Raw genomic sequence first — 232,584 nt, 5'->3', positions numbered from 1 at the left:
CAACAAACACCAGGCCTAACCTGCAACTCTCATCCTAACCTCACCTAATGAAACCTAACTGCCCGTAACCCTCCCCCCAATCCAATACCCTTGCCGAATTAAACCCGGAGCAAATGTCAGGGCACTTTGAAGATCTCTTCTTAGCACACCTCTTGCACACGCTGTGGCATGCATTTACAAATCAACTCTGTAACATAATTCAAAAGAAAATGCAAGGCCCTGATCGAGGTATGTACAGGTATCAAGGGAAACTTCACTTTCACAGTCCGACAGATTTTCCTGTTGTCAGAAGAATCCTTAATTTGCAACTTCAAAATGGCATAGCGGCTTGAATTGGATGTCCGCCAAGGAATGAAGGCAAATGCTATTAAACGTATGCCTTGTTAAAGGACGATGAAAAAATAATGCGTTTCTCCCTAGGCGGATTCCCCTATGAGGACAAGTATGGATCGAGGCCTATACATATTCAAAAGAGAATGAAGCATACGCTTTGGAATGTGATTTTATAATCGATGTAATCAAGCGATCGAGTGAAATGTCATTAGTATATTCCCCATGAGGACATCGATTTGAATTGTCTGTGTGCATGGAGGGGGAGCACTCTCAACCTCTCTATCTGTGTCACTCTTTCTCTATTTCTCTCTCGCTGCTATAATTACTATATTTTAAATATTTTGACCCCAATTACACCATAAGATGCTCTCTCTCTCTCTCCGACAGGCACGACCCAGGATTGTCATAAATCGGAGGGGGCTGGAATTTTCCAATATCAACTGTTTTCTCCAGAATAGTTCCACAACCACGCAAGCCCTCTTTAGCTCTCTCTTGTTGTGGGGCCAGGGTGGGGAAATTTAGAGGAGTGAAATGTCATTAGTATTGTTATGTATGACGTCTGAAATTAAGACTATGCATGTCTTGACTTGTCATTTTATGTATACACCGATACGGCTGGTTTGAGTTCGTTGACACCGATACGTGAATTTTCATGGATGTGAGCCCTCTACGTTTATCATTACACGCTGGGGGGCTTCTATCAGCTTGCGCTTTCATCTTGCATGCAACGATCATTGCTTTCTCACAGACAAACCACTTATTATTCCTTGCCGCTTTCGGACATTTCAACTTCATTTTGTCTAAATTTATTTCATTTACGATGGATGAATGGGTAGATGATGTCCGTCATTGGCGAGTTTTGCGTGCGTTTTCGGCAATCGAAGTTTGGGAGACGCCGTTGTAACGGTGTCCCACATATTCATTATCGTGTATGTTAACATGCAGATGATTTTATTGAATTGAAGAGAGTGAGAGACGGAATGATTTAGAGTTAGAATATAAATAATTCAAGGAATTTTAGCTAGCTGGAGCAGAGTTGTGAGTTCGATCTTACGGTACGGAGGCACTCTCACCACACCGCCAGTAGATGCGGGCCTAAGTACGAACGAGCTCTCGCTCATTCAACTTTCCCATTCAGGTGCTATCCAGAAGCCCCCCAGCTGCCCCCCAACTGTAGCGCCACTTACGGAGGCTTGCGTGGAAGGCCGGTCGCCCAAAGTGTATTTGTGTATACGCATTGCCGAATGTACCGCGCGCAGTTTCCATCGATGCCTTCAACGAATAAAGTCCATGCTACCACCATGTAGTTTTAAAGTTACGAATACGGCTTTATTTGTCATCTTTATTTGGCTGAACATCAACCTTGAACATTGACAGAACATAATATTGGCGACGAGGTCGAGATGATTAGTTTGGTTTTGGTTTGCCGCAGTTTGCTGAAATAAAGACTTGAAAAAGTTTCTCCAGCAGAGATCCGACATGGTTTGGAATTATGCCTGTACACGTGCAGTTTTTTATGAACGCTTTGCCGTACAGCACGTACAGCTATGGAGAATAGTGCATCAGCATGTATTCAGCAAATGAACCGAACTAATGGAGCTGAGTTTGCCTAATTTGGATGAAAAACTCTTTAGCCAGGAGATCCAGCAGTTGATCGTAGGTGAGCGAGTATTTGTTTTTGCTGATGTTGCCTCATCAGTTTAACTTTATTAGCCGCAGTTGGATGAATAGTGAATGGATGCCCCCAACCTAACTTTCAACTTAACGATCAACCAGTGGCAGTGCTGCAGTAGTAATACAGTAGGCCATGCAACTCAGTGGCAGTAGCCAAGCCCATGAAAGCTCCAACCAAGTTCAAGGTCCAGCCCAGCCAGCCAGCCCCAATTCAGCCCAGCCCATGGTCAGCCAGCCGCCCGCCAGCCAGCCAGCCCAGCAGCCCGCCAGCCAGCCCCCCCGCCAGCCCGGCCCCAGGCCAGTCCGGCCCAGCCAGCCCGGCCCAGCCCGCCAGCCCCGCCCAGCCAGCCAGCCAAGCCAGCCAGCCAGCCCAGCCCAGCCCAGCCAGCCAGCAAGCCAATTTAGCCCAGCCCGCCAGCCAGCCAGCCAGCCCGCCAGCCCGCCAGCCAGCCAGCCCAGCCAGCCCAGCCCAGCCAGCCCCGCCAAGCCAGCCCCGCCCGGCATACATTGTTTCAGAATCCAGGTTCCTGTAACTAGATCTACTGCAGCGTAGACTGGAGGAGGAAGTGTTTTGTTTACTTTTAGCCTTAAAATTGAAATACAGGAAGTTGTTACTTCGTGATTGCCTTCAATTTAGGACCAGGATCCAGTTCAGTGACAGTGTCAGTTGACTCAGTTCATAGTTTCGGACTAGTAGCAACCCACCCAAGTGAAAGCCAGACCACTCATCATGAAGTGATGGTGATGTTGATGCAAGCAAATAAACATTTAGAACTCATTTGATAATATTGTCGATTGTTATGATGAATCTGTTTTGTAACTGAGTGTAAGGACCAGTCCCAGACCAGGACTAGTACCATTACAAGTTGAAGTGTAATTCAAGTGTGAAGATGTGGATCTAAGTAGGTCTACAAGTTTAGAGAACTTTAGACATTAGTCTCGGGTTTTTACAGTGTAAATAACAGTAGAACCTATTAACAATCAGACAATAATTACGTCTAGTCTTTGCAGTCTAGTCCAGGTCTAAGTCAAGAATTTTGTTCTTCAGTTGTAAATTGCTTGTCAAAGAAATGTGTATGTGTTAGATACATGTGTGGAAGTGGAAAGAGCCCAAATGTTGTTGTTGTTTGGTATTTCAAGTCAAATATTTATGCAAGTATTTGTTATGGTATAAGTTGTTCATTACAAGTTTAATGCGCCTTATATAAACATGGCAGCACAAATGTTTGGTAATGTCCCTCAGTTGGACTCAGGGTATAAATTTGAAGATTGGATTGAGGTTCTTGAGTCATGGTTTATAGCTAATGATATTACAGCAGATGCAAAGAAGAAGGGTATATTCTTATCAGGATTAGGAAGTAAATCCTATGCCACATTACGTGCATTGTTGCAGCCCAACAAACCAATTGATAAAACTTACCAAGTATGTAAGGATACCCTGTCTGAACATTTTGCCCCCCAACCAACTGAAATAGTCCAAAGGTATAAGTTTTATACTTGTGTTCAAGAATCACGTGAAACAATCCCGCAATTTGTTGCTCGTTTACGCCAGTTGAGTGAAGGATGCAAGTTTAAAGAATTGAATAGCATGCTTCGAGATCGCCTTGTAGTTGGTTGTAAGGACAAAGCTACACAAAGAAAGCTTCTTAGTGAATCAGAGCTTACATTTGATAAAGCGTTGAAAGTAGCCATGGCCATGGAGATAGCTAATAGAGATGTTGAACAATTGCACTCCAGTGACAATGGTAGTGAAGACAAAGAGGTTCACCAGTTAAGAACCACGCAGATGAAAGAAAGGTCTTCAAGCAAGTGGAATTCCAAGCTTACTGAGAAGGAAAAGCCCACAGGTCAGTGGACTGACCAGAAGTTAAGGTGTTGGCGTTGTGGATCGACAAGACATGTTCATCAATCCTGTCCGTTTCAGAAAGAGCAATGCTATCAATGCCAGGAAATTGGACATACTAAAAGCCAATGCAAAGCAGTAAAGAACTATTTTGCAAGATAATTGTATTTATGCCAAGTGAAACTATTGTAGATCAAACTCTATTTGTTATGGGGTTAAATATGTTTTTTAATTTTGTATTGCATAAGTCTGCAAAAGTGCAACAGGTATTGTTTATGTGTTACATTATAAGGCAATGATTAAAAGGTAAACATTTATTTTCTTTAGCGATGAAAGCTAATTTGGTGCATTCATCACAAGTGTTGATGTTTTAAAAGTAACAGTGTAAATTGTTCCACATTTTATCAAAAATACTACACGATTTTCATGGAGAAAATGTCACTTATTTTGGTTTGTTCTTTATTATGCCAGGAGATAAGTTAGTTGATAAAGTTTGGATCCAATCAGTTTTGTATCAAAGTACAAGGATTTTGTTTTATTTTCTTGCCATGTAAAGTTTTCATGCATAAAGTAATGCATAAAGTACTGCATAGAGTAATGCATCAAATAATGCATATGTTGACTATTTTCACGGAGGAAAAGTGTTGTTCCTTGGTGTCAAACAACCTTCAAGTAAAACTTAGATCAGTAAAAATAGGTTGTTATAACAGTGAACATTTTGTGTTGTTGTATTTACATGCATACAAGCAATGTTGCTAGTTTATGTTATACATGGAATAGGATTTTTTTAATAGAATCAAGTTGTGTGAGTACATTCCTATCTTGCCAGTGTCACATCTCTATACAAACATTTTTTGAGAAAATAAGACCATATTGTTATATAGTTCTGCCTAGTCTGCATGCCAGTTTGATACATGTATTTCATTTTGATGTACCCATGTAATTCACTAAAAGGGGGAGGAATGTTATGTATGACGTCTGAAATTAAGACTATGCATGTCTTGACTTGTCATTTTATGTATACGCATTGCCGAATGTACCGCGCGCAGTTTCCATCGATGCCTTCAACGAATAAAGTCCATGCTACCACCATGTAGTTTTAAAGTTACGAATACGGCTTTATTTGTCATCTTTATTTGGCTGAACATCAACCTTGAACATTGACAGAACATAATAAGTATGTTCCTAAAAAATAGATCAAACATTGGTTATTTTAGTTGGTTGTTTTGGGATTCAAAATAGTTGAATTGTAGTAAGAAATGAAATAAAACAACAAAAACAATAAAATACATACCGGTATTAAAGTTAAAACAAGGGAAAAGCTCTTGGTGGTCTCGCCTGCATTACGCAATTCAATATGATGAAAAATTGAGGTTGGGACATTATTCATAGGCAGGGTGGCCCATTAGCAGGCCCCCCCCCCCCCCCAAAAAAAAAAAAAAAAAAAGGAAATCCTCTGAAAATAATCAGCACTTGTGTACAAGTTTCATGGAATTTGAACAAACACTTTTGAGTTTTGAAATTATGCTAAAAATTCAAAATCTTGATGTTGATGCCACAAAAGAGTCTAAGTTTGTTGACCTAAAATGACCTTTGACCTCAAGTTAGTGATCTGAAATTTTACTCACATGCTAGGGATACTTGATAACCCTTTGGTCTAAGTTTCATTGAATAAGAACTTATACTTTCGAAATTATATTAAAAATGCAAAAACTTAACCCGAGGTTAAGTTTTCGATGATGATGCAACAACATAGTCTAAGTCTGTTGACCTGAAATGACCTTTGACCTTGATTTTGTGACCTGAAATTCTACTCACATGATTGGAAATACTTGATAACCCTTTAGTCTAAGTTTCATTGAATGAGAACCTATACTTTCAAAATTATACTAAAAATTCAAAAACTTAACCTTAAGTTAATTTGTTATGTTGATGCTGTCGCCGCCGCTGCCACCGGAAAAGCCGCGCCTATAAATTATGTCTCGCTTTTTGCTATGCAGGCGAGACAAAAACAATGAAATACATAATAAATTAACAAAACAATAGATAACATAAGGAATAAGCTGGCTCTTCCAATTATTATTCCAAAAGGTCTTATGAATATATGTAGTGAAAAAGAATGCTTAAATATGAATATTATATGATTTATGGGTAAAAATAAATTACCATAAATATGCAAATGAGTAATTTTTTCAAAAATTGAAATTATCATATTATTCTATTTACTTGACATGCGTGCAAATTTTCGCGGAGATCGGCCGTTTCACGGCCGAGATCTTAAGGGGGGCCATAATGCCCCCCCCCCCCCCCCGCCGTACTAAGACTTCAAATAGCCCGGCCTTTTTAACAATTTTGGGGGTAAAAGTCCATAGGCTAACATGTTAGGCTGCTGGACTCTGACGATAGGGGGCATTGTCAAATGAGACTAATCGGAGCTATATGTGCACACCCCACATGCCCACGCCACTCACGCACACTTAAATCTACAAGTCCTTACCTTTACATTCAAGTATGCGTAATAGATCGTGAGCAAGATAAGCAGTCTTCGCTGTATCAGGATCGTACCCACACAGGAGGTATCTATCCCCTTTCTCCGTATATCCATCATCACACGCCATGCCGAGGAATTGTTCGTATTCAACACTGTGGACGTCACCATGACTCACCTGACTGCTTTCACTTTTGGCTGTAAACACCCCCACAATTCGGCCATTTTGGGGGGCCGCAATGCCTTGATCAGCATAATCACAGGGAGCTGTAATTAAAGAATATATAAATCATTAGTCTCATAATTATCGATCAGTCTTCATGAGCCTTCACTCTCCCGATGGGTCCGCTCATCTGTTTGTATAACAGAACAAAAGTGAAAGTAATTATCATCAGGCGCGGGATCCAGGATTTCTTAGGGGGGGGGGGAGGCCCAATTTGAAATCAATTTGAAATTAAGTGTGCTGAAATTTGAAAATCGTGCCAGCTTATATTGCGCTCCGTGGGGGGGGGGGGGGGGGGTAGTGAGCACTAAATTTTCTTTTTCTTTCTTGCCCCCGAAAATTGGAAAATCGCGCCGGCCGATATTTCGCTCAGTGGTGGGGGGGGGGGGGGGGGTGGTGAACAACAACAAAAAAGGGTAAAATTTTGGTCACAATTTTTTTTTGGGTCTGGAGGTGGGGGCCGGGGGCCACGGCCCACTCGGCCATCCCCCTGGATCCGCGCCTGATTATCATGGCAGCACCAGATGCGAATCTCCCAAGGGCTAGAGGGTTTGCTCTTCTTTTTCATTTCTGATATGAGCCCCCTTTTCACTCACTGTCCAATTTTTACTTTTGGGGTTTCTCTTTGACTCCTTGCTCGTTTGTCTTCCCAAAATATCCCTTCTTTTTTTGCATAATAACATCATACCCGGTTACGACTACAATGCTTGGAAATGACAAATTTACCGATCTAAACTTGATATGAACTGACTGTGGACGGGGTACAGATGAGATGGACGTATTGATGACTGTTTATGAACGAACTACGATCGTATTACAGACATCATTTACACATTCTACCCAGTCCACAACCCGTTTTATTTTTCTATCACGGTTCCAGAACGCAGTGAGAACTAGCTTGGTGTGATGGGGGTTTCACCGAAGCAAAACCTCTCTCATATATTTGCCCCGATAATATATATTCAAAGGGGTAACGCATGATCGTTAGCGAAGTCGAAAATGATCCCCTTTCTGCAGACTTTCAAGAACGTTTTTAAAAAAAGTATAGGCCTACACCTTTTTGCCTAAAAACAGGTAAAAAATGTCCTCTAAATATGACCCTAGTTTTTGCTCAATAATGAAGTGACACTACCGGGAGCTACTCTCGCTTGCAAATGTATCTGATTATGATTCATCACAAAATATGGGAACATCGGTATACCGTAATCGTCTACTTCATTCCCTAATAATGAGATTGGGCTTTATAAAACCCGATAAAATGTGGTCATTTTCTGTAATAATTTGCTCTGTCGCACTGCAAAAGGAATATATTGGAACAAAACAAGTGTTTATTTAAAACCATTTTATTTTTCTAATTTTTTTAATTTGTTGCAAATTTTAGTCATGGGATGTGCAGTACGTATAGGTCCAAATAAGGTCAAAGTGAAAAGTTGCAAATTGCACTGCTCTTCTTCAACTGTGCATTTAAATTGCCCTATATTGCCCGGGCCTTTTCAACAGTTGTTAATCTAGGCATGATCCTTGAGAAGTAATGCTACGGTCACAAAGGTTCGTACAAACAATAATTTTGTACGAACCTCCCTGTTTTTCCATGGTCTTCCCGAATTTCTATTGTCTGAAAATCGTTCGTACGGCGTTCGTAGCAGTTCGTAATGGCATTTGTGACCGAGGCTTTAATGACCAAACAGGAGCGAATGTTGCCTGACATATCGTTATAGTGCATGAATTTCAATTTCAGATTCTTTAGAATACAGCATTCATGGATGACTAGTTGGGAACAATAGCCCCACTGTCATTTACAAAAAGCACACTCCTTAATGTCAAAGAAAAAAAGAGTGCTATGCATAACAATACCAGTGCTTACCAGTTCATTTTGCAACTCTTCACTTTTGACCCTGCCCCTTTTTCGGATGTATTACTCACTCCATGACTAACAAATCATAACAAATGTATCATTTAAAAGTGAAATAAACACACTTTATCATTATAATAACCAAAGCGATAATTATGCCATGATAAGAGAGCTATAATGGATCCAACTTCAGTTTTCAACTTTTTTTTGGAGGGGTTTATGACTCTATCCATCTTGGAGGAGCAGCAATGCTGAAGCATATTGTTAACGTTTCCAATTAGCGAGAGTGATCTAAAATGATGATATTTACTAGTGACATTTGTATAGCGATTTACTTGTATTATTACCCTGGTCATTGGATCCAATTACAAATCACTCCCTGAGGAGTATTCCGGCGAGGCACCATTTTAATAACACACACAATCCAACAACCTTAACGTTCGCATCCTACCGGGTACCCATAAATCACCTGGGTGGAGAGTGGAAAATGCCAAAGGACATTAGTGCCGCGGCAGGTCTCAAACCACGAACCATGTGATCCACAGTCAGGTGACGTGTCCACTAGACCATGACACCTTAGGTCTAAATAATAGGAGTAAGACCGTTACTTTCTTATCATCAATGACTCTAAGTCTTTATTCTTATTAAACAGTGCGGTTTCAGTGCTATGATATCTCATGATGATAGAACGAAGAAGACATTTACAGTTACATCGATATCAACCGTTATTACACTGGCCTCCAACAGTTTGGGTACACCTGTAATCAGAACTTTTGTTGTTGTAATAACCCATATTTTACTTTATCAGATTTGTGGCACTGCAACAGTAAGTTTGGTATCAAATTGAAGAGTTGACATCAGCCTTCGAATTGATACCAGTTTAACGACTGTGAAGCGTTTTAGGAAATAGCAATGCATTTTTTTTTAAAGGCATCCTACCCCCATAAATACAATTCCCAGGAGAATGAGGAGGTTTCTGGTTGGGTCGGGGTTTGACCACTTGACCGAAGGCCCCGCGTTTTTATATGCTGTTTTTATATGCTCAAGGGAAATTTGCCTCCCTGCTATCACCCCGAGGCGCGCATGGGTAGGTGGCGCGCGGCACTCCAGCAAAGCATAGAGAGTCAATGCTAATGCGTATTGACCTTTAGCACATATGTGCTGAGAGGCAGGTATTATACACAGATACACACACCACACACTATTGCATAGACTGCACACAATAGCACCGATTGGGCTGATCGGCAAATTTGACACTAGTCGACGTCTACTACTAGACTACTCGTAGATCTAGTCTACTAGGTCTAGGCCTAGATCTAGTCTAGATTAGACTGAAAATTTCAGTCTCTCTAATCGTCGGTTGTTCCACTGAGACTACGTCTGGCTCCACTAGACCTCCGATTAATGACAACAAATGTCAGTTTTATTAAAGAAATGACCCAAATCAGATGGTTATTGCTGTCTAGTCTAGATAGACTTACAATTTCAATTTTAATTTTAAATTATTCTTTTTAACATCAGTAAGTTGAAAAAATTGTATTTTACCGCTATTTAGGTGTCATCATAGCAATTGTCACTAAAGTACCGATTTTTAGTTAAATCACTTGAGTTTTGTACAGTGGTGTCAGGGGCGGATCTAGCTTTTTGCTAAGGGGGGGGGGTTGACCAAAATAATGACGATGCAGAGCATCGTCCACGAGCCGCGTAGCGGCGAGCCGATTTTTTTTGGGGTGTTTATTTGAACCCCGTAAGGGATGTTTTCCTGGCATCTATTAACACAATGGAGACCATAAAAAGCAGTGCATGATAACGTCTTTTTAAATCAAGTAACAGCTTAATACACAGTTATATCCAGCCTTTTTATCATGTGTTTGGTTAAGTTACCAGATGAGTTGAATATCTTCTCACAATATTTGCACTTGAAAGGGTTTCTCTCCAGCGTGCGTTCTTTTTTCTTTCTTTTTTTTTTTTTTTTTTTCTTTTTCTTTTTTTTTTTTTTTTTTTTTTTTTTGGGCCGCCCAAGGGGGGGGGGGTTTGAACCCCCTAAACCCCCCCCCCCCGTAGATCCGCGCCTGGGTGTTTGAAATGTTGAGAATAAATAGCACAGCTTTTAATACACAGCCAGGATAGTAATGCAGCTATGTGTGGCGCGCCGAGGGGTGATAGTTAGCAGGGGGCTGTTTTTGAAACCGTCATAACTACAAGATCAACGACATCTCGACATTGTCACGCAACTTGTCAGCTAAAGTGTTTCACAAAGCTGTCTTTGCCAAAATGAGCGACAACTTCCGCGACAAGCGAGTTGTCACTCCTTCGAACCCGTCATATCTTTTTTAATGTTGTAAAGCGCCACCACAAGTCAGTTTGTTGCTACTCTATGGGCCACGAAGTGTAAGATTAGTTTCAATATCATTTTGTAAAAAATATAAATGAGTTCGGTACGTACTACGTAATTCTCTTGGATGCTCATCCTTTATAAAGCATGAATCCCTTAGCATTGATCTACCACGAGGCCTATGCTCTTCACTTGTCTGTCATTTTAGTTCCAATAATATTCGATAGGTGACCTCATCATTGCGTCATATTTCATTGGCTATCTATTTCTATTCATCTTTGGGGAGGGGGGCGGGGGTTAAAACCGAATTAGCCATGTACGCCTACTTGTAGGCTTATGGATAGGCTTAAAAGATATATTGTGGACGTTTCTTAGAAATTTTGAAATTTAAGTCACATTTTCTTCTTCCATTCAAACCATAATTATTGTAAGCAAACCAATTAAATTACCCTTTTTGATTGAAAACAGCAATGAATTTTTTTTATCCATATCATTTCTGGTAAACAAAGCTGACAATTAATCAATTCAAATTCAAAGTTTATTAAAATACTCTTCATAAACACATTTAAAACATACAAATACAGAATGGAATGATAAAAAACAAAATAGTGATATAACATGAAATGCTGAATATGAACCTCTAATTATTAAAATTGCCCATATATGAACAGCTGGCCAAAGAGAAGGGGAAGTGGTTTCTTGAAGAAGAGCGATTATCTATCGCTAAAGAAACTTGGAATTGAAAAAACAAAAGGAAAACTTAGATTGAAAGTACAACATCATTTGTAGACTATGCCTAAATGTTGCGATAATTTGGATTTGACGGATGGTTAGCGAGAAGAGCTCCTAAAAATAGCATATGGTTGGGGAGGAGAGAGAGAGAGGGGGTCGATCCCCAGGGGTAGGAGGTAGAAGTGAGAGAGTGAATGGTATTGGGAAGGAAAAAGAGAGAATATAGTGAGCGAAAGGGAGAGAAATTAAGGCACAGAGAGAGAGAGGGGGGACGATCCCCAGGGTAGGAGGTAGAAGTGAGAGAGGGAATGGTATTGGGAAGGAAAAAGAAAGAATATAGTGAGCGAAAGGGAGAGAAAGACAGAGAGAGAGAGAGAGAGAGAGAGAGCACGCGATAAGATAGATATAGTGTTATGTCAGATCAGAGAAACAGGGAGATGAAATGAAAATGTAAAGAAGCGATAATACAAAATATACAGACATTTAAAAAGCTGAATATGAACATTAAATCACAAATCATTAAACTATAACATAATCACCGTTGTCCATAGTCGATCCATACCATAGTCTTTTATTAGGATACCATCATACCTTTGGGGCCTACATGTATATGCATTATTATTCCCTCTCTAATTTCTTCCAAATTATATTTTCAATATCAAATCAATTATATAACGAGTATTTATGAGACTCTAGAATAAAAACTGGCTGAGAAAAGGTATTTTGCCTAAAATTCCTCGTCACAATAAACAAAAAAAGTATTCGTCGCTGTTTTCACGAAGTGACGGTAGTGAGAAAAAAATTGCATTCACTTTGCGTGACGATTTTCCTCACTACCGTCACTTCGTGAAAAAAAGTATGTATTGATCATAGAGATATGTAGTATATATCTCTATGGTATTGATAAACTATCACATTACGGTATCCTTCAACTACCGGTAACTTTTGATTCGACTGTCAAAAAAAAAAACTCACCGGTTTTTCTTCAATTTAAGAATCTTTACAGAAATATGCAAATCGTTTGATGATCTACATTTGATAATGACACTATTCGTTATTTATTTTAGGAGAATTTATATGTATATATTTCTTTTTGAACAATTTTAGCCCCCAAACTTGTTTTGGGTTATTTGTGATAAATCAAATGGATCGTGACAAAGACTATGTTCTTGAGCTGCTAGTATCGCGATATATCGATATCATGTCTGTCATGGCTTTGTGAAACTGTTTATCCACTTCATGACATCTCCGTACTGGTCGCTGACAAAGATATGACTGTCATGGAGTTGGTTTTATGAAACGGCCCCCATGGGCTCGTTCCTAGAAACCAACAATAAGACAGTCATAACTTTATCCGCCAACTACGGAGATGTCTCTGATCGAAGTTCCTAAACCGTTTCACGAAGAGCTTACTAATACTAGATAGATATCTTGTGAGATCGATACTATCGGCGAGAAGAGGAGCCGAGACTTAGCATTAGTCGCAATACCACCGGATTATTACAAAAGTAATATTAGGGAAAATGCAATTATTGAAATGAATCAGTAATAAAAAAAGATTGAAAATGATACCAAGAAATAAGAGATGCAATATACTTCCAAATTTGTGTAGAACAATGGAAGTAGATCTACTTGTAACATATGATTGTGAGTATTTCAGTACATGACCGGTGAATCAGTTTTGTTCTTGAGATGGGTACCCCCGGATATTTTCGTTTGATAGTTTATAAAAATACACCAATATATTATTCTTAGAAAAATACGATGTAATGAAGTTTGTGTCCAATGTTTTAAGTGTCAGTTGAATAATTAAATGACAAAACTTCAACATTCCAAACGTTAAAAAACATGTTTTAAACTATTCATTTTACACATTTAAAGATAGAATTATCTCAAAGGCAATATGGGTCTGAAAAGTAAAGAATGCACTCCGAATTGGCTTGCCTGCCGTGGCAGATTACCCATCCCTTCGGGGATTTAACAATATGTAAAGAAGCGCGTAGGTCTAGATCTGGTTTCTAGTCTAGATCTAATCAGTTTATAAAAGTGGGAAAAACCTAAAATATAAACATGGCATATAGGCCTATTTTCAAAAGATTTTTTAATGTAAAGAAATGATAACTTCCTGTTTAAGTGAATGTGAAGAAAGATCATAGCTGGAAGATTTATTGTCCTATCTAATCTACCCAATAAATGACATGTGATGGCGCTGCCCATCGACTAAATAGTTATGACAGAGATACGACGGTGTCAGAGGCGTCATAACTACTTTACTCAGGATGTTGGCGTTGATCTTGGCAAAGTGGGCTTCGTGAAACACGTAGCGGACAAATTGCTCACTAACGCTGATTTAGTCAAGAAGTGAGACTTATGACGGTTTCTAGGAACGGGCCCCTGGAAGGCAAATTTCCCGAGAGCAGTATAGAAACAGCCAGTCCTCGAGTATTAGGCCATTTAAAAAATATACATGTTTAGCGTCCCCGCCCGCTTCCTTTTTGGGGGGCGCCTCCTATTTTTTTTTTCTTTTTTTTAAAGAAAAAAACATGATAAACACTGCTAAAATGGATCTTTTTCTGATTTAAAAAAAAATGTCGGCGGTCATCTTGAAAAATAGCCCGACTGTCAGGGAAAATGTACCGAGCGGCCATTTTGGGCGGCCATTTTGAAAGAAAAAAAAAGGGGGGCTCTTCCTTCCTATTTTTCGAAAAAACAGGACGCTAAACATGTTGTTTTTTTATTTTGCCTTAAAGCAGTCGATATCCCTTTTAAATGCCGAGGCCTAGACTATGCTGAATTCAAACAAAAAACTACCAAGAATTCTTACCATATCCTTTTATCGAGTAAAGTATTGGTTAAAACATCACGGAAAATCTGAGAAGCTGTCTGTTTATCACCGACGAAAATTGGCTGAAATTCTCGATCAGTTGGGAATCGCAGAAAAAAAACACTGTATGGTGTCCGCGCTCGCTCAAACTTCAAAGAACATTTAAACACGTAAACCAATGGGTATCCCAGCAAGATTTTAATATTTTCCCGGTAACTGAAATTTTGCTGGGATTTTACTCTTAGACTATTACATAAGTTTGGCATTTTTCGATTCTTTACGGGAATGGCTTAAATCACGACTGCAATTTCGACCAATCAGAGGGCTGGATTTCTTGGTATATAAACATCATTATTGTCCTGTTCACAAGACAATAACATGATTAATAACAAAGCAGGCGCGGATCTACGGGGGGGGGTTAGGGGGTTTAACCCCCCCCCCCCCCCCCCCCCCTCGGGCCGCCAAGAAAAAAAAAAAAAAAAAAACGCACACAAGAGAGAAATCGCCTCGCCGCTACGCGGCTCGTGGACGATGCTTCGCATCGTCATTGGGTCAAACCCCCCCCCCCCTTAGCAAAAAGCTAGATCCACCCCTGCAAAGAGCCTAATGCACACACATTCATCATGACATTTTTTTTTTTGGTATGTACTATTGCAGCTGTGGAAGTGTTGTCATTAATTTTGCTGATGTTAAAGGTACCATAATTGTTTTTAAAGAACGCTCGTGGTGATGAAGGTTTGTTTATATGAACTAAGTTTGCTAATATTAGGACTTGCTCTTCATTTTAAGACAATAGTTAACAAAATGTAATGATTTAAATACAAGTCCAGGATATGTTATATTGTACAGTTATTGACTGGCAGGGGGTGTAATATAACATTATTGGACTGCTGAAGGGATTTATATTTCCCAAGTGGTTATATTTTCCCAAAGCGCGCAGCGCTGAGGGAAAATTATGGTCGAGAGGGAAATATAACTCCCTTCAGGTCTAAAGAATGTTATATACCCCCTGCCAGTCAATAACTGTTATGTAAGATAGCCTTGATTTGACTTTTTTTGGGGGGGTCCATTTTTTTTTTTTGCCCGAAATTTAATTATTTTTTTTCGGGGACAATCAAAAAAGGAAAAGAAGAGCACAAAAAAAAATTGAAAAAATAATTTCAAGGGAGAAAGAAAACAAAATTGGTGCCCCAAAGGACATTTTTTGGGAGAAAAAAAAAATTCGAAAAAAAAAAAAATGTGCCGGGACAAATAATTTCAAGGGGAAAAAAAATCATGAGAAAAAAAATGATCCTCGGTAATGGTGTAATATGTGTGTCATTGGTGACATACAGTCCTCAAGAGGGCGACATGCATTGATAAATATATATTCATTTCACCAGCTGGTAAAATATAACCGGCCAGGAAAATATAACAATTTGGATCCTCGCAATTGATATCACGTGACGAGCTCTGGACCAATCACATCTCGGTATCTGTCTAAGCTATCTAATATCTGTTTTTATTTATTGTGCAGGTATTTTTTAAATGTATTATTAGCACTGCATAACTCTTTGATCGTGCTATGTACAGACCTAGTAGGTTTAGTATCTATTTTGCGAAATGTCTCGAACAATTCAAATAATTCGAATACTATAGCCTTCCAATAATAGACTATCAAACTTTCTGTTAGTGAGGTTTGGAGGTGGCGACACTAAAACCCTTACAAATTTACTTGGAAATGGTATGGAGGGTTTACAAGAATAGTAATGGGAATGCCCCAATTAAAGGTCTACATCTTAGCCAAGATCAAAATAAAGGGAGAGTCACGGAGAAAGAGAGAGGAGAGAGAGAAAGAGAGGGGGATTTTAAAGTCTGGCACAGAAGTGTTGTCTCAATTCGGGATGGCTGCGACAGTCTCCATTCGTTTGTACACGGGCCCATAATTTCCTCTCACAATTCAAGCAGTGTTGTCCAAAAAGGCTCAACAGTTCAAGGAAGTTTTGGACAAACCGAAATAAGTGATATACACCAGTCTTTTTGTTCTATGGAATGCTGGGAAGGACTGTAACGACACAAAACATGTTTTTATCAATCGATGTGCATTTTCGTTCTTTTTGTTTTCATCAAAGGTAAAATAATGATTAGAAGTATAACCAAAAAATTAAAGACTACATGTAAAAGCCAAAGGTTCTAAAGTAAAAAATAATGTGCATGATTGTGGCGTACCCCAAATGGCCTTTAATTTACACCGGGCATTTACACGTGCATAATTAACACATGGTTTTCGGGCGCGTCTTTTTAAACCTAACCTTGCCACGCTGCCCTGCATATTAATATTTGAATATAAGAATAATTCATAATAATACGGTGTGTTGGAGATCAAAATTAAATCGGCCAGATTCTCGACTTAACCAGTATGTCGCAATGATAATGGACAATTTATGACATGGGTGGTCATTCGTTTACGGTAAGCCACTCGATTTTCTCGCAATGTCTTTCATTTTAATTAAAAATAGTTTGCACTTGTAAATTTTGTATGAAATCTCATTATTTGATAAATTATCGCATCGGATCCTGTGTGCGTGCGTATCATCAATATTTGTAGCGCATGACGTATGGTTTCTATTGAGCTAATCAAATGCAGCGATATGATGGCAAGGTTAGGTTAAAAAATACGCCTCCCGGGTCTTCGGTCAACTAGACTGTCTTTGATCAGATGTACCAGCATTTTTGCCCTTGAAATCTTACCTTGTTTGTACTGATGAAAATTTCAAAATTCATTGATTAACAGACAATAAGCATTCCTTTAGTTATGCAGAGAATTAGTATTTAGATCAAAGAAACACATCAACAATTATAGGCTATTTTTTTTTATAACCAAATTTGATGCATAAGTTTTGTGAAGTGCCTTAATACAAATTGTTTCATTCAACTGCAAAGAATAATACTATTTCAAATGAAAGAATCCAAATTGCATACATTAGTTGTTGTCAGGTGGACAAACATTATGGCTTGACCTACTTTTGAGCAAAACCCTACAAAATGAAAAAGTTATTGATCGAAATCGATCAATCAAAATTGGCAACTCTGTAAAGTATATTACGAAAGTATATTACAAAGTCCTTTCCCATTATCTGTACTTTGAAAAAAATAAGAAATTAATATTTTGTTTAAAAAAGAAATTAATTATACACTGTTGCTCATAAAGTTGGAATATTTTTTTTTTACCCCGAATTCATGGAATTATTTTGACAATGATTTATTCCTAATAAATAGATCTAGATAATAGTATACATTCTCAGATTGTATTAAATGATAATTTGCCAGTGTGTGTTTTGCGTGAATGCTAAAGCATGTGTATGCTACTATGCTTATCAACTAGGGGACCTACGCCCTTAAGTCATAAATGACAGTAATGAGGATTAATGCCCCACAAAAGGGCACTGATATAGCACATCGACACGGTGTTGATCCTGGGGCCTCACAGTTACGAGGCCGTTGCTTTGCCACTGAATCGTGATTGTACGCAGCAGGGGCTATAGGGTAGGGGGCAGTTCCCACACATAAAACAAATGCAATAAATTATCAATAATTCATTGCATTTTACCCCGGTCCCCAACATAAAAAACCCTCTGTACGACCATGCATTATGGCTCAAGGCATGGGAATTCAATGAATTATTGATAATTTATTGCATTTTCTTGGGGTTTTTTTTATTTGCAAATTATTATTAAATAAAATTTGAGAATGTATACTATTATCTAGATCTATTAGGAATAAATCATTGTCAAAATAATTCCAAAAATTGGGGTAAAAAAAATATACCAACTTTATGAGCAACAGTGTACATGTACTCTAGATAATTATAATAATTATACATATATATTTTTAATACGACGCCTGTATGAAACAGATCTATTCCTTCATCAACAACTAAGGAAATTTAAGTCTTATGAATACAAAAATGGGAGAGGACATTTTCTTCTGTTTTATGAAAATCAACTGGAATCAGGGTGGACTTCTTCCTTTAAAGTCCTTCGTTTTTGGAAAAAAGTGACCTCTCAGTATTATAGGTATATGTAATGCATCATGATCAGCTGTGTTTAGAATCTCACACATTTGAAATATCTACCTCAATTTGCACTGTTTTGAGCCTGTCATTGTCATAAGCGGATCAGTGAAAATTGTGAAGATTGTTGAAGTAAACATTTTCGACGCAACGAATAAAGAAAACAAAATTTGTCCGGGTCTTGACTCAGTGTGAGAGTGGTACTCCAAACGAAATCAATCGTCTTAACATAATAATAACAATAATAATAATCTATTCGTGTATAGCGCATGACGCATTATGATTATAGCTTCCTGGATATAACGTCCCTATGCGCTCCGCAGAGCTTTGGAAATAATTACCCTATAGCTTTAGCTCCGGCAGCCGTTATCAGCGCACAATACATTTCAAGGAATTATCCTACCAGAGTACCAGATACTCATTTCACTCACCTAGGTGGAGTGTGGCAAATGTAGATTAACGTCTTGCCAAAGGACGTTAGAGTTGTGGCAGGGATATGAACCCCGTACCTTATGGTTCACAGTTCAGAGAACCACAACACCTCTATTTATCTACATTATATCAAAATATTGCATTTATATTATGATGAACTATGATCCCGATATGTGCTTGCAAGACGATTTGCCAGGTGACGCAATTGTATTTTGCCCACTAAATCGTGTATAAGTTACAATAGTAAACTCATGAAAAATAGTGCTTACCTTATTTTTTAAATGGTTCAACTTTCAAACAAGGAATTTAAAAAGTTTGAAGTATATTTTGCAATGTTACCGCATAATTAGACTAGCATGAATTACAAAAGAAGGATGTCTATTGTTAGGTGGGTCAATAACTCGTGTGTTTGTTTATAAAGACGAGCAACTCCAATTAATATTCTATCAACATGGTCGATATTAATGAACCTGAACCTAAACTTGTTTACAGTTAAAGTAAGAGTTTTTGTTGCAGTCTTGCAGAAAATGAATTGAAATATAGTATTTTATACATACCGAACCCCGCCCATAGACCTGCGTGTGCTCCAACAGCCAGCGCGGCAAAGAGGAACAGGGTTGAAATCATCCTTACGAAGTTCGTGGATATTTCTTCTTCCAAAGTACGTGCGTTTCTGCCCCGATATCGAGGAAAAGTGGTGAGACCAAGTTGGTCGACCAGAGTTATAAGAGTTGCGACTTGAGAGTTTTAGACACGCCCTGGATTCGATTTCGCCTCCCATTGGTCAAATGATTGTAATCACGTGATGAGTCAGCAGTGCAGATCACAGCAGTGTCGCTTCATCTGCTAACGAAGGCACTGAACAAGCCCTCTGTATCACTCTCTTTTTCTCCCTCTCTCCCTCCTTCCCTCTCACCCCCTCCCAACACACACACACACACTTACACACACATCCACTCCTCTCTCTCTCTCTCTCTCTCTCTCTCTCTCTCTCTCTTTCTGTCTCTCTCTTTCTTTCCTTCCCTCCATTTATCAACTTTCTCTCTCTAAGTTTATGTGTGTGTCGTGTGCATATTGTGTGTGCATTTGTCTTTCTCTTTCTTTCCTTCCCTCCATTTACCCACCTCTCTCTAAGTTTCCGTGTGGGTGCGTGTGCGTGTCATGTGTGCGTGTGTTTGTGCGCGCGCAAGAGTGAGTGTGTGTGCGTGTGTGCGTGTGTGTGTATCTCTCTCTCTCTCTCTCTCTACATCGAAAAAAAACACAATCCGGAATGTTGTTTCGAATGCTGATTGGTTAGGCCTACTATCTACGTCGATAAATTTGATTGGCGTTTGAAACATATTACATGATTTAGGAGGCAGGAGCTACAAAATTTACAGCGGTGCCTTTCCACGCCCCGCCCCAAAGCACAATATACCTTTCATTTGCAAATTCTTATAAAACCCCCACTTTTTTCATTGAAATGTAATGATTGTTGGTATATCTTCTTAATTTTGTATGAATTTCATAAGGATTTGAGGAAGAAGAAGAAGAAAGATATATTACTTTACTTATATTACTTCAATTCAATTCATGGAAATTTGTTTTCTCATAGTACACAATCGATAAATGATAATCTAATGAAAACATTAACATCGAACAGGAAATGCAAAATGAGGCACACGATAAATAATGTACACTCGGCAAAAAAAAGGAAGTGAACAATATTTTTAATTAAGGTTTTCAAATGAATATTTAATATAGATTTATCTTTCATATATCAAACTAAATATAAATTAATCATCTATAGATATGCAATTGGAATCATTCCATTCTAGCATGAGTGAGCATAGCCAATTAACAATAAATGAGTCTCTGAATGAAAGTTGCAAAAATGGGGCCTCTGGCCATTCAAATGTTGATGAGCATTTCCATTTTAAGAGTCAAATTAAAATAATGAAGAAAAAAAACAATCATGGGAAACACGAAATGGAATGTAAAGATTTAAACTTCACACAGGGCAAGTGTGCAGGGACAAACCCTTCTCAGTCGCTGTGCGTAACAGTGTCTGTAGTTTAAGACTACAATATAGGCTCTGGAAACATACCCTGAAAACAGCTTTAGACTGAAATATCTAGGCTCTGCTCAAGGCATTAGGAATTGTGTTAAAGTTAGAGTCTGTGGGAGTAACACAGAGCAACATTCTCTACCGTGTAAGCCAGTAAAGCGAGTAAGCATACACATAGGCCTATATATATATATATATATAATATATATATATCTATATATATATATATATATGTATGTATAGTGATCCCTATTCCTCTTTATGAATTGTTCCCTCGTTATTCCATTTAATACACCCCTCCCCCTTACTTTCTAACATCAACTTTTTAGGGTTGTATTGTGAATGAACAATAGGTCTTGTCGAGAATGTCTCTAAATTTCCTCATTTCCAAGTGGGCCCAATCTTAAAATTACGGTCTTACAAAAGATTCCCTAACCTGCAAACCACTAGGATCTTTAAAAAAAAAAAGTTGGCTGCACATTTCTTATCGGAAATAATTATGTTTGGATGGACAAAATACCACCCCACCCTTGTCCCTTATTCAAATACGTACGTGGACTAGTTTTAGATTTAATATAGCATATATCGTCCTTTCAGGAATCATCTTCTACTAGTTCATACAAAATACAAAAACATCCGTTACCTATAACTATATGGTTATATTAGAACCATACACGTAATCGGAAAGGGAGCAAAATATATCAATGTGCAACAGATATTACTTAAGTATGGAATATTTCATGGAATTTCATTGAAATAATATCCATAAATCATTTCAGAGTCCTAACAATGTGATAATTATATGTATGTCCTCAAACACGGCAGTTAGCTATTTATCAAAAAACATCAGTTTAGTTTTCGGCTACAAAGTCAGGTTGGTTAATATGTGATTCTTTAAATCATTAAATTAAAATCCAAATACGTAATAGATTTGAATCGTATTTGTCGTAGTCTTGTCATGGAACTGTTCCATCAATGTTTCAGCGTATATGTGTGTACATAAGAGAGAGAAGCAAAGAGGGTAAGACAGAGAGGGGAGGAGGAGGAGGGAGGGAGAGGGAGAGAGAGAGAGAGAGAGAGAGAGAACAAAGAGGAAGACAGAGAGGGGAGGAGGGAGGGAGGGAGAGAGAGAGAGAGAGAAAGAGAGAGAGAACAAAGAGGAAGACAGAGAGGGGAGGAGGAGGAGGGAGGGAGAGAGAGAGAGAGAGAGAGAAAGAGAGAGAGAAACAAAGAGGAAGACAGAGAGGGGAGGAGGAGGGAGAGAGGGAGAGGAGAGAGAGAGAGAGAGAAACAAAGAGGAAGACAGAGAGCATGAGCAGCTATGAAGGAATCAAGAGAGAGAGAAAGGATCAGAGAGACACTGAGGACACCCCCTTCAGATATCACCTTCAAGTTCAGAGAATTGCTGAGAAACTCTCTCTCTCTCTCTCTTTCAAAGAGTGAGACGCAGAGAGGAAAGCGAGAGATAGAAGTGAATGGTCGATCTGATCGATACCGAATGATATCTCCACAAAACAAGGAACTGACAATCAGATCTCAATACTTGAAATATCGATTAGTTCGACATGTCAAGCAACGATAGCCACAAAACAGGAGACAATCAGAACAATAACCTGTATAATCAAACAGCAGTTCCCAATTGTGTGGAGGTGTAAATTAAATCTAAACTAATTGTGTCCTGTGTACTTGGATGTTCGTGGGAATCTGTACCATTGGAATTAGGTCAAGTTTGCATATCTGATGCAATCAAACGTGCGTCATGCTTTTCATCACGTTCTGTCATTTTTTAAACACAACTTTTTGCACTTTTCCCCCTTTTTTGTGGTTGTTAATTGTTGCCAACTTCGAAGAACGTAAGAATATCATTCAAAAATCTTCTCGACAGGCAACTAGCGTAAGAATTTAGTAATGGAAGAGAGATGCCTATTACAGGACGCATCGAATTGGGTTTGAACCTTTGAAGATGCGGTAACCTATACCTTTGAAAATATGCAAATTATCAACTTTTAGTAATGGCAGATTGATGCCTTGCAATTAAAATGCATCGATTTGAGTTTGACCCAGGGAACTTCTGGTTATAGGAGACCACTGGTTAACCACTCATGCATATGTCGAGAGAACGGACGTGGCTATAATTCATTTTGGATTGTTTATCCTGCAGTAGATTTTTGTTTTTAACCAGTAAAATAAAAACAAACTCACAAAAACCTGCTGGAAATCATCTTCAATAAAAAAAACCACAACTCTCATTTGCACATATGACCTGTGTTAAGCACATGGTGTTGGGCCTACTTGCCTTGATTTCCTTATCTTGCTATGCTCATTACTCAGTCGCTATACATTTTTTACCAAATTCCTTTGGCTCATATGTCATTTATTTGAAATCTTGAACATGCCAGTGTAAGTTTTGCTGGATTATGTGTGAATATATTTTCTATATCATTACCAGAACTCAAGCTTATCTTTAACGTTTCGATTTAAAAAAGAAATACATGTAGCCTTAGAATGTTAATACAGTTTCAGTTTCAGTTTCAATGGGTAAGAGAATTAATATTATTTAATACACACACACATAATTATATAAAGTTAACGTTTATATGTATGTACATGTATGTAATATATAAAGTGTATATATATATATATATATATATATATATATATATATGCAAAAGGAGATGAGAGACTGGCTGCGTAATTTAAATCAAAGTTCCCTTTCTGCTGTCCTCCCTATTTTGAAATTTTTTACAAAGGTTAAAGAAAAAACACAGCTTACATGGAGTGGAAGCGAGTACAAGCACAGCGCAAACCGACATTTAATATAACATGGGTTCCCCCCAAGTCACATTCGTTAACAAAAACAGCCAATTTGAGGCACATTCTTTCGATTTTGTTAGAATTTGAATACTTCTTAATATTAACATCATGTAGGTGACATTTAAACCTTATGACCTCCTCAATCTCACCAGTTTTGTTCTTGACTTTGAAAATTTATGCTAATAATGAAAAACTCAACATTTGGATAAAGAAGAGATAAAAACATTTGTGGGAAATAAATTTAATATTTTACTCAGCCAAACATATACCGGTAACATTTATTTCATTTGTTGTTCATTTATTCCATATACGGTACACCAACATATACATTAACAATCTTATAACTTTAGATCAGCGCTCAAAATACACAGGGGCGATGGGCGATTCGCCCCCGTGAGCTCCATAATCGTCCCCGTCAGGTTGCTCACGGGGGCGATTGCAAAATTAAAAATCGCCCCCTTGGAATTATAAAATAAAGATTATCTTTTCAGATATAACTTTAACACAATATTGAGTATATTAGATGGCGCTATCTCTCCCATCTCTATGAGTATTACCGATACAAACAATGGAAGCTCGTTGTGCAGCTAGTGCGGCCGTCACTGCCAAGTGAAAATATGATGTGCATAGAAAAATGCTATCATGTGTCCAGACCTACACAGTATTAGTAGATGTCAATAGATGCCAGGAAAACATCTCTAACGGGGGTTCAAAATAACAACAACAAAAATCGCCTCGCCGCTACGCGCCTCGTGGACGATGCCCCACATCTTATTTGGGTTACTCCCCCCCCCCCCCCCAAACCCTTTGCAAAAAGCTAGATCCGCCCCTGTGTTTTGGAAGGATATGGTAAAGACTAAAAGTAAAGAAAGAATGTAAATAAGAAAATTATGTGCAGAACGGGAAGAAATGGAGAGAATGTCATCACGGGGATAAAAGTCAATAACATATATGTAACAAGTAGATTTCTAAGAGGCGACTTAAATAAATGATAATGATAAAATACCAAGGAATTTAGGAGTTTTGTGGGTACCAATTTAATGGGAATTTGTATTAAAATAAGAGCCCCCGCCAGCACTAAAAGAGCCCCCGTGAGAAGGCTCACGGGGGCTCTTTTTTTTGGGGGGGGGAAGAGCCCCCGTGGACAAAAAATTAATTTGAGCCCTGCTTTAGATGTATAATAATGACATGGTATATACAGAAAAGGGATGGTCTTGAAGTGACGTCCTCTATAAAATGAAAATAACAAGACATACAATGTGCAGCAATGCATAACAATTACGAGAGGAAGTAAGAAATAAAGAATACAGGGCATAGACAAGGAAGGGGGGGGGGGAGGGAGAGAAAGATAGTATCGGGAGTTATGCTACTTGTTAGATGATTTTTTTAAATAATTAGCAATTTTCTAGGTGTAAACTTTTTTTTTGACTCACACAGTATATCTCAAGTCAAGTTGTGCATGCACACCTTTCATTTACCATTACAAGGCAAATGGACCCGACCTTTAAAAACATGGTGACCTAGCCGTCTCAGGACAAATGATCATATTTAGGGTTCGCACATGAGAGGAAAACAAACATAGTTTTCAAACTTCACTAAAGGTCCAAATTTGAGGAAGCTTCATGCCATAAAATGGACAAATCGCAAATCATCATCCTGCAAAATCATGAATATATTTGGCAGCAAAAGTAACCATCCTGCTACAATATACACAAATCATAAAACTTTCTTTAATATCATGAAAATGTTTTTTCCGCAAAAGTAGCCAATATTAACAACTCACAAAAGCTTAAGGTTGCGGAATATTCTAACTCTTGATTAAAAATAATAAAAATAATAATAATATATCATTTACCCAGGGTAGCACTATCACTATTAATACTGTTCTCCCTGAGGGCCCTGCAATCATAATTAAACCAGAGCCATCTATGCACAGAGTTTGGCAAATTCGGTTTTACTGGGTCACAACATGGCATATATTCATTTTTTTTGTGCTTGCCCAACAAAGCAGTAGTCGCCATATTGTGTCCAACTCGAACCGGGTTGGCCAAACTCTCCTAATCAATGGCACTGAATTAAACAAAGGCAAAAAGAAAAAGAAAAGAAAACTCCACCGAATGCATGGTACAACCTATGGATATTTCTGAAGAAGTTGCATCAAATTCTGTCGAATCACAAACTTTTGTGTTTTTACAAGGAGGAAGAGCATTCAAATCGGCCACATTTGGACAAATTCAAAACAATCAATAATGTTCTGCATACTTTCAACTTTCCATCACCTGTTGACATTACAGACACGATATTTGGCAACCATTCTCCCATACAGAACATGGCAATCTCTTTCCCAAAGCTGCCAACCTTGTGCGACCAAAAAAGGAACCATGATGGCAAAAAAAAGAAATTCATTAAAACGAAACCACGCGTGACACAATTCCAATGCAGAAATGTCCATTTCTCAGGCTGATTTTTTTCCATATTGGGACCTATAGTTTATTTACAAGTAGGTATTTTTTATATTGGTATTTTGGTATTATCAGCGTTTCATTCTTTTTTAGAATATTTTCCTCTTCAAGTATGTTTTAACCTTACTTTTCTATTGAATTTTTGATCAAATCAACATTAAGGGCAATTATTTTATGTGCAGTATGTAAAAAAAAAAGTTTTAAATAAATAAATATATTTTTAAATTTTTAAATTTTTATGAAGAAAAAACGTATTTTGGATTAAAAAAACAGAATAATTCTGGGAAAAACATAATGGTTGGCAGCTCTGCTTTCCCCATTTCATCAAAATACACTTCTTCTTTTCATGTGAATTGGTTCAATTCAATTCAATTCAATTCAAAATGGTTTATTTCAAATAAAACTTTCTTCGCGGCATTTAGCCGAATTACAAAAGTTTACAAACAAAATAATAACACATGATGTAATATAATGAGCAAAGCATAACATGATATATTGAATTTGTAAAATATATCAGTATAAATACGAGAAATATAGCTTATTGCAACATATGGAAACATAAATTAGAAAGAAATCTGAATTAAATACCACTGAAATCATGTGAAAGAAGGACTAAAGTAAAGCAATATGCGGTAAATGGAGCAAGTGTATGTGGTGGAAAAAAATCGAGAGTAAAACTGAAAGGTGAGGAGTAACGTTTGCAAATACAATGTAACTTATTGAAATTAAGAGTGGGAGAGATTTACAGAGGAAGAGTGATAAAAGGCTGAGAGGGGAAAAGGTATGGGTAGTAGTAGTAGAAAGCGACAATGGAAAATTCATATAAGAGGATACGGAAAAGAAAGGAAAAGAAGAAGAAGATGACGATGACTTACTGTAGAAGTGGTGTAACAGGGAAGGAAATATCACAGTTGCCGATTTGAAGAAGGAAGTTAAATTCATTTAGCCTATTTAATAATTTGTAAATCGGAAGTTTTGATCATACCATATGTTTATAATTAGTTACACTTTACAATAATGTATTCATATTTTTTGTTATGTTATTTACCTTTGTTTTCATAACCTCTGTTTCTTATATTATTTATGTGTTCAATTCGTACTTTATAAGTCTGTAAATATTTTATGTATGTTGTTTTTATTGTGCAAGGCCCTCAGGGATAGCAATTTGTTAAACTGAACAGGCAACTCTGCTTAGACAAATAAATATTTTTAAAAACCCTTAGTATTTAAAGGGTTAAGCCTGAAGGGTCACAAACGATCTGCATTTGATGAAAGATCTGTCAGCTGCTCCCTTCCCACTGGCAGTGATGATACTGCAAACAATGCTAGAGGTTCAAACGCTTTGACAAGGTGTTGCGTGGCACAGATCAGATGGCCGGAATTGACACGTTTCAAGAACGTCTCCAACAGACCTTTCTCAACTGGGTTCAAGGGAATACCAGGGTCTGCCCGGGTCGAAGGGAGTGTCTTTTCTGCCTGGTCTTGCACCAGCTGCATCAGAGAGACCTGGAAAAGGAGGGGAAAGGGTTGAGTTCCATTAAAGGTTACTAATGATTTTGATGAGAGGCCTGGGGCCCATTTCATAAAACTTGTTATCTATAGCAAATGCTAAATTTCTATGACAAATTTGCTCTCAACCAATCAGATGCCATGATTTCAGTAGCTTATAACAGTAGCTTGTAACTTGTTATTGATATCAAGTTTTATGAAACAGGTGGATGCTGAAAGCCAGAAGGCTTGGATAAATTCCATCAAGGAGATATCATAACTTTATGGTTTGAATCGTAAATGTACCTTGATAATCCAGGCCGACAGCTCGCTATCCATCTGAGACTGGCTGTGACAGAGCCGGAGGAGACTGCTGACTGATGGTTGCCATAACAGCAGATGCAGGATGTTGGCAGCCACTTGAGCTGATGGTCGCTAGAATGGCAAAGAGAGAAAACGAGGTTTAGTCATGATCGAATGTATTTTAAAATGAGCAGGATAAATACCAATTTCTTGTCACCATAAAACATCCCTCATATCCCTCCCCTGCCCATCTAATACAATTATACCCCCCCCCCTCCCTTACCTCCATCCCGTCTTGATTTCTTGAAAGCCCATAGTAGTGGGTTCTCAAGGGGAATTTGACACAATTCAGGCATCTACCCACACGTCAACCACCAAGAGTAGAGTTCACGTTGACGGCCGACAGTTCTTAAGTCGTGCTTCGTGCACTGAACCTACCACCTCATTAGAAAGTCTCATTATAATCAATAAATGTTCACCATCGCTGACAAAACTGATTTTCATTATGTTTTTTGATTCGCAGATACCATTACGTAATACAGTTGTCGACGTATTCGTATGTGCTAATTAATGTAAAAACTGGCAGAGCACTATTGGGTTTCACAGAGGCGACATCTTGCAATATTCGCTCTCTAATTTTTCATGCAGAATGTCTCATTTCAGAATGAGACAATCACTATTTCGACAGTATATCCTGCTAAGAAGTCAGTACAGCTTGGTGTGAAAGTGGTTTCAGAATGATTTTTGCAGACATGAAAATTAGGGTTGTTTTCTTAGTTGTTCTAAACGAAATGGAGTTTCACTCAGTGAAAGTGTACACGTGTAAAGTTGATAGTCTTGTGTGCAGACCATTCGATATAAAGTATATATTTGACATGTATTTGATACATTGCTAAGAATAAGCAGTATATAAATATTAAAGGGCATTATTTTCAGGGTTAATTGTAGCACTCTGGTATTTACAATTTACAGGAAAAAGGCTGATTTGGTGGTTTATTTATGGTCGTATTAATAGGCTTTCAATTAATGGTCTGAATTAAGACTAGCTATTGGTATTGCATAGCTTTTAAAAATCCAATTTATCCAAATCTATATATAAAAAAAAGTAAATCTAATTTTAAAGGAATAAAAATCCTGAGAGAAGAGGCGTAAATATTCACTTCTGAATGAAAAACCCTATAAATTAAAACAACAACAACAACAATACAGATGTTGCTGTTGGCTTTGCAACTACACAAAGTCTTACAAAAGGGTATTTGATGATATCTGTTGTATTTCATTTCACGATAAAAAAAAATAATAATAATAACAACAATCACAATAACAATAATACTAGCAATAATAATAATAGTAAATGATACGGTAAAAGATTTGAAAGGAATCCGTCAAATCCACTTGTGCAAAAGATGAAATTACATAACAGCACTATACAAAAAGTGCATTTTAAAAGGAAACAACTATAAAAAAGAAAGAGAACAATCGATTATAGAAGGAAAATGAATTTGTTTTAGGTATGACCCAACAGAAAAGGAATTTTTAAAAGGAAACACAGCAATAGGAAAGGAATAGGAAAGGATTTTTTGAAAGGTATGACCGCAACAGAAAAGGTATTTTGGAAAGGTAATACTGCAACAGAAAAAGGGATTTTTGAAAGGTAATACTGCAACAGAAAAAGGGATTTTTGAAAGGTAATACTGCAACAGAAAAGGAATTTTTGAAAGGTAATACTGCAACAGAAAAAGGGATTCTTGAAAGGTAATACTGCAACAGAAAAAGGAATTCTTGAAAGGTAATACTGCAACAGAAAAAGGAATTCTTGAAAGGTAATACTGCAACAGAAAAAGGAATTCTTGAAAGGTAATACTGCTACAGAAAAAGGGATTTTTGAAAGGTAATACTGCAACAGAAAAGGAATTTTTGAAAGGTAATACTGCAACAGAAAAGGAATTTTTGAAAGGTAATACTGCAACAGAAAAAGGGATTTTTTTTTCCTGATACTCACCTCTCCTGGATCTTTTTGTAGGAGAAGCTTAGAAATTATCTTCAGTCCCACAGCTTGACTTTGGAGTTGGGGAAGATCGCCAGCTTCATACCCACAGCTGTTCACTCCATCAGAATAGAATGGATTTTTTTGACCGCAAACTTCATATATGATGGCTCCAACTGCCCACGCATCTGCCTTCAGGTAGTCATGGTAATGGAGACAATCGTGATGGTATCCTTTTGTTACCTGCATGCAATTGTAAAATAGTTGTTATAATCGTTTATTTAATACTGGTGTTACGTACCTGCAGGAGGGGAAAAGTGAACTGGATCACTGTTACCCTGAGGTCTTTCCTCCCCATATATAAATGATTGGGATGTGCATGTGGGCCACTATACCAAGGGGGTGTTTCACAAAGACCCTAAGTCAAACTTAATTCTAAATTGGACTTAAAAATTATGGAGAACCATTTGTTGCCTTAAAATAAAATATAATCAAAAGCAAAAATTCAAGTATTTTAGACTTTTCATAAATTCCACATCAAGAACATGAAATCTCCTTGACAATAGAAAATATGAATGATTTGAATCAACATTTTATGCCTTTTAAAATTACTTTTAAAATTACTTTTACAAAGCATTTTCAAAGATACTAACAGCTTTCCATAATTGTTAAGTCCAACTTAAAGATAAGTTCAACTTAGGATCTTTGTGAAACACCCCCCAGGTGGAGGGTACAGAGCATTACATATGACGAACAAATCATGTAAGTGATGATCTCCACTCTCAATGCTTAAAGATAAACTTGAGTTCTGGTTTAAAAAAAAAAAAATGAATTCTCAAACAAAACTTACACTGAATGTTCAAGATTACACATAAATGTCCATCGCCAAACAATTTTGGTAGAAAATGTATACTTGCTGATTAATGAGCATAGAAAGATAAGGAAATCAAGGTAAGCTAACCCGACACCATTTGTGTAGTCCCATATACATCTTTCTGTGTACAGTGCTTGTTACTTTACCAAGACTGGGCCAAATTTATTATGATTTTGATGACTCCAGAACCTTGCAGTACACACCAATACTTACATGCTACATGATCAACCTTTTCTGATCCATTCCACAACTTTTCTTTCACAATGCAATCGCATGACCAGAACTCAACTTTATCTTTAATGGGTAAACACCCAAATTCCCCATTGAGAGCCCATGACTATGGGTCTTTAAAAGTGTTCAAATCACCAAGATATATTGTGGTTAGTGGCTCAAGGTGGTGATCATAAATTCAAAATATATACTTCAAATATTAATTCTGTAAAGAGATTTTGTAAGTTTAAATACACTTTCATTTAACATAAAAAGCAACTTGTGAATAGACTACTCGATACACCTGTATTTGCTCGCATAAATATAATTGGGCTTGCAGGGAACCAATGTTTGACCTGGGTTCGCATGTGCGGTTTCATGTTATTCCTTATATTCCTTCTTTCTCCTTATCCGTTAGGCCATAGAGTACCGAAGCTGTGACGTCATAAAAATCTTTTAGAATTTCTCATTTTTTCTACATTTTCCGAAAGAGCATCAAAAATAATGTCCAAATGTCGAAAACCAATTGAATATGTTAAGTATTGATTGAGATATCATCATCTGAATGAATATATTTCCTATAGGAACTCAGTGTTATATGCTCTGGCTCCTAATGGTTAGGAGCCAGAGCATATAACACTGAGTTCCCATTGAATGTGAGGTGGACTTACATCCTAGCTGATCACAATAGGTGATTGGGGCACTTCAACATTTTCTCTCAAAATTTGTAGTCATGGCAAGAATCCAAACCCAAGGTCAACCATGCCATCTCTAACTGTCAAACCGTTACCTATTCAAAACTAGTCTTAAGACACATTTATTCAAAATTGTGTTCGATGATTAATTAACTCTGTTCACTTTGATGTGTCTTCCATAATTATGTATTGTAATTTGTAGGTTTATTTGCATTCTTAGTTTTGTATAAGATGTAATTGTGTATCAGTCTAGTTTGTGTGTTATAGCGCTTAGAGACTTAGGTGGTAAGCGCTTTATAAGTAACGTTTTTATTATTATTATTATTATTATTATTATTAACAATGCTTACCTCGGGAGCCATTAGTGCTGAGTTGCCTTGCCTATTCCGGTCTTCGACACTCACAGAATCCTGGAGGTTTCTCCCGCGTAATGAAAGCGCACATCCAAAGTCCGCTATGACTACATGTGGTGATGCTCCAGAAGCTATACAAACAGAGAAGAAATGAAAAGGCTGAACATAGAGAAGTTGGCACTAGTGAACTTTCGCACCGGGCATATTTTATTTTTTTTTATTTTATTGAAATATATTTATTCAGGATAACAAGAATCAGATATACATTGTAGATACAAAATCTGTTTTACATCATGGTCCTGAACAGGATAAACATGTAGTACACAGAAATGTAAATAATGAAGATCACCAAAGCTCACAAGCAAAGATAAGAACAGTGTAAAACTAACATATAAGAATAAACCGCATTACAAGTAGTAAAAAGCACGAAACATATATAATGTAATTCCATTGATTCTGTTTAAGTAAAAATGCAAAGGAAAAACCTATTTGATTTGGGAGAAATATGTATCAGGTGTCGGACCAATTGGGCATAGAACCAATTAAACATAGTACTAATGGGACATAGCACAAAAGGGACATAGCAACGACTGGATATAGGACCAATTGGGCATAGAACCAATTAAACAAAGTACTAATGGGACATAGCACCAAATGGACATAGCACCAACTGGATATAGGACCAATTGGGCATAGAACCAATTAAACAAAGTACTAATGGGACATAGCACCAAAGGGACATAGCAACAACTGGATATAGGACCAATTGGGCATAGAACCAATTAAACAAAGTACTAATGGGACATAGCACCAAAGGGACATAGCACCAAAGAGACATAGCACCAACTGGATATAGGACCAATTGGTTATAGGATCAATTGGACTAATTGAATATAGGACCAATTGAATATAGGACCAATTAGGCATAGGACCAATGGGACCCATAACCTGACCATAGGAATGTGCCAGGAATTTCTGATTCATGAAAGTTCCCTCACCTTCCTCGTAATCAACAAGAATGTTGTTGCTCTTGAGGTCACGATGGACCACACCCTGGTTTCCAAGGTAACCAACAGCTTCAAGTAACTGCGCCACGATGACCATGACAGTATGGTCTGGCAGGTCACATTCCATGCTCAAGTAATCCCTCAAGGAAGTTCTGTACCTGCACATTACAAAACAGAATAAGTAAAGAGAAGGTGTGAGCTTTCTCATTCTTCATACAGGTATCATGAGGTATTTATCAGTTTGAAAGAGTATCATAGTAGAAATCTCTTCTGAAAAGAATTACCCAGTAAGACAACATAACAAAACCAGTACTCAACTTTATTTTTAAATGATGTACCACTGTATCATAATTTCTAAATTAATATTAGAATTGCATATTCCCTAAATGGGTGTGGGTTGTTACCTTTTCATGACTATGTACATGGTAGTGTCTGCCCCAGCCCCCATAGGGTTGAGCCTCACAGGCAATGCCACATCAAACAAAGAGACTGCAGAGCTGAGACTAGGCACACGCACATCATCCACAAAGGCTCGATGCATAAGAACAATGTTTGGGTGACTTGAACGAAGGCTGCCATTAGGTCTGCAGAAATATGAAAAGGGGGAAAAATTCTAAGACAGGTGTTTCACAAAGATCCTAAGTTGAAGTTATCTCTAAGTTGAACTTATCTCTAAGTGGGACTTAACAATTATGGAAAGCCGTTAGCATCAATTCAATACATATTTTCTAATATCAAGGAGATTTTATGTTTTTGATGTGGAATTTATAAAAAGTCTAAAATACTTGAATTTTCACTTTGGAATATATTTTATTTAAAGCTACAAATGGCTCTCCATAATTTTTAACTCCAACTTAGAGATAAGTTTAACTTAGGATCTTTGTGAAATACCCCCCTGTACCTCATTTCCAGTATGTGCCCTGTAGAAGGGCATGAAGCATGTATAATAATAATAATATAGTATTAATGACTGCTTTGAGAGAAATAGTTGTTTTTATACGCTCAAGGGAAGGTTAGAATTGTGCTATTGCCCCGAGGCATGCCGAGGGCAATAGCCCAATTGTAACCTTCCCGAGAGCGTATAAAAACAACTATTTCTCGAATATTAAAGCAGTCATTAATACTTTTATATGCCGAAAAAAAATAGACTAAAAAATAAAAAATAAAAAAACTTTTGTTGAAGATGGGATTCGATCTCTTGCGTACCAAAGGTGACGTAACTAAATCAGCGCCTTAAACCGCTCGGCTATCGCGCTCTGTTACCATACCTAACAGTTTTCTCTAATATATACATTAAAATGGATTGAAAACGGCTTCGCGTGATTGATGATTCACGGCTGCTCCATTAATCGGGCCCTTCTTTTACTTTTGCAATGCATATTGGCACGAACTTAGATCAAGATCTATCGGCAGATGTTGTTTTTTTGTTTTTGGAAGTTTATTTTTGTCTTCATGTCAACAATGCAAGATAAAATTGTCGGTAAGATCGATCGAGATTCAATTGTATTGCAATTACCGACCAATTCTTCGCACACGTACGGTATCCTCGATCGCTCAAACCATTTTTTAACATGTAAACCTATGGGGTAACCATGGAGACTGACCTATTTTCCCAATAACCATGGTTATTGGGAAAATAGGTCTGTTTTTACAGGAACAGTTAAAGTTTATGAATGCAATTTCGACCAATCAGATTGCTGGATTACTTAAAGGAAACCAAAACCTTCATACTAAGTTACTTTTATTGTAAAGTTTAAGATATTTGAAAAATATCAGTGAAAATTTAAACAAAATCGGGCAAGGAATAAGGAAGTAAGAGCTTTTTGAAATGACTAGTCACTAGAGGGCGGTATTCAATTTGATGACATCATCTGTGGACAACTCTCCATGCCTTTTGTACATCAAATTTCATGTTTTTCCTTCTTTCTTGTGATTGAGATAATGTACTCCCCCGAAAGCAAGATATAGAATGCAAAATGATATTCTACTTCACATGTTATGAAGTCGGATCAAGAACACAAATAAATACGAAGAAAACAAAAAAATTGTGAAATTTTATGTACAAAAGGCATGGAGAGTTGTTCACAGATGATGTCATCAAATTGAATACCGCCCTCTAGTGACTAGTCATTTCAAAAACCTCTTACTTCCTTATTCCTTGCCCGATTTTGTTCAAATTTTCACTGATTTTATTCAAATCTTTTAAACTTTACAATAAAAGTAACTTTGTGTGAAGGTTTTGGTTTCCTTTAAGTGAGGTATATAATAGTGGCTATTTGCTATTTGTGAATGGATTCACCCGATAAAAACTGATGTACACTTTGAGAAAAATGCATTTGAAAGTAATACCATTCTTTGACTACATCTACATATGACACAATTCATTTCATACATTGTCCAAATTGTTAAAGCCCCACTGTACTACTTGTAGCTACTTGCTCCCTGTATATAGAAAACAATGCCTAATCGGTGCCTGTTGGTCCCCCATGATCCTCTTTTTCTTATGTTTATTGAGAGCTGAGTTGATGAGATAGCCACCTGTCAGTGACCTTGCTGGTGGTCTAATCCCCCTTGCCAAACTAGTACAGACGGCCTTTAAAAATGATATTATCACTTAGTTTTAAAAAATGACTAAAAGTGTTTTAAAATGTGCTGGCATCCCTCTGCTGGGAATACAATGATATTCAATATCAATTTCCGAAATCTGGTATGACTTTAGTTGTTTTTTTAAAGAAAAGAAGGATAAACATTTAAAAATTGGTGATGATTGTGCAGAGATGATACCAAAGATATATCTTTTAAATAAGGCACGAATATTTCGAGAAGTTCATTAGCATACTTTCATGACACTTATTGTAGCGTAGGAGGAAAATCATCCTTGGTCTTGTTTCCCAGGTCAACCTGGACCCTGTTTCATAAAACTTGATATCAATAACAAGTTACAAGCTACTGTTATAAGCTACTGAAATCAGGCATCTGATTGGCTGAGAGCAAACTTGATATCAATAATAAGTTACAAGCTACTGTTATAAGCTACTGAAAGCAGGCATCTGATTGGCTGAGAGCAAACTTGATATCAATAATAAGTTACAAGCTACTGTTATAAGCTACTGAAAGCAGGCATCTGATTGGCTGAGAGCAAACTTGATATCAATAACAAGTTACAAGCTACTGTTATAAGCTACTGAAAGCAGGCATCTGATTGGCTGAGAGCAAACTTGATATCAATAACAAGTTACAAGCTACTGTTATAAGCTACTGAAACCATGGCATCTGATTGGCTGAGAGCAAATTTGTCATAGAAATTTAGCATTTGTTATTGATAAAAAGTTTTATGAAACAGGCCCCTGTTTTGCATAGAGCTTGAGAGATACACCACCACTCTCTGGGAATGGGCACAGCTGTGCACCCACTGGATTGATTGCGTGCTCTAGATTCTCGAGATTGGTTGAACCGGTAACATTGTTGAAGGTTGATGAAAAACCGTGTAGTTTTTGTATATGTCACTTACCAGTATTATATTCCATCTACTGGTACTGTACTAACCCTCCAACATGCAACAAATCCTTTCAAAATTCTAAAACCACAAGGCGTCACTGTGTTACACACTCAAACAATAAATTCTCCTAACCGTTTTTCCATGAAAATAAGACATAAAACAGGCTTTTAAAAATCTTTCAACACTAAAATGTTTTGAATGGTATATACTAGAGCCAATTCATTGCTTTGTAACCAGATGTTGAGAGCAAACAGTGGCAGGAACGGCCTGCCATAGTTAAGTCCAACTCAAAGTCGATCTTAGTTTCTGTGAAACACTCCCCAAGTCTCATGCAATATGACTATGTTGTCTTTAAAGACAGGTGGTTGCTCAAGCAGGTTTGACTGTACACACCTCTCGTGCTTGAACTTGTTGGATTGACAGAATGTCCCTCCAGCCATCACAAGAGGGAGCTGTTCAGCCTCATATTCTGCCATGATGTCAGCAGGAGTGGATCCAACATTGTAATTAAACATCATCTAAAAATGAAAAGAGAGACCATACGTATGTTGATCAGCTTCAAGGGGGATTAGGAATGTTGTAAAAGGGGATGACAAGAAAAGGTGCTTATAGGAAGAAAAAAAAAAATCTTTCATTTAAATTTGTCTTTTAGTCATGTTATTATATTGTGCAAAAAACAGAAAAATCTTCCATGAATATGTCATAAGCGAATCACCAAGTCCAGATTAGAGATTCACACTTTTAGCAGTCTTGACTTTTAAAGATAAAGTTCTGGTCATGCAATTGTTTTGTGAAAGAATGTTGTGGAATCGATCAGAAAAGGTTGATCATCTAGCATATACATGTAAGTATTGGTGTGTACTGCAAGGTTCTGGAATCATCAAAATGATAATAAATTTGGCCCAGTCTTGGTAAAGTTACAAACACTGTACACAGAAATATGTATATGGGTCTACACAAACATGTCATACATGTGGCTTAAAAATCTGTCCTGATTTTTATGATGTCACATGCCATATTTTAGAACATTACGGTATTTGAAGAGCCATGCTTTTCATGGAACATTTTCAATTCAATTCAATTCCAATTCAATTTTATTTTATTCAAGTCCATTTTAAAAAAAGTACATTGAAAAACATTGTACATTGACATCATATTTTCATGTAGGATACACAGTATACATTGAACTTTAAACACACAATTAAAAAGGGAAGTAAAGACAAGAGTAAGAAATCAAGGAAATAGATAATGAACATGAAATGGAAATTGCAAAAGAACCAAATAAAGGTTCTGTCGACGCAATCCCCAGCCTATTAAAATACCAAAAATTTTACTGATAAAGAATTCGAAAAGCATAGTGACATTATGGCAAAAAAAATAAATTTAAAAGTTATAAAAGTTATAAAAGTTGGGATGGATTAATTATTTTGTAGAGTATGTGAATAAAAAAAACTTAAATTTTGATTTAAAAGAATTAAGAAACGAAATTGTTTTAAGATAATGAGGAAGAGAGTTCCATGTTGATGGTCCTTTTGATTTGAAAGAAAAAGATGATGCTGTATTTTTACATTTTTCGACATAGTAATTTTCTGGATTTCTAGTATTAGTATCTAGTATTACATTTCTGTTTTACATTTAATAATAGAGGCAAGATTATATGGTAATTTGTTATGTTTATGTTTAAAGACCATTAATGAGATACAGTACAGATTGTGAGAAGATTAAGTTTTTTAAATAGTGGTTGTGAAGGAGCAGTATAGTGAGACATTGAACATATTCTTACAATCTTTTTTTGTAATTTCAATAATCCAAGGAGCCTACTGGGATATGTATTGGCCCATACAACATTGCAATACATTGAATAAGGTAAAATCATTGAATTATACAAACCAGAACCCTGGTAGTACACAAAACCTGGTTTGCAATTTTTTAGCTGATGTACTTCCATACTTGCATAATATAATGATAACGCTCACAAATTATTTTTCACCTCTTCCCAGAACTCAACCTTCTCTTTAAACACTCGTAACTTTCTCAATATTTGTCCAATTTTTATTTTGACAACTCCGACTTTGACACACCAGAACCCTGTTAGTACACAAAGCCTGGTCTGCAATTCATTTCATTGCAAATTTCAAACAAGAATTCTGATTGGTTAATGGTCAGGCTTTTGAACAATATGTACATGCAACAATGATCATGATTGGCCAAAAGCCAATTTGCGATTGATTGCAAACTTTTGTGTTACGGGGGCACTAGTTCCATGGATACTGTGAGTAAAGAGTTTCTAGCAAGCTGAACTACAAACCTTTAAGGCTAAATTGCACTCTTTATCGTCACAAATTGGCAACTCTTCATTTCGCTGCTCTCCACGCCCTCCATTTTTCTGCTGATCAGCGGACATGGGCATGTCTTTGTCGCAGGGATCAGCAAACTCTACATCTCCCTCAGGTGAAGGAACGCTACATCGCTTCTTAGCACCAAAGACGACGCCCTCAGTACCCTTTGCGAGGGTGGTTTTAGAGAGTGTGTAACCAGTTAGTTTGGATGGGAACTCAGTGAAGGGGTGATCCATCAAGTGATCTGGTTTGAGGTCACGGTTCTTGAAGACAGACTGAAGAGAAGTTTGAAGAAAAAATATATTAATAATAATAATAATAATCTTTTAAAGTCCACTCCAAATTTGATTAAGTTTAAACCGAAAATGGAAATTCTATTGCCCAATTGATCGTGAGCCCGGCAGCCACTTGGTATGACGCGGCCGGGGTTCGAACCCACGACCTTCCGGTTGTGAGGCGGACGCTCTACTGACTGAGCCAACACACCGGTTATATACATGAACATAGACACTCACTATTATACTAATACTAATACAAAGCAAAGGATCCGGGCTAACTCGGACCAGGGGACAACTCGTCCCAGCTGCAAAAATGGTTGTTTTTTGTCATTTTACCCTAACTCCAGGGCTCAAATTAATTTTTTGCCCACGGGGGCTCTTCCAAAAAAAAAAGAGCCCCCGTGAGCCTTCTCACGGGGGCGTTTTTAGTGCTGATGGGGGCTCTTATTTTAATACAAATTTCCATTGAATTGGTACCCGTGAAACTCCTTGTTATTTTATTATTATCATTTATTATCTAAGTCGGTATTTTTCCTCTTAGAAATATACTTGTTACATAGCTGTTATTGACTTTATCCCCGTGTTGACATTTTCTCCATTTCTTCCCGTTTTGCACATAATTTTAATTTCCTCCTCATTATTCAGAGCAACCTTATTTACATTCTCTCTTTACTTTTAGTCTTTACCATATCCTTCCAAAACACAGGGGCGGATCAAGCTTTTTGCTAAGGGTGGGGGGGGGGGGTACCCCAAATACGATGTGGAGCATCGTCCACGAGCCGCGTATCTGCGAGGCGATTTTTGTTGTTGCTATTTTGAACCCCTGTAAGTGGTGTTTTCCTGGCATCTACTAACATGCGGATCATCGTCCACGATCCGCGAAGCGGCGAGGCGATTTTTTGGTGCTTTTTTGAACATATGTAGTGATATTTTCCTGGCATCTACTGACATCTATTAACACTGTGTAGGTCTGGACACATGATAGCATTTTTCTGTGCACATCACATTTTTCCTTGGCAGCACAAGGGGGAGGGGGGGGGGGTTAAACCCCCTAAACCGCATAGATCCGCCCCTGCAACATCTTATGCCTTCTTCTTCTTCTTCTCAATATTGATATACTGGTCGGGTTACATTATTTGCTAGTCTTTAAGAATCACCAGATTTCAGAGGATTCAAACTTTCACAACGAAAAACTTCTCCATGTTTCAGTCCTTGCGCGATTGTCGATCTCCAGCTCCAGCAGATATTCGGCGTCAGCGTGCACACCGGTACTACCAGCGCAGTATAGCCACTGTGCTGACGGCCGCACCGCGAGCTTCCGTTTTTTGTATCGGGAATACTCGTAGAGATGGTAGAGAAAGCGCCATCTAAGTTCCATTTCATTGGTTTAAGGTTTGAAAATTAATACTCAATATTGTGTTAAAGTTATATCAGAAAAGATAATCTTAATTTTATAATTCCACTGGGGCGATTTGTAATTTTGCAATCGCCCCCGTGAGCAACCTGACGGGGGCGATTATGGAACTCACGGGGGCGAATCGCCCACCGCCCCCGTGTATTTTGAGCGCTGCCTAACTCTAACCCTTACTCTAACCCTAACCCTAACCGTAAACCTAACCCTAAACCTAAACATGCAAGAAATGACTGTTTTTGCATCTGGGCCGAGTTGTCACCTGATCCGAGTTAGCCTGACTCCAAAGCGAATACTACAAGGAGCAGTCGAAGGAAAACGGGGTAGAGGTCGTCCACCAATATCTTGGACTGATGATATAAAGTGTCTGGACAAGGAATGAAAGGTGCCACACAAATGGCAGGTGAAGGCAAAGGCAGCGCTTTACAGCGCCACTTGAAGTTGATGATGATGAATCAATAGACAACCAGAATGCAGAAGCTACATACATTGTTTTTTAGAGGCTAAATTAAACATCATCTAATATTCAGAGTTAGCTTAATTTCTGAGTTAATTAATGGTTAATGGTTAAAGGGAGAAAACAATTACAAATAAAATATTAACTACATTATTTTTAAACACAACGTACCTGCACAACCTGTATTGCTGTATCAAGATCAATGCCACTTCTTGCAGCAATACCGGCTTCACCATCTTGTGGAGAATCTTGGACTTGGTCTTGGCTGACAAATCCAATTCCTGCAAATCCAAGCAATAATGGCAACACTGGTCTTGAAGACGGGACAGTTCTAGTCCCATTTGCAAGAGTAATTCGAGACCAGGAACCGGGTGTCAGTCGCCATACCTGGGCGGCCCTATTTGCCAGATTTTGTGACTTTGGACGAAGAACAACATTTGGTCCAGTCGGTCCGCTACTGTGGTAGTGCTGAGCGGGATTTAATGTCGGAGCATCGGCCTTTTGTCGGCCTGCATGACCGTGGGTGTGCTGTTGTGCTTGTTGCTGCACCCTTCGCCGAACCACGCGAACAATAGCTTGTAAGCCGTGTCGGAGCGACATCACTCACAGCCTTTCCACAGATCTATCAAAATTAATGTTTGGGATAGTTTAAGATTAAAGTACAGGAACGTCGCCTTGTGAACGATTCATGTATTGCCGACATTTTCCTTTTAAAAACTGCCTAAACATAGCATTGCGTCATTCCTGTCACTCCGAGTCTTGCATGATAGTTTACGCGTAAATAGTCTAGATTTCGTAACTCTATTTTTGAGTACAGGCTTGTTGGTGTGTCATATCAGGTAAGAAAATTATAATTTATGAAAAATAACAATAGAACAAAAAATCAAATGCTAATTAATTTACATTTTCTATTACCGTTTATATATTATCTGTAACTTAATCTTTATAATTCATTTTTTTAAACGATAACTTAAATAGGGCTTTTTTATACAGACTAATACAAAACAATGGCGACCATGACGTAATGGTTTATTTAGGGGGATTCCCAAATTTTAGTTCAAGTCGGCAAAATGGTTTATAGTCGTTTGGTCTACAACCAGCTCAATTGGTCCATTCCCATATGGCCTATACCCAGCCCGTCTACTATCTGTCTATCCACATGGTCTAATGATCATTTCGTCTACATATCATTTAGTCTAATGACCATTAAGGTTAATATACTTTGTGTCTACTATCCATATAGTTTAATAATCATTTATTCATGAATATTAATACTCATCAAAGGACTATTAGAACTTGAGGATGGTAGACGAAATGGGCATTAGACGAACTGGGAATTAGAATAACTGTTTATTAGACTACCAAATGGGTAGTAGACTTAATGGATTAGACCATATGGAAATTAGCCTAAACTCATTAGACCAAATGATATGTATAGACAAAATGATTGTAAGACCATGTGGATAGTAGACAAGCTGGTTATATAGACCATATGGGAATAGACTAATTGCATGGTATCAGACGAACTGGTTGTAGACTCAACGGCAATTCACCAACAAAATTACCTTCCCATCTCACTCGCTGCATGTGCCAATGATTTTGTATGGGTCATGAACATTAAAGGGAACCAAAACCTTCATACTAAGTTACTTTTATTGTAAAGTTTAAAAGATTTGAACAAAATCGGGCAAGGAATAAGGAAGTTAGAGCTTTTTTTAAATGACTAGTCACTAGAGGGCGATATTCAATTTGATGACATCATCTGTTGACAACTCTCCATGCCTTCATTTGTACATAAAATTTCACAATTTTTTCGTTTTCTTCGTATTTATTTGTGTTCTTGATCCGACTTCATAACATGAAGAAGTAGAATATCATTTTGCATTCTATACCTTGCTTTCAGGGGAGTAGATTATCTCAATCACAAGAAAAAAGGAAAAACATGAAATTTGATGTACAAAAGGCATGGAGAGTTGTCCACAGATGATGTCATCAAATTGAATATCGCCCTCTTAGTGACTAGTCATTTCAAAAAGCTTTCCTTGCCCGATTTTGTTCAAATTTTCATTGATTTTATTCAAATATCTTAAACTTTACAATAAAAGTAACTTAGTATAAAGGTTTTGGTTCCCCTTAATCACGAAATCATTACACAAACAAATATGTTTAAAATGTAATATTCATATTGTGTATATTTTGGAAGGATAATATGAAGGAGTATCTTATAAGCAGACAGACAGATCACCAGGGCCAGAAAGAATGGGAAAAAATTGCAGAACAATTATATCAGTGGTTTGTATATTGTTGTACTAAAGCTTAGCAAAAGTTAAAATGGCAAATTTGTGGTAATTAATCTTCTAAACTTAGAAATAACGCGGCTAACTTTTTTACCTTCCCTCTTGTTTTTTTTTTACTTCAGATTTTAACCAAATTGCAAATGTGAACAATAGCGTCATCGAAACGTTTTTACGAATTTATGTGCTGCAACAGCAGATTTTCACCAGGAGCTCTAGTGGGCCAATTATAAATGTATAAAACCTATTCAAGTATATACAATGAAAATGTAAATACAAATGTAACAGGTCAGAATTGAACTGTTTTATAGTGAAACATATATATCTATTTCTAATCAATATCTCCTCAGGAGGAAAGTAAGAAGTTTATATGTTTACAAATTGTGTACTTCAAAGAAGTATGACTCACACATATTCCGAGTAGAAGCTATCAATTTGGCCAAAACAAGACATTCCACAGCTATGAGAGAGTTAATGATGTACGGTCACTTGGTCAAAGGTTAGTAACTCGACCCCCCCCCCCCCCCCCCCCCCCTTTCCAGAACACTTGTAGTAACTTAGCCAAACAAACCCCAGATTGTAAACATCGGATAAGAACCCCCAAAACAAAAGACTTCCTGTCTCGATCCCTCCCAATGAAGACCCTTTCCCAGAACAGGTTATGTGTGGTAGCTATACCACCGTGAGAGTGTAGCTGTTATAAAAGAAGGCAGAGGTATTTGACAGATTCACTCCTGTACTGCACCCCATCCATGGGGCAGGCAGGGAGGTCGACTCTGCAAGCTTTTGGTGTAACATGTCATTATATAGGTAAGAAGATTATTCTTTTGTTAAGTTGGATAATTATTGAGATAATTAGTACTTTTGTAGATGTATTCTGATGTTAGTTAATAACCTTGGTATCGTTTTTTAACGATATAGTTTGTGTTGAATTAATATGCATTATGTAAGGTGTGGCATATTATTTGTTTAATCATCAGTATAGGTTGATTTCGTTAGTGAGTTAAGCACTAGATTAAGATTTGGTAATAGTAATTTGAGATGATTTGAATATTACTATGTTATTTGTTATATCACTTGTAATTTTTAGAAGTTGTAGTTATATAATGTGTTGAGGTTAACTCTGGTTAATTGTGTTTTGCGAAACAGTAGTAAAGTATTATTTTGAGAGTTAACAGTTTGTGGATATAGTCTGAATCTTCTTCAGTTTTCTGCTGTGGAATATAATTCACAATGCTTTGTATTAATTATTATTCCTTCAGGTGTTGACAATCAACATGTAAGAAGCGGGAACGAGAGGAAACGGTCCTCTAGGCCAGATTGCCAGGGTGAGTGGGTTATCATATTCAATGTATATAAACCACAAATTCAATGTAGTTTTAATTGGGAATTATGTTTGATTGTTTGACAAAGTTTACTTGATGGTTGTATTCATTTATTTGTTGGGAAAGTTATCCATAAAGATGGAAGAACTTTATTGATTAGATACTTGTTATTTTCATGCGATATTGATTAAGTTTTAATGAATGTATTATAAACAACCTGTTTATCATTTATTATCATGAGTCGGCTTGACGTCATATTGTTGGAATGCGTATCTTAGAGTCATTAACAAATATTATGTTTATCACTATTATGTGTGTTTTTCAAACATGTCCACATTTCTATTTAATTGTTTTAACTTTGTTTATTTGTCCAGGCTTTAGCTTTGGTTTTAGCTTACTTTAGCTTTGTTTACTTTGCACCTGAAATAAAAAGAACCGCAACACAACGAATGGTGTGATGAGTATTTTCTACCAGTTTCTGCGTGTGATCGGCGTGTTACACAAAGATGAATCTGAGATATTTAAGGAGGTTTTTACTCACAACAGCCCCCCCCCCCTGCCCCCACCCCTCCCGAAAATAAACGAAAAAGAAATGGCAAATAATAACATGAGGTGTCTTTATTTGTGACCCAGGTATGGCTGCTATGGTAAAGTGGTATATCACCCTCTAACGTTCTCTGTTCTGCATTCTCTGCTATTCTAGTTGCACTCACACTCTAGCAGGTTCACTTCTTTTATTTAGCTCCAAGTTGCTTCGGCTTTAGTACATCCCATGCGCGGTTCTTGAAATGTTTTTTTTTCGGGGGGGGGGAGGGGAGAGAGTCAGTGGGGTGCTTTAGAGGGTTTGGGGTTTCTTGAATTAATTTTCTACAGTGCCTCGTATAAAATCATTTATAAGCTTCTTCTTTTTGTTCTTCTTTTTTTTGACCAATTAAATATACATGTACTTCAAAAAATCAAGCGAGCCGCGAACATCAGTGTCCCTTCGTTTTGTTCTCCTCTGTAAAACTTATTAAAGGGAGGCTTTACTACTTCAGTCAGAAGGGATTATACCACACAGCCAGCAAGGTCACTGTGACAGGTGGCTATCTCATTAACTCAGCTCTCATTTAACATAAGAAAAAGAGGATTATGGGGGACCAACAGGCACCGATTGGGGAAGTGTTCTATATAGAGGGAGCAAGTAGCTACAAGTAGGACAGTGTGCCTTTAAGTACGACAGCTTATCAATTTTATACGAATTTCGCTCAAACTTTCACTTACTTGGTTTCTGTATTTTTGTCTGCTTTTATTCAAACCAACTTATTAACAGAGTGGAGTTCCTCCTTATTAAACAGGGGAAAAATTCCGGGGGGGGGGGTAATTGTCCTCGGTGTGGTTGTCATTGGTTGCGGTTTACCTTGAGGATGGTTGTCCTTAGAAGGTTATTTTCCTATAATATTTTTCGGGGGATAATTTTTTTTGAGGCAGGGGGGAGCGTCCTCGGGGGTGATTGAACAGCAGTAAATTTTCGGGGGGGGGGGGGGTAATTGTCCTCGGTGTGGTTGTCCTTGGTTGCGGTTTACCTTGGGGATGGTTGTCCTTAGAGGGTCATTTCCTATGGGATATTTTTTTTCGGGGGATAATTTTTTGGGGGGCAGGGGGGGGGGGGGTAATTGTCCGCGGGGGGGGGGGGGGTGTCTTTGGAGGGTATTTTGGCCAAAGCTACAACGTCATGCAGATCCCCCGAAAAAAAATGCATGCCACGCAGAAATACGAAAGATCCCCTCAGAGTATGATGAAAAATTGAAGCGATAATATTCTATTGGTTCATATTGATGTGTAATGTGCAAGACATGTTTATTTTATTAATTCTATTCTGTTAAACTAACAATTCTACAAGTTATGATGCAGGTAATTGTCATAATAGACAATTTTACTGAACTATAATAATGTTTAGTTCTCTATATAGATGTAATATTCAGTGGCGTAGACAGGTTCGTACACCTGGGGGGGATGACTCAGGGGCGGATCTAGCTTTTTGCTAAGGGGGGGGGGTTGACCAATAATGACGATGCGGAGCTTCGTCCACGAGCCGCGAAGCGGCGAGCTGATTTTTTTTGGGGGGGTGTTTATTTGAACCCCGTAAGTGATGTTTTCCTGGCATCTATTAAAGGTATTACAAAGTTTTGGTATGGGGTCATGAATTTGGTTCAAATTAACATATTGGAAGCATATGCGTTCCTACAATATTCATTGATCGTTGTCGCGGTTGAAATTGAGTCTAAAGTTATGAAATTATAAATAATAAACTCTTTATGTTGTATAGCTCCCTCTCAAGGTCAAGATATTAATTTAGCTATGAAACAATGTTTCTTGACTAAAATCGACCGATTAGCTATTTCCGTTTGGAAATTATATATCACAACTACATATTCTGAGATTTTCATGGTCGCAGCTACCATTGTACGGCCATAGGCGCTATTTGAAATTCATCAAAATTTACCGGGAGCACCGGTAAATTTTTAAATTTAATTTTTCTCGAAAACAAAAGTGTTTTAGGGGCTAATTTTTTTAGTGCTTATAATTCATCCCCAGGGGCATCCAAATATATCAAAATTGTAAAGATTCACTATCCACCCAATTTTCAAAATTTCCCAAAACTTTGTATTACCTTTAACACAAAGGAGACCATAAAAAGCAGTGCATGATAACGTCTTTTTAAATCAAGTAACAGTTAAATACACAGTTATATCCAGAGTTATCATGTGTTTGGTTAAGTTACCAGATGAGTTGAATATCTTCTCACAATATTTGCACTTGAAAGGGTTTCTCTCCAGCGTGCGTTCTTTTTTCTTTCTTTTTTTCTTTTTTTTTTCTTCTTTTTTTTTCCTTTTTTTTTTTGTTTGTTTTTTGGGCCGCCCAAGTTCCGCGCCTGTTTAATCTTGTGGTTATCTTGTGGTTTCCAAACCACAAGATAACCACAAAATACTTGTAAGATTTTCTTTTTTTTTACCGTCTGAATTGGCTTTCACCGTGTGAATGCGGCTAATAACAATAAACACAATTACAATAATGATGAGGATTATTATTATCATCATCATAATTATTATTATTATTAATATTATAATTGTTATCATTATTATTACTATTATTATCATCATTATGACTTATTAAGTAAGCAAATATCATTCCCCAAAACCTGGGGGGATGATTGTACATGCCACCCCCCCCCCCCCACCTTGTGAGGTGGGGGGATGCATCCCCCTCATCCCCCCCCCCCCCGTTGTCTACGCCCCTGGTAGTATTTGAATATTTTCCAGGTGTTTACACACTAGATGTTTATTATAAGACTTCTAATATATACAGTCCTATATTATATAATATTATATATTATATAATATTTTTCAATGTATACATTGACAAAATTTAATTGGTCATTGTTAAAATTTCTTGTTTTCCATGAGTATTTCCCAGTTTAGACAAAATTTGGTATTTACCCGAAAATACCGGTATTTCCCATCCGGTATTAATTTAACGTCCAACCCCGGTTCATTTAAGCCCTGCCATATGCAGTATTTCTCTGTTAATCTTCATATAATATATTTAGTAGAATTTCATAATTATCGCATTAAACAAAGTCTCTATGCGCTATACATAATATAGGATAGAATGTTGATAATGTCAATGTAAGGGATAATAATAATTACAAAGGTAGAAATGTTTATTGAGATACATCGTACTACCGCTGATTGGGAAAATACATAATATACAAAATAATAAGCAAATTATCAAATTACATTTATAGTTCCGTAAAAATAACAAAATGAATAGTTATAGAGAAGGATTAGACAACAACGAATAGGCAACAAAACGGATCAACATATCATAAAGCAAAGCAACACATTATTTATTAGACACTCTACACTATTACAAACATATCAAATTTAATTAAGATGAATGGAAGAGGTGTGTTTTCAAGCGACTCTTGAAGATTCCTGGCTTATCTCATCATTCTCCAGTAGTACACCCACATTTCAAACGACGTGATTTTCTTTCTAGTACTTCTACGATGGAGTAACAAGAATGAAAATGCTCACAAATAATTTTTTCACATTTAGGCCTATCAGACCTCAACCTACTGTTCAATATTCTCGAATACACGTGCATGCAGGGTCACCTTAAGAATGACATGTGTAATAACATTACGTCGTCGGGTATTTTTGTTCCCATGACGTAATTCCAAAGTACTGTTCTTGTAAGTTCCATAGAAACCACAAGGCGGACTTGTAAACAAACTTTTTACGAGTCTGGTTACTTGACGAAGAAAAAAAAACCCTCACACAAACATTTATATCCCCATCATAATGGTTTGTATTTGGCTATGATGTAATCATTTGAAACAACACTGCATGCTTGACTTAGACATAATTAGGCCTACCCAAGGAATTGAGGACAGCAGGAGGGGGCCCCGAGTTTTAAAAAAAGAACGTCACGAAGGGGCACCTTTGAGAGGGGTGAATGTTTGAGGGAGCTTTTTATTACTCCCGGTTCAAGAAATTTGTTAAATGACAATCATTGTGTGCCCCAACTGGGATTAAAAGTAAAAAAGTACCAATGTCTCGGAACAAATTATTTTTTTGCCTGTTCGTCGTCCTTCAAAAATTGTTATTTCAATATTATTGCAAAGAAAACATTTAAGATTTATTTCAATTTGGATACTTACCTGGGGAGCCCGGGATCACAAGCCCCAGGTTCATTGGGCACAACGTTGTTAGGAGGCTGTATTTTTCCGAACACTATTGGGTAAGAAAACTACCCCAAAATTATGAAGAAATGCCCTATTTATTGTTATTGTATGTCCGACCAGCTTGTCCGCAATTATAGACCCAAATTTAGCGAATTTTGCTAGCATTACCGTGCAAGTTTCACCCCCCCCCCCTTTATAGATCATCCTTTTTAACTAGACGGGAATTGTTACGAACAAAAGAATGTTCTTTTCATTTTTAGACTGAAAACAGTCATGGAGAATGTTGTTGGGAACCAGTTATCAAGGTTTATACAATTTTATAATTGTTAGTCAGAATTATATGCGGCTTGTCTGGAAGTGTGTTCCATTATTATTTTTAAATGTTGAAGTTCATCATAATGACATCATATTTCACTCCTTGTTTTCGTAAATGTCGTTCTATTTCGCAACGTCTATTCAATACATTGCGATCAGTAGCTCAGTGATATAGATTTTTTTGCAGATTTTTTCTAGCCTCTGGAGAACAATAATATTTGTTGATGAGTCACTTGATAACCTTTGTCAATGATCACAATGAAGCAAACAGACCGTAGAGAGAGCAAACATAAGAGTCACTCAGAGAACACCCACAACATTTTATTTCCCTTGAATAAAAAGACAACAGCGACAAAAGGAGACTTTTTTCTACCGGGACTATTTTAGCGACATTTATTTTGTGAAGTGAGACTAAAAAGGAGGCGGGAACGAATTTGTTGTGAATCCCTGGAAAGTAAACTTGTCGATTTATAGTGCCCCCCCCCCCTCTCTCTCTCTCTCTCTCTCTCTCTCTGGTATTAAAATCAAGTTGTAAGATTTTTACGCTGATTAGGAGATTTAAGTACAAACTTCCCACGAAATGCGACTTTCAATTTTGATTCAGCGCGGATGCAGTTTTTCGTTCACCGTCGTTAACATAGCTTAATAATAATAAAATCAATATTTTTGTTAGTCGGAGCATGGCATGCCAAGATATCCTCCAACTATTGTACGAAGAGTTTCTGTTTGGCAGGGCATTTCCATAACTAGGTCCCTATTGCCTGAGTTCCAATCAAAACGCTACAACTATAAGCCTATATCCTAACTATCTCCCCTTTACTTTTCTCAAATGTTACTTTTAAGTAGTAGGACATGGGGAAAAAGAACTTGAAAATTCGTTCCACATCCTTTCTGCTTGGTGGCCATGTTCCTCCGCATTTTCATTTTTCTATAGTGACCCCCCCCCCCCCCCCCCACTCCCACTCCCATGGCTGGAGCCAAATCACGCCTGGGCCCCGAACAGACAATACATTTACATATTTATTTAGTGCAATAGTGTGGTATTGGAAGCGCTTAGAGACTTTTTGTGATTTGCGCTATATAAAAGCTGAATATTATTATTATTATTATTTTATAATATTCATACCAGACTGATTTATTGACCCTTTATCAAATTGTTAAAGACTAATCGATGGGTCAGTTTTCCCTGCAATCATCCACTTTTAATATATCGGACTTTGCCGCCCTTAAACCCATGCAGCGCCCCCCCCCCCCTTATTGGGTGGACAAACGTTATGCCACTGCCAGATGAGTCGACCATAATAATTATAGATCTCCATACTTGCGCGCCTGTCTTCTGCGGTTATTATCCACCCACGCAAATTTACGTGTCAATAAATTGTGGATCATGAAATCACTTATCTTTTTTTCTTTCTATTTTAAACTTTGTTTTCATAGTGACATCAGTCCGGAATAAATAACACTTGTCGTTAGGCAGTCTCGAATAATTTGTTAAAATACGAATTACGTCAGTTGGGACTTTGAAGGTGGGGGTGTAGGTGGCTGTTGCGGTTGGGTTTGGGGTCGGGTTGGGATACGGGGCGCAGACGTGCATGATAGAAAAAGTTTGTGTGATAAAGCGGTGAAGCAATGAAGTGTAGTATGCTTGTGAGGTGTGTGGAGGGTGGGTTGCATGAGTTGCAGCCCCCTTCCCCCAAAAAAATTGTTTTTTCTTTCTTTCAATTTTGAAGAAGAGCCTACAAAAGACTAATTCAACAATTTGCAACCAAAGCTATAAAAATATGCACCTACAAATGATTAATTACGATTAATCAATTACAATTTGAATTAATTAATACAATTTTGAAGAATCATTTTGGTGTATGAATAATGAGTTACGTAAAATATGGGCTATTTACACGGTCTAGACTATATCACCTGATATGAATTGACAGGGGGGGGGGGGATATTTTGCCCATTTCTCTCGGACAATTATAAAGCACTGAGCAGAGCCTAGTTATATTTATCCCTTTATCACGAGCTCTAGGTAGGTCCCGTGGTCTGAAGTCATCTAGCCTCGAGGTTTGTAGACAAACCTAGGTTTATGTGCGGATATGACGCGTCTTGACGCGTTTCAGACCAAGGTTAGTCTAAACATGGAGTAGGCCCATATGGTTTGAACCATGATTTGTCGACAAACCTCCTTTGTGAATTCGGGCAATATATAGTGCAGAAATTGTTGGGGGGAGGGGGGGGGGGGGTGTGCTGTCTGACATAGAGTGGTCACTGGTGGGGGGGGGGGGGACAAAATGTATACATTGCTGCCTGGGACTCGACCAGAAACAAGTGCTATAAATAACTCTATGGCTAACAATGACATAATGCAAGTCGAAATATTCTTCCGCGTCTCATAAAGTTCTGGTAATTAGTTGACTTTTTTGCAAGAATTACGAGCTTTTCGGTTAGATCTATTATAGAAAATTATGAATTCCAAATTGATTCAATTACTTTAAAAGAAAGAGAGAGCATCGAAAACATATTTTCGTCCGGATTTGTTGCGCGGATTGATTTATGCAAATGATGTTTTGATCGTCCACGCCTACTCATCATCATAACATCACCAAAAACCACATGGCCGATCGTGGGTGAAATTGTCGTATTTCAGAGAGAGAGATTCGAGGGCAAATGCTGCTATTTCGGTAAGACATTATTAGTGTACGTAATGATTATACTAATATATTTGTATGCAATGATAGAAATGTATTTTTATTGATTATTTTTTAGGGAAAGGAGCAAAAAACATTGGTTTCGTGACAAGGTTCCACGTTGGACTTGGAGCAGTTACATCAAACGTTTATGGTACGTTGCGCGGGAGCTGCTGGCGGGGCGCTGGCCTGGGTATGTGCAGGGTTAATGTATGAATTATACATGCTCCGATGTTATTCGGCCGGGGTCAACTTTGTGGTGAGCTCCATTGACAGATAATACATATTTTCATGTGAGTGTGACTATTTTTATACATTCTATGTATAATGGAGAGTTATGATTTCAAAGTAAACGCCTGTATTAGATTAAAATCTAGCATATTACATGAGTGTTTATGTCGCCAACTCGCCCGCTTGGTGCACAGTGCAGTAGCAAGATAGTATGGGCGCGGGGGGATTCCCCTCTTTACAGGCGGCCGTGATCGCCAGTGCGCCGGCTCGCGGCTGGTGCTCGGACTGCACTGGGCTCTGGAGGTGAAGGTAGAGACCAAGGAATTTGTCAAACTTGGTCTTGCCGTGGCGCTTTGTCTGAAGTCTATAAGTAGGTCTGATGTTAAGTCGACTCCTTAGAGATCAATATTGTCAGCGCTAGTGTACTTTTACACTGGGCCCCTAAAATATAATGTGATTCTGTTGAATATCATGCCTGCTAAGGAGAATCAGAAAGGTAAGGAAAGACGTCAGAAATAATCGTCGGGTATGGGGAATTCTTAATAAAACAGACATTTTTCAACCTTCTTCATACACAGATGGTAATCCTTGCCACACGCACAAGGGGGGGGGGGATTATCTAGCCGAATGAGATTTTTTTTTTCTTCTTAAACTTTACCTAAAACGGGTCGATTTAGACAAAATGATGATTGGAAAGAATATAGATTTAATTTTGTTATAATAATAACATCAACATTGAAAATCATTGTAAAACATCAAAAATATAGGGACTTACTTTCAACTAATTGGTCTGTTTTCTTGAAGGTACTGCGTCCGATGCGCGATGAGAACATCAATATCTACATGTATGTTAAAGCTAAAGACCAGTTCTGGTCATGCGATTGCATTGTGAAAGAAACGTTGTGGAATGGATCAGAAAAGGATGATCATCTAGCATATAAGTATTGGTGTGTACTGCAAGATTCTGGAATCATCAAAATGATAAGAAATTTGGCCCAGTCTTCGTAAAGTAACAAGCACTGTACACAGAAAGATGTATATGGGACTATACGCACACAGTTTGAGTAGCCAATTTGTCCTGTAATTTTCGAAGTTTTTCATGTCATTAAGAATTCATAACTTTCTAATTAGTTATCCGATTTAGCTCAAACTTTTTTTGATTGGTTGGTCTGATTTTTCTGCTTCAGGCCTGATAAAAACCCGATTTAATTCGGTTTCCCGATATTTTTCTGCTTCAGGCCTGATAAAAACCCGATTTAAATCGGTTTCCCGATTTTTTTTTCTTCTTCCTGACTTAAAAAAAAAAAAATCCAGATTTTTTTTTTTTTTTTTTTAAAATATTTTTTAAAATATTTTTTTTCTTCCCTATTTTATCCTGATTTTCCTGATTTCCCCCTTATTTTCTCTATTCTTCCCAATTTTTCCCTATTTTCCCAATTTTTTCCCAATTTTCTTACTCAAAAGGGGGGAATGTTGTTAGATGCCATTTTTCTGCCGCGAATCCTCTTCTTTTTTTTTTACTCAAGGGGGGCGTGGTTGAGGGGAAAACAAAAAAACATAGCAGTGTTACAGAGATTTTCATATACCATACCATTACCAGCTCAAAACTTCCTGTTTTCGATGTCTAGTTTATTTTAAAGACACTCATACTCTTTTCACACTGGTTTTGCTTAACCCCATACTTTGCTTAGCCCCGTACTATCCTTAACCCCGGACTATTTTTTTGGCTTTTCACACACGCTGTTTTTAGTCCCGTACTAGCGCCTATTCCGGAATAAGAAAATTCCCGCTGTTCTCACTGCATTTCGTTAACCCCGGATATCGTGTATGTTATGATTGGACATACTTCGCATCTGGCCAGCTGCGATACGCTCCATTGCGTAGTACCGGACTATTTTTCGTTTCTGTTCTCATTCATTTGCTTAGCACCGCAATTGCGGGGTTAGCAGGAGTTAGCACCACAATTGCGGAGTTCGCCCTGCTATTTTGCAGGGTTAGTTAACCCCGTACTATAGGTGGGGTTAGCCAACTTTAGCCCACTTTGGTAAAAACCAGTCTGAACAGAAAGTGGAATAGGCTTAACCCCGTACTATAGGTGGGGCTAAGACCCCCCCTTAACCCCACCTATAGTACGGGGTTAAGCAAAATATTGCCAGTGTGAAAACAGTATCAGTAGTTTAGCTCTCACGGGGAGTTAAACGCCGTTCCAGTGTTTACCCAATAAGAGGTGCTGTCAATCACCAGAATTAGCCTTCAGTTTTATGACCACCAGGCCTTATGTAATGTACTGCATTTTCCACCCATTCCCCCACATGGTAAAGTCATTATCTCACTTTTCCGACACCTGAAGACTCTTGGTAGATGAGGGAGTATTTCTCAATTGGCCAACGGGTTCGCTGTGTGCAGGCTTAATACCTGTACACACGTTAATGATTTTTATTATCCCCCAAGTCTGGTGTGTGACGAATTATGGCCTTCTGCACATGGAAACTGATGAGTGACTCCCTTTAAGTGTTTACTCTCCTGATGTCATTGCCCTTTGAGGTCATTTAGAGGTCACTGCCTCTGCGGTGCCTTGGGGCAAAGCACATATTCATCAAAATCTGTTATGGTAATATTAAACTTGTAGGAGAGAATAATGATTGTAGAGGGAGATGGATAATCTACAGGATTAGGTCAAGGTTAAGGGTCAAAGGTGACGATGCTCTCAGCTGATGAGGGTTGACTATTCTGCAGCCACTGAATGAGACTCAAATTGGAAACTTACCACAATTCATAAAGCCTTGAGCAGAGCCTACCTCTGCCAGTCTCTGGCTGTGTCTGGAGCAGCTAAAGTACTGGACCCTGTTTCATAAAACTTGATATCAATAATAAGTTACAAGCTACTGTTATAAGCTACTGAAATCAGGCATCTGATTGGCTGAGAGCAAACTTGATGTCAATAATAAGTTACAAGCTACTGTTATAAGCTACTGAAATCAGGCATCTGATTGGCTGAGAGCAAACTTGATGTCAATAATAAGTTACAAGCTACTGTTATAAGCTACTGAAATCATGGCATCTGATTGGCTGAGAGCAAACTTGATATCAATAATAAGTTACAAGCTACTGTTATAAGCTACTGAAATCATGGCATCTGATTGGCTGAGAGCAAACTTGATATCAATAATAAGTTACAAGCTACTGTTATAAGCTACTGAAATCATGGCATCTGATTGGCTGAGAGCAAACTTGATGTCAATAATAAGTTACAAGCTACTGTTATAAGCTACTGAAATCATGGCATCTGATTGGCTGAGAGCAAACTTGATATCAATAATAAGTTACAAGCTACTGTTATAAGCTACTGAAATCAGGCATCTGATTGGCTGAGAGCAAATTTGTTATTATAGATCAAAAGTTTCATGAAACGGGGCCCCAGAGCTTATGCAGTACGCTGTCGGTCTATTCTCGCTGGGCAGACAGTGTTACAGCGTTCAGCGACGAACAAGAGATTGTGCCTGCAAACTAGGAGGAGATCTAGTTCTCTCTTTATCGATACAGGGATACTGCTCCCGTCGTATGGTGGTGGCAAAAAAAAAAAAAATTAGATTAAAAATTAAAAACAACAACATGGCGTCCGAATATTCTAGTATTTGGTTGTGCACAGCCTTAAAGGTAATACAAAGTTTTGGTATGGGGTTATGAATTTGGTTCAAATGAACATATTGGAAGCATAGGTGATCTTACAATATTCAGTGATCGTTGTCGCGGTTGAAATTGAGTCTTAAAGTGATGAAATTATAAATAATAAACTCTTTATGTTGTATAGCGCCCTCTCAAGGTCAATATATTAATTGAGCTATAAAACAATATTCTTTGAATAAAATCGACTGATTTGCTATTACCGTTTGGAATATATATATATATCACAACTACATATTCTGAGATTTTCATGGTCGCAGCTACCATCGTATGATCGTAGGCGCTATTTGAAATTTATCAAAATATACCGGGAGCACCGGCAAATTTTTATATTCAATTTTTCTCGGAAGCAGAAGTGTTTTAGGGGCTAAATTTTGTAGTGCTTATAAAAAATCCATAGGGGCATCCAGATATATCAAAATTTTAAAGAATCACTATCCAGCCAATTTTCAAAATTTACCAAAACTTTGTAATACCTTTAATACAGAGCCTCAATGTCACTTCTTACTAGCCCCTCGGATGGCACCAGTACAATGTGATGAGCTCCGTCGCACTTGCTTTCCTCTGAAAGTTTGGATAATTTGTTGTTCTTCTCCCAAGTACTAATTTAGGGGCTTTATACCCTTATTAATCATGAATGTAATGGTGCGTTTTGGGGGTTGGGGAACACTTTAAAAGATCCTTCGAGTTTGCAATCCTTGGGCAATCCCGTACTACACATATGTGTCCCAAATAACATAAGTTAACTAAGTTGTTTATCCATTTATTTCATCAAGAAGTGAAAAGTCTCTTAAAAGTCTCTTGAAACAAGCTTTGACTTTATGCTAGGGGAGCAACAGAGAAAAGAAATGGTTGTATCAAGTAAGCGATTGTATCTTTATTTTTTCATGAAATAGAGGTATTAAAGACATATAGTACATGTCATGATTTAGTGAGTCATCGCGTTGCGTAACATTTATTACAACTCCTAAATTTATAGGCATGTGTTAAATGCCTTTAACCCCCCTCTATAATAGACCAAAAAGTCAAAACAATGGCTAAATGCCAACCTCCATCAATACAAAAGAACAGGAAACAGGCTCTGAAATTTGATTTCCTATTTTTCACCAACCATTTTAAAACCGCGGTTGTGCTTCTGTCGTGCGTAGTAATTTGTTTATTTTTGTTTAAAGTTTTGAAACCTGGTTATAATTGTATGATGAACCTCCTGTTTGGGGGTGCCCAGGATCTTAGCAGAATTTTTTTTAGAAATTTATCATGGATAGGCCTATGTCTCTCCCCACCCCCCCCCCCTTTCCCCTTTGCTTTTACCACTGGTGCTGCATGACACCCACATAGCGGGTTCAAGTTTAATGACCTATTTGTACTTGAGTTGCTGAATATTTACTTTACCAACATGATGTTTCATTCTTGTACTTATAACGCCCCTACTTGATCATTCGTGGAAATTCCCCCACACACCTTACCTGGGAGTCAAAATTGAAACTAATAACAAAGAAAGAAAGAAAGAAGAAAATGGTATGGGACTTGATGAATTTTTTTTACAGCAATTCCATCCCTTTATATTAAGAAATAGAATTTTAATTTTTTTTTGATGAAAATCACTTTGACTTTGAAGTGACAATGCAGAAAGCCACTGGAAATAAGCTCTTGATCTTTCGTGGGTTATCCTGTTCAAGCTGACTTATTTTTTGTCTGTTATTATTGTATGTTGGAAGCTTGTTGAATAAAAATCAATCAATCAGTCAATCAGATTCCTTTTTGGACCTATGGGACTGTTTTGTTATTTTTAGCCTAGTTACCTGGTATTCTTATTCTGCCCCTGTTTTTAAATGTGATTTTAAAGCCTGTCTGTACTAGTTTGGCAATGGGGGATTAGACCTCCCTGCAAGGATTAACATAAGAAAAAGTAGTGCAGTGGGGCTTTAAAAGGTAATTAATATAAGACATTCTAGACAATCCGATTGATCAATTGACATCACGTGGGCATGCATTTATTTTTCCTACCGTGCAAAACATCTCCCATCAAAAATTGATAATGCATGCTCGATACCTGCCGATATATCGTTTTCATGCAATTCAATCTTTTACTTTTTGTAGAGAAGCCTAATGTATCTAGATCTAACGTTAGAATATTCTAAGCCTAGATCTAGTTGGATCTAATATCTATCTATACTCTAGATCTAGACTATATTGTAAGAATGTATTGCCGACCTGTCTTATAAAACAAATAATGCACTTGCCCTGCTGGTGTGTGTATTATCACTATGGGCACTGACTAAACTTTGTGCACTGGCCCTGCGCTAACACACTCGCAACAGTGCATTATTATACTAAAGGGGCATTTACACAGACTGCAATCAAAGCATTGTTTTTGTCTTTTAATTGAGAGTTTTGTCAGAAATTACTGAGATACTGCCCATAAACACAAAGAAAATCCTGAATCGACAGACTGACCTCTGAATTGTGGTCTTTTAAAACTCTACCGGTTTATGCAGTGTAAATGGTCGCTCTCAAAACACCAGTGAATTATTCCACTTTTTACTTATGTGACTTTTCCAAAACAAAAAAAAACAACAACACCAACAACAACAACAACACACAGATGGTTTGTAAGAATTTTTTTCCAATAATTTAAATGGCTTTCTGTGGTGTAAATGGTCGAAATCAGCTTTTTGCTGTCCTTGACCTTCAGTGTAAAGGTGGTTTGATGCTTTGAAAAGCTTTTATTATTATTAAACAGAACCCTTGAGCTGAGATAATCATATGTATGTCTAAATTATTATTCAGCTTTTTGACAATGCAGTAATGATGAGACCCATTCATATCTGATATAAATCCCAGGTGCTAGCTCCATGTGTTTGCTTCTTGAACTTTGAGAGGTTTTACGCTCACCTGCTAACAAAGATTAATAGTCTCTGATTCCAGGTGTTTGATGTAATTTTAGAGTGCGTTCAATCAACACATTTCTCCCTAGAATCACGGTTTCCAAAGACGTTTAGTTTTGAACACGGTTGTGTTCAAGCAATTTTTGTCGGTCCTAAAAATAACGTCTTTATAAATACACATGAAATGTGAAAAAGATGCGTTTTGTATCATGATTCTGCAGAATCATGGTTGCTATAATTCGCTTGAACGAACGGCGATCTCAATCATGATTCTACGACTTCATTATCGTGGCCTGTTCCAGTTTGACCGACAGTCCACCGTAAAAAAAACAAAGACGGAAGAGTGTGGGATCTAGAAGTGGATGGCATATTTTAGGAGAAAAGAAAGCTCAAAGATTTCATGGAAAAGTATGGTGAAGAAAGTAAGCCGAAACTGCGGAAGGTTGGTCTCTATGAAGTGGATGCTCAAGACAAAAAATGGAGAGAAGGATTGTCATGGCAGTTTGATTAAGTGATGATGATGCTGTTGATATTTACTGAAATGATCAGTCGACATTTTTGAGAAATCTTGCCATACTTGTGGAAATTTAATTTTGGTTCTGCCTGAAACAAGACTAGGAGAAGGGATAGCCCAGTACTGCAATGTGCACGTACATGAGTACTGCATGCTTGTCTCCTCATTGTAAACACATCAACTCGGCGGCGGCTGTACACTATTCATGGCATGTACTACTTGCTACACCTGTGGGAAAACATTGAAAGTGATATGATGTAGCACTGGTCCCCTTTGAAAGAGTGAACCTAAAGTTGCCAGGAATTGCTTTCCGTGACAGTCGATGAAAATGTCTGTGTTGTGACATTGTTGTTTGTGTACAATGACTAGGAGCACCGTTGATCCTAATTGGGGCTGAGTCTACGATAGCTGGTTGTTTGGTACTGTAGGTGAGTGAGTTGCATGTACATGCGTACAATGTGATTGCAATGCTGTATTGTTGATGCACGTGATTTGCGTGGTATATTGGGTTTTCATCTGATCACTGCATAGTATATGTTAGGTACAGTACATGTTCTAGCCTCAGGTGTATCATTGGCAATTTCGGCTATTTTATTAGTCATTTTTACAGTAAAATTCACTCCAAAATGATGTCTTGTTCTTCAATACTTGTGTTATTTTTCAAAGGAAATTTTTCCGAGAGCTTTCTTCAGTCGGGTTACCTCCAAAAATGAACACAAATTGCATTTAGAAGTATCTAGAAGGAAAGGAAGTACAAGAAGAATGCTCCTTGATCTATATAAACTTGTTTTGAAAGAAAACGTGTTTCTATAAATAGAACTTGTGATAGAATTCTCTGGAAGTTGAATCAGCTAGTGTGGTTTACAATGGAATGAACTTTAAACAAATTTCTTTTGTAGTATAATTACGATGGATTTCTATATCGTTTCTTTGGTAAGGAAATCTGAGCAAACACTGATACCTGTATTGATACAAAGCTTTTAAATAATACTAGCTTTTTGTAACAAATTATTAGTTTTATAATCTATTCATACAACTTTTTTGGTTTTGATGAGAGGTGTACCATTTTGATCAAAAGTCTGATGATGATCGCTCTTTCCCCCACTCTCTTCTCATGTGTTACAAGACAACCGGCAGGGAAAAAATTATTTAAAAAATTTGGGGGGCTACTTTTCAACACTCTTTTTGTTTTGCATTGAACTCTGTGCAAATTTTAAGGCCTCTTTTTGGCATTTCGGGGGCTAATTTGCCCCGAGCCCCCGTGTATTTTTTTCCCTGACAACGGGTCGTTTGGCACTCAATCCTGCACCTTACTCTCCTTACTTCCTTTTTCACCATGCCCAATTTTGGCGCGCAATTTAGAATTCCATTTGCTTTTGCTACTCCCTTCCCACATGCTGCCAGACAGTCGGTCATTTGGCTCGTGATTCTTCTGTGACACTGTTCTCCCTTTACTTCCTTTCCCACCAAATCCCTTTTGGCGCTTAATTGATCCACGTGTTACAAGACAACCAGTCGTTTGGCACTCAATCCTGCACCTTACTCTTTGTACTTCCCTTTTCAGCGTGCCCAATTTTGGCGTGCAATTTAGAATTCCATTTACTTTTGCTACTCCCTTCCCACGTGCTCATGATTCTTCTGTGACATTATTCTCTCTTTACTTCCTCTCCCACCAAAACCGTTTTGGCGCGTAATTGAGTAATCCATTCGCTTTTGATACTCCTTCCCCACGTGCTGCAAGTCGGTCCGTCGTTCGGCGCGAAATTTGGCAACCGTTTCACTTTTCCCATAAAGACAGTCGGTTGTTTCGCACGCACTTCTTCTGCAGAAAATTTGTTATACTTCCTGTTACTTCAAATCCGATTTGGTCTTATTTTAGTAATATTACTGACCATATATATCAAGTTTCTTTCAGCTTTGACCATATTGCGGGGAGATGCATACCGACTCTGGTTTCCTGTTTTGATATTTAACCATGTTGTGTAAAGCAGGCTCGGTTGATTAATTTGTGACATGTGTTGCGCTTTCCATCTACAATGTATATCCTTATCATTTTTCTCCATTTTGGATGAACAATTGTTTTATGATAAGCATGGTTTTCAGTGTAATGCATCCCGACTAAATAAATACATCTTCATGTATTTACATACATGTACATGTAGATGGGGAAAATATTTATGCAGTTACAAATCTTATTTGACTCTTCAGTGTATATTTTCCGGTGCATTAGAATATGAATATTTATCATATTGTCTCTTCAAGTGAGTTATTTTATTCATTTTCAATTCTATATCGCGATAATGACTGTTAATTCCCTGAGAAATGTCAATTAAACCTGTAGAAGTCTTTGAAGGGCTACTACCCTGTCCTGAGCAATGAAGTTTAATTTGTTAAAGATATGTTTGTTAAAGGTATATCCCCGGGAAATATCTTTAGCCAGGCGGCGCCTCATATTGAGACTAATCTGGGCTGAACGTCATTGATTTTGGCCGGGATTGCATCATCGTATGGACTAATATGGTGTGATCAGTAATTGAACTGCCCAATGTCACAATAGATGTGGTCAATTACTTGACAGTAATGGGACTCTTAGATAACGCTGGCACTCACTGCCCTCCTGCACCCCCCCCTCCCCGCACTCCTCACCCTCCCCCACTCATTACCCTCCAATGGAAGAAAGGGTGACTCAGGTTCCACGTTGGCAGTCCATTACAACCCCCTCTTAAGATTTTAATCCCAGGAGAAAGCAAGTTGGGGGATTATCTTGGCCAGGGCGGTAATCAGTGATCTGGTATTAGTCAGTCAAGAAAACATATGGCTTCTTCCATTTGAAACTTTAAACAACTTTCATTTGTTTGTTGGGGTTTGTTATTTTCTTTAAAAGAAATAATAGGCCTGCATGCTGGTATTGTTAGGAGTAAAGAGTGCAGTTTTCAGACTAATTGCAGTAATGTCTTACAATCTGGGGAGCAGGCAAGCATTTCATTATGGAGCTGTAATTGATTTTGTTTGAAATTGAATGTAATTTGTCAACATATTTTGACATCCAAGGCTTTTCTTATTCATTGAGGTTAGTGAACCGCTTTCAAGTGTTTGATGGAATCTAAAAGAGATACACTGTACTTTTAGATCTACAGTTGTAAAAGTGGGTACGTGATTTGCATATTTTGGACACATCTTTTATGATCTTTCTTGTATTCTAGAATATCATTTGGGGCTCATTATGTTTGATACCCTTTCATGCTGCACCTAAACTTTTCCAAACAGCATTTTATTGATTTCTATCAAATACCAAACTTTTACAATGAAGTTTGGTAATTAATGACCATGGTGAGATAAGTTTTCTTATCCTGATTCCAAAGTGAACGTGTTGGACTACACATAATGATTTGATCAATATCATTTGATCAATATCAAGTTGGTGGATTCATGCATTTTGTCCAAAGACCAGTTATTTCACCAACGGTTAGTACTTAGTACAGTAGTTCACCTTCTTGAAAGGCTGCATAGCCCTTTGAAGATTACAAGATACCAAAGGTATTTCCAGACCTGATACCAAATTGATGATGTGGGACTACACATGATGATTTTTGACATCCTTGGTGAATTCCCAGGGTAGCCTAGGGATTCCCACCTGTGTGTGATTTGCAATAATTATTGCACAATAAAGGGGTTATACCACGTTGTCCCAAGGGAAAATAATTTTTCAACTTTGTTGTGATGGAACAAGGCCAGCCTTATTTGGTGATTGGCGTTACTGAATCAACTTGATGAATATTCATGAAGTGAAAATATTGTATGATTGAATGAATGAGTGGAGAATTGTAGGATTGAATGAATGAATCCAATGAATATTCATGAAGTGGGAGTTTGTAGGATTAGCATGATTGAATGAACCATTGAATGTCAATGAAGTGGGGATTTACAGTTTATCGGATTGGTATGATTGAATGAATCCAATGACTATTCATGAAGTTGGAAAATTGAATGACTAGTGAGTATTCAGTACGTGGGAATTTGTAGGGTCTAATTTGGCTATGCCTGTAATACCATTTGCTTCCATATACATGTATGTTCAAAGCATGTTTGCATAAAGCTTGCGAAAGTTCTTCATTTCTACTGCTGTATATTTTTCTTGTAATGCCCAGTGAATTATTTCTCTTAAAAATGCATAATTATGCTGATAAATCTTGATTAATCTCTAGGCTTGCATGTAGAAAGCATGCTGTGAGCACAGCAAAAGTAGCATATGCTTTGGTGTATTCTACCAGGTATTGATGAAAAGGATGATGCAAGAATGTCATCACATCTGTATGAGCATATAGCATGTGAAAGACTTAGGGTATATTGCTTGTTGAACTCATGTACTTCTTGCCTGTGAGAGATAAATAACTACCATTTGGAGTTAAGTTTGTGAGGTAAACCGTCTGGTTTCTAAGACATCTCGAATTCATTCACTAGAATGACCAGTTGGCTTTTAAAATCTGAGAAATATCTGTTGAAACACAAATTGCTGCTTTCAATATTTTATTGTGGATTATATCTTCATTTTGTGTAACAATAATCTGTTTTGTTTGACTTTTTTTTTTCTTGTTCAGGCTTAGGAAAGTCTAAGCTGCAATGCAGCCCAGCTTACATGTAAATGTGTTATACATGTAAGTCGTAAAAAGAAATTTATGAAAGTATTTTCTGACAAGATATGAAATTATACTTTGTTTCTATTTCATTACAGATGTTATGCCACTAGAGATGTGCTGCAAATGTGTGCCTTCTACCACTCGCTGCTGTGATTGTCGACTGTGTTGCTGCCACCACGACACCAAATATTGCCTTCCGTGCCACGCCTTGATGTAGATGATCATCAAGTTGCTGCCACTGCTGCTAGTGTCTGTATAATGGTAAGGCTGCCTCGGGGTTGGCAGCTGTGTCCCAAATGCTGCACTAGATTCTGTAGCAGATTCTTCTAGACCTGTGCAAAGCTTCTACCGCTGCCCTCCCCAAATTCCTGCCCTCAACCTACAAGCACCTGAAAATAACGATCCGTCCGTCCGTCCGTCCGTCTGTCCTTGGAGCTTCTGCATCTGTGTTGGATGAGTGAGTCTGGCGCCACCATGGATGGAAATGTGCCATTGACGCAGCAGACGCAGCAGCCATCGCAGGAGATGGCAGACCTCCCTCTGAGTCAGGAGACATTTCACGCCCTGTGGGCCACGCTCCAGAACGATGTCACGTCAGGGTAAGTCAAAATCAACAAGTGGGCCGCACTAGGTCCCTATGTCTTGTCAGCTCGAGATTGCCAAATTGCCCGCTATTTTTGATTTGGGAAATAATCCCAAAGTTACAAATCGCATCTTCATCAGCTTGAGACTCAAGCTTGAGACTCGACCTCGAAACTTGAAACTCGAGCTTGGGAAATTAGCTCGAGATATTTTGCTCAGCGTTCACGCATAGTGCGAATCTTCGGGCTGGTGAAGACGCATCGGACAAATAGGAGGATATTTTGCAAACAAGCCCAAGATATCTTGGGATGATCATCTCGACCAAATATTCTGCTAATTGCAACTTTGGGCTGATGAGGACGCAAACTAACTGGATAATTTGCGATCGGGATAGTTGGCAATCTGGAGCTAATGAAGACTGGCGTAATGGGAATGTTGTGTTCTATAAAATCTGAAATAGTTGCTAATGGGTAACAATTGTCATTTTCGTTACATGCAGAACTTTTTAATTGATATTGTTGTGGTATCCAGAAGTTTAAATGACATGATCCATTTCTATTTTTTGAAAGAAATATAGAGGTAGTGAAAAAATAGACAGCAGCGGTGAGCAATTTAGCTCTCAAAAGTGCTCTTGTATAGAAAACAATAAAATACATAAATATCACTGAGAAAATCACACTTTTACAATAACATTTCCTTAAGGAGCTCCTCCCCTCTCCTAGTGAACAGAAAAGTATTATTTTTACTTGTATGAGGTACAGTCGGTCGCCTAAAATTTAGCCAAGGTTCTGTAAATCAATATTCTTGTAAAAATTCCTAGCTCTGGCGATCAGAATAAAAGTTTAGTTCAATGTGGATATTGAAAACGAAACCTGGTTACAAGTCCACATTGGTGTCTCGTCTAGATAAGCCAAAAGTCCAACCTTTATTTGTTATTATTAAAGGCTAAGGCCACATGCATACATTCCCTGTTAACTCTTATCGTGCCAAGAACACTGTTCTGTGCATGCGCTGGCGTGCCACGCACACATAACCGGGTTTCTGTTGACATGCCATGCACACATAAACTCTCATCCGCTCGCGTGCCACGGACACATTTTCGTGCATAAGTACACAAGCTAATTGTTTATGCCTATTGTGCGATGCGCATTGCGTGCACGCATGAATGCTTACTGTATTTGTGGAGGGGGTTTATTGTTGTTTTGATTTTGTGTGCTTCACATATACCGTTACATTGGATTTTCCTGAGAAAATTGCGATATTTTATCATCAAATTTGTCAGTTTTGATCATGGCCCCTCAGATTGTGTGCGGGAAATGAGACAACGGATTGGTTTGACAACTCACTGATAGTGCTTATTTACTTTACCAAAATTACAGATTCATGAAATGATATTGGTATCAACAGAAAGAGGGTTAAATTTCCTACAACTTTAACGTACAATTCTTTTTTATACAATATACAGATGAGATGTTATAGTGGATCAAACATAGTAACAATTTAAACTACACGCACTTGAACCAACCCTAAATTAACTTGGCACACAGGAGATTAGTAGCGGGCACAATAGGGATTAGCACTGTGGCACTGGGTGCATTGTATGGGTGGCAGCTTAAGAGTTAAACAAAATTGTGGGAACAAAAACTTGGTTCAAACTTTGTACAATAAATGGGTCTATTAATGTTCGTGGCAATCTCTAGGGCAATCCTTTTATGTGAAATTAAAACGATATATTCTTCTGTGTGAGCATTAAAGATACCATGTCCATTTTGCAGCCAACATCAATTCTGTAGAACTTTGCAGGAATTATGAATATGTCATGTATGTCCTATCTGTGAAATTTAAACGTTAGCGGTGTCCTTAATATTCAAATTATGCAAGGAAACCCGTTTACTTGCTAGACTTCACTGTCAGACACTATTGTCTGTATTGAGTGACTGACTGGCTTTTTCTTCTTCTTTGGTAATAACAGACATAAAATGAGCTGTAAAGGATTTGTCTACATCAATATCCCACTTCTTGTAATGGCCAAAATTAAACTGATTGAATTTTTGCGCAGCATAAAATGTACGACCATGCGGTACAACGGTCTGAAAATTAAGACTATTACTTATTGGCTCTCCTAAGTCGATTTGACAACAAATAGTTGTTATTTTCCCACTTAAAGACATTTTCAAGCCCCATTTTTTTAAGGGGAGTTCTTCATTAGTATTATCTTTCATATGCCATTGGAATTTAACCTTTTCATTTTTATGGCCTGCAAAAGGGACATAGTACCTTTAAAAAGAAATATATTCTGTATTTTAACAGGACTCAATTTCCCTTTAAGCTCATTGTAACGTGAACTCAGGGTCTTCCCCATTTCAAGAGGGGGTGTTGTAATCAAATCTCAAATATTCCTGGTAATTGCGTGGTCTCAAAGTCTGTTTGCGTAACATTGACAATGGGCCACAGCATCATTACAAGACCACTTGTCGACAAGTCTACAGAGTACAGCAATCTGGACAAAGAATTCTTATCTCGGAAAATTATGAGTATCTTTTCTTTTGTTTGCTGACGCCTGCATGTGTAGGAATTTCTGTGCAATGCAAAAAGGTTCATCGTTGTGTGGATATTAGTCCTCTCCCAGGGTCTTAGATCAAAAGTCATTTTCTGCAAGCCAAGTTCTTGGTGTTTAATGATTTGGTATCTTGAGCTCACCGGTGCTGGTAGTGGATGCTTCAGGATTTGATGGTATATTTTTGTTTTGTGGATGAGGAGGAAAGATGTGCGAAATTGCCCGGAGGATATGCTACGGCAGCTCGTATTCTGAGTAAGTCGAGCTCAGAGCTCAAAAGAAAGTGTTGTAGTATTGCATTGCCAATTTGCAGAGTGGAAGGGTATTTTGAAGGTCTTGAAGGTCTTGGCTGTGTTCGAGGAAGTAAATGGGGTTTTAGAAAAGGTGTTGGTTTTAGACGTGGAGCTTATTTGAGGGTTTTCAAACTGGAACGATATTCTGAAAGGCTCAGTCCTCAGACGTAAATAGTCATATCTGATTTATACTACCAGGGATGACAATATTCAGGCAATAGCCTGAATTCAGGCCTTGGCGAGTTATTTTCAGACCATAGTTGAGGCTTTTTTTTGGTATAAAATGGCTCATTCTAGGTGATTTTCAGGCCCTATGATCAATTCTAACTGGCATCCCTGTTTCCTGTAAAAACCCAATTAAAAAACACACATACATGTTTCTTTGAATCATGTTATGTCATTCTCGACCCCAAGTTTTGAATCCAATGGCCGGGGTAATAGTATATCTGTAAAGCGCTTGGAGACATTTGTATTAAACGCTATATAAAAGCTGAATATTATTATTTTATTATTATTATTCTCTGCATTTCTTGTTGTTTGTTTCTTTCTTTGTAGGTCCATCCTGCAGGACCCTGTCCAGGTCAACCTGCAGAACTATGACTTTGGGACCAACGTGATCCAGGAGAACCAGGTCGAGTTCCAGGTCGAACAGATCCAGATGGAGCCACATATACCCAACCTGAGTATCATTCCCAGCATGCCCAGCCTTCCCAGCATGCCGAGCCTTCCCAACATGAACAGCGAAGGATCGGTGAGTGGTTCAGAAAGTTATCTATCATGATAAATTTATTTCCGCTGCTTTTTGTCGTAAGTACTACAAGTTCGCCAACATCCTATTGAAATGCATGTTTTAAAGCCACACTGTCCTACTTGTAGCTACTTGCTCCCTCTGTATAGAAAACTTCCCCAATCGGTGCCTGTTGGTCCCCCATGATCCTCTTTTTCTTATGTTAATTGAGAGCTGAGTTAATGAGATAGCCACCTGTCACAGTGACCTGACTAGCTGGTTGGTCTAATCCCTTCTGACTGAACTAGTACAGCCAGCCTTTAAATCAAGACACTTTATATAAGGGAGTCAGCGAAATTGTACTTATGATGGTTTCGTGAAACAAGACCCTGATGTTCCAACACTGTCTTTGTATACTTGTACATATGGGGAAGTTTGTGGCAATGGATGGATGAGGATTCTTTTCACATGCATGTAGTCAGAACCTAAGGTAGAAATTAGGTCTGTGACAACTTTAACCATTCATATATTAGAGCAAACAGGTATTTGAATAGTTTGAAATAATCAAACATCCTCAATACGCCCAGCATAGACTGTAAGTTATTCAGAAAATACCATTTTAAAGGTGTCGTAGTCGAGTGTTCTGAATTACCCTTGAATGGAGATGAGAAGGTCTTGATTGATATGTATTTTATTGTTTTGAACTATAATTCTACGATTTTGACCCCCAAAACAAACACCTAAACTATATCCAAGACCAAGTAACCAATGTTTTTATGCCTCCGCCACCGAAGGTGGTGCCGGAGGCATCATGTTTTCGGGTTGTCCGTCCGTACGTCCGTCCGTCCGTACGTCCGTCCGTCCGTACGTCCGTCCGTCCGTACGTCCGTCCGTACGTCCGTCCGTCCGTCCCGTTTGACCGTTATCACAATATCTCAAGAACCATTTAAGATTTAAACTTAAGACTCGGGAATAGTATTTATCACCATAGGAAGACGATCTGATTAGATTTTGGAGTACGTAGGTCAAAGGTCACAGGTCACAGAGGTCAACTTATGAAATTCCTTGTATTGAGTTTGTTAGCGCGATATCTCAAGAACCATTTGAGATTTAAACTTCAAACTTAAGGATAGTATGTATCACCATAGGAAGACGATCTGATTAGATTTTGGAGCACGTATGTCAAAGGTCAAGGGTCACAGAGGTCAACTTATGAAATTCCATACATTGAGATTGTTATCATGATATCTCAAGAACCACTGGAGATTTAAACTTCAAACTTAGTGATAGTGTGTATCACTATAGGAAAACAATCTGATTACATTTTGGAGCACGTAGGTCAAAGGTCAAGGGTCATAGAGGTCAACTTATGAAATTCCATACATTGAGATTGTTATCATGATATCTCAAGAACCACTGGAGATGTAAAAACTTCAAACTTAAGGATAGTATGTATCACCATAGGAAGACGATCTGATTAGATTTTGGAGCACGTATGTCAAAGGTCAAGGGTCACAGAGGTCAACTTATGAAATTCCATACATTGAGATTGTTATCATGATATCTCAAGAACCACTGGAGATTTAAACTTCAAACTTAGTGATAGTGTGTATCACTATAGGAAAACAATCTGATTACATTTTGGAGCACGTAGGTCAAAGGTCAAGGGTCATAGAGGTCAACTTATGAAATTCCATACATTGAGATTGTTATCATGATATCTCAAGAACCACTGGAGATGTAAAAACTTCAAACTTAAGGATAGTATGTATCACCATAGGAAGACGATCTGATTAGATTTTGGAGCACGTAGGTCAAAGGTCAAGGGTCACAGAGGTCAACTTATGAAATTCCATACATTGAGATTGTTATCATAATATCTCAAGAACCACTGGAGATTTAAACTTCAAACTTAATGATAGTGTGTATCACCATAGGAAGACAATCTGATTAGATTTTGGAGCACGTAGGTCAAAGGTCAAAGGCCACAGCGCACATTATGAATGCAAAAACAGCTTGTGATCGCGTTATCTCAAGAACCGATTGATGGATTCATGCCAAAATTAGGTCATGTTTGTTACTTGCAGAGCCAATGAACTGAGTAGATTCTTGGTTCATAAGGTCAAAGGTCAAAGGTCATGGGCCCATTATGTATGCAAAAATAGCTTGTGAACGCATTCTCATTAGAACTGACAGATGGATTACTATTTAACTCAGAACATCTTGCAGAGCCAATGAACTGAGTAGATTTTATGGTCATGAGGTCAAAGATCAAAGGGTCATATATGTATATGAGAAATTGCTTGTAATCACAATATTCTGAGAACCTGTCAATGGATTACCATTGAACGTGAATTCAATTTTTTTTTTCTGTTTTGGTTTGTAAAATTGCTCTATAACGGAGGCATCATTTTCGACTGCGCGCAGTCGAATTCCATCTAGTTTATTTTTTTTTGAAAATTATCTCTTTTTTTGAAAAATAATATATGTACACAAATCACGAAAATGAGAGATTTTCGAAAAATTTATTTCAAAAGATGCGCAAAACTCGTAAGAAAAAAGTCATAAAATTTCATGACAAATAAAGAGGGGGAGCTTCTAAAGCCTCCTCCCCCCTCCTCTCCACAGGCTACATGTATATATCGTCTTTTTGGTGATGATTCCCATTTGTCTTGAAATTTGCCATTGCTAGGAAGTTAAACATGACAAATAATTTACCTGTAGTATATCCCTATTTCCTCGTATTTAATAGTTGTTGTTTTTTATTAGAAGAAAGAAAAACACAACAGAGGAACAATGTAGATAATTGGCTATGCCTATTGGCATGATTCTTTTGTGATGTAAAATATCATTACATTAAATAATCTTTTTTTGGTTATTTTGCTTTTCAAATTGTATTTTAGGAAGTGAAATACTAATGTTAAGATTTGTGGTGCTTATTTTTCAAAGAAGATCAATTTCATCAAATTAGTAAAACATGACTTTGTTATATGTCCCATTAATTTGCTACAATCTTAGATTTTCTCAGATCAGCTGATTGAGTCCAATGTTTTTGTCTTCGTATCAGTTGTATTCAAATGAGGCCGATCAATTTTGTGTTTGTAGGGGGTTGCAACGAAAGGTAATTACAAACTGGTGCATTTACAGGATTTCTAAAAGTATGCGAAGTGACAATGGGTTGGAATGCCAATGACGGACAAAAAGTATGCCATTACTAAAGAACCTAATTAATTGCTGAATGGGTATTTCAGAAATTATCTGCTAACTGATCCTTTTTGTCCTAGAGACTTCAGTGTATTGATTTTCCCCAACACCCCCATTTGTGGAGAGATAATAGAACGTCCCACAGACTTGTCCAGACTTGTCATATTTACAAACACAATCTTTCCCAGGCCTCTTGGTGATGTCACCCAGGTTCACCTTTTCACCCCGGTTCCCAGAACCTGATTGGTCAAAGTCCAGAGTCTGTCCTCCCAATAAGGTAGTGCCACATCCTTTTATGGAAGGAGCTCATGAATATATGCATGAGCTGAAAGTAGTTCAGGTTCTCCCCTGAACACAGCTGATTTGTGTGTACATGCATGTATGTTGGTGTATATTCCAACGAAACTAAATGGGATTGAGATTATGATCACACTAAGGATAAAACAACACCGTACTTCAGCTCAGCTGTATGTTGTGAACCTAACAAAAAGAGGAGGAACACTTTTATTTGGATGTAAGACAAATCATTTTCCTGCTCGAGGTAACATTTCATAAAGACGTTTTGTTTGATGATGATGATGATGTCATATTTATGCATAGGTTCTAAGCTTGATGATGCAGTTGGGTAGTGTACGTGATGTGTGATGCTTCTCCCATGAGCACAATTTGCATTGGGAAAGTGTAGACCCCCTGTCCCTACACAGTAGATTTGTTTTATTGCAAAGTAATACTGTTAAGTCATATACATTGAGATACATGTGTAGTTTCTATGGTATTAGGCCCATTTTGTGTCACTGGGGTGTGTCAGTATCTTACTTTCATTTGGTATGTTGGCATAAAAATATTGCAGTGTAAGACAGTTTGTGTCTTTGTTTTCAGGTGTGGACCTTTCTTAGCTTTGTACAGGTGCCTGCCTTTTTTATTGAGTTAAAGAATTATGTTTTTATTTCTATTTTAACATTCTTCGCCTGGTTATCATGGTAGTTTTAGTCTGATGTATCAAATCCACTATTTATGCGAATTGGTATTTAGCCGTTTGTGTATAACTCATCTTTATGTGGCAGCGTTGATCTTTAGACTATTGTGTGTGTGTGTGGGGGGGGGGGGGGGGGGGTTAGAGTGAGAAAAACATCCTTGTATGGCAAAAAAAAAAGACGAAGTCAAAAGGGGGTAAAACAAATTAAATACAGTCTAAATCTTACTATGGTACTATGTTGAATGTTAATGTCGCTGTCATTTCCATAATAACAATAATAATAATAAAATTATTCTGATCTTGTATAACGGTTTTAATAACGCATCTCACATTTTGATGTAACTTCCCTGCGCGCTTCCAAAGAGCTTTGGAATATAACCACCCCTCCCACAAGACCGACCTTCCTTCCTATTAACAGAAAGTCTTCGTTTTCATTTTGTTTTTTCTTCAAAAATTTAGTTTTTAAGAATTCTAATCTGTATTTCTTACAGTTAAAATCACTTATAGCTGGAATATGGTTCGATTTAAATAAAATTATTGTTCTTGCAAATTTGAAGAATATAGGGCCTTTTTCATATTTTCAAGATGAGAGTGAAATAGGAGTAACGAAATGTAGCCAATTTGAATAATTTATATTTAGTTCTTTAAAGATAATAATCAGGGAAAAAAATACTTACAATTTTTTTGGGGGCTACTTTTCAAGCATGCTTACATGAAAATAACACTCTTTAATTTGTTTTGCATTGAACTCTATGCAAATTTTTTGGACTCTTTGATGACTTTCGAGGGCTCTTTTTTAGCATTTTAGGGCTAATTCCCCTTAGTCCCGTGTATTTTTTTCAATGATTATCCTTATATATAAAGTATAATGAAATGGGAGAAGTGAAATGTTGCCAATTTGACTAATTTATTCTTATTCAGTTCTTTAAAGATATCCTGATATATGTGTTATGAAAAGAATATGAAATGGGTATAGTGAAATGTTGCCAATTTGACTAATTTATTCTTACTCAGTTCTTTAAAGATATCCTTATATATGTGTTATAAAACGAATATGAAATGGGTATAGTGAAATGTTGCCTATTTGACTAATTTATTCTTTTTTTACATGTAGTTCTTTAAAAATATTACATGTGGGTTATAAGGAAGGGTACGAAATGGGCTTGTGGTTTTGGACATGTCTGGACTTGGAGAAAAGTCACTCGATTTGTCAACAACAGACTAGTTGTACTTTGGCTCATCCCAAGTGCTATTGAGGTGATATGCATAAATTTACATATTCAGTAATTTAAACCCTTCAGTGTGATTTTGGGGAATCCCCATAAAAATCGCTGGTAGTATCATTGGTACTCTACTGGAGAGATAGCTGCGTCACTGGAAGTTGATGCTGATTGGTTAGGCATTTAATGAAGCGCCGAATAGCTCCCTCTGGTAGAGATTGTACATGGAAGGGAACTTTTCAAAGCAACATGATTTGACCTTTGACCCTTCTGCTCGTATACATGTAAATGTGCATATCACAACTATCTTTTTCAACATGTTATGCCCAAGCCCTGTCTTATAAAGAGTTACGATTGATCCCAATCAATCGCAAGTTTGCAGTCTCCTATCTCTAATGTACGTAGTTGCGAACGATATCAATCGCAAATAAGCTGTGATTGATACCAACTCATTTTAAGACGGGGGCCCAGATCGACAGAAGACTTGAACAAAAAATCATGTTCCCCCCAAATGAGCAAGATAATGCCTGATTCGGGATCGGTTTCGCCGTGCAGCTCGGGACCCGTCTTGCTAAGCTTGGCTTCTGAGAAGCTCTGTGCTGTTGTTAGTCTTTTTGGGGGTCTTTGCCCGTTTGTTGGTGGCTAGACTCCCACCATCCACTACCCTTACTACTCCTCCGTGAGGGGAGTCGGTAGGTGGATCGGTTTCTCCTGGCGCTCCCGATTATTACCCTGGCTTTAGCAAGGCTGCCATACGGCGCTCTAGCATTTCAAGGAAGGGTCTACATGACGCTTTTCCCTGGACTTGTCAGTTCCTCTTCAGATTAGTATTCAGCATGACGAGAAAGAAAATGTTCAATATTAATACATGCACCCTAAATATAAATTATTACAACTGTGTTTCTACTATACTACCTCTGTATGAAACCAATCTTTTCCTTTGTCAATAACTAAGAAAATGAACGTTTATGAAATTTCTGTACAGAGCAAATTAGAGAGGACCTCGCAAAATTTAGAAATTTGTTTCTTTCCTACTTTCAATCAGAAATTGCTCAAAATTTATACCAGCTAAATATTAGTATGGACTCTCCTCAATCCCCAAAATGTTGTTGTTGTTGTTGTTGAACCTTGCTGATTTCTCATTCGTGATTTCAGAATATCTCCATGAGTCTGAATACGAAGACTACAGTTCGAACCTTATGTGAACTAACAGGCTGTAGATGAAATGTTTTCATATACTCTGAACATAAAGACTACAATTCTACCAGTACCAGAGTTGAAAGAGAGAAGATGAAACTTATATCTGAACCATAGCCTCCTCCCCCCCCCCCCCAAAAAAAAAAAACAGAGTCTGAATTGGAAGACTACACTACGAAACCCTCATTCAATTTGGTTCTAAAGAATCAATCTGTCTGCATGGCTTGTGTACTCAGACTACCTGTGCATTGTATGTTGTTCTTTTATGCCCCAAAATGTATACACTACACTGTGTGAGTGAGTGTGTGTGTTGTGTTGCTTTATGGATCGTTACTTTTCCTATTGCTCTCTACACAGCAATGAACCACACGTGTTCAAAGGCAACTCCGAGCTCCTTGGATTGATACAGGTTTACAGCATGCTAAGCTGGTGTGGGAGTGTTACGAGAATGGTGATAGAATAGCTAGCTCAATATCATGTGATGTTCCTTCTGATTGTAATGGCTGCCATGTACATGTAAACTCAAGATTTGCACAGTCAACTGTTTGCAGTGGCCGCGATTATGTAGCGTACAGTGACGCTTCTACAGATTGTAAAAGCTACCATGCATGTGTAAATGCAGGATGGTCAATTTACACAGTCAACTGCAGAAGTGGCAGTCATGTTTTGCTTTATACGTCTGATGATATTTCTACGGATCGTAAAGACTGCCATGATGTACAAGTCAAGATGGTGGATTAGCACAGTCGACTACAGTTGTTGGAAAGTCGGACCATGTTTAGCTTATTTGCCCTGCGTTTCTACAGATAATGAAGGGCCGTCGAAGGTCTGAGATGATCATTTCCCACATCCTTGACAGTGGTTGGGACTATGTGTACCATTTATACTCCGATATTTATGTGGACAATTAAAATAGACTGCCCTATGTACTTGAAATGGCAGATGCGCACATAGTCATAATTTGCAGGAGTTAATGCACAACTCGTTTTAGCAGAGGTTCTCTAATATTTCTGCCCGATCGTAAACCCAAACTCTGTTCACTCAAAATGGCCTTAACCCAAGCTCTTGTAGAGGTTGACGATGATGGTCATGAACGTGTTTGTGGTTATGTTGTTACGGATCCGCCTGAGGTTAAAGGTGACAACGAAGACAAATATCTTTTGGTGGTTCCTGATGACCCAAGGGTATATAGTCTCTTTACAAAATTAGAATTCTAAATGTCAATTTTTATATTATGGTCTTGCAGGTCTTATATCTTGGTCAATTCCGTGCACTGGAATTATAATAAACCCTGTGTTTAGACAACCTCGGTTCATCGTTTAGCTACATGTATACGAGTCTCAAATTGCTATACGTTGGGTAATTGAATTTCTCTTCGTCTGAACGTGTAAAAAAATATATAAGAAACGTATGTTTGAGCATTGTTTCAAAAGAAAACTTGATGAAGAATCAGGGTCCCACTCTTGTCTGACTCTGAACGTCTAACAAAACCATGGCGAGGCTTATCGTGAGTGCGCACTAATGATTTACTGTGCATTAATAATAATAATAATAATAATAATGATGTAGAGTATTTGTAATGCGCCAACTGCACATGACTAATGTGTTTGAGGCGCATGGAGAAGAAAAACTATAAGTACACAAAAATACACAAAAATGAACAACTATGTGAAGGTAAAGCTAAATCTACTGGAAAGCGGCTTTGAACAAATGAGTTGCGTGTGCCTCAGGGCGGTTTGTGATTGAAAGCTAATGAATGCATTTCACACACAAATGTTATATTTTGCACATCTGTACACTAACGGGTGCCAGGGACACACATAGCTACCAATTCTGTCCCCAGACCCCAATATTTCAAAAACTTATCAGGGGCCCAGATTTACAAGCTCTTATCATTAATCAAGTTTCCCAATGAAAAAAAAATGTCTAGCCCTGAATTTTGCTACTTACTAACTTTCATCTTTTTCTTACTTCTTTGTTACTTTTCCCCCATCTCTTTCGCTTACATACTCTGCCTCTCTATCTCTCCCTTTCTGCCTCTCTATCTCTCCCTCTCTGATATTAGTTCTTGGACCAGCTGAACTCGGCCTTGCCTCCCCAGGCGGGGACAGACCAGACGCCTGGCCACAACATGCCCAGCTCGACGGGATACGCATCGGCCACCGAACCTGCTACCTCCCCTCCTCCATCTTTCTCTCCCCCTCCCAACAACCAACAGCTGCCGTCCAAGTAAGTTTGGAAGATCTTCCTCCTGCAATTTCAAGTATTTAGTTCTGGCAATAAACGAGGCGCGATTGCTCAGTCGGTAGAGCAGTGGTCTTGTAATCCGGTGACCCGGGTTTGAAACCAAGGCGATGCGCTAGTGCCCTTTGGTGAGGCATTAATCCTCATTACCAGGTCTCTCGGAGAGGACCTAAAGCCGTCAGCCGTCTGGTTGCTTAATAACAAGCATTTATGCTTTCTTAGTAGTCAGGTAAACTAATCACCACTACTCAACCGTTATTATAATAGTCTTACATTGTTCCATGATACAACTAGAATATGTTTCGACTCCCAACTCTGAGAGTGCTTTTGATCCAGTGGAAAGTGCACTGTAAATTTCAAGTATTATTGTTAAGTGCCAGATATTCTTATGCTCTATCCATTATTGATAATCTATACAACATTAGAATGGAACTCAAATTAAGGAACATATGCCTGGCTTTCCACTCTTCAGTTTGCCCAGAAGTTCATACAAACTTCTAATCCACAATTTGATGAGAATGGAAAAGATTATCTACTTCACATTTTTCACATAAATATGTGTCTGTAATATTCTTCTCATGCAGTGTGGAGTATCCAGGGGATTATGCATTTGAGATCAATCTCGGCCAACCCACTTCCCAGGCGGCTAAGAGTGTATCATGGACTGTAAGTATAAAGAATTATTGACTACGTGAGAGGCACTCAGCTCCAAGTCCATCACAATAGCAGAGCTGCCAACTAGTAATTGGTACAGAAATTAACGATCATTGCGGCAATACGGAATGTTGTCTAAAATTACAGATTCAAAAACAAACAAAAAAACATTTTGTTTGTTTTTTATGCCTCCGCCACCGAAGGTGGTGCCGGAGGCATCATGTTTTCGGGTTGTCCGTCCGTACGTCCGTCCGTCCGTACGTCCGTCCGTACGTCCGTACGTCCGTCCGTCCCGTTTGACCGTTATCACAATATCTCAAGAACCATTTAAGATTTAAACTTAAGACTCGGGAATAGTATTTATCACCATAGGAAGACGATCTGATTAGATTTTGGAGTACGTAGGTCAAAGGTCACAGGTCACAGAGGTCAACTTATGAAATTCTTTGTATTGAGTTTGTTAGCGCGATATCTCAAGAACCATTTGAGATTTAAACTTCAAACTTAAGGATAGTATGTATCACCATAGGAAGACGATCTGATTAGATTTTGGAGCACGTATGTCAAAGGTCAAGGGTCACAGAGGTCAACTTATGAAATTCCATACATTGAGATTGTTATCATGATATCTCAAGAACCACTGGAGATTTAAACTTCAAACTTAGTGATAGTGTGTATTACTATAGGAAAACAATCTGATTACATTTTGGAGCACGTAGGTCAAAGGTCAAGGGTCATAGAGGTCAACTTATGAAATTCCATACATTGAGATTGTTATCATGATATCTCAAGAACCACTGGAGATGTAAAAACTTCAAACTTAAGGATAGTATGTATCACCATAGGAAGACAATCTGATTAGATTTTGGAGCACGTAGGTCAAAGGTCAAGGGTCACAGAGGTCAACTTATGAAATTCCATACATTGAGATTGTTATCATAATATCTCAAGAACCACTGGAGATTTAAACTTCAAACTTAATGATAGTGTGTATCACCATAGGAAGACAATCTGATTAGATTTTGGAGCACGTAGGTCAAAGGTCAAGGGTCACAGAGGTCAACTTATGAAATTCCATACATTGAGATCGTTATCGCGATATCTCAAGAACCACTGGAGAATTTTCACTTCAAACTTAAGGATAGTATGTATCACCATATCATAATATCTCAAGAACCACTGGAGATTTAAACTTCAAACTTAATGATAGTGTGTATCACCATAGGAAGACAATCTGATTAGATTTTGGAGCACGTAGGTCAAAGGTCAAGGGTCACAGAGGTGAACTTATGAAATTCCATACATTGAGATTGTTATCATGATATCTCAAGAACCACTGGAGATTTAAACTCCAAACTTGTTTAAATTGCTCTATGGCGGAGGCATCATTTTCGACTGCGCGCAGTCAAAATTCCATCTAGTTGTTTGTTATTCTTTGTTTCTTCTTTATTTGTTCTGATTTATGGTACCTTTCTGATGCAACACTGCCTTGTCACATTTGTCCCCTATTGTACAATCCCACACTGAATGAGTTGTTAGAAGAAAGGGACAAGCCGTAGAAGTTAGCCCTCAGTTTTTTTTTTCTCCTTCGCTATTCATTTTATCTAGTCTTGACTTCCTCTTTCTCATATCTGTTGTCAGTTTTCTTAGGTGATTAAAACACTACCCTTTGACCTTTGACCCCTACCCTTTCACCTTTGACCCCTACAGTACAGTCCCACTCTAAAGAAGTTGTTTGTGGACAGGGACAAGCCATGCCCTATTCAATTCAAAACTACATCAGCGCCCCCTCCAAACTGCTTCATCAGGGTCCTGCCTATATTCAAACAAGCGGAGAACCTGGCCGAAGTAGTCAGTAGGTGCCCCAACCACGTGGGTTCGCCGCAGGGTAAGTAGAGCCTGGGAGGTGTTTCTCAAAGATCCCAAGTCGAACTTAACTCTAAGTTGGAGTTAAAAGTTATGGAGAGCCATTTGTAGCCTTATAATAAAATATATTCAAAATTGAATGTACAAGTATTTTAGACTTTTTTGTATATTCCACATCAAGAACATAAAATCTCCTTGATAATAGCAAATAAAAATGATTGAATAAACATTTTAGGCCTTTTAAAATAACTTTTACAAAATATTTTCACAGATGGTAATGGCTTTCCATAATTTTCAAGTCCAACTTGAGATAAGTTTAATTGAGGATCTTTGTGAAACACCCTTAGGTTTCTCAAAGCTTTGTCATTTCACCGTTGATATGTTAAGCAGGATTCAGCTCTACCATTTTCTGTTGGGGTTCGAATTTTAAAGCCCATGTGTACAGGAGGGATTAGACCACCCTGCAAGTTCATCAAATCAGCTCTCAATTAACATAAGAAAAAGAGGATCATGAGGGACCAATGGTCACCAATTAGGCATTGTTTGTTATATAGAGGGCGCAAGCAGCTATTGGTAGTGCAGTGGGGCTTTAAAGATTAGGATCTGTAAGCATGAGTCTTGTGTCTGAACTTTGAATATTGAAGCCGTTATTCAATTATGCTTTTCCTAATTATTATATATATATTTCTCTGTCTTTCTGCAGATTATTCCAAGGACCATTTGGTCCTCTGCAGTGATCCTGCCACGATGTATTACACCGATCTACAAAGTGCACGGCACAGCCTTGTAGTCCCGTACACTGTGCCTCAGGTTGGGACAGAGTTCTCAAAGTATCTTTTCACCTTCAAATGCTTCATTTCTTGTGTCGGAGGGTTGAACAGAAGAAAGATCCAACTGGTCTTCACGCTAGAGAATGAGTAAGCTGTTTTTTATTTTGAATCCCCCCCCCCCCCCTTTTCTGATGATAAATATATAGATAATAAGAAAATTGTTGCTTTTATTTGCGCCCCCCCCCCCCCCCCTCCATCCAATGATAACTATAAAAGATATATAGATAATGATTAGGATGTCTCTTGTATTCCCCCTCCTGTGATCAAGATATAGATAAGAATTGTATGTTGCCACAGCAATTACATACTACTGCTGTTTAGAGGGGGGGGGGGGGGGGGTGGAGAAAGGACTTTCAGAAAAAGATGGAAACAGTGTGTGCAACTGCCCTTGGCAGAAACACCTGAGAGAGTTGGGGGGGGGGGGTTATTTAGGGATGCATGTTTCAGGCTTAATATTATATGAATGCAGAGCCCTTTAGGGAGAACAGTATTGATACTGATGAGGCTACCGCACTAAACAAGACAATTATCATCAGTCCCTGACATCTCTCCAAATGTTCGGAATTTTCTCTTACATTTTATCCCTGTACGAACGCAATGTCACATGATTAGGAATGCTTTTGAAATTAACCCTTATTCTAAATAAAACTTCTTTTTTTTTTAATGTACGTTTTGACTAAATTTTGGTGCCACATGTATGTGTAGTCCCACATACCTACATGAGGGTACAATACATATCCCTATTCCTAATTGTCAGCATAGTGTTTCATTTAATTTAATATGATTAAGCCCACATTTCACATTTATTCTTTGGGTGTGTTCAAGGGATGTTTGTTAAAGCTAAAATCGCAAACATGAATCACAAATCAAAATGCCGTTAAAAAACATGGTTACTGCGGGAGAGCATCCAAGCAATTTTTCATCAACGTTTATAGAATGACTGAGATCTCTGTTCCTTCAAGCAATCACAATACAAAATACAGCTTTTTCAGCATTTTACGTTTGCGTTTTTAAACACGTTTCTTTTTACGGCCAACGAAAAATCGCTTGAACGCAACCGTGTTTTAAACTAAATTTCTTTGAAAAGAGTAAATTTCTTTACTGGGGTGAAAAAGTGTCGCTTGAACGCACCCTAATATACTATGGGACCAACCTATTCCAGTTAATACTTCCAGACAGTATCTTTCACAATGCATTTGCATGACCAGACTTCGACCCTATCTGTATTATCACACTATCGCACGTTTCTTGCGTTCTGTTTACAGGACTGGGAGCATCCTTGGTCGACAGGTATTGGACGTACGGGTGTGTGCCTGTCCAGGCAGAGACCGTAAGACGGAGGAGAAGTCCTTTGAGAAGTCCAAGGCTCCTCAGAAGAAACCACTCAAGAGAGGTGAGTCAAGTCACTTCGAAACAAAATCTTTAGTACCGAAGAATGATGAGAAATGGATCTTTCTTTCACCTCCCCATAAATGCTTTAGTGACCATCTGTCTACAACAAGCACAATTTTTGTTTCCCTTGAAAATGGTTTCTCATTGAAACATATACTAAAGGAACATGTCTACAAAGACCACCTGTCTACAAAGACCACTTTTTGTGTTACCCTTGGGCAGTCGCTGTAGACAGGTTTGACTGTAGCTACTTGCGCCCTCTATATATGCCTAATCGGTGCCTGTTGGTCCCCCATGATCCTCTTTTTCTTATGTTAATTGAGAGCTGATTTGATGAGATAACCACCTGTCAGTGACCTTGCAGGGAGGTCTAATCCCCCCTCCCCCCTGGCCAAACTAGTGCAGACGGATTTTAAGTTGTTTTTGTACATTCTAGCTGTACGCAAATTATTTATTAGGTGATTGGAACATACTTTTAGCATTCTGACTGCTTTTCTTTTCAGGTCCCAGCAAAGTCACATCTGTAGTTGGGCTGACATCTTTCTCCAAGAAAGCCAAGAAAGATGAAGAAACCTTCCTCATAGAGGTATTTTTTTCATTTCATTTTTTGGTTCAACCATTTTTAAAAAAAACAACCTTCAGGAATACCAACTACTTTTGAAAGACATATACAAAACATGTTGGATATACAAAGTAAAAATGGTTAGGGAACCCGAGAGAAGCTTAAGCTTGTAAGTGGAGTTCCCTGTACAATAAACAAGTAAAATTGTTAAACAAAATCCAGATAAAAAGCTAAGACAAACTAAACCATAGTACAGCTACCTCACAGCATAAAAATCTGCATCTTCGTAGAAAAAACATTGACATAGTGTACAGTGGGCCTAGTGTTCAGTATTTTGTACTTCTTTACTTTGATACGTTTGCATCTGTGAACTCATTATTGTTGGTCGAAAAGATTTTGTGTTCAGTATATATTTAATTTCAAAGGAAAGGAAAACATTGGACAAAACGATCTTAATCAAAGTATCATTTTGATGAATATGATTTTGTTGGATATACGTAGATTCAAAACATTGGAACCCTCTTGATAACAATCTGGACCCTGTTTCATAAAACTTGATATCAATAACAGGTTACAAGCTACTGTTATAAGCTACTGTAATCATGGCATCTGATTGGCTGAGAGCAAGTTTGTCATAGAAATTTAGCATATGTTATAGATAAAAAGTTTTATGAAACAGGCCCCTGGTTTACTGGAAAATGCAGAAATGAATGGTGTAACTGTACGTTTTGAACCTTTTGCAACAGCTCTGATTCGTAAACAGTACGAGTCTGTCTAAATGCGCCATAAAGTTCCTTTACTTTTTAACAAGGGGCTCTGGGCAAGGAAGCACTGAACTTCATACAGAGATGCCCACCAGTACGATTAAATCTTATTTTGTACAGTAATAAGAGTGAAATACGATAATACGATATCACCTCTTAAAATATAATTTTTATGCCTCCGTTACGAAGTAGCCGGAGGCATTATGTTTTCGGGTTGTCCGTCCGTCCGTCTGTACGTACGTCTGTACGTACGTACGTCTGTACGTACGTACGTCCCGTTCTCGTGATCGCGTTATCTGAAGAACCGATTGATGGATTCCTGCCAAACTTTGGTCATGTATGTATCTTGCAGAGCCGATGAACTGATTAGATTTTGGGGTTACGATGTCAAAGGTCAAAGGTCACAGGGCTCATTATGTATGCAAAAACAGCTCGTGATCGCGTTATCTGAAGAACCGATTGATGGATTCCTGCCAAACTTTGGTCATGTATGTATCTTGCAGAGTCAAAGAACTGATTAGATTTTGGGGTCATGAGGTTAAAGGTCAAAGGTCACAGGGCTCATTATGTATGCAAAAACAGCTCGTGATCGCGTTATCTCAAGAACCGAGTAATGGATTGCTGCCAAACTTAGGTCATGTATGTTACTTGCAGAACCGATGAAGTGATTAGATTTTGGGGTCACGAGGTCAAAGGTCAAAGGCTACAGCGCACATTATGTATGCAAAAACAGCTCGTGATTGCGTTATCTCAAGAACCGATTGATGGATTGCTGCTAAACTTAGGTCATGTATGTTACTTGCAGAGCAGATGAACTGATTAGATTTTGGGGTCATGAGGTCAAAGGTCAAAGGCCACAACGCACATTATGTATGCAAAAACAGCTCGTGATCGCGTTCTCAAGAACCGATTGATGGATTCCTGCCAAAATTAGGTCATGTATGTTACTTGCAGAGCCAATGAACTGAGTAGATTTTTGGTTCATAAGATCAAAGGTCAAAGGTCATGGGCTCATTATGTATGCAAAAATAGCTTGTGAACACATTCTCATTAGAACTGACCGATGGATTACTATTTAACTCAGGACATCTTGCAGAGCCAATGAACTGAGTAGATTTTAGGGTCATGAGGTCAAAGATCAAAGGGTCATATATGTATATGAGAAATTGCTTGTAATCACGATATTCTGAGAACCTGTTAATGGATTACAATTGAACTTGAATTCGAAAAATGTCTTCTGTTTTGGTTTGTAAAATTGCTCTATGACGGAGGCATCATTTTCGACTGCGCGCAGTCGAATTCCATCTAGTTTATTTTGTTTTTAAAACCCATAAAAATGGTGGAACATGTACAAGTAAACCCGCAACCCCAACAAAAACTTTGCTTTACAATTTTCTCATTAAATTTTAATGAAAGAGCAAACATTTTACCTGACCGTACTTAACCAGTAAGTACTGGCCCGGGGTAGTGTTGAGTTTTCCTGAAAATCTTCTCTTTTTTTTAGGATACTCAGTCTGTTGTTTTGTGTCAAGAGGTTGGCATCTCTGTTTATATCTAAGCAAAAAACTAATGACTTACTGATCCTTGTAATTTGTCCAAACAGGTCCAAGGGCGTGAGAAGTACGAGCTGCTGATGAAGATCAAGGAGAGTCTAGACCTCATGGATTGCGTTGCGCCCAATCAGATCAGTCAGTACAGACAACAGCAGGCTCAACAACAAATGCGACTTAATAACCAGTAAGTACTGCCTTCTTTACTTTTCTTTTCTTTTCATTCTTTTAATTAAATGTAATGTTAATTTTTAATGTATAATTGTGTTATAAAGTGGGGGCACGATACAAGAGTCCTATATCGCACCCTGGGGCAACGTGTCTTACACGGCCGGTTGTAGTAACTACTCCGAAGATCAAGATACTGATCTTGATCTAAGGAGACACGAACGAACAAACAAACTTTGTTTTTCATGATGGGTGGGGGGTCATCCCTCAGGAATAGATTGCTTAGGTATTCAGTTGGTAGAGGAGGAAGGGGGGAGGGGAGGAATGTTCAAGGCTTGGATTTAATGACAAGATGCAACAAAAGACACATAGTTACCTTACTTTAAGAGTGTTGAATCTTAGAAAAAGAGCGCTCAGTTATCTGTAAGAGCATGAGGGGGTGGGTTGTGATCTCCAAGGCTGGGGATGTCTTCCACTTTAGTTCAAGAAACTTCAAAGCATTGGGTCTACTGATGCTCCAGAAATATAACATATTAACTGTTTTTAGAAAGATTATGTTTAGATTGAAATACTTCCCTGCCCCATGGAATCCCCCTTTTTTTTTATTATGACAAACTTTAAATGTACACATTTCCTTCAAACCTTAAGGGAGAAGTGAGAATAAAATGTCTGAGTGAAGAATAATCAAGTGATGGTAGCAGTTTCCTGGGAGATGTGTTTAATGTGTAGATTCAAATACAATAATTTCATGATTTGGATGAGGTGGGTTGTTATGATGTGTGTGAATATTTAGGGTCATTAGGTCAAAGGTCAAATAAATACTCATCTTGAGAATCGAAAGTGATATGGTATGGTATGGTAGAATTAGGAGATGTGTGTGTTTGATGTGTAGATTCAAAGGCAATTATCTAATGGTTTGGATGAGGTGGGTTTTTTGAGATGTGTGTGAAGATTTAGGGTCATTGGGTCAAAGGTCAAATAGATAATCGCCGTGAGATGTGAGATAAAATAATAATAATGATAATGGAACAGTATGGTAGAATTAGGAGATGCGTTTTACACCCGAAATTTGTACTGGCTTGACATGTATAAATACGTCCATTGGAGGTATAGTATCAGCTCCGTCATTGTACATTTCATATAAATAACTTTTGTAAGAAAAACGAGAAATGTATTTACCGTTGGACTAACTCTATGTTAGAAGAGTTAGAATTTGGAATAAAGAAGGCCTTTTTTCAATAGTATGGGCCCAAGAGTTTCGTTTTGGCGTGACTTTCAAGAGTACATGTGGCTATACTCCCCAGGGAGCGGAGCATGTGCACTATCACGTGCGGATTAGCAACCGAGTCCAAAGACCAGGGTAATAATAATTACAATGAAAGTGCTTAGAAACGTAGTATTAAGCCTACACAAATGTGACTTATTATTTCTAGAGAATTTTAGAATGATTTTAGGGGAAGAGTTTTGAAGAGAGATTACGGGAGAAGAGTAACATAACGTTGACCGGGTCTCTTTTGTTTCTCGTTTCCCACCCGGCTGCAGGATCCGTGAAGAGCTGCGCCGCTACTACCGGAAAAAGCCTAAGAAAGCGGGTGGGAACGAGAACAAAAAGTAGTAGCACTTTCTCTCTCTTCCCCCATCTCTCTCACTCTCTCCTCCCTGTGCATGCCATCTGTAGCAACTCCTGGTTGGCTCACCACACGGCCGTGAATTTTTTTTCTTCTTCAAAATGAGACTCAATTATGCCGAGGTGTCTCCTCGTTGGAAAATCATTATAGCGTGTTTGATGGAAACAGTACTTCAGCCTTAAATCAGCAGTGTGTTTTCAGGCAATCTTTGAGAAGTTTGTCTCGTTTGGTCTCAGGGTTGTGTTAAGCATCCACAGCGCTTTCAAGACGATAAGCAATATCTTCCCTCTGTTTAATGAATTCAACACCTACATGCAATGCGTTATTCCATTCTGGAGGTTCAATTTCAATTTCAATTTCAATTCAATTTCAATTTCAATTTATTTGCTCATAAAAATCCAGAAAACACATGCAAACATTCATAAATCAACATGATACAAAGGGTAAAATTCACAAGAAAAATTATTAACAAAGTATACATTTGGATTAAGTATGAGAGGGACAGCAAGAAAGGAACAAGCCTTGTGATTAGCTGACCCTGTAACATAATACATTAAGGATGCTACAAAAAATAACAAATCACTTACAACAACATAAAGGGGGGGGGGGGTATGCCTATACATTTAAACAAACAAACTTGGTGGATACCTGTCTAAAATAAAGTGCCTAGATTGAGGTTCATACGTTCCCCGAGACATTTTGCATTTTGTATTGCCTTAATTAGTCCTTACTGTGCAGAAGTAACCTTGAAAAAGATGATGCTATTATAATAAGGACTTGGGTTAAAAGGTGGTAAAAACAAAACAAAGATGAATTATTACTTTGGTCTGGTAAGAAAAACATAGGTGTTAATATCCATCAACCATGCACCGGGAAAAACACATTTGCAAAATTCTGTGATCTCGACTGTCACTGGGGTTGTACCACACATGCTTTAGCAATCATTTGTAGTCACTTGGCAAATTACTAGATTTGACTCTGGAACAAACACAATACCTGACCCTAACTGTAAACCTAAAGAAAAATACATAAACGTGACCCCAACCATGTATTGTTGGCAAAATAAAGACTGGAGTTAAATGTCACTGGAGAGAATACTGAGTTACCTACCCCCAACATCTTCTAACCCGGACTGTTCCTATCACCTGTGACTTTTAGAAGGTACAGGGTAATTTGTATCTCCTTCTGGGAGAGTCTCCAAAATTTGACTTTGAAAGAACAATTGTAAAGGATATATATTTGAAAGGTGGAGATTGAATTTTGGCTATTAAATGTGGTCATAGTACGCACCCTGTGGCACTCACCACAGGGAATGGATATGATGCAGGGAATGGCATTTTTATGATTTAGCCAAACCATGAAGGGATTAACAAATGGACGTATCGTTCTTTTACGAGTTGAGGACCTTTCCCGAACTGCAAAATTGTTACATGAAGTCTCCTCTCCTTTATTTGTTATTCTAGGATTATTTTAGAATGTGTCAACAACGAAATATATGTGATATTTCATGTTACCCATAAAACTATTAAAAATGCCGCCATGGAAATAAATGTGATGTTTCATATTTTTGTGTAAATTCTAAAGTCTTTGTTCAGGAAAAGTAGATATAACGATAGCAACACTGTCATATAGTGAACAAAAATGTCCAGGTATACCCTGGGTAAGACTCTCACTGTCGTTAAGTGACAGTGTCATACTACTATTTTATTCATGAGTGATATTTTATTGCATTTCTTAAAGAAATATATTGACTTTAACTGAGCTGTTATTCATTTGTAAAGAGTTCTAGTGGAGCTTTCCAGTGGCCCATTTCATAAAACATGTTATCTATAACAACTGCTAAATTTCTATGACAAATTTGCTCTCGACCAATCAGATGCCATGATTTCAGTAGCTTATAACAGTGGCTTGTAACTTGTAATTGATATCAACTTGTTATCTATAACAACTGCTAGATTTCTATGACAAATGTGCTCTCAGCCAATCAGATGCCATGATTTCTGTAGCTTATAACAGTAGCATGTAACTTGTTATTGATATCAACTTGTTATCTATAACAACTGCTAAATTTCTATGACAAATGTGCTCTCAGCCAATCAGATGCCATGATTTCAGTAGCTTATAACAGTAGCTTGTAACTTGTTATTGATATCAAGTTTTATGAAACGGGGTCGAGTCCTGAGCAACATCAATCTCCACTTCTATGAAGTATTCACTGGGCGAAAAAACTTCGTTGAAATTAACACTGCCTCTGAGCAATAAAACATTGTACGTGGGTTAGAGCTTGCAACAAGGTCATTGCCCATTACAAACTGAAATATAAAACTATGCATTAGTTAGGTTTTCTGTATTCACTTGTTCTGCATACATTATCTTGAGCTAAAGATGTTTCACCTTTTGGTTTAATTTTGCAAATATACAACATCATTAGGTACTTGTAATCATATGGACTTTTCAATCAAGGCTGAATTTTTTTCTCATAAAAATGGAAAATATATTCTTTATATTCATCTTTTTCATGACTCATTGAATTTCAAACTCGTGAAATAGTAGTAGGAGTGTCTAGATATAGGGAAAGGGGGAAGAAAAAACGTAAAATTGCAATTTGAATGTCTTGAAATACGGCCTTAAAAAAAGATGTTGTATTGCCCTTTAGGTGCCATAACATGGGTCAGTTAGTCAGTCAGTTTTTTAACTTTAAAAAAAAAAAAATTTGCTCCCTCTTTGAGCTGACATTTCTCAGTTTTGAATGCCTTCATACATTTTTTCTTCTAAAAAAACTGTTAAAAACAATTTAATTAAAAAGCTGACCTTAGATTTCAAGATTTTTGGGTCGGTCGCGAAGGGCAATACAACATCCTTTTTTTGTTGAGGCCTAAGGGATGTGCCTTTCAAATACATATACTCTTTTAAGAACATGCCACATTTTTTTCTTCTTCTAATTCTCAGGAACGATTTTGAGACCAACATCTTTGATATTTTGAATCTATTGCCCAAGTACTACTTGAGGCCTTGTCTTTGCATTTGAATGAAATATAAAGTTACAATTGCCTATATCTAATGTACAGAAAGCTGTCATTGATAACAGCTAAGTCTAAGTGATTCAAATTGGTCGTAAGTTCAGGGGCTGAGGTCTCTTTTTTTTGTTGATGATCCTGAGCAGCTTGTTATTAAAGGTACTATGTCCCATTTGCAGGCCAAAAAAAATGAACAGGTTAAATTCCAACAGCCTTTTGAAAGACAACTCTAATTTAGAACTTCCCTCAAAACGAAAGTGCTTGAAGATGGCTTTTAGTGTGAAAATAATGACCCATTAGTTGTCAAATCGACTAAAAATAAAGAGCAGAAGAAGATATGATGACCAATTGGTAGCTTACTAGATTCAAGTTAATTCAACGTGCAGGTCCAGATTATCATAAATTCATGGCATGCAGCTGTCCTTTAGTAATATATTCAGAAATAATCAAAAATACAGAAGAAAATGTATTAGTTGAGATTTTGGTAAGTAGGTTTTGAACATAGTAAAATTTGTGAATTTTACTAATATTATCAATTTCCTCAAAATTGCTTTTAATTGATTTTTAAAATATCAAATTCTATTTCTTATAATTCATTGGTTCTGATCATGCCTTGTTCATCGACATTTACCTTGAGCAATCACTGTGTCTCAATTTTGACGTGTTTTCACTGAACATTTTGAAGTCTGTTTTATTTTATCACACCTCTTCCATGTATGTTTCTGACAAACCAAACAACTTGATTTAAAAAAATATATTATCCTAATTTATATATGACCCTATTGTGAATAGTTGTACATTAAATGATGATTTATTCATCACAGATATAAATTGTCTTTGTGAAGATGGATGTCTTTATTGTTGATCTTGCTAATGTACTGTATGGAATGGTGTGAGACTAAATGGTCAATGTAGGTTGTATGAAGGTGTGGGGTGGTTGTGGTGGTGGTGGTGGTGGTGGTGGTGTTGGGGATGCTTGGATCTGTGGAAGAGGAGGGGGGGGGGGTAAGTGTTTTCTGTTGAAAGCCAGGATGTTGCTACAATGTAGCTGCTCTGTATAAAGGACGATGAATTAGTGAGCACTGTAATAGCTCTAAGCAGACAATATGAATGACTGAACTGTGTATATGCTAAAGGGAACCAAGATCAATTTATAGTTGTGGGATCCCCCCCCCCCCAACAACAACAACAAAATGATAATGATAATAATAACAACAACAACAATAATGGGAATTAAAATTCATTTTAAAAAAATGTATATGCAGTCAAACCTGCTTTAGTGTCCACCTGACTACAGACCACATTTTTAGTTTCCCTTGAAAAAGATTTCTCAGTGAAAGGGAAAAGTCCGAAATGTGGTAATTGTAGGATATTGACCACAGAGCAACTGTTCTAAAAGCAGAAGTTAATAACAATTTGATTGTATGCTTGTTTAGAAATCAGCGGTTACACAAATGTGTGCCAAATATAAGTCTTAACCCGTTCCTTCCGGGAACCTGGTATACCAGGCTCCCGTGGAGCCCACTCACAGACGGGAACCTGGTATACCAGGTTCCCATAATAGGCAGGTAGACGACGTCTTTACAAGCCTAAAATTGCCTTTCCCTGCCATTAATTCACTAAACTAGTGGATTTGAGGGATTATCCAAAGTATATGCTATCATTATCCATTAATCCTGTTTTGTTTACTTTAATACTATTCATTATATTTGTACTTTTTCATAAGCATGTCAAGTTTTCTCTCACATGAAATTCGTACAGCAGCGTATTGGAGCTCCGCGATGTCTGTCCCACAGATATTGACTTTCGCCGAGGCCTTCCATGCACAGAATACCAATACTGCTGGTATTTCAATTGGGAGCAGCGCAAAGCCAAAGCCTATAACGGCACGCGGCACGCGCGGAACATTGCACTTCACTGCACATGAAAGGAAAATCCAAAGGTCAGCTCTCTATTGTCAACAACAACAAGCAGTATTATAAGTCTAAAGCAAGATCGCGAGGTTGTACTCGATTTAGTCTCCGAAAACGAGTTTTGATCAGGTGTATGCTGGATTTATCATTATGACATTTTGTATCACCTACCCCCCCCCCTCAAAGCTCAGATTTATTATTTAGTTTGTCTCTCTTTTTGTTTGTTTATATTTTCTGGCTAAAGTATGATGTCTGACGTATAGTAACGTCAATATAGCATAATAAACATTTGTGTATAGCAGTTTGATGCAACATAGATTTACATTCAAAAGTTTTACTTTTATAAGTATTGGACAGTAATATTCTTCTCATTTCGACTTTATCAGCCGCTCACTCTCTATAGCGTTCCCTATACTAAGGCATATGTGAGAGGGGGGAGGTATATTTGAGAGGAGATATAAATTATTTGAGAAAGAGGGGGAGATAGAAAGTTATCTCCGACCCCCCCCCCCCCCCCCCCAGCTCTGATTGTTTTTCTTTTGTGTACGTTTCTTTTTTTGTTTGATTATTTCTTTTCGCTAAAGTATAATATCTGACGTATAACATCAGGGATATGTTATAATAATTAGGGAAGGCAACTTTATTATCACTCGCGTTCGTCCGGGTTCAGGACGATCGCGTCCCCTCCTTTGTTAGCAGAACGCGACTGTCCTTAACGCGTAAGGTATGGGGGATTAAAACCTTCTCCATTCATCGCGTACCCTCCTTTGTTTAGAGAACGCGAGCGTCCCAAACGGGTCCCCAATGAAAGGGGCAAGAATGGGGGGATTATCTTACATAATATTACATAATTCTTGAGAGGAATAGGGTTTCTATTTGTCGCGCTATGAGGGGCAAGAACTCGTTTAATCACCTTGCCAGTAAAATTCCTTCCTTCCAGCGATCGGAAGGCTTTCCCCATTTTAAATGAAATGTAAATGAAATGAAAACTGTGTGAATCGCAATCAATGCAGAGGTCCGTTGTTTGAGGTTGAGAGAGAGAGAGGGAGAGAGAGGTAGAGGGACGTAGACATGCAAGTTTTGTTCTTTGAAATATTTACTCTACGAGACTGTTATGTATTTTTTTATATGTCATCTATTTTGGAGGTTTGGTCTTATGAAAACTGATTTTGAATGAGTGATGCGTAGGCCGTGGCCGCCTTGTAGTTGTAGCGACCAGCAGCGCTAGAACAATTTATAATTTGCATACCCTGTGCCGCCCATTGAACCCTGGGAAGGGTAATAGACATTCTGACATTTCTATCGATCTTTTCGTGGGTACAATGAATAGGCACAAATGAAGTACTAGAAAGTTGGATTGATAACCGTATCTTGGAAATGTTGTAATCAACACCCAAGTTCAGACAGACCGCGATATTTACGATTGTCAGCCTACGCCTTTGTTCTGAGAGCGCCGACTTGTGGCGGGAATGTCATAATAAATCTGTCATTATTTGTATGTCGTTGTTGCGACTGGACAATGGCGCACTGTATAGGTCGATTGCTTATCTGAAATGAGGCGAGTCATGTCAATCAACACCAAAGTTCCAAAACATCGCGTATATTAAACATCGTTCCGCGCCTTCGTAATGCACACCCTCCCCAATTTAAATGCAATTCCGAGAAAAAAATATATGATAAAATTAAGTTTGTATTTTAATAATTGAAGAAAAAAAAAAGAAAAAAAAAAATATTTTAAAGAGGTGGAATTACAAAATTAGAGGGGGCAGATAAAGTAGGTGAAGAAAAAAAAATTAAGTTTCAAGATAAAGAAATCGGGAGATGTATTGAAGAATGAATTCGCAGTTTTGAACACAATTCAAATTTCTAATTTCAATGAAAGTCTGAAAAAACGATATAATAACGTTATCATATTAATCATTGAAAAAAAAATCTAAGAGATGGAATTGCAAAATTAGATGAAGTAAGTGATGAACAGGGGCGTACGCAGGATTTTTTCGCAGGGGGGGGGGGGTAAATTGCGCCGAAAAGTTAGCAATGACAGGCGGGGGGGGGGGGGGTAAGAGCACATTTTTTTTGTGTGTCCAGGATTTGATGTTTTTTTGGTCACCCATAAGCACACACAAAAAACAAATGAGGGGGGGGGTTCCCCCTCCCCTCACTGCGTACGCGCCTGGTGATGAAGATATAAATAAAGAAATATTAGAGTTCAAGAAGAAAGAAAGGATCGGGAGACGGAAAGATGGCAGCCGCAGGTAAAAAGGGCGACTAAATAAATACGAAAATGCATTGAAAAGGGAAAAGTAAAACCAACGTGAAGGCAAAGATAGATCCACAACTTCACTTCACTCATTCTGGACATTTCATTACTATCTTATGTTATTTATTTGAGAAACCAACTACAACTACCAACTACGAGTGAGCCATCACTCATCACGTGGTCTTGGTCGATGATACATAATGCGGACATAATCCAATCTTATCAAAATGCTAATGTCTCCCCCTTGTTCAGCTCCGATCCCTTCTTGGCGGCCAAGCCCTTTCATGTTTGCGCGCTCTCCATCAGACATTCCCCTCTCTTTCTCTCTCTCTCTATTGCGCTGTCTGTTTCGTGAAGTTATCCCCTCCCCCCCCCCCCCTGAAAAGATAAGCGTGGGAAAACCTCTCTCTCGCTCTCTTCTCTGTCACATTCACTTGAGGTCATTCAATCGGCCCATAAATGGCTTTGTTTTTGTTTACATTAGCTCAGAGGCGGCTTCATAAGTCATGAATGAACTGACTAGTATGTCTGGTTACTAAGCAACTATGCAGTCAATCAAAATTTTCAAATTCATTTGTGGCTGCATTTTCATATCGGGCAATAAAAAAACCTCAAAATTATGATATTTAACAATCATTTTTAACATAAGTATGAAATAGTGAGATCCTACTCAAACTCGTGAATTTCTCATTTTTAAAGAACAATTTCCAGCAAATTACAAATATGAACTGGCCATGTTAATGACGCGGGCGTACAAACACGTCGACAGCTCTTCAGACTTGCTATCAATTGCTTTGGTGTCTCGAAGTCGACGGGTGTATATGTCATTTTGAGACAGAGAATTTATTTTACTCCAATATAAAGTAAAAGACGAAGAAATTTGAGTACTGCAATTTTTGTGAAAATAAGAAAATGCAATATTGTTTTTAAAGATAAACTCCAGTACTGGTAAAAAAAAAAAATTAATTCTCACAGAATCAAACGAAACTTACACTGAATGTTCAAGATTACAAATAAATGACATGTGCCAAACAATTTTGGAAGAAAATGTATACTGGCTGAGTAATGAGCATAGAAAGACAAGGAAACCAAGGTAGTACCATCCCCGACACGATGTGTGTTGTCCCATATATAGCTTTCTATGTGAGTGTTTGTTACTTTACCAAGACTCGGTCAAATTTATTATGATTTTGATGACTCCAGAACCTTGCAGTGCACACCAATACTTACATGCTACATGATCAACTGTTTCTGATCCTTTCACACCTTTTCTTTCACAATGCAATCGCATTACCAGTACTAAAGTTTAGCTTTAATATAAGGAAAATAATTACAGCTTTAAATACATGACTTGGTCTAGCTCGATAAAAATCCAAACAACTATGATCATATACATTTTTTTTTCTTCGTAACATTGGATAACAAATTTCACAAATTCCAACATACTATAAATATTGATTATTTAGTGCAAGGGTAAATATGACAATGACTCGGAGCATAATACAGGGATAACAATTAATCAAATTACTCTTAATACTTGTAAACGTTTTTTTTAATTATTTTTTATAATTTTTTTTTCTTCAGGGGGGCGGGGTCAAATTTTCCCTCGTGTCGCGCCACGCCTTTTTAATTTCTTGGCGAGAGGCCTGATTATGCGTAGAATAAAAAAAATCAACAAAAGGGAAAAGTAAAACAGGGGGGCAAAGTTACATATCTACATCTTCACTTGTAAGGTAGACTACATGCATGCAATGTAAATCCTTATTTTTATTTCTATATTTATTTTGTAAAAACACTGAATTTTCTGCTGTGACTTTAGATAAAACTCAGACTTCACAGAGCTGCCAAACAGAACGTTTTTAACGTATTTATACGTGTTTTTTTAAAGGGAAAATACGTATTTGTTTTGCTGTGCTAAAATTGTAAGTTCTGAGTATGGCTATGCGAACGTGGCTACATGTTGGCTGTGAGAACGAGCGTATGCATAGTATGCATACACACAACACAGGGGATGTACACCACTCAAAGACGTGCGCATTACCCCAGGCCATGCATACACACATGCATCCGATCGTGATATCAAACCAGCATCCACAACACACGCAAATTACATATCAGTGCACTGCACTACACACAGCGTCACTCACTAGTACAAGGAAATCCCGATGTCACTTCCAAAAATCCACCCCAAAAGCCAAATTTTGCTGTCACAAGTGCGGAATCGGAGCCATATTTCCAGAGCACGCGGTGGCTTAGCCAATTTTTAAAAAACGGCTTCGCCAAAAAAAGCGCTTAAAATAAAAAATCAGAGATTTTGTAACGAGTTTTTTCGCTTATCGCAAGCGCCCTTCGAGGCAGGCCTGCTTCGAGGGCCTTCGAGTGTGGTGGTATCTTTACCAGCGCTGTAGGGTTTAGATCACGTGACCGCATTTTAGGTCACGTGACCGCTATCCACATGTTTTGATTTGCGCGAATTGCTGATACACGCAATGCAGTACTGATTAATAGGTTGGGGGATACAGACACTACTAAATATGATTTATATATTTGCAGTGTCGCACAAGAAGCTTTTATTCATATGCGGCTGTATGTAGAAAGACTTGAGGCGTTGCTGGTTAGGTTTATTATTTTAGCGCGCGACACATTTTTTAGACAAATTATTATCAATCAACACGGGAGGATTGCAGCTCTAGCTCTGCTTTCAAGACTGAAAATTCATCTATGAAAATTTACTATCTTGTATTTTAAACACGAGCTAGACGGGTGCAACTTTATTGTCAGGGAACACCAGATTAACGCGTTCTAGACGGGTCAGCTATTGTCAGGGGACGCCAGATTAGTAAGGATTAGAGAGGGGCTGGATAGCGGTGAGGTTCATTGACAGCGGTCCTAGCGGACGGGATGGCTTCTTTTCTGGCTGCCTGCTCTATTGTCCAACAGACAACAATAGACGCGAGCAAGGGACGCCAAGGGACCGCCAGCGTACAATACGCGTCCGGGAACGGGGGATTAAGAGATAAGTAGGCGTCCCGAACCCGGACGAACGCGAGTGATAATAAAGTTGCCTTCCCTTAATCTCAAGGAAAGGATGATGCCGGCATGCAAGTAAATGGCGGAATAGTAGACAACATCATGAAAGATGAAGATGGAAAACGACGTAGAAAGAGAGATAGAGAGAGAGAGAGAGACAGCGAGAGGGAGAGAGACAGAGAGAGAGAGGAGGGTGGGCCGGGGCAGGATAGATAGAAAGTTTGACGTAGTCTGTTCTGTATTTATTATTATGATATTTTTCTCACCGACTACCCCCCCCCCCCCACAAACCTCAGATTTTTTTCTTTTGTTTTTCTCTTTTTTGTTTGTTTATATCTTTTGGCTAGAGCACAATGTCCGACGGATAATAGTACCGTCAATATAGCATGATAACAATTTGTTTATATCAGTTTGATGCAACAGAGATTTACATTCAAAGTTTTTACTTTGTATAAATATTGTACAGTAAAATTCTTCTCATTTTGACATTATCAGCCGCTCGTTTTGTTTTTCGCTCCCTATAATAAATATAAGGTATAATAACGTACATCAACAGGGATAATTTGATGTTATAATAATTAATCTCAAAGAAGGAATGGTGCCGGCATACAAGCAAATGACGAAACAACATTGGCAGAAAGACAGAAAGACAGAGAGACAGACGGAGAGAGAGGGGAGAAAGTGGAGAGTTTGAGAGAGAGAGAGAGAGAGAGAGATAAAGAGAGGAAAGAGAGAGGGAGAGAGACAGATAAAGAGAGTGAAAAAGAGACAAAAAGAGATAGAAACAATCATTTCTCATCATCATCTTTTTGTCTGTTACATTTTAGCATATCATATATTCTTGTTCATTCCTTTATCTTGTATGATTGATATTATCTTTGAATGATTGCAAAAACAACAAGACCCCACTCCCCCAAAAACACACACAAAAAACCCAGGGTTATACATGTAGGATCATCAATGCTATAAGCCAGGTCATTGTCATTCAATTATACCCTTACCTTACTTCCGCTCTTCTATTGTTGGGGTTTATAACCATGACAACAACCTTTACATCCGTCAACGTTCTTTGTTCCTCTTACGTAACTAAGTTGTGGGATCATGGGCCAAAGACAAAGATATAGCTCTTTTCACATATTCTATATAGGTCCCAAATACTTGCAGACATTTCTGTGTCATTTGTAATTGTACGTACTTTGTCAATTCATACTTACAAACTATAATTGTCAAAATTTGCCAATATATTCATACATATTGATATTATATAGCGCCTTTACATAAAACATGATCAAAGCGCTTTACATTAGTAAATAAAACAGAATAATTATTTTGCTCTCTAGGCAATACTTCCGAACTATTTCGTTTCCCCTATATCATCTTCCGCTCTAGAATCCTATCTTGTTTATATTTATTTATTGTGTATGTGTCCTTGTCTCCCTCTCCATTATTCTTCTGTTTTTGAAAGAGAAAGTTTCATTCTTTCTCTTCTTTCTCTTATAATGTTATCCACCTACTTCTAGATGACCCTTTTGTGGTAAAGTATAATGTCCGATGTATATTATTTCCGTCGATATAATGAACGTTTCATTTTATTTTGATGCAACAGAGATTTACATTCAAAATCAAAACTTTTACTTTCTATAATTTGTGTACAGTGATATTCATTTTGACATTATCAGCCGCTCGTTCTCTATTTTTTTCCCTAGTATTTAAGATGTATGTTTTCATCATCATGGATATGTTATCATAATTTATCTCAAAGAAGGAATGATGCCAGCATACAAGCAAATGGCGGAACAACATTGACAGATAGAGAGAGAGAGAGAGATAGAAAGTTGGACGTAGTCTGTACTGTATTTATTATTATACTAGTTGTCTATCTGATCAACCCCCCCCCCCCCCCCCCCCCCCGTTTTTAAAACAAAATTATTATTATTTTTTTTAAATCGCTAAAGTATAATGTCCGACCAAGGAGTTATTTCCTTCGTCCGACGTATATTAGTTTTGTCAAAAAAGATTGTGTCATATTATTTTTTGCATAAGAGATGTTTTTATATCCAAACTCTTACTTTTAACAATTCGTCCGATGTATATTAGTTCTGTCAAAAAAGATTGTGTCATATTATTTTTTGCATAAGAGATGGTTTTATATCCAAACTCTTACTTTTAACAATTCTTATTTATATGTCGAAACGTGCTTTCGGAAATCGCGGAACAGAAAACAGTATGAGAGAGATGAAGTATAATGAACGGTTTTTATAGAGTGAGAGAGAGAGAGAGAGAGAGAAAGTTGGGCGCATCGTTATATAGTCTGTACTGTATTTATTAGTATGCTATTTTGGCTCTCCTTTCACCCCCCTCCCCCTCCCCCCCCCCCCCCCCCCCCCCCCCCCGTTCTGGATTCTTCTTGAGTTTCATTTGATCATGTTTACATATTTTCGCTACATTATATTGTCCGACGTAAATTATAACAGTCAAAATTTGATGTGTATTTTCTCATAAAATCGAGTATCAAAATAAAAAAGAGTATAGGAAGAAGAAGAAAAAGAAGAAGAAGGAGGAGGAATAAGAGTGACAAGGAAAAAAAAAGATACGGAGGAGAAAAAAGAAGAACAAAATAAGTAGGTAGAAGAGGAAAAAAAGATAACGAAGAAAAACAACCTACAGTACGGAAGAGCTGAAAGAACTTAGAGCACGGCAGATTGCCAAATGATCTGCGCATGCGCTAAGTTCCTGCTCGTCGAAGCGACTGGCCAAACTTTAGGTCGCTTCAACGCACACGCATTGTTCCGCGCGCTGAACAGTCGCACGGTATTGTACGGCAGCGAAGGAGTCGAGTTTTCGATTTTTAATCTCGTTTGTGGGGTGGCTTTCAGGCTGAATAATTTCGGAAGGAACGGGTTAAAGGTACTATGTCCCATTTGCAGGCCAAAAAAATGAAAAAGTTAAATTCCAACTGCATTTGAAAGATAATACTAATTTAGAACTTCCCTAAAAAAGTTGGGGCTTGAAAATGTCTTCAAGTGGGAAAATAACAACTATTAGTTGTCAAATCGACTTTAGGGCTACAGAGCCCAAAAGTAATAGTCTTGATTTTCAGACAATTGTACAGAATGGTCATACCTTTTATGCTGCGCAAAGATTCAATCAGTTTAATCTTGGCCATCATAAGAAGTGGGTTATTGGTGTAGACAAATGCTCATGTACCCTTTACAACTCTTTTCATGTATGTTATTACCAAAGAAGGAAAAAAGCCAGTCAGTCACCCAATAGTGTCTGACAGTGAAGTCTAGCAAGTAAACGGGTTTCCTTGCATAATTTGAATATGAGGACACTGCTAATATTTAAATTTCACAGATAGGACATATATGACATATTCATAATTCCTGCAAAGTTCTACAGAATTTGAGGTTGGCTGCAAAAGGGACATAGTACCTTTAAAGCCCCACTGCACTACTTTTAGCTACTTGCGCCCTCTATATAGCAAACAATGCCTAATCGGTGCATGTTGGTCCCCCATGATCCCCTTTTTCTTATGATAATTGAGAGCTGATTTGATGATATAACCACCTGTCAGTGACCTTGCAGGAAGATCTAATCCCCCTGGCCAAACTAGTGCAGACAGGCTTAAGTTTGAAAGGTTCCTCTTTAAAATGAACAAATTTGTTGCACAAAAAAAAAAAAAAAAAAAAATAAGTAGAGCATTTTCAAATGATGAAAGAAATTGAGAAGACTTGTTGATAAAGTGTTTATTTTCTTCCCTGCATCTATTTACAGTCTCCCTAACGGTGTACCCAACCTGCCACGAGTGAGCTCCTTCCAGTCCACCCCGCCCCCATCCACCTCGCAAGGGAACACCTTCCACCCCACCCTAGCTCTCAACAGCACCCCTCCCCTCAACCACGCCCCTTCCCTCAACCACTCCTCTCCCCCACTGCTCAACCACAGCCACTCCTACCAGCAACAACAAACACTTCAACAGCCATTTACCAACTTGGAGCCCTATCCCCCTTCGACGTCAACGAGCCTTGAACGTCGGAACACGATGCCATGTAAAGGTAAATATTCCCCCGATTTGAGCTCTCTGCAGGCACGATGCAATATACTGCTTAGCAATACATATAGCTGCAGCGTATTTTTAAGAAGAAGACTGTAGTTCTCTTCTCGTTTCTATACTTTATGACATTTAGATCATACGTAGTGTCCTTTGTGGACAGTTGTCTTTTAACCCTCAAAATATTGCCACTTGTCGTTCACTTCCATGCTGAGTTTTGCTTTGGTAGTTTATTGTGTCATGTCCAAGTGTGCTACACATACCTGTATTCCTTGTTTCTGAAGATAGTGCCATAGTCATTTTGTCCTCGGGTTGTTCATCTGGCTGATGTCCTCCCACCTTTGCATTCACTGCTCACGTGAGCAGGGGCTCTTTCTACCAGACTCTTTTTTTTTTTCTTTCTCGTAAATATGATTTATCGTAGCGAGTGCTGTGCAGTATGGCGGCCATCCAACACTCGCTGAGAAAGATGAAAAAGTATCAAATATTCTCTCAATAGAAGCCAATTTTTCATGGAAAACTGCTGTTGTCATGACCCGATAATCAATATTTAGCAACTTTGTGTGAGTAAAATCACCCAAAATAATCATGCACGCCTGCGCCCACGCAGTGTTGGCGTGCCTTTTTTTTTAGGTTCATTGCGCCGATTAGGAAATTACTGATTTTGAGCCTTGTGATTACTGATTTTCTGTTCTGGAGGTTGGTAGCTCTGGAGTAGGGCAGCGGGATAGTCAATTATGGACTGTCACCTGAACAGATGAGTGAAAGTTCTTTAGCTAAACTCAATTCCTCTTTTTTTATCTATCTTCTCATTGCTCTTATTCATCTCACCGTTTCTCTTCTCTTAGATGAAGCTGACGGTCCAAACATGATGGAGGTCGATGCCATCCCTACCAGCCAAGGTTTCCCTGTTACGAGGGATCTGACCCTGCCTAATCCTTGCCACACCCAGAACATAAGCCCCTCTCAAGATCCCTCTATAGATTGGTAAGATGATCAAGAAATTATTGTATTCCATTTATTTTGCTTTCAACAAGTCCCTTCTCCTTACGCAACACATGCTTCGATGATGCTACAAAGTATCCATTGCTTACCGTAATTAACGGTGTATTTACCGCACCTTTTTGCCGCCGAAAAAAATTCAAAGTCGGGGGTGCGGTTTATACATGGTACACCACCTGGCGCTATGCCTGGTAATGTCTCCCAGCTCAGTAATCGGTGTGTTGACTCACCACTCGGAAACTAGAACAACACTCAAATTTGTCTGTCATCTTGGTTTGAAAGTAATCTTTCTGATAGATTTCAATATGTAGTTTATAATAATAATTCCTCCAATTTTTCTTCTATTACATGGCGTACCACAAGGTTCTATCCTAGGTCCTCTACTGTTTTTTAAGTCGGCAAAAAAAGTCAGCAATTTTTTTTTTTTTTTTTTAGGGCGAAAAAGAGGGGTGCGGTTAATACACGAGGGCGGTTTATACACCGTTAATTACGGTACACTATATTCCTGATTTCAAGCCTTGACCAACCTTGACCAAGCCTTGCACCTTGAGCCTCAATTAACACCCAATTAACTAATTAAAGCCCCAAGTCACTCCAGGAAATGTTATATCATCATCTCCATATCATAGACCCAGACCCTAAGAAGGTGGGGGCTTTGGTTATGAGTCTTGTTTAGATTCGAGGTAGGCAGGTGGAAAATTGACCAGTGTTTGAAATATTCTAGAGAGTCATTTGTAGCTGGACCGCTTTGTGCAATACTTAATCTTATTAACGCCTTCAGCAATATGATAAAGAGCATATTGTCTCAACAAATTTTCTAACAACTACAACTGTATCATATTACAATTTCATTTGTCTTTTCTTCGACAGCTTTTTAAAGAGACTTGGTTTAAGGCAGCACTCCGATATTTTCACTCAGAAAAACGTTCATACTGTGGATCAACTGGAGGAGATTAATATGGAGGTAAAAGATTAGCTAATCTCTGCCCTTTAATCTTCTATGACAGTTGGAGTTTCATTCAGATGCTAAATCCACAGAAATTAAATTTTTGCTGGATTTGTATTAAAGATAACTGAAATAATGGCATTGGCCTTACTGTAATAGTAGTAGTGACAATGGTGATAAAGATGATGAGATAAGATGAGATGAAAATAATTTATAATTCATAATTAAAATCATCACCATATTTGGATTTGCATAAAATCTTTTCCAAATGATACAAGGCATTTTCTCTTAGTCTAATGAAAGATTAAGAAGATTTATAGAGGATTTATAGTGATTCTATACAATTTTGATATATTTGGATGCCCCTGTGGAGGCATTATAAGCGCTAGAAAATTTAGTCCCTAAAACGCTTCTGCTTTTGAGAAAAATTGAATATAACAATTTACCGGGGCTCCTGGTAAATTTGGATAAATTTCAAATAGCGTCTATGGCCGTACAATGGTAGCTGCGACCATGACAATCACAGAATATGTAGTTGTGATATATAATATCCAAACAGGAATAGCACATCGGTCGATTTTAGTCAAGAAACATTGTTTTATAGCTTAACTAATAAGTTGGCCTTGAGAGGGAGCTATACAACATAAAGAGTTTATTATTGACAATTTCATAACTTTAGACTCAATTTCAACCGCAACAACGATCACTGAATATTGTAGGCTCACATATGCTTCCAATATGTTCATTTGAACCAAATTCATGCCCCCATACCAAAACTTTGTATTACCTTTAAGCTTCAAAGCAATATACTGAACCCTCCCTGTCTGTACTTTCTGTTCTTATTCTCAGGACTTGTCGAGCATACCTCACCAGCAACGAGAAATCCTCTGGAAGGCCATCCTAGAGCTTAAGGGCGGTCTCCAGCTCAATCACACCCCTACCATGAACAGAGGCAATAGCAGTGCATCCACAACGAGTATCCACTCCAGTGGGGGATCGATGGTCGGTAACCAAGTGTACCGAGCCACCCGCTTCACCCTCAAACAGACTCTATCTTTCAAGGTGGAGAAGGAGGATGATTAAGTTCCGGAAGGAGGATGTTTAAGTTTTAAGGATCGTTGGTCTGCAACCAAGTGTACCGTGCCACTCGCTTTACTCTCAAGCAGACTCTATCTTTCAAGGTGGATGATTAAGTTCCAGAAGGAAGCCTGTTACGGATGAGTTGATGGATAGCTTATGTTGGTACTGCACCTCGATGGTTGATGGTGGAGAAGGAGGATGATTAAGTTATGGATGAGTTGATGGATAGCTTATGTTCGTACTTGACCCTGATGGTTGATGGTGGAGAAGGAGGATGATTAAGTTCCAGAAGGAAGCCTGTTGTTATGGATGAGTTGATGGATAGCTTATGTTGGTACTGCACCTCGATGGTTGATGGTGGAGAAGGAGGAGGATGATTAAGTTCTGGAAGGAAGCCTGTTATGGATGAGTTGATGGATAGGTTATGTTCGTACTTGACCTTGATGGTTGATGGTGGAGAAGGGAGACTGTTAATCTTATGATGGAGAGCCTACCATGATCAGAGGGAATAAGGTGCGTCCATCACGAGCATCCGCTCAAGTGGGGGTTACCCAGTGTACCATGCCATTAGTTTGATTCTTTACCAGACTCTGGACATCATTTAAGGTGGGGAAGGATGGCGATTAAGTTCCATATGAAAGACCGTCGTAGAAGGTTACGCTCGAGTTGATAGAAAGCAGAAGTCTTACTGCACACTACACCCTCTATACGAAACTGTTCTTAATGTTGGAGGAGTGAGATGATCATTCTTGTGTTCAAGGAAAGCGGAGCATATCTTGTGCTGAAGATGATGAAGAATTGGCCCGAGCCTGTGCCTCGTATTTTAGACATCGTTTTACAAACATGAGGAGGTTGATTAATATTGTGAAGGAAAGAAAATCGTACCTGTGGAAGGTTGTGCGAAGGATGTTGAAAGCTGAAGTCTGTGCTACAGATCCCGTTGTTCGAAGGAAGAAAAAAGAGGGATGATTAGCATCTCGAATGAAAGAGAAGCATGCCTTTGAAAGGAGACCACAGCTTTGATAGGTTCTTGTGAAAGACGTGCCTCGGTTCCAGAAAATCTTCTGAAACCCTCTCGGCCGAGAAGCAAGCAGCATTCGATCACAAGAAGGAAGGAATCGTATCACAGTGGATATTATTCAGTTGTAATGTGGAAGGGACAAAGGAGGACAGCTATCTTGATCAGGGCACATGGCAGAAACCTGTATGGCTAGGAATGCCACAGAGATGAATATTGGACTATTATGTGCTCTGGATACTCCCTAGATAACTGCAGCTGGATATGCTGTAGAACAGAGCTGACTATTGTGGAAAATATCTCTTCTACCAAAATAGAATTACAGGAATGGCTTTGGTGAAGGATTTTTTAATGATTGTCTTCAAGAACAACCCAAGGATATTATTCATGAACAACACGAGACAAATATGGCTTTAAACATTTTACAATGATTGTCTCGTAGAAAAATTAACAAAGATCTTAACATAGGACAGTTTGTGAATGTATTCTTAAATTGTATTGTTGGGACTGATGTTCACAAATAATTTGTTGAGACAGGTATTTCAGCTCACTGCCACTGTATCTAGCAGAAACTTTTGAATTGACCGTGGGTGTACCGTAATATGTATGTCATCATGTGTATGGCTTTTAGGAAAGAGAGCAAGTGGCGATTGTAACTGAGCTTTGCGACTGTGTCAAGCAGTGTACGAATGTGTGTGATAAAGTCAGATTTGTCCTGCAAGGCTGTGCTGTATGTTGTCCTGCTTCACGTGTTGATACAGGTTTTGATGGGCATACTTGTTACTGTCTCATCTATATATGTCAACCAGGTGCAGCATTCAATCTGATACTATAATAAATTAGACATATTAGTCATCTTTCTAAACCAGAAGAGTGTTTCAAATTCCGTAATAAGGGCATCATCCCATCCAAAGTTGTGTCCAGTATTAAGGTCGTGTTCTTCTGGTACCGAATGAGATGGGGCTCTTTTGTGCTCTTTACATTGATCCTTCAAGGTTCTCTGCGTTTCTCTAGCGTAGGCTTTGTTACAATCAGCTTTACAATAGGTAGTGGTGGAGGGTTTGGATTGGTGACTGGTCATAGTGTTACAAGGACTACCTCAAAATTATTTTTGGACATGTAATGTTAATGAATAGCAGATAAAGTTTTGGTTCCAAACTACAGCACTAGCTAGAGTAGAGTCTTTGATGAGTGTTGTGTAATGTGCTTGCATTTTGGTTGAGTATTAGCCTTAAAACTTTGTATTAATTTTATGTTTTTAATGGATTTTTTTCCCTGTGTGCCTAAATGAAAAGATCTGAAATTAAATGAAAATAACATCAGCGTGTGATAAGGTCTAAAATTGAGTTTGCTGCAATTAAATGAAAATAAATCAGTGTTTCATAACATTTGCTGCTATGATCTGAATACTTGCCAGGTTTTAAAGTCGTCTTTTTCAAACCCACTGAATGTGTAGAGCTAGCCACTAGTCACTACCATAGCGCTTTGTTGAAGTCACCCGGCGATTGAGAGTCTTCGGGGCTGGCCATTCCTTACTCATAACAACAATAATATTCTTAATCAAAGGGATTTCGGTAGTAACATTGTTCAGATGAGAGAAAATGGTGCTAAGGTAGTGACTTCAATGCTAGATGTACAATTAAAGATAATCTGAAAGTTTGAGTGAAAACCAACCATTATTAATGATAAAAATGAAAAACTGATCTGATCGGTTCCTCAATTCTCCCAACTATATTAATACAATTTCATTTCATTTTAGGTGAATGTAAATCATCACAAAGCAATGAGTTGGCTCTATATACCATTCCAGACATTTTAGTATTAAAAGATTTTAAAAGCCTGTCTTATGTCTTATTTTTATGGAAAAATGGTCGGGAGAATTAACTGTTAGAGGATGTTTCACAGTGACACCTTCACAGAAAACCATAAATATCTTTGTGGTTTGAGAAGTTTTTCAGGATTTTTTGCATGTTAAAGAGTTAGTACAGTAGAAGGAATATAAGCAGTAACATTTCATACAAAAAGTACAGTTTTTTCATCAACCTTCAACAATGTTACCAAGTCATTTTAAAGGTACACCATACTATGTTGAATAGTCTACAGGCTAGGACTCTAATCAGACCCTTTACCACAATTCCTAAGGCCTTGAGCGGTATGCTGTCAGCCTAGTCTCGGTGCAGACACTGCTATGCACAATGAAAGGCAAGGGTTTTTGCCTGTGAAGTACTACTATGTTCAATGTTTGGTGTGTGTGCAAGTATACTCGTGTATGTTTATAGTACGGCAGTTGTAGGGTATGGTATACCTTTATTGCAAAATCTTGTTATCCTTTTCACTATCATTGAGGCTCGAACTACACTATACGTGAATGTTTGAGATCACGTGCCAAAAAGTGATAGGATGTGTTGTTTATTTTAAGATCACTTAATGTAAGGTGGCACATGCAGATCTCCCAGCTGCACTTTTTTATTCTTTCACTTAAAGCCCCACTGTACTAGTTTGGCCAGGAGGGATTAAACCACCCTGCATGGTCACTGACAGGTGGTCATCTCATCAAATCAGCTCTCAATTAACATAAGGTGTTGTGGTCGAGTGGATACGTCGCCGGACTGTCGATCACAAGGTCCGCGGTTCGACATTGGCAAGACATTGATCTACATTTGCCACACTCTTCCCAGGTGAAGTAAATGGGTACCTGGCAGGAATTAATTCCTTGAAATGCTAGAGCGCCGTATGGCAGCCGTGCTAAAGCCAGGGTAATAATCGGGAGCGCCAGGAGGGTCAAATCTGACTGACGTGAGCGCTATACAAGAACCCATCGTTATTATTATTATAAGAAAACGGACCTTGCGGGCCAATGGTCACCAATTAGGCATTGTTTGCTATATAGAGGGTGCAAGAAGCTATATAAGTAGTGCAGTGGGGCTTTAACATAACTTGTATTCATAGTCCAAATTTAATATTTCTCTTGCAAGCCTCGGGTAAGAGGTACTGTTTTCATTTTTTTATAACATGTATTTTATCATGGCATCTGGACTACGGATATTCTAGAGTACTGGTAATAAAACTATTTTCTTTCTTCATAATCAATTCATTTTTTATATTGATTTTTAACTTTGTTGCTGAATTGAATGTAAAATACCAATAGTATACCAATCCTTCAACCTCCAAAAGCTGATGTAATCTGCAAGGTGAATATTAAAATGCATTGTGGCCCCATCTTAAAAGAGTTCCACAGTTGCTGATACATAAGTCATATTATACAGAGTTGACATCCTTTTAACACTCAACTCAGAAATTGGTTACATTACGAAAGTGGCCCATTGAAGTCGAGTTGCAGGCGCATTGAATCTATCGCAACTCTTTACATGGAAAGTCTGCATTATCAAAGAAACATGGCATTATGCAGAGGAAGATCTGTTCTTCGTTAAATATATGTATGTGGTACATGTGCTGAAAATAGAGAAATATAACTGCATGTATGATGTATAAACGTGTAAATATTTGTTCCCAGTCATTTTTATACATGAACGTGTGACCTACAAGAGTTGATGAAAATAAAGCAATAGGAGCAAGTCCTAAGCAATCTACATTTTGTTTGTATGGATGACTTATTTTGTTCTGTGCTCTTTGGTTGTATAAGAGAGAAACGAGAGACATAAAACCAGGGGTGGTAGTGAGCAACCACGCCCCCTTCAGTAAAAAAGAGGATTCGGGGGGGGGGGGGGGGGCTTTTGAGTAAGAAAAATAGGGAAGAATAGAGAAAATTGGGTTTAAAAAAAATAAAATCGGGCTTTTATCAGGTCTGCATAATACAATGGTAGAGAGGAGGGGTTTCTCTCTCTCCTTCTTCCTCTGTTCTCCCCTCAATCTTTCCCCATTTATCTTTTATCACATCTCTCTATCCTCATCTCTCACTACTTTGTTGCATCTCTTATACTTTCTCATACTTATATTTCTTGCATACCAGTACTTGTTCATTCTATCATCGTCTCACGCTCTCTCTCCTCCCCGGATTCTTTCCTTATTTCTCGCATACTTGTGTATCTATCTCTCTTCTCCCTTCTCTTATTCTTTACATCTTTCCCCTTTCCTGCTCATCTCGTTACTCTCTTGCTCCTTTTCAACAACAGCAGGAAAAACGCTTCAAAAAACATTCTCACACAAAATCCTCAATCAAATAACGATGGTGTCGACCTCTTGAGAAAAAAAACGCCACGGCAGAATAAAGAGTACGTAAGCTCAGTGTAATCCACAAACCGTTATCTATTGTATCTCAAAGACCATAGATGCTAAGCATAGGGCCTTTGTAGTGTGGAACTTCTTTTTTCTTTCTTTTACTATACTCTAATAATCTCAATTTTCTGTGGCGATTTTTTGAAGACGGTTCATACCTCACATCGGAGCAGGGCTAAAGAAAGAATTCATCGACACAAATCGTTACATGGGCACAATCTCCATTTTATTTCCCCTCGATATCAAAAAAAGAAGGAAAAAGAAAATCAAATTTACATCACGTTTCTGAGGGTCTCTCTCTTAATGCTTGGAAAATAGAAAGTTGCGTAGAGAGAGCGAGTTCAAGAGAGAGAGAAAAAGATAAGAGAGTGAGAGAGAAAAGTCATAATATATACACCATCTTGCTATACATAAAATTTTTGTACACATATCTTACAAGATAACTACAAGAAATCAATAAATCAACTATGTTCTCTTTTTTACAAGCTGCGCGGTCCCCCACCACCCGGCTCCCCGAATTAGCCTTCGGGTGGGGGACCAACGCTGATTTCTTATCCTCCTATCTCATTTTTTAAAAACTATATCTCCTTTTCTCTTTATGTTTTCTATTTTTGTAAAGTTCTGTCACTATTCCTTGGACCAAGACTCACAGGTTAGCTCTATAGTGTTAGACCTACACTGTAGACCTCTTTCACAGTTGGTTGAATATATATATTTATATATATTTATACTTTATGTTTACATATTTACACGTATCAACAGCAATCATGTACAAAATAAATTGGTCGTCGTGGTTACCATACACTTCAAACTCCACTGTGAAATGTTATATCAATGCAGTAACAATACCAACGGTCAAAGGTGAAAGTAAGTCTTCGTTTTCTTTTATGTACATACGACAGCAAAACATAGAAACATGGCATTCTTAACATCAATGTCAACTCGAAATAATCTCCTTTTTTTGTCCTTATGGAATTGTTTTTTTTTTCTTTTTTCTTTATGCAACAGAGTTGTTTTCTAACAAAAATATGTCATTTAAATCTCTCTTCTTTTTAAATACAAACATCAACTACTTCTTACATTTTTGACGAACCACATACGGATGCTACCTTTTTTAATAAATTAGAAACAAAGAAACCCTTAATAAAACTCCAAAAGATATCAAATTATCCCACAATCAACTTTGCTTTTCTCCTCATATTAATGGATTGCATATTGTACTGAGGTGAATAATTTGTGCAACATGACCAAACCCCCAAAATAATCTAATCAATCCATTCTACAGATTAATGATCTTCCATCATAAATTGTAACTAAAATGATTCTAAAATTATACAAAAAGAAAAAAAAAAGGTAAAGTGGCTACAGCATCCTCCGTGTTTATTCCCGTTAAGGTCCAGAAAGAACCAGTTTTCTTGAAATTATTCATTTCAGTTTAAAAAAATTGAGAAATAGGTAGTCTATGATTTCACACACAATTATCTGGTCAACATCATCAAGAGAATGTTTTCTCTTTTCACTAAAAAATAACCATTATCCCCTGAGAAGAGGCTAATTATTACAAGATTTGACCGTGTCTTGATTGCAAAACTTTCCAATTTTCGTTTCATCGTCTACGAAAAACTTAAAACCCTATACTGACTACTCTGATTCTATCTACAGGACTACTTCTAACGGCAAATCTATGCAAAGAATACAAGATAGTTTTGTACAACATTCTAACTACTCTGACCTAATGCATTCAGCTACCAACTCATACTCGACTTTCTAGATGAGAAATTAATGTCACCAGAGTGACTCGACCATTTCTCATGGCTAAAAGAATTTTTAATCGTGAAAGTAAAAAGTAACTTGCAGATAAAAATGATGCGTCTTCCTACAGAATCAGCAGTGAACGTTGATATTTAGTCTTTTAAAATGAGAGACAACCATCGATAAAACATAGTGCACTGCAAGGCAGAAATCACAAAGAACAAAACCAAAACAAGACTAGAAAAAAAAAGTCAATAACATCACTATAAAAAGTAACAACAGACAAATCAAACTGAGTGTCACCTTGTGTATACATATCTAAAAACAAAAAGAACTTTTCTCAACTTAACTCGCGAATGAATAACTATCACAACAGCCGATTCAACTCTAGTTTATCAATTAACAACTGCCACAAACACGACTATAATAGTGACAGCTAAGAACATTGGACGGATCTTATTTTTTCCTTCAATATATCAATAATTACGACAACATTAATTCACAAATATCTAGCTATTTCTGTAAATCTTCCAACCTTCATTCAGTGAGCAACACGTGCACCTGATCGTTCTTTTTCGAGAACGGATTCCAAGAGCGTCCTTTATGAATGGCATTTAGTCAAATCGTGCAATTTTTAGTTATTTCCTCACAGAGCAAAAAGAAGCTACTGCCACGCTGCTTTTCTCCATCAGGTATGAGTGGTATATCCGAGACTGTCTTAGCAGGTACATAATTCATCTGATCACAGCCAGAATCCGGTATATAATTCTACTGATAAACAACCAATATGTCTTTCTTCTAGTGACCAAAAGATTGAGGAAAGTTGATACATTTAGGTGGAAAAATCTTGGGATCCCTCTCGCTGATGCTATTATGACTAATAAAGCATGAAATTCTTTTTGAAAACATGAGGCTTCCAAAATAGATTTTAGGTGTGTGGGGGGGGGGGGGATATCAGATTTTCATGTCATTTACTTTCAAGGGCACTTCCCAAAGTTAATGAATCCCATTGAAAATTAATAGAATCAAATAAATAAAGTGATCACTAAAATGGAATCATGTAAACATTGCTTAATGAAAGGTGGTGTGTTTGAGAATCACACTGAAACATTATGTTACCAAGGGAACCTGGGATTTTTAATTGGGTGTCTTTGATTTCCCATGTTGCTGTGGACAGCCAATGGAAAATCCTGGAGATCAAGTGTTTGATTAAGTCGTTGGTTGCTCAGAGCATTAGATGGCTCATGATGGATTCGTTATCAACCTCGTCATGATGCGGTTTCCATGGTGATGACAAGATGAGTCATCACAGAAACTCTTCAAGATGCATCAAGATGACAATCACAGGAAAGGAAAGCTTCTGATCACAACAACGGTTTCTTGTCTAGCCGGCCGGCATATTGCATCGGTAGACACATCTTCTTCCACCACCGGGAGAACTCGATAGCAGAAGGTTGCCGAGGTCCCAACCTCTTCACGATGCGGTTGCTATGACGATCATGAGATGAGCGATCTCCTGGACGCTCTCGAGGAGGTCCGGAGAGAGGCGCGAGAGATGAGCCTCGGTGAACTCACATGGAGGGAAGATGTGTAGAACAAAAGCAGCCTGTGGATGGAACATAAAATAAAAAATAAATAAATAAATAAATAAATAATAATAATAAAAATAATAATAATAATGGGTTCTTGTATAGTGCTCATGTCAGTCAGATTCGACTCTCCTGGCGCTCCCGATTATTATCCTGGTTTCTTTAGAATTGTTATGGTTGTAGGATATATATTTACAATTGTAGCTGACAGACATTTGCTCTGGAACCAATCGCTCCAGGCTTTATCAAGTCACAAATATAGGAATAGAGTTACTATTTTCTTATTCTTCCCCGCCCCCTCTCTTTTTTTCTCTCTCTCTGAGTTTATAACATCTCTATCTCCCTAACTTTTGGAATCTGTGAGATGCTATGTCAATAATTTCAGTGGTATACAGCATCTATCCCTCTCTATCCCCCTTCCTCCCTCCCTTCCTCCCTCCCTTTCTCCGAGTTTATAACATTTCTTTCTGCCTACCTTTTGAGATCCATGAGGTGCGACGTTGATGATGCCAGCAGCCTGCTTGCTGAGTAGGTACTCGATGAAAGAGACACGTAAGGTGTTTGTCTGAGCTATCACGTCGGTCTGGTCATGGCCGCAAGGTAAGGCAAGCAGTACAACAGACTCCTCTTCAACCTGTGCAGAGAGAGAAAAGAGATTAATGATACAGTCAAGTACTTGTTATATGAATACATTATGAAAGAAATTGTCCGGAAGTGATTGGAAAAGTTGGTTGTGGAGAACGTAAGAATTGGTGTACATTGTGAGATTTCGGAACAGATTCCAACTGATTATCAAGTTATAGAATACATGGTTTCAGTGTAAATGTAATTTATCTAGTAAAAGCTTGTGAGCTTTTTTTTCTTTTGCTTATCTTATCCAAACCACTGTTCATTAACACAATAAACAGTCCATACTTACTGTCAGCCAGCTGCTTTTAAAATTTAGTTTAATCGGCCAGTGCCCCGTAGCACAAAGACAAGTGAGAAATTGATTGCTATTTTACTGTTGATTCATTCATTTCATTTTTATTTTTTCATTTCCAACAAAATACAATACATAATAACGAATACAATGTAAAATGTATACAAAACATAGTTACATTTGAAATAAACAAATCTTAATAGTAATTTATACATTAGAGGAAGACAGTTGGACAATCAAAATACCACACAATCCATCGATCAATTGTATAATCAATTACTACGATTTGTGAATCAGGGCCAAGAAACCAAGATCAGATGTGACAGAAAAAAATTGTCTTTTCATCACTAGAACTCAAGATCAAGGGGGAGTTTCACAAAAATTGTCATCAGAGACAAATGACAGTTTTTGTTATAAGCTACTGAAATCCTTGCTTCTGATTGGTTATCAGCAGATTTGTCTCTAATTTTTGTCGTTTGTCATTGAAAAAGGGCTTTGTGAAACGAGTCTCCTATGTCACTGAAAAAAATTGTCTTGTCATCGCTAGAACTCAAGATCAGTTCTAAATAAAAGAACGGAAGAACTGAACTGAACCAAAGATATCCCAGAAACATTAGTCTGTTGTTGAACGTACCTGCATCCTGCTGCCGACCCCATCCAGCTGGGAGGGTTCCAGCCTCATCCTCTGGGCAACACGGAGGGGTGGAGTAGCCATGATGAGGGAGTCTTGGGCAACCGACTGGCTGCCTGAGACGTAGTGCATCTGGATAGCAGCCGCCTCGTTCTTCAGGGCTAACACGCCTTGCCACATCACAGGATAGCGCTGCGGGTAAAGAGTGTTTAAAATATGGTTGGGTTACTTGTGGTAGTAGGAATTGATGGGGTGCATGGAGTGGAGTACGTGTGAATGTACGTTTCAATATTAGAATGTTCCGTAAGATGAAGCAGACAAAAATATATATTGCAAGATTGTATCGAGATAAAAGTTACGGTCCGATACAAGTGTACTTCATAATTACGGGATTTTCAACTAAATAAGAGATCAGGGGTAATGATTTGAAAACAATATATGCTCCTGCTATTTGCCAAGAAATAAATATAGTAAATATAAAAGTTCTTTAATTTGGGGATCTTGGTAGCTGATGAAAATATAGGTCTGAAACAGATTTGAAATTTGTGTAAACCAATTTATGAAAACTTCTTCTTCTTTAAATAACTTTTCTCTAACTTGGTAAATATGTCTACTTTGTTTAAGATTCATGAAATCTTAACAATTTAACTAAAGTTGACTTACCATGAGTAGACCCATGAGAGAGTCCGTTCCCTTGATCGGCATGTGAGCTGATAACTGCATGGGTTGCATAGAACCAGGATGCATAGGCATACCAGGTGGACCTTGACCAGGCCAGGCCATGTGAGGCATCGCTTCTCTCATCATCGGCCGGAACTCCTGACCCGTTGGTCTCATCATCAACTCATCCTTGCGCCCGACTCCAGGATGGGTCTGGCGATAGTGCTCCAGTCCGGCAGTTGTTGTCTTCTCTGGACCGCCGATGGGACGCGGAGAGGCGAGATGTTGATCTTGAAGGTGCATAGGATCCGTTGGGATGCCGAGGATCATGGATTGCTGATCCATCTTCTGAGCGTCTTCCGGCTTACCGCCCTGTGAGCGTGGTTCCACTCCGTAGCCAGGTGGCCTCACGACCATCTGCGGCATGCCGCGATGGGATATGGTTCGCATTGCCATGTCCATCCTTCCGGGAGGTATGCCAGAAGAGATTCCTGGAGCCCGTGGTGGAACACCTGATGGGATGCCTGGCATGATCTGGACAAGGTCTGGTGTGAGTTGGTCTCGACGTTCTGGTGTTGGGATGGGCTGTGGACGATCAGCATGAGCCATAGCTGGTGACTTGACTCTGGGTGATACTCCAGGGGATGAGGCACTCGGTGTTGGTAGACGTGGTGATCCTCCAGAGGATGCTTCAGTCATGCCTTGCTGGTAGATCATCCTGGGAAAACCGGGTTGAGGCACTCTGAATGGTGGAAACATGGTCCCAGGAATTCCAGATTTGCTCATGTCCAGCCCAGGAACAGGCACTATACCAGGCATTGGTTGGCTGAGATTGCGAGTTTCTGACATGGGATCAACCACTGCATGCATACCTGATATAAAATCTTTGCCGTATGGCATTCCTTGCACAGGATGTCTGATCTGTTGTTGTCTCATGACAGCTGCTGCTTGAGGAAGATGAGCACCAGATGAAAGATAGGCCATTGGTCCTGAATCAGTCACCCTGATCATTGGCGGTAGACGTTGTTCTAGAGGAGGATTCTTCTGTCCTCTCTGGTCACCAGCTGCCATCTTCTCTGCATCTTCAGCTTTCTTGTGCATCTGAGCAGGATTCTGCATTGGTGGATAGGACCGGAGTTCAATGTGAGGATGTTGACTTGGGTCGATGACTCCTGGCTGCTGAGGAAGGTTGGGATGCATTCCTTTACTGTCAGCTAGTGGCCTGCCTTGCCCAGCCTTCACACTTCCATCTGCCTCCTTCTTCGCATTTGGCTTGTGGTCTGTCAAGGCAGCTCTGAGGACACTGGCATTTGGAAGGGTCGGGGCTGCAACTGACACAGGTACCCGGAGGTTTCCTGCCGGTGCTCCACGTACCTGCTGGATGTTACCACCCTGCGACGATGCAATACTGGAAGTTAGCCCTGCAGATGTGGCACTGGGTGGACGTGAGTACTGTATAGTTGGTGATAAGGTTGAGGGTTGACTGACTGGTGATTGTGTAAGCAACCCGCTAGGGAATCCCGGATGTCCAGCATGCATGATTCCAGCAGAAGATGCCTGAGGCAAGTTTGCCATGGGTGATGTATGAAGTACTGATGAAGAGGTTGTGGTATTTGCTCCAGTAGCAGGACCATTAGACACAAGGTGCTTGACAATGGTTGGTGCCTCCATAGCTGCTGATGGCCCCATTGGACCCGGTTTCAACTGGGTCATGGCATGCTGGTTTGCCAAGGCTTCTGCAGTGCTGTTTGGTGGATGAATGTGGTGTGATAGTTGGATCTGTTCATGAGACTGCTGATGTCCTGGAAGCCTGTTCTGTTGATTGCGATTGTGTGGCAACCTGGCCAGTGCCTCGTTGAAGTGTTGTTCGACAGCTGCCTCAGCCTGACTCTTCTGAGGTCCATGGAGTTGTGCGACCTGGTGCATGTTGAAATGCTGACCTGGAACCATTTGCTGTTGCATGTGACCTCCTGGCATCCAGTTACCCTGCTCTGGACCAGAATCCCTACGGGACTTCCTGGGACGTTGTTGTCTCTGCTTCTTCTGGGTGCCATTAGGATCTTGGATAGCCACATGAGATGTAGGTGGTGTTGACAGTGCAGCAACAACAGTTGGCATGCTCACAGAAGGATTCTGCACCATACCGCTAGAAATTGAAGAAGGCATGTTTTGTTGGGGTAACTTTCCCATCATATTGTGGGCTTGTGTCATAGCCATCTGGGCATTGGTAGTCATACTACTTGATGCAGTGGGGAGTTGAGCATGAGAAATAGCTGTAAAGTTCATATTTGCGGAAGGAGCGGTACTGAATTGTGGGGGTCTATCTGGTGCACCTACTGCATTGATGCTGGCAGGAGCAGAACTTGTCTGAGGTCCTTGAGCGGGAACAGATCCAGGAGTAGCATGCTGAGTGAGCCATGGATCAGGTTGAGGTACCTTCTGCCCATCAGGAGACTGCATCATAGCAACCGGACTAATCTGAGGTACAGCTGTAGCTGAAGGCATCACTGGCTTTCCAAGTTCAAGAAGTGCAGACACAGTTTCATTCTGGGACACGTCCACATGGACACCTTGGCCCTGTTGGGCTTGGGCATGCATAGCCTGAGCTGCAGCCTGAGCTTGAAACACATGGGCTTCAGCATGTATTCGTTGTTGCTGCTGCAGCTCGGCATGCATTCGTTGTTGCTGCTGTAGCTCTAGAGCTGCAAGCTCATCCCTGATTTTCATTGTCCCTCCCCTTGAGTTGGTTCTACTCCTTCCTCTTCCACCACCTCTGGTACCTCTACCTCTATTACGTCCACGGGTAGGCTGTGGCTTGTTGAGTGGTTGCTTCAACTCACTTGATCCTGGACTAGATTGATCCGGGAATTCATATACATCAGAATTTATCTTGTGGTCATGCAGGTTGGCAGGATACATGGAGCTTGGCTCTATATGGTCTAGGACTTGATGAGGTCGTGCTGGCATGACACAGTTCTGCTCAGGTGCTGCAGGTGGTGCAGGTGCATGCTGCTGCGGAGGCTTTGCGAGATCTTGACTGACTCCTGGCTCAGGTTGTGCTTCCATCTCACCACTCATCTTCATTTTCTCTTTACCAGCCTCGTCATGCTTCTCGTCATCTTGGAAATCAAACACGCTTAGATCAGCCGGGCCAGACTTTGACAATGATCCCGATCTTGTCCTTGGTGGGATACTGGACTCCTTGGCACGTGGAGAGAAGAAACGAGATTCCTTGTTGCCGTCCTTAGCTCCCATTTCAGTCTTCTTGTCTGGAGAAGCCATCTTTGCTATGATGGCAGCCTCATGGGCTTGTTGTTCCCTGTATGCTTCACCAGCATCTGACGCTGTTGGAGGAGTAGGTATCGTAGGTTGAGCTGTGTCTATAGCATTAGCTGTCTGCACAGGAATTTGGACTGGTATCTCAATGGATGATGTCTCTACTTCGTCTTCTGCAAACAGGAGGTTAGCTACTGCCTCTTCCATTTCTGTCTTTTCTTGCAAGCTTGGTTCTTCAGCAGGGCGGTTTACACCAAGGACTGGGGTGGCATGAAGGACTGGGGTGGCATGCACATCACGGCTTGTCTGTTTATCAGAATCAAAGGCACTTTCTGCCGTAATGAGAGCTTCCACTGACTGCTCTACCTCTGACTTGATGGGTAACAGCTCTTCTGCCACACCCTCTACTCGACCAGAAGCATGTGATGCCACAGCTTCCATCTTACCTTGGTTGAACACGTCAGTCTGACCTGCTGTAGGCATAGTTTTAGATTCTCGACCTCTGCTGTTCCTTTTACTTCGTTCCTTCTTTTCCTTTCTGAAAAGAGGACTGCTTGCGAGGTCGGCGATAGAGTATGGCTTGTGGGCACCAGGGACATCTGGAGGGTATCTGCCCCCAATGTTTTCTGCATTCTGTGATGTTTCATGGTCTGATTTCTCAAGAGCTGTCAAGGCTTGTGCAACGATTGGATGATTCTCATCTTCAAACGAGTCTCCAAACATAGAGGATTCCTTCGTCAAGGCCGCACTGACTGGATTTGACTGCTGGACGGACGTAAGGCTGATCTCTCTGTTTGAGTTGGCAACGGCTGCTTCCGCTATTTGAAGGGGCTCTGGAGATTTTGCAATCAAGGTGGTAGTAGAAGAAGCCTGGAGATTCCTTTGCATGTCACCATCATGCACCTGGCCATCTCTGTTCATGAGACCACCACCAGGGAGGTGACCTGGAGCATCATTGGTGATGTCTTCAAGCATAACAGGATTGACAGGGTAAGGTCCATCATTTGCTTTCTGAACCTCACCATAATCAATAACAAACTCTGTTTCGATTTCCACTGTGCATTCTCTTTTAAGCGGAGGCCTCTCCTGATCTCTATGCTTCTTCTTTTTCTCTTTCTTGTCTTTGTCTTTCTCCTTCTTGTCCTTCTTCTTTTGTTTTTTTGCTTTCTTTTCAGCTTTTCTCAATGCTCTTTCCTTCAGCTTCTCTGGATCCATATCTTTGCTCTTGTTCTTATGCTTCTTCTCCTTATGTTTCTTTTTATGGTGATGTTCACTTTTCTTGGCAGGATCCATCGCATCTCTCTTTTCCTCTTCAATGATGAGTTTACCTTCTCCATCATCCTCCTCATCAGGAACTGAAGTCACGACATTTTCAGCAGGCTGCAATAGTACTGCATTATCTCCACAGGAGTTAGCCATAGCAAGTTTGCTGTTCTCATGGTACTGAATGCCGTTTCCTTGTGCTGAGTTAAATGCTGACACTTCTGTAGAAAAACCTATTGGCACCTCATCATCTGAAATAGGCACAAGGGGACCTTCACTCTGCGGCATTACAGTATCAAGAACAACACTTTCCTCTTTCTTGGGATCTTGGCCAGGTAGTGCATTTTCAGTAACGGCATCAGAATGATGTTCTTTGTTTTTCCGCTTTTCCTTCTTCGATTTGTGCTTGTCTTTCTTAGCCTTTTTAGATTTATCTTTCTTCCTGGGTTCTTCAACAGATACTTGATTCTGGAGTTCCTCCTGGGCTTTAGCAGCTGCTGCAGCTGCTTCTTCTTCTTCTTTACGCCATTTTTCAGCTTCCTCCTTCTCAATCCTCTGTCGTTCTTCTTCTTCTTCTCTCCTAGCCTTTTCTTCTGCTATCCTCTGTTGCTCTTCCTCCTCTTCCTTTAGAATCCTCAACCTTTCCTCTTCTTCTGCCCTTTGCTGCTCCTCCTCTCTCTGTTTTCGTTCTTCCTCCTCTCGCCTCTTTTCCTCCTCCCGTTGTCTCCTCTCTTCCTCCTTCTGCTTCCTCTCCTCTTCTTTTTTCCTTCTCTCCTCTTCCTTTTTCTTCTTCTCTTCCTCCTTTCTTTGCCGCTCTTCCTCTTTCCGCTGTCTCTCCTCCTCTTTCCGTCTCCTTTCTTTCTCCTCCTCTTTCCTCTTTCTTTCCTCCTCTTTAAGTTGCCTTTCCTCCTCTTTCCGTAGTCTTTCCTCTTCCTTTCTCCTTAACTCTTCCTCCTCCCTTTTGCTTTCCTCTGCCTCTTGCCGCAGTCTCTCTTCCTCCTCTGCCTGCCGTCTCTCCTCTTCCTCTTTCTCAGCTCTCAATCTTTCCTCCTCTTCTTTCTTAGCCCGGAGCCTCTCTTTCTCCTCCTCTCTTCTCTGCTTCTTTGTCTTGCTAACATCTTTCTTCTTAGGTGTTGTTTCTGCTTCTGTTTCACTTTTAGGCTCTTGTTTGATCTCTACATTGGGTTCAACTCTATCCTGCCTCTTCAAGTCTTTACTCTTCCTGGGCTTATCACCTTTACCAACATCTTTCATATCCTCTTTCTCCCTTTTGATGTGGACTTCCTTGTGCTTGACTTTCTCATCCTTCTTCTTGTGTGTTGGTTTGGACGGGAGCTTAGGTTCCTCACACCTCTCTTCCACATCAGAAGAACTCATCTTGGAGTCGGCATCGGTGTCAGTAAACTCTTCTTTCACTTTGATCTTCCCCTTTTTACCAAACTTCTCCTTCAATTTCTTTGACTTTTGAAGAGCTTTTCGTTTACCCTTACTGGACAGTTCATCCCTGGAAGATTTCTTGGGGCTTTCCTCAGCATCAAGCCCAGAGGATCCCTCATCAGAATCGGACGAGTCATATATCAATTTCCGCTTCTCTACCTCCTGAGTTTTCTTTGGCTTAGGTTTGACAGAATCCTTCCTCTTCGTCTGGCGATTGATAAATTGCTCAAACTCAAGTTCGTCATCCGATTCAGAGCTGTTGTCTGTGTCTGAGAAGGCATCCATGAGAGCCGCTACTCCACCTCTGGACGGTGTCGGCTGAGGTTTCACCTTCTTTGTCCCACTTGGTTTTTCAGTAGCAGATTTGACTGGAATGTGAGCCTTGGTTTTCTTATCTTCTTTAGGCTTCTCTCTGTCCTCCTTCAGTTTCTCCTTTTCTCTCCTCTCCTTCTCCTCTCTCCTCTCCTTTTCCTCTCTCCTCTCCTTCTCCTCTCTCTCCTCCATCTCCTGCTCCTTCACCTTGTCGACCTTCTCTGTCTCTGGATGATCTTTCTCCTTCTTCTCAACCTTGATCTTCTCCTTTGGTTTCAATTTAGATTTCACTTCCTTTCCCTTTATATCTTTCTTTTTAGGAGTACCTTTCTCAGATGTTTCTTCTTTTTCAGTGATGTCTCTTTTCTCTTCCTCGACAAACTTTTCGGTTTTGATGGCTTTTTCCCTGGAGTCGCTCTTCTCAGACTTGATGAATTTTTCTTTGCTCTCTTTTTTATCCTTCTCCGGGTCTTTTCCTTTATTCTTATCATTCACCACCTCCTTCTCCTTTCCCTTTCTCTTCACTGAAACATCATCTCTCTTATTGTCATCTTTGTTCTTGTCCTTATTCTTCTCAATGGCAGAGGTATCCTTGCTCTTTGTCACCTTTGATACTTTGTCTTCATCTTTACTGACATCAGCTTTGTGGTCTTTGTGGTCACTGGACTGGGCTTTCTCAGATGATGTGCTCTCCTTCTTGAAGACTTTCTTCGCATCATGTTTTCTCACATCATTGCTCGTTTTGACAATCCCTTTATCAGTTGAAGTTCTTGGTGTCATAGACCCCTCACTTGATTTTCTGACAATCTCCTTGCCTTCATTCTTGTGGGTGTCCTTGTGGGTGTCCTTCTGGTCCTTGTCTTTGCTCCTCACTTCTATGATCTTATCTTTGCTGAGTGCTTTGTTGAGCGGTTTCTTTTCCTCTTCTACCATCCTGTCCTTGCTACCAACCTTGGAAAGAGGCCTCTTTTCCTGAATACCCACTTTATCCTTGACAGGTTTAACCTTTGCCCCAACTTTTGGATCTTTTTTGCCATATTCCCTTGGTGTCATCAGGAGCATGTTTGTGGGGTACTCTTTCTGAGGTGGTGGCGGCGGAGCCTCTGAAACTGCTTTCTTAGTCCCAGATGGACCCGATGATGGCTTGGACTCTGATTTTACATCTGCATCCAGTTTTGCATCTTGAGCCTTCTCTAGGATAGGAGGGCTGGGAGATCTTTTACGTTTCAGGGCTGCAGACTTTGGCGTCGTGGCCTTCACACTAGCATCAGAATCTGGTTTTGCGTCTTTGGTCTGGGTGGTATCTTCTGCAACCACATGGACAGATGATGGCTCAGGCAGGAGATTGGTTTCTTTCTTCAATATAGATTTTAGAGGTGAAGGTTCCTTAGACTTCGGCTCAGGGCTCGATTTCTGATCTCCAGTTAAAGCATTTGTCTTCGATGAATCGTCTCTGATAGGTGAGGTAAGGATTTCAGCTTTGGAATCCTTGGGTTCTCTTGGATCTCTTGGGTCCCTTGGATCTCTTGGATCTCTGGGATCTCTGGGATCTCGTGTCGATGAGACTGATGTTCCTCTACCAGGACCCAACTTGTAGCTAGAACCAGACTGGCTAGAATTCAATCCTGGATTTGTTCTGTTGCTGTTCTGATTAAGCAATGTCAGGCGATTGTGATCCTTGCCCGCTCGAATAAGTGGTATACCATGTTTCTTCTCTTGACCATGCTCCGGATGAGAGCTGTTCTCCAGGCGAGCTAAATCCTGATCAAAGATACTGCTTCGCCTCACACGAGAACGTAATACTTCCAGAGGATCTTCAAACTCCTCTTTCTTCTGACTCTCTGGGAGGATAATCACAGGTAAGCTGTCAGATTCTGAGCTTCGGGGCTTCTTCTTTAACCTGGCATACAGAGGTCCCAACCTTGCCTTATTTCCAAATAACTCTGCCTTCAAATCAGGAGTTGCTCCAGGAGTCCCAGGTGTTGTAGGTGTGGCTGGAGGAGTACAAGTGGTGATACTTGTTAAATTATTCAACTTATCTTTCAATAAGAGGTCAGTTTTGACTCCATCCTTGGTTATTTCCCCACTCTCTTCCTCTTTCTTTAACCTCTCAAGTGTAGCCAGTGACTTGGCCTTCTGAGTCCTCTGCCTCTCCTCCTCTTGTTTCATCATAGCATCCACTGTCCTGAGACGTTCCTCCAGAGCCCGCTCTGGGGATGAGAAGTGGTCCTTCAGTTCAGGAGGCAGTTTGGTTCTCATTTCGGTTCTCACTTCCGTACTCTCTGGTACCCGGGGTGCGACCGCGCTGATACTCAGCTTGGCCGATGCACAGAGAGCAGATTCGATTATTCCATCTTTCCCAAAAATTGGGTCTCTGGAGAAGTCTTTGGCATAGGGTGATTCTTTGTGAAGAGGCAAGTCTTTACTCGTGAAGGTGATTTCTCGACTCAGTGGCACCACCTCTTTTCCAAAACCAAGTTCCTTGATGATCGGCGAATCCTTTCTTGGCAAAGAGAACGGAAAACCATCTGAAGGGAATAGGAGTGGTTTCTCTGCTTTTACTGGTGTCACTGCTGGGCTTAGTAAGGGTGCTGAAGCGGTAGGAGAGAGATTCTCGCTGACAGTCACAGAGATGTTTTGGTGAGGAGGCCTCGGTGAAAGCATCGGAAGTGATTCCACATCGTTTTGGACAGGATTTGATGTGGTCACATCCAACTGAGGAAATGTTCCTTGTGATAATCTCTTATCAAGTTCAGTCATCTCCTCACAACCTGAAATATCTTTTTCCTTCTCCTTTTCATCTGTCTGGTCCTGGGATGTCATCTCTTGGATTTTGTCAACAGAATCAATCCTCACATCAGGCTTTTCTTTGACAGTTCCTACACTAAGTGTCTTTAGGTCATCTTCACTGCTTCTGTGTCTCGTTCGGTACATCCGCTTGGCAAGGCTATCCTCACCCGACGAAGGGAACATGGCATCAAGCTGTTTCCTGCGAATACTTGGAAACTCGACAGGGGTTAGCCGTATCAACTTCCACTCTATTTCCACATTTTCAGTAGACTGGTCAAGTTTTGGTTTAGATTTGGGCGTCTCGGAATCATGCAAGGCCATCTTTGCCTCACCGATCTTTTCACTCTCCTCCACTTGTTCAGTGATAGATGAAGTGAAAGAGTCTCTGCTGGTATTTGCACTGGTTGTTGTTTGCAACAAGGTAGGTAGCGATGATGAAATGGTCGGAGTTGGAGGAGTATGAGATGATGTTGAAGGTAAAGAATCCTGAGTACCTGGTTGCTCCTGCTGTTGCTTCTGCTGCTCAAAGGACTTCCTAGCTGCCTCCATTTGCTTTCGATAACTTAAACTTGCATCAATCTGTGGTTTTTCAAAAGTGTCAACGGGCGGTGTTGATAGAGAAGCACCAGTTAAGGGTGGAGTCTCTGATTCACCGGGGGTAGCCACAGGGGGCACTTGAGAGTTCCTTGCAAGAAGAGCAAGCGCTAGTTCCTCATCTGATGGGACTGTTTCTTGATCACTTGAGCTAGCAATGCCCTCATCAGCATCTGTTAAGTGGGGAATGCGAACCTCCTGCGATCTGTTTCGGGGTGTGGAATGTGAAGGGTGGCGATTCGCAATCAGTTTCTCAGTTCTTTCGCGATGAGATTTCTTTGGTTTTTCAGAAAGGGCTTTCTTTCCCGCTTCCTCAGAGACCTCTAACTTGACTCTGGGGACATCATCTGTTTTTACTATTCGGGTATTCAAGAGTTCATCATCAGACTCGCTATCTTTCTCCTTGTCATCCCAGAAGCTATTGCCATCAGTGCTACCAGGTTCAATGTTAAACGTTCTTTCACTTTGGGGCATGTCATATTTTAAGCCAAGACGGTCTTTGACCGGTCTGCTTGTGTCTATCACTGTCCTAATGTCCAAACCAATGGACATCGCAGCGTCAACCTTTGGAATGTTTTCTTTATGACTAGAGGTGTTCTCGTCCGGACTCAACTTCATTCTCGGAACTTTGGAAACAATAGATGGCAATTTTTCTGCGAACCCTTTGTCCTTCCGTAGCTTTGTTATGTCAATGATAGGACTGTTATCACTAAATCTCTGCTTTCGGGCTTCCAGTTTCCGCTGCATTTCCACCTCATCATTGGAGATAACAACGGATTGCAACTGTTCTGAGTCGAGCTTTCTGCGTTTCCTTGCCTGCTCACTAGGTTCACTGTTCACTGTCTTGTTGCTCAAAGTTCTATTGATCTCTGCAGATACCTCTTTGGATTTCACTTCAACTTTAACATCTGCTACCGTTCTATCTTTCACTTCTTTGCACTTTTTCTTCTCCTTCAAATCAATATCCTCGGGGGTACTCCTCTTTTCCACCTTTTCTTTCACTTTCTCAGGTTTCCGTAACTTTTCAGTAGTCCTTTCTACCTTCCTATCAGAGTCTAATTTCTCACGCTTCACCACTATATCGTCAGGATCTCGCACAATATCCGGTTTCCTTGATTTTAACTTGGATTTCCGATGTGATTCTGTCCTTTCCGAGGAGGAACTCCTCTCTTCACTATCCACAAATTTGTTCTTCCAGGGTTTGTCATCCCTGTAGCCATCTTCTGAGTTTGGGCTTCGCATGACCGGCGTGAAAGACCCTTCCTTGTTCTGGACATTGATGGTGCTGCGTGGTGTTCTCTTCCTGCTGACAGGAGGGCTTACGCTTCTGGCGCTGTAAGGACTGTCATCGTCCGGAGAATCTAGACTGGCACTCCGTCTTCTCCTGTCATACCTGTGTAGCAACAAACAAGATGAAGAACAATGAATATAAAGAATATCCTTCCAAGCCGAATCTGACTCTTGATCTTTGGGGGTCTTGTACATGATTGTACAATTGTGTTTAAATTATACCAGATTTTAACCAGTAATTTTTTTTAAATAACAGATATTATTGTTTTTAATATTCAATGAAAATAAAGTTCCATCTCCACTTTTCTGGGATGGACAAGAACAAGTTGCTTCAACTTGTAATTGATCTTGAATGTCAACATTTTTTTTCTTGCTATAAAATGTAAATTGATTAAAAAATATAAAAGATATTCAACTCAATAACTCATTTATTTCAATTTTAAATTTTAATCATGTCAAAGAGAATGCTAGTCTAGTTATTTAAATCCTAACATGAAGGCAGGTCAATCCAAAGACAATTAACTGGTAGAGGAAACGCACCTATCATGAGGACTGAGACTTCTACTCCTATCTTTGTACTGCTGCTCTCTCCTCTCCTGCTGATGTACTCCATACTCCCTCAGCTCCTTGGCGTACGAATCCTCCATCTCGAAGCTCCCGCCGCTGCTCCGTGAACCCACGAAATCATCCTCCAGGTGCCTCGTGCTGGACTCGCCTCCGCTACCCGAGCGAAAGAACTCCAGCGACCCGGTCTGACCTGGAGGGAAGGCATCGTCACCGCTACCTGAGAAGTTGAAGCTGTTGTTCCCATTGCCGCCGGTTCTTGAAGCAGAGCTGAACGCACTCTGGCTTCGTCGCTCACGCCGATTCTCAAAGGGACTGAACTGGCGGAACTCCCGACTGGAAAATAGAAAAAAAATCACTTAAATGCAAATACTGTTATCAACAAAAGAGATTGATACTCCAAAAAGTAAAAATTACAAGTTTGAGGGTTACTGACACCATGTTTATACAAAACAACCCAAACTTCACTCACACTCAGAACGGTGTTTGAAAAGGAGCAATTTTTTGAGCTTCTCCATTGTAATGTTACATAATCCAACATGATGGTACAATTTTGATCGAATATCGGATGAATTACTATAACATTATTAAACATGACAAGACTGATCAATGTGCTTGCATAGTAACATGTCATATACATTTATTGAAGCCATTTGTAGCCTTAAAAAAATATATATTCAAAAGCAAAAATTCAAGTATTTTAAACTTTAAATAAATTCCACATCAAGAACATGAAATCTCCTTGATAATAGAAAATATGAATGATTTGGATCAACATTCTATGCCTTTTAAATTAACTTTTACAAAATGTTTTCATAGATGCTAATTGCTTTCCATAAATGTTAAGTCCAACTTAGAGGTAAGTTCAACTTAGGATCTTTGTGAAACACCCCCCTGGTCTTTGACACCCAAACTTACCTGGGAGTGGTTGCCCCAGCGGGGGTGCCGGTACCAGACGCGGCCCCAGTGGCTGCGCCCTCGCGGAAGGCGGTCGGGGTCCTGTCAGCTCCACCTGACGGCGAGGGAGACCTGCTCCTCTGGTAGTAGACGGCTTGGCCCGTACGCTCCATTCGGTCGTAGAAGTGATTCTGACATTCCCTGCTCGCAAAGTCAACCTGGGGTAAGACAGGAAAGGAGATGAGAGTAAAATTAGGAAGTTGAGATAAATAATATATTCTAAAATGCAGAAGTAACTCAATGAAAGAAATAATACAAGATTATAGAGCCAGACATGGACTTTGTAATCTCAATTTTGTTCAGGCTTTAAAAAAAAACTAAAAAATGAGAGGTAGAAAATGATTTGGTTCCATACTGGAACGTAAATTCTAACAATGGCAAAACTGCACTACACTTGCATAACCTATAAGCCTGTGTCAGTGTGTGTATAAGCTACAGTCTACACACATGCTATCTCCATGCGAAGGGCCTAGATTGATATGCCGGGAGCCATCGGGCTGGAAGGGGTTCTAGCATAGAGGAGTGTATAGCGGGTACCCTAGCATTTTTTTTGCAGACATTTACACTATGACTCACCAGAAATCATGGATAAAATAATACCAAAAAAACTTGAACATATATCTTTTGATACAAAGAGAAACAAAATGACACTATAACTTAACATGTTTCTTTCCAGTTTCATTTTCGCTACGAAAACTGTATCCAGAAGTAAAGATAGAGCAAAGTGACCCTGGTCAAGGATGACCATTCAACTGACCTTTGGCCTCCGATTTGAGATCTTGCCATTCTTCATCTCCTGGACGGCCTTCTGAGCATGCTCAATGTTGTAGAAGAAAACCAGCGCCATCCCGGACCGCTTGTCCACGACCACCCGCGAGACCTGGCCGTAACGGAGGTTGAAGAAGCGGCCGAGCGTCGTCTCGTTGGTAGAGGGAGCTAGACTGTCCAGCCACACGCAGTTGGTCGCCATGCTCTTGCCAAAACCAAGCTGTGAGGGTGAGAAAAGTCTTGGTTATAAATACATGTCCCATGTGCAAAATGCTTCATGATGTTTCTATAAGGGTGTTATTGCTATGAGTGACCATTCAGTATGTGCATTAAGATTGGAAAGGGAGGGGGGAGGGGGAGAAAAGAGGGGTAAAGTAGATATCCTCACAATTGTAGGTATAAAGTGGTACCAACTGATTGCATGATATATTGCCTTGCAAATCATGAAATAACCTTATTTTTTTATGGATCACATTTTTGTATAAATCAGCTGTAAACGTCTGTAAGGACTCGCTCATCTGGTCGTCTGTGTGTTCAAATTCGACACACATTTTGGACAATAAACAGTGAGCATGCGCAGAAGTACCTTGGAAGAAAATATCAAAGAGAGCATGTGCAGTTCTGCACAGGAAAAAATAGTGAAACCTATTCGGAGCTTTGGCAGAGATTTGTTTTTACTAGTAAAATTATACTTTCATCACGTGAGCACCAATTGACCAATCGCGTATTTAGAATACTCATGAATATTCATAGAAGGGATATAAACATGTATATATTTATATAATCACAACATATATAGTTACAACATTTATATAGTTACCTTGACTTTGTTCTTGCCTACATATTCCCCATCCAGCTTCTTCCTAGCCTTCACCACACTGTCAATGTTTGAAAACTGGAGAAACGCAAAGGGCTGGGCGCTCTGTGGTTTCTTGATTTCTATATGCTGTAATGGAAAAATAGACAAATTAAATGAAACATCAGATAAGAAAGAAAGAAAGGGATCATGAAAACAATTTATAAAAAATCAAAAGTACATATCTTCAGAAGTAGTTAAGCTTCATCATGGTTAATCAATATTATGGACCCAAAGTTTATGTAATGTTATATAAATATGGTGTCCATGTAACGCTGGTAAAAATAGAAATGTGTTTTAAGCAAAGATTTTGAAAGCAACAGAAACAGGAACGATTCTGGCAGGGCACTACTATATGTATTTATTGCATGAAAATACTTCTACAGATAATGTCATCTTCCATGTGTAGTAGAAAATATCATACCCACGTTACATGGACACCGTCATATTTTTTGCCTCAACCTTATGGAATGACCCTATTCCAATAAATAAACATACCACAATGTCCCCGAATTTGCAGAAAGCGTCATGAAGCTCGTCCTTGTCTATGGTGCGATCCAGGTTCCCGACGAATAGCGTCCTCGTTGCGCGGGGATGGAATTCGTCGAGCTCCTTCTCAAAGTACTTGACTTCGCTGTCATCGACACTTATGTCCGCTGTGGAAAATAAAATAAAACACAGGAATTAATATTTGCGCTTATTTCTTAGTAGCATAATGGCATCATGACAGAAATAGTGACGGTCTAAGAAACATGTATGTCACTCTCAACGAGAAGAATGTACATAAGTGATAGGAGTGTCGTGGCCGAGTGGTTTAAGGCGCTTGACTAGAAATGCGAAGGTTGAGGGTTCGAATCCCTCACATGGCACTAATATCCTTTTGCAAGATATTAACCTACACTTGCTACTCTGATGATGATGATGATGATGATGATGATGATAATGATGACAGTGATGGCAGATGGGTGATGGTGGTGGTAATGATGGTGAAAATGGTGTTGATGATAGTGACTACAGAATTAATACTATTCCATTTTTTATGAATAATTCATAATCTATTGCTGTCAAAAGTATAAAGATGTATACCGGTATTCATATAATTATATGAATTACATGTACCAGTACTATTAATTATCAGCAGAAAAAGATGTACATCTCAATACAAATTGAAAATAAAACGATGCATCAAACCTACAGTGAGGTAGGCGGTAGGCTATAAATGTCCTTGAAAATATGTTAAGGCATGCATGAATGATATACATGTAGATCGGAATGGGGAGATCGGTTTGCCTGGCCGAGAGGAATTGATTGCCAGTGCAATGGACTGAAATACAAAATAGAAAAGAAAAATGCAGCCTGCTGAAAGCTCGGCGGGGGATTGGAGCCCCAGTTCAAAATAGAAGCAAATAGGATGAATGAAGTAAAGGCAAAGCAAAGAGCATCAAACAGAATTGTGACTCACAAAGGAGGTCGAGTATGCAGCAGAGGAGGAGGGGAGAGAGAGAGATAGAGAGAGAGAAAGAGAGAGAGAGAGAGAAAGAAAGAGAGAGAAAGAGAAGCGAGAAAAAAAGAGAGAGAGAGAGAGAGAGAAAGAGAAGCGAGAAAGAAAGAGAGAAAGAGAGAAGCGAGAAAGAAAGAGAAAGAGAGAAGTGAGAAAGAAAGAGAGAGAAAGAAAGAGAGAGAGATACAGAAGGAGAGAGAGAACCGAGAAAGAGAGAGAACCGAGAAAGAAAGAGAGAGAGAGAGAAAGAGAGAAGCGAGAAAGAGAGAGCGAAAGAGAGAGAGAGATACGAAGGAGAAAGAGAAAGAGATAAGATGCTGAGAGAGACAGGGGACAGCAGCAAACATACAGAAATATTGAAGTCACTACAAAAAGAAATGGCTTTTAAAATGAATACAATGAATGAAGTCTCCTTCTAGAAAAGTGAGGAATCTTGAGTGAAAAATATATAGATAGCAAAAACGATACATGAAAATGATCTGAGGAGATAGAAAGTGATGACGAGAGGGGGAGAAATTTTAGTCTTTGAGAAGTGAAAGTGGTATCTATTGTAAGAGCAAGAGAAAAAAAGAGAGAGAGAGAGAGAGAGAGACATACAACAACAAAATGTACAAATTGTGCAGAAAAGACACCCAACATAATTGTGTGAAATAAAATGTACCTTTCTGGAAAGACTAAAGAATGGTTTGTATGTTGGCCTCACAAAAGTACAGCAGATGCAATAAGAAACAAAACATGAATAAGGCCCATGAACACTCTAAATTCTCATCCCTGGCAGGCAAGCCAGCCAGCCTGCCAGATTTTTCAATCATCCAAATTCAATTCATCATCACGAAGAGAAAAGAAAGGACATATAAAAAATGAGAGACGGGTTTGTGAGGTAGAGTGAGCTAGCTGGCAGGCAATGGCAATATCTGCCTCATTCTATGCACGCTCGCCGCGTCACTGAGAGATTGGAAGCTAATGAGAAAAGGGAATCAGCGTGTAACAGAGAGAGAGAGAGAGATGGAAGAGAGAGAGAGAAGAGGAGAGAAGGAAGAGAGAGAACGAAGAGGAGAGAAGGAGAGAAAGATGCCTATCTGTTTCCATAGCAACAGCACGATGGCCTTGCTGCTTGGTTGCCTATGATTTATCCCCAGCGAGGGACTGGGGCGACAGCAGCCAATGATTTACCGTGCATAATTAGCATAAAACGCATGCCGAGTATCCCATGTGTCCCGCTATTCGTGCAATGCCTCCTCCTCCTACGTCTCTACGCTTCTACGCACGGTCCAAGGGAAAAACAATGCAAAGACCCCCGTTGGTTCATAACAAACTTCTTTGGGGTGAAAGTGACGAGGACGACGAGATGCTTTCAGCGGCACCTGCGTGCTACCCCGAATGGTGAATTGATTATTTGGTGGGGGTGCTGGCATGGCTGGCGTTCCGCGTGATTAACAATCAAGCATATGGAATAGGAATTGGGTTCTGGGATGTATGGGAGGATAAGGAATGCGAAGGCTGATAGAATGAGATGATGATCGAGTTCCCAACATGGGTTGAAATAGTACCCACTTCTTTGTTAGAATATGTACCAATGAGATTCAGGTTCAAATAGAGTGCATTAACATGCTTATGTCATTAGAGTTAGCCTCCTTTTTAATCATTCTGTAGTCCCATATGCTACAATCAAAGTCTTTTTTCACGACCTGCATCCTTAATTTTGTTCACTGACGATTGTCACTGAAGTACCATAATCAAATGATTACAATAGTGAGAACCATAGTAGAAAAAAAATAAAGAGGATAAGTAGGGCTCACCAAAATTATTTTAATAAATTATTGCTAATAATATATTGCTCATGATGTATTACAAAACATAACTTCTTCATAGAAACTATATACACAAAGTAAAGACCAAAAATATGAGGGCTGTAATACTTGGGGAAAAAGCAAGGACATTGGATTGTAAAATAAAAAATACACTTTTGGCTTTGAAACTTTAAAGAGAACCAAAAGATCAGAGATGATTTTATTTTTCCCAACAGAACACACTCAGATTCTCTTACTCCTAACAGAACAGAATCTGTGTTTGCGTTTACAAAACAGTGCTTGTACACAATACATATAGTTGTGCGTTGCGTATGGAATATGGCCTGTACAGTCTCAGTTGTGTGCCTGTGTGTATGAATCGTACACACTCGTATAGCAATGTAACTCGTATACGTCCACCATACTGTAAGGCTACATAGGGCACATAACACATTGCATTCATCATTATGCATGCAATATGTTTTAAGGTCTAATAATATATTTTCTTTTCCTCTTTAGTTTATATGATTCTTTGTCTAGTCTTAATGTGAGGAGAAATGGAGCACAGCCCAACCAAGAGCTGTCAAATATGATGATTGATAATAGGAAAGAAAAGAGACTGCCTGACAATAGGAAAGAGGCATTTCATGACGATCGAATACGAATGTAGGGGTCTAAAATATGTTGACTAAATAAAAGTCAAAACAAAGTCATATATCATAAGACTCAGATATATTTTAAAGGGAGAGATGCATCTTTTAATCAAGGCTAAAATCATAACAGGCTCTAGTGTTTAGATTTTGGATTAAAGCATTCATCCTATTCAACACACATGATAATACAAGATAATATAAACAGAAAAGTCAGTTGTCTATCAGAAGACCCGATTTCAATACGAAACCCCTAAATCTTTCTTGGAGTTTTACACAGGAATACCAGCATCATTATTTTCTCATTTATGGCATTGCATTCTATAGATACCAAAGAAAACATTAATATAGGCCTATAAAGTAGTCATAATAAAGTGAAACAAACAAACTATGCTTAGGCCTGTAGCGTGTTTATAAGCCTACAGATTTGAGTCACCAAGTTAGCGGAGGGAAGTTCTCTATGACGTTGGAAGTGTGTTTAAATCATATGCAACGTGATACCGCGGTTCTGCCAGAGTGATAACGCTTGCTTTATGGTTCATGCTTTACCAGCACGCATCATTACGAACGGCATCCCTGATATCTTTTATGTAAATGTGCGTCTTACCAAAGATAAAAATAGCAATTATATTTCTTGCGATTTGATACGGTTCTTGCTGAAGATTGGTTTTGTTGGCAATAGCTGACATTTCAAAATTCAAGCTAGCAACATCAACAAACGGAAAGATTGCTAGATGAAAGAATGAGAAAAATGTTCCTTCTGACCATATGCCAATTTTTGCCAAAAGCAGGCAAATACCAAAATACAATTATCTTCTTAGACACAGGAGCCATTTTGAGATTTGCAAATACAGATATGCAGAAATGCAGATATAAAAGCAGTATATTTTCATAGAAATTTCTAGGTGCCATATTTTAGTGGTTCTTTACCTGAGTCCTGCATTGATGTATATTTCATATGAATTGTAATTTGTAGGTTTATTTGCATTTTTGTTATCATTTTGTTTAAAGGTACTATGTCCCTTTTGCAGCCAACCTCAAATGCTGTAGAACTTTGCAGGAATTATGAATATGTCATGTATGTCCTATCTGTGAAATTTAAACGTTAGCAGTGTCCTCATATTCAAATTATGCAAGGAAACCTGTTTACTTGCTAGACTTCACTGTCAGACACTATTGAGTGACTGACTGGCTTTTTTCTTCTTTGGTAATAACATACATGAAAAGAGTTGTAAAGGGTACATGAGCATTTGTCTACATCAATAACCCACTTCTTGTGATGGCCAAGATTAAACTGATTGAATCTTTGCGCAGCATAAAATGTATGACCATTCGGAACAATTGTCTGAAAATCAAGACTATTACTTTTGGGCTCTATAGCCCTAAAGTCGATTTGACAACTAATAGTCATTATTTTCCCACTTGAAGACATTTTCAAGCCCCACCTTTTTTAGGGAAGTTCTAAATAAGTATTATCTTTCAAATGCAGTTGGAATTTAACTTTTTCATTTTTTGGGCCTGCAAATGGGACATAGTACCTTTAATATATAATTGTTTATCATTGTATTTTGTTTGTTATAGCGCTTGGAGACTTCGGTGGTAAGCGCTTTATAAGGACCGTATTTATTATTTGATTATTATTTTTGCAAGAGCCCTAGTTTTAGACCTTTCCCAGATCTGAATGGCTCACAGCTCCCACTGAATTGTTTTCTTTTCTTTTTGCTTTGTGTCTTTATCCATACATGATTTTACAAGAGACTCTATTTTACAAAGCTCATGAGATGTGTAGTGGTGTTGTGTAGTGGTGGTTATTTTACCGGACTGCTAAGAAAGCATAAATGCTTGTTAGTAAGCAACCAGAGAACCGACGGCTTTAGGTCCTCTCCGAGAGACCTGATAATGAGGATTAATGCCTTACCAAAGCCCGGCTTTGCCAATTTGACGATAGGAACCCGTTAGTGATTCTTACCTGCTCCTTCCCACGGTGACAGCTTCATCTCACAGCCAAAGAAGAGCTTCCCTTTCGACGCCGACATCGCCTTCTCCATATCCTCAGTCCTAAGAAAATAGAGAAGAAAATGATGAATGTTGAGAACTAGGAGACATTAGGAAAGATGAATACAGTGGTTAAAGGTAGATGGGTACGGGTCGGATCACTGTCCCAGGAATATATGTCAAGAACCAAACATCAAGATTTTTCATTAACTTATTTAACGATCATTTTTAACTCAAGATAACAAAATGCCTCTTAATTTGAAAAGCATGTTTGTCAGAGTTGCCTCCATATTTACTTCAGGGGATACAACCACATTTAAAAACAAAGTAAGGAGATATAATATGACATATTGAGTATGAGCCCATATGGGCAATATATCAAAACACCTATTTATGCAGTGATTCAATCACACGTCCCTAGACGGAAAAATAGGAATGCTAACATACCACGACTCCCCTCACAAATATCGTAAATCCAACAATATCAAAATGGAGCTATCAGTTTCAAGTTCTTGCGTAAAATAACTCACAACCTAATCGGTCGTTCTGTCCTATAAGGCTGCTTACCGTAAAGCACATATATGTACATGTAGGCCTACATGTTTCAATACGTGGCTTAGACTCTATCAACATGCTTTTAATACCTCGCTCTTCATCCTCAATATCTGCCTGCGGTTTTACAAAAAATGATCACAGTTCACTGCGATCGATTTCCTGTGAGAGACACATTCTTTAGATCGCCGTGGACCTCGCTGACGACTCAAAGACACTTTTCCACAAGAAAACGGGTCACTGACAAAAGGCATTCAACAGAGGACTCTTATCGCCGGCTGGCTGCAGAGTCCGTCCAAAATGGCAGTGATATGCTCGCTGCATTTATAAGCACATACTGAGCAAGAAACGGAGTGACAGTGAATAGTATGGCTTCATGAAGCAACCATCTAATGATCTATCGACAACAACCCACAAGAACTCCAGATAGAGGTCTTCTTGTAAGATATGCGAGATGGCGACACACTTTGTTAAGCATTAATGAGATCCAAATTCAAAAACATCTTGTACACGCTTACTGTACGGACAGAACAAGCTTAGAAGTGGGAATATCAGTAGTAGCTTGATTATCAGCGAGTATGAAAACCTACAAAGGACCTATATCCTTGGTTACTATTCATAAATGGCCTGTTCAGACCATGGATAATTTATATGAAAATATGAATAAAGAAACGCTGTATAAAGAATCATCCTATAGTTAAAGGTGTACAGACTAGGTAACAACATCGTAAGAAACGTTGTACTAAAAAACTGTTTTTTGAAAGGGCAACTAACGCAACAGCTGGGCAATCATCATAAGTACACGCTCATGATAAGGCCTACCCAGTTACGATACATGTATGACGTTCAGTCCGGAGCAGAACCTTCATTCTTTATTTTTAGTTTTCATCAAAATGATACATTTGTTTTGTAATATATTGCAATATGCAATGCTTCTTATGATATTCAGACTAAAAATCTGTAATTACTTAATATTGGACAGCAATTTTATTTTAGTGCAGCTATACAAAAAAAATTGATAGTCTGAATGAATGGTAAAGCTTGCAATAGGAATCTCTGTCAAGTAGTGTCATTACCATATTAAAGTAGGTAAGCAACAAACTATAAAAAGGTAGGAGTTCAGGACTTGAGGATTATTAAGAGAAACCTCATAATTAAATGGAGAAACAAAGGTTTCATCTTGCTAATTGCACTCCAATATTTTACCATTTTGAAGATAAAGTTTCTCACTAAACATAGACAGTACAACGATTTGACAAATGCTAATTAAATTTGAAATCGTTTATTTTGTTTCTTTTTATTTCGTCAAATATAAGGTTAGCGTTATGTTGGCAATGGGCTTTCAGATAAGGGTTATATTTGGGGTTAGAGTAATAACCACATTCCCTTCCCCCTTTTTGAGTAAGAAAAATTGGGGAAAAATTGGGAAATAATAGGGAAGAATAGAGAAAAATCAGGATAAAATCAGTGGGGGGGGGGGAATATTTAAAAATGGGGAAGAAAAAAAAATCTGGAAAAAAAAATTGGGAGACCGATTTAAATCAGGTTTTTATCAGGCCTGGTGCATGAAGTAAAACTAAGAACTTGAGAAGAATATGATAAATAAAAACGTACCTCTTGAAGAAGACGATGCCGACTCTATCGTCCCCCGCCCCCTGGACGGTGACTGCCGTCACCTGGCCGTACTTCTTGAACTCGTGAAATAAACCATCCTTGATGCTTGAATCTACATGCAGATAAAAACAGAAACTGGTCAGTCTCAACAAATAATGAAATGTTGTCATTTTAAATATAACAAAAGTTAATGCTAACAACAATATTTTAAAAATACAGCATATCATTCAGATACCACCTGTATGTCTAAACTTTAAATTCATTGCAGAAAATGTACTTGTTCTATTCCTGTCAACACTAATACAATGCAATAAAGCATTTTGTTTTGTTTTAACAGTTTGAGAAAAAATCAAAAGTGTTAAGTTATTTTTTTCACTTCCAAGTTTATTTGAACATGATTATATTCCACAACTTGATAACTATATTTGCATCTGCTAATATAATATTATACCAATATGCTGTGATGTTCAATCGTTATAAAAAGCCTTACAAATTTGAATGAATGTAAACCAAATCAAAATTGATACCATCACATTTTTCACTCCTTTCAAATAATATTCCATACTTATTGGAAAGCTATCACTACACATAAGCCATACAATGAATGATGCATTTTTCATATAAAACATCTGTCATCAATATGTATATTTTAAATATCTTTGAAAGGGTAAATAAATGCAACAAAATTGCAATAACACTTGTTCCATAGGGAAATGAGTACCATAAGGTGTATTTGTTGTTAAATTTAAAAAATGCAATTTTTTTCCCCCTGGGATTAATCAATAATTACCTGTCAACAGGAATCTAAATTGTATACATTTTTATCCCATGAGTAGCAGTTGAACAGAACATGGGAAATTGGAAAATCGTTAACCATATACATTACATGTACATGTACGTCTGTGTGACGTCAATTACCAGATGCATTGTAAATCTTATCAAACGAGCCATAAAATGGCATACACATGTAAATAATACAGGTATATGTAGTTACATGTACGCATTCCACCTATAGAAGTAGATTACATAGTACCATGAAAGCTACGTGTACAAAGCTTCATGTAATAAACAATGTAGTAAAAAGCAAATGATATGGGGTAAATTTCTTTACAAATAAATGTTAACCTACTATGTACATGTACATGGGCAACGTACAGTCTCCCTGTCTGAACGTACGTTTTCCATAAAATATTCACATTTACACCGTAAACATATATACATGTACATGTATGTAGGCCTACAAGTAACGGCATGTTGCGCTAAATACAGTTTGATTTGAAGTAGTCCACGATGCTTTCAACCAGGTTCCCAGCTGAAGGCGAACGTCGCGATGAACAAGAAAATAATTCCATTAAATCCAGATAGTAATTCCAAAAATGTCTGAGAACAGGGCACGGAAATATTCCTTGATATGACAACAAATGTGAAGCACAGCAACATGGTACATTCATGTCTTGTATTCATCCGAAAGGAAAAGTGCTTGTGGGTTGTGCCGATATCCAAGACTTGACGACCTGCTTGATATTGTAAGCACTCTGCTCAACATTTGTTGTACATTGAAGGTATGCAAGAAGGGAAGCTAATCTATTTGTTTAGGGATAGCATGTACAGCACTGGCTAAGTAACGCACGATACAGTCTTGCACATGTACTCGGTCATTCTCCAAGATATCCATTTTATTTATCCTTTGAATGAGCTGTAAATGTTCAGGTGAGTTGATCAAGTGGTCAGGCATTCTGGTCATCTTCGCCTGTACACTGACCGCAGGTTGGCTGGACTGTCACATACTTTGTATGAGCCTGGTCCAAGGCAAACATACATAAATAGATTTGATTGACAAGCATTGATCTATCAAAATGAACATTTATGAAACACACCCTCATGATACACATCAAAAATATTACATGATAAAACATGTACATGTATGTAAGCAGAAACTATTATGAGGGAGAACACTATACATTTTCATTTGAATTACGTACATGTGCACTAATAAAGACAACAAAATATGACAACAAAATATGCTAACAAACACAATCAGTTATTCTGTCTTCAATACTGTGAATGAAATTCATATTAGCCTACCCTATGGTTCCTCTAGCCTTGTGCAAAGCTTCGACCAAAACCCTGATAAAAATATCCTTCCAAAACAGGTACCAACAAAAAAGAAATACTGATGTTCCACCAACCAAACCCATTAACATATACATGTACATACAGTATGTCATGTACATGTAATAACACAAGCATGCAAAAACAGAATTATGTTCAGATTGGATCCTTGTAGGCCACCATACTACAAGAGTAAAGCACACACTCCTACATGTAATTGAATGACCTTATACACTACAACAACAACAACAACATAAGTTGAACACTCATATTCTTTTGCCAAACCCAGTTGAATAAAGAACTTTACCTGTACATGTCGAAGCAGTCAGAATATTAGAAGAGAGAAAAAAACCTCTGGTAGAAGAAATTGAGCCTGCAATGTTCCTTCACTGTTGTGCCATCCTCTGTGTGTACTACAGTACAGTTCTATAGAGCACAGACGCGACAGCACTGTCTGTGTGCGTCTTCTTTAGAATCTGGCACAGTTACACAATACACATTTTAGACCTACAGTATAATATACAGGAGTACATGTTATCCATGATGCTGTTGCCCATACATGTCAGAGACATAATGTACATGTTATTCCCTTTCTATCTCTTGTCTGTGAGGGCATGCATGGTACCGCAGCATTCACAAAACGTTTCCTGATTTCACATGCAAATGACTTCATCGTACACACCATTGTAAGAAGGAGGGTAAATCATGTATGAAAAGGAGAAATCACGTGTTTGTACACCCTAGTTCTGTTAGGTTTATAAATGTGTGGAATGGGAGGGGTGGAGAGAGTGAGAGTGGGGAGAGAGGGAGGGAGAGAGGGAGGGAGGAGAGAGAGTGGGGTGGAGAGAGTGGGGTGGAGAGAGAGAGAGTGGGGAGAGAGAGAGAGAAAGAGAGAGAGAGAGACAGAGACAGAGAGAGACAGACAGACAGAGGAGAGAATGAGAGAGAGGAGAAAGAGAAAGACAGGGAGAAGGAGAGAGAGATAGACACAGAGAGAAGGAGAAAGAGCGAGAAGAAAGAGGGGAGAGAATGAGAGAAAGTGAGAGAGGAGAAAGAAAGAGAGAGTGAGAGAGAAGAAGAAAGAAAGAGAGACAGAGAGAGAAAGAGAATGGGAGAGAGAGAGAGAGAGAGAGAGAATGAGAGAGAGGAGAGAGAGAGAGAGAGAAAGAAAGAGGTTTAAGTTATGACACAGACCTGTAGGATATGGTTTCCCATATTACACACTTTGTTCTGTTTTGGCACGATAGGCTTGATAGGCTTATATGGACATAAAAGACAGTTTACCTTTTAAAGATAAAATCTGACTTCATACAATAATATATACTGTACAGCCAAACATCTACTAAGGCTACCCAAGGGAAACGAAAAAGACTGTCACTATAGACAGGCGCTCTTTCTAGACAGGTCCTACAACACATTCCAAAATTTTCTTGGGTAAAAAGAAAATACATGAAAGCCTACACATGTATGCCTAATATTCATGTACATTTATATAATATCTTTTTGTCCATTTATTGGTATCACAATACTGCTTAGCCACATATTATTTTTCCAATTTTTTCGCCATTGATCCTAATTGATATCCACTCTATCACAGTTTATAATGCCGGTAGTTTATTAGCTCTCTTGTAATTATGATCAAGGGCAAAATAGAAATGTTATTGGAGACAATTTAATTGATTGTTTAAAAAAAGGAGAGATTTCCTAACATAAAATGATAAAAACATTATTTTGTTTAAATCAGAATTCATGACCCCCTTTTTATTCTTCTTTTTAATTGTTTTTTCCAAACTTTAAATTACAGAGGCCTCTTTTCTTTACTGATACACATGTACATGTTCAACACATCAGAAACTACCTATGCAACTCATCAATAACAAAAAACTTATTTCTTGTTTTTCTTCGTTCTTTTTCTATTGATAAAAGCTGCATTTTCCCTTTAAAAGCTGTGATTTCCCCACTGGTATCAAGGCCAGATGTTTTGTTCTTAATCACCCCAACATGCGCCCTTGTAAAACAACAACAAGCACTGCTTGCGAGCAGGATTTAGACCGAAAGCGGACGGATAGCGGAAGGAAGAGCAGGTACTGCCACTCTTTCCTCTCCAAAAACACTTTCTTTTGATAAACACAGCAATGTACAAGCATTAGAATTGCCTATGATACTACCATAGTCTTCCTCTTTCAACCTTGCTAATATAGTGTTTATGTAAAAGACACACAAGTACAAGTATGTTCAATCATTCATGGACACTGTAGATTGCCAAATAGCAATGTTGGCCTATAGAATGTTGCATGCATGTAAATAGTAAATGCCTGTAAAAAGGGCTAGGCTTCTCGCCAGAAATTTGTTTACCTTTGAGTGACATATGACCTTGCAGAATTCCAGGAGAGGTTTGGGGGTAGAACTAACTGAATTTGAACTCAAGTTTTATACATGTTTGTGAAACTGATCATTACTACAGATAAACGTATGTTCATTTTCAACAAGAAGGGATGGAAACTGTATGCTACACTTTTCGATAGAAAATTTGAACTATGACAGTATAACCACACAGACATATACATACAGTTTCTTTGACTTTGTGCACATTATTTCTACCATTGTTATTCATTTGTTTTTATCTTCATTTGCATTTGTATTTGTAATCCAACCTCATATTTTGGTTGCAATAAAGAAATACTGCTTTTCCCCACACGTGATATACAGTTGGTTAATTTTTTTAAAACATGAAATCACTTGTTTACCAAGCAACACATGCAGGCTTGCAGCATACATGCAGTATATCATGACTTAATTCAATTACACAACAACCATTTATGGGAGAGAGCTGATGCAAAGTGGTAATCGAATCTCTCCCATACCAAATCGAAAAAAACATAAATCCAAACGGGAGTCTTCTAAGTAAATTAACGCGGATGCATTTACTGGTCGATATCTTTCAGACAGCACTTTATAAAATGCCACTCAATGGCTCACTTGGGTGGTGGAAGATTATATGCTCTTACTGCCCGGTCCATTAGAATGGATGCACCTTACCCTTCATGCTGTATATAAAATAGTCAATTCAATTATATTCTCCCTTAGAGGAGAGAGGTGGAGAGAGGAAGTGGGAGAGAGAGGGGGAGGGGGGGGGGAGAGGGGAAGGGGGAGAGAGAGAGAGAAAGAAAGAGAGGGAGATATATATATATATATAGAGAGAGAGAGAGAGAGAGAGAGAGAGAGAGAGAGAGAGAGAGAGAGAAAGGGATGTAGAGATGGGGAGAGGAGAGAAAGGGAAAGAGAGGAAGAGGAAGTGGGAGGAAGAGAAAGAGAGAGAGAGAAATATAGAGACAGAAAGTGATGAAGATATTTATAGAGAGCAGCGAGGAAAAAAGAGAAAGCAGGAGAGAAGAGGAAGGAGAGAAAGAGGAAGAAGAGGAAGAGAGATAGAGTCAGAGACAGCCAGAGAGAAATGTAAAACGAGAAGAAAAAAAAGAGAGATTGGACTGAAAATACAAAAGATAAAAACAAGCTTGAAAGGAGGAGTGAGTTGAGTACAAGGTGTCACCTCTTTTTGGAAAGTTCATCTTTTTTTTTTCCTCGTTAAGTTTTTTTCATAAAGTGCATGAACGAACGCAGCTCATTCCTCTTTTCCTCTAATGCATTCTTGCCATTAAACCCATTAAGACAGAGGAACAGGGAGAGGAGGTTCTCTAAAAAGTGTGTCAGGCATTCTTCTCTCGTTATTTTCATCCATGTTCTCAATTCTCTTGCACCAATTCCCAAATCCATTTAATACGATTGAAGTCTGGATGGGGAGACGTGAGAAGACAAATACAAATACATGTGCATGTACAATGTACGCCTATTTCGTTAGCTTACATGTACTGTGCAAAAGAACCTTCTGGATAGAATTGTAATATATTCAACAAATTCACTTAACGTCTCAATAAGTGTCAAAATGTAATCCTGGCTGACTGCTTCAACGCTGAAAATCATTAAAAGTACTGTATAGTTTGCCTACCAGGTTCTATATTAATTGAATTTTTAATCTTGAAGTCCATATAATAAGATACATTTCTACTGACAATTATTGTATAGACCCTTGTCCATGAAATTTCAGTAATTATTGCTTCCTATACTGTACTTAAGACTTAAAGTATTCTCAACATATTTCATGTTTTAAGCATAATGAAAAAATACTACTTTACACGCTCTTCAGCACTTTGCAAAATGTTTCATTAAAATGCCAACCATGAATATCATAAACCACCTCTTTTCATATTGATTAGATTCCCCTCAAGGGGAAAAATCTGGCATTTTGAGGGACTGTCCCCTTTTTTTCTCTCTCTTTCATTTTGGTGTCTTTCTTTCTTTCTGCTTTTGTCGCCCCTGAACAGTGTTAATCTTTGAAATGTCGGAGTTACAATGCGGTGATCAAATACAATAGAATCTCATGTATTTCACATTTATACTCACCCAGACAATAAGTCTGACGTCTCGAAAAAAAAAAGGGAATTTATAGGACTTCCTCTTTTGTAACGTATGCCGTAGGAGTGTTAACTATGAGGGTAAACTATTATACATTGCAGGGGGGAAAAATGCATTTGCCAAAGTAATCCTTATACATTATTTCCCACATAACAGAATAGAAAATAAAGAAATAATTCTCATACACAGACCACCGTATAACTTAAAGTACAATTTACAATGTAATAATGACTGAAACCAGGTAAGATTGCATAACAAATTAAAAAATGCATTCGCCAAAGTAATCCTTATACATTATTTCCCACATAACAGAATAGAAAATAAAGAAATAATTCTCATACACAAACCAACAACGTATAACTTTAAGTACAATTTACAATGTAATAATAATTGAAACCAAATAACACATGAACATGATGGTACATGGAAGCTCATTGTACATTCAATTTGAGCACATTGTATAATATGAGATTCAAGGGCAATATACAAAAATATACAAAGTGAAATATACATACATGTACATATCATTACAATGTTTGTGAACTTATAAAAAATATACATACCGCTTGACCTTGATGGTAAGTTTCTGACACATAATCCTGAGTACTTGAGTGAGCTACCTGAGCTTTGAGTGTTCTCCGTGTTGCGACTTTCCCGATCACTCTCTGGGTCCTTACTACACTGGGATCTCCGCGACCAATTGTCGCTCCCCGACACACTACTCCTCGAGTCCGTGCTCCGGCTCCGGCTCCGCGAGCGGCTGCGCGATCGACTGAAACTCCGCGACCGCACAGACCTCGGCGAGTGGCTATGGTTCGTCGTGCCAGAGCCTGTCCTCTGGTTCGCTTTGGTGCGCGACTTGCGCGAGCCGGAGTCCGAGAAGCCATCACCGTCGCTCCGCGAACTTGTGAAATTTTCCTTGAAATATGTCTCCGATTGGTCCTGGGTGTATGGCGTGTCACCACTATTTCCACGGGAATGTTGTGAGTAGTAATTGCGATTGTAAGACGTCCTTTCGCGCGACCTACCCTCACGGTAGGCTGATGGCGACATGCTATTTTCGTCCCTGTATCCATCACGTGAGTCCCGACTGTAATGTCTGTCGTATGATCTCCCATAGTCATAATTTGTTGATCCCAATTCATATCTTTCATCGGCTGACCTGCAACATTTAAATTTGAGAGAAAATTATGAGAAAATGTTAGCGCCTTAAATTTAACCAACATTATATATGGTGAATGATATGTTTAACATAACCCAAAATACAACGCTAAAGAAAGATACTACACATACTGCAAAACCATAATGATATTTTATATCTTTATGGAACGCAGTGAAAAAAATACATGGGGCAAATTAGCCCCCGAAATTGTTTAAATAATTTTTTCCCTAATGGAACGTGAAATAAATATAAACCATCTGGACATGTACGTACAAGACAAATGAATGATACAGTGATACAAATAAAAACCACATAAAAACAGTACGCATACAATGTGCATTATCAAGTTCTTTAAATTGAAACAACCTCATATCATGAGGCATGAATCTTTACTTTTAATTTCATGATGGTGAGTTCATGATGATGCATTCTAAATGGCCTTCAGAGTCAGAGAAGAATTAAAATACAATATAAAGTACAGTATTGCTCAACAGATTTCAAGGTAAACTGATATGACAGCCTTGTCTGCATACATATGGAGAGTAAAGGCAAACCACAAATATAAATGTAGCTTACATGGCCTTACACTAAAGGGCCTTGAATGTACAATGAACGCATGGAAGCATAGGCCTTCATGTACTTGTGTACTTTAATCTCTATACAAACACATTGAGTTTTCTTATTGATTTTCAGGGATGAATTTTTCTCATGGTTTCCAAATCAGAGCCTAGAAATGCCATCTTGTACGACATAACTTGTAAGATGGCATTGAGGGTAAAAGGGGCCCTGTAGGACTACAAACAGGCGCCTATTTTGGGACACGCTTCGTCTCCATAATCGACCAGGATATTTGATTTAGGCGACGCTGGCGCTTGGTTGCTCGGCTAGAAACTTCATTGGCCCGTGCGATGCGAGCCCCATTACGTCTGGTTAAAAAAGATTTGCAGCTTGGTTTACATCAGGTTTACCAACGACTAGAAGCGGGTTAGTGGAAGTGTAAATCAAATCATAAGGAGAGGAAACGCAAGGCCAGTTTTCTCGTTACGCGAGGCCAATAGCACCGGCTGCGATTTCCCCTCATAACAACAAAACACGGCCCATGCTTGGAGGTGCACATGTTGACTCACAGATCTCCCTTTTTCTTTTATGAATTTTTTTTCTTCAAATTTAATTCAAAGGCTACGTAACAGAACAAGGTGTGCCTGAATTAGGCTATTTCGTTTCCAGTTACAGAATGTGTGCATTGGAGTCATTGACACTTCCACTTGAATAACACATGCGATCGATACATGCTCATGTCAAATGAATTACCAAAGTTAATGCTGACTCTGGTCTATGTACAGTACATGTAGGCCTACATTACAAAGATGTTCAACAAATTCAATAACAAATCTCAATACTACAGGCCTCTTGAATAGAAAACCTACTACTAAACACTGATAAGGAAACAGCAACAATCAGAAAAACAAATATCAAAACTGAATTAATCATTCCACAGCTCATATGCTAACCACTATAATGTACATATATGCTGATTATTTGGTTTTTGGGGTGAAGCACTACGGCGGCGCGCAGTGGCGTGACAAGCAAACCAGGAAACTCAACAGAGTGAATTGAGTTTCGGTTGGCAACGGTTATTTTCACCATTCACTTCAGCTTTCATTTCCTGGTTTATTGTTAGCTAGCGATAACCCAACAATAACCAAGAGAACCTTTATAAATATTTCCATACTCGATGAGTAAATAAATAAATACAAATGATTGTATAGATGAGGACTAATATTAAAGAGACTTGGTAATATTGTTTAGATGAAGATAAAAATGGTGCTAAGGTAGTGACTTCAATGCTAGATGTACAATTTATGATAATCTGAAAGTTTGAGTGAAAACAGACCATTATTGATGATAAAAAGTGGGAAAACTGATCTGATCGATTCCTTAATTCTCCCAACTATATTATTATAATTTAATTTAATTTTAGGTGAATGTTAATTGTCAAAAGCAATGAATTGGCTCTATTTACCATTCCAAACATTTAGGTGCTGAAAAATTTTGAAAAGCCTTTTTTTTTGGGGGGGGGGGTCTAATTTTTATGGAAAAATGGTTGGGAAAATCCCAAAATTGGTGGGGAGAATTTACTGTTAAGTGTTAGAGGGTGTTGCACAGTGACACCTTCGAAGAAAACCATAAATATCTTTGTGGTTTGAGCATTTTTTCAGGATTGTTCGCATGTATGAGGGTAAGTACAGTAGAAGGAACATTTCATACAAGAATGACGCCCTTTTTTCATCAACCTTGAACAATGTTACCGGTTCACTTTAAGTCAATAATGACTGTGGGGGAAGGGAAAAACCACAGATACCACATTCATATCTTTTCCGGTAGAAAACTTAGTCAGAATTGATAATTGGCAACCATTAAAAGGGCCTCGCATCACAAAACATGCATGAAATACATGTTTACATTGTCTGTCTATAAAATACAATGCGTGCAGTTGATTGTACAAGTACGTATTTTTCTTCTTTTGTGAATTGGAACAGTGCTGCACCTATATATAACATCTACAGATACATTTAATTTGTAAAAATGAGCCCTAGTCTAAGAACGTCAAGGGGAAAAAGATAAATGCACTAGCAAGTCTCCCTCCCACGTTACTCCTACAAAGCGGATCTAACAAACGTGTTACAGAAATAAAATCTTTTGTATGGGCTCTTAAAAAACGGAAGATCATTATAAAAGCAATTTCCGGGAAGAGAATAAAAAGTTTGTAAATCACTGAAATAAAGGGTAAATAACAGAACAAAACAATGACATATGGAAAAAGAAGGAATAGCTTGGATACAAATTAATCTAGCACTTATTGTTCCATAACAAGTTACTGAAGCGTTCGTTCCAATTGTGCTGGAGATATATGGAAGACCCAAACAATTAAATTCTTTTTCCCCCTGAATTTTATCAGGCAGGGGCCAAGGTTGAAGATATGAAGCAGAATAGATTGAGATTTATTGAGGTTTATTATTACAACAGAAAATAGTGATAGTAGCCAGTTTCGTCTTTGCAAATAATAAAAAGGACACTACTGCTCTATGAAGCAAATGATACAGTTAATTATTCAATAGGAAATTGCCTAGGTCAAATTTTACTTTGGTTAAGCATGTTTGACAAACGTTTTACTTTTACCAACTGGGCTAGCTGGAAAAAAATGTGAATAATATTAACATATGTGAGTAAAATCTCTTCCAATTACATTTAATATGCTGCAAATAAATTATTTGTATCCAAAATCATGTTCGTGTTCTATATGAGGATCCTTTTGGACCAACAATCTTTTTTTTATGTTAGACCAGCAAATAATAATTCTTTCATGAAGTGCTGGCATGAAAGGGTAAAAAAGTACATGTACATGGGCCTAATGCATGTACCTTTCCTATTTAATTAAAGCTGATTTGAATAATCTATTCTAATTTCATTCATACTAGTTAATCTTAAATATATTTAATGTGCCCTAGTACCAATATGAGGGTCATTCCGTGGGGTTAGGGCAACTTTTGTGTCATACCAGAAGTGAGAAACTACATCTACATCTGCATGTCCGTCTTCCATCAGTATCAACCATAACAAAATAAAAATATTTGCTCAAATTTGGTTAAAGATAAACTTGAGTTCTGGTAATGCGATTGCATTGTGAAAGAAAAGGTGTGGAATGGATCAGAAAAGTTGATCATATAGCATGTAAGTAATGGTGTGTAATGCAAGGTTCTGGAGTCATCAAAATCATCATAAATTTGGCAGAGTCTTGGTAAAGTAACAATCACTTACACAGAAAGATGTATATGGGACAACACACATGGTGTCGGGGCTAGTACTACCCTGATTTCCTTATCTTTCTATGCTCATTACTCAGCCAGTATATATTTTCTTCCAAAATTATTTGGCACATGACATTTATTTGGAATCTTGAACATTCAGTGTAAGTTTCGTTAGATTCTGTGAGAATTCATTTTCTTTTTTTACCAGAACTCAACTTTATCTTTAAGCATCAAAAGCGTAACCAACTATGACTCTAGCAGGGCACCATTACATGTATTCATTGCATTGAAATCTTCCCCAGATGATTTCATCTTCCATATAAAACAGAAGACCTCGTACTATGTTACATGGACATATCATTTTTTGTCCAAACCTCATAGAATTGACCGTAAGTGACATCAATGACATCACCAATCTAGCAGTGTACCATCTTGCCTTGTCTTTAATACTGTTCTAGGTTAGCACTATCTTTAGCCTGGACTTTCTGTTTCTTTCCAAATGTTGACTTTTATATAATTTCCCTCGAAATAAAATGATGGCTGCATGAAGGAAGTTCATGCCCCCTACCTTGTCAGAAATGGTAGGAAACTCTCAAGTTAGATGGCTCAGACAAATGCAGACCCCAAAGAAGAGTGTTTAATTAAAGGTTTTCTGGACTTTGGCAACACAAATGTATCTCACCAATCGCCTCGAACCCGTCCAAGCAGTTTGTTGATTTGTCATGCATTAAATTGGTCTTCTGGGCCATCCAATTGATTTAATACAACAACAAAAAAAATTACCATACCTACTCTAAGAAAATCACCAAACACAAATAAGCACATATGGGACTACACAGAATATTTTTCAGTAGTGGCAGCACCATTTTTCCCCCATAGCTTTTGTACTCATTCTCAGTTACATTTTATAGCACATTCATTATCTGGATGTAATTCATCGTCACCTTGCAATACAGTGACTTCATCATTCACTGTAAATTTTGTTTACCGGTAAATATGTGGTAATTCATTTTTCAAACTTTCCAGAAATCAAAACAACCTTTAATTTAGGGAGGTATTAAAAGGGGTCACGGTTGGGGCTCTTTATAGCATATGTGAGTGAGTCACTTTGTCATGAGTTTGCCAGTTAGTAATCACAGTCTCTTGTCTACTGCCTAATGGAAAGAGGATGTAGGAAAGGGGGAAGGAATAATCAGTTTCTCATTGGAAACGGACCCCCAGCGGACCGTAAAACTGTCAGGGACTGAGGTTGCGGAGAGTGTGCAGGTATTTAAAGCAGCACTGCGACGTTCAACTTCAAAGCCAAGTTCGTATCCGATCAGGAGATCAAAATCAAACCGTATTTTAGTATGTCTACAAAGTGATTTCTGCGACTGCAAACTACGACTCGTTTTATTGTCTGCACATGAAGGTTTTTTTAGTCTTCAACATATTTCTTACTTTGGGCTAGTACACCAATTATAAAAAGTAAAAAATTAATGAGAAATTGTATGCGATGTAGAATTACTAAGTTGAAATATCATTCCGATCCACAACAGCAGGGTACTACTAATATATGTGTGGGCTGCTCAACAGAGATTAATTTGTACAAAGTAAACTATTCATGCAAAAAAAAAGCTGAAAATTGCATTTGATGTGGAATTATTCAAACAAAATGTGATTCTACTTCCCAATAGAGCAGAACAGTGAGTACACATTGCTAAAAGAGTGGGTTATGAAATAAAGGTTACCTAAAGAAAAAAGATAATTGATTCCCAGGGTATGAACATGAGACTACTGGGCCAGACAAGGTCCCTTTCCATATATGGGCATGTTTATTCCGAGCCATGGGAGGAGAAAGGAACTCTGACCTCAGCTTGACCTCCGAGCGATAAAAACTTTCGCACCCCCACTAATTGTACTTTTTACCTCCCACTCTCATTTTCATCCCACAATCCTACACTGTGAGATCATTGGTAACCATGAGAATAATACTGTTTTTTATAATAACAATAATAATAACAATAATAATGCTGTTTTGTTATGAAGTGTGTCCGACTTTGTAAAAATTGTAAATGTTGTTTTGGCCCACTATTTATATCCCTCTTCTCTCTCTTCATTCTCTCCACTTTTAATCACATTTCTTTGCTTATTGCTACTCTCAAATTCCCATTATTCTGCATTAATTCAAATTTCACCTTTCTTGCGCTTTCAATCCCACTAGATCCCACCTACCATATATTTGGTCCCCTCTTTCTCATACTTAATTTACCATATTTTGTTCATTACTATCAATTATATTGTGTATCTCCAAGGCTCCTCATGTCAACTATCCTTAAATCTGCTGAGGGCCTATGGACATTAATCCTTTTTTATTTTATTTTCTTTTTAAACAAAGAGTTAGTGCCCTTGTTGCTCTTCAACAATGTTTTGAAAATATGCAAGAATGTTCTTTCTAAATAATCTCTTCTAATACTACTCAAATAATTTCCAGATTCAGGGAGACATTAATAACCTGAATATATCTTCGCTTTCTCTTCTTTCATCAGTGATGTCATTGGAAAGCTTTAATCTTACAAAAAAAAAACCTTCCCTCCCCTCCGTAAATTCTACTTTCAGATAGTCAGTAATAACCTGAATGTATCTACACTTTTTCTTCTTTCATCACTGATGTCATTGGAAAGCTTTAATCTGACAAAAAAACTGACCCCCCCCCCCCCTCCCCGTAAATTCCACTTACAGAAGCTTTCCACATCATCACCATTCAGGGTTTTAAAATTCATACATTATGCTTGGAGACTTCGGTGGTGATCGCTTTATAAGCACCGTTTTTATTATCATTATTATACGAGTACACTGTACATGTAGTCTATTTTGTACACTCTCTCATGACCTTCGATCTTTTCAACGCTCTTTCTTTTATTTTTTTTATTTCAGTCTGTCCTCTTCTTTTTCTTTTTTTTGGCAAACAAGTGAAAAAATGCCAAATCATTCAGGAGACTCATCTCTAAACATGAAAGACTGTTATTGGAGCAGAAATAATGACCATTAAAAAGCATGGCTTATTGTGACGCCACAATTACGGCTCAGACTCAGGGTCACTTCGCACTGTAATAACAAGCCATTGTGTGCAACATGCGTATTGTATTTGTAGACTGGTTCCTCATTATGATATACATGTATAACAAGTTAACAACAATTATATAATAACACGTAAGAAAGGGTCACAGTCTACACATTCTGTAAATTCTATCAATTTCTCACTAAATTCACAAATCACCTAAAGCATTAGACTGTAGCCATTGTGAGATATATACGGGTCTACTGTTTCATTGAATGAACATAAACTTTACTTTTTCATCTATTTTCAGAGGCGGGGGGGGGGGGGGGGGAAGGTTGTTAGTAATCAAACACGAACCCTCTCTGTCTCTCTGTAAACACATACCGGTAAATTATACTAAAGTTCTTTCAGTTTCAGATGGAAAAAAAACCACGATTGAAAATTATCTATGGGCTGGGAGTATCTTTCGAAACTAACGACGATTCACGTCATTAGCAATTGCACAATAAAATTCATAGTGATTCAATTGCTACGCTTGACTGTGTGACCGCACAGGAAATCATAAATCAATCCCTTTATCTTGCACATTGATGAAAAATAAATATGTGAAGCACAACAGAAGGAGAACCTCATATTTCATGTCTCTGTTATAAGAATATTAATGTGATTAATCAACTTGGACAGGTTGCATTATGCAAACAAATATTACGTTGCAAGTGAATATATGTAGTGGCAACAACAAATACACCATTCAATAATTTTTACAAAGATGCCCCTCTTGTGCTCATCAAGTTATATCTCCTTTTGGATGGAAAATAAATCCAACCTACAACAGGAAAATGTAATCTAATCTCACAAACAAAGAGTGTGTTGGCATAATACTCTGTTCTTCTAATCCCACCAAAATGTATACCAACTTGTATCACTCAAACGAGTTCATAGGCAGTCTTGTAGCCTCTCACACAGTGCTATTATAATGCTGAAGAGTTCCTACCAGTGAAATAGAAGCCGCAATTCATGCAAATGCGGTCTGTTCGGACACTTCACTAGCCACCGCGACGCCATGCGACAAGAGTTATCACAAATCAAGGAAAAGAGAGGTAGGGTAAACGTACGCAATGTGGAGGAGAGGGAGAGGATGGAGCCTTCGGATGGTGGGAACTAACATTAGCGGCATTCAGATATCCCAGTTTGTTTATTGCATTTATATGGAAAACAATTTTATTTCATGAGTGGCATTCACATATATCTCAGTTTATTCAATTCATATGAAATTGGAGGACACGTCTCTGACTTTGTTCCTGATAAAATAAATTTACAGAAAGTGGAGTAGCATTCAGAAATCCCTGTTAATTTGTATGTGGATGGGGAAATCATGAATGAACTAAAAATGAGATAAAGAAGGGAAAGAAATCTTCAAAGAAACAAAAGTGAACAGTGCATGATTTCTTTCTTTCTTGCATTTTCCATCAAAAAATTTACACAAAATTTAATCTGAAAAGAAAGCTTTAGGTATGCTATATCCTTAAAAAAAATTGACTCAGTCTTCAATTACCATTATAAATCACTTCAAGACATTACAATACCTGCTTGTATTTGCAATCTTGTAAACTGTCTCGGACTCTTAACCAAAGGTGCTCCTTTACCTACCCAGACAATTCGAACTCCGGCTATATGTTTCCAGACACAACACGAACACCACGTAAATAGAGGGAGATAACACAGGCAAAGTTTTCTTTACCTTTCATCTCATTAGAACTAATGTCCATGTATGTATGTGAAACATGCTCCAACTCGAATTTGCTGCATTGCACATTCTGTTATATTTTCTGATATACCACAAACATGACCACATAACTCAAATGAGGTGAAACCAAGTTTCTTTTTTGTTAAAACCTTCTACATCATTATTCATGGATCACACAAACTATGCACAAAACGTGCATCTACATTAAATTAAGGCGTGTACTAGAATCTGCTGCATTGCACATGTATGCAATAAGCGAAAGTGAATGAAGTAGCATGAGCCAACGACCTCTTGCGAACTATCCACCACCTTTTCACGACCTCCCCACCCCTAGCCGTTCATGGAGGAAAAGCAAAACAATGGCGCAGAACTTGTAGAACATAAATAATTGAAACATCCCCCCCTACTCCTCCTCTTCTCTCACACTCATATTCACCTCTGGAGGTTCAATTTCAATTTACACCCCATATGGTATTATTGGAATCCTTGGCTAGAGCATACCACTGGCTTATTCCAGGAAGGCATGAAGCCAGACATTTAATCAAAAGAGGGGGAGGAGGAGAGGAAGAGGGGGAGGAGGAGAGGAGGAGGAGGGGGAGGGGGAGGTGGAGAGGGGACGAGGAGAGGGGGACGAGGAGAGGGGGAGGAAGAGAGGGGGACGAAGAGAGGGGGACGAGGAGAGGGGGACGAGGAGAGGGGGACGAGGAGAGGGGGACGAGGAGAGGGGGACGAGGAGAGGGGGACGAGGAGAGGGGGACGAGGAGAGGGGGAGGAAGAGAGGGGGAAGGAGGAGAGGAGACGAGGAGGAGAGGGGGAGGAGAGAAATACAGAGAGTAAGGAAGGTGTCTGGGGACTTGAAAGGATGAAAGTAGAAATGAGCAGTAGCAAGAACCGAGATACAACGATATCATAAAGACAAGAAGCAGAGAAATGAGAATGCCATGGGAGAAGCAGGGCAAAGGCGAAACCAACTCTAAATAAAAAATAAATCATAATAATGTTTAAAAATTAATTAAAAAATTATAGTTATAAAATACAAAAAAATACAGGTAAGGTCTATACAATGTCATTGAGAGAGAAAGGCACATACATGTAGGCAGGCTTAAGGGTAGGATAAAACATCGTACAAATAAACCTGAAAAATATTTATGTTTCTAAAAAAAATTATAAATCATATACGAATAACAACTCTCTAAGTTGAGGACAAAAATGGAGATGAAAGGGAAGGGTATATGGCAAAGGAAAACAAATTAAATAGAGGAGAAAATGGGGTAAAGGAGGAAAGGAGAGGGTGGGAGTTCACTGGTTAACTTATAACTAGAGGAGAAACATGTTTGTTGGAGGAGAGTAAAATGGGTAATAGGGATAGAGAGAATAAGGGAGGGCGATAGGGAGAGGAGGGGGAAGGGTGGAGGGATAGAAAGAGAGAAAGAAAGAGAGAAAGAGAGGGAGAAAGAAAGAGAGGGAGAAAGAAAGAGAGTGAGGACAAGTGAGGACGAATGAGGAAGAATGCTGAAAGCCATCTGGGCAACAAGCAGTGGGATGCATTATTAAATTTTGTAATTATCCAGTTATTGGTCGGGGAGAGAGGAATGTGAGAGAGCCATGACAGAAGTGCCCTTTCAAGAGAGGTAAAACGGAGGGCTACATTGACAAAACTCATTTTATTTGATGGATAAGGTTGAGGCGTCAGTGTGTCCTACCCTTGTCCCCCTCTCCACCCCCCCCCCCCCCCTCCCCCATCACTGTCATCACCGCAAGGTTGAATATTGCAATGTCTGTGTCCCCATATGCTACAAGTATGCAAGTCATGTGCACGCATGACTAAAGCCTTGCATTTCATAAGCCTTGCATTTCATGTACCTTCATATAATATAAATGTGTAACCTACCCATTTCATCCTTGCGTAAGTACCTTCATAACTATGAAACTAACATGTTGGATGTCACATAAATTTTTACAACCTATACATAGAACATTGCATGATGTACCTTTACAACGGATTAACTTACATCTATACATACATAATGTAATGTAACCTACATCTTGTACATTCAGCCTTGCGTAATGTACCTTTATACATGTTTTAAGTCAACCAATACATAGAACATTGCAAAATGCCCTTTATAACTGTAGAACGTAACCTACATCTTATACATTTCAGCCTTGCATAATGTATCTTTATATAAATATGTAACATACATTTCTGAAGTTCTGGTGCAAGTTTCACAACAGCGGCATTGTAATACCATGACAGGGACATGAAGTGCATCGTTGCATGCACGTAACGCTAGCCACCTCATGAATGTAGCCGCGGGGTAAGAATGGAGAAAACTGGCATTGACGTCAGTGGGAAAATATTGGGGGATGTTTTTAGAACACACCTGAACAAAGCAGATGGCGGAGAGGGCCGGGAAACAATGGAGGGAGGGTTTTTTGTGGTTATGGACGGTAGGATCGGTGAAGTGAAAGGGACATGTCGATTCCTGTGGAGTTATGAACGCTTCCTTGGTTGCTAAGAATAATATGGAGAGGATGCCATCCTTGGATGATGATGCAAAGCTTCCGATTTAAAGCTTCCTCATGACTGCAGTATCCTATGTATAGAACATACAGGCACTGACGTACATGTGGGCACACTGTCTATATGGTGTTATATTCATAACCTATGACAATTCTACAAGCTACCGGTATATGCTTTTTATTAAGTTCCTTTTGTTCACATGTAATTTTGAAATTATTTAGATTAAAATCCACACAAAGTTATGCTGTGTAGATGTTGTTCACGAATATCAATTTTGTAAATAATTATGCTATGTTTTGTTAATGTATTATTTGTTTTCATGTGAAATAAAAGAAAAAAAACTATTTACCCCCCAAAAAAAACATGTACAGATATCACCTGCTTGGAACCAGAAGGACGTTAACTCATATACTTTAACATAAAGTTAATGCCCTTATGGCTCCAAGAAAACATATACAGATAAAGTTAAAACTTGGCATGAATTGGCAATATACCCCTGATGACAATGTATCTGAAATTTTTACAACCATTTGATATTAAGAACTTTGTCATTGTACAAATGAGACCTGATCTTGTTTCCATTGAATGAATGATGCTGGGAATATTGAACTACCCACTGGCAATACAATACAAATGCTAAAAACAAAAACAAAATCATTGAAAGTTTTTTTCATAGTCTCTATGACTACACCCTGTATGTGGGAAGCTATCTTTACACAGGGGATACGAGGGACGACCAGCCCATATTGTTCCCTATGTGGCTTGGTTTTGGAGGCGGAATCTTCCTCAGCGGTAGGGGCATTACGTTGGCGTAATTGCTTAAAAGCACATCGATATCATCAGCGCTGAAAGGCTTATTCAGAACTTAACATCTAAAGGGATCGTCATAAACAGTCTTTACGTTTATTTGGTGTGTCTTCTAATAGACAGCTTTTATCTTAGCCCAGATAGATAGGTTACACTGGTCAGTTTCAGATAGTAGACCCAATAGCAAATGAAATAGAACTGGCACCAAAGAACAAATGTTATACTATGGAAGGCACCTTAACAACAAATACATTGACTTGACACATGCCCCCACCATCACTTTTCATCATAACCATACATCATGTAACTTCAATACTTCATCCAGGTCATTATTTCTAGGAATTTCAACCAATGTACTTTCCAGAAATGTGGCACGCATTCCTGCAAAATGTAATATCCAGAAATTCACCCGGCTATCGTCCCCTATGAAATGATATCCAAATGCTTTCTCCCCATGTTTCATATCCAGAAATACAATAAATTCTTGGCATACCCTAGTAACTCTCCTCCGCATCCCCTGACCATATGTTACTGTTCCCCTCACTCCCCCTGTCCACCCTAATTGACCAGGTCATCTGAACCTGACCTTAGCCATGCCTACCCCACCCCCAACAACCAGTTAGTCCAGGTGTATCAGATACTAGTCTTTTGGTACAGCCTTTTCAATGGAAATTATGTATCTCAAAGCAGCTTTAAATGGCTTTCATTGAGAGAGTATGGATGGAAGGTTCCTCTTAACGCTTCATGTGGGTTTCTAGGTTTCACCATATCAGTCTTCCAGTACAGTCTTTAACAGGGAAAAGATGTAGCCCCACACAGTTTTTTCGTAAACATTCAAGTTTCTCTGAATTATTAATACAACCATGAAACCACACGTACCAGTTACCAGCAAAAAAGATGAGTGGTCTACCTCTGAAAGTCTCTCAAACAGACAAACTCGATAAAAAGAGAATAGAGTACATGACATTGACAAGTGTCTACAGGTAATCTCATTTTTTAACACAGAGTCAGTAAATCGAGGAAATAAGCTCTTGGAAATGAAATATAATTATTTTACACGCTTGAACCTTTTCCATCAAGAATACAATTATTCAAATGGTTTTACTGGTACATGTAGATCAAATTTCATTATAAACATATTCCATTCCATGTATTCATCATTCAAGAATTCACAATAAATGCAACGGTGCATAAATCAAGGATTTTATTCCATCTGGCTCGACTTTTGATGTGTAATGAAGCTATAGACTTCTTATAGCAGGATTTACCTTGCTGAATACAGAATACCAAACAATTTGAAGAGGTTTATTTGCTTTTTTGCCCAAATATGGTTCAAGGTTATGGCTTTGAATATGTTTCGAGATTTCAAACCAAAGCAAAGCAATATAACAAGCGGACAAAGAGAGACTATTTTTCCAGAACCCGTCAAATTAAGATGGAAGCCAGCGTTTCTACAACGAATCCCAATTTCTCATTGACAAATTCTAGGGCAATATCTAGCCAGGAAGCTGCCATTCTTTACAAATCAAAACCATACTATACTACAGCGTTAATAGAAAGGGCATCACCTAAATGGAATAAATGCCCATATACACGTATCAAATATAACCATGAACTGCCATTGCCACTCAGCATGACGAACTATCTTCTTCTAAAGGTTTAGTCGAGAAAAAGGGGCCTCTTCGCTTTTTTCTCTTTTCCACTGACGTAATTGTGTTTTGAATCGCAAGCAAATGGACGTGTACCTCTGACATTTTCAGGCATTGGACGGTTGGCAACGAGGGAAAATGAAGTAACGATGAAGACAGGGGAAATGGATTGAGGGCATGGGAGATGGTCGGTCGGACGACTAGATGGGAGAGAGGAAAAGAGAGAAGGGTAAAGCGGGGGTCATGAGATGTAGAAGGAGATGGGTAATAAGAAATGTGCAGAGCCGGGTGGGCTAAGTGGATGAGAATGATTGGGGTATAGGCGTGACAATCTGGGAGAGAGGATTTTTTAAAAAGGAAAAGATTTCAACAAGAAAAACCCTTATAATGACGAAAGAAAGTAGAGAATAGAGAATAATTTGTTTCTTTCATTATGACATAGTGGAGACTTGGCCCATAGGTTTCCAGCCAATTAATAGTCCAATATGACCTGTAATCTACAATAGAAATAAATCATGTATATAGACTGTGTAGTCATAAAAAAATCATATAAAAAAGTAATCTAAATATCATCAAACGGTATTTTGCCAAGTAACAGTCCAATTTCACGGCAATGCAGTATGGTGACTTATTTCCATAATTTCTCAGCCAGTCTGCGATAAGAATACAGTGAAGGGAATTATGATTGCACATGTTCCAGATCACAAGCCAAGTCTTGCTGTGTGAAACGAATACACTTAACTCACTAAGCCTTACAGTAGACATAATATTATATGCACCTCCCCTAGTAATGCATTACAATGCAGCTTGGCACAGGCTTACAAAACCCAGACTGAACAAAGCTATGAGAATTTGGAGTTCTCCCAATCCTCTCTCTCTATCCCAGCCAAGACATTTGAGGCTAAGTCAATATTTCTTCCCTCCCCTGAGGGACCTAATTTCTCATATTCATGGCCGCAAGAGGTCAAGGGGTCATTGGGCCGATTGAGGTCAAATTCTGAGAAAGAGTTTGGCTGAAAAACAAGCTAGGGGAGAGAGAGAGAGAGAGAGAGAGAGAGAGGGGGGGGGGAGGGAGTGGAATAATGACTCTTTCAAAATAGCAGAGACAAATAGAGAAAAGGAAACAGGGCGAGAAGAAACAGAGTGAGAGAATAAAGCAAAGAAAAAATAACCTACAGGCAGGCAGTATTGTCATTTGCCAAGCACTGGGCCAAAAAGAAAAATCCATTCTAGATTTTTCTTTTTCTCTATTCCAATACAACAAAAACTTTCAGAGCCTGGTAACAATGTACAGGTTGTAGGCTGAAAGAATATTCATGGCAAGCTGAAAACAAAGAAGAATTAAGGTAAAATAAATTCTTTGGTGTAAATTCTCCAACCAGCCCCCCCCCCCCCCCCCCCCATGCCCTTCCTATGAAAACAAAAAATCTGCAGGGGGAAGTCCCAATACCCCAGACAATATGAAACATAAACAAGAATTCTCTGCTGACAAGTTTATTTCTGATCTAAATGAATTAATTCAAAGACCTTCACTTGTCAGTCAGTTTACAAAGTTGACCCATCCCTCCTTTTAAAAGAAGATAAAAACCAGGAATGGCTATTTTAAGAGTAGGACTGCCCTTGATTGTCAAAATGCATGTATCACTCATACTCAACAGTTTGTTTCTTACTTTTGTCAACATCATGAAAATGAAAGAAATATCTAACCTTGACTGAGATAAAGGACGGCTAGAACAGGAATCATTATTGGAAGTTTATGACAAATTATTGACAGAATAATGAAATTAGTTAAGGAAATGCTCACTCATGATTTAATTAACGTTGTTATGGTACTAATCACAATAATACATTTAGAGAAGTCTTGTATTTCCTGCATTTGAGGACATGGTCACTTAACAATTGAAATAACACTGTTATTATGTTCATCACACTTCACTGCAGGAAAGAGTGGAGCATTACCAAATAGAAAGAGTTCAAATTTGAAGAAAAAAAATTGCACTATTGATGAGGATGATATTGTAATACCATTTCTTGCATTCTGTTATTTAAATGTTTCTTTATAACTGTAAATTGGTAATAAAATTTCATATTTTTGGGTATAGATATTGGATAAATTTACTGAGAAACCAGTAATTGACTTTTAAAATACAGCAAGTAAATATCCTTTCTAATTAGCATACCACTTACTCCTGGGTAAAACCTAATCAAGGGCTATCATAATTCTACCCTATATGACAGCAGTTCTTTATTCAATCAAAACATTTCTTCAAATGAAAATGGATTTTATTCCTTTGACCTTTTTACATTAATTAACAAGTAAATTGGATTTGATATTGAGCAAAAACAAATTGTCTGCTTAATTACATGTAAGCATTCCTCTCGCTTCTTTTCGCTGACCTGAAGCACACGTATATGTTTATCAATTTACCAGGGCAGTGTATACTGTTAGCCTTGACCTCATACTCGTGGGAGTATCAATATGATTTTCCTCCTCTCTCTCTCTCTCCCTCTCTCTCTTTCTCCTTCTCTCTCCCTCTCTCTCTCTCTCTCTCTCTCTCTCTCTATCTTCTCTCTCTTTTATTTTCATTCACTAATTAGAGCCAGACTGCATTTCACACTGTAAACATCCATTTCAAGGATGTACATTCAAGGACGTATTGTCTATTAACCCACTGTCTACTGAATTCTCTTATTGCCATAGACTTAATACAGGGACAACCAGGTTTGTGAAGGCAAAGGGGTTAATAAGAGCAAGAAGGGAGTTACGTATTTACATTCAGTTAACACTCTCACCCTCTACCTCTTAGAAGATAATATTTGCTTCCCTTTAATATTTAATAACTGACGTAATCTTCTATAGAAAAGAAAAGAAAAGAAATAATGGTTTTAAACATGAATCTAAAACACTGTCATGTGCGACAATACTGTTAGATACTCTGAAGAATATATTGAAGAATATATTGAAATATATGAGTTTTCATTTATCATTTCATCAACAGAAATGCTAGAAAATTAATGAGTTGTCTTGCAGTACAATCCTAGTCTACAATAATTTTGAGGAAAAATTAAACAAACAAAATGTATGTAACAAAATGTCAACTACAAGGTGTACAAAACAAAATGGTGTTGGTAAAGTGGAGTGCAAGCCTACCTGTCCTCTTCAGTACTACAAGGTGCACAAAAATTAACTTCTGGCTCAGAAACAAGGAGCTCCATTATATCCACATGTTAGCCGCTGGTAATCCCACATTGCGAGATCCCGCGTCCCCGGACCACCGTGACAATCCGGGAAATCAAGTCCCTTTCCACTCTCCGGAGCAATGGAATCGTGTTTAATTAAAGCCCTATGGTACACAACAGGTGAAATCACATCCAGTCTGCGAGCACCCAAGCCCCCTGAGCGGCTGGCTGGCTAAACCACTGGCTCCCTGTACTCTGTCACAGCTGCTGCTGGCGGCTCTCTGATACGACGACGAGCCTTGGATGCGTCATTGCCACGATGCAGGCATTAATGATCCATCTGAGGACTTCGGCGACGGGGTTTACTTACGTCACCGCTTGCAGCTCCGGCCCGTGGTTGAAAACGAGGAAATCACATGAAAAAGTGACATACTCCAGCACAGACACAATGCACATTGAATTTGAAGCAGCGACTGACTGACGAAGCAGGTTTGTATGAAACCACAGGTTGATCGGTATAGAAATCCAAAGAGAATTTCATTCTATATTGGTCCCTCCATGCTAGAGTGACTACTGTAAACACTCGATGTGTCCCTGCAATCTACGATTGAAATTGACTCACAGTGTATGCAAATAGTGCCCAATATGCAGTACTGTGACGGTACACCACACGGCATCAGTCTCTCTCTCTCTGTCTCTCTCCTCTCTAATAATTGATTTTAGTTAACCACCAAACCGAGCAGTGTGCAACCAAAAAAGAGAGGGTAACAAATGTTGATAACAAATCCAAGATAAAGCATTGAAAGGCCACAGTAGCATTATAAACATGTACATTTATGTCTGCATCTGATGGCCACTTGTAATTCTAATGCCTCACACTGTACACATACATGTACGCACACAAAATGGAATGCGGAGAGGATCAGTATACATAAGATTTTTGGACAAGCCTATAAATCCCCCACACAAAGAAATACCATAGACTGGCTAAAGATTGTTCCCAAAGTTCTCTGCAAGGCAAGTTACCCTGGATTTTGTTTTCTTCCACTAACAAAGCTTCAAGTGTTCTCTCCTTCTTTCAGCTAGCTAAAGTGTGGATGAAAAGCAGAGCTTTCCCCTCCATAACATTCCACTCCGGGCTCTCACGCCCTAGCACTGTAATCAGGAACATAGCCCCGTGAAGGAAAGGAGTATTTACATAATGATTCCTGTTTTCAGTGTTATAGCATCCAGTTGCATGTCATTACGTTCGACTGAACTCACTCACTGTGCGACCTAGATAGGTGCTTTGTGGCACGATGGCTGGCCAGCTGTGTAATGTTTCATAATTCTTGAGGTCCATCAACATCCCAACAAAATGAACAGACATTTCATCCAATAAATTCACCATATGGAAAGTCTGTCACATATAACATGACTTAAAATGTTCTAAAATGTTTAAAATATTCCAGGTCCAATGACTTTCGCACACGCACAAAAAAAGATTTTAAAAAAAAAAGACTTTTCTTCGAACAATTCCAACATACAAATAGTCTATGCTATATCCTATTGATGAAGTGGCACAGGTAAAAATAGACACTTGTAATGCTAAACTTCAACAACCTTCACATTGCTTCATGAACACCATTCATAATGATATTAATAGGTAGACAGTTTCCTGATGAAAAATGGTTTCGAAACGAGCATCATTACACACTCTCTACAATAGCCATCTTAAAAATATGAACACATTAGTTGTGTGACTCATTTGTATTATTGTCACGCAATCTGTTGCTTACTTTTGTGAAAAGCCGCCATATGGCACATCTCTCACCCAAACCTGATAACAGACAGTATTATGCTTGAAATAAATTCATATGTGACATCACTACCCAAAACCATCACTGGAAAAAGATAAATGGCATGATAAAGCATAAATAAACATTGATAATACTTGGAGCTTGTTTGTTTTCAGTTTCATAAACTGAAGTCCATGTAGGCCAAAGTTATATTTATCTCCCTGCCCCCCCCCCCCCCCCCATCCCCACACCTTTATGCTTGTCATGAAATATCTTATCGATCTTGCTGGCTTTAGGTCAAGGCTATGACAACTACTTTTCTTGTGTAGGCCTGTCTTCATCAAGTTTGCTAAATAACCCGCTATTTTCAGACTCTGGATATTATCCTGAAGCTTCAAATTGCGTATTCACCAGACTGATACGCTCATCACAAACTAGCTCAGACGGGCGCAAATTAGCCTGCTATTTCCCAAATAGTGGGATATTTTGAAAACAAGACCAAGATTTCTCTGGATATTTTCTCAATCAAATATACAGCTAATTGCAACTGCAGGCTGATGGAGACACAAATTAACTGGCTAATTTGCGATCGGGGTAGTTAAAATAGAGGGTTATTTGGCAAATTTGAACTCATGAGAACAGCCCTTGTGCGTGTTTTTTTAGAAGAAGGATAAAGCAAGACAAATAAAATACCATGGGGAATAAAAAAAAATAGAGCAAGTATGGGTATAATGTCAAGCCCACAAACCCACACTTTACATAATTGTACACAAATATTCGTAATGATATTTCTTGCAACTTTTCCTTCTCTACATTATCAAAATATGTCATCTCACCGTCCTAGAAAAATAACTGGCTCTTTCGCCCTCCCCCTCCCTCCCTCCCTCCCTCTCTATCTCTCTATCTCTCTCTCTTTTTCGGCTCTCATTCTCCAACGCTTCTGAAATATAATCAACGCACGAATCAATAGAGAAAAGGTACCCGGAGCCATTCAGGTGCCAGACAATTGATCTAGCCATCTTTAGCCGTTTCGCATCCAACTATTTCTCACCACAACCAATGCAACGTGGCAACGTGCTTTATTCAACAAAATATTGTAAGTGGTAAAAAGGGGGCTTGGCTTTATTCATCACTGCAGGTAAACAAATGCCAGGTCAATATTATAAATAGGGAAACGGGATTGGGATGGCGGTGAAGAGATATTAAAGGGAAGCTTTACAAAGCGCTTTTCGTAGAATTGTTGTTGCTCGTACCCCACCTTTACTGTAGGCCTCCTAACAATTCTGCAAAAACCAGAAATTGTCACTGTTTGAAAATGCCAGAGATTTTTACGGCAAGAATTTTCACAAGTTGCAATATTACTTTGCCAGTATTGAGTCATTCATATAGCATGAAACTTTGGGGAATCTGAACCAGTGGCAAAAGTTGATGGTTTTCTTGTAGGGAAAGATATCAACTGATTCAAATGAGTAATGTTTTGTTTACAAATTTTCAAGTAAATGCCAATTCAAAGAGTATTTTCTTCCATAAATGGCTTTACTAACAGAGATCTTAAATGACAGGTTTCAAAGTTGACCTTTAGACAGGATGTGGTGGTGTGGGTTGGGTTTGGGTGGTATTATGCATATATATATCAAGTCCATATTTTTGTTCTTGTGTAAGACTGGTCCATTAAGTTTATGACTGAAAATACATGAATTGATAATTCCAGCAGGGAAGGTTGAAGGGCTGAGCAAATAACGAGGGGGCGTAAGAGACACAACTCAAATTAAACTTCCATTGTGCTACCGGTTTGCTTCATTTCTGTGAAAAGCTGATTATGTGCAAGAGGATAAAACATGGAACTGATTTAATGCAGCAATAGAAACTATACATCCTTTATCAAACGCACTAATCAATATAATCAAATAATGATACTGCACATCAGAGAAAATTATTAATTTTCATGTCAAATATATATGATTGACAAACCGAAGCCTTATTCTAACCAAAGTAACAATGCAGGGTTTAATTTCGAAAGAAGAGCTGTGGCAACCCTCATGATACGACTAGGTACAGTGTACGCAATGACATATGATTTGATGTATTGTCTGTTTAAGCCTTGGAAATATTTTATAGAAAAAAGATCATGGACCCTGAGAATGATAATGAAAGCAGGCCTTTATTATTGCATTGACCGCGGCAGGACCTTGTTTCATACAACTTGTTATCAATAACAAGTTACAAGTTACTGAAATCACCGCGTTTCATCGGCTGATAGCAAATTTGTTACAGAAACATGACGCTTGTTATTGATCAGAATTTTTATGAAACAGGGCCCAAAAGTTCGATAATAAATCATTAAATCATGATTAAGTATATTTAGATGGTACACTGTCCGCACAAAAGCCATAGTCTTTAATAATCTTCAGTATTCAGAACATAAACCAAACTCTTCAAGCAAATAACGAACTTGAAATTGTTAAAAAGGAAAATTTTGTTTGAATTCAACATGGTGGCACAAACCATACTGCTGTGCCATTGAGAGAACCTACAGTGTACATGTAAATACAGTGTACAGAGCGAACAGATCCACAGCCTGTGCATACTATATGTACATACAATACATGCACACAGCTAATACAACGAACGGCTGGCTTACAGCGTTGGGCTGATGCACCAACACGAACAGTCTAGCGAATTCTAGATCATCCCTAACACTGCACAAACACCTACTTTTTTCATAAAGGGAGAGATAAGGATCGAGAGCCGAGGCCGTCCCTGAATTTTGTAAGGTTTGTAAAAGAACCCCCCCCCCCCTGACTGTATGAGCGCAGGGTTGATAGTTTCAGTACAGCTGCCTTTGTAATGCAGCACACAGCCCATAACCATATATTCTCTGATAATCTCTCTCTCTCTCTCTCTCCCTCTCTCTCACCCTCTCTCTCACTCGCTCTCTCTCCTCCCGTATTTTGATGGTCGGCCTCTGCATGACACACTACAGTAGGCTTGTCCTCACTATCTCGAGATTGCCAAATATCCAGCTATCTGAACTATCCCGATCGCAAACTATCCAGCTAATTTGCGTCTTCATCAGACCGAAGTAGCAATTAGAAGGATATTTGGTCAGGATTGTCATCCCAAGATATCTTGGGATAGTTTGCAAAATATCCCACTATTTGGCAAAACATCCAGCTATGTGTCCCGTGCGTCTTCACTAGACCGAAGATTCGCAATACACGCTAACGCTGAGCAAAATATCTCGAGCTAATTTCTAAAGGTCGAGTTTCAAGTTTCAAGGTCGAATTTCGAGATAGTGAAGACGCGATTTGTTACTTCGGGATTATTTCCCAAATAGCGGGCTATTTGGCAATACAAATAGCGGGTTATTTGGCAATCTCGAGATGATGAAGACGCGCCTAGTGAGGCGCTCTACCACTGAGTCAATCTCCATACAGGATGCCCCTGATTGGGTTTAGAGATGACCCCGCGTTCTACTCGCTCACTCGCTGGCACCTCTGGAGAGGCCCTGATTTCACCATTGCAGCGCACCGTTACTGCCTGCAAACTGTAAACAACCCCAGCGCGAGATTAGATTACACCACATAGCGTTTTGAAGGGCCCTCTCTCTCTTTCTCTCTCTCTCTTTCTCTCTTTTCCGCAGTCGGTCATTTTCTCTTTCCATATCCCCTACTCCCTCTCATTTCATTACATGTACTCCTGTCCCTCTTTTATTTTCATCCTGATGTTTTTTTTTAAACCCCTTTCCCTTTTTTGGTATGAGGATAAGTAGAAAGAAAAGTGGTAGAAATAAAGCCCCAAATAACAGGAATCAAATATTACACTTACAACACAGAGCACAGTGCACTGCAGTGAATAGTGAATACAACATCTGTGTATGGCTCGCTTTGTAGTGCACTGTGGCTATGAGAAAATCCACACACAATAACCATGCAATAACACGCATGCAACTGAAATGTCCATTTGACTTGTGTACTGCTATACACACTGGCATTGCACACAGTACATTTACAGTATAATCTACAGGGTTTGGTGCATTCATAACGAGCCATTCAGGTCTGGTTTTGGCAAGCTCTTGGGCATAATAAATGCATTTTTCTAATAAATTAAGGATGCATGTCAAACAGGCTTTGCTTTAGAGAGCCTTGGTATATATCGGAATGAGATTACGAAAGTTGTTGTGCTGGTACTAATATAGTACATGTATTATACATTTTGTCCAGTAGTAAAGGCCAGCAATCTACGAGAAATTCTCGGGGAAGGGAAATTAAATTTTCTTTGAAATGATCCAATATGTCCCCTTATAAACATTTATTAATTATATGACATAAATATATTATTGATCCCTTGCAATATTGACACTTTTCTATTTGATTTGTCGTTCAGCCTACCGGTGCTACCCATATATCAATTTTTATGTGAGAAATTAGAAGAGCAAAAAAAATATATGTATATGATTTTTGTTTTTTGTTTTATTTTTAAGTGAAACCATATTCTGAATAGCTATCTTTATGATCATACCTCCCTTTAATAATCAATTCAATACTACTTAAAATGAAACCATAAAGTTAAATTGCAAAACATAATAAAAACAGGGCCCCTTAAATCACTGTAGTTTGTAAATCACTTCTTTTGAACCATGGCAACAAAAACAACATGAAAAGGATATCAAAATGAGGGGAAAACTTTGAAAATGTACAAGGCGTGTCTGGATTAACAGGATTTTCAGAATCCCAGCCTCAGCCCCACGCATTCAGATCCATGGGGGACTGGATTCTCACACTTTCTACCACTCCCCTTTCCAAGAATAAATGCACATAAATTAGCATTTGCAGCAAGGATCAGGTCCTCCGAGACTGAATTTATAATGCACTTGACATTTTGCGACTTTCTCGAGTGACTTTGAGCCCGGAGATTCCAAACATTTCATCTCTCCTATCTCTATCTCTCTCGATTCCAATATTTTCAATTTTTTTTGTGAGTTCATACAAAAGCAGGTGATTTTTCTCCTCTTTTTCTTCCTCAGACTTATTCAAATCAAAATATTGACGGGGAGGGGGGGGGTGGGTACAACTTAGGTGGAGAGGAACATAAAAAACGCCTTAATTTGACACGTTCTTGCCATCAAGAAAACATTCTTTGAGTATCAAACATTTTCTTTGAAAAGATATCAACCAGGCTTTTTGTATAATTTCTTGTCTGTGGCATCCATTTTTCACCGTTTGTCAAAACTCATGTACTTAGCTTAAGATGAGGAGATTTAAGCTCGGATCGTGTTACATTTTTGGCTGGGCATCGTCTTCTGATGTAATACATTGAAATGCCAAGTGATTTCGATGCAAATGTTTTTTTATAAGTTACGCATTCCCCAGGTTATTATCGTTGTCGCTGAAGGATATTTTGTGGAAAATGCACTGGAAATGTATGAACTCAAGATAGGGAAATTATAGTCTGATCGAGTCTGATAACACAAAATTGGTCAACATGTACATGAACATGCAGTCAACTTCTTTCCAATATAAAAATGGCTGCCATCCGGTCTCCTGAAATGACTCCAAATTTGTTATTAAATGAAAATTAAACGGATAATGAAAAATTATTTATGATTAATATTTATTTGTTTATTTTGATCAAAATGCTTTCAAGATTTTTTTTTTTTTAAACAATTTCCTCCCAACATTTTCCCCATATATGATATTCATTTGTTCATATTTTTAATCTCTATGAACATTTTTGGTGTTGTGATATTTTTTTAGGGCTTCAATATTACACCATATCACAGACTCTGATAACACGTAGGGCCGTGCATCTCAGATTTTACATTGCTCATGATAAAACTACAACTACAAAAAAAGAAACCTCTCTCCTAATGAAAGCTGAGACAAACAGATACTTACAAAAACTGACCCCCAGTAAATGAATCCATTGTTTAGAGCAGATGCCAGAGACTTATGTAATAAAAAAAAATAGTAGGCCTGCACGTGCATGGGTAATCAGACACAATAGCTCTTTTGTGAGTAGTTTTTTATTAATTTCTAACACAAAAGAAAAACCTGAAGTATAATGAAACCAGAGTGCTTGCAGGCTGTAATTATTAGTCTTTTCATTTGGACTTGTTTCTCAAATTTACAAAATTATGTCATACTGTCTTTGGGCAGACAAGAAGTGAAAAATAGAATGGGAAAATAATGATACAAGAATATTTAGTTCTTAACAGGTAAAGAAAGAAACTATGGAAAAACTATACAAAATTAGGAAAAGCAGAATGAAATCAATCTTTTTTTTCTAAAAGAAATTTTGAAGGGCTCATAATTCTTCTATTAAACAAAAGAGGAATCTCAAGGTACTATGACAACAAATCTATGCTAAATATTGTCATTAAATGACATCGGATTCACAAATAACTAGAAAACTAGACTAAAGATTGATGGAGATACATCAGATGTGGTGGTCAAACGTAAATTTAGTTTATCTATTAGAAAGCCTCAAAAGTCACAAGCCAAAGAGCTTCTTCTCACGTTGTTGAGTGAAAACAAATTATCTATCCCAATTCCCCCTAAGATTTCAAATAGAGACCAAGATCTAGAATGCAGATTAGATACATCAGTATTAGATCCAAAGTTTAATTGAATACATCAATTCAATTAAACTCATTAACTGATACTGAAGTCAGAGACTACAAACAAATCTGACCCCACCAAATTAGTATGCTTGACCACGCTTTCCACTGACCAAAACACTGAGAGCAATTTCCAGGACCCTGGGCGCTGAATATGACCTTGTACCCATAATGCACTGCCCCCGCAAAATGACCTCTTCCACAAGGAGGTACACTAGAGAAGGTGGTAGGAAAAACAAGAGCTGCTTGTTTTGCATACTGATGTGTTTTTTTCGAGTCCTTCTCCGTATTCTTTTCTCTAATTTGGTTAATTGTAAAAATGGAAGTTTGGCTGGAAGGGGGGGGGGGTAGGACTGATGTTTTTGAGGCTCAGGAATTCACCACACCACAACACAACATCTACGGACCTAGGAATTTTGAGCAAATGATCCTTGAATTTACATTTAGATTGAAGAAGATTCTGAGTAAACCTTTCCTACGAGCACGCCATATTAATAAGTTGTGGAGCAGAACAGCATTATTTTGGATGCTGAGAATGTAGATTGGGCATCTAATTTTCTAATCTGTTGAATATCTGGGGAGTGTTTCACAAAGATCCTCAGTTGAACTTATCTCAAGTTGGACTTAACAATTATGGAAAGCCGTGAGCAGCTTTGAAATATGTTGTAAAAGTTATTTTAAAAGGCATAACATGATTCAAATCATTCATATTTTCTATTATCAAGGAGATTTCATGTTCTTGATGTGGAATTTATAAAAAGTCTAAAATACTTGAATCTTCGTTTTTGAATATATTTCATTTTAGGGCTACAAATGGCTCTCCATAATGTTCAAGTCTAATTTAAGGTTAATTTCGACTTAGGATCTTTGTGAAACACCCCCGGAATAGCTAGATACTACTTGGAAATTTGCAGTGTGTAGGTGGAAAATTAGTGGCAAGAAGCAGGTACCTTTATGTGCAGGTTACCACAAATACTTAGAAATATCATAAAAAGTGGTCTTTATAGACAAGTTGTCTTTCTGTAAAGGTGTTTAATAATGCAGGTTTCACTTTACATAGACTTCATTCAAATATAAACATATTAACTTTACTATGATTGGAAAGGATGACAAAATATATATGACATGAACATGTAATGGACAACTAACAGTAAAACATGAGACAGTGAAGCAACGAACATTCTTTTCACAACAGATACAACGATTTTTCAATAATAATCCATAAGTGCTGTACAGGTCCCGTGAGGTAGAGTATATGTCCAATGTATAATCCAGTATATAACCAGGTACAGGGATGGGTGCGAACACGGGCGACTGGTCGGAATTATCCTGTGGTGGAGGCAAACGGACAAACAAAAAAAACAAAACACACACACAAACAAATAATGTACAAAACAATATGATACAATAATGGAGGTTCTGTCAGTATTGACAAATAAATTTCAGTAACACCGTGAAGTAACATTTAGGAAAAGGCTGTTGATTGAACAAGTTACAGCCTCTACACAGACCATTTTTGTACAAAGTCAGGATTTGAATCAATAGAATCTACATGTACGTACATGAGCCGCTGTTAAAAATGTCAACTTGTGAGGGTATTGAGTTTGAATTTGGACCCACGCGTCCCTGGACCTTTCTGTATTCTGTTACAGACTACTACATGTAGACTTCAAGGTGTTACCGAAACTTTACTTGTTGATTGGGGGAGGGGGAGGGGAGGATCTTACCCATCTCTACGCGTGTCGTAGCGTGAGTGCCTTCCGCCATGTATGACATCATACTCCCCATGACCCCTCTCACTGATGAGCGGTTCGTCTGTATTGTCCGGGTTGTTGTACTCTATCCGCAGGTCGCGTTCTCCGATCTTGATCAGCGCGTCGTGCGCCTTGGTGGCGCTGTTTATATCCACAAAATCCACGTAAGCCGACTGGGTCCCGTCTGCCACACGCTTCCCTGTCAATTTGACGCTCTCCACGCGACCATACCTGCACGAAGATAAGAAGAGATACATCGTAATCAAGTTCAAGTTCAAGTCCAAGTTCAAGTTCAAATTTATTGATCATGCATAAAAGAACATGGCATGAACATCATTTTCCGCCAGTTTCTTCAATTTATATAACACCAATTAACATACATGTACTATCAATTTATACACAATCAGTAATAAAGACAACATACAATTGAACATGAGTACAAAATGGTAGAGGCTTCGGTATAGAAACATAATAACACAAATTACATCTGTAGACATTTTTATAATTATAAATGTATTCATTATAAATGCATTATAAACTCTTACATTTAAATGCTCAAGAAATATAATCAAATTCCATATGAAATGACAAATAAATATTGCTGGCTGTAGCGAGCAAATGTTTCCACCTTATACTAAATTAAAGCAAAAGATATGTATCATCTCTTTTATTTGCCCAAATACTTCTCTTTTCCATACATCATTGTTCCATCAGAGATTACCAGTTATAATACTAGTTGTATAAATTCATATAGAGCGCACGATTCTATCACTCATTTTATGTCGATTAAATATTTCGATTTTCTTTTTTCTATTCAAAGAGAAGTTCCAACACAGAAGAATTCTAGATATTCCACAGGGGTCAGAAATCTGTTGCATCTTGAATACACACCCTCCCCTTTTAGAGACGTGGCACCTGGGAGCGGAACCGCCTTGAGAAAACACAAACTGGAACAACCTTTTTTCACTCATGCGCGCTTAAATAGCACAATAGCAAAAGAACACAATAAAAAGAACAAAATTAACAAAAATAACACCCAAGGACACCTAGCATAAAAGTGGTAGATCTATCCAGGCTCCTCTATTTTTTAACGAAAAAAAACTAACAAAAAAAAAAAAATCCTTGAATTTTATTACACCACACGGCCTCCGTCTCTTGTCTCTTTTGTGTTCCTTCAACAATAGAAATTGATTTTTTTTTTCCTTCGTAGACAAAAAAGTAAACAGAAATGGAAAATGATTACTCATCCTGTAGCATATAACAGGAATGCTAAGAGAAAAAGAGGGAGAGAAAAAGAGGGAGAGAAAAAGAGGGAAAGAGAAAAAGAGGGAAAGAAAAAGAGAGAAAGGGACAGGGACACAGAAAGAGAGAGAGAGAGAGAGAGAGAAAGAGGTGTTCACAAAACCAGAGAAACAGCTAGACAGCAAACATGTAAAGAAAAAAAGAACAAGGTACATGTCAAAGAATACTGAAAAGGTTAAATGGACAGACGTGATTTGAAAGGAAGAAAAAGTGAGATCGTAACAAGCGTGAATATTAGAAAGACATGAAGTGTCAAAACATGCCTTGTTATTCTTGGAACAATCAGTCTATGTGAAGGCCTTTTGGTAGACTGTTATGTTGAACTGCCACATTAGCGCCATAAGACCATGTCATATTGCGTTTATATTTTATAGCAATCATTTTTTTTTTTTAATCATCATGTGCCTTGCTGCCCTGGCAGAAAGGCAATGAACACAAATGTTGTTCATATTTCAAATTGTTTATTTTTGAATGATAGAGACATATTATAAAAAAGTAATTAACATTATGCTATAAATTTTGATAACTCAGGAAAAGAAGACCACAATGTTACTAGAACAAAGTGCAATTTATTTTTATTTTAATGTAGGCCAAAGTACTCTGTCTTTGTATCTGTTTGTATCCTTCAAAGTTGGTAAAAAGCAAAATTCTAAAATCCCATCTTTTGATTGTTATATAAACTGCAGGTATTGCCCCATGTACTTCCACGTGATCTGAGCATTCTATTTCTGTAGTTGACTTTTTTATAATTTTGCAATGGGAGCATGCAATACATACATATTCATGTGCATGTAATCATTTTTACTGTCTACATTAAGCATGTCGTTCAACGTCATAGGCCTACATCAGAACTTGTTAGCTGTTGTTTGTACATATACCGTACTGTACCAGTTTCTCTATCCCATCCCCCCCCCCTCTCTCTCTCTCTCTCTCTCTCTCTCTTTCTCACTTGTCTTTCTTGCATTACGTGTGGGTGTATGTACATGTATGTGCTTGTGTCGGAAAAGGTCAGGTGATGCTAATCAAAACACTTGGCATGCAAGCTGGCCTCCAGTGCTGTGTATTTACTAAGGGACCGTCTTGAAATCCACCCCGGGACTTCCAAATCTCACATACAGGCTGTGTCATGGGACCATCTCGAAAAAGCCAGTCTCCCAAACTACATGCTCCATCCCCGACAAGGCCGATGGAATCGTTTCTTGGTCCCGTATGCTACTTGCAGTTGTACCGCAAAGGTTATTTGCAAGGCTCCACCTTAATTAGTTGAAACCGGATAATGGCATCTCGTGTGAAACTTCACCAGTGTCAAGAAAACAAGATGGCTGGCTGGCTAACAAGTTAATCGTAGGCCAGGGTAAATACAACACGGGCCACAAAAAGCTGTCAATGCGTGTACATGTATAAATATATATATATATACATAGGATTTAAGACTGCATGTACTACACTGTAGAGCCTAAATGCAGATACTATTAGGTCTAGCAAGAGGTTGGAGTGAGTGCCTATGTTGTGCCAGTGCAAGTCTACAGACTACATGCTGTAGTTTGACATACAAATTCAGAAAGCACAAGGTCACCTTCAAGATACTTTATTCTCAAAAGCTTGTCATTTTCTGAGATTTGTGAACATCCAAAAGACCATGGCAATCAGCCAATACAGAAACAAAAGCATCGGATCATGAGGTACACTTACATTTGTAATGCATTTTTCTGTTTTTTCTGGGGTGAGGAGGGGGGGGAATCGGGAGGTCTTTCATTTCATATTAAGTCACCTATGTTTGGTGAGATTGCTAAACAGATTCAAGATTAGATAAATGAATTAAACAGCGAAATTCATCTCGTCAAAAATTTCTGCTTCTCCCGCTCTCCCTCTTTTTCCCTCTCTCTCTCTCTCTCTCTCGCTCGCCCTTTCCCCCACATTTTATTTCTCTCGCTCTCATCTAATCTATGCATCTATCCGCATCTCACCTCTTAATGCCCAATCTATTCCATCTATCCTCGTTAATAATGCACGCTCTGCAATTACCCCGTACTGTGGAATAAATTGACTGTGCATTATTGAGCCGCAATTGAAAACCCGGGCACTGGAACACCGTAAAAAGAAACTAGCGGAGGTGTTTTAAGTGGAGAGCACTGTGAAACAATGCGCCGCTGAATCAAATGCAGCCGCATCGGAGCGCAATTTGGCAGCCAGAAATACCTGATGAGATTCCGTATGGTTAAGTACCTTCCACCAACCAAACACAAGGTAAAGTAAAGCCCCTGGATAATTTGTACTTCCAAGGCTGGATATTTACTTGTAAAAGCCACAAAATATCCAAGGCCTATCCTTATTGCCTTGTTAAACAATCGAACCCCAGTAATGACCTGACCGATACGTTTGCCAGCAAAGGGCTAAAGGACTATGGTCATACAAAGTGATAATTGCCTGTGCTTACGGGTCAAAACAAAATTGTTTAATGAATCTATACATTGCACAGGTTTTCAGCAAAATTGCACTGATCAAATTTGGACGTGGCCGAGTATCCGAATATGCTCTTTTTTCCGTAATTAGCTCCCTCTATACTAATTTGAGAAAATAGATAAAACAATAACAAGGATAGGGACAAATGAGCGAAAGAAAGGACTCTAAAGGCAGTTATAAGAGCGGTGGTACGGACAGGTAGAACAAGCATAACAAGCACCGATTAAGGCAGTCTCATTTTAAAAATCAAAGTCCTTTGGCATATTTTCAAGCTTGATTTTCTCTGTCTCATTAAAAGGGATTTATAGTCTTGAGTCATCCAACATAAATTCCAGAGATTCATTGGAAGAGTGGGTTTGATCACATTTAAAGATATTCAAATTTCTCTCCCTCCCACCCCCCCCCCCCCCACTCTCCTCCCAATTCCTCCTACTCATGAAGTAAAAAAACATAAATTGATGTGAATTTTATCTTTTAAAAGCGTAATTAACAATCTCATGTAACATAACGATTTGTACCATGTGAAAGTATCAAACTGATTGGAGTCTGACTCTGAAGAGATAGATGGTCCATTCATTAGTGTAGACAATAATAACACCTGTAATATTACAAAAACTCTACAGTGATTCGTTCCTTTTACGCGCAGTGCTATGCCTCTTGCCTGGACACTGTATGGATAGCTGCCAACGTAAGAGGCCAAATAGAAATGCAGCCAGACATATGCACAAATCCTATTCATGTTACAAGCTCAATGCACTCCAAAGCCAGTCTTGTTTTTCACTTTAAAATATTGGGGCATGCACAATCTCTGCCAAACAGACATTGGTTAATCCTCAGTCTGGAAAGGAAAAAACAAACAAGATCCTGATTTAGGTCTATTTTATTGATCCTAATCCCCTAAGATTTGCTAATCTGTTATTTAGTTCCCTCATGTGAATTGTCATCCTGTCTTGCAGTATGATGTTCCGTTTATCTCGTTTTCAACATCCTCTTTCCCTGTCCCGCCCTAAACTTTCTAAAATATGACAAAACATCATGACTACCTTAAGGGTGGGTGGGTATTTTGTATCTTATATAAGAGTTTTGTTTTTGTTTTTGTTGTTGTTGTTGTTGTTGTGGTATGGATCATCAAGATGATGTTGTTGGTGTTTTTTTTTTGGTTTTTTACGGGCCAATAGATTTGGGCTCTAATTACTACAAGTTTAAATTTGACTGAATAAAAAAAAGTAACTGTGAGTATTATTCGGTCAGAATACAGTGTATACGTACATGTAATAAAGGCGCTGTGTTAAAGACAATTGGACTATGAGTAGAATATGACTATTTGAAATATTTCTCAATATTTGCATCATTAATTAAAGTAAATAATTTACAGACATAGTCAAGAGCATTAGAGTGAGATTTACAGTAAATCTATTGATGTAATCACATTGCATCCTAAAAAGCTTAAAGGGATTGAAAGAGGGAAAGAGAGGGAAAGAGAGGGAAAGAGAGGGAAAGAGACAAATCTAAAAGCATAACGGTTTGAATGAGAAGCATATGAGGTTTGTTATGACTGGCCTCAACCACTGATTCTTTTTGGATTTTTAAAAAGAAATTTGTGAATGTCAAGCTACAGGAAACGAACAATTATGAACTACTAATTATCTACAGAACTAAAAACAAGAGGGGCAAAGAGGTCCTCATTTTCCCTATCTCCATCGAGTCCAACCCCCCCCCCCCACCCCCGAAATAAAATGCATATACTGCAACAATAAACTGATGCTAATACAAAATTGTGTATAATAATACTTGTAAGTTCCTTCCAACACTTATCATTTTCGAATATCGCAAACAAAAATCATACCCCAAAAATACAATGTATTTGGGGCAACACATATTTAGAAACCATGGAGAAGAAAAAATAGAAGAAAAGAAAAGGAGAAACATGAATCCTATCCATTTCTTCAATATTAAAATCAATCCTTTTAATGAGATGGAGAGAATGCAGCAAACTTAATTCAATTCAATCATTTTTTTCAAGTGGCATAAAAAAAAAACAGATTTTCAACCGCATGCCTACGACCAAATTTCATTACAAACAACAAATGTTGTTACATTAAAAAAAATAGGTCATAATTCGACATCACGTATGGCAATAATATATTCATGTGTAGTGGCTGCTCTAAGTACAGGTACATGTAGTAGACATGGGAATACAGGGCATGGGATTGGTGATTAAAAACCTCACCCTGAATTGATGACGTGGAACCTGATAAAGTAAGCTAACCCGTCTCGAATCAACTCCAAACATCGAGAGCTTTCTCGCTCACCCCCTCCCGCTTTTGATTTATCACAATTTATTATTTATCTCTCTCTCGAATCTAGGTCAGTGTTAATAGAAACTGTTCAATGTTCACGAGAGCCCGAGAGAGAACAAAAGGTGGAGAGGGAAAAAACAAGGGTTGAGTCATAAAGAAACGTGCTTCATTCACAGTACTCCTCTCCGTTACCAGCCCAACCTTTATATTTACATTGTATATTCTTATCATAATCATTATATCCAAGAATATACACAAAAACAAACTTCCCACCAGGTGCAAGGGCCAGTTTTTGTTAATTTTTCTGTTTTCTTATTGTCTTCTCTTGTCACTATTTTTGTATGAATAAGTTCAACGGCTAGTTCAAAGTCTTGTTGACTTTCTTGAACAAAGGTTTTTAATAGTTGATAGTAGTGTGTTTTGGAGACGTGTAGGCTCTGCATGTAACTATGCATGATCATGTGATGGAACTGATAATGTTTATTATCGTAGCTTTTGTATAACAATATTACTGAGTGAAACAGGAAGAGAGATTCTTCACTCTTGTTCCCTATTGTCTGCTCCTTTGTTTGCTTCATTGAATAGACAAGTTTGTTTGGTTTTTTCCTGCCGTACAGCAAAATAATGAATTACTACACTCTACTGTCTAAAATCTAAAAACCAACTACAAATGTACCACAGTACCAGATTTATTTTATTTTGTTCCTTATTCAACAACAAAGAAAATGACAGCACAATTAATCAGGACTGGCAATTGAAATTGATACTGATAAACTGATTTGTAGCATGATCTTTGTAAAAATTGTGATTGATTTAGATTTTGAGCAAAATCACAAATTTTGACTGCCAATTTCCGGAGTGCTACAATAGGAGTGTCACTGTATAATGGACATACAGTGAGCCATATATACATCAAAGTAACCACAATCTATCATTATTCAAATAAACGAACTCTATTTCAAGTAAAAATTGATTTATAATTCAATAGAATGAGATGTAAATAGAAAAGGCATTAGAAAGATAAATGATTAATGGGCATAGAAGCATGAAAATGGATACCTGATGACACAAACTATAATGAACAGGGAAATACTATCGAATATATAAATATTGTAAATAACTACTCGGACATACAAACATACTAGTTCATAATATGAACTACACTGTAGTATGTTTGCATGTCCAAGTAGTTTCATAAACATCTTTACACCTCAAGTTTGAGGAAATCAAGCTGATACTCAACCCAAATATGGGCATTCAAAACAAGAAACTGAAGCTTACACACTGAAAGTTTATAAGTGTAGTAGTTTCTGTATAAGCACTGAGCAGATAGTTGTAGTCAACTTATCGAGCCAAGTTCTACTATAGAATGTAACTACAGTGAAGAGAGTGTGAAAGCAACGTTCACAAACCTTGTGATGACATGATGAACAATGAACTACTGCTCTTCATCGTCAGAGCATGACTTTGACTTTATTAATTACATGTAGCCATGTGTCCTTGCATGCTCTTTAAACTTGTTTTGTTTTCTTTTGTTATCCTTATGATTGGAATTAGGTGAACCTGGTGGAGCCATTAGCAAAGATTGAGGGGGAAATCTAGAATATTCAAAAGAATTAATTTACAAGAAGGAAAAGTTCAATCAGCATCATAAAGGGAACAGTCCAAAACAATATACATGTAGCTCAAGAATTCAAGACATGGCCTGGGTTGCAAATTCTAAGGTCTACCCACTGAAAACATATAAAATCTTTGGTCAAGCAAGCATTTGCTTTTCTTTCTTTCTTTTGAGAACAGTGACAAGGAAGATAACAATTGGTTGCATCATTGTTATTTCTCCAGGGGCGCCTGGCTAACGCAAACAACAGTTGTTATGTCATGTTTCAAAGTACAAGATAGGGACACTAATGATGACTGAAAGGTCTTCCTTATCATGGTAATGCGAAATCATTCAAAGAGTTTACATGTTGGTTTGAATTTACTTCCTTTAAAGGTGATCTAGAGAACCTGCATGGGCAAGAAATTAGTTATCGTGAATTGAAACCAACTAGAAAAGTGAAAAACTAACTGCTTAGTGCTTACCATATGATGCTAATCAACAACAACAATTTAATACAAAGGCAGCTTTCAAACATGTTCATAGCCTATACCTCACAACAAATGGTGCTTCGTTGAATACAACAACACAAAAGTAAACAAAATAATAATTTTTAAAAATCTGAAGCGCAAGTTGGCAACCCTGGACTACATGTATGTTACAAATTCAATGCGATTTTGTTCCAATGACCACAGTAATAAATACATGTAATTACTTGTTATCGAACAGTCTTGATATGTATCTTTATAATCATTATATCATCATATTGGAAAGATGATCATAATGATAATTGATGGATGATTCGTACTTGATATTTTCATCATTTCATCATTACAGAGAGTCAGATTTTTTGTTCAAATGATCAATCTGCGAAATGCCAAGGCTACTGCGAAAACAGAAAGAAAGCATACATTGTACCGGGTAGGAGGACCTTTACTCTTTTCACTGTTCTCGTCTACTGATGTAATAATGTATTTTCTTCGACAGCCGAACATATTATTCCCCTTGAGGCAGAGCATTCTCTGTATGGACAAGAAAAATCCTGCCTCCGAATGAGCCCCCTTCAGCGGGGAAAGCAAATACAAACATAAAGATAGATAGGCGATGCAAATTAAGCCTTGGGCGCTCCTCACGAATCTAGCCATTCAATGACAGAGCGAGATGCAAAATAAGTAAAACCCTATCCTATCTGTTTGAAAACGGAATCCATATGGACTGATTTCTACATTTCTCGTCTCTTTTTCTTTTTTGCTTCCAAGCTTTCCAGCCTTCATTTTCTTGTCAGCCTCTCATCTGGCTAGATTTAGTGCTGTCCTATGTTTTCCAATCGAGGCATGCTGGAAGGACACTCATTTTATATGACCTCTGGTATTTTCGAGAAAAAAAGATGGAGAAACACGGCATCGCGTCTCGTATGCCTGGAGATCATGAGATCCATTCCAGGCATGGATGTTTCTCTTTCTCTCTCTCTCTCCCTCTCGCTCACTCTCTCCCTCTCGCTCACTCTCTCTCTCTCTCTCTCTCTCTCTCTCTCTCTCTTTTTATTTTTCTCATCTTTCTCACCGGTTTTTCTGCTTCTTTTCACAAATCAGAGTTGGAGGACTTCAGCTGCGAGGATAGAACTCCACTGTTGCTAAGCAACAGGGAGGCGGTGGAAGAGGGACAGAAGAGACTAGAGAGCAGTAAATAGTGAAGCCTTGAGATGGAGAGGATGAGGAGAGAGAGAGAGAGAGAGAGAGAGAGAGAGAGAGATGAGGAGGAGAGAGAGAGAGAGAAAGAGAGAGAGAGAGAGAGATGATGAGGAGGAGAGAGATTTGATGAGGAAGGAGAGAGAGAAAAAAGATAGTGGATATGGAGGCCTGAATCAGAGCATTTTTGTTTTTGTCTGGACTCGGGGAATGATTGCATGATGATGGCAGGGATGAAATTGATGGTGATGAATGATTATGATGAAGATGATGATGGTATCGATGGTGATAATGGTAATGATGAGGTATGTTTTCCAACTCTCCTTTAATAGATGGTACAGGCATATAAATATCCCTTCTCTCACTCAAGATTCTTAATCTTACTATTCCCAAATTCAAAAATAGAACACAAACAAGTAAGCAAAACCCACTAAAAACTATACCTAAAACTACAGCAAATACTATTGCATCATCTATTCACACAGACCCCTCAATTCTCTCTCCTTCCCCCCCCCCCCTCTCTCTCTCTCTCTCTCTCTCTCTCTCTCTCTCTCTCTCAATTTTCTTCCATCTATACATTCCTTTCCACTCCGGCTCTTTATTCTTCTCCTCTCCCACTCTCCCACTCTTTATTCTTCTCCTCTCCCACTCTCCCACTCTTTATTCTTCTCCTCTCCCACTCTCCCACTCTTTATTCTTCTCCTCTCCCACTCTTTATTCTTCTCCTCTCCCACTCTTTATTCTTCTCCTCTCCCACTCTTTATTCTTCTCCTCTCCCACTCTTTATTCTACTCCTCTCCCACTCTTTATTCTTCTCCTCTCTCACTCTTTATTCTTCTCCTCTCCCACCCTTTATTCTTCTCCTCTCCCACTCTTTATTCTTCTCCTCTCCCACCCTTTATTCTTCTCCTCTCCCACTCTTTATTCTTCTCCTCTCCCACTCTTTATTCTTCTCCTCTCCCACTCTTTATTCTTCTCCTCTCCCACTCTTTATTCTTCTCCTCTCTCACTCTTTATTCTTCTCCTCTCCCACCCTTTATTCTTCTCCTCTCCCACTCTTTATTCTTCTCCTCTCCCACTCTTTATTCTACTCCTCTCCCACTCTTTATTCTTCTCCTCTCCCACTCTTTATTCTTCTCCTCTCCCACTCTTTATTCTTCCCCTCTCCCACCCTTTATTCTACTCCTCTCCCACCCTTTATTCTTCTCCTCTCCCACTCTTTATTCTTCTCCTCTCCCACTCTTTATTCTTCTCCTCTCCCACTCTTTATTCTTCTCCTCTCTCACTCTTTATTCTTCTCCTCTCCCACTCTCCCACTCTTTATTCTTCTCCTCTCCCACTCTCCCACTCTTTATTCTTCTCCTCTCCCACTCTTTATTCTTCTCCTCTCCCACTCTTTATTCTTCTCCTCTCCCACTCGTTATTCTTCTCCTCTCCCACTCTTTATTCTTCTCCTCTCCCACTCTTTATTCTTCTCCTCTCCCACTCTTTATTCTTCTCCTCTCCCACTCTTTATTCTTCTCCTCTCCCACTCTTTATTCTTCTCCTCTCCCACTCTTTGTTCTTCTCCTCTCCCACTCTTTATTCTTCTCCTCTCCCTCTCTTTATTCTTCTCCTCTCCCACTCTTTATTCTTCTCCTCTCCCACTCTTTATTCTTCTCCTCTCCCTCTCGTTATTCTTCTCCTCTCCCTCTCTTTATTCTTCTCCTCTCCCACTCTTTATTCTTCTCCTCTCCCACTCGTTATTCTTCTCCTCTCCCACTCTTTATTCTTCTCCTCTCCCACTCTTTATTCTTCTCCTCTCCCACTCTTTATTCTTCTCCTCTCCCACTCTTTATTCTTCTCCTCTCCCACTCGTTATTCTACTCCTAAAACGCAACACTGATCAAATGTCTTTTATCACTCCTTTGTAGACATTTCAGATTACAAATAAAAGCAACAGAAGAGGAGTGGGTCCACGCTCCAAGGAACTATTAACAAAAAAGAAAAAAATCTAGAAATAGTTAAGGAAAACCAGGAAGGCAAACACACTCTTCAGCTCTTTTTTCTTTCTTTCTTGTTGTTCCAAAGTCTAAATTTGGGCTAATGTTTTTCACAGAGCTCGCTGTGCAAACTCAGACTTTGGACCATCCTTGTTTAACGACAGGGTCACGAGATATTAAACAGGATAGCAGCTTGTTTTCCCCATTTCGTTTCTCTCTATACCTCTATCTCTCCATTGTTTGAGTATTTTTCCCTCTATTTTTGAAGGCAGATAAAAAGCAGCTATAGCTCAAATAGTTTTTAGGTCCATTACAGTTCTTGATCTGTAGGCCATAAGGCCAATATGATTTTAAATATATTTGACTACCGGTATATATACATGTAGCTACTAACTGTGTAAATCTGTTGAAATTTTGTTATGCACATATTGTTTGCTGTACCTCAAAATATTCCCGGTAAAACCTTGATTCTTAAATAAAGAAAGCAGCTTGCTATTCCTCCCATGTTCCGCCTCATTTGATATGTCAAAGGAAACGTTGCATGACAGGGTGTTTGGCATGGTGCCAGTTATGTACCGGTAGTTCAAACGTGTAGCTTTATTTGGAATATAATATCTAACAAGGCAGTTACTATTCGCTATTCCCTCTAAATGGAGCTAAAACTGTATTTAAACGAAACAAAAATCATACCCAGAATTGCTGAAAATTCAGACGTTCAAGGCTCTATCTAACACCTCATTGAGAAAAGAAAAGAAAAGAAAAATCTTCTCTTTTTTTTCTGTCAATATTGAAAGCTGAGAACAGCAGCTGTGTATCTTTGAACATTTGAAGGTCAGGGAAAAATTAATAACAGGAGATATGGAAGTCACACTGTTCAATTACATCAATGGCTGCACACATTCTAAATCTACCCCCCCCCCCCCCCCCTGTTGTAGAAAGTAGCACAAAGGTCATGTTTTTTTTATACAACCAAGAAGGTGATTAAACAATTACTTTTTCTTTGACAAAATGCATATATGCTGTTCATTACATGTTTTCTCAATAACATTACTACATGTACATTACATGTATGTGAAATAAACAACATATATCGTTTGGACAAATATCATACTCTGAATTTGAGGACCAACTACTTATGACAATGCTTGGGACAACACATGAAACAAAAACGCTTGGTCACAAAGGGCTGTGAGTCAAACGGATGTTAAATGATTAGCATTGTTATGTAATAGCTGGCATGTGCGAAGCAGCTGAAAAATATGTCCCTGGGAAAGATTTTGAAGGAGGGAAAAACAACGTGCAAGGATTATCTTGTTACCATACTGTGTTGACAATTTTGGGATATCCTTAATGATAATAAAATAATGCACAAGGCATACAAGGTACTGTACTAGGCATACTAACCATAAGGCATACTGGCATAATAATCCACATGAATTGAGTACAATACTACAATGAAAGAATCAGTCACTCTTTATTTTCATCAATTTTTATCAATAACTACAGTATGTAGGCCTACACACTATGAACATGACGGACAAAGAAAGCGGACAAAATATACAGTTCCTCAAGTAGACAAAGGAACATCCCTTCACTGCTATTATGTAAAAATGTGTACAACAGGTGAATAGGCATGTGACACCTGTTCTACACACTTTTACATAATAGCAGTGAAGGGATGTTCCTTTGTCTACCTGAGGAACTGTATATTAATATTTTGTCCGCTTTCTTTGCCCGTCATGTTCATAGTGACAGTATATTCATACTGATCCATCATAGTTATAAACTTTGATTTTGTGAAACCTTATGTTATAGACATTGTTCCCCCACCAACGATAAAGGTTCACACAGGAATATTTTAAAAAAATCAAAGTTTAAAATAAATACAAGCCAGGGAAAGCATTCATTTGAACTACAAGATGGTATAACTTTAAAGTTAATTTCATCTGCAAGGCCAATAAATATGAGTAAGAACCCCCACATCTCATGGTTTTGTGTATCACACTAACCATAAGATCTGTCATAGTTTTGTAACCACCACGCGTGCATCCACAAAGTCCCCAACTACAAGATATCGCCAAAGTATCGACCTAAACTTAACGTTAACGACTTTTGTGTGAACCTCAATATATATGTGCATGTAGCTTTACCCAATTATTATCACAGATACAGTGTACATGCAAGCCTGTTGTTAAACCAAAAATTTGCGGAGATATGACAAATATCCTTTGTTCAAGCATGACTGTGAGGTCAAGGAGTTCATTAGTTTCTCATTAACATCAGGGGTATTGTATTTAGGGTTTGTTTGTGTATTATTGTGGACAGCTGGCTTGACTCAGGCTAGCGTTACAAGTTCATAGTGATCCACTAACGATAGGATTTAATTCCCTGATTATAAATGAGGTTCGTTAATTGAGACCTCAAGATGGTGCAAGAAATTATGACCCAACCTTTGTTTTCAGTGAAGCAGCTTGCAAGTTGCAGGCTGCATGGTTGCCATTGTTTAACCGCGTATTCAAATGTCAACATAACAAACTGCATTTCTTTATATTTGAATGAAACCATTATATCATCTATCCTCTTCATTTTCCTCTCAGGTATCATCTATGCAATGAGAAGCGTTCGATCGTAACTGACCATAACTCTGGGCAAGGGGTTTCTACAACGCGATTCCACGAACAGCTTGCGATGACGACAACCTGCATGGACGTAACAACACCATGAAAGCGGGAAGTGATATAATTTCTGAGATGACCGCAGGGAGAGAAAATAGCACCCCTGTCCGTCTCACCGCCTGGGGAATATTAGAGTTTCCTTTCCCTGTATGCCAAGCGTCTAGCAACAACTTTAGAAGGTCTCAGATCTTGTGGCTTGACTTTCAAGAAAATATCCCTCTCCCCCCCCCCCCCCCCCCCCACCCCTTACCAACTGTGCCGGTATGTGTTAAAATGCTCTAGATTCTTTAGGTGAAGGACGTTGGTGATATCCATGGTGTTACTCAAATTTCCCCCCAAAAAAAAATTATTTTGAAGCCATTTACTTTATTTTTTTCTTAGAAAACACCTTGTGAGATAATGCTTTAATTTTTTTTAGACATTCTTCAATAGTAATATTGATAATTCTCCATGTCAATTTTGCTGGAAATTTGCCACCAATAAAAACATTGAACAGCAGCAACTGAAGCATTGAGATCTTCTATGTTTCTCCATTGCCATGTTTTGGTAAAAACCAGTGACTTTCAAGTTACCCGAGCTAAATAGAATCCGATTTAATTATGTCATATATGCCGGTAGAATCATATCCTGTGTGACACACACTGGGCCAACATAATTCAATTGATCTGAATTCAGAAATATTTGCATGACGGCCGACTCTACAAGGAGCGAGCAGAAGCTCCCAGGCTCCCCAGATTTATTAATAAAAACACAGCTTTTTAAAAAGCAAATACAGCGGATTGAGCCTCACACGCAAGCAAGCAAACCCGGCCTACCCACCCACGCACACGTCATGTTATTATTCTTCTACCTACAATCAAATATTCCATTGGCTCTGGATGAAACGGAACACGAGTATGCTGTGAAGATAATCAGAAGATATCTTCCCATGGACGCTTACAATTCTGCTTTGGGATATAACACATAATATATCTTGGATTCTTCGCCTTAAGAGCGAGGAAATAAAATGTTGTTGTAACCTTTGATGATTTACATAAAAATCATGCGATTCTGACAAAATATCTCTCGCTCGATTTGCAGGGCGCATGTACAACTAGGAAATGACTTATAGAGATTAAAACTACAGACAAGAGAAGAAACAGAGAGAATCGTCATTGATCTGACAGAGAACGCTAGTTGATATCTGTCTAATCAATGGATTCACGGATTATTGTGAGCCCCCATACATGAACAGTTTTGTATGCATATTCAATGCACTAAATTTTTTGTAGTCAGCTGGCTTATATTATTTTCATTGGTATATTCATCTGCAATATGGCAGTGCAGGCCTTACATTTCAATATTTTTAGGGCAAGGCCACTTTTCTGTAGGGCACATTCCTATATTACAGCACAAATAGGAAGAATTAAAAAGGGCACAAAAAATCTCCAAGGCTAATGAGAGGGGCATTGAGGCCACTCAAAGAGGCATCCTCGGCCATGGCCTTGGTGGCCTTGGATTAATTTAAGCCCTGGCAGTGTTTGTACGGCTTCCCCGTTTCTCTCCACCTCCCACTTCAAACTGTATCCTCTTTAGTGGTGAATATCACATCCCCTTCTGTATTAATTACTTTCGCTTCAAGCCCTCTGCTACACCGTCCCTGGGCCAGAGCTACTTTTGCTTCGATTGTATTCAAATGAACTAAGTCCCTTTCAAGCTACAAATATATCCCCTGTACAGGCTCATCTCATAAGATAATTCCTCTGTGCTTCAATCTCTCTCTCTATTTCTCAATCTCTCTCTCTCTCCAATCCCTGTTTTCTTCTTGTCTCTCACACACGGTCTACTTACAGTCACGCATGTTTAATTTCCTCTTCCCTTGTGTGGTGATTCATCGAGACGGTTAGAAATCCCTGAACGGCCCTCACAAAATGTAACCCCCCCCCCCCCTTTGTAAATGGGGTGCCCCCTGTCTCTCTCATCCTATAGGAAACTAGCCATCTGTCATGGCCCCCATTCATAAGTGCAGTACGCACAGGTATGGCACTCTCTGCTCCGTTCACTGTTGAAAGTGAAGGCTAACATGTACATTTAAAGGAACATGTCTTATTAAAGAATTCCATTTTGAAAGAAACTGGCTTGAATTATTTAGTTTTTTTAGGCCTTTCTTGTGCTGTAGAACCAGAACGGCTGTGTGTGCACAAAATGGACGCAAAATTTTGCAAGTGGTGCAGAATCTGGAAAGTCTTTCTCGTGCTGCAAAATAACTCATTCACAAATGAAACTAATTAGTTTAATTTATTGATTTAATTTACTTATTACAATCCACGAAAGATTCTTGCCACAGAAATTACTCTCGATTAATTTTCAAACTGGATTGAATTCATTCAGATTTATTTATATGGTGGCCATAATATAGCAGGTTTAACCTTCTTGGTGTCATGTTTATCAAATCCATCTGAGTAACATTTATAAATTGCTCTGTAGTGCAAAACTGCGTACAACTACACATACATGTACAGTGTATGCCCAGGCTGCATCTAGGTCTGCAAGCAATCATTTAATAATACACCTACACATCGCAGCGAATTTAAATGCTTTCTGAGAGCCAAGCTGTTTAAATTACATTGTATGGCACTCCCTCTACATTCTGTAGGGGCCTTGCGGGGGTGCAGCCACTTTATTGTATGGTCTTTATTATACAAACTAAATGCAGCTGTTACAATTATTTTAATGTAGGCATGATGGATTTGCAATGATCATTTACACTAGGCGGATAGCAAATGTTTAATTGGAAAATCTTGTGGACTTGCCTGGATGTATAGTATGCTAAACCTGTTCTATTTATGTCTTATCTTTATAAATGTTGATGCCAAATCAAATCAGTTGAGTGTACTTTTTTCTGTTATTTAAGTCTTGCATGTATTCATGGATTTGTACATGTTCACATGAACTACTACAGCTGTAAATGTATAGGCCTATAAGTATAGTTGGGCATTAATCTGAACACAAAAGTCATTAAACACAACATCTCTACTATTAATATTTACAGTGTTCACACACGTACCATATGAAAGGCATTACTAATCAAATCACAAGAAGAAAACAAAACAGCGACAATGTGTCTGATAGAGCCTACACATTGATTTATAAGCATAAAGAAAGCATTTGGGTGTTGGCCACAGATCTTGTCTGCCAAACTCTCTCTACATTCTACGACCTTTTCCCCTTTGCAGTACATTGACAGCTTACAATATAGAGGCCATATAAACCGGGACCCTCATTCACTGAACAGGATATCGTCTTGCTATTCTTGGCTCGAGCCAGCCGAGGCTCCATGATTTTTCTGCAACATATGGCATGACTTTTCACAGGAAGGTTGAGGCAAGAAAGCACAATCCGACAGCTATAACGAACAAGTGTGTGTGTGTAATACGTATGTGAACAATGTCTGTGTTTTGGTGAAATGTACACAAGTGGATTACATGACACGATCATATTGGCAAGATCAAGTTTCAAAACACTTCTACATAATATCAAACTGTAAGCACTTCCAAGCTGGCTTTCATGTTTTTCCTGCGTGACGTGACGTTGCTTTCCCAAATTCTAAAGGTCACGTCGTCGAGTAATAATGATTGTACGGGAGTTACACATCGACAGTCTGTTTGCGTGTCAACTCTCTCAAGCAAATGTCAGGTCCACCCCTGCTCTTGATCACATGAGATGCAGGTTATAAATGGCTTCTGAGAGAGAGAAAAAGATTACTCATAAGATCTCTGGCATATTTTTAACCTTTCCTCACATTTATCCGGATTTATGTTACTTGTAACGATCCAAGAATAGCTTTAAAAGAGAAAGATGAAAACAACTGAAGTACATGTAGGAAGTGTGTAGGGGCATAATGAGGGGATTATATTTCAACCCTCTAAATTTGATGAGAATCTTTTGTGTCGTGGAGGCAAATCCAATAAAAAAAATTAAAAAATCTAGAAAGTTTAAAAACACATGGTAACCAAACCAAAATCATCTGAAGCAACATATGTATTTTTGTTTTGTTTTGTTTCATTTATTTAAAATGTATACTGAAAGTACAGTACATACATGTATGCCTTGTGTTTTATATTTACATGCAAATGATAATGTGGGTTACTCGCTAAATAGATGTGTGTACATTTTCCTCTCTGCTTCAAGCGCTTGACTGTATTAAAGCCTGTTTGCGGTATAGTACATGTCTGAACATGTTAAGGTCTGTAAGTAACTCATAACAGCTCCAATAATCAATGTCCCACTTACAATGTATCTAAATCATGGACCCAATACATGTCTAAACACAAAGCCTTTGCTTATTATGTATCAGTTGAACCAAAGTCTACATTTGTATCGGAGCTATTATCCTCCAGGAAGTACAGGTCATTAAAAACCTTGTACTGCTAGAGTGTAGTCATCCAGACCAGTCCAGGGAGACCCCAAACTAGTCTACTGTATACTCAATACAAAGGGCAGTGGGGCAGTATTGATTGTATTCCAAAGGCTTTGAACTCTTTGAAACAAAATGGCTATTGAATTTGATCAGAGACCTTGACACGAAGGATCAATGGGAGTGCATGTATCCAAGGGTTATTACTATTAGTTCATTCATTCATTCATTCATGTGTTTACATGAAAGGAACAATTACAAAGTAGGCCATTCTTGGAGATGGAAATGTCTGACCCAACAATCCATGAACTTAAACAATGCAGGGCATACAAAGCACAAGCATACATGTATACACAATGACCAAGTGCACTGCATGACATGCATGTACACTGTGTTAATCTAATCCTACAATACTGTATAGGCTGCATACACTGTACATACATGTACATGTACTGTTCAACATGTACAAAATGTACTTGCACATTACATCTATCCAACCCTCAGTTTTCTGTCTCATACTAGTACACAGGTAAACCATGATTCCAAATCAATTATCAAAGGCCATCATAAAGTGTGACCTTCTGATCCCTTGTTCCTTATTCATATTGAACAAATCTCTGATAAAGCAGCATCCACCCCTCCCCCCCCCCCCCTTCCAAACAAATAATAATAATAATAAATAATATTACAGTCTGTTTGGCCCTGAGACAACATGATTTATTGGACTCCATATTACCAACCCAAAACCAAGACAAGACCAGCAGACTCTCTGCACACTTTCATGATGGATCCGAAACTGAAAGTCTGTCGACCATGAGTATGAATTATTTGGCCACTTGTGGAAGTTGACAAGAAAGACACAATTGATTCTATTAATTACTTATGAAGTATAATAAAAATCAATGGGGAAACAAAAGTTGGGGGCTAATAAAACTGTCTCCAACATATTTCATATAAGAAATATATAAAGTTTCAGTGTAATCTGATGATAGTACATGGTACTTGTATTTACTCTTTGAGTCTATTTTTTTTTATATACAGTACACTGTCTATTAAAAACTTGTCCACACATCTTTCTGTGAAAATCACAGTGACTACCGGTACTTCTCAAACTACAGGTACGTCAGTAGGTCAAACATTGAGGCTCGAATTCACAAAGGAGGTTTAGATTTAACCCATGGTTTAAACCTTCATTTACATAACCCATGGTTTAGAATTAGCGCAAAATAAGCGCAACACAGTCAAGAGGTCCAATATTAGACGCGCGCAAGGCAAGGTACGCTTATTTTGCGCTTATTTTAAACCATGGGTTATGTAAATGAAGGTTTAAATTTAAACCACGGGTTAAATGTAAACCTCCTTGGTGAATTCGGGCCTTACAGTGTATGTCAGCTTCTCGCCATTTTTGTAGTGTTTCAGAAGTAAACAGTCCAATCTTGTTTTATCTCCTAGTCTCTGGTATTCTTTTGTGAATTTTGTTTCTTCCTCATAACATCTAGTCTAGCTAGTACAAATGTAGCAACAGACAACAACTTCCTCCAAAGGATTATAACTTTCCTGAATCCACCACAGAATCAAGGACGACCTGCTCAGTTCAACTTGAAGTACGTACATGAACAAACTCTTCAAGGCTGTTTAAAAAAATTGCCTGGCAAAACAATATGAAGATTTAATGATGTCTCTATTTCCTCTATAAGTCTTGCATTTCCAGGAATCACATTCTAGTAAGGGTTCTGTAGAATTAGAATTGCCAATTAAAAAGAAAGATATGACTTATTTCCTGGTTTGGTAATTATAAGAAAGCACTTCAATATCAAGTGAGTAGGAAATGCATACAGTTTTTGTACATGTATGTACAGTACATAAAATAAGATTGTGCGCGTTCTTTTACTATTCACCATAAAATCTAATTCACATGTTGTGAGTTATTTGGAGCAGTATGTTTGTGTTTGTTTGCTTTTAATCTTGTTACATCACTTGGGTTACAGTAAAAATCCCTAATTCCTTTACTCATTTTTTCTTCTTAATTAATATACCAGATTACCAATATCTTCAAATTTTAAAGGCATCTACACTTCTTGAATAAAAGTTACCCATGAGGCCATGACAACTCAAAAGCTTGACATAATGTTTGTTTACCCGATACAGCAACAAGTAATGTATGCAAGATGGATCCACCCGCATGCTATCAGTCATAATTAGTGACCTAAAGATGTATGTAGCATGTCCTGTCTTTTCTTTGAAGAAACATCCCTGAATTTGAATATTTTGGTAACAATAGAATAGAGTTTGCCTCTGAAAATAGAGAAGGAGTTTAATCAAATACATGTATATCTCTATCCTTTTTTTTTTCTTCTTTTTTTCCCCTCACTAAATCCCGTCTCCCAGTGGTTTTCTGAGAATGATTTATAACACAGTGGAGTCGCTCATTCTTACAAAACAATGTTGTGGAACCCAGAGACCAACCTCTAGAGCAAACTCTATCTGCATGACTTGTACAAAGAAAGCACAGTGAAAGAAGAGATGTGTAACACTTCTCTAGTGTATTAGCTCATCTCATGCAGAAAGCACTGTTACAGAGCTTCTTACTCAAACAACAAAAGGTTACTTTGGGGTGCTCAAAATTTGATTTTAATCTTCACTTAGATCCTCATAAAAGACCTTTCCAAGTTTTGAGGAAAGACTACGACTAAAGACGAGTAAGACTGAGATTTGTGTCACTTGTGGTGCATCATATACATGTAACACAAATTTTAAATCTTAATTTTAGATTCTCACAAGAGATAATCAATTTTTGTTTTTTTAATGACTAATAGTTAATATCTTAATGATATAAAGTCAGGGTCAATCATTTACAAATTGATTTTAAGCAAATAAATTTGACCTCAAAACACTAAAGGAGAGACTGCATCGACAACAAAAAATTGTCTGTGGATGTGTGAAGTTCCTAACCTTGGATCAATGTAATGTAACATTAATTCTAACATTTAAAAAATATATAAAAAATACAACAGACTGTGTACAGACACGTACATTTACATAATTTGGGTACCGTATGTCACTATTTTTGCTTTCCAAAGTCTTGGAAGTTGGAAGGGATTTTAATCTTCTCTTCCCTGCCCCTTCACATTTTCTTTTTTTCTTTTCTAAAGTGTAAGTATAGGTTCATGTATATTATCATCGCCGAATGCAGCAAAGTCGAGCAATGACCGACGCAGAAAAATGAAATTGTCTCGCTATAAATATTCTTCAGTCATAAAAAAAAGGGGCAACACGTGCATAAAAACAAAGCAATCCGCATTGTGGCAAGGATGAATAATAAAAAACAGTAAAGCTTTTTATTGCAGAGAGAGAGAGATAAGTGAAAGGAAGAGTTTGAAAGCACTTAGTGTGAGGTTGAGAACCACAAAGGAAGAGAAAAATGGCGGTTGCTAAGTGAGCACTTTCCAGTTTTTGTTTACTTCCAAATTTTGCTTGTTTGGAAGCGGGAAGTACGAATCAATGTGCGACCAAAAATATCTCTCCGATGTATTTTGTCTTTCTATCTCTCTCCTTTTCTTTCTATGTTTCATCATGTGATCCAGGCCTACACCCCCCTAGGGCTTTCCATAACATCCTTCCTAGAGTAAAGTGGAGATGCATGAACTCGTTAAAATGCTTAGTTCTCTCTCTGCTCAGCAAAGTTCAATCATTTTCAGGACTGCTTCAAGAATAGAATTTTGCTACAGCCCCATCCATATCCAGCACAAAATTAAATAATTATCTATTCAAAAAATTAAAAAATACTACTTTATATGCTTTTAGAATAAAGGGGCTGCAATGTTTGTTAAATATCATTACAACTACAATCATATGTTTAGTACTACTGAGCCAGCTTCAAAACAATCATAGAACGACAAATTTACTTCTATTATTATACAAATCTACTAACTAGTCTATCTGAAATTAGGTTACCCTCCGGCAACGAATAGCTCCCCAAAATTGAATCTGCATGCCACCCCCTCTCCCCTTCAATCTATGTTTTACTTTAAAGGACCCCTTTAACACTCCACTCTTCGCTTATATCGCGCCTGCGATCTACTCCACTTTATCTCAAGTACCATCGGAACAGGAAGAAGAAGATGCACATTTTTTTCTTCCCAGAGCGATCATACATAAAGATGAGATCTGCTAGCCCCTGGGGCGAAAACAAAATAGAAAGATAGAGAGAAAAGAAAGAGGGGATGAAAAGAGAAAAGATTGGAAGACTGGGCTAGCATGTACAAGTTCCAAACCTATTGCTTCGTCATACATAAATGCACATGATTTAGAATCTTGTCTACAGTAGCAATTCATAGTCCAACAAAATGATTCCATTTTAGGAACTTTTATGTTACACTGTACATGTTTTATATCAGATCAAAGCCCAAACTTACAGGGTTAGTTTCTAGTATTTTCTACCATGTTTTTTCTTTCTCTATCTCTCTACATTTTCTTCCCCTTCTTTTTTCTACTGCTGCTTCAGCTTTCATACTTTTTTTTGGTTTCCCCACACACAATCATGCCAGTGAATATAGATTCATATACAACCTTGACTGCAACCCACGAATCAATAGACAACCTCAAAATTCTCAAGAATATGATCATTAAATGGGAAGAAAACAAGGCCAACTTTGGTAATTGATTAAACCCATTGCCGTTTCCCCATTGAATCCACGTACTATTGGTAGAACCTGGTTAATATTCAACTTCTAAAATCAATACACAGCCAGGCAGAAACCACCACTATCCTAAAACTAGAAAGAAAAAAGAAACAATAAAGTTTGGTCAATGGTCAATTGATTTATCTTCAAAATCTAACCATCCAGCTTTTTCTCTTACTGTATTCTACATAGACCAAAGTTGTTTACTTGCTTTTGCATTGAAACTCTAGGCTAGCAGTAGCACACAAAACAACCATTGATTTTGTACAGCTATGCATTTTGTGTGTGAAAGGGTTTGTGTGTCATTTTGTGTTGTAAGGTCTGTGCCTTGTGTGTGTGTGTGTAGACGTAGTCGTAGTATTGTGTGTATGAGGAGTTGGCACTGTATTTTATGCAGCGAATTCGTACTAGCACAAAACATGTATAGAGTGAATGGGGATCGCTCCACACATTATGCACACAGCATGCATGCAGTTTCAAATTTTGCATGTCCGTTGCATACACCACACAACACTGTACAAAGGCCTTATTGCAATTTCAATGGATCAATTTTTGTTTGAAACCCCTTTGAAATACATAATTTGAATTTGAGGCAAAGAAATATTGGGCCCTAATCAAAGAAAATCCCTTCATATACAAAAGGACTTGGGAGGAATTACAAACAAAATAGCTTCTTACAAGCAAACACATACTTTTAGAATGGATTTTTGCCATTTTGGGGATAGAAGAGAGGAAGGGGCATCGTCATGAGTGATTCGCAAGCTGATTTTACTCTTACTTTGCTGTTCAACCAATTATATTAAAACAGTCCTTCATCATGTACTGTACATGTACAGTATATAGCAAATTCACAAACCACATCACTTTTTATAATTCAGTTGTCTCGTTTTAGCCTACCTTCGGCCAAAAACAAACCAAATTTCACCAGAAAAATATAATGGTTCTGTACTGTAGGCCTACTACTAGTACTCACCAGGCTACATCTAAAAAAAGACAATTTTCACTTTTTTTCAAATTCAATCGATGGTGCATTTGCTTCTCAGATTATAGAATGAACATGTATACAAGGAAGTTCAGAAATACTGAAAGATGATGTACCTGAAACAGAGTTATATGTTCGTCAGTTTTATAGCTTTCAGATACTGGCTTATAAAAGAGCAAACATATACTGGATTTTACTTTGCCAAAAAAATATTTTCCTGCTTTGTCTTCAGAAGTGTCTTTTTTTTCAATGATAATCGTTTAGGAGGATTTAAGATGATGCTGGTCCTCTTCGATTTCAGCACATATTTATGGACTTTTTTTTTTAATCCATGACTATCCAGATTGCATTGCAATTAACAGGGATTTTACATGAATTATGATCATTATTGCCTTAAAAATGATGTCACATTGTACATGCATGAATAAACATAAAAATGTTAAATGATCATTTCATTGTTTCATCTAACATTAGTTTTGCTTGAAACATTTAGATGGGAGTGTATTTGGCGGGTATGATGTGTGCATGTACATACATTGTACTGTACAGTTTGTGTACATCTATTGTTCACAGAAGGGCTTTGAGCGAAGATACAAAATAATTTTCTAGTGTCGACAGAATTTTCATCGCACCACATATTACGCAATCTCATGCATTTTCTTCTTACCCTTCTTTTTTCGACTCTTTGAGCCTTCCCAAACCAAATTTTTGCTCACCAAAAAAAACTACCGGTACTCCTTTTTATTTCAATTTTTTCACAGGTACATGTACTACTGATATGCTGGTATAAACATGTACTTGTAGCACCAATATACTGTACATGCATGCGAATACAGGTTTAACTGATGTGTTTTATATAAATGAATTAAATAATTCTGACATGTTATACAGTATGTTTTTCTTAATTTGACACTAAAAGAATTTGATTCATTGGGGTTTTTTTTGTGTGTTTTTTTTTCTTCAATGTACATGCAATTACATATATAAATTTACATTAATGGTGGTGGTCATTTTACCTGACTGCTAAGAAAGCATAAATGCAAGTAAGTAAGCAACCACACCGCCAACGGCTTTAGGTCCTCTCCGAGAGACCTGGTAATGCGGATTAATGCCTTACCAAAGGGCACTAGCGCTTGTACTGTACATGTAAATGTATGTAAATTTTAGAACCTTTCTGACATACAAATTGGTAGTGTGCGCAGAATATGGTTATAAAACTAGTTCTATCTAGTGTGTCTTTTGAAATTTCTTAGTTTCTTACTTTTTTTACTGCCCCTCCCCCTAGTTAAGATATCGACCAGGATTTTGGACACAAACAAAAAACACACATACTGTACTTTTTAACAGATAATACTGGATACTGCAATCTGCTGGATTGATCACTACTAACGGCTTTTTGAAAAATACAATTCTTAGACTTTAGGGGTTTATGGAACCTGAATACCTACTGGAAATAAAATTTACCATGTTCACCCTCTCATCTAGAAGGGCTCTATTCTATTCCCCAATTATTTTGTGGAAAAACACTAGCTAATAGTTAATACTATGTTTCAAACTGTAAACAATTCAATATTTCTATTTAAAGAACGGATATAGCCTAATTAGAAACCCATTTTTCTCCTCTGCCTCTGCCTCTGCCTCGTAAAGGGCAGAAAACAAATTTCAAATCGAGAGTCTACCCTATCTAATGATTGCAAATTTTCTTGAATTTTTTTTTTACTGTCTTTACCTGTATTGGAGTATCACAAATCATAGAATTAAATTTTACCTATCTACTGATGACTTATTTTCACCAGACTGAAGTCCATTTCAATCACACTCAACAAAATGCATCTGAAATAATTTGCCAAAACATGGTGAACAGAAGGAAAAATAGTAAACTGAAAGGTAAATCATGATAAACACGAATGTTCAAAATATGTGGTGATATATAGTAAAAGGAATACTTGGCTGGTAGCAATTCCACACATTCAACTTTATTTCAAGCTTTTTTCGATCTTCCAGTCTTTCTTTTTGCAGAATTAACAACGCGTCGCATACAGGCCATAGCGATGAGCTTATTGTGCACGAATCCTATGCCTAGCTAGCGTAGGCGATTGCTCCAAAACATTACCTCGTGCAGAATTTTTGAAAACAGCCGTTAACGTTTGAAAAACGAACATACTAGTCGGGGAATAACAATAATTTGCAAGTAAGAAACACATATATGCTATAATGATCTATAATCTTAAACATTATTTCTACGATTAAATGAACATTAATAATAAATCAGACAAGGGCAAATAGCTTAAATTTATCAATTTGTAACGCAAAGTTTTGATAGTAGTGAGGGTTTCGCGCACAGTTTGTGTGCGGTTAGTATGTACACACGATATATAGCACGACCATGGCTCGATTTCGAGCTCTACTCACCGTTTGAATTGCTCTATAACTTTGTCTTCTCGAATATTATCCGGTAAATTTCCAACCCAAAGATGCCTGGTTTCGCGCACCATGCTTGCCATGGGTCATAGTCCCGGTTAAAATCCTAGTAAATATCTCGAAATCAACGTTATTTTCGGGCGTGAAATCCACATTATATTTCCAGCGTAGTAAGAAGCAAGCGTTGGAGATTGTTGATAACCGCAGCTCGTACACACCGTACCGTTAACGTGTAGTGAAATTCAAGCAAAACTTTGCCCCAGCGTTCTGGCGCTAAGCTGGCTGGCGGTTCGCTCGGGAACTTGTGAGGCCCAAAAAGCCGTGTCGTGGTTTGTGGGTGACGTCATTTTTGAATCGCCCCGTGCATTCAACATACACACTATACTCTCAATACACAAAAACACACACACATTTCAGTCGTACATTGTGCAGTGGCGCTAAGCGTTATGTATTTACATTGCTTAGTGGAAATTTTCCTCTCTGCGCTCTTCATGCAACATAACTGCAGAGTTTTGCATAGAAAATTCACTTAAATTTATGTTTCTTGAAGGATATTAACGCGGTTTTATCCTGGAATATACTTGGAACGTACTCTGGGATAACTTAATTCGGATTAAGTTGTGATTTTATGTGTAAAATCTTTTCATTTCGCCGTTGAAATGGAACTCTTCAGACAAAGCCGAGACAAAGGCCGAGTACATTATACAGTATGCGCCAGAGGAAAAACAATCGGGTGGGGCTGTCTTATCGCCCTTTTCGAACGACATTCTCACGGAATACTGGAATTATATACTCAATATATACCCTGAAATGAATGCCCTTACTAATTTCACATTAACATATATGTTTTGCGAAGTAAATGATTTTAAATGTCAATATTTGCTCGACGAAAACGTCGAGCAGAAATTGGTAATTTGTAAAAACAAAATGGCGACTAATGCATTTTTCACGCATGGATCTACTCCTCTGAAACACATTATGTATTTCTCATTTTGTGTCAAAAATTACCAATCGCCTGTTACTTGAATCCATTTGATTGTATTATTATCAAAAGACTGTATATGTTAGAGGTTATCATGTGGCAAATAAGGTAACTTGTTAGGGCTAGCTTTCGTATCGTGTTTTTGTAGAACTAGAAGCCTAGTTCTTTGTTCATTATTGTAGGACACGGGCATGTGCATGCGTGGTTAATTTTTGTGGGCGAGAGTGTAAATGTATGAAGCTTGTTTTTCTTTTCTGTTTTTTCCGAGAGTGCACAGTCCGCGTGATCATAAATTTGTCTCTTCGAATACTTCAGCTCCCGGCTTCAGCTTTATCATATCTAACTTATCTAACTTTAATAAAATTGATACTCCACAGTCCATACGTTTCTTTACTAATCCTTTCATATTGAGCTCAATTTACCTCCATGATTCACATTCGTGATCGTGCATAGTTGGTTGATTACTTGATTTCACATAAAATGGATATGAAGTGCCCCCCTTTTTTTTACTAGGTATGGGGGTAATTTAGCTTCACGTTGATTATCTCTCTCTCTCTTTATTTCATACTGATTACATCACATTCCCTTTTTTTTTTAAATAACTTTAGTTAAACATTTAATTATTCCCTTTGTAAACATGTCAAGATAATGAAGAAGAAAAAATATATTTAGGATGCCCCCCAAAAGTAAATGTTCATGTATAATTATGGTCTGTGATAAGTTGTGAATGTAATAGCTCGTATATCTTTTTTTTGTGACTTGGGATGTATTTGTTTTTCGTTGATTTGTTTGTTTTTAGTTTTTTAATGATCATCTATCATCAATCTCAAACAAATTCGGAAAAGTCTAATCAAGCAGGTCTGGCTAATGTAATTCACGGGTACATTGCAGACGACTGTGCATCTGTCCTGCTCGCTGCGCGGTTTGCTGTACAACGGGCTACGAAATTCCGCTTACGTGGCAAAGCCCAATTAACACTTAAGATTTATCGATTTTGTATTTTTCCCCACCCTTGTTATTGGCCACGTCTTTTGTCTCTCTCTCGCTCTTTCTCTCTCTCTCTCTCTCTCTCCCTTCACGATCGAGTGCCTGGGATTTGTATGCTCATACATCGTAGGCCTACATGGTGATTATCTACTTCGGCTGTCATGGCGACAGCACATACGGGATATTGGTAGTGGGGTACAACAATGGGCATTTGGGCAAGCGACCCCCTTCATTGCCGTCGACGTATCGATCTGGGGTAAAACCCGGGACCGGGGTGGGGGTGTATTGTTAAGGTATTGAATGAACCCATCTTTTGAAGGACTTTATAAAATAAAATAAAACAATGTCGATGACTTGGCTCCCCCTCAATCATGCATGGCTATTCGAGTAGGAATAGCAAAAATGTTAGTGTACATTTTCTTGCATCAAGAAACTTCAGTTATCTACATTTGTAATGCTTGTACATGTATGTCGGCATTCGTGTACTCAAAATGTGGGTAGCCTACTCATCATCATCAACAAATTTGTATTCCTTTTTTTTTTTCTTCTTCTTTTTTGGTCTCGTTAACAACAGTATTCGGGAAAGATCAACAACAAAATTCATCACCTTGATTGTATTTTGATTAGTTTTTATAGAATAGTTATACATGTGCTTGACTAAATAAACCAATTTATTAACCAATATTAATGGTTACTTTGACCAAATCCTGGTTCGCAAAGGACAGATAGCATTGGCACTATTTTATTTTGAGACCGATTCAAATGTTATAACGTCACACTGTTTTGGGGGTTTGTGGTTTGTTTGTTTCTAAATCATGACGCAGTAATTCCAGATTATTTATAATAATGGTCATTGCTTTCAACTTGCCACGTTGAAAATCATCCCATTTGATTTATGTGTGGAAAAAAAAATTGTACTGTCAATGACGTTTTGTTATGCCCACATTCATTATGTGACTTGTTTGCAATTTCCCTTACAGAAACAAAACAATGCTTAAAAAGTAGTTGTATGATTATAACACAAAATTATATAATAATATATTATTATCATTAACTATTAATGATATGTTATAATTAATATTAATAATCATGAATAATCATTGTAAGTTTCTATTATGTTGGGGACGTTTCGGTTATGTGTTTGTACATGCATGATGTATTTCATTTTTTCACGTTAAATTTGAAGAAAAAATGGACTAAAGGTCTGAATCGTACGCTAATCTACACTTGCCACGTCGAATGTTATTAATAACTTATGAGTCAAAAACATGTGTTCTTTATCATTATATCTTACACAGATTGTACGTCTCACGCAAGGGCTTGAACTTAAAGTCTCTCTGTCGGTCTATAGGCCTACGTTTAATTGTAAATGTGTATTCTGTATCACTGCACTACAAAACGGGGCTTGTAAGTTGTATAGAACAAACAGGAGTAACTTCGTTTTACACGCTACAGTTAAAACAAATTATTCAATAAATATACACACACACTGAAATATTCAAGTGTATGGATGTTTCTTTTCTGGCAACCTACACTACCTAGTGACTAGCTAATTCCATTTAACCTGTTATTCATGAATGAAATATACATTACTTGGAATTCATTCTGCAGACATCACATGTTGCTATGTCTGACAAGCTTCGGGCAAGCTTTCAGGTTGTCAAGAACATTCTCTGTTTATAAAGCATGCATAAAATTTGAATATGTTAGTAAACCGGGCTGTTATTCACACAGAGTGTTCTACAAAAACACACCCGAAAAAGCTTTGTAAATTCAATTCGAAGTTCAATTTTTTTCCTTCAAAAGTGTGGAATAATGTGGACATTTAATGGCTCCGTTTTAGTTGTGCATTTAGTGTCAGTTTAGGGAAGTGCAGACATTTATTCCGAATTTGGACAAAGAGAATACATTATTATAGTGCCTGTATGAATCCTGGCAACAACAAAAAAATCATTTTCATATTGAGTTCAGGTATATGATTTTTACATCTTATTTTCATATTCATAAAAATATCCTCCTCAATGCCTCGGACATTTCATTTTATGTGGCGTAAGAAAGAGATAATAGTTTGATAATTGTTGTTCGTCAGAACCTCTTTGATTTTTCTTGTTTTGTTTGGAATTGTTTTGTTTTTTGTTTCCGGATTGTCTTTTTCATTGTATTTGTTTTTTGTTTGCCTTTTTCTGTTTTTATTTTAGAGCCATGGCCGTTTACTCACACACTCATACTAGTTCTCCCTTTCTATGTTTTCCATGTTGTTTTTGAAAATTTGATAAATAGTGAAAAACCAAGGCTTGCTCGTTTCAGTGACATTTCCGCTTCATGATTTTGTTCTAGACTGTTCTTTTTTTCATCTTATAAAGCTTTTCAAAGATGAGACTATCCTTTGTATATATGCAACGTCATGAAGAATCAATCATACAAATTATACTACGCACGTTTTAGGTGACAAGTCATGCAGTAGACGAAAAACAAACACGACAATAATGACAGTTGATTTGTTGACTATGATTTCCAGTTATAAAATGATTTATTTTCTCACGGAATGCAATAACATCGGCAGGGTTCATTCTGTCGATTCAAACCTTTTATTTTCAATTTACACACGCACCAAGTCATCAACTATGAAATATATAGGCTACCTTGGAGGATCTGAATATCTTTAATTAATTTTCACAGAAGACCTGTTTACTAATTTTATGCATACTTTTCGAAGAAAGAATTCCCTTCACAATTGGCTCAAAAGTTTGCCAACTATACATAACAGCTAATGTATGCATGATGGAATACTATAGTATAGAGATTTAATTGTGTATAGCAGGTGGGGTCCTAATTGAGAGAATCGAGCATAAATTACATTAGTAATTAAAAGGAGACCATTTAATTCTAATAAATACGAGTACACATAAAGCCATCCAGAGAATGGATACAAAATTTATACACAAGTCATGTACACGTATCTGCCTAGTATCTTTTACATGATCAAAACATGTGTTTTGATATGGTTATCGTAGATTATGAACAGGGTCTGTCCTTGAGAACTAATTAGAATACGCGGGCAGTCCATACATTTTGGGGAGTCGTGCGCAAACCGAGGACCGTTATGGCGGCTTGGCTTCGATTATTATTATCAGCTATGGCTTATCATGTGACATGATGTTTATCACAGCATGCATGCAGGGGGCTCGTTTCGCCGGTTGGTGTCTGACATTTTGGGAAACTGGAAGGGCACAACAAAAAGATCCTAGTAATGTTCAATTCTGATCCAACCAAAGGCTTGCATGTCGTCTAGAAATGAATAAAAATATGGAGACGATCATTTACTCTGCACTCTGCTTTCGTACACAAAGTAAAGCAGAGGTTTTTGTTGACTGAATTTTCTGTTCATGTAGCTAGTCAACGGTTTCATCGTTGTCATTTGACTCGTATTTTTTCTTTAAAAAAAACACAAATCCAAAATTTGCGATTTGGCCTACTATACAATTTTGTTCAATCAATGCTTCATTTGTGAAGACCGGTTATTCACGTTTATAACCACAGATAAATTTAAACATGCCTACACAAGATCCCATAGAACATTTAATTACCAGGGGTGATATAACGTAACCTAGTGTTGGGGGTCATAATTATGGGTTGTTTTTTTATGTAGTGTGTGTGTGGGTGTGTGTGTCTCGATGATTCCATGACTGACCCAGCGTACGGCCCCCTGCTAGCAAAGAATGCGACATCTAAAACTTCTGGAGAGAACTCGAGAACAACTCGTGTTGAGACAAACAAGATGCAAAACTTTGCCTTGTTGAGGCTATAGAAAGAAAAGCCGTTCCCACTGGATAAGCGAGTACCTTTTCCACCGCTTGTTATGAAAGATGCTGCATTGAGAAGCACACATCGCGCCTCATACAATAACAAATGCTTGGCAGTACCATAGACTCTATGGCAGTACGAATAGTGCTGCGCGCGCCAGTGTATACGGGCTATTCAGGGATCGTCTTTGATTCGGGTTGATGGAGTCCGTATGTTTTTCAAGAGATGACACATAATTATGTAAAAAGAAAATAAGCATTCAATGTTGAGCAGCCAATCACACCGGGCCTAAGACGATATGCTAGTGTCACAGAGAATGGGCATGTGACGTTTTTGTAGGAAAAATGAATCTTTATACAAAAATGTCTATAAGATCGGACGAGATAACAAACTGGATGGGTTGAAAGCGAGAGATAGCAGGAGCAAAAACTCCTGTTCATATATAAAGAGAGACTGACTTTTTGTATGATTATAATGAAACATATACCAGATACACAAGGGAAAATGACAACCAACATGCATTGACCTAGTCCTAGGTCAATTGACATGATACACGAACATAGGGGCAAACTGATAACAGGCCTATACCCGCTATACATGTTTTAAACTACCGCCTGGGAAATGTGACAAATGTATACGTACAGGCCACTTCAGAGGATTCTATATCACCACATAATGAGAAATAGCCTACACATGAACTAATTTACCAGTATGAGTAATAAGGGCGCCCAAAGGTTAAATAATGTATGAAACGCGCAATATAAGACATGCTGACTATGATTTTGAATTTTTAACAGCGAGCAAAAAGAAAAAGATTTGGAAACAATCGACTGCCAGTAGAAAAAACAACATTAACCGGATACCACACTGGTATTTCCTTCAATAAATTCAAAAGAAAAAAACTGGTCCATGTAGGAACAAAAGCGAGTTTTCAATCGGGTCATTGTTGAAATATTATTTAACTGCACTTGCTGTGGCACACTATTTAACCTTTCGCACATAGCGGTGTGCCCCTTTAAACTTGTTATTCTTCCCTTCCGCGTCCCTGAGAGAGTGAGCGAGGCCTGAGTAATTTGGCAAGCGTTCAAATATTAGTCTACCTCGAAAAGACCTTATATTATTTCATGCTCAAATATGAAGAAAATTAATTTTACGAATATTTTCCATTAACTGCGCTATTCTGTTTGATATGTCTTAGTTATTATGAAGCTACATTTTGTTCATATAGTAGTAAGTACAATCTTTTATGTCATAGAATTTGCTTTTGTAAGGAAATAACGTATTAATGTATCCATGATGTACGTGGGTCTGAAGAGTAGAAGACTACAAAACATATCGCCAGGGAAGCGGGAAACGAGGATCTCTGTTTCTCAACCAATCAGCTTCCACGTGCGTCACAGCTCAATGTCTACCGCACAACTATCCGGTACCCCTAGTCTGTGAATGCATACCCCTTACGTTTTACTGAGCAGTAAAATATCAATTTATTGTTCTGTGACTAAATAAAGGGCCATATTCCCTCCATTATATATAATTTGGTTATCACAATTTCAGAATGCAACTTTAAATCCTAAATATATCTGTTTGATTGATACATGCTAAATTTGCTAATATATTGATCTTGTTTTTAATAGAAGGATCTAAAAAAAGGTTCGATGTTTGAGACTGTATTTTGAACTCGTGACATTTAGCGAAGTGATGGCTGAGGCTAAATTTATCCTCCCGACCGGTCAGCTTGAGCGAGGACCATCCAGATTGGAGCTTGGTTTCTCTCTCCAACTCTCCCTTTATACCTGTTTGTAATAATGGTTCTTGCAAAATAGAATACTATTCCCCGCTCTGTATTTATCTCTGTCTCTTGCTTCCTATCTCTATGTTTCTCTCTCTCTCGATCTATCTACAGTTTACTATTTGCATTTATTTTCTCTTAGCGTTTCTGTCGTCTCTAGAGAATACCCGTTATTCAGATTTCTTCTACATTATTCACATTGAACTGTAAATTGTAATGGCAAACAATTTCGAATCATCACAATTTCCAAATTTAAAATTGGCAAACGGCAAATACGTGCAACTTTCATAGTCAATTTAGTCATGCATGCCTGCATGTGTATTTTACAAAGCTTTTCTAAAATGGGGCCTACATTGGCTTGCATGTATCTACATTGAGACGGCATCCACTTCCCAATGGGACGATAATGTTGGTAAACTCAAAGTGAATAGGGATTTTTTTTTTGGTCGTTTCGCAACAGTCGAATCAAGTCATAGTTTAGGGGAAATGTGGAATACATTGTGTGGCATTTCACTAGTATGTATAAACCCCAGCAGAGCCAACACCCTCTTCTTAAGTTCAAAAAAAGAAGGAAAAAGAGGGGGCCGCACTCATTTCATAGGGACGGTCGACGTACTGCGACAAAGAACATACACGGGTGAATAGCGGCTCGCATGTCTGTTCACTGCGGAAGTTCCTATTGGTATATGTACACTGCAATGCATTTTGTACGTGGAAAATTACAGCGTTCATCTTGGTTGTCATTCTCTTCGTCGCCATATTGCTTTCTCACTGTCAACAAAACCTGTCATATTTCTACAGAGATAACTCAAAGCAAAGTCTTGGTTTACCATTATGCGCAGTTATATTTTATTGATGATATCGTTATTCTTCTTTATTTTAATACCAATAATCGGAAGCTAAAAATGACCCACAAAAGGACTTCCAGGCTAAATTTCCTGGTTGAATTGTTTAGTATTTTTCTGCGTGTCGTGAGAGACGTCTGTTCATCGAATTATCTGAAAGAATTAACAGATAAGATATAAGCATGAACCTAATGATATAACTTATAAACCAGCAATACAAATTGCTTTAGAATTGTCATGTAGATTGGGCAGTGTGTATTATCTAGGCTGGTAACTCTACCAATGAAAACTCACAACTCCCTGCTATACCATAATAGTTTACCCAAATTTTCCAAGGAAATCCCTTACACTAACTATACTGCATGGTCTCTATTGAAGATACCCTATGCGCAGTTACACAGTGGCGAATATTACGTGGTCATATTTGAGCGAGCAATATTATTTCCTCTGCCGCAAATAACGATGACGTCACTGCTAGATCTGGAGCGTTACTTGTGCGATGAAAAGTGTAAAAGCGGCAAGAGGGGGCTGCAAGACTCGACTCATAATGGAGAAAAATCCATTAAATGTGGGCCCTAGGGGGGTTCGAGGCCATGAATTCCAAAAGAACAAAGCGAGCATAAAACCAAATAAATACAAGCTGAAGGGGGAAATGGCACAGCTTTTTGTTCCGAATACACACACACCACTGTAACACACATGCATACTACACGATGTGTATGCGAAGCCTATTTACTTGAAAAATGCACACACACACACACACCCACGCACACACGATTATACAGCGTTGTGAGTTGTGCTTGCATTTCGATGTTTCCAACCGTGTGTGTGTGTGTCTGTCTGTGTGTGTTATGAAGTGTATGATGATATCGGGTTCAGCTCGAGTGAGTGTATGGCCTTGTTTTTCTTTTTTAATGTCATCTATTGGGTTCAGGGAGATAGTGTCCGGGGGGAAAAAAAGGCAACTATAATCTTTTCAAACGCTTTTCATCACACAAGACTTGAAGTCATATGGACTAAATAACCTTTAGAAGCAACATATTAAATCTACGAATAGTTTTTAAAAAAGTATATCTCGCAACATCCAATTTATAATGATGTGAAACTGTTCATAGTTTTCTATGTTTGTTTTTCATTTTCTTACTACACTATTGTAGGCTAGACTATAGGCCTACAGTGTAATATATCGTGTATAATGCAAAAATTGAAGTTCAACACTTTCGTCAGTAAAATATATGAATTTGGCAATTTTTGTAAGCTTACTGCCCCCTTCGTTCCTCTGTGCGAGAATAAGCATCAAATTAAATATATGAACGTAAATATGGTATCTTGAAAAAGCACGAACGATTCTCGGCTGTGTGTATAGTGTAAGGAAGGGAGGACACGTTATTATCATTGTGCCACATATTGGCTAGACATAGGGGTTTTAGCGCATGTGCACAACCACAGGGCGTAAACCACAAACATCGTACGATCGGACAGGGTGAAAAAAGAAAGAAGAAAAAAGATAACTTTGTAGAAGGCTTGATAGGTTCCTTGTTGTTTGTACGTTCTTTACAATTTGTTGGTGCCTTATTTTGACCTATGTTTATAGTTAGTTTTACCAAACAGCCGTTTTGTTCCGCTTGGCAAATACAACGCACAAAATCCTTCGAATGCAAATCCATCAGGATCAGTATATATATATATATATATATATATATTACAATCATGTGCATTTTAGAGAGCCTCAAAATATCTCTCTCTCTCTCTCTCCTCTATAGATTCACCCATAATCCTATTCTATCGTATATTTTTTCGGGATAGTGTGTGGCTTTCGGACCCGTTCCTACAGTACTGCTTTACCATTGTACAGTGTGTACGGAGCTGAGTACTACGGACATAACAACCTCAGGGATCTTCTCAGTGCTCAAAGTGACAGTGCTCGAAAACGTATGGACAACGTCAACGGAGGTCTCTTGTATCATCCAATATGGCGACCTTCCTTCTCGTGGTGCATGAATTACAAAGATTCTTGGACTAGACAGTTTATCGACAGGATCCTAAATTTACCAAATGATAAACATGATCATATTGAGAAAAAAACGGAATAAAATCAGTGTTATATCCCTATTCCTGGTGGCGCCTCATACTTTTTCATTTAATGTAAATTTAATGCAATTAAAAGTCGACCTTTACTCGTTTAAACTTTTCTTTTACAGACCATGGTAGACTTTATCTTCGTACAGTATGGCTGTGGAATTTTCCATTCACAATTAATGGCGGCATTTCTACAAGGGCAGGGACGGTTTGGTTCACCCGATCGAATTTTATTTTATGCTCATGATGGTACTCACTCAATATTCCAACACAGAATTGTACGAGCCTTGTAAAATCAATAACATGCCGTATGTGAAATTGAAAGAACGAAACAATACTAGTAGACCCTACTACAGTACCGTATAACATAACATGACTTCTCGTCAAATATGCAAAAGAGACATGTGATCATCTAATTCTAAGTGAAGTACTATTAAAGTATATGGTTCGTTCGCGTAGCAACATGTACAGTGAACGTCTTTTTTCTGTTTTTATTATATTGATGTCTAAATCCTATACAAATCCAATATTCGACCGTGAAAGCTTTGATGGTTGGCGAGATGGAAACGTCGAAAATCTAATATTAGAAGAGAAATAGAAAAGGACACGTCGCAAACAACAACAGCTTCACACAGCTAGATTATATGAATCTCAACTACAAATCCATGCAGGCTAGCAGGCACGCTATACAGATTGTACGACAAACACGTAATGAAATAAAGCCGCTTATAACCATTGACGTCACGGTTTCCTTGTCACGTGATGGGCGTTGTCGTTGAGAGGAAATGTCACTCGGGTCGATTCATCGATGACTCCCAGGCTAGGCTGTAGCAGAACAGGCGTTTTGTATGATCACACAGAGGGGTTTCATTTGGCAAAAAGACTGCATGGAAGCCTACATATATTTCAAGCAAAACAATATTGGCCAGCATGAGCGTGATTTGAGTGTATTACTAATAATGCGAACGCTCTTTTTGTACGGGTCCGTATCTTTCAAGTAAATCAGATATTGCGATTACGGAGGGTATGAAGAGCTGGTTGCTAGGCAACGTGGATGCTGATTTTGCTGACGCTTGTGCATCGAGACGTTGGGGTCACTTGAATGTTTTTTACAATGGATAGTGAAAAAGCGGCCTATATTTTTTTCAGAAATAAAAAGAAATAAATGATAAGATTACAATGAAGGTGCGCATTTGACGTAGACCGAGTTCATTTGACTATTTCTCGATCGAATATACTTAGCAATTTTTTCCTTGAATCATGGCAATGCCAGAACGTTATCAAGGCCTCCCGATTGTGGAACTTACGAAATTGTTTCTTTTTGTCTAGAAAAAGTAGAGGTGATTTCATTGGTTTTGTATCAGATATAGGGCTACGATGAGTTGGCCTATAAATAACTTTTATTTGATTTTTATGGAATTCCTACGTTGAACATGAATTATTCAAGATATAACTCTCTGTTTGTTTTATTCTATCAAACGAAGTATCATTCTATGATACATGTAGGCTATATGATGTTTTAACTCCCCCTCTCTCGTTTTCTCTTTCTCTCTCTCTCTCTCTCTCTCTAGCCCAGGCTCTCTCAATCTTTCTCTTTCTTTCTCTTTCTTTCTCTTTCTTTTCCTCTCTCTCTCTCTCTCTCTCTCTCTCTATACCTCTGTATTCTTCTTCTTCCTCTTCAACTTCTCCACCTCATCATAATTGTTGTCATCCCTCTTCTTCACTAATAATCCTTTGGCAAGATATTAACCTGCACTAGTGCTACTCTCCACCCAGGTGTCAAATGGGTACCCGGTAGGATGAGGCCGTCATTGTTGGTCAAACAGCTTGTGAGCGTACATAAACGCCCGGTTGGAATGCTCCCCAGGGAGTGGAGATTGTGCACACAGTGTGTGCGGGCAAGCACTGAATCCAATAACCGGGGTAATAGTATATTTTGTAAAGCGCTTAGGGACATGTATTAAGCGCTATATACTAATTAAATATTATTATTATTATTATCATTATTATTCTCTTTCTGTCTTATATTCTTCATCCAGGCTTCATAAAACCGGGTTATAATTATGATTGCAGGGCAGAACAGTATTAAATACTGATGAGGCTAATCCGAGTAAACAAGACATATTACTAATATCTTCTTCATCATCATAGTCTCTTTCTTCCTTTCTTCTTCTTCTTCTTCTTCTTCTTCTTCTTCTTCTTCTTCTTCTTCTTCTTCTTCTTCTTCTTCTTCTTCTTCTTCTTCTTCTTCTTCTTCTTCTTCTTCTTCTTCTTCTTCTTCTTCTTCTTCTTCTCCTTCTTCTCCTCCTCCTCCTCCTCCTCCTCCTCCTCCTTCTCCTCTACTTTTACATACCCCGCTTGGTTTTTACCAAGTCTGCGTGTGGTCATATAAACACGAGGTGGCGCTCTTTGATGTGGAACATGGTAATTCACAGGGACAAAGTGCCACGATAATTACAACGATGGAATAGCTTGGAATACTGATTTGGAAATTACTCCCAAATAAATGATATTTTTAGTAATAACTATTTGATGATGACAATGGTGACGATGATAATGTTGGTGGTGATGATTGATGATGATGATAGTGTTGGTGTCACTTGGTGATAAAGATAATGGTGACGATGATGATGACGGTGATTTTTATGAAGATGACGATGATGGTGATGATGATTACGGCAATGCTGAACATAATGGTAATTATAATAATGATGAAAAAGAGGAGTAGAAAGAGAAGGAGGGTTGGTTATGATTTTGATGATGGCGGTGGTGACGGTGGTGATCAACTGATGATGATGATGACAATGATGGTGATAATGATCGAGTTTGTCAGAACACACCGAGCGAGTATTCATAACAGAAACAAATCAAGGTCCCTTTTCTTTTTAGTCTTATTCTTCTTCATTCCCTTTTCGACTTCTTCTTACGTAACAGGACATTTCAAGTTATTATATTTTATCATTTATTTGTTATTATCTCCTATATCTCTTCTATTATGTCTAACGTCTACATAGAATTATTGTCTGACTTTCTCCTCTCATCGCAAAGGCAATTCTGAAGCCAATTTTTTTTTTTTTTTTTTTTTAAATCGGTGTTTGTCTAAGAAAAAAAAAAATCATCTTCCTTAGGTTTAAAGGACAAACCTAATATGCCAATTATTTGGTAAACTCGGGGCCATGGGACAAGTAGAAACTCATGAAACAGTCGTATTGTCATTTAAATTTTCATGCAAATTATCAACGGGATATTTTTCAGTGAGCGAGGTAGGGTCGGAAAATTTGCAAGTTTTTACTCTAAAATGCACTATGCTAAGTAACAACGCCCCCAAAACATAAATGAGTACAAGTTGTATATTAGTTCAATTTGTATGCTTCTTTTGATACATTTCAACAAGTTCACTTATTACTATTTAGTTTACTATTAAAGCTTAAAAAAGACATTTCGGTGTTCATCTCACCATTACAACAAGTTACAATGGTAGCCTTGGTTATCATTGAGATTTTAAGAAAAGATATCTTTGCGCAGAGGCAGTATCGTAGCCAATGAGGTTTATCCGAGGCGCGATTATTGCTAGTTGAAAACTTATCCCAATACCCCGCTCTGACGACGTGAAATACCGTCGGCTGTAGCAATTTTTCCAGATCTCCATGGAGATCTTAGAAATGAAATGAAAAGAAAGATTTTCTACTTCTTTTACTTCTTCTTCCTTTTGTTCTTCCTCTTGTTCTTTATCTCGTGCTCATCCTCCTCCTTCTTCCTTACCCATTTTCATCTACTCCTTCTTTCTCCTTCCTCCTTCTATTTTTCTTCTCCTCCTCCTTTTTCGGCTTCAACTTCTTCTTCTTCATCTTGTCCTCCTTCTTTCTTCTTCTCCTTCTTCACCTTCTCCTTTGTTTTTCTTCTTCCTCCTCCTCTTCCGCTTCTTCTTCTTCTCCTTTCTTTTTTGTTCTTCCTAGAGCGACATTACAGTTAAACAACTGGACCACCCTAAAACTCGTCACAGAGATCACTGTGAATATGACTGACAAAAAAAGCGGACAAAATATACAGTTCCTCATGTAGACAAAGGAACATCTCTTCACTGCTATTATGTAAAAATGTGTAGAACAGGTGAATATGCATGTGACACCTGTTCTACACATTTTTACATAATAGCAGTGAAGAGATGTTCCTTTGTCTACATGAGGAACTGTATATTTTGTCCGCTTTCTTTGTCCGTCGTGTTCATAGTGGATGGAGGTTACATTTTTACAATTCTATTTCGCCAAGAGATGGCGCTCATTCAATGTTTTAAAACAACTGTTTTATTTTGTTCAATTACAAGTTTACAACAGTATAGTTACAGACCTCCACTATTACAAGACCCTCGTATAATAATTATAAAATATAGGATTTCAAAAAATGCAACATGTCATTCTATGTAAATATAACAAATATGTTTATTATGGGTTATGAAGCAGCACCTGCACCTTCAAGAAAATCTTTATTCAGATTGCTTAATTTATATTAAACTAATTAATTTGCAAAGGAGATATGTTTATACAGTAAAAAATTGTTGTATCCGACAGTATTAACATGAATTATTACCGTCACTTTTTACTTTTTTTCTATTTTGGAAAATCTGTTTTGTTTCCTCCCAAAGGGCAGGATTGTTTCAATTTTGTTTATACTTAATTGAAAATGTACTATACTAGTTTGAAAACTTATGACAAATATTTTTTTTAATATGTCTGTGTTTATAATGTATAAGACAATACACTATGTTTATACTGTATATGAAAATCTGAATGAAGGCAAAAAAGCTTTAAACAAAAAAATATATATTATATCGTAGCGTGGCTATGCTTACATGGTGCGACCTTACATGGTGCGATCTTCTTCCAACAGCCACCTTTTTTTTCCAAATACAAGAGTTGCTATATATAGCAACTCTTGTATTTGGAGAAAAAAAAGGTGGCTCCATGTATGGAGCAATAATAATAATTAGGTAAATAGAAAGAAAAGACTGATATTAAGAGAAAGGAAAATGGAAAGAAATAATAATAATAGCTAGTTCTAATATGGCGCTTTTCAGGACCGAAGGCCCTCTCAAAGCGCTTTACATATTACCTCGGTGATCAGATTCAGACTTACCCGCACACAATGTATGCACATTCTCCACTCCCTGGGGAGCATTCCAGCCAGGCGTCATTTTAACAAGCGCACACTTGCTAATCTAAGCACAGTAACTTTCGCATCCTACCGGGTACCCATTTAACACCTGGGTGGAGAGTGGCAAATGTAGATCTATGTCTTGCCAAAGGACATTAGTGCCGCGGTGGGACTTGAACCGCGGACCTGGTAATTCACAGTCTGGTGACATATCCACTCGTCCACGACACCTCTACATACCTCGGAATACCGTATACTTGAATTGAAGTGAACTCAGGGACATGGGACAATCAGAAGATCATGGAACAGTCATTGTCATTCAAATAAGTTATTATTTATGCAAATTCTCAATGGGATATTCTTTAGTGAGCGAGTTAGGGTTGGTCAATTTGAAAGTTTTGACTCTAAAATGCACTTTTCTAAGCAACAACCAAACAAAAGCATGTGTACTATTAGTATATTATTTTAACCTGTATGCTACTCTTGATACAGTTTAATGTTTTTTTTTAATAATTATTAAATTTATTATAAAAGCTAATATTATAAGACATTTCGATGATCATCTCACCATTACAACAAGTTACAATGTAAGCCTTGGTAGTCATTGAGATTCCATCAAACGTTATCTTTGCGCAGAGGCAGTATCGTAGCCAATGAGGTTTATCCGAGGCGCGATTATTGCTAGTTGAAAACTTATCCCAATACCCCGCTCTGACGACGCGAAATATCGTCGGCTGTAGCAATTTTTCCAGATCTCCATGGAGATCTTAAAAACGAAATGAAAGAAAGAGTTCTAGTCCTCCTCCTTATTCTTCACCTGTTTTCTTCATCTGATGACGGTATTTCACGTCGTCAGAAAAGAAGGAAGAGGTGATTCACCTCTTCCTTCTTTTCCCTTTTCTTCTTCCTTCTTTCGTTCTTTCTCTTTGTCTTACGTAGAGGAAATTTAAAGTTATTATATGATATTATTTATTAATTATAATTATCTGATGACGTGAAATACCGTCTGCTGTAGCTATTTTTCCAGATCTCCATGGAGACCTTAACAACGAAATTAAAAGAAAGATTTCTGCCTCTTCTTCTCCTTCTTCCCATTTCGTCTTCAACAATTTCTTCTTCATCTTGTCCTCCTCCTCCTTCTTGTTATCCTTTTTCACCTTCTCCTTTGTTTGTCTTCTTCCTCCTCCTCCTCCTTCTTCTCCATCTTCTCCTTTTTTCTTTTTTTTTTTTGCTTCATAGAGCGACATGACAGTTAAACCACTGGACTCTAAAACTCATCACAGAGATGCAGTTTGCATTTTTACAATATCACCAAGAGGTGGCGCTCGTTCATAATGTTTACAAACATAATTATGATTTGTTTAATTACAAGTTTACAACAGTATAGTTACAGACCTCCACTGATAAAAGACCCTCATAATAAAATCTAGGAATTTAACAAAATGCACCATGTCATTCTATGTAAATATAACAAATTGGTTTATTATGGGTTATGAAGCAGTACCTTCACCTTACGTGTTTTGTTTATATAAGAAAAGATTTATTCAGATTGTTTAATTTATACAATTTACCTTTGGACTAATTAATTTGCAAAGAAGATATGTTTATACTGTAAAAAAAATGTTCCTTTTCATAATGTTGTATACGACAATATTAATGTAAAGTATTACCATCACCGTTTACCTTTTTCTATTTTGAAAAATCTATAAAAAAAATCATCCCAAAGTGCAGGTTTGTTACAAATTTTTAAAAAACATTTTATTGAATATGCATTATTATTACTTTGAGTACTTATGACAAATATTTTTGAAATATGCCTGTGTTTATAATGTATACGACAATACACTATGTTTATAGTGTAAGAACAATTATGTTCCTCTTTATCATTTTGTATATGTAAATATATAATTGTTGTTTAGTCCAAATTATTATACAGTTTAAAGCATCATTTCTTTTTTCAATGAAACCTAACAAAACATGTATTAAGGACAGTTTTATTCTACAGCGTGTTACAATAGTTAACCAATCAGTCAAACAACTCCAAATCAATTTGGTCACGTTACAGGAGTAAAAAAAGTGTACCATATCTTCTTCTTCTCTTCCACAAAGGGAACAGTTCTTATTTAAAATTATGTTAATTTTCACAAGATCTTTATTCAAATATAGTATCTTATTCAGAAGTCTGTACTGAAAGTACCGAACTGTTGTATGCGTTGTACAGCGAAACATAACCCTGAAATAATATTGCATATATTTATCATCAAATAATACACCATCTGCATGCCATCTATTACATAATTTATTCAAATGTTCATCCTTTTCTTTTAACATAATTTGATAAATATGTCTACATCCTTTTTCATCTTTCAACAAGCATGAAATATATGCAGGGCACAATAGTCCATTCACCTTCATATTACAACTTTCCAATTGGGACTTGTATTTGCATTTAATTATTTGACAGAGTGCATAATAATGAAGAAACTGTATTTTGATTGAAAACTTTTTTTCACACTCTTCTCTTGCTAAGATGTGTCCTTGGTCATCTAATAAATCGTATAAAAATCGAATACCTTTATCACACCATTCTTTAAAAAAAAAATATGAATAAAGGCAAAAAAGTGTTTTTATATATATATATATATCATAGTTTGGATGCTGCTTATATGTTGCAACCGTAAGCCTATGTATATAAAACATACTTTCTTCCAACAACCACCTTTTTCCAAATACAAGTTGATATATCGAGCACAGATAATGACCTTAGGTAAATAGAAAGAAAAATTGAAAGAGATATGGATAGAGACATACCTCAATATACCTTACTTGAAGTGAACTCAGGGATATGGGACAACCAGAAAATAATGGAACAGTCATATTGTCATTCAAATAAGTTATTATTTATGGGATTTTATGCAAATTCTCAATGGGATATTCTTCAGTGAGCGAGGTAGTGTTCGTCAATTTGAAAGTTTTTACTCTAAAATGCACTTTTCTAAGCAACAACCAAACAAAATCATGTGTACTATATTAGTATATTATTTCAACTTGTATGCTACTCTTAATACAGTTCAATATGTTCATTTGAAATTATTTAATTTATTATAAAAGCTAATATTATAGGACATCTCGATGTTCATCTCACCATTACAAGAAATTACAATGTAAGCCTTGGTTATCATTGAGATTCTATCCAAAGTTATCTTTGCGCAGAGGCAGTATCGTAGCCAATGAGGTTTATCCGAGGCGCGATTATTGCTAGTTGAAAACTTATCCCAATACCCCGCTCTGACGACGTGAAATACCGTCGGCTGTAGCAATTTTTCCAGATCTCCATGGAGATCTTAAAAATAAAGTTAAAAGAAAGATGACTGCTTCCTCTTCTTCTACTACTATTTCTTTCTTTCTTTTTTTTTCTTCTTCTTCTTCTTCTTTTTTCTTCTTCTTCTTCTTCTTCTTCTTCTTCGTCTAATGTAGAGGAAATTATAGTTATAAGTTATTATATGACATCATTTATTAATTATTTATCTCTTCTATCTTTTCTTGCATGTCTAATGTCCATATAATGATTATTTAATTTATTAAATTATTCTCCTTTCATTGCCAGAGCAATTTTGGAGCAAAGAAAGACAAAAACACGAAAATGTACTAAATGTCTCGTTTCTTATTATCATTTTTTTTTAAAAACATGTGTTTCTGTCTCTAAAATATGCTCTTCATTTAGTTTGAAAGGGACATACCCAATATGCAAATTACTTGATGAAATAAACTCAGGGATACGGGACAACCAGAAAATGATGGAACAGTCAAATTGTCATTCAAATAAGTTATTATTTATGCAAATTCTAAATGGAATATTCTTCAGTGAGCGAGGTAGGGTTGGTCAATTTGCAAGTTTTTAATCTAAAATGCACTTTTCTAAGCAGCAGCAACAAAATCATGTGTACAATTAGTATATATTTGTTCACCTTGTATGCTACTCTTGATAAAATTGAATATGTTTATTTAGAACTATTCAATTTATTATAAAAGCTAATATTATAAGACATTTCGATGTTTATCTCACCATTACAACACGTTACAATGTAAGCCTTGGTATTCATTGAGATTTCATTCAAAGGTATCTTTGCGCAGAGGCAGTATCGTAGCCAATGAGGTTTATCCGAGGCGCGATTATTGCTAGTTGAAAACTTATCCCAATACCCCGCTCTGACGACGTGAAATACCGTCGGCTGTAGCAATTTTTCCAGATCTCCATGGAGATCTTATAATACCAATGAAAAGAAAGATTTCAGCTTCTTCTTCTCGTTCTCCTTCTTTTTCTTCTTCTTGCTATACTTCCCATTTCGTCTTCAACTTTTTCTTCTTCACCTTGTCCTTGTTCTCCCCCTCTTTCTTCTTATCCTTTTCACATACTCCTTTTGTTTTTGTTCCTCCTCCCTATCTGACTTCTTCTTCTCCTCCTCCTTTTTCGGATTCAACTTCTTCTTTTTCATGTTGTCCTCCTTCCTCCTTCCTTCTATCTTCTTCTTCTTCAATTTCTCCTCTTATATCTCCTATTCTTTTTCTTCCTTTTCTTCCCAGAGCCACATCACAGTTGAACCATTGAACACTAAGACGGTAAAACTCATCACAGAGAATTTATTTTCTTCTTTTCTTACAAGTTACATTTTTTACGATTTCACCAAGAGGTGGCGCTCATTCAGAACGTTTAAAAACTTAACCTACTTTAGTTTAGATGCTGCGTACCGTTAGCCTATAATGAATTCTTGCCACATCCACTTTTTCTTCCAAATACAAGTTGATATATTGAGCACAGATAATAATCTTAGGTAAATAGAAAGAAAATTGATATTAAGAGAAAGATATATGGAAAGAGACATACCTCAATATACATTAGTTGAAGTCAGGTGAACTCAGTGATATGGGACAATCAGAAGATCATGGAACAGTCCTATTGTCATTCAAATAAGTTATTATATATGCAAATTCTCAATAGGATATTCTTCAGTGAGCGAGGTAGGGTTGGAAAATATGAAAGTTTTTTTAAATTTTAAAAGCATTATTCTAAGCCCAAAATGAATAAATTATGAGTACAATTTGTATATTAGTTGTATGCTACTTTTGATACAGTTTAACATGTTCAGAATTATTCAATGTATTATTAAAGCTAATATTATAAGACATCTCGATGTTCATCTCACCATTACGACAAGTTACAATGAAAGCCTTAGTAATCATTGAGATACTTTCCAAAGATATCTTTGCGCAGAGGCAGTATCGTAGCCAATGAGGTTTATCCGAGGCGCGATTATTGCTAGTTGAAAACTTATCCCAATACCCCGCTCTGACGACGTGAAATACCGTCGGCTGTAGCAATTTTTCCAGATCTCCATGGAGATCTTAAAAACGAAACTAAAAGAAAGATATCTGGTGCACCTTCTTCTATCTCTTCATCTCCTTTTCTTTTTCTTCTTCTTCTTCTCTTCCTCCTTCTATTTCTTTTTTCTTCTTCTCCACCTACTCCTTTTTCTTTCCCTTCTTCTTCTTCTCCTCCTTCTCCTTCTTCTTCTTCTTCTACTTCTTCTTCTTCTTCTTCTCCTTCTTCCTCTTCTTCTTCTTCTTCTTCTTCTTCTTCTTCTTCCTCTTCTTCTTCTTCTTCTTCTCCTCCTCCTTCTTCTTCTTCTTCTTCTTCTTCTCCTTCTTCCTCTTCTTCTTCTTCTTCTTCTTCTTCTTCTTCTTCTTCTCCTTCCTCCTCCTTCTTCTTCTTCCTCTTCTTCTTCTTCTTCTACTTCTTCTTCTTCTTCTTCTTCTTCTTCTTCTTCTTCTTCTTCTTCCTTCTTCCTTTCCTCCTCCTCTTCTCCTTCCTCCTCCTTCTTCTCTCCATCTTCGTCTTATATAGAGGAAATTTAAATTTATTATATGATATTATTTATCAATTATTTATCTCCTCTATCTCTTTTTTTTATGTCTGTCCATAATAATTATTTAACTTCAATAACTTGCTCCTTTCATTGCCAGAGCAATTTTGGAGCAAAGAAAGACAAAAACACGAAAATATACAAAATGTCTTGTTTCTTTCATAAATTAGTACAATTTTTCTGTCTCTAAAATATGCTCTTCATTTGGTTTGAAAGGGACATACCCAATATGCCAATAACTTTAAGTGAACTCAGGGATATGGGACAACCAGAAATCATGGAACAGTCATATTGTCATTCAAATAAGTTATTATTTATGCAAATTCTCAATGGGATATTCTTCAGTGAGCGAGGTAGGGTTGGTCAATTAGAAAGTTTTTACTCTAAAATGCACTATTTTAAGTAACAACGCCCCAAATAGCAAAAATGAGTACACTGTGTATATTAGTTCAATTTGTGTGCTTCTTTTAATACAGTTTAACAAGTACACCTATAAATATTTAATTTGTTATCAATGCTAATAAAATACAACATTTAATTGTATATCTCACCATTACAACAATTTACAATGTAAGCCTTAGTAATCATTGAGATTCTTCAATTTTTCAATTCAATTCAATTCTATTTTTCCAGATCTCCAGATATCCATGGAGATCTTCAAAACGAAATGAAAAGAAAGATTTCAGCTTCTTCTTCTACCTTCTATTTCGTCTTCAACATTTTCTTCTTCATCTTGTCCTTCTCCTCCTGGGCCTCCTTTATTAACCTTTTTTCACCTAGGCCCACTCCATTTTTTACTTGTTCCTCCTCCTTTTCTTTTTTTCTCCTTCTTACCTTCTCCTCTTTTGTCCTTCTTCTTCCTCCTTCTCCTCCTCCTCCTGTTTTCCTTCTTCCTTTTCTTCCCAGAGCGTCATCACAGTTAAACCACTGAGCCCTAAGATGGTAAAACTCATCACAGAGATGCAGGTTACATTTTTACAATTTCACCAAGAGGTGGCGCTCATTCAAAATGTTTAGATGCTGCTTACATGCTGCAACCTTAGGCCTAAAATAAAAACTTGTTGTATTGCCCTTGGGTGCCAAAACATGGGTCGGTCGGTCGGAAAAGATTTTTGTTTTTTGAAACTTTTTTTTTTGTCGCCCTCTTTGGGCCGATATTTTCAGCTTTGAATGTTTTTTTTTCCCGCCCTTTTTTGGCTGATATTTCTCAGTTTTTTATGCTTTAATACATGAGTTTCAGAGTCATCATTCCATTCATATATTTTCACCTCATAAATAATACATTATTTGCAATGTTGTGTTGAGACAACACTCTGTGCTTTCCTGCTGACGAAGTTGGTTTTCAACTATCTGCAAAACTTGCTAGCATTGTGAAGATTGTTTGGAATAATTTGATTTTATGGATATCCTAAGTCAAACAAAATACATATTTTTTTACTCATTAAAAAATAAAAAATAAAAAAAAATGCCGACCGTACATTTCCAGATATTTGGGTCGGTCTCAAAGGGCAATACAACAAGTTTTTATGTTAGGCCTTAAGCCTATACTGTATATATTTCCTATTTTCTTCCCACAGCCACCTTTCCCCCCAAATACAAGTTGCTATATCGAGAACAGATAATAATCTTAGGTAAATAGAAAGAAAAATGTTAAAAGATAAGAGAGATGGAAATCAAGAGAAAGAGAGATGGAAACCACCTCCTCTTTCTCCCTCTCTCTTATTTTCACTTTCTCTATTTATTTCTCTATGAATATAATGCGACTTTCATGTGAAAAAGTGGCTATGGGAAGAAAGTCTTTCCGTTTCAACATTTTGAATGAGCGCCATCTCTTGGTGAAAACAGTGAAAAAAAGGTGTCACGCATTTCTTTTATGAGTTCTATCACCAATCTCTATGAAACATCGTAGAGATCAACGACTTTACAGAATGACCCTGATGAACAGGCGCGTAGCCAGGGGGGGGGGGGCGGTGGGGGCGGTCGCCCCCCCCCCCCCACTCAAAACGCCGGCCAAAAAAAAAAGAGAGAGAAAGAGAAGAAAAAAAAAGAAAGAGGACGTAGGAAGAAAAAGGGAAAAGGAGTCGAGAACGTTATAATGAATCGTCAAAGCTTCCGCGCTTCGCGCGGGAAGGGGGAAACTGAGTTCAAATTAAGAAATATGAGTCGGGAAAGATACAACGAATCGTCTTCTTTCTCTAATAATTTAATGAAACGTCAAAGCTTCGCGCGAGAGGGGGGGGGGGGGGGACAGAATTCAGACAAGGATTAAGAGTCGAGAAAGGTACAACGAATCGTCTTCTTTCTCTAATAATTTAATGAAACGTCAAAGCTTCGCGTGAGAGAGGGGAGGGACTGAATACAGATAAGGATTAAGAGTCGAGAGAGGTACAACGAATCGTCTTCTTTCTCTAATAATTTAATGAAACGTCAAAGCTTCGCGCGAGAGAGGGGAGGGACTGAATTCAGACAAGGATTATGAGTCGAGAAAGGTACAACGAATCGTCTTCTTTCAAAGCTTCCGCGCTTCGCGCGGGAGGGGGGGAAACTCCCCCCTCCCTGCACCCACCCCCCCTAGGGAGCGCGCTTCGCGCGCTCTTTAAGTGATTCGCACGCTTTGCGTGCTCACTACCGCCCCCCTTAAAATGAAATCCTGGCTACGCGCTTGGATCAGTTCTTTGAATATTTGTTAACAAGTTTTAAAGTATTTTGAAAAATATTAATTATGGTATCTACGAGTGCTGTTATGGAATACACATAAAAGTAAATTATAAAGAACAATTTGCTTTTAAAATACAAAGCGATAATTTCATTTGCCAAAGTTTTCTTATAATATTTTAAGCACTTTGAGATAGGTCTTTCCATTATTTCACTAAAAGTTGAATAGTTTAGCGAACATTTTTAAAAGGAAAATGAAGACAAATATGTTTAAATAAAAAAATGTAAAGCTAAAAGTAAACTTATGGTGTGACAATTCCGAGAAGAAAGAAAAAAAAACTCATAAGATTAGGAAGGAAAAAAAAGTATCAAGTTTTATTTTGGGGGCATTTTGGGATATAATTTTTGATAGGGGGACAAATGAAAACAATTGGGGAAACATTTTTTTCTTCATTTGTATTGTCGTACGCCATAATTGTATCTATGAAGGGGCCATAGACGGGTTATGCAACTCCTTTTTGACAATAGGTATCATGCTATACTCTCCAGCGACCCCCGGAACATGTACGGAAACAACGGACGGCATGTTATTGGAGCACTTGACGCAAAGCCGGTTTTTTTTTGGGGGGGGGGGGGGTTGGGCATAATCGGCATGCGTACCTTTTAAATCAACGTGCCATATTCTTTTTTCCAGAAAGGTGTATGTAAGTATGTTAATTCAATTTCATGATGCATTCTTTTTTGTCTGTTCTTTTTTCTTTTTTTCTTTTTACACAGGAGACATATTTTCAAAAAATGATACAGCAGAAGCTCATCATAAATACCCCTTAACGTGCCATATTCTAAGAGCATAATAGAAAAGTGTATCCTCACCCCTTTCACATTTTCGACCCACAAGGAACCTGGAAAACTTGATAAAATTATTCTGTTTGTTCCATTTTTTCTTGTTCTGTTTTCATAGTTAATTTCTTTCATGGATTTCTTAAAATTTGTTGTTGTTGTTGCTTATCAGAGATTTTTTGACTATTGTCATCGCGAATCCCTAGTTTTTGTGCGTGTTTGTCATTGATTGAATTTTAGGTTTGTGCCCCTCGTTTTACAAAGCTTGGATGTGCGCCCTACTTGAGGAACAGACGTAATGAAAACAGAGAAACACATCTTCATAGAACGAAAACAAATATCTAACAAAAATAGTAAAGTTAGCACAGCACAAATGCATACAATCAAAACACATAAAACAGGACACACAATGCAAAAACGCTAACATGATTCTCCTTCCATTCAACCGTTAAGTTAAAGGTAAAGACCAGTTATGGTCATGCGATTGCATTGTGAAAGAAACGTTGTGGAATCGATCAGAAAAGGTTGATCATCTAGCATCTAGCATCTGCAAGGTTCTGGAATCATCAAAATGATAAGAAATTTGGCCCATTCTTCGTAAAGTTACAAGCACTATACACAGAAAGATGTATATGGGACTACCCTATATCTCTCACAGACCATGAGAGAAACAAATTTACCAAATATATGAATTAGCAGGCGGTTTCCCGGCAATTTTTTATCATCATGTATTAGTCAAAACATATTCTTTTACATGATTGGTAATGAGAGCTTCCATTTCATTTTTTGAAATTGGGGCGTTTCCAATACTGGTCTTTACCAGTATTGGAAACGCAATCAAGACGTCAAATCTTTTAGCCGCAATTATTTGTGTACTAAAATCAAAACATTCTCTCCCCCAAAGACCCATATCATAAGACAAGGTAATTTGATTAGTTTAAGATCTAAAAAAGAAAAAAGAAAAAAGAAAAGAAAAGAATAAAACATACCCAAAGAGGTTTTTTAAGGGGGGTACCCCCTCGCACCTAAAAAAGGACTCTTATTTCAAAGGGAAAAAAAAACACTTGTCAAAAGTAAAAAGAACACCTATCAGATTAAAATAAGGTCATTAATCATAGGTAAAAGGGCATTTACGATAAGGGGGAAGGGATAGTTATTGGGAAAAATAAGGGGTCATTTTTTTCACGTAAAAGGGCAACTTTGTGGGTACTTGAAATATTGACTCATGCTACACGACTTGAATTGTGAACTATAAATAGGCCTATTCATTAAAGGGATCGTTTGACAATGTTCAATCTGAGATGTACGGCCCTACGTGTACTGTTCTCAGTGTCTGTGATATGGTGATATATTGAGACCCTAAAAAATTGCGCTTCAAAGTAATCAAGAAGTGCCTCGAAGAAGTTAAAAAAAAAACCTTTGAGTGACCGGTTCTACCATACTCGTTTTTCCCGATAGACTGTAATGCTATGAACACCGTTTGGCAAACGCAAAATTTGATTTCGATTTCCAATCATAAATATCTTGGTAATCAGACAGGCGATCGGCCTGTAATAGTCATGGGGTTCCTGACTTATGACCTAAAGGTTTATAATTATCATTGCAGCATGAGCTAAATCAAGGATTTTTTTTAAAGGATCTAAGACAAAGTTACCGGACCCCTTTGATGGTTAACACTAACAGTGAACAAGTAGGTCTTCAGATGATTATTAAAACGATCAATATTGTTTTTCTCTTTGTCTCTAATTAGGTGTTTAATCAATATTCAACAAAAATATAATTTCACAACGAAACAATGGAACATCAATAATACACAATATTTTTTTCAGATATAACTAAGCAAACTTACAAGAGAATTCATACTTTGTACATTCAAATGTTCATTTATTTTTAAAACGATCCTTTTACAACCTTCACAGAGAATGGAAATCTATGTGATCTAGACCGGCTCTAACAGTTCAAATTTATTCTGGGAAATGGTAACTAAAATAATACTACTTTTAAAAACTATTGGATATGCAAAAAGTTAAACTATTTAGGATTTGGGCGCAAACGTGATCGGGTGCCAGTACATTCAATATTTTTTCAGTCCCAATGAGAGAGAGAGAAGAGAGAGAGAGAGAGAGAGAGAGAAATAAAGAGAGCCAGGAAGAGACAAGTGAAGAGAATCCTATACACCTCATTAATCTAATAAAGTCTGAGAATCTCAATCCACATATTTACAAATAATTCATACATTTTTTCTAGAAAGCCAGATATTAAAATATAATAATTTATCCCATTTTGGAGTTTTATACTAATATATTATTGTTTTTGTTGTTGATGTGAAAAAGAAAGAAAATAGAGACCTATTGTGGGTGGAGGGGGCAATGAAGACAAAACTACAGGGGAGCCTTGGGCATGGTTATTCATCAAAAGGGCTCGGGGGGCGGTACCTTCGCCAGTCGGCAGTGAAGAGAATCCAATACACCCCATTAATCAAATAAAGTCTGAGAACCTCAATCCATTATTTACAAATAATTCAAATACTTTGCCGGAAAAGCCAGATATTAAAAATAATCATTTTTTCCAATTTTGGAGTTATATAAAAATTATTGTCGACCCAATAAGTCATAGAAAAAACAGTGATTTACTGATATCTCATAATCGATGTTGGTAACTGTCCACTAATAGGTATCTCTTGCATTAACTCTATCACGAAGATCATTGAAGCGAATTCATGAACACTATTTTTTTTTTCCAATATATAATAAACAATTAACATATTATTTCTTGGTTTAACTTAGTAATCCTTATTATCTATTGCTAAAACGTGAATGTAATTGTAACATGATCAGACAAATAATCTATTGGTCAATAAAATTGCCGAATGAAAATACAAATCACAAAATTGATGTGCTTTGTTGTAATTTCCTTAACAAATCATGATAAATGTATTTTTCTGTGAGACGTGTAAAGTAATTCATGAATATGCATGAGATACATCTGTTGGTCCCATTGGACCTATTGGTTTCTATCGTTTCCTATTGGTCATAGTGGTTTCTATTGGTCCCATTGGGTTCTATTGGTCCTATTGGTCTCTATTAATATGTTAGTCCTATTGGTTCTATATGTCTTATTGGTTTCTATAGGTCCTAGTGGTTTCTATTAATATATTGGTCCTATTGGTTTCTATGGGTCTTAATGGTTTCTATTGGTCCCATTGGTTTCTATTGGTCCTATTGGTTTCTATTGGTCCTATTGGTTTCTATTGGTCCTATTGGTTTCTATTAATATATTGGTCTTATTGGTTTATATGGATCCTATCGGTTTCTATTAATATATTGGTCCTATTGGTTTATATGGATCCTGTCGGTTTCTATTGGTTTCTGATGGTGTAAATGGTCTCTATGGGATTCAATTCTATGGGTCCAACAGAAAACCAAAAGATTTTAATAAAATGGCGGCAGTCAGCTAGCTGGCGGCAGTCATCGTAGCCTGCGGCCGGTAGCTTTAGGGTGCGTTCAATCGAATTTTCGAAGCTAGAATCACAAACATGAATCACAATTCAAAACGCCGTTACAAAAAGCAAGGTCACTGCGGTTTGCGTTCAAGCGATTTTTCATCAACGCTGATTCTAGCTCATTGCGAGCCAAACCACTGCGCATCACACTGCGCAGTATGGCCCAGGAACTTCGGCGCGCGCTTTCTGGAATTGTTTACGGCCGACTGTCGACTGCTGTTTTGAGCATAGATCGCAATAATAAGACAAAGAATGAGAAGGTGATAGAAAGAAGAAACAAAGAATAACATAAGGAAAGACAGAAAGATAAAGTCGATAGAATAATTAAAACAAAGAATAACATAAGAGAAGGTGAAAGAAGGAAGAATCGAAGAATAACATAAGGAAAGACAGAAAGACAGAAAGAGAGAGTGATAGAATATGCTTAAAACAAAGAATTACATAAAAGGTGATAGAAGGAAAAAACAAAGCATAACATAAGAATAGAAGGAAGAAACAAAAAATAACAAAAGAGAAGGTAATAGAAGGAAAAAAACAAAGAATAACATAAAAATAGAAGGAAGAAACAAAGAATAACATAAGGAAAGACAGAAAGAGAATGTGAAAAAGGAAGGAACAAAGAATGACATAAGGAAGAACAGAAAGAGAAAGTGATAGAATGATTAAAACAAAGAATAACATAAGAGAAGGTGAAAGAAGGAAGAATCAAAGAATAACATAAGGAAAGATAGAAAGAGAAAGTAACAGAATGATTAAAACAAAGAATAACATAAGAGAAAGTGATAGAATTATAAAAACAAAGAATAACATAAGAGAAGATGATAGAAGGAAGAAACAAAGAATAACATAAGGAAAGACAGAAAGAGAAATTGATAGAATGCTTAAAACAAAGAATTACATAAGAAAAGGTGATAGAAGGAAAAAACAAAGAATAACATAAGTATAGAAGGAAGAAACAAAGAATAACATAAGGAAAGACAGAAAGAACAAATGATAGAATGATAAAAACAAAGAATAACATAAGAATAGAAGGAAGAAACAAAGAATAACATAAGGAAAGACAGAAAGAGAAAATGATAGAATGATAAAAACAAAGAATTACATAAGTATAGAAGGAAGAAACAAAGAATAACATAAGGAAAGACAGAAAGAGCAAATGATAGAATGATAAAAACAAAGAATTACATAAGAAAAGGTGATAGAAGGAAAAAACAAAGAATAACATAAGTATAGAAGGAAGAAACAAAGAATAACATAAGGAAAGACAGAAAGAGAAAATGATAGAATGATAAAAACAAAGAATTACATAAGTATAGAAGGAAGAAACAAAGAATAACATAAGGAAAGACAGAAAGAGCAAATGATAGAATGATAAAAACAAAGAATTACATAAGAAAAGGTGATAGAAGGAAAAAACAAAGAATAACATAAGTATAGAAGGAAGAAACAAAGAATAACATAAGGAAAGACAGAAAGAGCAAATGATAGAATGCTTAAAACAAAGAATTACATAAGAAAAGGTGATAGAAGGAAAAAACAAAGAATAACATAAGTATAGAAGAAACAAAGAATAACATAAGGAAAGACAGAAAGAACAAATGATAGAATGATAAAAACAAAGAATAACATAAGAAAAGGTGATAGAAGGGAAAAAAACAAAGAATAACATAAGAATAGAAGGAAGAAACAAAGAATAACATAAGGAAAGATAGAAAGAGAAAATGATAGAATGATAAAAACAAAGAATTACATAAGCAAAGGTGATAGAAGGAAAAAACAAAGAATAACATAAGTATAGAAGGAAGAAACAAAGAATAACATAAGGAAAGACAGAAAGAGCAAATGATAGAATGATAAAAACAAAGAATTACATAAGAAAAGGTGATAGAAGGAAAAAACAAAGAATAACATAAGTATAGAAGGAAGAAACAAAGAATAACATAAGGAAAGACAGAAAGAGCAAATGATAGAATGATAAAAACAAAGAATAACATAAGAAAAGGTGATAGAAGGAAAAAAACAAAGAATAACATAAGAATAGAAGGAAGAAACAAAGAATAACATAAGGAAAGACAGAAAGAGAAAATGATAGAAGGAAAAACAATGAATAACATAACGGAACAGGCCACGATGGTATAGTGAACGCAAATTGCATGCAAAGCGGGCGCGCGGTTTTTCCCAAACCGGAAGAGGCTTCGTCATACAATCATGATTGAGAACTCCGTCCGTTCAATCGAATTTTAGCGACCGCGATTCTTTTGAATCATGATACAAAACGCATCTTTTTCAGCGTTTCATGTTTGTGTTTTCAAACACGTTTATTTTTACGACCGACGAAAAAATCGCTTGAACGCATTGCGTTTTAAACTAAACGTCTTTAGAAACCGTGATTCTAGGGTGAAAAGGTGTCGATTAAACGCACCCTAAGCCACAAAGCCATGTCCATTTTTAAAGCTGGATTCAAGAGCCTCCTATTGCCAGGTTTACAACGTTTAAAAAAAATATTTTTTTTAATAATTTTCTCGTTTTATTCACTCTCTACTGTCCCGTTCTATCCTTTTCCAGTCTGTAAACAACACGTAAAGCAACATGAAAACAATGATGAACAGGGTTTTACTTCTCCTACAAATTTAATAAAAGCGCCCTAATCTTGCACGAGGTGAGACAAAGGGCCTTTTACATTTGAAAGCATTCACCCCACCTCGCCTGTATACCCGAGCAAAATTAAATAGTGCTCAACAATAAAAACCCACAGTCTTGGGTCAAGAGGTCTATATTTGTTTGTTTATTTAGTTATTTGTTTTAATTGACAGTATTAGATATCAGGTATATTGGATGCTCTGTTTCAAATACAGCCAAGACTGCCGAGCAGCGTAAATATTCATAATTGAATGACACACGCCCTTAAAACTAAAACAACAACAACAACATATTCTTTTCCTATATGGGGTTATTGAAAGCTTTTCCTCCATAACAAGGAGAAAGAGCCTCTTCAGTACCTTTAGGGACAATATATATACATCAACATAAGGCGGCCATTATTGCAATGTCAGGAATGCTATTATTGCCTCTTTGGTAATACTCGCAATTGATAAAAACATATACGCTCGATGAAGGGGGGGGGGGGGGTCGGGTTTTTTCAATTATTTAATTGATGCCATGTCAGAAAGAGCTAAGTAGTTTGTTACGTAACTATTCAAAAATTGCATGTGCAAGCTATTGAAAACAGAATCGAATAGCCAAGCTTCCCTATTCATTGGTGCCCTGTTATAGAATTCGTAGCATATACTGAATTGAATAGACCCGTGTTCTATTCATTATGCTATGTCAGGGCAGTGGCCTATTGCCATTTCACTTTAAGTTTAAGTCAGCAGTTTGCAGCGGTTCGACTCCCAGCTTTTCCTTTATACCCCATGTTTTTGAATTATTTTTTCTTCACCCCATAATACATGTTTTGACTTGTCCATCTTTTTTTTTTAAATTGGACACCACCAGCTCCTCAACAAAGGAGAAAATAATATGTGATACTCTTTCTTTAAAAAGCTTTTGCCACATCTACAACAATAAGACAGTATCAATATGAAAAAATACATGGAGATTAGCAGTGTGACACATAAGTCTAGTGGATAGGTAATCGCCTGGTAACTGGAAGGTATCGGGTTCGATACCCAGCTAGTGCTTTAAAAAAAAAAACTCTTTGAAAACGAAAAACTGATGTAAAACTAATTTTTTATCTCACTCAAAGTCCATATTTATTGCAATTCTTTTAATTGATCGATACAATGAGCGTGCAATTAACTTGTAAACAAAGTAAAGTATTATACGAAGTACACGAAGGACAGGAATTCTGCTTTATCTATATATATTAAACATTAATATTACACCGTGCCACTACTAGCTTAGCTGTCGGGGCCATCTTATACACTGTAACATAAAAAGTAGGCCCTTGTGACTGAGGTATGACCTCCACAAAGACTCTGTGATAATTTTGTTTTACCACTCTGCACCCCCTCCCGCCATATAGGCCTTTATTATATTTGTTTGAGAAATACATTGAGATATTGTGCTTTGGACCTTTGGTCATGCTACGCCACAAAGGTTCGTACTAACGATAATTTCGTACGAATCTCCCTGTTTTTCCATTGTCTTTCTGAATTTCCATTGTCTGAAAATCGTTCGTATATACGGCGTTCGTAGCAGTTCGTAATTGCATTTGTGACCGAGGCTTTACATCAACAATAACAATAATTATGGTATAAACAGGCCGAATTGGATTTTCTTTTTTAAATATCGGGCTTTCCCGCCAAAATATTTGATTCAATAGCTATTATGTTGATCGAGTTACTCATCATACCTGACTATTTGATTCATGGGTTGCATATAATTCTCTTCGCTAGTCTTTTTCTGGCTCTCTCTCTCTCTCTCAGGGTCTCACTACCCCACCCTCTTTCCACCCCTCCCCCTCTCTCTCTCTCTCATTGACTCTCATCGCCCCTTTTCTCTTCCTTCTCTCTCTCTCTCTCTCTCTCTCTCTTTCTGTTCTTTTGCATATTTCTGATCTACGAAACGTCTGCCTTTCTCGTATGAGCATTTGAACTGAAAAAGTATTGAATACAAATTGATGTGATGAAAAAATTAATACTGCCCTCCTTTGTATACTTCTTGTAATACGTTCGATTCGTATCGATCAGCTAAAACAAGAACATTAAACAGTATACTTTTTGTGAGATGAAAAGGGGTTTCAAATCATTTTTTTTTCAGGGGCGGAGGAGTATCTTTCAATTAGGGAGGAGGGGGAGGTTAAAATAAAAGGGCACTTTCTTGGAAAAAGTGGCATGTTCAAAGGGTGGTCCCAAAACGAATAATTACAATTGTTTGAAATTGTTTCGTCTTTATATACCCTAAAATGTCATTAATACATTTTCTGGGATGAACTCCAATTTTTTTAAGAGAGAAGGGAAAAAACGATTATATTCATTATAGGGGCAAAGTTCGTTCTTATGAAATTTTTGGTTCACTGCCTTCCATCATAGTGGCAGGAAAAGAATTAATGTTATAGTTAGAAATATAGGTAAAAGGGCATTTATCAAAGCGTAATTACATCCAAACTATCAAGGGGCACTTGAATATGGCACTTTTCAAAAGTGAAAAGGGCCATTTATAAGAAGGGTTGGGGCACTTATCATTAAGTTAATACGAGCACTTATCAGATGGGGAAATGAAAAATGCACTTACTAAAAAGTAAAAGGGCATCTGTCAAAAGTAAAAGGGGCACTCATCAGAGATGAAAGGGACACGTCTTAGAATGAAAATGCACTAATTACAAAGGGCAAAGGGCACTGGTCAAACTAAAATTGGGCACCTATCAGATTCGGATAGGGACATTTATCAAAGGTAAAAAAAGGGGCATTCATCAAAAAGAAAAAAGAGGGAAGGAGCACATATTACAAAAAGAAAAGGGGCGCTTTTCAGAAGGAAAATGGAATTTATTTAAAAGACTGCGGCACTTTTTAAATTAAAGTATTTATGACAAAGTGAAATGGACAATAATGAAAGTAAAAGGCACACATCAGCTTAGAATAGGGGCACTTGTGATAAGGGGAAAGGGCACTTATTTAAAAAGAAAAATGGGCAACTCATCTGAAGTCAAAAGGGGCACTATTCCTACGTTAAAAATGACACTCTGGGGGTACTGACAAAGTGTTGGCCATTGTACCCCACTCCAGCCCTCCCCCCTCCGGGAGCACCACTTCTGAAGAAAAAAAATGAATGAGTAAATAACAAACAACACCCCAAAAAAAATCTTCACGACATTATAACCCACCCCTTCCCGAAACCCCAG

The 232,584-nt window shown here is 38.0% G+C and overlaps 4 protein-coding genes and 5 non-coding genes across 28 annotated transcripts; 6 read left to right on the top strand and 3 right to left on the bottom strand.

The window, feature by feature from the left end:
- Positions 1-6,347: 6,347 nt before the first annotated feature.
- Positions 6,348-19,685, bottom strand: LOC115924480 (the record flags this gene model as incomplete). The annotated part of the gene is given in 2 exon segments (XM_030986684.1): positions 6,348-6,605; positions 19,345-19,685. Coding segments are annotated over 2 exon segments (328 nt in total), but the record flags the coding sequence as incomplete, so codon positions are not given.
- Positions 19,686-26,546: 6,861 nt separating this feature from the next.
- LOC100893139 (serine/threonine-protein kinase PINK1, mitochondrial) lies at positions 26,547-41,796 on the bottom strand. Of its 2 annotated transcripts, none has more exons than XM_030986682.1 (9): positions 41,183-41,796; positions 38,835-39,152; positions 36,920-37,044; positions 33,432-33,611; positions 33,019-33,185; positions 32,018-32,151; positions 29,904-30,131; positions 27,905-28,033; positions 26,547-27,616 (listed from the first exon to the last, which is right to left on the bottom strand). In XM_030986682.1, the coding sequence occupies exons 1-9, from the start codon at positions 41,609-41,611 to the stop codon at positions 27,359-27,361; spliced, it is 1,968 nt and encodes a 655-aa protein (XP_030842542.1). In that variant the 5' UTR covers positions 41,612-41,796; the 3' UTR covers positions 26,547-27,358. The 2 variants fall into 2 exon arrangements, with proteins under 2 accessions (XP_030842542.1, XP_030842543.1); XM_030986683.1 differs by having other exon boundaries at positions 38,835-39,140.
- Positions 41,797-43,587: 1,791 nt separating this feature from the next.
- Positions 43,588-107,016, top strand: LOC756859 (tumor protein p63). Of its 17 annotated transcripts, none has more exons than XM_030986669.1 (16): positions 43,588-44,115; positions 44,568-44,633; positions 52,438-52,512; positions 64,408-64,911; positions 68,300-68,495; positions 77,134-77,297; positions 77,897-77,978; positions 79,677-79,854; positions 80,536-80,749; positions 81,928-82,055; positions 82,558-82,640; positions 84,984-85,117; positions 100,724-101,004; positions 101,849-101,987; positions 102,873-102,966; positions 103,798-107,016. In XM_030986669.1, exons 4-16 carry the CDS (start codon positions 64,766-64,768, stop codon positions 104,029-104,031), a joined length of 2,073 nt encoding a protein of 690 aa, XP_030842529.1. In that variant the 5' UTR covers positions 43,588-44,115; positions 44,568-44,633; positions 52,438-52,512; positions 64,408-64,765; the 3' UTR covers positions 104,032-107,016. The 17 variants fall into 17 exon arrangements, with proteins under 17 accessions (XP_030842529.1, XP_030842540.1, XP_030842537.1 ...); XM_030986680.1 differs by lacking the exons at positions 43,588-44,115; positions 44,568-44,633; positions 52,438-52,512 and adding an exon at positions 52,244-52,352 and having other exon boundaries at positions 103,798-104,032; positions 104,143-104,159; positions 104,236-107,016; XM_030986677.1 differs by lacking the exons at positions 43,588-44,115; positions 44,568-44,633; positions 52,438-52,512 and adding an exon at positions 52,244-52,352 and having other exon boundaries at positions 103,798-104,041; positions 104,152-104,159; positions 104,236-107,016.
- A 2,470-nt stretch (positions 107,017-109,486) lies between these two features.
- On the bottom strand, positions 109,487-198,519 carry LOC579027 (msx2-interacting protein). Of its 3 annotated transcripts, XM_030986666.1 has the most exons (14): positions 198,179-198,519; positions 171,673-171,930; positions 144,194-144,792; positions 137,046-137,157; positions 134,854-134,942; positions 129,442-129,599; positions 128,908-129,033; positions 128,077-128,307; positions 127,281-127,477; positions 126,339-126,698; positions 114,840-125,901; positions 114,180-114,368; positions 113,099-113,257; positions 109,487-112,640 (listed from the first exon to the last, which is right to left on the bottom strand). In XM_030986666.1, the coding sequence occupies exons 1-14, from the start codon at positions 198,268-198,270 to the stop codon at positions 112,509-112,511; spliced, it is 13,764 nt and encodes a 4,587-aa protein (XP_030842526.1). In that variant the 5' UTR covers positions 198,271-198,519; the 3' UTR covers positions 109,487-112,508. The 3 variants fall into 3 exon arrangements, with proteins under 3 accessions (XP_030842526.1, XP_030842527.1, XP_030842528.1); XM_030986667.1 differs by lacking the exons at positions 171,673-171,930; positions 198,179-198,519 and adding an exon at positions 161,520-163,144 and having other exon boundaries at positions 112,451-112,640; XM_030986668.1 differs by lacking the exons at positions 144,194-144,792; positions 171,673-171,930; positions 198,179-198,519 and adding an exon at positions 139,465-139,885 and having other exon boundaries at positions 112,451-112,640.
- Positions 198,520-212,186: 13,667 nt separating this feature from the next.
- On the top strand, positions 212,187-212,327 carry LOC115924845. Its single transcript, XR_004064448.1, has one exon. It is a non-coding gene; the product is annotated as a U4 spliceosomal RNA (small nuclear RNA).
- Positions 212,328-214,448: 2,121 nt separating this feature from the next.
- On the top strand, positions 214,449-214,589 carry LOC115924848. The gene has a single exon (XR_004064451.1). It is a non-coding gene; the product is annotated as a U4 spliceosomal RNA (small nuclear RNA).
- Positions 214,590-217,025: 2,436 nt separating this feature from the next.
- On the top strand, positions 217,026-217,166 carry LOC115924844. Its single transcript, XR_004064447.1, has one exon. It is a non-coding gene; the product is annotated as a U4 spliceosomal RNA (small nuclear RNA).
- Positions 217,167-217,946: 780 nt separating this feature from the next.
- Positions 217,947-218,087, top strand: LOC115924843. Its single transcript, XR_004064446.1, has one exon. It is a non-coding gene; the product is annotated as a U4 spliceosomal RNA (small nuclear RNA).
- Positions 218,088-219,084: 997 nt separating this feature from the next.
- On the top strand, positions 219,085-219,225 carry LOC115924842. The gene has a single exon (XR_004064445.1). It is a non-coding gene; the product is annotated as a U4 spliceosomal RNA (small nuclear RNA).
- The last annotated feature ends 13,359 nt before the right edge of the window (positions 219,226-232,584 follow it).

Source organism: Strongylocentrotus purpuratus, unplaced genomic scaffold, assembly GCF_000002235.5.
Source record: "Strongylocentrotus purpuratus isolate Spur 01 unplaced genomic scaffold, Spur_5.0 spur5_scaffold_16, whole genome shotgun sequence".
NCBI lineage: Eukaryota > Metazoa > Echinodermata > Echinoidea > Camarodonta > Strongylocentrotidae > Strongylocentrotus > Strongylocentrotus purpuratus.
Note: the sequence above shows the minus strand (reverse complement) of the source record. Positions and strands in the feature narration are given on the sequence as shown.

What these genes read in the sequence shown, in the direction of transcription:
- LOC100893139 (XM_030986682.1), bottom strand. Translation starts at nt 41,611, where the DNA reads ATGTCGCTCCGACACGGCTTACAAGCTATTGTTCGCGTGGTTCGGCGA. An exon ending in AGTGCAATTTAGCCTTAAAG is followed by an intron (nt 37,045 to 38,834) that starts GTTTGTAGTTCA and finishes TTTCATTTTTAG; the next exon opens with ATGATGTTTAATTACAATGT. An exon ending in ATGTACATAGTCATGAAAAG is followed by an intron (nt 33,186 to 33,431) that starts GTAACAACCCAC and finishes TGTAATGTGCAG; the next exon opens with GTACAGAACTTCCTTGAGGG.
- LOC756859 (XM_030986669.1), top strand. Translation starts at nt 64,766, where the DNA reads ATGAGTGAGTCTGGCGCCACCATGGATGGAAATGTGCCATTGACGCAG. An exon ending in AACCAACAGCTGCCGTCCAA is followed by an intron (nt 77,298 to 77,896) that starts GTAAGTTTGGAA and finishes CTTCTCATGCAG; the next exon opens with TGTGGAGTATCCAGGGGATT. An exon ending in GAACACGATGCCATGTAAAG is followed by an intron (nt 101,005 to 101,848) that starts GTAAATATTCCC and finishes CTCTTCTCTTAG; the next exon opens with ATGAAGCTGACGGTCCAAAC.
- LOC579027 (XM_030986666.1), bottom strand. Translation starts at nt 198,270, where the DNA reads ATGGCAAGCATGGTGCGCGAAACCAGGCATCTTTGGGTTGGAAATTTA. An exon ending in CTTACCATCAAGGTCAAGCG is followed by an intron (nt 137,158 to 144,193) that starts GTATGTATATTT and finishes ATCTGCATGTAG; the next exon opens with ATTCAAGCATCAAGGATGGT. An exon ending in AGTCTCAGTCCTCATGATAG is followed by an intron (nt 125,902 to 126,338) that starts GTGCGTTTCCTC and finishes GTTGCTACACAG; the next exon opens with GTATGACAGGAGAAGACGGA.